Raw genomic sequence first — 288,358 nt, 5'->3', positions numbered from 1 at the left:
ATTAGAGCAATACAACTCAAAATAACTCACCTCATATTTGTTAGATTGGCTGACATGAAAGAAAAAGAACATGGCACATCTAGAAGGGATGTAGAAAAATAGGTACATATAATATATTATTGGTGGAGCTGTGAAGTGGTACAATCATTCTGGCGAACAATCTGGAACTACGCCCAAATGTTAATAAAATTATGCATACTCTTTGACCTAGCATTGTCACCACCAGATATGTATTCTAAAGTAATCAAAGAAAAATGGAAAAAAATTATCTATGTACATAAATATTTTAGTAGCTTTATTTTTAGTGTCAAATAATTAGAAATAATAGTGATATCCATTAGTTGGAAAATGACTGGAAAAGTTATGGTATATTGTTTTGATAAGAATATTGTTGTGTGATAAATGATGCTGAAGGGGATGGTTCCACAAAAATCTTGAAAGAATTATATTTACTGGTGTAAACTAAAGAGAGGAAAACCAGAAAAACATTGGTTATAGCAACAACGATCTTATAATGATGATCCATTGAGAAAGACTGTGTTACCATGATCAATACAAATGACCCAAGACTAATCCAAATAACTAATGATAAGAAATGCTATCCACCTCCAGAAAGAGAACTGATGAACTCAGAATTACGATTGAAGCACATTGTTTCTTGCTTTTTTATGTTTTTTTTTTTTGCTTCTTTTCCCCCCTAACATGGTTAATGTACAAATATATTTTGCTTGACTTCCCATGTGTAATGGGTTTTATACTTCTTGCCTTCTCAATGAATAGACAAGAGACTGCCAGGAGAGAATTTGGAACTCAAAATTTTATTTTATCTTATTTTATTTATTTATTTTTTGCTGAGGCAATTGGGATTAAGTGACTTGCCCAGAGTCACACAGCTTGGAAGTGTGAGGTGTCTGAGGCCAGATTTGAACTCAGGTCCTCTCCTGCCTTTAGGGCTGGTGCTCTATCTACTGCACCAACCAACCAGGTGCCCCCACCCACTTTTTTTGCTGAGGTAATTGAGGTTAAGTGACTTGCCCAGAATCACACAACTAGGAAATGTTAAGTGTATGAGGCTGGATTTGAACTCAGTTCCTCCGGACTTTAGGGCTGGTGCTCTAACCACTGTACCAATTAGCTGCTCTTTTTTTTTTTTTTTTTTTTTTTGCTAAGGCAATTGGGTTTCAATGACTTGCCCAGGGTTACACAGCTAGGAAGTATTAAATTTCTGAGACAAGATTTGAACTCAGGTCCTCCTGACTTCATGGCTGGGAACTCAAAATTTTAAAAAATGGATGTTAAAAAGAAAAGAAAAAGAGTAAAAAAGAAAACTCCTAGGCATAATAACACTCTTTTAGCACAAGTAAGTAACTTCATTGTCACCTACAGTTACCTATAGTTATAAGGGATTAAATGACTTTCCCAGGATCACACAATCTGTGTTTCAGACAGGACTTGACCCTAGATATTCCTCTTTCAAAACCAGCTCGCTACCCATTAAATCATGCTTCTTCTTTGAAATTGATTTCATTTTTTATAAATAGCCTAGGAATTCAGGCTTCTGACTTTGAATCTGTAAGTTACTGAATCATTTGAAATTTTCAATAAAATATTAATAATAATAGCTATCATTTATATAGCACTTACTATGAGCCAGGCAATGTGCTGAGTTTTGACAGTTATTATTTCATTTGCTCTTACATCAACCCTGTACTGTAGGTGCTATTATTATTTCTATTTTACATATGAGGAAATGGAAGCAGACTGAGGTTAAATGACACAGACAGTAAATATCTCCGACTGGATTTGAACTCAGATTTTCCTGACTCCAGATCCAGTGCTGTTTTCATTATGCCAGTCAAGTGCTTCATTATATTGCTTGTTCTTGCTCTTGTTATTACTATTAAAATAATAATTCTATTATTTTTATTAAATTATTAAAATAAAATAATGACAATAATAATAATAATAAATTTAGCACTTTTGTGTTTGCAAAGCTCTTCACTTAGTTTCTCTTTTTTGATTCCTACAATAAATCTAGGAGTTGGGTACTATTCTCATCAGCATTTTAAGGATAAGGAAACTGAGGCTGAGAGATTTAGTGTCTTGACCAGGGTCATACAGCTACTGAATATCTAGGGTTAGATTTCAACTGAGATTTTCTTGATTTCCAAATCCAGTGTTCTATGCTTTGGGCTACTCCATCCTTTCACCCAACAAATGAAGACTCTCTTTGTTTAGAAACTACCTTATAGGAAATATGGGCACTTTTAAATGTAGAATTTGTTTGCATGTCACTATGTTCTTAAACTTGGGACTAGACAGCCTTGGACTTTTGTGACATTTATTTTTCCAATCAAATTCATTGCAGTCGTTTTTAGTGTTGAAGACAAAAATATGCTCTATGGAAATAAATTGCAGTTAAAAATTTCATTCAGCAATTAGCTTTTTCCAGTATTATTTTCTGATGATAGGAGCTGTGTAGTCAGCCAGTCTGACTTGCAGCAGCAATTTTCAAATATAATGAAGTCAATTATAATGTTGGTACAAAGTATTTTGGAAGTAAAGGTCTGTAGATCCTGTATGGAAGTTGAGAAATGTTTATTGCACTTTGTCATTTCTTTGTGTTCAGTTACCTTTTCCCTCATCACTTCTCGGCCTCCAGGTCTAGTTCAGTTACTTTTTTTAAAAATTAAAGCTTTGTATTTTCAAAATATCTACATGGATAATTTTTGACATTCACCCCTACAAAATCCTGTGTTCTACTTTTTCCTCCTTTCCCCACCCCCTTCTTCCATCGCCAAGTGATCCAATATAGGTTAAACATGTGCAATTCCTCTATAGATATTTTCCACAAATATCATGCTGCGCAAGAAAGTTTGGATCCAAAAGAAAGAAAATGAGAAAGAAAACACAATGCAAGCAGACAACAACAAAAAGAGTGAATAGTTCAGTTACTTTTAAGTCTAGGCCAAAAACAGCCACTAGTGTTTGCTAAGTGTTATTTATCAGTGAGTTACAAGAATCTCTGTAACTAAGAAAGGGTTTTAAAAGGACAAATCCCCTACTTTTTGTGGCCCAGAGAGAGAGCAAGTTCCCTTCCATTTACAATGATAGAGCCAACAGTGTACATTCTATCCCATGTAAATATATATATATGTATATATATATATATATATATATGTATATATATATATATGTGTATATATATATATATATGTATATATATATATATATATATATATATATATATACACACATGTATCTATAAGCTCACAGAAATTGACAGGGTGGCACAATGGATTGGCTTCGGAGTAAGCAAAACTTGAGTTGAAGCTTTGTTTCTGATCCATGCTAGCTGTGTGTCCAAGGGTGAATCATTTAACCTCGAAGATCTTAGGCTCTTCCTTGAGAGCAAAGCAACATATATATGAAGATTAGCAGAAAGTAATACATTGATCCATGATTACTCTGAAGGACTTATAATGAAAAATACTTATCAATACCCAGAGAAGGGTATTGTGTCTGAATACAGATTGAAGCATACTCTTTTTTAACTTTATTTTTCTTGAAGGTTTATTTTTTTGGAGGGGGAAATCTATGTTTTCTTTCATAATGTGACTTTTATAAAAATGTTTTATATAACTTCATATGTGCCTTCTCAATGGGAAAGGTGGGAAGAGGGAAGCAGGGAGAGAATCTGCAACTCAAAGTTTGAAAAATAAATGTAAAAAATGGTTTGACATGCAACTGAAAAGAATTATATTTCTTCATTGACTTCAGTATTTTAACCATGTTTTCATTGATCAGTTTTCTCTAACAAGATGCTCAAGATCATATGAGAGGTCTAAGATTAATGTAAATGTCTGAAATCTACCTTCTGCTGGTCACATAGTAAACCCTCAGGAAATACAAGATGATTTTTTTTATGAAGGAAACCAAAAAGTTCCTAGGAAAGTTTTTTTCTGGGGAAAAATTGGGGATGGGTATGATGTTGCTTTTAATAATTCGAAGAGGTGTCCTGAGGAAAAGTCAAATCAAGCCAGAGGGATGACAAGCCTTTTTCTTCTTGACTTTAAGGATAGACAGTACTAGAAACAATGCGATGAGATTGATAGAGTTGTTAAGAGGTGGGTTTTTGATATACATAAAGGAAAATACCCTAAAAATTCTGATTTTCCAAGATTGAAATGGAAGAAGAATACTGAAAGATGGTGGAATTCAAGGTAACATAGAGGTAATTTTTCCTTCATTTTGTCATTTAGTTGTTTTTAGTCATGTCTCTTTGTAATCTCTTTGTAAGTTTTCTTGGCAAAGTGGCTTGCCCTTTCTTTCTCATTTTACTGGTGAGGAAACCGAGGCATGGAAAGTTCTATAAGAGTGCTTGCTGTTTCATTTACTGTTACATGAATGAATATAGTAACAATAGTGAAACTCAGTTATCCCAGTATTCCCAAGAATTGTCTCTCTGCTTAATGCAGAGCAACTCATGACATTTTCCCTTGCTTAATGATAATTCAGTCCTTAAAAAGATGAAGGGACAAATAAGGGAGTATTATTTTGTGCTAGATCTGATTTTTCCCAACATGGGAAAAACTAGTTTCTTGGATGGAAATAATAGAAAGTTTGATGGGGGAGTACTCAGTTTCTTTTAGAGTATTTAATAGAGAAAAGGAAAGCTAGACATAGCCTGACATAAACCATAGATTTTAGGAGAGCAGATTTCAAATATAAAATGATAAGTTCATAAAAAGAAAAAAGTAAATTCCATCAACAAAGATTCTACAAGTGGAAATCAACTTTCAAGACACAAAGAAGAAAAATTCAGATAGAGAAAAATATGTTATCCCAAGAGACTATTATATATTATGAATGTACAGAAAAATCATAAACTTAAAATTTTAAAATATGCACAGAATATGGAAGCATTCAGGATAGTGAAGCACCTTGAATATATAATGTATGAGGGTCCATTGAAATAATGTTTAACTGGAAGAAGAGAAAACTTTTTTTTGCCCCCAGAATACAAAACTCAGAAAAGTAGGCGCAAGTTGAAAAGAAAGTAAATTTAGACTTGATATCAGGAGAAAATTTCCTATCAATTAGCGCTGTCTAAAAATTCAGCGTATGACTTTGGGAATGGTACCCTCCTTCTTAGAGTTTTCCATGCCAAGGCTAGAAGACTATTTGTTGGACATGTTGAGGTAGGAACCCTATTTCTAGGTAAATTGGACCAAATGGCTTCTGCAATTCCTTTCAAGTCTGAAATGATGATGATGATGATGATGATGATAACTAACATTTATATAGTGCTTGCTGTGTACCACACACTATGCTAAGCACTTTACAAATGATGTCTCATCTGTTTATGTGAGTCACAAGTGGGTTGTAATATGCATTGGTAGAAGGGGTTTCCTCACACTGACAAAACCATCAATCCTTTGCATAATTGTATAATTAACTCTTATATTAATTGTGAAGGATTATAATGTAATTATTGCCTATATTGTCATTTTCTATAATAATGTTTAAGGAATCATCAGTTTGGGGGAAAGAAATCAGCTATGTAAAATGAAAAATATTTTTCAAATCCTAAAATAATGCTAACAAGGGAGAGAGAATTTGGAATTATATTCAGTTTTGAAATTTCTATCCTTGACTCATGTGTCAAATTTATTCTCCATGTCTTTGCACCATCCATCCAACTGTCAGTGTGCTCTGGTAATATTATTTGATGATGTTTTGGGGTAAAATATCATCAAGGAAGAAACTCATCTAAATCAACTGTGTGAGTGCTTTATTGCATGTGTATATATGTGAGACAGACAGTAAGATAGAGATTGTATGTAGATTATTTCCAAAATGATTTTGCCTCTGTGCCTAAGCTTCTCTAATGGAGTATTCTGTAGGCATCTCAAAATCAGTGTCTAAAACAAAACCCATTGTCTTTCCACTTAAATCTTAACTGGCTCTTTCTAAGAAAGATACTACCATACTTGTAGGCACCAGGTTTGCAGTCTCAATATCATTATCAACTCTTTATCTTTCGCCAGCCCCCTGTGCTCCACATCCAGTTTCCAAATCTCTATAGTGTCTCTTGCATATTCAGTTCCCTCCACTCACAAGGAATCGTTGTATTTCAGGCTCTTGTCACCTCTCACCTGGACTGTTTTCGTCTTCTCATGGGACTCTCAGTTGCCAAGCTCTTTCTCTCAATAATGTCTCCTCCACAGAAATTCTAAAATCAACCTCTTCCAAAAGCAAAACCTGTCCCTTCTCTCCTCAAGAAGCTTCAGTAGCTTCCTCTTGCTTTTCAGATAAGAAATCCCTTTGTTTAGCATTTGAAAGACCTTCACAGTATGACTCCAGACTACCTTTCCAGGCATGTTGTGTATCATTTGCTTCCATGAACTCTACAGATACATGAAACTCGCAGCCTATAACTAGTACCTTCAAAAGTCTTAAATTTGGTTCGGACCAGATTAAAATATAATTAGGAAATATTTAACAAAATCAATAAAAACATAATAATAATATAGATAATAGAAAACATAGATAAAATAAATAAGACATAAATAATGTTAATTTGCAGTTTTCTGAGTCAATAAACATCAACTCTCTTTGAGTTTGATACCACTGCATCATGGCAAAACTGATCTAGACAGTGAGGTGGAAAGGTGGATAAACTATTAGGCCTGGAGTCAGAAAAACTTGAGCTCAAACAGCCTCAGATACTGATTGCCAATTGTGTGATCCTCAGCAAATAACTTAACTCCTGACTGTCTTTTATTTCCTTGAATGTAAAATTGAGATATCAAGAATAGGTTTGTTGTGAGAATCAAATGAAAAAATATTTATAAAGCACTTAGCACAGTGCCTGGCATATAGTAGGTACTTAATAAATGCTTACCCAACTTCTTTTATCCAACTTTGACATTTTATCTTATAAGATTATGGGTTTAGTCTCGTAGAGGAATATGGAGATCATTCAGTCCAACCTTCTTATTTTATAGATGAAGCAAATGAGATCTATAGTGGTTAAAGGATTTGGCCAAGATCATAGATCATTTGATTTGAACCTCCTATCTCCTGCTTCAAATCCATAGCTCCTTTCCATTGTACTACACTGTGCCTTTGAAAAGGAAAATAGCTACACAACAATTAAAAGTATAATCTCAGAGAAGAAAACGGTTTGGCCACAGGTATTATGTAAACACCTGAGAGAAATGAACTGAGAAACTAACAAGAGTAATTGGAAATGAAATGAGAATAGTGGGAAAAAGAAGGAACATTAATGTCTTAGCAGAAAAGGTGTTCAATCTTCTTTAAACTTCATCCTGAAAATTAGATTGAAAACAGAAATCAATGACTTTCAGAGATTACAAGAAATATTTAAAGTGAAAACACTGATAAAATAAAAGAAAATGTCAAATGTCTATGACCAAAAACAACTGATGCACAAAAAAGGTCTGGGAGAGGTAATCTAGGAATCATCCAAGTGCTTGAAAACTATGACCAAAGAGAAAGATTAAATACTGTATTTTTATCTATCTATCCATCCATCCATCCATCCATCTATCTATCTGTCTGTCAGTCTGTCTATTTATTTGTTTGTTTTTATTATTATTATAGCTTTTTATTTATAAAATATATGCATGGGTAATTTTTCACCATTGACCTTTGCAAAATCTTCTGCTCCAACTTTTCCCCTCCTTCCCTCCACCCCCTCCCCTAGCTGGCAGGTAGTCCCATACATATTAAATATGTTAGCATATATGTTAAATAGAACATATTTCACATATAATCTTCTTTTATATCTCATGTATATGGAAGCACTCATATTTGTTGATGGTTGTAAATATGAGAGTTGAAAAAATACAATTAAAAATTTAGAAGATAGATGGGAATATTATCTGAGATTATTTTAATCAGTTGTCATGGGGAAATCCCAAATCATTTTACCTTTACCAGATGCATTTTTGAAAATCTAAAGGAAAAAATAAAATCCTTTCTCCATGTTTTTTAGGGGGGTAAATTCAAAGTTTTAATGATTTCTTCATGTTCTTCAATCAGTGATAAAGTTCTGAAACAGGGGCCAAAAGTGTGAACCACACAATACAAATTAAGCATCATATTTCTAAATAGACTGTTACTTCCATATTTTATTTTGTTCCTAACTGGCAACCAAGGTAAAAGATTTACCATTGACTTTGGGAATATGAATGCCAGCGACAGAGTTTAGAAATTCAGAGTAGAGTAGGAGAGTCAATTTCTCTGATTTTTCTAGATTTCTCTTCTTTTGCTTCTGTTCCCCTTTTTTTCTCCCTCCAAATATCAAATTATCATGTACTTCAGTGGGAAGAAGTAGGATAGTTCATAAACTAGTTCATAAATAACTTTTATGTAAAGCATATTGTGGAAGAAATTTTTAAAACTATGTCACAACTAGATAACTTATAATTTTTTAAACCTTAGATATAGGGCTCTAATTATCACTGTCAAAATCATCAATTATTTTCTCACTCTACCTATATCTTGGCAAACACTCTTCTTGGTGTAAAGAAGACATTACCCATTTGTAGCATTTTCACCATCAGAAATATTAATCTCCTAAGGTGCTATGAGAATAGAAATGAGAACAACTTCTGGGAAAACTGAAAAACAGTATGACAGAAATTAGCCATAGACTAGCATCTTATACCATATGCCAAAATAAGTTCAAAATGGGTATATGATTAAAACATAAAGGGTGATACCATAAAAAAATTAGGAGAACAGGGAATAATTTACCTGTTAGATCTATGGAGAAGAGAAGAATTTATCATCAAACAGCAGGTAGAAAGTATTACTAGATGTAAAATGTACAATTCTGATTAATATTAAATTAAAGAGGGTTTGCACAAACAAAACCAAAGCACCCAAGATTAGAAAAAAAAGCAGAAAGCTATGAAATAATTTTTCAGCACCTATCTCTGTCAAAGGCCTTCTTTCTCAAATATATAAAGATTTAAGTCTAATTTATAAGAAACAAGCCACTCCTTATTTGATCAATGACCAAAAGATATGCACAATTTTCAGTTAAAGATATAGAAGCTATTTACAATCATATAAAAATGCTTTAAGTCACTGTGAGTAGAGAAAACTGTGCATAACCTTTGATCCAGCAATAGCATTACTAGACCTATATCCTAAAGTGATTAAAAAGAGGGGGAGCAGCAAGTTCCTATTTGCTGCCAAAAACATTTATGGCAGCAAAAATTATAAATTGAGAGTATGCCCATCATTTGGGGAATGGCTAGAAAAAAGTTGTGGTAAATGAATAATCAAATAAGAGTGGGATATTACTATACAGTGAGAAATGATGAACAGGCAGATTTCTGAAAAATCTGGAAACCCTTATATGAACTGATGCTGAGAGAAGTGAAGAGAACCATGAGATCTGTGATGTTCACCTGTGAATGACTGTTTTTTTTTTCCTGCAGTACAATGATAAGACAGTTCCAAAGTATTTATGTATAAAAATCCTGTCTCCAGAGAGAGAAATGATAGAGTCTGAATACAGATCACATTGTTTTTTCACTTTTGTGTGTGTGTGTGTGTGTGTGTGTGTGTGTGTGTGTGTGTGTATGTTTCCCCTTTGGGTTTTGTGACTTCTTTCAAAACATGACTAATACAATAATATCTTTTGCCTGATTGAACTTGTATAACCTATATCAGATTGCTTATTGTCTCAGGGAGAGGGGAGATGAGAAAGGGAGAGAGAAAATTTGGAACTCAATTTCAAAAAAAGAATGTTAGAATTGTCTTTTCATGTAGTTGGGAGAAAATAAAATATTTTTAAAATTCCAATAAGAATTGTTTAAGGACTGGCATATATGGGGGTACTAACTAGAAATCCTATCTTTTCCCTCCATCAAACTTGATGAAGACTGAAAGATGTAAGAGGATAAATGAGAACCAAAGAATTATAGACTCAGTAACAACTTTCCAGAGAAAGGTTTTCAGAATTACCAGTTCTAAAGTAGGCAAAGTTACATATGCATATAATCTCCCAAACATCTTCCAAGTCAGGATACACACCATTCTTTTGAAAAACAATGAACTAGGCTTGTGTGTTTTTAACTAAACAGTTAACACAGTGCATTTTTCCATTTAAGCAGCTCTAGAGATGAATAAAATTCTTGATTTTGTTTTCTAATGAGGCATACAACTGGTTATTGCTTTTCTTTTTCAGAAGTAAGTTGTGAAATGTACAATGAAACTGCTTCTTTTTTTTTTTTTTAAAAATCCAGACCTGTGCAAGACAGTGGTTAGAAAGTTATTTTCAAAATCTGCCTGGGAGAGAATTGAATAGACAATTTTATAAAATTCGTAGCAAAACAATTACATTCCAGTTAATCATGAGATTCAGGGAAGTTTTAAAAATGGATGTGTATCTATTTACTTTGTGTAATTTAAATTCTAGGAATATTATTCAAAAGGAGGATAATTATTGATCAAATAACAAATGGTTATTGACAGTACTAGGATTGTTGTATGTTGGGGATAGAAATCATAGTATTATTACTTTGGGGCCACATGAGACCTCCCAGGTTAGCTGTTCCAGTTTCTTCTTCTTATAGTTGAGAAGACTGAGGTCCAGAGAGGTTATGGGATTTTCCCAAGTACATACAGGTAAATAAATGGCAGAGCCAAAAAAAAGAAAAATGTGAAAAAATTTGCAAATAAACTCTGTTCTCAGTAAAACATGAGGTTACCTTTTCACAATTCATTTTAAATTACAGACAAATTAAAAATATGTAACTATAATCAATTTGGAATGAAGTATAATTTCACTTTCAAATTTCTATCTGGGGCTTAATAGGCAGTTAATCCTTTCTCCCTCTTTTCTTTCATAGAAAAATGGAGTAGATTTTACCCCATTAGGACAACACTTGAGGCACCCTGACTTTATGTGACTTGCCCAGAGTTTCACAACTAAATGCCAGAATGGGAATTCCAATTGAGTCTTAAAGTCAGTAACTTTCCACTGCTCAGCCCTGTTTCCTTCAAAATCCTTTCTTACCCTCCACAATATAATAAGAAACCCCTCCCAATTAATAATTTACTAATAGCATTTTGATGCTTTCCATTAGGCAAAGTAGGATGAGTAGAAGATGTATTTGGTGAGCCTGCTTAAGCAGTCTTTTCCTTATAAGGAAGACTCATTATAAATCATAATATTTATGTGGGGCTATCAATTGCATGCCATTTGGTTAGTTTTTTTTTTTTTTTTGTTGTTGTTGTTGAACTGACTTACATGCCATAATCAATTAAATAATACCAATCAGCTATTAAAATGCCAGATTTAGTTTTTTTAACTCTCTCTCTCTCTCTCTCTCTCTCTCTCTCTCTCTCTCTCTCTCTCTGTGTGTGTGTGTGTGTGTGTGTGTGTGTGTGTTTTCAAGTTTAGAAATCTCTTTCAGGAAGCATTCTATGAAACCCAGGTACTCCCAAAGTTAATGTACTAAGTATTTCATTGAAATAGTCTATTTTACTAAGGATATCCTTTTTAGCATGTCAAAATACAATATTACTCTTTTTGAACTGCAAAACCAAAAGCATTTCAAACATAGATTTGCTAGGGCAGTTTCTCTCCATATTGGCTTAAATAATATTTTGCTCCTCATCTAACTTCTGTCATATTTTTGTGCTGTTTTTCTAGAGACAAAGCCTTTGAGCAAGTGGGAAGGAGAAAAATCAGGAGGAGGGATCACAAAGATATAGAAAGTCAGATATGATGAGATACTTGAACTTAGTCTTACAAGGGACATTAGGTGGTGTTTTAGGATTTGGTTTATCCTGTAAATTGGATGTGATTTGAAAAGACAAATCGGATTTGTGTAAATGATACTGTGATTTTAGGATCCCTCTTGGAAGGTACCTCAAATAATTCAGGGAATTCCCCAACATTGGTGATTCTTGGAATTCAGTTCCTGTGAAACGATCGCTGTGAAACGATTCCATGTCGCCGTGCAGGATGCTTCTGGATCTGCCAACAGGAAGCACACATGTGGTCTTGCAGATCTGTGGAGCCCCGGGCAAACCTCTTCAGGCATTAGCATGCCTACTCTACTTATTGGTAAAACGGGATCAGTGATAGAGATTTAGGGGAGAATGGCTCCTCAGAAGCTATTAGTCCAACCTGCTCATTTTAGGGATGAGAACCCGAGTGCCGCAGCTGAAGTGTCTCGCCCAAGACTGTGCACATTGTAAGTGGAGAAGTTCAAATTCGAACCCAGGGCCTCTGATAACTAATTCAGCAATCGTCCACTTGCTCACATGAAATAATTCATGCAACCGCATTTTTGCATATTTTTGATTATTAAAGTCTTTGAAGTAAACATTTCTGTGTGAAAGTTAAGCAGAACTATGTCCTATTTTGCCTCCTGTAAGAAGGGCTGTTCAAAAAAAAAAAAAAAAAAAAAAAGGCTGTCCTTATTTTCCCTCACCCATGGAGGGCGAGTCATTCTATTCTTTTAGAGGGGGATTTTCAATCTAGTTGGGTACGTCTGCCAGGCGCCCTCCCCTTATGGTCTTTGCAGTATATCGGGAGCATTTGCAGAGACCCTTTGCCTTAATGTTCTTTGTGCTTTTCAAGGGTTACAATGCAAAAGTCAGTCCTTGCATTTGAGGGGTCACAGACAAATGGCACATTCCAAAAGAGCTGGGGAGCAGGGTGCAAACATTTGCAAGTAGCTAAAGCCCTTGGAGCGTGTGGTTGGTGAGAATCTTCCCCTAACTGCGTCTGAGGGCGGGGAAAAGCCGCAAAGACCCTCTGGGTTGTGCCATGTGGAGGCCCTTTCTAGCAGCCTGCTGGTGCAGAAACACTTGACCAGGAGCTCTTGATCCTGCAGAAGAGTGTGTGCACAGGACGACTTGGGGGTCCTCAAAGTGATCCTGGGAACTCAAAAACTTTCTGTCCTGGGCTTCCGGGAAAGCAATCCTGCCTTCTTATCCCACCGGTAAGACCTTAATCCTGCGGGACGGCCACCATCCTTTGGAGGTAGCGATTTTGCCGAGAAGGCCAGAATTCCGCCATTATGCTGGGGTGGGGGGGAGGCTGTTATCTTGCCGTTCTGCTGGGGGAAGGCCGTAATCCTGCCATTGTGCTGGGAAGGCAGTAATCCCTCCGGGAAAGTCACAGTCCTGAAGAAGTGGTGATCTTGCCGGGAAGGCAGTAATCCTGCCATTTTGCCGGGGAAAGGCCGCAAACCTGCCACCCCACAGGGAAAGCCATAACCCTGCCATCCTGGGTAGGGAGGTCGTAATCCTGCCATCCTGCCATCCTGCCAGGGGAAGGCCATAATCCTGCCATTTTGCCGGGGAAGGCCATAATCCCTCTGGGAAAGTTGCAGTCCCAAGGAAGTGGCGATCTTGCTGGGAAGGCAGTAATTCTGCCGGGAAGGCAGTAATTCTGCCGGAAAGGTGGTAATCCTGCCATTTTGCTGGGGGAAGGCCGTAATCCCGCCACCCCGGGGGGGGGGGGGGAAGACCGTAATCCTGCCATCCTGCCAGGGGAAGGCCGTAATTCTGCCATTGTGCCGGGAAATGCCATAATCCCTCTGCGAAAGTTGCAGTCCCAAGGAAGTGGCGATCTTGCCGGGAAGGCAGTAATTCTGCCGGGAAGGCAGTAATTCTACCCGAAAAGTGATAATTTTGCCATCTTGTTGGGGGAAGGCCGTAATCCCGCCAATCCCGGGGGAAAGCCATAATACTGCCACCTTGCCAGGGGAAGGCCGTAATCCTGCCATTGTGCCGGGAAGGCCATAGTCCCTCTGGGAAAATTGCAGTCCCAAGGAAGTGGCGATCTTGCCGGGAAGGCAGTAATTCTGCCGGAAAGGTGGTATAATCTTGCCGGGGAAGGCCTTAATCATACTATCCAAGGAGGAAGGCCATAATCCTGCCATAGGTGGGGTCGTAATCCTGCCATTGTGCCGGGAAGGCCATAATCCCTCTGGGAAAGTTGTAATCCTAAGGAAGTGGCGATCTTTGGGGGAAGGCGGTAATCCTGCCATCCTATAGGGAAAGCCCTAATCCTGCTGGGGAAAGTCACCGTCCTAAGAAAGTGGTGATTTTGCCCAGAATACTATAATTCTAAGGAGGTGGTGATCAGGCAGGCGGCCCTTGGAGATCAAGGTGCCGAGTCCTTAGCCATCCCTCAAGCATCCCAAAACCCAGCTCTCCCTTCCCTTTGGCAAAATGAGTTACCAACCCACTGGGAAAATATTCTATGTACTTGAGGCTAAACTCGGTACTCTCCCCAGAAGCCCCAAAGACGCTTCAGCCAGATCTGGCTCACGGGCCGCTGCCGCGTGATCGCGCTAAGTAGTTCAAAGGGCGAGACTGATCTCAGAAGCGTGTAAAGTAGACGGCTTCAGCCTGCCTTCCTGTAACCTGACTAGCTGTGACTTGGTTCCCTGTAAGCCGGGCTTCAACCTGACCAGCTGTAGAGTGGTGGGTGCTTTTGATGTGGGCACTTTGGATATAACCACTCCCCCGTATAGGCGCTTATGAAGTGGCCACGTGCGATATAAGTACTTGAGCTATGAGCCCTTGTGATGGTTGCGAAAATGGGCGCGAAAATGGGCGCCTGTGGCCATAGGGGCACTTGTAATATGGAGCCTCGTGATGCAGGTAGCTGCAATGTTGAAGGCTGCAGTCTGGTCCCCTGCAAGCAGACGAGCTGTAATACTGCTCACTGTGATGTACCCAATTGTGCTTTGACTGGGTTTGGAAAAAAGGCCTTCTCATAATCTCCTGTGGCTTTGGTGCAGAATATGGAAACTAACGCTGGGAGCAGCAGTGCTGGTGGCAGAAGAAGCATGAAAAGGATTGAGCAGATAAAAGTGACCATGCTGGAGCCTGGGCAGATGGAGAGGCTTGTGCTGCAACCTGGACAGCTGGAGAGGCTTGTGCTGCAACCTGGACAGGTGGGAGAGCTTGTGCTGCAATCTGGACAGATGCAGGCTGGACAGAGTGAGAGGCTTGTGATATATCCTGGACAGGTCGGGGGGCTTGTGCTGCAACCTGGACAGAATGAAGGCCTTGTGCTGCAACCTGGAGAGAATGAAGGCCTTGTGTTACAGCCCGGACAGGTCAGGAGGCTTGTGCTACAACCTGGCCAGAATGAAGGGATTGTGCTTCCACCTGAGCAGATGGAAGGTTTGATGATGCAACCTGGACAGGTCAGGGAGCTTGTGTTGCAATCTGGACAGAATGAAGGACTTGTATTACAACCTGGGCAGGATGAAGGGTGTGAGCTGCAACCTGGACAGGATGGAGGGCTTGTGCTGCAATGTGGGCAGAATGAAGCGCTTGTGCTGCAACATGGGCAGAGTGAAGCGCTTGTGTTGCAGTGTGGGCAGAACGAAGGCCTTGTGCTGCAACATGGGCAGAATGAAGCGCTTGTGCTGCAGTGTGGGCAGAACGAAGGCCTTGTGCTACAACGTGAGCAGAATGAAGGCCTTGTGCTGCAGCATGGGCAGAATGAAGCGCTTGTGCTGCAGTGTGGGCAGAATGAAGCGCTTGTGTTGCAACATGGACAAAATGAAGCGCTTGTGCTGCAACATGGACAGAATGAAGCGCTTGTGCTGCAGTGTGGGCAGAATGAAGGCCTTGTGTTGCAATGTGGGCAGAATGAAGGCCTTGTGCTACAGCCTGGACAGGTTGGAGGGCTGGTGCTGCAACATGGGCAGAATGAAGCGCTTGTGCTGCACCATGGACAAAACGAAGGCCTCGTGCTACAACATGGGCAGAATGAAGCACTTGTGCTGCAACATGGGCAGAATGAAGCGCTTGTGCTGCAACATGGGCAGAATGAAGCGCTTGTGCTGCACCATGGACAAAATGAAGGCCTTGTGCTTCAACATGGGCAGAATGAAGCGCTTGTGCTGCACCATGGACAAAGCGAAGGCCTTGTGCTGCAACGTGGACAGAATCAAGCGCTTGTACTGCAACATGGGCAGAATCAAGCACTTATGCTGCAACGTGGGCAGAATGAAGCATTTCTGCTGCAATGTGGGCAGAATGAAGCGCTCGTGCTGCAACCTGGGCAGAATGAAAGGCTCGTCCTGCAATCGAGACAGACCGGTGGGCTTGTGTTGCCACCTGGACAGAACGAGAGAATTGTGCTGCAGCATCGGCAGAACGACAGGATCGTGCTACAGTCTTGGCAGAATGACAGGATCGTGTTGCAGCCTCGACAGAATGATAGGATCGTGCTGCAACCTCGGCAGAGTGACAGGATCGCGCGGCAGCCTCGGCAGAGTGACAGGATCATGCCGCAGCCTCGGCAGAGTGACAGGATAGTGCTGCCGCCTGGACAGCTGGAGGGGCGTCTAATGCAGCCTGGACAGGTAGGAACCTATTTGGTGCAACCTGCACAGATGGAGGGGCCTGTCCTGGAGCCTGAACACCTGAAGGAGCTTGTGCTGCAACCCGGACAGGTGGGAGGGCTTGTGCTTCAGTCTGGGCAGAATGAAAGGCTTATGATTCAATCTGGACAGAATGATGGTATTATGATGCAACCTGGACAGAATGAGGGTATTGTAATGCAGCCTGGACAGAATGAAGGTATTATTATGCAGCCTGGGCAGATGGAGGGGTTTATGATACAGTCTGGACAGAATGAAGGGCTTATGATGCGGTCTGTGAAGATGAAACAGATTATGATGCAGCCTGGGCAAGTGGAAGGGCATATGATGCAGTCTATGAAGATGGAGCAGTTTATGATGCAGCCCGTGCCGATGGAGGGGCGTAGGCTGAAGCCTGGACGGAATGCGGGGCCTATAATTCAGCCCATGAAGATGGAGCAGTTTATGATTGATCCTGGGCAGATAGAGGAGCTTATGATGCAGCCTGGACAGTTGGAGCAATTTATGCTGCAACCTGGACAGAATGAGGGACCTATGATAGAGCCTATGCAGGTAGAAGAGCTTATGGTGCAACCTGTGCAGGGGGAAGGGCTTGCGCTGGAGCTTGGGCAGATGGAGAAGCCTGTGGTGGAGCCTAGACAAGTGGAGAGGCCTATACCAAAGCAATTAAATTTACCACACAAGCAAAAGTCCAAGAGAAAGTTTGCCAGGAGGAATGACAGAGGTGGATCTCTGGTGTACCTGACTCAGAAGTTTGTGGATATCCTCAAATCAGTTCCTCGAGGTGTCATGGACCTCAATGATGTGGCAATGAAGTTGAATGTCCACAAGCGGCGTTTGTATGATATCACCAATGTGCTGGATGGCATTGGCCTCCTGGAGAAGAAGGCCAAGAATCTTGTCCGGTGGGTAGGGTCTGAAGCAAATATCTTGCCGGCCCTTGAACAGGTGACCCAGTTGGCAGAGCTGGAGATGATCAGTGAGAATCATCTGGATGAAATGACAGAAACAACAGAAAACCTAGCCAGCTTCTCAGATGGCTCTGAAAATCAGCAGCCAGTCTTCATGAATGTTGAAGAGCTCCAGGCTGTGTCATCCTTGAATGAGCAGTTTTTCTTTGTGATCAAGGCCCCAGAAGAAACTGAGCTAGAAGAACCATCCCCAGATACCGCCTGTGCATCCCCCTATGTAAAGAACGATCAAGAAGAACCCTTTTGAGGCCTACTGCTGTAAAGTAGATGAATAGAGCACAGGTAACAAAGTTTGGAAGACTTCAAGAAGCTCTTATTTGAAAGTGAAGTCCCCACCTATCCCTAGTCCTTCCCTATCGATCTGCAATCTTTAGAGTTTCATCTAAATGAAAATTTCCTTGATTTGTTTTGAACAGTTTACACATTTCAGAATTGTTTGGAGTTGTATTTGTTATGTTGACTTGAACTTTATGCTCAGATTTATGGTTTCACTTTTGAGAGTAAGGACAAAACAAGACTTCCCATGAACAGTTTGCCTTCATCATCCAACTGTAGAAGAGCTTATATGGACTTACTCCTGTGGGGACCAGTTTGGTTTTTAGAACATTCATGAAAATGGTGTGTTACTGACTTTGTATATTGACTTAAGTGAAGATCTCCTGTTAAAATAACTTCTTATTCTAGAAAATAAGTTTTCTTTTGCTGCTAAAAAGAGTGAATTTGGTGGTTGATTTCTCCTTTTGGAAAAAAATTACATCTTGAATCAACCTAGTAGAGTTTCTTTTTGAAGCATTTTTAGTATAATTATTTTATTTAGCAAATCATTCTTTAGCTCTTCGCTGTTTAGATAATGGATCTGAAATATGAAAAGGTCTTTAGATTTTCATCTTGTACAGCAAAAAAATGTATGTATGAAAAAATTAAAGACGGGGCTTTGTTATAGATAAAAATGTATAGTATATGTATAGGTGTAGTATATGTAAATTTATAGTATAGAGTAAATGCATAAAAATATAGATCTATTTCTGTTTCCTTCTCCAATACTCATGTAAAAACTCTATAAAATGGTCAAGACAGATTCTTTACTCTCAAAGAAACACAGACCATATCTATGTTTAATTCAGTCTTATAAATAGTGATTTTTTTTGGGGGGGAAACATTTTACATTTCTAGATGGTATCCCAAAAGTTTTCATTTAGTCTAAGGCTTAAGGCTTAGGACATCCTGTACGCTGTTTTACTACCTCTCTATTTTTTTTTTTTCTTGCAACCGAATACTAGTAGAATAATTCCCATTTTCCAGATTAAGAGCCTTACATGCAAAATAGTTAAGTATCCATGATTCACATTCAGGAAGTAGTGAAGTGGAGATCAGAATTTGGTGTTCTGATTCGAAGTCTTCTTCAGTCTATCTCACTGTCCCCCTGTGATATTAGGACCCACTTTGTATATGAATTAGAGGATCCTTTGAGAACCAATAAAATTAATTAATAATTAGATTAAAGTAATAAAAATTTAATAGAAGTGGCACATACTAGGCACTTAATAAATGTTTATGGATGATAAGTTGAATGAGCAGTACACAAAACAAAATATTACATGTGACTTTGTTTCATTAAAATTTTTATCTTTCAAACAGTTGTGTTTGTATTGTATTATCACAAAGGATACTACATTAGGCTGTTCGTTAAAAATTTGAGGAAAGTAGGTGAAGGTTGTGTGCCTGGATTGTGGGGCTCTGGCATATAAAAGATAGGTGACTAGATGGTTTGTTGTCTTCCTTGGTACTGATGAAGGGAGGGGTGTCAGAATGTGTCAATGAATGTGGTCCATTTAACTCTATAGATACTCAATGGAAGCCAGGCTGAAATGTCTAAACCAAGACTCCTTAATTAAAAAAAAAAAGAACAACAACAAATAAACACATAACCATAACTTTGAACTGAAAAGTTAAGAGAACAATCCCTGGTATATCTAGAAACTCATAATAATAGTTAATTCAAAGATTTGCCACAATAAAAATGATAATAAAGTTAACACCTTCAAAGCCCTTTTGTTTTCAAGTTCTGTCTCACTTGTGGATGAAAGTTTTCTCTGGACTTTATTTTCTATTAATCAGCATTTCTATGTCCACTTGGTAATATTGTACAACCATTTTAATTAGCATGAATTCAAAATTGCTGCAGTTAAGGGACTACCTCATTTAAACTTAAAAAAACTTAAATCTTAATATTATAACTGCATTTCTCTGTAACTCAATTTATTATCCTGTAACCTGGTTATGTTTTATGTACCTTTCATTATTACTTGAAAGTTATTAGCACAAAATTTATCACCAATTTAAAAATTCCATTTTGTTATTAAATTTTATCAAATGCAAAATGCAGAAACTAGGAAAAAATAGCCAAGATTAAGAAAGAGCTATTTCCTAATGGCAGATCTTGGCTTCTTAGAAGAATAAGTAAGTAATGCAGTCCTCAGATCTGTGACAAGTCAACAGTGCCATTTCAGAAAGAAAAGAAATTCCATAAGAGAATTTGTCTTTCAGAAGGTGGGGTTTTTTTGGCCTTCCCTTGTGAAATTTCATATCCCCAACCCACACCCACCTTTTTTCTGTTTCTTCATTTCAGTTCAGTTCATTGTTCATTTGCTAAGTGCTAACTGTATGTTCAGGACTGTCTGGTCTAGTTTCATTAAAGCCAAGAGAAAAAGAGGGTCACCATTCCCTACATAAAGATGCCCTCGTCTGCTTATTTGACTTAGTTTTAAAGTATGCTGTCATCTTTGTTTTATTATATTTTTATTTATTTTGTTAAATTACATTTCCCAAATACATTTCAGTCTGGTTGGGGCCCTCTTGCTAGTGTTGGGACTAGATGCTGCCTGCAGGCAGTGTGTTTAACACTTCTGATAGGGGGCTCATACACTATTTTGCAACTTTCCATTGGAGTTTCCAATCTGTGTTACAGAAAGACAAAATTTGTGGGGTTTTGAGACATAAAAATGTTTCTGCAAGAAACTTCTGTAAGAAAAAATTCTGCAAGAACTAGAGAACTACAATGAAGTAGGAGCAATGAGTCTCAAAGGAGTGAGTCCTTTGTGAAGTCCTTCTCTCTTCTGACCTTGACACTTCATTTGTAGCCAACTGTTTCTTACCATAATTTGGAAGGGCAGTATTTTGTGGCATCTTGGCCAAGGGTCAGAGACTTGGGCTCCTCTCCCTTACAATGTGGAAGGGGCTTCAGAATGCTTTACTGAAAATCCTCTTAGCACCATCCAGATTATTCTAAAACACATACCCATCCCAGTTTTAAGACTCTTCTTTCCCCTTAAATAGTAAAGACAAAGAAAAAAAATTCAGTCTGAAAATTCATTCTTATTGCTTTTACAGGTTTCCTTATCAGCTTTTGCTCATTCTGATCTTTAACACTCCAGACAGAGTACATATCTTTGAAAAATCTCAGGTACTCAGGATATAAAAGTAAGGTTCTTCCTATCTTCTGTTAGAGCATGTTCTGAAATAAGTAAATATAAGAAATTGACAAAATCAATACTACTAGTAATAATAATAATTAAAAGTCACATTTCCAAAACAGTTCAAGGACTGCCAAGTACTTTAGTCCTCAAACCTAATTCTCTACCTAAACCTCAAACCTAAATCCTCAAATCCACCTCCTGAAGCAGGTATTGTTTTTATCCCTAATTTACAGACAAGGAAACTGAGTTTCAGTGTGGTTCAATGACTTGACTGAGGTAAACATACTAAGTGTGTGGAACTGGGGGAGAGTGGAATTCCAAATCTACTTCTTCTTGACTACAAATTCAATTATTTATATACTCACTTTCTATAACACACAATAATTCTGTTTTTTTTTTTTTTGGTGGGGTGGGGGGACACTAAAAACTGAGGGGATGAGAAAAGTCCTGTTGAAGGAGATAGAGGGAGAGGGACAATTGATAACCAAATCTGGCATTATTATAACACTGTAGGTTATACAACACTTTCAGCGATGGAGGGTGGGAAGAGAGAGAGAGAGAGGAAAACAGAGAGGACAGAGACAATAGTGGGAAAGAAAAAAAATTTCTGCTTATATTAGAAAGAAAAAAGAGGAAAAAATAGACTAATAAACAAAAATAGTAAGAAAGAGAAACCTGACATTTATTATGTGGCTAAAATGCATGAGAAATAGGATTTGCTGGTATCAGGTTCACTCAACCATCCATCTCTTGGCTCTGTGTCTATTTTATTGCACATTAGTGTTACTATGCCTTTGGCTTAGTATTAGTAGTATTATAATAGTGATAACAACGCACTAGTTGTATGAAATCCTAAAACACTGAAGAGCTTCTTCAAAGGTATGTATGATCATTTGAGAAAAATAATATGATCTAAAATTTATGCAGGAAAGTAGAGTGGATGAAAGATGTCTGTCATTCAAATCATTGTGCACAAGTAAAGGTAAAGCCTATGTAGCTCAGTGTATACAAACATCAATGTGTGTGTGTGTGTGTGTGTGTGTGTGTGTGTGTGTATATGCACATATTTATTCATTTATATCATTCATATTTATACACTATATATTATGTATGTGTGTATATGTGTCTATGTCTCAATCATGGCAAACCATTGAACAACTTATGTAGCTTGCCCATATCATTCATATAAATCAATACATGTGTGTATATATATATATATATATATATATTATATATATATATATATATATATATATAGGTATATGCATATATATGCGTTAAATATATCATGCATAAATGCATGCATAAACAAACAAACACATACATACATAATGACAACAATGAGACAGCACCACCAGAATCTGGGGGATGTATCCAAGGTGGTCCTTAGGGAAGAATTTATATCTCTAGCTTCTTTTATCCACAAAGGAGAGAAGGAAAAGATCAGTGAATTGGGATTGAAACTCAAAAAAAAAAAATCCTTGAAAAACAACAAATTTTTAAAATCCAGTTAAATAGCTGAGTATACATTTTGAGTATGTGTGTGTGTATATAATACATATATATATGTTTATGTATATATATATATATTATATATATATATATATTATTATATATATATATTTATATATGATGGGCAAGCTCTCCACAAATATATCTATATAGTATGTGTGTGCTTGTGTAAATTTAAAAATTTAAGAGATATTTGTGTAAATTTAAAAATTTAAGAGGAATTTGTATAAATTTAAAATTTTAAGAGGAAGAAAAATCCAAGCTATCTTTAGCCGTATGGGGGAAAAATTGCCTTTGGAAGCTTGCAGAATTCCTTTCTGATTTCAGACCACTTAGAATCTTTTTTGTAGCAGTATTGTACTGTGATGTTATATAACTGCTAATCAAGAAACAATATAGTTTCAAAAAATTGAGAATGACTACCACATAAAGGACAGTGGAGAAGTGCATGATATAATTAGATTGTAGCAAATAATAAACTAGGAACCCTGTCAGTGAATTAGAAGTAAAAGATTGACAACAGGGAAATGTGTGATTGAAAAAAATGACAGGTGAGTTTCATGGTCAGATAGTGAGGAATAACAGCAGGTGGTCTGAGTGTTCCAATAATATCCTTAGGATAGAAGTAAGGCAGTCCATCAGCTTGCTGAGTAGACCCCTGGACAGAACTTATGATAGGACACATATAGATATTCTTCTATACCCTTTTCTATAATTCTCTCTTATATTGATGGCCTGGGTTCCCATAATTGTGTATTGTAGTTTCTCATTATTTCCTTCATTTCATATTCATTTGTTCTGAAAATAATTTTAAAATAATTGAAAACTTAGTTCTAAAGAAATAGTTAAGTCAGTGTAATAGAATCAATAGTTAATTTCATTAAGGATAATGGCAATAATGAGAAAACATACCAGGATTTTGGAGATGCAAACAAAGTACTCCTCAGGGGAGAATTTATATCTCTAGACCCTTAAACAAAAGAGAGAAAAATGCTGATCAATGAAGTGGACATTCAACTAAAAAGCCCAATAAAATAGAAATTCTGAAAATGAAGAAGTTAACAAATTTAATGCAGAAATAAAACTAAGTGCTGCTCAAAAGAAACACAATAAGTTATTAGCTTATCTAATTAAAAATAGAAAACAAAATTATCAGCAATGATAAAGAAAAACTTGCTATTATTTTTGAGCATTTATTAATTGGGAAACATCTTTTATTCTTATAAATTTGAATGAATTCCTTCTGTATTTTATACATGCCACCTTTATCAGAGAAAATTATTGTGAAGATTATTTTTTCCTATTTAACTTTTTTCTTCTTAGATGTATTTGGATTTGTTTATGCACAAACTTTAAAATTTTTATATAATCAGAAGTGTTCATGTTATCTTTGCTGATACTCTGGATCCCTTGTTTGGTCATGAACTCTTCCCCTATCCAGAAATCTACAAGGTAATTTCTTCCTTATTTTTCTAACCTGCTCATGATGTGACCTTTTATAAATCATGTATGCATTTGAAGTTTAACATGGTATTTCATATAAGATATTGGTCTGCCTAATTTTCTCAGCAGTTTTTTTTTTTTTTTTGCAAAATCATGAAACTTTACCCATAATAGCTGGGGTCTTTTAGTTTATCAAACACTAGACTACTAGGTTTATTTACTTCCATATGCTTGCTGTCTACTTAATCTGTTCCACTGTTTGATCTATTAAGCAGTACAATTATGTCCTTATGATTGCTACTTTCTGCTATAATTTGAGAGAGACCTGGTGCTCTTGGACCCCTTCCCACTTTTTTCATTATTTCCCTTAAGATTCATGATCTTTTGTTCCTAATGATAGGCTTTGTTTTAAAAAAATCACATTTGATTGGTATGGTTCTGTGCATGGAAATTAAATTAGGTAGTGTTTTCATTTTTATTATATTGATTCAACCTTGCTTTTCAGTCATTCAATTGTGTCCTACTCTTAGTGATCCAAATGGACCGCAGAGTCCATGAGGTTTTCTTGACAAATATATTGGAGTAGATTGTTATTGCCTTCTCCTATGGATTAAGGCAAACAGAGCTTAAGTGACTTGGCCAGCTTCACACAGTAAATATCTGAGGTCAGTTTTCAATTTGGGTGTTCTTGATTCCAGGACCAATATTTTATCCTCTGAACCATCTAGTGCCTCATATCAAGCTATTGATGAGTAATTAATATTTTCCCAACTATTTAGGTCTGTAGTTCTTTAAACAATGTTTTGAAATTTTTATTCCAATAGTTTCTGTGTGAATATCAGAATACAGAACACAATCCCAATGATTGATACATTATGTTGTTATTTTAAATTCCTTTTCTCAAGCTTTCTTTGAAAACTGGAATTTATTGGTAACATTGAAGAAGCTGATGATTTATGTCAATTTATATTATATTACCTAACTTTGCTGAACTTATTAGCGCTTCCAATTTCCTTTTGTATTAGGCCTTTGGGGGTTTACTCAAAGTACACCATCCTATTATCTTCAAAAAGTAGTGTTTGTGCTGCTGCTTTGCCTGTGCTTATTTCTTCCATTAATTTTGCCTGTCTTGTTGTTATAACTAGCATTTCTAAGGCTGTGTTTAAAAGTGGTAGTTACAGTGTACATCTTAATCTTTGATCTTGTTGGAAAGAACTTTCTTTTATCTTCATTACTTATAATACTAGACCTTGCTGTTTTTGTTATTAAAGACAATTAATTATGTTTAAAGTTTTCCTCATATTAAACTAGCACTACATTACTGTTCTAAATATTGCTGTAGCTTCTTTGTTGACAGTTTCTTTTGGGATATTGGTCTGTAGTTTTCTTTCTCTGTTTTGACTTTGTTTCAGGTATCAAGAACATTTTGTTTCGTAGAAGGAACTGAGGTAGAATCACTTCCTTTTAAAATTTTTGCAAACATATTGTGTAATATTGAAATTAACCACCTATTGAATACTTGATACTTTTTTGTGAATCCATTTGATTCCAAGAATTTTTTCTTTGGAAATTAATTTTTGGCTTATTTCGTTTCTTTTTTTGAGACTGATTTGTTTAAAATCTCTATTTCCTTTTATGTTAATCTGGTTATCTTATATATAAGTATCCTTCCATTCCATTTAAGCTGCTCGATTTATTGGCATCGAATTTGGCAAAATTGTTTCTAATAATGTGTTTTATTTCTTCTTTATCTGTTGAATATTCTTATTCCTCTTTAATACTTAAAATTTGGTTTTCCTCTTTTTAATTAAGTTAGCTAATGGTTTCTCTTTTAATTTTTAAAAAGTTTCTAGTTTAATTTGAAATTCAATGTTATTTATGCTTTCAATAACTTGAGTTTCTTTAGGTGTCACCATTTCTGTTTTGATGTTTCGTTTTATTTTTAGTTTTGCTAATTTGATTTGTTTTTTAATTGCATGCTCGATTCTTTAATCCTTTCTTTCTGTCTTTGGTTGATAAAAGAGTTTAGAGATATAAACTCCTTCAGCAACATCCTCAACATTTTGTTTTATTGTCCCTAATCCACTCCATTTTCGAATGGACTGCTGATTGCATATTCCATTTATACAAAGTAAGTTCTACCTACTTTGCCTCTCCCCCTCGTTTATTCTTTCCCCATCTTTTTCCTCTCTTTTTTTTAACTTCATCAAAACATAAGATAAACGTGCCCAGGCTTACTATTCTCTATGACCTCCTATTACATTCAGATTGTAAAGAGACCCATGCAATATCTCTCCATCCTTATACATTATTTCTTTCAAGTTGTTCACTTGTATTTACTTTTTTATGTTTCTGGTGATTTGTGTTTGTATTTGCATTTCTAAGTTTCTACTCAGCTCCTTTTTCTCTGTATAGAATTATACTAACTTTTGCTGGAAATGCTATTTGGTTTTATGCTTCTCTCTCTTGCCTTTTGAAATATCGAGTTCGATGTTTTTGTTCCTTTATTGCAGCAGCTACTGAACCATGGGTGATCTTGACTGTGACTCCTTGGTATCTGACTTTTTTATGATGTTGGTGGTGATTTTTTTCTCTGATCTGAGCATTTTCTGTTTTTGCTGCTAGATTCCTAGGAGTTTATCCAGCAAGCCTCCCCCAAAAGGTCTTAGTGTAGTTTTAAGCTTTAATAAGCAGTAAAATTTAAATCCTAATTTTGATATCTATTGAAAACTTAAAACCAAACTAAAGCTTTTAGAATATACTGTATTTTCTTAGGAAGAAATGAGAGGTAGCTATGGGGTACAGTGGATGGAGCACTGGCCATGGAGTCCGGAGGATCTGAGTTCAAATCCTACCTCAGATGCTTGATTATTACTAGCTGGGTGAGCCTGGGCAAGTCACTTATCCTTGATTGTGTCAAAAGAAAAAAACAAAACAAAACAAAAAGGAAGAAGAGGAGAAGGAGGAGAAAGAGCAAGAGAGGTAATGAGTATATACTTTCATCATCCTCTGGTTCTCTGGTTCTAATAGGTTTGAAAAGTTTCATGATTTCTTATAATATTTCTAACATTTTTTGTCATGATTTTCATGCAGCCTAGTATTACTAGTAAATTACTACTAAAAAAAAGTAATTATTAAATTATTTTTCCTTGATATGGGTCGATTCATTTTTATATCAAATACCTTATATTTTCTTTTATTTTTAATTCTTTTGATTTTATATTCGTATTTCTTCTAACTTTTTGGAGTCATCAACTATTCGTTCAGATTGCTTAACCATTTCTCTACTGATGAAAGGATTTTGGAATTATATATTTCGGTCAAATGCCTATATATCTTGGATTTCAAATCTTTCCCAGATATATTTAACAGAGATATATTTTCCCATTTGACTACTTTCTTTCTTATCTTAATTTTTGTGTAATACATTAATTTTGTGTAAAAAGTGTTTCTTGTATATTTGAAATGATCTATTTTACTTTGCTAATTGCCTCTATCCTTTGTTTTGTTAAGAATTTTTCCCCTCTCCATATGTGTGACAGGTTTAACATCTCTATATAATTTTTAATAGTGTTATCTTTAATATTCAGGTCATTTTCCATTTCAAAGTTATCATAAGATGGAGTATAAAACACTGGTCTAATTGACCAGTGTTTCTTCTAGATGACTTTCTAGTTTTCCCAGAAGTTATTATCAAGTAATTCATATTGTTCCTAGATAATTTATATTTTTATGTTTATCAAACATTATTCTGATTCTCCTTTAGCTAGTTTGTTCTATTGATCTACTTTTTCTATTTTATAACCTGACCATACAATTTTGATGAGAGCTGCTGTATGATATACTTTAAAGTATATAAGTACTGTTCATCTTTATTTCCCTTCATATTTTGGGTCTTTTGTTCCTCTGTAGGAATTTGCTGATTTTATCTAGCTATGTAAAATATTCTTTTCCTAGTAGGATTGGCATAGCATCAACTCTGTAAATGAGCTTTTCTGAGGTAATCATATATTGGCATCTATCTAAATTTTTTATTTCCTCTCTCTCTCTCTCTCTCTCTCTTTCTCTCCATCCTATCTATTCCTACTCACCCAGAGATACCTCCTACAGTGTCTTCTGGTTGTCACTACTTCTTTGGGGGAGTCAGCTTAAGCAGAATTAATTTTATTCTAGTTTCTCCTCTAATTCCTTAAGTAGCAATAGTGGATAGAGCACTAGGGTTGGAAACAGGAAATTCTGAACTGCAATCTGGCTTTAGACATTTACTGGCTGTTTGACCCTGCCAAGCCACTTCACCTCTTTTTACCAAAGTTTCTTCACTTGGAAAAATGAGGATAATATTAGCTACTAGCTCATGAGGTTGTTGTGAGGATCAAATAGATTATATTTGTAAAGTGCTTAGCATGGTTCTTGGCACATGGCAGGGCTATGTAAACATGAGTTATATAATTCTTCTTATTATTGTATTTCTCATATTCAGAAAATTATGGTGATATTTGATAATCTAGTCTGAAATAGTTTTTCATTTTTGTAGATAAGTTTATTCTCCTGGTGAGACCACATCTGGAATATCATGTTCTCATTGCTCTGTTGTAGGTTGTATATTGAAATGGGAAATACTGGGCAGAGGAGGACAATGAGGATGATAAAGAGTCTTGTGTTGTGAGGTAGGAATATTGATATAGGACCTCAATATTTAAAAGGGTGTATCTCTTGGAACACGGATGAATCTCGTTCATGATGCCAGACGCCTGGATTATTAGCAATGACAAAAATTACATTAGTTTCTTTTAAGTTACGTCAGGAGAAATTGACTAACAATTAGAACTACCCCAAAGTAGAATGAACTCCTTTTGGAGTTAATCAGCCATCTGCTATCAAAAGCTCTGCAATTAAAGAATGGATGACCACTTGGTTATGAAAAAGAAGGAAAAGTATGAATTCCTTTTTAGATATGATTTGGACTACAGAACCACAGTGTTTTCTTCTGACTCTGAAGATGTTAGTTTTGTTTAAAATGTGATGGAACACTTCTTCAACATATTTATCAAAAGCAAAAATGACCAGGAGATAACTTGAAAGGAGTCAGTGTTATACAACATAAAAGGGATTGGACTTAGATTATTTTGTAAATCATAACGTCTGAGTTTCAGTCGCAGTTCTGCTATTTACCTCCGTGACCTTGGTCATGTTATATAAATTGTCTGAGCCTTGGTTCTATTGTAAAATTAAGAGGATAAAGTAGATGCTCTTTAAGATCCTTAGGCCACTTTTATGCTTCCATGCTTACAGAATGTTATCTTGCTGAATCTAATGTGATATTAATGAACTAATGAAAGGGAAAAAAAAAAAAACTTCTTTTAGCCCTTATTATGTGCTAGCCATCATGATAAGCCCTGGACTCCAAAAAGCAGTACTACCCTCTTCCCTCAAGAATTATGCACTCTAATTGGGGAAGTAACACATGGCAGAGGGTGATGGTCAAGGATGAGAATTTTGGGTCAGGAATATCCAAAGAATAGTGAACGGAGCCATAGAGGAATAGATCAACACAACCTCTTCTGAAAAAAAACTATCATGATACTAAATTAGCAACTGGAATAACTAATTTGTTACCTTCTCAACTCTTTAATTTGATGTCACTTTGAAAGGTGGCTTTCTATTCCTGTGTCCTAGTATAAACCTTTGAGGGTGGAGTTCAAGGGAGGGGAAATCTCGAAGTAAAATTTGAGAGGAAGGAATTGTCTTTTATTCCTTCAGAAAGAGGATGGATACCGGGAAGGTACCTTTAATGGTATCCAAGGTACACAAGGTCTTTGATGATGAAGAGGAAAGATAAAGGGAAAGAAACAGAAAGAATGAAAGGAATAGATGAGTAAAGATCTTTAAGAATTGTTGCTGTGTAGAAGAGGGCAGTTTGTAGATGCTAGATGGCCTTAATATGCAATTTAAGCAAAGCGGGAATGATCAGGCCAGAGCCTGGGGACTTGAGAATGGCAAACATTCCAAGTAGCCATTGCGGGGAAGATGAGAGAGAGAGAGAGATGAGGGGAAACCTTGCCAGGTAGCATTGAGGACCCAGGGGAAACCAGAAAATCTGATTTCAATAACGCTTTGCAGGATTCATCTCCCAGTCAGTTTCATTTACTATGTTCCCTCTATTCAAGGAATGCACATACTTTTTAAAGGCAATTGGAGTTAAGTGACGTGGGCAGGGACACACAGTTAGGAAGAGGCTGAGTTCGCATCTGAACTCAGGTCCTGTGGATGCCTGCACTCTTTCCATGGCAGCTGCCTCTGAATTCATACACTCTTAAATGTTTAAAATATTTTCTTTTGAAGGTGATTGCCAAATCATATTGTTAGCCCTGCTTTTCTTTCCTTCTCTAGTCCCTTCTGGACCGTTCTGCCAGCTATTTCCACATGGAAGTCTCAGCCCAAGTTCACCATATCTAAAAGCAATTTTAGATTGATTATTTCCAACTTTTCACAGACTAACCCATTCTCTTGATAGGCCACGTTTTCTTCTAGACCATTTTTATTGGAAACTTTGAAATTGTCTTTGACTTTTCCCTTTCTTTTGGCCTTTTCCTGTCCTTTTATGTGGCCACTCAAGCCTACAGATTATTCTTTCATGTCTCTTGTCTCTGTCCTTTCCTTCTTTTCCTTGTGATACTTCTTCATGTCTAACCTCTCAAGAAAATGTTACTTGCCTCCTTTTTATATTTATTCATTTTATTCCTTTTCTTGTCTCCCTCTAGACATCTGTGCCATATTTACCTTCTTAAAACACCATTTGTTTCCTATCAGTTCCCTATTCACAACTTTCCATCACTTCCTGTTGCTTACTTAGAATAGAATTCAGTTCTCTCTCTATCTCCTTTAGTCTACTTTTCTGACTTTACCTCCAACTATTCCTTGGCATGAACTCTAATTTCCAAGTAGCCTGGTCAAGTCATTTGCCCCAAAATTACAACCTTTGCCCCTTTACATATTAGAACTTCCCAGGGTTCTCCTTTGGCATTTTGGTGAAGCCCACGGCCTCTAACCTTTCTCAGAATCATGTTTGAACATCTACATTTCATTTGGGGGAGGGTAAAGAAAAAGAAAACTATCATTCCCCCCCCAGGTTCACAGACCACCTGAACTCTATCAAATTAAGAATTTCATCCTAGTCTCTATTTATCCAAATATCACCCATGTTGCAACTGTCTCAAGGCCTTCTTATTCCTTGAAGCTTCTAACAACCATTCTAACCTATTTCAATTTCTCTCCATCCTTTCATTTCCTTTATCACTTCCTTTCTGTTCTTTTCACATCCTGCCTTGTGTTATCTAACTTTTCATGTATGTGTAGCTTATTTTACTGACTAGATAGCAAACTTCCCATAAGCCACAGTCATGGTAGAGTCAGAGGGTTAGAGTTGGAGACATCCCTATGTCTTCACATGGTTCCTAGTATAATGTTAAACACATAGTGAGTACTTTATAAGGGTTTGAATGGTTGAGTTCGGAAACACTACTATAGAAAGAGAAATAATATAAAGACTAGGTGGTATATAAAACAGTGACACCATCTCCTGTTTATTTGCTTACTGGCCAATTCCTGGGTAATTAAAATATATAAGTGGAGCAGTAGTAGTAATGGTATTAGGACCGGTGTGATTACTTTATTATCTTTTAGTCTAAAGCTCAAAACAGACTTACACAAAAGCTATTACCTAGAATCCTCTAGAAGATGGTCTAAGTGGTTTGACTTTGGAGGTAGAATTGGATTGAGTGAAAAGTCAAAGCAGTCTCTGAATTTCTTTCTCCCAAAGCCTGTACTAATGTAAACCTTAAGGGTGTTAAGATAACGTTTTTCAGTTGTTTTAGACAGACCTTTGGCCAAGCAATCCTAGAAGCATTTAATTAGTGCTCTATAATTTTCCAAGAGCACCTAGTAGTTTCCATTTCAATGAATATACTTTTTTTTAAAAAAAATTGGAATGATAATGAAGTAATGGAATAGAATATTCTGACTTTCTCCCTGTGGCTTTCCTTTCACAACTGGGTATTATAACTAGGCAGTTGAAATTAAGGACATATTCTATTAATGCTCTTTTTATAAAACTCTCTCCATATATTCCAGGGCCATCTATTTACTACCAGATTGACATTATCTTTATCATCTGGGACAAGCCACTTATACTTCCTTCGCCCAAAGTTTCTCAGCTATAAAACAAGGGGGTTCAACTTGGTGACCTTTGAGGTCCATTCTGGCTCTTGATCTAAAGTCCTACCTCATAGTTAGGACTCTCTGATGTTATGGTCCTCTCCAGGGAACAAAAGACAACAGCTTCTGTGAGTAGTAGGAGCTGTCCTATGGGGGATTCAACTGGAATTGACCAGTTAAAAAACATAGCTTCTCCTGTCTTCTCCTCTCTGAGTAAATATAAATAGCAGTCTTTTCTGTTTTTTTTTCCAGAAACCCCGAGGGTCTTCCTTCCCCAGGTTTATATACATACACGTGTGTGTGTGTGTGTGTGTGTGTGTGTGTGTGTGTGTGTGTGTGTGTTTTGGAGGAATGATGTTCCTTTTGTTTTCTCTCTGAATTTCCATTTTATCTATCAGGTTTGTTCTTTAGAGGTTGAGCATTACTCTTCCCTTCATGATTTTAGTGTATTCCATAGGATTGGGGACTCTCATCCTTCTCACATACTCCTATCTGGGCTACTCCACAATATCGATTAATCAACTGATATTTCTCATTATAAGTCAAACATCACTTAGCTCTGATAAAGGCATATTTGCTGAGAAGGTATAGCAGGAACAGAAGTACAAAAATATCTCCCAAACTGGGACACACTTTCTCCTTGGCTCATACTAGGTCTCTGCAGAGTAGACTCAAGCTTTAAGCGGTAGATGTAAAGCATCCCCATACTAATGTGGGGTACACATCCTTTCTCCTTTATAAAATGTCCCTGGGGAAAGTAGGCTTGAAGCAAAAGGTACTAAAATACAAATCTTACATGTGACTGAGAATTGTCCCCTGGCCCTGGAAGCTTCTTCTCTCCCTTCTTGGAGTGTCATCACTCCAGTTCAGGGTTTGACATAGTCACTCATCACTGGATGAGTTCTTTCCTTTGCTTGTAGGCAGCAGTGTTGGCTGGAAACTGGGCAGGGGCTATTATACCTCCTCCAATCATTAGGCCCTCGTTTTTCCAGCCCTTTATTGAAAAATTCTTGTTCTAAGTCAGGGATTTTTTTCTCTTTTAATAGATGGAAAAATCAAGTCTTCACTTCATAACTGTTCCCTTCTTCTATTAATAGTACTGTTGGACTACAGTAGTAGGGGTTTTACTTTTTTTTCCATTTGGTTTTCTGAGTTAGCTTTTTTTTTTCTTTCAGAGCATCCTTCCTAAAATGTGTTCATTTCTCCACAGTGCTTTTCCTCTGTCTCTCTCCTCTTGGACTGACCTGACTATCATTCCCTTGAGGACCCAGGGCCAAAACAGTTGGAGCTTCATGTGGTATTTCTTTTCAGTCATGTGCACTGCTGAATCCTAGTCCCTAGCTAAATGTATAGTTGATATTATTTCATTGGCTTTGTTAATGCATTTATGTAGTCATTCATAAACCACAGTGCTATATACATGTGAATAATTATTGTTCTGCCTTAGAATTTTTTTTAATTATAGCTTTTTATTTACAAGTTATATGCATGGGTAATTTTACAGCATTGACAATCGCCAAACCTTTTATTCCAGTTTTTCCCCTCCTTCCCTCCATCCCCTCCCCCAGATGGGAGGTTGACCAATACATGTTAACTATGTTAAAGTATAAATTAAATACAATATAAGTATACATGTCCAAACAGTTATTTTGCTATACAAAAAGAATCAGACTTTGAAATAGTGTACTATTAGCCTGTGAAGGAAATCAAAAATGCAGATGGACAAAAATAGAAGGATTGGGAATTCTATGTAATGGTTCTTAGTCATCTCCCAGAGTTCTTTCACTAGGTGTAGCTGGTTCAATTCAGTTCTGCTCTATTGGAACTGATTTGGTTCATCTCTTTGTTGAAGAGGGCCCCGTCCATTAGAATTGATCATCATATAGTATTGTTGTTGAAGTATACAATGATCTGGTCCTGCTCATTTCACTCAGCATCAGTTCATGTAAGTCTCTCCAGGCCTCTCTGAAATCATCCTGCTGGTCATTTCTTACAGAACAATAATATTACATAATCTTCATATGCCACAATTTGTTCAGCCATTCTTCAACTGATGGGCATCCACTCAGTTTCTTGTTTCTGGCCACTACAAAGAGGGCTGCCACAAACATTCTTGCACATACAGGTCCCTTTCTTTCCTTTATGGTTTCTTTGGGATATAAGCCCAGTAAAAACACTGCTGGATCAAAGGTTATGCACAGTTTGATAACTTTTTGAGCATAGTTCTAAATCTGCCTTAGAATTTGATAGTGCTTTTTAATGGTCTCTCTTTTCCCTGGAGTTCCTACAAAATTCTCGGGGAAAGAGAAAAAAGCCACAACTATTGGGTCTGAAATACACAAAATGATCAGTAATGATTAGACTGACAAAATCCCACATGAACCCAAACCAATTCATTTTGCATTAGACATAGTCTAGAACTGATGATATGCAAAAAGGAATCTTTTGCTCATCTTATTACCGGTCTTCAATTCACCACCAGGACCTCCAAGGCAGTACTGTCTAAGCACTCAAGAAAATGATAGCTTATTACAGCTTCAAAGGGAGGATTGACTGTACTTTTCAAACATTAACTGGACCTTTTTCTATATGCCGGATGACCTGAGATTAAGGCCCACAGATATCAGATTTTTTTTTTGATGGGTGGCAGTCTTAAAGGTAAAAAACAAAAACAAAAAACCCCCACAAAATTGTCCTACTATATATTATTCCACAGTCACAATCATATGCTCATGAATTTATATCAGTATAATTTATTTACCTTTCAATACACTGCCTCTTCACAAATAGCAGTCTGATTCCAGGATAATGAGGTATAATCTGTTAACATACAGCGTAAAAGCCATCACATGGTGGTGATTTGCTAGCGAGATCAAAGAAGTCATCTTACCTTTGAAAAGGCAGTGGAAAATGTGAGCTGCTAAAATGCCAACTGTATTAAATGTAATCAACATTCAGTTAATGAAGGCCTAATTAACTCTTCTGAGATGGATCCCAAAGCTATGGACACAGGGCATTGGAGATGGCAAATCTCTAATTTAGTACTGACTTTTTGGGAAACGTGCTTAGAATATCTTCGACATTTTGCCCATCAGCTGTGGAGTCCTTTATCTTCAAAATAGGACTTCATTCACTTTTGGTTGTTCACTTTAGCTATTTATACCACATATTTTGGGGGCAAATAAAACATTGGGTGTGCTGCCAACTTTAGAAATTATATGGCTTAGTGGCTTCTTATGGATGCACCGTAAGTTATCAATAACCTTGTGTTTGAAATATTTGCTTCGATTCCACGTCACCATTGAACATTTGAATCAATAGTCTTTCCAGCCCAAAAGAGAAAAGTTAATGATCAGGCGTTATTTTTATGGGGTTGGGTGTGTTATATTGAAATATATATCAGAGTAGGCAAAATTGATCTCAGATTTGATTTATGGAAAAAAATTGATTTATGATTGGGAGTTCTATTAGATACTACATTTATGTATCAAACATATAGGAATTTATACTGGATAGCTTCCTCTTGTCCAGTGAAAATGAGATGAGGAATAGGAATAAAATTTTGGTTCAATAAAGCCTTTTCTCGTGGCCCATCTTCAATTTACTTGTGATACTTCTCTTTTAGAAACATTCCTTAAAAGTGACCTTGCTTCTGGGAGAGAATTAGACAAGATCCTGTACAATAAAATGTCTTATATTTATATGGCAGTTTTCAATTTGCAAGTTTCAAGGCAATGCTTCACCAAACTTTATTTCAAATCTGTACCAAGGAACTTAATATTATGATCTCTGCTTTTACGGAGAGGGGAGATGTGATGGAGAGATAGAAGAAAAAGCCTATTCTCTTTAGTTTCTGGCTGGTCAACTTTCTCTCCAATCATAATTCTTTGTTAAGACATCACCTAAGAAACCTTTTCCCCTCCCTAACTGCTTTAGCTTCCATGCCTTTTTTGGCTGTACCTGGAAGCATGAAAAGTAAATTGCCTCTTTGCTGTATTATAGTTAAACAGACAACTCAGGGAGCTAGAGTAAAGAAGGAATGATGTTGGGAATAATGCTGCTCAAGAGTTGTGCTCTTCCTAAGGTGAACATGCTATTCACGAATTCGGATTCCAGCTCAGCCACATTTTTTTTTCATCTGCTTCATAAGCTCTTGTGCATAGTTTCTCCTAAGTCCTTCATCATGGATATGTTCACCAATGCTAAAGACCTTCCTCAGGGACTTTGAATGTTTGGTGTGTTACGTGATTCATAAACATAATCATAGTGTTGAAAAGTAGTTGTTTTTTGGCTAGAGAACATCTCAGGATAATTAAAAGTGCTGCACAATTTCCACAAAACAATTCAATTTTCTTTCTGGCTCCTGTTTCATTTTGGACCCAACTGTTTATCCAACAGCTGTTTAATGATAGATTATCTCATTGGAGTTCCCACCCATTCATATCTTAGTATTAGACCAATGTACTATAGATTGTTAGATTGCTGCTTATAGACCCGTTGTCAATTATATTAAGCAGGTCTGGAAACTTTCTAGGGCTTGATGCCATCAGCTCAATGTTGTCTACAAACAGAAAGCCTCCTGAGGCTGTCACCAACTAAAGAGTTCTGTTCAGCTCATCTTGCCTGCATATGCTGAACAACACACTGTTGGTAAGTATGCATTTCCTTGCTCTGTGTTTTGTTTGACTTGACATTTAGAACCTGTAACATTCTCTCTAAAATGTAATATTCTCTGTTGAGGTTTCTTGGGGTCTCTGGGAGCCACCTTCGTTTCAGTGCAGTAATCGCCATGTGAGTAGCCAGAGATTAAAGTCCCAATCCTTTATTGTCTCCTTCAAAGTCTTATCTCCTTCATTTGGGACCCGGCTAGTTTTTCTGGAGGCCTTCCGGATCTCAGTTTCAGTGGAGAAATGAAGGAGGAAATCCTGCCACCACTTCTCTGTTTTCCCTAGTTCTGATTCTGGGTGAGTTTGTCTGAGCTTATATGCTCTCTTATCAAAAGTGTGAATCTTGTGGCACTATATTAAGTACTAAGTACATATACTGAACTAGAGAACTGTTAAATACCATGCTAAATAACTATTGTCTCTATCAATTCCACTGAGTTAGCACCTTGTAAGAATCCTTGTTTCAGATTCAGAGTCCTGTCCTGTAACAAGAACCAATGGATCACTAATAATAATAGTAATTATAGCTAGCACTTTGAGATTTATAAAGCACTTTCCAAATATTATTTCATTTGATCCTCACAGAAACCCCTGGAGATAGGTGATATTATCATTCCCATTTTACACTTGAAGAAACTGAGGCAAACAGGTTAAGTCAGTTTCCCAGAATCATGAGCTAATATGTGTCTAAGGCTGGTTTTGAACTCAGATCTTCCTGACTTTAAGCTTAGCACTCCATCTCTTTTACAATTTAGCCAGACAGTGATATTTATGTTTGTATCTATGAAGGATACACTAATGAGCCCATTGAAATGCAATCTATTTTTAAGACCCAGATCATATACCAACGCCTGCAGGAAACTCCCTCATGGCTTCCAGATGAAAGTAAGTATTCCTTCAACTTGGGCACTACTTTGTGATACTTGGTGACTTCAGTAGATTTTGAGCAAGTAGGCTGTGAGGGTGATAATTTGAGTTCAACTCATTTGGGGCATTGCTTTTTAAAGTATATTCATAGTATTTCTGTTGAATGATGTAGGTATTGCCTTTTAAATCTCTAACAATCAGAATATTGATTGCAAGTTGCTTCATCAAGCATTTATCAAACACCTATTATATGCCAGGCATTGTGCTGAAGAGTGAGGATACAAAGAGGAAGGTCATTTGGGATGGAATTGGTGTAAGTCTTTTTGTGGCCTTGTTAATGCTGGATAGTGCCAATTATATATATAAAGTGAATTTGGAGACCCTAAAAGCTAACTTATTTTCAGCTTCTCCTTACTTAGGGCTAGTTATAGATTTCATAACAAAGGAGGGATGGAGAGAATTTGAAGAAAATTTTATGATGTTACTAACAACTTATCCATACTAAGCTCATCATTTAGAAATATAATAGCTTTTTATTTTTCCAAATACATGCAGAGATAGTTTTTAACATTCACTCTTGTAAAACCTTGTGTTCCAAAGTTTTCTCCCTTCCCCTCCCCCTAGACAACAAGTAATACATATGGGTTAAACATGTGTAACTCTTCTAAACATATTTCTTTATCTGTCATGTTGTGCAAGAAGAATCAGATCAAAAGGTAAAAAAAAGAAAGAGAAAAAAATCTGAGCAAGCAATCAACAACAACACTAAAAAAGTGAAAATACTGTTAATCCATGTTTAGTCTCCCCAGTCCTCTCTCTGGATGCAGACTGCTCTCTCCATCACAAGTCTATTGGAATTGGGCTGAATCACCTCATTGTTGAAAAGAGACACATCTGTCAGAATTGATCATCATATAGGCTTGTTGTTGCTGTATACAAAGTTCTCTTGGGTCTACTCATCTCATTGAACATCATTTCATGTAAGTCTCTCCAGGCCCTTCTGAATTCATCCTGCTGATTGTTTCTTATAAAACAACAATATTCCATAACATTCATGTACCATAGCTTATTCGGCCATTCTCCAACTGATGGGCATCCACTCAATTTCCAGTTCCTCGCCACTACAAAAAGGGCTGCCACAAACATTTTTGCACATGTGGGTCCCTTTCCCTCTTATAAGATCTCTTTGGGATAGTGTCCCAGTAGAAACACTGCTGCATCAAAGGGTATGCACAATTTGATAACCCTTTGGGCATAGTTCCAACTTAGTCCAATAATAATAATGAAATAAAATATACCAAATAAAGGAAAAAAGAGTTCAAGAGGAAAAAAATATCATTGTTTATGTCTAAATTATGGATCCGTTTTGACCTTATCTTGGTACACAGTGTTAGGTATTGGTCACTGCCTAGTTTCTGCTATAATGTTTTCCAGTTTTCCCAGCAATTTTTGTCATATAGTGAGTTCTTATCCCAGTCTTGGAAGTTTTCAAACACTAGATTATTATAGTCATTGACCATTGTGTCTTGTGAATCTAACCTGTTCCACTGATGGACATACTCTATGAAATATCCTCAGAACTGCTTGCCATAATCTAGATAATAGATATATTTGTATCCCTCAGTCTTTCTTTGAGATCTAGCTTACCTTTTTATATACCACATATTATTATTATTATACCATATTTTATTATTTATACCATATATTATTATTTTTATGTTGTAATGACTGAGTCACAGGAGACTATAATCTCTGAAGAAATGAAAGTGAATATCACCTCCATGACAATTGAGAGGACACAGTCAGAGGAGGAGATCTGAAGACAGAAGGGACCTCAGAGATCTTGTAGACCTTCTAGTTCTTCTCATTTTACAGAGGAGGAAACTGAAACTCAGGGAGGGGAAGATACTTGCCCAAAGGCACAGAGGTAGTGGATATTTGAACCTATGTCTCCTGACTCTACAATGTTCTTTCCACTACACCATAGTGTCTCCCTTCAACTGGTGAACTTAAAACCAAAAGTGACCTAGCTGTACCAGATTTCAAACTATATTATAAAGCAGCAATCATCAAAACCATTAGGTACTAGCTAAGAAATAGAGTAGTGAATCAGTGGATTAATTCCCATCATTGCCTAGCCATTCCAACACTGACCTAAACTTTGAGATCAAAGAACCTAATTTTGATCACCAACTGAATGGATTTTGTGACAAATGCATTTAGGAAGTTGCAGAAGCTTTCCTTATGGAGGCAGCCTAGAACAAGATCTCTCCATGCAGGCAAGACAGCCATTAAATCACTGTTGCCTTGTGTTCCAAGAGGCTAGGAGGGAGCAACTGCACCATGGCTTGCAAAGATTCTTCCTTATGCTGCAGACCTTTTGTTTGCCCTCAAGTCAGACTATCTTATCTCTCCCCCTCCAGGTAGTTCAAAAAGCCCTGGGAATCTTAGTGGCTGAAATGTCCTTCAGATTCAAATGTTAGCCTTACTTTAACTTGTGAAGACTGAGCCTTCACGGAATGGCCTGTGCTAGCATCCAGACCTAGTTTTCCTAGAGGCCTTTTGGCTTTGCTTTCCCCAGAGACCATCTGCATTATATCAGCTCCCCTGATTCCAATGGCCCCAAGACATGTTTGTTTTTCCCTTTGAAATCCTTGCCCAGCACTGGCCCACACAGGAAGAAAGTTGTGTTGTTTGCTTTTGATTTGTTTTTCCTATCTGAGAGCTGCATCCAGCTCTTAACTAGATAGTTTCTCTGATGAATCTGTGCCAGAATAGTTTTTCAGGATCCTTTTCCTACAGCTGTACTGTAACATTATTTTCCTTGAGCAGTACTAATATGTGACAATTGCTATCAAAAGTAAAAGAAAAGAGAATTCTCTCCAAAAGAGAGTGAAATTTTCCAAATGTCAGAGGGAGCAAAAGTCTTGTGGGCAAAGAAGATTCCAGAAACTAGGATTATTCAGATTAAAGAGGGGAAGGCCAACCGATGATTTCATGACCATTTCCAAATTTCTACAGGGCTCTTCAAAAGCCACGGATGGCTGTCTGGCCTTTGAGATTTCCAGAAAATTAAAATAAACTTTTTTTATGGGATATTGGATTTGACATTTAAAAGAATTGTCTGCTACAGGAATTACATTTTGTCCCTTGTCCAGGTGTACTTTTAAAAAGAAGATGACAGGGGAAAAATTGACAGCCAATGTTTATGATAAAGGGCTCATTTCTGAAATATATCGAGAATTGTGTCAAATTTATAAGAATACAAGTCATTTCTCCATTGATAAATGGTCAAAGGATATGAACAGATGATTTTCATATGATGAAATTAAGGCTATCTATAGTCACATGAAAAAAATCTAAATCACTATGGATTAGAGAAATGCAAATTAAAACAACTCTGAGGTGCCACATCACACATCTCAGATTGCCTAAAATGACAGGAAAAGATGATGAAATTTGAGGCGATGTGAGAAAACTGGGACAGTGATACATCATTGGTGGAATTGTGAACTAGTCCAGCCATTCTGGAGAGCAGTTTGGAACTATGTTCAAAAAGTTATCAAACTGTGCATACCCTTTTACCCAGCAGTGTTTCTACTGGGCTTATATCCCAAAGAGCCCTTTGTGGCAGCCCTTTCTGTAGTAGCCAGAAACTGGAAACGGAGTGGATGCCCATCAGTTGGAGAATGGCTGAATAAACTGTGGCATATGAATGTGATGGGTTATTATTGTGCTATAAAAATGACCAGCAGGATGATCTCAGAGAAGCCTGGAGAGACTTACACAAACTGATGCTGAGTGAAATGAGCAGGACCAGGAGGTCATTGTACATGGAAATAGCAAGATTATATGATGATCAATTCTGAGGGACATGGTTCTCTTCAACATTGAGAGGATTCAAATCAGTTCCAGTTGTATAGTGATGAAGAGAATCAGCTACGCCCAGAGAGTAAACTATGGGAAGGGAGTGTGGATCACCACATAGCATTCTCACTCTTTCTGTTGTTGTTTGTATTTTTTTCTTTTTGATCTGATTTTTCTTGTGCAGCAAGATAATTATATAAATATGTATACATATATTGTATTTAACATATGCACTGGGACATAAAGTCCTCTAAAACAAAGCTTCTTAAACTGTGGGTTGTGATCCCACATAAGGTCAATATAACTGAATGTGGGGTGGGGGTCACAAAAATTTGGCAGTAGTAAAAGGTATCAATTATTCCACCAAGATTTAACCCTTGCTATGTCATGTCAGGGTATTATTTTTACTAACTGGAATGGATGCAATCGGTGCATCTCATGATAGCATTTTCTATAGCTTAGTGCTGCTACAGCTGGTTGGGACATATAGAGAAATATGGTAGGTGCCAAGTGCCAGATATAACCTTCAACAAAATGTATTTTTCCTTATCCCCTTAGTTAATTTTTTTTTTGTTAGGATGTTTGAATTCACACTCAACAAAATGAAAATCTTTGTGCATAATACTGAGCTTTCCGAACTGGAAAAATGGTGTTTGTTTCCTTTTGTTAAGAAGAAAGTGTTTCACAAATACAATCCTTGAGGAGTGAGAGAGTCCTGAACGTGAATAATTCAGAAGTAAGAGGACTGAGTTTTTTGGTTTGTTTGCTTACTTATTATCTCGTGAGACAGTCAGGGTTAAGTGACTTGCTCAGGGTCAAAAAGCAAGTAAGAGTTGAGTGACTTGAGGCCAAATTTGAACTCAGGTTCTCCTGACTCCAGGGCTGGTGCTCTCTCCACTGCAGGGCTACTTATCTGCCCCAGGACTCAGTTCATAGCTATGTGTTAAACCTAAAGAGGAACTCTGATAGTTTCTTAGACGTAGCTGCTAGGAGAACCAAAAAGAAATTTCTAGTTAAGTATCTGATGCTATAAACCTGTGCGACCCAGCAAATCCATGTGGTTTTTAAGCAACACTAAAGATACATGAAAATATTGCATATTTCTTGAGAAACCTTTTAGGACATTTTTTCCAACAATTTCTTTGGAATTTAAAGTACATTTGTTTTCATATAGTGGAAAGACAAATAAATTTGGAGTTCAAAGACCTGGGTTCTAATTCCAATCCTGGCTGTGTGACCTTGAGGAAGTCATTATTTTTCTTTTGGGCTTCAGTTTCTTCACCTTTAAAATGAGATGGTTGAACAAAATGGCCTCTCACACCCTTTCCACTGGTGAAATGGTCAATGCCAAGCTCACCCCCATCAAAAGGTTTTCTTATTCATTGAATGCCGATAGGTGTGCCCAGCCTTGCATATGGAAGAAGTAACATTGGTACTTTTAGAGTCCAAAAGTAGGAATGGGTGTGTTCAGAGCTGGCCCAATTAATGTAGGATCAATGAGTGAGCAGTTGGCACCTTTCTAGCCAAGAAAAAAAAATCAGTGGTGATGAATTTTCTTGGAGAACACATATGGATAGGAAGTGAGATACTGAAGACAAGGAAATGTCACATGCAGATATCTGCCCACAAGAAAACAGAATCTCATGCCCAGGAAACTTGGAAAGTTGTCATATCTGACAGTTCTTAACATGGCAAATTAACCTCCTATGAATATTTGCCTGTCATTTGAACTCAGAGAACAACAGCAATGGTGCTTTGATACAGTCCTAAAAGGTGAAGCATCACTTAAAAACAGATGCTCAAAAAATTGTACTCTTCCTAGTGGGGTTCTTTTGGGAGGTTGGGGTACTCTTGCTGGATAATGTCTTTGTGACATATGTTTACAAAATCCGAGAGCTTGTCAGAACGGAAATGTTGAAGCTTACTCACTTTCTTTATGCCCTTCAAGAACGCTTGGCATTTGCATTGAGCTCCAGAAGCTCAGCGTGATTGGGAAGCCATTTACTGGTATTCGCAATCCCGGGCTCCAGACAAATGTGGCAGAATCGTGAAACAGTTTAGAAGACGGTACAAAAAACTTCTGCTTTTGATGAAACCAACATGCACTTATTAAGCATCTATCACATATCAGTCACTGTGTTAGGTATCAGGATATAAAGGATATAAAGATAAAAGTGAAAAAGTCCCTGACCTCAAGGAATTGAAATTAAAAAGTTCATGAGTGGGAGAAATACAAAATCAGCTTTCAATGAAAGACCAAATCAAGGAATGAATTTAGATTTTACTCCATAGGTATGGGGATATGATTTAGCCTTTATGATACAGTATTTTATCATCGAATTGAACCTGTATGTTGCACAGATTAGGGAGAATAAAAACTGGAGAGAGGGAAACAGATTAGCAGGCTTTTGTAGTAATTCACAGAAGAGGTGATGAATACCTGAATTATAATGGTGACTATGTGTACAAAAAGAAGGGGATGGACAGGACCAGCAGTAGGGGGAGAACTGAGAACTAATAAGACTCAGCATTTGGTATGAGAAGTGAGTACAGAGGAAAAATGGAGGATGATTGCAAACTCTGATGCCCAGAAGAATAGTAGTACCTTCAAGAGAAATGATGAGGTTAGGAAGAGGGGTTGGAATTCATCTTCAGACATGTTGAGTCTAATGTTTAGACTTATGGAACATCCAAAGATTTCCATCCAACTGTTAGAGATGTGTGACTACAGGTCAAAAAAGAGATGCAAGCTGTGGGTGTCTATATTTGGGAGCCAGTTGCATATAGGAGATGGTTGAACCTGAGGGAGTTGATGAGATTTCTGTGAAAGAGGAGAAGAAAAGTCGGAAGGAGCCCTGGCTACACCCACATATAGAAACAGGACGTGAAAGACGACCCCATAGTGGGGTGTAGAAGGATTGATAGCAAAAGAAACATTACAGAGAGCTATCCAGAAAACTTAGGGAGAAGAGGATTTCTAGAAGGAGGGCTGCTCAGTGCTTTCAAATGGTGCAGAAGTAACTTCTGATAAAGATGAAGACTGAAAATACTCCCATGTATTTAATAATCAAGAGCTCAGTGATGACTTTGGAGGGAGTAGTTGCAGTCATAGAAGTAGACATCGAAGGCAGATCACAAGAGGGTAAGGGATGAATGGTGAGAAAGTAAAGGCGATGAGTCCAGACAGCTTTTCTGAAGAAATGGGCTGTGAAGAGAGAAGAAATACGGATAAGACAAGGTGGTAGGATCAGGGGAATTTTTTTAGAGGGGTGAGACAACAATCTGAGCATGCTTATAAATAGTGGAAGGAAGGAACTAGTGGCTAAGAATTTGAAAATTAAGGAAATGGGACAATGAGAAAACAAATTCCTGAAAGAGAAGAGAGGGGAGGGGATTTAGAGAACAAACTTCCTTCTTTCCTTCCTTCCTTCCTTCCTTCCTTCCTTCCTTCCTTCCTTCCTTCCTTCCTTCCTTCCTTCCTTCCTTCCTTCTTTCCTTTTTAACTTCTTTCCTTTCTTTCCTTCCTTCCTTCCTTCCTTCCTTCCTTCCTTCCTTCCTATTTGAGCTGAAAAAAGCATATTATAAATCTCAAATTACTATATATGTGTGTGTGTGTGTGTGTGTGTGTGTATGGGGATGTATGTATATATACACATAGATAGAAAGATGCAAGCTCTTATTAAAATGAATAGTATTTAGTACCTTAAGCTCAGCATTGGAGTAGAAAGAGTTCTGGCCTGAAAGCCAAGAGCTCTGAATTCTTCCCTCTTACTCTGTGGTAAGGAAGGCTTGAAGTGACTTGGGTAAGTGACTTTGCTTTTTTGTACCTCAGTTTCCCAAACTCTACAGTGAGAAGCTAAGGGTGATGATCTATACAGATGATCTCTAAGGGGCTTTCTAGCCCTCACAGTCTTACTCTAAAACCCCCTCATTAACAAGTGTTAGGTATAGTCCTTGCTTTTAAGGAGGCTAAACAGCCTCCTCTTATTTGTGTTTCCATGATTACTTTGCAGAGGATATCCTTTCCTTAGAGTTCAGAGACTAAGTTCAGCTCAGCCAGTCTTTGAATGATTACAACTTTGGAATGAATGGGATCTGAATAAATGAGATTTTTATTGCAGTAAGTTATATATTTAGGTTTTTGAATGCTGCTGCATCCTTTGGGCTATTCTAACAGGACTGACCACTGGAATTAGAAATCAGCCTGAAAGGAAGAAATCATGTCAGGAAGAGCCATTCAGGAAGTATTGTTCTTCTGGCGCTTGATATTGATTTTTCAGACACATCATCCCACTGACACCTCTAGCAGGGAGAAGGGAGGATGAAAATGCATGAGCGGGTAAAGCTATATAAAGCTATCCCTAAGGTTGAATTAGTGCCTGAATCACCTTTATGACATATCTAGTACCAATTAACCAGCCCACTGCCCTGAGGAAATCAGGCGCCATTCTGATTTTCTGTTCTTCATTCTCAATAGGATTGCAGAGGGGAGAAAAAGGTGCCTTTAATCTTTCTCATCTGCTTATGTGCTTTTCTTTCCCAATGAAGTGGGAGGTGTGAACATAAAATGAGCAGAGAATTTGGTCTTTTAGAAGAACACTGTTTATAACTTAGAGAAAATGTCAACTAATATGTCCTCTAAAAATATCCAATTATCACTATAGTCACATTTACCACCCTTCTCCCTCACTTCAGTAGGGTTCAACTAGTGGTGCTGCTTTTGGAGAAAGTGGAAAGAGTTACCAGCTTTGGTGGACTGCTAGCCTTACTGCCGTAGCCTTTCTGGCTTGGGGCCTGTCCAGCCCCTTAATGCCTGAAAGCTATGACCAATAATACTGCCCAATCCACTCCCTCTTCCTGACCTCTGAGGCTCCATTCTAAGTAGATTTGTGGTCCAGACAAAGAACCCCCTTAGGTTGCCAGAAGTTGGTTGTGAAAAAGATAAGGTATACGCAGTAGGAGGAAGAATGTTAGGAAAAATGAGGGTCAGTAAGCACAAGTATGCTTTGTTCCCTCAAATCTCTGTGTTTTGCCTTAGCTTCTGTTTGTGTGACAAAATATGGTAGATGACTTGGGAAGAGACCAAGCAAAGAGAGGCTGGATTTTTTCTGAAACATATCATATTCTTTCATGATACTGCCTTTGAATGTGAAACCAAGAAGCTTCCAATGAGTCTGATTCTCACTGAGTTAATGAAAGGAAGGTGCTTCCTGGATATTAAAGCACTTGAGGATTGTTCTTGTTGTTTGAGTCATTTCAATCCTATGTGATTTTTCATGCCCCCTTTTGGAGTTTTCTTCACAAAGATATTGGAGCAGTTTGTAATTTCTTGCTCCAGCTCATGTTACAGATGAGGAAACTGAGGCGAACAGGATTAAGTAACTTCTCCAGGGTCACACAGCTAGTAAGTAGCCAGATTTGAACTCAGTCTTCAAGATTCCAGATCTGGGAGTCTATCCACTGTTAACCTGCAAGGGAAGGTCTGGTAGAGAAAAGAAAATTCTCTTTAAGTTTATCTCAATTTTCCCTTCCCTTAAACAGGACTCAAACTATCCCTTTAGGTATTAGGTATGTCTTTGCTTGGCATCTTCCCATGAGTGCCGAGAAATCCTGTAAGTTCTCTCAGCTCATGAGTATTCTTGGGCCACTAGTTTTGACATGGCCTTGTCTTGGCCCTGAGGACATTCTTCCTTTCACGAAAGCTCCGGGAACCATACCCCTCTTCCTTTTTGTTTCCTTAAACACTGCTGTTCAAAAAAGTTCCCATGTTGTTGGATAATGCAGGAAGCTCTATTCTATATGTTGTGTTCTTTACATATTCTGTGTTCTAGCTAGACTGCTATTAGTTGTTGTGTGCATTTGTCCAAGCTGTCCCCAATGTCAGGAATACCTTTTTCTATTCTATATGTTTAAGAATACTTATTTTCTTTTCAAGTTCAGTTCGGGTGCTATTTCTATATAACCTTTTTTGGTCCTTCTACCTCTTGTCCCAATCTCTGCCTAGGGAATAATGGATATGTAATATGAAATGAGATAATTCCTCCTTAAATGTTGCTAGAGCATTCATTTAGGGTTTCTTCTATACCTCAAATCAATTTCCATTTTGTATTCTCATCTTTCTGAATATGCATCTCTTGCCATCCCACCCTATTAACTCCAAAATGTAAGTTCCCCGAGGTTAAGGACCCAGTGCCTAACTTAGCACCTTGCACATACCAGGCACTTATAAATGCTTGTTAAATTGAAATTGTAGACATATGACCAAGCAGACTATGACTTTAAACTGAAGAAAAGTAAGCACAAGCTGTGAAAAAAAGGACATAACACCTAGAAATAAGAGAAAAACAAATAATGTGTAGGTCTCTTTTTACTGAATGGTGTGAAGAATTGGTCCAAAGATACTTGAGGCAGAACTCATTCTGAAGGTTGAAAAAAGTTTTCCTGTGGTCTTTGTGGTGCTGGTAAATGCAGGGAAACCTCTTTCTGTTGGCGTGGAAGAGCAGGATGAGCACCTGTCTTAGTGGTGAACCATTTTGATGGCAGCTACTAGATGTGAAATAGACAGATCTGATTATTGGAGGGTTGTGATTTCACATCTATCACAGTAAACTCGGAGAGAGCATATTCCTAATATAGATACACACACTTGAGCAATCTAAGAATAGGGACTAGAGATAGTCAATCACTAGAGAGAGTCCTTAACTGAAGGAAGAATATCCATTTACTTCTAGTCACATAAACTCTACTTAAGATTTTCTTCCTGCTACTTAACAAAGAGAAGGTTAGTTTTCACTCCTCTATGGCTTCAACTCGATTTCTTGATGTTGGGTTATTTTTGGATTTGTCAGACTTGGTATAGGGGATAGGATGTTTTCTCTGGAGTTAGGAAGGCCTAGATTCCCACCTTATCTTTGACAGTGATCTTTGTGGCTAGTAGAATCATTTCTTTCTCTACAAAATGATATGCTTGGACCAATGACCTTTCCAAGGTCCTGCCGGCTACAGAACCATGAACTGATAAGTAGCCATTCCATGTCTCTCTGCCTCTCACTCGTGAATGGGTCTCACTAGTTGGCCTTTGAGACTTTCCAGTTTTAAAGCAAGGTTCCTCATTTTGGGCACAGTTTTTTTTTCCTTCTGGAAAGAAGCAGCTGGTGGCATAATGAATAAAATACTGGGCTTGGAGTGAGAAAGACCTGAGTTCAAATTCAGCATTAGCTCTTTTCTAGCTTTGGGACCCCAAGCCAGTCTTAAACTCTGTTTGCCTTAGTTTCTTCAACTGTAAAATGGAGATAATAAAAGCACCTATATCTCAGTTATTTTGAGGATGAAATTATATAATATTTGTAAAGAGCACTTAGCACAGTGGCTTGCATATAGTAGGCACTATATAAATGCTTGTTCTCTTTCCCTTTCCTTTCCTCCCCAGAAAGTACATCTCCATGGCTGTGTTGGTATCACTGTTCAGTACAAGGAGTGCAAAAGTTCCATTGTTTGTGCAGAAACATTAGAAATGCCATCGGCTTTCTTTGTTTGAATGCCATATTTTTTCTACTCTGAAAGTCAGACTTGTTCTCATTGATTTGCTTTCATCAGAACTAACTAATGGAATATTTCCTAACAGAAAGGAATATTTCAAAACTGGACATATTTTGAAATGGGAGTGGAATACATTTGACTTAAGGGTCCGCAAATGTAGCCATCAATCACCTTCTTCCCAATCCCAATTTAAAGCTGTCTGCATAACAAGAAACATTACTGCTCTTGGTGATATATAAAGAAAAAAGTTAGTAAATGCCCCAGAAAGCTGTAGGTCCCCCCCCTTCTTCATCTTATTGCTCAGTCATTAAGGATTGCTTAGGAGGAGGAGATGGGAAAATTTTAAAGTGGAAGCTCCCATTAATCCCATATATCACAAGTTGAGAGACATGAAACTCAGAAAGCAGTCTAAATTACCCTCATAACCTACAAAAACATAACTCTTATAGTCATTGGTTGAATGCAGACTAGTAGAATTCATGGGGATTTTTTAATATTACATCAAAGTAAAATTACTATGATTTTTTTCTAATAATCATGGTGAAAGAAATGGATCACAGTTGGTCTGCTTCTCTCTTGCTTATGAATGAATGTGTCATGTAGCTAATAACATTTTATCTCAGCATGGAAGGCGGATGGTGTCAGGATGGATTTCTGTCCATTTTGCTTTCCTGCAGTCACATTTCTTTTTTAAGAGTTATGTCTTTTTTAAGGGTCACCATCACAGAAGTCTGGCAATTATGCCTTAATGGAATGCCATCTCATTTAGGAAGCATCACATTCCCGTTTCATTGCACAGAAGCATAAGAAAACAAAATGCAGCGTGATTATTTAGCACCCCAGTATGGCCTCTCCTCTCTGAGAACCTTGCCTGGCCAGGAATTGAGGCTAACCCAAATCTACCTTCTGGGATGGCTTTCAATAAACTTCTTGGTCCTAGAATTTGCTCTGTGCTCTTCAGCCCACTTCTCTGAATCTCTTGTCCTAGACCAAGAGCTGCTTCTAGGTTCTCCTCCTCCTTCACCTCTTCTCTTGGCCCTCAATGCCTGGCAGGTTTCAAAACTTGCAGGGAGTATGAAGTTGAGCAGTGAAATGAAGTGATGGGATATTACCTCTTTCTATTCCTGTTCCTAGTCCTTCCTATCATATCAGCCTGTTTAACGTTTTGCAGGGAAAGAGAATGTAGGATTTTCATTTACTTGTTTCCTAGGCAAGAACAACGTTACAAGCCGCCATTCCATTCAGCACGGGATGGTTCAGAGTTAAGAACATAGCAGTAGTTGACTTTGCCAGTGCCACCAATCATCTATCAGCCAGGTGACCTTGCTAAATCCCTTAACAAAATCATGTATTTTGTACTTGAAGGTTTACAAAGTACTTTTTTCCTTAAAAAATGTGTGAGACAAACCTGAAAGTATTCTCTCTCTCTCTCTCTCTCTCTCTCTCTCTCTCTCTCTCTCTCTCTCTCTCTCTCTCTCTCTTTTTGATACGAAAAACAAGGCACCCACACCGGAGTGTAGCAATTTGGCTCGAGCCACCTAGCCAGGAGAATGTCATAGGGCTGACATGTGAAACCAGCTTTCCTCACTGCAATTGCAGAATTGATGTTGCTGCTACTCTTGCTGTTCTCTCCTCCCCCTAATCCCCTACTACTCCATGCTTCTCCCTTAACCTCTTTGGGATTCAGTTTTCTCCTCATTAAGCAAGAGGGTTGGATTATGGAATCTTTTAATATATCCTCTGGCATTCTAGAGCTCAGCTTCATAAACTGGTTCAGGATTTCACATGGAGTCTTGTAACTGAATGTGGGGGGTTGAAATTATGATTTATTATCAGTAAATATTGGATTTTTATACTGATCTTACAGACCTATATACCCAGGGTCACATAAAAATTTCTTGAGCAAAAAGGGGTCAAGAGTGGAAAAAAATTAAGAAGCCCTGATCTGGAGTTCCTGTGATCTGTTCTGTATTCCCAGCCATCTAGGGAAGGATATAACAATGTGTCCTTCCTCGTTTCATTCTAAAACTGTGACTATAATTCTATCCCATATTACATGAAACCAAGGGATCATCATCAGCACTATCCAAGTGGGCTTCTCAACCAGGCATCCTCTAAAAATATTTACTAACTTTTTTCTTTATATATCACCAAGCGCAGTAGTGTTTCTTGTTATGCAGATGGTTTCAAATTGGGATTGGGATTGGGAAGGAAATATTTTTCATTTCTTTGTTCAGTTTAATTGGTTTCCCACTGACCAGATTTTTTTCATAATATATTGTTTTTTTTTGATCCATTGTAATTTTCGTTATCCACTTACTTTCTAAATGTCTCTAGTTTAAATCATGCAAATGTATGTCTTTGGAAAAGAAAATAATATTCCTCATTTTAAGGGCTTGGTTGTCTTATAGTATCATGGATTAAGTTTCCCTTCCTTTTAAATATATGAAAAAGACCCTTTAAATATGTGCTGCTATATTAGTGATTTGGGTATCCCATCCTTAGTTCATGGTCATGTACCTGCTAAGATTCCTGGAGAGAGTTCCCAGGCACTGTGTGGTGCCTTCCATATCACATAGGCTTTGGAGAGGGTGGGGCCAGTGAATGGAATGGGCTTGATTGCCTTAGGACATGGGAAAGGGATTGAATGATTTGTATGTATGGATTCCTCTTCTGTCAGAGTTGGACTACTCAGGTCCTTCCCAGCTTGGAGCTTCTGGGATTATTTTAACTCTTAAGTTCATTTTTCTTCTCCTCTGTGTAAATCTTCAGAATAATTTTCTCCAAAGATTGAAATAAATCACCTTATTCTGAAAATTAGCCTCATCATAACCTTATAAATAGAAGACTGAAAGTTTTTTAGTTTAATTTAATATTAGATGTTTCCTCCAGTACTTAACTGAATGTGAGGGTTAAGAAGCATAGACCTTCTGTTCCTTCCATCTTTTCCACTCTTATATTTTTCATTTCCTTGTTCAGTTTAATTGGTTTCCCACTGACTAGATTTTTTAATTATATATTGTTTTTGATCCATTGTAATTTTCATTATTCACTTACTTTCTAAATGTCTCTAATTTAAATCATACAAATGTATGTCTTTGGAAAAGAAAATAATATTCCTTATTTTAAGGGCTTGGTTGTCTTATAGTATCATGGGTTAGGTTTCCCTTCCTTTTAAGTATATGAAAAAGACACTTGAAATATGTACTGATATATCCACTATGCTCCCAGAGTACCTCAAGGGGATTCGGCCATAAATTCAGTCTATTTTTTTCTCCTTTTGAAAACCTCTCTTCTAACAGTCAGAAGTAATAGGAATCCTAATTCCATATACACCACTGTTTGATTCAGCTCTACATTGTTTTTTTCTGTCCATGTCTCCAAGAAGACAAAACTCCAGGACTGGGAGGCAGAGCTAGATAGTTCAGAGGAGCCAAAGATGCTCTTTTCTTGGCTCTATGTTTCCATGGAAGCCATTCTGATTTGTCATTGCTTGGTAGAGGTTTAAATTAGATCTTTTGGCACAGTTGAAGGGTCACTGTTCTGAGCAAGGAGATGCTCTTGTGGGATTCCTGCTGAAAGATAAGACTGTTTGTGGTTGCATAGCATGGCCACTTTTGCCAACAGGGAGTACACCCTCAGGAAGTGAGTCTTTGGGCATAAACCCAGTTATTCTAGGCAACAGAAGTGAGCTGGGGGAGTTTTTTCTGTCCTCCCTTCCTAGAAGGGCATGTGGGTGGTGCCCTCTGGGCTGACCTGAAAGCCACTAAATCCAGACAGTCTCATTTCAATGTTATTAGGCTAATGCCAGTGATTATCAGAACATTCCCACTAAAGGGATGGATGAGTTGGGCTGAAAAGCAAAGCCATATGCCCATATGAAATATTTCACTACATATAGTGAAGACAGAGAAAGAAGAACAGGAAAATGCATCTTGGGACACATAATTTTAAGTATATATTCAAAATTTTCATAGAGACCCAACTTCAGGAGGAATGGTTTTAGAAGCAACATCGAACTCTGATTTAGTCCAAGTCATCAAATGGAATAAGGAGACTCTCTGAGCTGGACATACACAGTCCCCAACCCCAAAAGCAAAGCAAAGCAATATTCTTGGTGCAAAAACAGGCAAGGCAAGTAAATGGGATATTGTTGATTTTAGAAAGACCCTTGTCCTTCAAAAGTTCGAATATTCTCTCAGGGCTATTTGCCTTGTAACCTTCTCTAGATGTGATTGCAAACATTCAGTGTAATATGTAAAAACTTTCAAAGCCCAAGTTTTGGTTTTCTAAGGGAATACAACATAGCTACACCATTGATTCCTGTCTAATTACATTGATGTCCCCCCCCCAATCAAATGCAAAGCTTAACAGAAATTAAGACTATTCAGTCTTTTCAAATTTTATATATTATTTCTGTCTGCATGGATTTTATCAAAGCTTTTTATCTCCTAAAAGTTATCCAGCCTATCGCCAAGTACTAATTTACACTTATTATAAAGCTGATGGTAAAATCCTGGACGTGGAGCAATCAATATTTGATTCGGTTAACATTTCATAAAGATGAAAAATCACCTTCAGGAGGGAGATCTTGGGGAGTTAGAAATTTAGCTTCAGCAAATGATTTTTTTTGGTTGTTTTCATCATTTGTAGCTTGCTTTATAGTTCTCTTCATTGACAGCTTGAAACCTTTTCCTCTTCTAGCTGTATATTTTAAAGTAGAGCTTATAGTCCATTGTTCAGTTGAAGAAAAAAAAAAACAGGTTCTAGAGTCAGAAAGTGTGGGCTCACATATTTCCTCTAATGTTTACTATCTCTTTGACCTTGGGCAAATCATATTACCTTCTCAATCCTCAGTTTCCAAAACTGTAAAATGAGGGGCTTGGACTGTTTGACCTCTTGGGTTTGTTCCAGCTCAATCTTTGTGAAAATGAAGACTTTTAACAAAAGATTGAATGAGGGTTAATAACGATTTTCAGGAGCCAAAAAGTAAAATGTGTATTGGTCGTTTGTCAGCCAGCTTGGTTTTGCTTTTGGTCCACCTTTCGTTTCCTGAGTCTTATCTGTCCATTCTTTCAGGTTGAGCACTTTGGAGGTTTTAAGAAAGGAAGTCTCAAGTAATTTTTGAAGTAACTCATGAGACTATGACTCATGTATTAGAACAGTCTGGGCTCAGTCTACTTGAATATGTGAATTCTGGGATTTTCATTGTCTATTGTTGCCATCTCAAAATAACTGGAAGAAAAGAATCTCCAAAGAGAAACCCATAAATCTGAAGACTGCTTCAGTGCTTCCTAAACCCCAAACTTTTTAGCCTAATGAACAAAACAGTGATAGCCTGTGTATTCTATTTGTTGGTCTTCTCTAATCAAGGATAGAAAAAACAAGGCCTAGAATGTGTTCCTGGGTTGAGCTGCAAAAGCTGAGAAGCTTCTTATGATGGAATTAAGGCAGAAACAAAGGATGCTAGTACCCACATGCAGACCTTTGCTTCCTCTCAAAATCCTTTCGTTCTTTCCTAGAATACCCAGCACCTCACTTATTCTCTGGCTCTTTCTTCCCTGCCTCTCCCCTTTTAAAAAGAATAAATAACCATTACATAGTGCTTGCTATGTGACATACATTATGCTAAATAGTTTTGTTTGCAATTTTTTAAATTGAAGCTTTTTATTTCCAAAACATATGGAAGGATAATTTTTCAACCTTGACCCTTGTAAAACCTTGTGTTCCAGTTTTCCTCCTCTTCCTCCCATGCCCTCTCCTAGAGGGTAAGTAATCCAGTATATGTTAAGCATGGGAAAATGTATGTAAATAGAATATAGACATACATATTTATGCAATTATCTTGTTGCACAAGAAAAATCTGATCAAAAAGGAAGAAAAATGAGAAAGAAAACAAAATGCAAGTAACAACACAAAAAGTGAAAATACTATGTTGTGATAAAGACTCAGTTTCCACAGTCCTTTCTTTGGGTGCAGATGGCTCTCTTCATCACAAGACTATTGGAACTGGCCTGGATCATCTCATTGTTGAGAAGATCCCCGTCCATCAGAATTGATCATCATATGATCTTCTTTTTGCTATGTGCAATATTCTCTTGGTTCTGCTCACTTCACTCAGCATCAGTTCATGTAAGTCTCTCCAAGCCTCTCTGTATTCATCCTACTGGTCATTTCTTACAGAACAATAATGTTCCATAACATTCATATATCATAATTTATCCACTCAGTTTCCAGCTTCTAGCCACTACAAAGAGGGCTGCCACAAACATTTTTGCACATGTGGTTCCCTTTCCTTTCTCTAAGATCTCTTTGGGATATAAGCCCTGTAGTAACACTGCTGGGTCAAAGAGTATGCACGGTTTGATAGCCCTTTGGGCATAGTTCCAAATTGCTCTCCAGAATGGTTGGATTCGTTCACAACTCCACCAACAATGCAATAATGTCCCAGTTTTCCCACATCCCCTCCAACATTTGTCATTATCTTTTCCTGCACTCTTAGACAGTCTGAGAGGTGTGTAGTGGTATCTCAGAGCTGTCTTAATTTGCATTTCTCTGATCAATAGTGATTTGGAGCACCTTTTCAGATAACTAGAAATAGTTTCAATTTCTTCATCTGAAAATTGGTCATATCTTTTGACCATTGACCAATTGGAGAATGTAAGATTTTTTTTTTACAATTATTGTCTTATTTGGTCCTCACAACGATCCTAGGAAGTAGGTGCTATAATTATCTCCATTTAACAAATGAAGAAACTGAGGCAAACAGAAGTTAAGTGGCTTGCCTAGAATTACATAGCTAGTAAGTATCTGAGCCATTTTCTTCTCCAACTCATTTTACAAATGAGGAAACTGGGGCAAATAGGGTGACATGACTTGTACAGTCACAGTACTAGGAAGTGTCTGAGGCTGGATTTGAACTCAAGAAAATGAGTCTCTGATTTTAGATCCAGCACTCTTTTCACAAAAACTATATTTAAAGATATATTCAATCGTGCTAAGAATTCTCTTTTCTGTGCTGCCTCATACTTTTTCACCCTGATCTAAACCAATTCATTCAGTGCCCTATGGACTTTCTTCATTGTTCAGGATAACTTAGCTCTTTACCGTTCCCCTTCACAGACTAGACAATACAACCACAGCGGCCTACTTAATGTTTGTTGCCCATGGCACTCCAGCTCCCATTCCCATGCCTTTCTGTTGACTATCCTTCCTCCTGCCTTTCCATGCTGTTTCATCAACCCTACCTCCTAGAAAATCCAGCTTCTTTTAATACTCAACTCATGTTAGCTTTTCTTTTGTAGGAGGCCTTATCCTGTCCTCCCACTAGAGAGAACCTTGCTCTCTCTCTCTCTCTCTGCCTCTAAGAATATGTACTTTGTGTGTGTATATACATATATTGTATAATGTATACTGTCTTACCTATTAGAATATAAGCTCTTCAAGGATCATCCAGCATGTCCTCAAAGTCTTGGTGTAATTTTAAGCAGTTAAAACTGCCATGACTTAAAGCTGCCCTAGGACTTGGGGCCTGCCTGCATGCTTGCCTTTTATATTCCCTGTGCATGCATGGCATAGGGCCTGGCACGTAGAAGTAGCTTAATAAATCCATATTGATTGGTTGTGATAATGGTTGTGAAATCTCTTTTGGAAATTCTAAAGCACTGGTAAAAAAATTGAAACGGATTATAAAACCACAGATTTTGAACTGGAAGAGTCCTTAAAAGTCTTCTAGTCTAATCTCCCCAATTTGTATCTGATGGGACTTGCCCTGAATCCCAAAGTTATCAAGCAGAACCAAAGTTGGAAACTATGATCTCTGACTCCCAGTTCTGTTCAAGCCACTTGAAATTGTTATTTAGGGTTTTGTCATTTCACTGGTGTAGGTATTTTCCATAAGGACACTTCCTCTCCCTATGCAGCTGGTTACTTCCATTGTAATTATTAGCTTAGAAAGTTGCCTGTGGCACTGAGGTATTAAATGACTTGCCTAGGACTACTCAGTCAGTGAGTGTCAAATATGGAACTTTAACCCTGTGGTCTAACCGCTGTTCATAAAGTATTATGTTAACTAACATCCTCTTAGAAACCCAATGAAAGACTCCATTTGTCAGCATCACATATAGGCGCTGCAGAGACAGTTAAATGTTATTTGATAGTTACAGCTGAGGGAATATGGTAATTATTCTGAAATGAAGTTCTGTTATATGGGCAGATCATTTAAATTACATAAATTATTTTGACCTGACCTGCCTTCCCTCCTCCTTGCCAACAGAACAACACTAACCAAGAGGTAAGTGAAGGAAAATCCATTAAAGTAATTGCTTCCAATTGTTCTTCATACACAAAGTCCCCAATCTATAGTTTACTCCTAAATTGATATCATGGTAATTCTGCTGTCATCACTTGTACTGAAACAAGAGTAGGCCTTGGACTTGGTGAACATATTATTGGGTTCCTCAGACTAATTCGGACATTCGACGTGTCTGACTGCCAGGAACCAGATTCAGTTTTCCAGTTAAGATATCAACCCACATCAGCAGGAGGAGCAGCAGCAGTCAAAACTCCCAAGGCCCAAGGCCAAATAATAACACCCACAAAGATCTTGTTTGATTCCTGTTAACTCACCGGTCTTTCAAGGCAAAGCTAGCCCTCCTCTTCTCCACAGGACTTTGCTACTGAGTGAATCGATGAACAAACGAATGAAAAAGCCTTTCTTAACTGCTTTCCATGGGCCCTGCCTAATTTGTTGTCTTTGAATGTCCTTTGTTCTCAGGTCATGTGGATATGCAAACATAGTAGAAATAAGCAAAAATAGCCCCTGTCTTCAAGAAGCTTAGTAGATGACAGAGTGCCTCACTTGTAGTCAGGAAGACTTGAATTCTAATTCAGACTCAGAGATTTGCTAGTTTTATGAACCAATTCTTTCACTTCATTTCTCTAAATATCAGTTTTATCATCTGTCAAATGGGCTTACTAAGAACCACTACCTCTCAGGGTTGTTGTGAGAGTAGTAGAATGACATATGTAAAGTAGTTTGAAAATGTGAAAGAGCTGTATAAATGCCTGCTGTCATTATTATGACAATAATAAGGAAAGACTACCCATATGAGGGAGTGGTGCCCTGGGAAGAGTATTGTAGTATTCTTGATTTGATTAGATTACTGTTTTCAGAGAGTGATGAGAACTTACTCAAATCTACTAAAGAATGAGAAAATACCAGAATCATAAGCTCTCAGCTGGAAGAGACTTTGGGAAGCCATCAGATCTGATGTGTATCTGAACAAGAATCCTTGTATCTCCATCCTCAACAAGTGGCTCTCCAGCCTTTGTTCGAAGATTACTAGTGAGAAGCAACCCAGTGCCCTTCAGGGTAGTCCATTGCACTGTTCAAATCAAACGAATGCATAGGAAATTTTGCCTCATTTCAAATTTAATTTGCCTCTTTGCATTGTCTACCTCTTATGCGTAGATCTGTTATGTGGAGCCAAACAGAAAGAAAGGAAAGTCTACTTCCTCATGCTCTTCCTTGATGCTGTCATCCATAGCACCTTATATCTACATTTAAATAACCCTCAGTTTTTCATGCTTGCTAATTGTTGATATTTCATCCTTTATCCTAAATTTTGATCTAGAAGCTCCAGGTTCTTCTTTAGAAGAAATGACTTTGTGAAGTAGGATTATTTTCCTTAAGTAACTGAGGAATCAGAGAATTCATCATACCGTCTATTGTCTAAAGTGGATCTCCTGTGTGTCCACAGAGGGCTGGCTAATATAAACTCTGTACTCAAACACTTGAAGCTGAGCTTGGGGTCCTAAAGGGGAATGTCAGAAGAACTTTGGAGAACTATTAAGGACAGATAGCCTTCTCTAGTGCCAGGGAAAGGAAAGCCAGGTGTGCTCTACTCTTTCAAAGAATTCAGAAAAAAAGACAATGCTGTGGAGTGAAGTTGTAGAGTTGGAGTCAAACCAGGAGAAATGGGAGCCACTCAAAACTAAAATCTCATTCTAACGAAGAAGAAAACAGAAAGTTGTCCAAAGTGGCCACAGTTGATGTATGGACAACTCACTGAGCACCTTTGCTTTTAAAATACAGGGACAGAAGAAAGACGTAAGACAAAGCAATGTTTTGTCTGCCTAGGAGAATCGACTTTCCCTAGAAAGGACAGAACAGAATGGCTAATGGGAAGTTAATGTTCATTAACCACCTTCTATATTCTATACTTTCTAGTTACCGTGCCCAATTAAACAATATTCTTGAGTCCTAGAAGAATTGATAGATAGATGATTCCCAAGTCACTAATGATGATTTTTAAAAATATATATCATTGAGAATAGGAGAAGAACTGTAGTACTGGAGAAAAACAAGTAGTTCAGTTTGCATGAAAGGGAAGAGAAAAATGTCTACAAATTATAGATTAGTAAACTTGACTTTGGTTTTTAGTAAATTTGTAGAACATAGTATGAAAAGCATGATTAGTAAATATCTAGAAAAGGAGAATGCAGTCCTAGACACCTAGCTTGGTTTCATCAAATGCATGGTAGAGCAGAGTAACCTTGTTTTCCATTTTTTTGACTAGCCTAGATTTTAGCAATATATTCCACAAGCATGCTCATGATATACATGTGAAAATGATGGAAGGATATGGAATATATTAGCATACTTAGTTAGATACCTAATTTCTGAAATGAAGATGATAATGGAAACAAGCATTTATTAAGCACCCGCTACGTACTAGGCACTGTGTTAAGTGTTTTACAGATGTTCTCATCTGATCTCATCTTATTCTCACAACAACCCTGGAAGGGAAGTGTTGTTATTATCTTCGTATTATAGTTCAAAGGCATACAGAGATGAAGTGACTTACCTATGGTCACCCAGCTTTGAAGTATCTGTCCAACACTCTGTCCGCAGCACCATGTAGCTGCCTGCCAAAATGAAGTAGATTCATTGGTGATTTAATAGCAACTGGGAAAGAGGTCTTCGGTGAAATGCTTCTGAAATCTGTGTTTAAAATTGAGCCGTCCAACATTTTTACTTAGGACTTGGATGGACATAGATTGAACATTTATCAGATTTACAGGTGATACAAAGTTGGTGGGCTTAAATAATACATGGCATGTCAAAATAATGGGTCTTGACCAGTTATGACATAAAACTGAAACTAATGAGACAGAGCATTTCTTAAGCACTTACTGTGTTCCAGTCACGTGCTAAGGGATACGAACAATCAAAGCAAGACCTTCTTTGCACTTGAGAAGCTTCCATTTATATGGAAGAAAAAAGCGTATGAAGAGGAGCTAGAAAGGAGAAGGGAAACTAAGTATGTGCTAACGAGGTATAGAGACAGCTGGGAAATAAAGTAGAAGCCTGGATCTGGGCAAGACTGAGCGAAAGATCTTTTATGGGTACTAGATGCGCGAGTATGAGGTTCTGAGGTAGGAGAAGGTGGGGATGATGGCTGAAATAGTAGGTTTGTGATTCAGAGAGGTGGAGACCACATCATGGCAAGATATGACAGAAACTCATTTATCAAAACCTAGAGTTAAATTTCATCTTTAAAAGATTACATTTGGCAAGGCTAAATGTAAAGACTTACTCTTGGTTTCAGAAACAAGAAAAGCAAACTCGCAAGGAGATGACTAAGAGTCATAGCTAGATGATACTTCCTCTGAAACAGATCTTTAGTTTAGTGAGTTGTAAGGCACTTAGATGGCTCAGTGGATAAAGAGCTGAGCTTGGAGTCAGGAGTAGCTGAGTTTAGATCAGGCCTCGGACATTTATCCGGGCGAGTCACTTCACCTGTGTGCCTCAGTTTCCTCTTCTGTAAAATGAGCCAAAGAATGAAATTGTGAACCACTCCAGTACCTTTGCCGAGAAAATCCCAAATGGGGCCATGAAGAGTCACATACAAGTGAAATGACTCAATGGTAGCAAAAGCCCAATATGAGTCGGTGTGATTCACACAATAGTGTGATAGAACAACCACAAATGCATTCTTAGGGTACATAGAGGGGTTCAGTGTCCAGACCACTTATGGATATTTATCTCTGGACATTCCATGTACATGGAGATTTAAATGATAGAAGTGGTGAGGAGCCTGAAGCTCTGGAGATGTTTAGCCTGGAGAAGACCAAAGAATGGCTTTCACGTATCTTAACATAATTGTTGTCATGTGGGAGAGTTATTAGGCACAAAGTGATATAATACAATGATTTGACGGGCCTACTTTCAAATCTTTCTTCTGAAGCTTATTACTTGGGACAACTTTGTTACCCTAAATTTCGTCATCCGCCACAACTCTAGATCTGTAATATTATTAATTGATTAAATGTAAAATTTTATTCCAGATAGCCTGATGGGGCAGAGGCAGAAGCAATGAGTGGAAGTTACAAGAAGACAAATTTAGGCTCAATGTCAGGAAAATATTCTAACAACAACATGAATCAAACAGTGAAATAGACTGCTTCAGGGTGTGTTAGTTCTCCTTCATGAAGTCTTTAGGCAGAGCCTGGAGATAACTTTGTTGGTAAGTGGGAAAGTGCATTCTTGGGCAACAAGTACAACTTGGTCTTGGTGACATTGGATGGCTTCTGAGGTTGCTTCAGATGGTCTGGGAATCCTATCATTTATTCCCTTAAAACTGAAGTTGCCTGGGCCCTTGGAAAAATGTACATGGGCTCCTTATATTTAAAAAGTGAATGCAGAGGGATTTTTTCCTAGAGGCCCCATCAGTCTCTCTTGATGGAATATGGCAATTTATATCCTTTATCTCCAGTTTCTCTTCTTTTTGGGGTTAAAGAATACCTATTTCCAAAATTAGGAATGAAATGAGTGGTGGAATGAGGGGCACTGACTGTTCTTTCCCAATTGTTCTTTCTATTGATCCAAATTTCTGCTTTTCTTATGAAGATGATTGAGCTAGTTTTCCACAGTGAATTATTTTTCTGGGAAATTGGTCTTTTCACTCTGTTCTTATGAAAACCTATAAGCATTCTCCCCTACTCAACTGCTCCCTTTCCTCCCCCATTCAATCTAGTTTTCCATTACAATGCCAAATAAATAAGGTAGATGGTACAATATTGGGTTGAATTTCCAGAAAAAAGGCATTTCTTATTGAGTCATTCGTGAGTGTCCAGTACTTTCTAGTTATATGGCTGTCAATAGAACCTTGACTGGGGCATCTTAGATCTGTTGATAATTCAAAAACAACCAATTCTAAACTCATTCTTAAGATGAATTTTTTCAAAGGTCAGTAGAACATGTCACTTGTATGTTTTTTGAATTCTAATTATTTTTTCCTTTTAAAAGTAAGAATTAATTTCTTCCTTTTTAAAAGTTTGTTTATATAACTTGTTGCAGAAGTCCTATTTGATTTCTCAGAGCTATTGGCTAGTCTAACTTAATTTTTAAAATTCCTTGTCAAATGTTATTTAACATTGGAATGAAAAGACCATGAGAACCGTTTCACTATATAAAAGAGAATTTTTCCTAAACAAATGATTCTCTCTATCCACTTTCCTTGGACAGATGGTTTCCCTGTCATTCAGATCATAAGTAGGGATCTTAGTTTCTAAGCTGACTGGGGCATTAGATCTCATCCAGTCTGATTACTCATTTTACACATGAGGAAACTGAGGCTCACCGAGCCTCATACTGGTCATATTGGTCCTGGTTGAGGTAGAATTTGTTTTATATAAATATATCGTTCAGCTCATTTGTTGAGTCATTTCAGGGATATCCAAGTGAATATGGCTTCAAGAAAGAGCACATATTCTTTCTTTCATTTTTTCCTTTCCTTTATCACTAGTACAGCACCATCCTTACATACTGGTGATATGTTAATGTAATATAATCATTCATGAATACAATCTGAGGGAGTTTAAGATGGATTGTTTCTGAATTACCAACAGTCTTAAGATGTCCCAGTCAAGGTATTTGCATTCTTACAATTTTTACATTCATTCAAAATGAGGCTACTGTAATAACTTTTTAGCTAGCCTTTCTGCCTCCAGTCTCTCCCATCTGCACCCTCTTTCATCGCCAGAGTGTTCTTCTAAAAGTATAACTTTGATCTCTTTCCTGATCTTCAGCCTTCAATGGCTCCTCATTGTCTGTAAACTAAAGCCCGGGTCCCTTACCCTTGCTCCATCATAGATTCCTATTCCATTTGATTCCCATTTGCTTTCTTAGCCTTCTTTCTCACTATCTCCATTTAGGTGCTCTATTCTTTAGATCACCCAGATGAGTTACCATTCTCAGAGTATTTCCCATGTTTTTGTTAACATCTGCTTCAACCAGTCAGTAAACATTTATGAAGTTCCAACTGTGTGACAGGTACTGTGTCAAGCTCTGGAGATACATAGAAAAGCAAAAGACAGTTCTTGCCCTTAAGGAGCTCACAGTCTACAAACAATCATGTACCACCAAGCTTGAGACACAAGGGTATTAGAGGTGATCAGTAGAGGGAAGACACTAGAATTAAGGGAATTGGGAAAGGCTTCCTATAGAAAATGAGATTTGAGCTGGAACTTGAAGGAAGTCAGGGAAGCCAGGAAGCAGAGATGAGGAAGAAAAAAGTTTCAGGCTTGGGGCACAGTCGCTTGAAATACTCAGAGCTGGGAGATGGTATGTCTTGTTCCTCATACATACCTATTGATGTCTTACCCATCCTGCAGCAAGTCCCAGCAAAGATGCTGCCTTCTCCAAAGACCTTTTCTTGGGTATCTTAACATTGTAGTTTTCTGAATACTCTGGTGCATCTACCACGTTCTATTTGGCTTTGCTTCTTTGTGTACAAACTAGTTGATATAGTCTCCTTTTATTCATTTTTCTACCTTTCTCAGGACCTAACATAGTGCTTGTAATTGTAGTTGGTGCTCCAAGGATATTGAATAGATGAATGAATCAATCAGTGGATAATTCCAATTTATCTACTATAAAATAAGTCAGAATTAAAATATAGTTAAAGTTGCATTATTCATCATTTTACCAGTCACTTCAATAATAAAGAGAAATTGCATTTATGGAATACTAAGGTTTAAAATGTTTTTTGACATTTCTGTTATTCCAATTCAAATGTATAATCCTGCATTTTTATTGGGAAGAATGAGATTTTAAAATTGCTTATACAAAGGCCTGAAAAGAGAGATGGAGGGAAGAAATATAAAGGAATGTGTAGTGAAGCAAGAAAAATTAACTCCCTTAAAATGTTTTTTATATATACCTTCTGTCTATTCATCACAATCAGTTCTTAAAATATCTACTCCTCTTCCCCCCAAAACTGAGCTCTTCCTTGTAACAAAGGAAGACAATTAAACATAAATATCTGATAGAGTGACTGTATTTGACAACGTACACAGCTCTCAGTCCTCACAGTTCGTTTCTCTGCCATGAGAATGGAAGAATATCTGCTCTCTGGGATATTCACTGGCTTTCAATTTCCCCTTTGTTTCCAGTCCTTTGCTACCTCAAGGAATTCCATTATGAACATTTTGGCAGAGTTCAGATTTTTGTTTTTATCTTGGAGTATATGCTCAGGAACGACTCATGTGATTGGGACAGCTTAGTCACTTGCATAATCTCAGATGGCAGCTCCACCAGTAGTGTATTGGGGTAACCCACTATCCATTGTGGCAGTCCGTTACCCTTTGGGGAAGCTCTCATGGTAAGGGAGTTGTTTCTGACCTAGAGCATAAACTTACTTCTGTGCAACAACCACTCCTTGCCTCTGGTTCTGCCTAGTGACTCCAAATAGAACACGTCTAATCCTTTCTTCACGTTACAGGTCTTCAGATACTTGAACACAGCTCACAGGTCTTCTTTTGCCCAGGCCTTTAACTGTCCTTTAGCTGATATTCATAGGCTATGCCTTCAAGGCCCTTTAACATCACTTCCTTTCTCAAGATACTCACCACTTGAGTATCCTTCTTAACCTGAGTTACCCAGAACTGCCCCAAATACTCCTGATGAGATCGCATGAGAGCAGAGTGGAACGGGCCTATTGCTTTGTTTATTGTTGGAGGACATGCCCCTCTTAATGCAGGCTAATAGCTTACTGGCATTTTTGGCTGCCCCATCATGCTGCTGACTCTTATGGAGCTTGTAGTCCGCTAGAAACCTTTGGATATTTTCTCTAACAACTCACCATACCTCCTCCCTCTCTTAGCAAAATACCCTCATTTTATAGATGTATAAAGTGGAGATATAGAGAAGTGACCTCTCTAAGATCACATCACTAGTTAGTGAGAGAGTTGAAACAGGAATTCACATCTTCAGACTTTTAACTCCAGTGCTTTTCCCACTATATCACATTTGCATTTCATGACCACAAATTTACATGGAATACATCATAGAGGAAAATTCATGTTCAAGGAAAAAAAAAAAACAGATGTCCACGAAGTGCAAAATGAGCTTAAAGAGAAAGTTATCTGGAGCCTCTTTTTGTTGAGTCAGGTTTCAGGCACCGAGTCCTCCTTGGATGGTTTTGTGTGATGTAGACATAATCCTGGATCCTCAAAGGCTGGGGCTAGTGGTTTGTTAGGTCTTGAAGCTTCAGTTGAGTGAGGAAGGTCTAATGACATGGTGACTGCTTGAGATATCACCCAGCTGAGTATAAAGGAACCGGTCCCCAGTGTAATGTCCCCTACGTGACGAACAATGAGAAATAAAAATACCAACATGTTCTTAGTTCCACAAAGTCCCATTGCCCATCTATGAGGACCAGGCTGGAGGGATAGAAAAATAGAGAAAGTTCTAGAATTTTTGCATTGTAGATTTCAAGCTAGAAGGGATTTCAGAGTCAATTAATATAAACCTTTCCTTTTTCAGAGAAGAAAACCAAGGCCCTAAGTGGGAAAGTTACTTACCTAGCCTTAGTGATACTAAGTGTTGGAAGAAGGATTCAAACTCATATCCTGAATCCAAATTTGCCATTCCATTCATTATACTATACCATTCCTAGAATTGCAGAGGTTTCCACTGTCTGTGCATCTTAATTTAACTTTTGGGCTTCTGAATGTGAGATCCTGCTAGGGTGACCAACTGAGTAAATACATGAATGTCAACTTGAAAAATAAACCACATTAATGCTTATCGTCTTGTTCTATGGGGAACGAAAAGCTGGACAAAGAGTATGTAAATAGAAGGATGGCTCCTTGGAAAGGAAGTTTTTAAAAGTCCAGCAGAATTGGTTTTAACTTGTATCCAAAAGCAGGGCCAGATACTCTTGAGGACTCATTGTCATCTCACACCAGTAGTCATGATGAGTTTAAGTAAAAAGACATAAATGATGGTTTTTACAAAATAAGCATTGTGGTTTGTTGCAAAGAAAAAGTAGGAAGAGAAAAACCTGTAAGGGTCTCAGCAAGATTCTCCCCAAGTCAATATAAACATTACTACTCAGTGATTTCAAAGTATCAATCGACTCAGGTGAGGATGCCATAAGGCACATGGGAAAACAGTTTCAGGATGAAAAATGCAAAAGGCCATTAGAGTCTCACTGTGTCTCCTCTTGAGTGAAAGCTCTGTCTAAATTTGAATCCATGTTGCTTAAATTTTGTAACAGAAAACAAATCATTAAAATGAGTAGTTGTGATGGAGAGGTAGTATGGTGCCATGGAGAGAACATTGGACCAGAAATCAAGACTTATCTGAATTGTGTCTGCGTTGCTGCCATCGGTAGAACTGATGCCTTTTCGTCCACTCTATGAAGTATGTGATCTTGGGGAAGTCACTTCACTTTTTCCTCATCTGTCAAATGCCAGGGTGAAGTGGATGGCCTTGGATGCCTCTTTCATCTCTAGAGATATAATTTATGATTTGGTGATTACTGAAGTTTCTTCTAGTTTTTAATTACATATCATTAACCATGACACCCCAATCCTATGTATACTATTTCTGATGTAAAATTCTCAGGGTTTCTTTTTTGGCACTGTTAAACAAGAGCATCCTTATCACATAGAACAAATTTAAATATCTTCTTCTGGGGGAAATGGAGAAATTGGGAAGTAAATGTTGAGGTTTTACTAGCCCTGTGAATTTGTATAGGGCCTTTGTCCCCTGCTCTCCAAATGGGCAGAAACTCCACTTTTCCCCATGTTTAGATCTTTTGGAGTCAAGATTTTCTGTTGAACAGGCCAATACTGTTAAACATCGATGCCTGATAAGAGAACTTTGGAAATAAAGATTTAAAAGACTTATTGGGCTCTTTAGTCCATTCTGCCATTAATGTATCTTCTTTCCCACAAATCACATATTTCAGCTTTGTAGAAGGAATAGAAGAAGGGGATTTTCTTCCTGTAGAAATGTTCTCTCTGTATCTCATTCATTTTAACCCATCAGACTTTTGCATTGAAGTGATAAGTTGAAAAGAAGGATAAAATCCCAGGTAACTTTTCTATTTTTCTGTATAATTTCTTAATAAATGTCTATCATCTTAAATAATTCATTAAGAAATTGTAAAGCATCTTCTCTTCTTCTTACATGAAGAGATTATCAAGAAGAGGCTTGAAAATTCCCTGGTATACCATGCCTTCTTATTAAACATGTTGGCATCAAACCCAGCTAGTCATGGAGGAAATAAACAAATGGGAAGCAGTGCTTGGCCATGAATCCTAGGGACCAAAACGACACAAAGGTCATGCAAAACAGGCAAAGGCATTCAGTTATCTCAAGGTTATCTTATCCCCATTCGGCATATGTAGTATGCAGCCTTCTCTGAAACCATTTCAGTTCAGCTTAGTGCCAAGTACTGGACTGCAATTAAAGGATTTTTAAATGTCAATCTTGGTTGGTTAAGAAACAGACCCCAAAGAGAACTGCAAAATACTATAATAATTTTAGGCAGTATTTTGAGGGACTTAATAGAGCAAGTCATGCTCTGCCCTTGTCATATCATGTTCATTTATGAGTGCTATGGTGTAGGAGAAACATTAATTAGTTGAAGAGTGACCATCCCTGGGCAACCAGGTTGATGAAGGGCTTTGATTTCATGTTCTATGGAAATTACTTGAAGAAAGTAGGAATGGTCACTTTTAAGAAGAGAAGACTAGAGGGAATAGGGCAGGTAAAAGATTTCTTTTGCTTCATTCCAAAGGATACAACAAGGAGGAAAGGGAGGAAAAGAGACGGTGCTGATTTAGGCTGATTGTAAGGAAATGTTTCTACAATTAAAGTGTAACTCAGAATCATTGTTGATGTCAGAGAAAGACTTCAGTGGAAGACAAACTAGAGCATGGATATATGGTTAAGGAATATCATATTCTTAAAAATACAAAGAATGTTGAGAAAAGTCATTATTTGCTTTGAATCTTGCCTTGCTATGTAACACCAATTATTTTTATGTGGATTATGGACTTTGTCTCTTTTTAATGAGGACCGTGTTTCCAAATTGATCGTGAAAGTCTCTTTTCAGCTTTTGCCATTCTTCCAGTCCCCAAGATGATGAGTGTACATGCTGCCTGAACTCCTGCTTTGCTGTTATGTACCCCTTGGTTCCAATTATCATCTTCTCCTGGATTCTTTCCCCAGTGGTTTGCTGGATTTAATTGTATACTTGGTTTTTACATGATGTGAGGCAAAGAACTCTGGATTTAGAAATAAAGGGAGCTTTTTTAAAAAACTTATTACTTTATTAAGAAGATAGTTATTCAACATGTAGAAATGGATGCAATATTTCCCGAGACCTAATGTGGTTGCATCTATGACAGTCCATACTATACCAAACTAATTTCCTTTTTTGACAGGTTTATCAAAATGCTGTAATTATAGTTTGTCTATATTATAGGTAAGCGTTTGAGAAAGACTTAAGTCATTCTTTAGAAAAATATGGACATTTGTTGGCTACAGGATAATATAATGAGCTAGATTCAGAATTAATTGAATCACTAGATCCCAAGAATTGTCATTAAAGCTCTTTGGGCTCTTTTTACATTCTCTTGCCTTTAGCACAGTGTCTGGCACATAGTAAACACTTAATAAATCTTTATTGAAAGAATGAACGGTGTCTACGTGGAAGGAGGTCTTTCATACATTTCCCCATCTATCTGTAGTTAGTCCTGTGCTTTTTAAAATCAAGAATTAAGAGAAGAGTTATGGATGTTACAGAGGTAGGAGAGAGAGATAATACTCTCCAGGACAATGGGAGGATTCAGAATGATCTCAACAGGCTGAAATGACCAAGATCAAATTTCATAGGGTTTGTAAATACAAAGTTTAACATGGACTATATTGACTTTTTAAATACAAGATGGAGGAGCCATGGCTAAATCGCAGTCTGTGTGATTCACGTCCACCAAAGTTCATTCACTCTTTGGTTGCAGTAAGAGAAGCTGAGCTTCCAGGAATGGGGAGGAAAAAGTCAATTATGTGGGATAATGGGGATACTTAATCTGGAGAAGAGAAGACTTGTGGAAATAGTAGCAGAACTCAGGCATTTGAAAATATGCCATATGGCCAGGAGAGAAGAATTGTTCTCTTTTGTCTATGAGGGCAAAGCCAGGAGCCGTGGGTGAAAGTTGGAAAGCAGCTCATGTAGGCTTGACGTCTGCATGAAGCACCTGCCGATTAGACCCATCTCAATGTGGAATGGTTACAATAAAGCCTTCTCTCACAGTGGAGTTTGAGGCCTAAAATTGTTTCCACATGTGTAAGCTAGACCCAAAGTTTCTTAAACTGTGAGTTATGACTCCACATGAGATTACATCCCTGAATGTGGAAGTCACAAAATTATGATTTCTTATCCGAAAATGTTTGGTTTGTATACCTGTTTTATATACCTATATAACTGGGGTCAAGTAAAAATTTCTCAGGTAAAAAGGTGTCACGAGTAGTTTAAGGAGCCCTGAGCCAGATAGTATCTCTATTGTTCACCAGTGTAATTGCATATAACTTGTTTGTGTGTCTTTGTATATCCCATATCCACAAATACTGAATACAATGAGGTCAGATATTATCAAAGATGTCCTGGCCTCATCTCTGTGACTCCAAAGAAATTGTACTGGGTGGAAGTGAAATCACAGCAAAATGGGCCCTGGGTAGAAGCATTTCATAGATTTATAAAATTGGCCCCAGTGTCTTTGCTGACTTTGCCGAGGGGAAGGAAGAAGAAAACATGCATTTATTAAGTACTTTCTACGTGGCAGGTGCTGTACAAAGCACTTGCCAAATATTTTAAATACATAGTGATCATTCATTCCTGCATTCAGTGCCCACTGCACTAGGTAGTAGGTATAAAATTTTGCTAAGACAGTCGCCACCCTCATAAAGCTCATCCTCTGCTAGAGAGCTATGGCAAGCAAACAATTATAATAAATAATTATCAACAAATAATTATAAATAGTAAGTCTACTGGGACTACAAAACAAAAGGATCTATGAGTACTTGAGATGGAAGATGTCCCAGAAAAGACAGCATTTCAGTTGTTCTTTAGAGTTGGGAATAGGGGGAAAGAATATTTCTTAGAGAATCAACAGTGGGAGCTACATATAGGAATGGGAGAAACCCTGTTTTGAGAAAGGAGCAGAAGGAGGGGAGTGGTTTTGGTAAAATAAAAGAGAAAAGGTAGAATGACAATAACATATGTGGGACCTTTAATTTCTGGCTAAAGAGTGTAGTAATGGATTTAACATTTTTCAATCTCCTTATCCCAAATGCATGGAATGAAAAGCTGTTAGAGCTGTAAGTTACTAAGCCTCAATTTCCTTAGGGATGGGGATAGCCTACTTCACAGGGCTTTCTGAAGCTCAAATGGGATGGTGTATATAAGGAATTTGGCAAACCTTAAAGTAGTATGCAACTGTAAGCTATTATTATTATCGATAGGACTTGTGATTTCACTGGGATAAGGAACTCCAGGTGAGAATATATATATATATATATATATATATATATATATATATATATACACACAGACAAGTAGAATAGCTTAGAAAATAATGTTTTGAATTCCTGATATATTTTTTTAAAAACACTCTATATAATACTCATTTGTGTTTTCACAAATAATTTACTTTGTCCTATTTTGTATATGGAAATGTTCTCTGTCTTATTTTTGCTATTTATTTGGAATCAAACAAATTTAAAAGGAAAAAAATACTCCAACCAATGTAAAACAGCCTTGCTCTGCAATTTGGGATCTAGAAGAGTTCTATGGGGCCACTTAGATGTTATGTGGTTTGCCCAGTGTTAAAAATGAGACTTGAAGGGAAAAGTTATACCTGATAAAGACTTTACCTCGAAAAGGCCAAGTCTTCCCACTGCATCCAGGGCCATTTCCAGTCATCCTAGATATGACCCCTGCACCCAGATGACTCTGGAGGAGAATGTGCTGCTGTTAATATTAAACAGCCCTCCTTCGCTTAAATCGAATTAATTTGTATGTCATGGCATCATCTCCTTGATGTCTTGGAGGAGCTAACAACCTTTGCCTTAAAAGCAGTAAGCTTATTATTGCACCATATATCCTTCATGATTGTAGTCGACATCCATTTCTATTTTTGGTTGCAGTGATACAAATGATTTAGATTATAAGGCTTTTTTGCCTTTTACCAACTTCGTATAGAAGCCAGAGACAGTTTAAGGGTATCAAGTTTTAAATTTCTTATTTTTAGTAGATTTCCATATAAACTCGCTCTCCCTGCTAACTTAAATAGCTGATTCCTTATCTGTTTATTTAGAGCAAGTTGCTCTTGTTACTATTCATTTTGTGAATTAAGAATGTAGTTTTTTCTTTTTCATTGACCTAGGCTTTCATATAGACCATATCAACAGATAGTTTGTTTTTTCTCATTTTACAAAGGTACTGCAAATGAATAAGTTGATATCATGAAAAAGGATGTATAGCCCATTAAAATCATTTCATAGCATGTTCAAAGCCTAACTATTATTATTTTTGTTAGTAAGCAGGGTGTTTTTTAAACCTTTTTGATCTGCTTGGTGTAGATCAGTTGTGTCAAATTCAACTAGAAATGAGAGCGGGCAATAATCTGTGCATAAGAGTCCTTTTGGGCCACATATTGATTTAGTTTTAAAATGGAATATTATTTCTGTTTTACTATATTTTGATTTATTTAGTTAAAAATTCCCCAGTGATATTTGAATCTGATTCCTGTTCACGTTTTGGTCCTGGTTCTAGTGCATGTTTGACACCTCAGGTATAGGGAGCTGCCAGTGATGAACTCTTTCTTTTCATTTAAATTCATACCTATCCTGCACCTTAAAGTCTTTGAAAGTTGCCTAGGGCACTGGAAACCATATAATGTTTAATATTGCCACTCATAGGGAAACCAAAGTGTCTTTTAGATTTTAACAATTTCAGTCTTCAAATATGAAGTCAAATAGACCATTTAGAGGTAACATCACCTTTTGATTTTTTCCCCCTCATCTAAAAATCCTCCTCTGGTGCTTCAATATGGTCTTCTCTAAGACATTTCTCCAGAGAACAAGAACTGGCAACTACCACCAAATAAAAAGGCAAAATAGGATGGGTCTGACAATGGGCTGCTAGAGGGCACCACAGTACACAGAGCACTAGGCTTGAAATCAGGAAGGCTCATCTTCCTGAGTTCAAATCTGGCTTTAGATATTTACTAGCTGTGTGATCCTAGGCAATTCACTTCACTCTATTTGCCTCAGTTTCCTCATCTATAAAATGATCTGGAGAAGAAAATGGCAAACCACTCTTGTATCTTTTCCAAGAAAACCCCAAATGGGGTCATAGAGAGTGGGAAATAACCAAAATGACTGAATAAGAACCACCAGTGGATTCCTATCCAAGATGCTTATCACTGAAATGCTGTCCAAAAGCTGATGTTCACTCATAAAATTATCTACATCAGGGTATAGAAGCATTGCAGTTTGCATTGATGGAGGCAGTACCATCATGAGAGAAGGCAGATCTTTTTCAGACATTGAAATATTCAAGGTCTTCATGGTCATCAGAAAAAAGAAAATGTTTTGTGCACCTGTCTTCCATTCTTCCATTGTCTTAAAATAGGCATAATAATTAATTCTAAGGTGAAAAGTTAGATTTCTGAGCATTAATTACTTTTTTCACCCACAAATCTAGCCCATACATTCTAAAAATTTTTGTCACAGTAAATAAGATGTTAGTGAGCAAGTAAATGAAATTTGGCACCAGAGTCTTAGTCGTGAACAGATCAGTACCTGTCAAAGTAAAGTATTTGGAGACTTACTTTTGGAAAATCTTCTGCTCAGCTCCTTGGGGGTATGCCTCAGGACGGTGTAGAAGTACTTTTCACTCTTAGAGTGGAAGCTCTGTCATGCTCCCTGAAAATGGAAAGGCTTTGAATACGGCAAAGAAAATTTACAGACTCAGTGCTGAAATCTGACCACCAAAGGATGATTTTTTTCAGCCTCCTTCCCCTTTCATGTCTGTTTCTAACCACTCCGTATATAATTTGTTATGCACCTAGTTATTTACATGTTGCCTCCCCAGTTAGAATATGATCTTCTTGAAGACAGGAACTGGTTTCGTATATTTGTTTGCATGCACATGTATATGTTTAATTTTGTTTTGTTTTTTGCCTTGTCTTGTATCTTGAGCACTTAGCACAGTGCCTAGCACCTAGTTAGCATTTACCAAATATGTGCTGACTGATCATATTATATGAAAAGCTCCTGAGTGAAGTCTAAGAGAGCTCTACAAAAGTGAATTTTTCAATTTACTCTTTTGACTTTTATTGCTAGAAGGTGATGGTTTTCTGGTCATAACGTCCTAGGAAATGAACTTGTGGTGGTCTTCAATAGTGTAAGGTTTATTTCTGTGGTGACAGTAGGGAAAGGGCTACAAAAGGGGGCAGAAGCTGCTGATAAGTCACACTGTTCTTAAGTCATCTACAAACTCTAATCAATCCTTGTACTCTCAAGGTACAATATTTGCCCAATGGCTATTGGAGCAACTAAGCCATATCATGGTTGCCAGCCATGCTCTAAATGTCTTTGTGAGACTTACCAAAAGATGACTGCTAAACAGAAGATTAGTTCTTATGTTCTTCTTGGAGAAACAATAAAGCAGTTGCAGGATTTAATGTCAAAATGTTCCCTAAAGTAACAGAAAACATCAGTTTCTTAGCTCCTTGATATTGTAGTAGTCATGTAGAATGAAAGCAAACACAGCAGATAGTTGGAGCTTACTCCCCAACATCTGGTGCAATGAATGAAGAGCCTGGGAAGGTTTACAACGCAATTGACAAGTTTTCCAAACTAACTCGATGAATAATCTGATGTTCAGTGACTTCAGAGTGAAAGCAGGCACAGAAAATAACTATAAAAAGTACTTGAAAAATATGGTAATGGACATAGAATTGAAAGAGGTCACAGGCTGGTAGACTACTTAGAAGACTCATGCCTGTACATTCCATATGTTTCTAGAAGGGAGTCAGAAGGTTCTTGATCAGGAGAGCACTTAACAAGCAGGAAGCAGCTGGTGACAGCTAGTAGTCATTTCACAATCAGCTGTCAGATTATCAGCTAAGAGCAAAAGTCCAAATAAACATCAAATTAGAAGAAATGATAGAGGTGACAAAAATCAGAAAGCAATTGCAAGAGTTAGAACTAAAGAGATGAACAAGACTTGTTAAAAAAAATAACTTCTAATTCCATGTCAGTAATCACATGGAAGGCCCTCACTAAAGGATGGTTCTCCAGATGTCCTGTTCTGTAATATTTGTATTGCATCAAGCACTAGAAAGCCTTCTGAGTAGAATCCATAACAATGTGAAAGAGATTGGTTTAACAGCTACACTGTGAAAAATGAAGTAGGTTAAAACCACATACTGCCCCAAACTTTGATATGCAGGAGGGTGGAATGGAATTGTTCCATAAAAATATCTTTCTTGAAGAAGGGATGCAGATGATTGAGCTAAATCTAAAACTGGGTACAAGAAGATTTTAATACATTTGAGAAATTGCTGTTTTCAGTGATCACAAATGCAAAAGCCTGTGTCTTTAGGAGCAATACTTGACTAACTGAATCCAATCAAGTGTATTACAAGTAACTCTTCTGTACAAGGTACTATACTAGGCCCCCTGAAGAAATTAGACAGTCCCTCTTAGCCGCGTCTCCAACTTGTTCCCAGATTGGGGTCCCCTCCCTTGCTCTAATACCATCTCCCACTAAACTTTGACTTTTTCTGATGCTCTCCTCATGGTGAGCAGCACTTCCTTCCTTTGTCAGAGTTCTTATTTTTAATCTTCTATGGTCTGGAGCAGTAGATAATCTAGCTTGTTAAAATAATAATAAATAAAGGGAGAATAAGTAGTTTCTCAGTGAGAGCCTAGGGAGCTCTCTTTGAGTAAAGTATATGAGCTTTAGTTCATCAATTTTATACTATGTTAACTACTCAGAGTCCTTTTTATTTCTTCTGGTTCTTGGATATGTTCTAAATGGCTGAGAATACTGATTTCTGTACAAGCAAGCTATTGTTATTATTACTGATATGTTGGACAAGATTTGACTGAAGAGAACTGGTTGCTCAGTGATAGGTGTACCACCATTTGTAATGAAGGGCCATTGGACTACCCTGAAAACAGTTTGTGATAGTGTACTAGGACTTTCTTTGTAATCAAAGCTGAAATGGCAGACCGTTTACCTTGAAGGAAAGTTGATGCCTCTCATTTGTATTCCTGAACCTGTGAGCAGTTCCTGTATGTCAGTATAATAAGCAACCTTGGCAGGAACAAGACTATTGATCTGATGGATTCTTATTTGCCCAGAAAAGGCTTTTTTTTAAGCCTTGACCTCTCCCTGCTTTTTAAATATGTTTATGAATATATTCAGATTGACACCAAGCACTGTAATTTATTATCTTATATCTGTATGTTTATGTATGTCATATTTACATAAATGGAAGTAGCTGTGTATATATACATCTCTCTCTCTCTCTATAGGGCATATAACTTTTATGCAGCTAAAAGCTTTATTCAGATACACTTGCTTTTATTCAGGGACCTGTACTTGATCCTGTGTCCTTTAATATTTTTAATACTGCCTTAGAGCATGTCCTCATAAAATATGCTGATAAGATAGAAGCTAGGAGGGATAGCTTAAATGTTGGATTCTAGAGTCAGATTCCATAGTGATCTTGACAGATGAGAATATGGGGTAAAATTTTAAGATGATGAAGTTGAATAAATAAATGCAAAATTTTAGGCATTGGTTCAAAAATCAGCTCTGAAAGTACAAGATGAGTTAGCATAGAAGATAGTTCATCTGAAAAAAAACCAAACTGGGCTGTTATTATGGCTCTAAGTAATGCAATGCCATGGTCTATAAAGAATTAAATTTTGGTGATAATGGAAGAGTTGCATAGTGAATGTGAATAGGCTATACTATTATTGCCAGTAACGAAATATGCAAAAACCAGCAGAAATTAGGTGAGAGACATGCATGATCTAGAATCGAGATAATCGTGTAGCCAGAACAGATTATATACACCGAAGGGTCTTTATGTTCTCTTGTATCCATGCAGTGTCAAGAGATAAGGAAAAATACTCCTGGCACATTGCTTCTAACTCCAATGGAAAGTTTTAGATAGAGGTTTATGAAAATACATTGTATAAAAGAAATAGGTACTGGCTTTGAAATCAGAAGACTTGTTTAGTCTTCTAAATTCTGCTTTTGCCTCCCTGGATTTTAATTTCTTCATGTCTAATATGAGAGAGTTTTACTAGATTCCCTGTAACACACTTTCCAGCGCTAAGTCTGAGATCTTGTGACCAGAATTGTATAAGATGAAAAAGTACAAATCATTTGCCATCTATTCTATTTGAAAGTATTGATAAAATGGCACAGTCATAGAATATTAATGCTAAATGTGAGTCAGTAGTGTTACATGGAAGCCAAAAAAAACTTATGTGATCTGAGTCTGAACTAAGAGAAATATAGTGTTCTTGACTAGGCAAGTGATAGTCCTCCATGTAGATAACCCCCAGTTTTTGTCATTAGCCCTAATCTCTCTCCTGGCTTCTGTTCCTGGATTACTAACTTCCTGTTCAACATTTCCATCTTAGTATTTCATCAGCATCTTAAATTCAACCTATGGAAAATGGAACTCAACAGCTTCCCCTCTAAACCCATGTATGCCTCACCCAGAATTCTCCTGGCTTTTTCCAGTCAGTAAAATTTGCCACCTTAGAATCATCTTTGATTCTTCCATCATCCTTACTTCTCATGGACAGTCGTCCATTAAATCTTATGGATTCTGCTTCCACATTTTGTATATTGCATGTAACTTCAATTTGATAGCTACTGTCTTAGTTTAGGCCTTCTAATCTTGGGCTTTGCAATAGTCCTTTCATTGGACTGGAACCAGGAAGTTCTAGTCTTACCTCTAATTTATCATTCATGGAGCTCAGTTCTGTGCCTTTGTGACGATTACCCCTCATACTTTTCCCTCCCCATATACCTAGAATGCACTTTTGCCTAATTTCTGCCTCCAAGAATCCCTTATTTCCTTCAAGACACAACTCAGCCTCCACCTTTTACATGAAACCTATCTTGATTCTTCCTCCAACTGTTAGTGCCCTTCCTCCTTAAACACTTTGTATTTCTTTTGTTTTATTCTGTATATTTATGTATATACATGTTGTCTCCATCGTTGAAAATAATCTCCTCGAGAGGAGAAATGTCTCTCATGTTTTTGTCTCTATATCTCTGGTATCTGACAAAAATCTGTGGTACAGAGTGGGTGCTTAATAAGTTTGATTGATTTTTCATATTAATTTTCTTAAAACACAAGTCTGATAATGCTACCACGTTGAACAGAAAATCTTCAATGACTACCTATTGCATCTGGGATAAAATACAAACATTTCCTGACATTTAACACACACAATTTATCTCCCACCTACCTTTCAAGGTTTATTTCTTATCATTCCTCTTCATGCCCTTTGCATTCCAGCCATACTGGGTTGCTAGAATCCTCCAAATGTTACAATACTTCTTCCTTCTTCGTACCCACCCTGTGCTTAGAATACACTCCCCTGTAATCCTCCCTCTTAGAATGCTTAGCAGATATTTAAGCAATATTTCTTCAGTAGCAATTATCCATCTAACAAATAGTTTTTGACATTTACTGACATCTTCCTTTAATTATCAGCTTAGGTGTCACCACCTATGTCAAATTTCCTGACTCATCCACCCCTGTTCCCCCAGTGTAATGCAGTACAACAGGAATTTATTAAGATTTCTCCCTCATTAAGTTATTTTGTATTTACTTATTTTGATGGCAGCTATTTGATGGCAGTTTCATTTTTGGCTGTTTATTCCCATACTTAGCACAATTCTTGCATGTAGGTTTTAACCTAATAAATGGTGGTCAAGTTGAGTAGTTCTATGGTACTTTGGTGAGACAACTTCTAGGATATTGTGTTCTGTTCAGATCACCAAATTTCTTGCAGGACATTGATGAACCGAAGAGCATCTAATAAAAGGCAACTGGAAGGTTGTGGAAGGTTCCACAGGCTCATGTCATTTGAGGATCATTTGAAGGAAGCAGTGATGTATAAAAACCTGGAAAAAGTTAAGGCTTAGTGGTGACATGATAGTTGTCCTCAGTTGTTTGAAGACCTGTCACATAGGAAAGAGACTAGATCATTTCTGCTTGGCTTCAGGGAATGGAACCAGGAGTCATCAATAGGCATTTCACAAAGATGGCTATAGACTTCATATCAAGAAACTTTTCATAACAAGCACAGTTCTCCAAAAGTTGAAGATACTTCCTCAGAAGCTTTTTAAGCAAAGGCTGCATGACTTCTTATTCTGATTTTGTGGAGGGGATTCTTGTTCTGTTGTAGTTGAGAAAGAGATGACCTCTAAGGTCCCTTTCAACTCACAGTGTCTGTAATGCTTTCTGGAAACTTTTAATTTTTGAATGAGTCTCCAAAAGCCTGTGCTTCTTCACTGTGACCATGTAATTCTCTGTGTAAAGACCATTTATCTGTTTTGGATCATTTGGTGTCTTTTACTATTTATGTACATTACTATTGTTATATCTTTAAATCTGTCAAGAAGAGATAAAGAGATTTAAGGAGAAAAAATCCTTTTTGTCTTTTTAAATTTCTCATCTCATAAAAAATTATTTTTATGAATTTCTCCTAAAAAGTTTAATGTCTTTTGTAGACATTACCACGGACAGTGACATCAGTAGCTTTCTGTAGTCCTCAGTGTCCTGATAACACTCAATACATGTACTCATAAAGTAGGCTACTGCTGATCACACAGGCTCTCATGTTGTTTTATAAGAGAAATGTCCAAGATTTTTATTCATTAGTTTCAGGTAAAAGTTGTCGTTGTCATCTAACTTACTTATTGCTTGTCTAACATCTTTCATGTATCAGTGAAGCCATGTCCGTGTGTGAAAGAAAACAGGTAACAGTGACCAAGAGGGATAAAAGAAATATCATTGATACTATCCTTCCATGTATCAATAGGAAGAAAGTGATTATGATCAAGCTGGTTCTTGGTTAAGCGGAATTCTTCAGATCTTCCTGGAGATCCACATCTTTATCCTTATCAGCTTTTCTGGCTGTTTTGTCCTTCTCTAGTGGTTTTTGGGTTTGTCTTTTCCAATATTACTTTTAAACTTTTTTCTTTTGCATTAAGGAATCTCTTTTTCAGGCATTAGTTTAAACTTTATTCCAGTCCCCCAAGTGCTATACTTTAGAAAAAGTTCTCAATTAGAATATATTTCTTTCACCTCCCTAAAAGGGAAACTAGGAAGCAGATCTTTAAAACTTCTTTAATGGAGTGTTTTGAGAAAGTTTAAGAAATTATTTAGATTATCCAGTATATACAAAGCTATTGTAACTCATAGAGAAATGCCATCAGATATTATGAGTTGCATATCTTGAATTGTAGGATATTGGACAGATTGGAAAGAAAACGATTCCCCTCACAGTTTTTCTATATTTATTTCTGAACACAGAACATTATTTTGTACACTGAATTGGGATGAATCTCAAGACAAAACATATTGGGTTAAACATTACATTATATAGAAGGGTTTGAGACATTTTAAAAACATGTAAATCCATCAGAAAAAAGTATTGGCATCTACTATGAGTAAGATACTGTTCTAGGAAGCAGGGAATAAAAGAAAGTTAGGTGGCATGGTCCTTACTTTTGTGGAGGTTGCAATAGAGTCACAATAATGTGATATGAAACATTTAGCTAGTTCTGTAAGGTTATGCATCAATACCAACAAATACTGAGTGCTTGCTCAATGCTTTTTTTTTTACATAAAGGACACAGAACTAGATACCAGACAAGTAGACTGGAAAATAAATGCTGTTAAGTTTTTAGAATGCATTGAGCTCATTACAAGTTTGAGCAGGTATCCTGTAAGATGTGAGAATGACCTTAAAGCATGGTTTGAATAAGTTGAGAGTAGAAAGGAACCACTTCCGGAGAGCTTTGTGAGAGGAGGAAATACCTAAGTCATGTTCTGGCAACAGTAACAAGACCTCTTCTAGAGTGGTTAAACATAAGGAATACTGGAAGATAAACCCAAACTGAATGCTAGGCTAAGAAGGTTAAAATTTATCTTGTTGGTAACACGTAGTCTTTGAAAACATTTTGAACAAGAAAGAGATAAAAGGGACATTTTATGAAGTTAGACTTGGTTAAGTTGAGATTGGATTGTAGGGCTTATTGCTAAATACCACGAGATCCTTTTGGAGGATTCTGAACTAACCGGAAGAGAAATAACAAGGTCTTGAACTTGAATGTTGGCAGTAGTAATGAAAAAGACCCCGAGAGAAGAATGATTGTAAAGAAATAATTGACACTAGTTGGTGATTGATTAGTATTGGGGACCAAAGAAATTGAATCAAAGATGATTCTGAGGATTTGAGGAAGAGTGGTGGTGGGATGGTAGTGTTACTGACAGTAATAGTACAATGGAGACGGGGAGTTGGCTTTGGGATCACAATGATGATTTGGGCTTTGAACTTTTCTATCTGAAGTGCAGACAACTTATAATTGATGATGTTATGTCACCAGCTGGGAGTTCACTATTGGAGTTTAGGTGATGGGCCAAAGCTAGAGAAAGATATTTGAGAGAGAAAGAGCATCAGAGGGGAAATGATTGAAGTTGTGAACTATATGGGAAGGTGGGAAAAGTAAGTGAGGCAACTGACTTGCCCTCTCATGTCCTATTCATAATCACGCATGTCAAGATAAACCCAGAATGGTAGAGAGATCAACAATTCACTAGGCTGAGGTTTGAAATAGGGGGCAGAAGATATCTACACAAAACAAACCTAAACATTTCACCTCATAAATGCTTACTGCATCAGAATTACATTATTTCTGTTATGAGGGCTTGCTGAGCCTTTTTGGGGCTGCTCATTCAACTTTGATGTCTCTCTGATTCACCCAGTTCTTACCTGTGGCTACAAAAAGTCATAGCACATACAGCATCCTAGGAAGAAGGGCTAAATCAGATTGAGGGTAACTGACAGGCCTCACACCTATTGGTGAGTTAGGAAGATGTCTTCCCCAAGCATGTGAAGGCTTTCCCAGCGGAATGGGCAGATGAGAACATGTCCCAGTCGCCATGAAGCCAGTTGAAGCAGGTGCTGTGGAGTGCTTAGAGCTTGGTCAGACAAATAAAATGCAAAGGTCATCCGCTGCATCCCGGACCATTGTCAGGCTGACTTTTGCTTGCCGCTGGACTTCAATAACTCAGGAAGAGAGATTGAAACTGATGACTTTGTAAAATTCTGTCTCATTTAAAACCAGTTCATGTGTAAGTCAGTCCATCACCTGTGATGTCTTTAGTTTTCTTCAAAAATGAAGGGCGAAAAGAACATCTATCTCCAACTTATCATTATATATTGATAAAAATGATAACTGAGACTCTTATATCTAGCAATTTGGAGACTTGAAATTTCTGGAGCAAACCTTCATTAATTATATAAACAATCCATTCCTCTAAGAAATTCTGAAGACAGGGTACAAGCCCTATGCCCATTCAAAATCAAATCTTTACCTTGGCTTTCTACTCTTTTCCCCAGAAACATAGATTTGTGTGACCACTTAATGGACCTTTCCAAAAGGAATACACCATAAAGGAAAGACTCAGTAATGAAGGGAAACATGGTGGAGTGGGTCAATTCCTAAATTTGTACCAAGGATATTTGGGTTGGAGTCCTAACTTCATTAGTTAATATTCATGAGATCATGGTTATGGCACTAAATTCTTTTGGCTTCAAGTTCCTCACCCATAAAACAGTGGGGTTGAACCAGTTATCTCATCAAGTTTTCAATCCTTTGAGACTATCACATTGATCTTGGAACATCCCATAATTTTCCAGAGATCAACCTGATCCTGCTCAGATAGCCTAAATTGCCCACAGAGTTGAAGTATTGGAGTTGAGATTATCTTCCTACTTCATTTGAAGCAACTATGTTCACTTGAAGTAGTAGGAGCTGAGCTAAGTTCCTTATCACTTCAAGAATTGAAAAGCATCATTAAATTACTTCAAAGTGTGTTAAGTTATTGAAGACATCCACTAACAATGCCTGTAGTATGTTAGAGATCTAAAATGAAATGATAATATAGGCATGAGATATTAAGTTTCTCAATACTATGAATCTAAATTCAACGTTAACTATTTACAGAGATCTTTTATCATTAATAGGAAGCAAAATAGATCATGGAAACTATGCCCCAAACAAAGATCTGAACCACTAAATGAGGATTAATACCTAGAGCAAAATATCTAGGAACACAAATTAGCCCCAGGTCTAAAGCCAAAGCTAATCTCATGGGGCATATCATTTAAATTGCATTGAATCCCAAAAGCATCTAATGAAAACAAAGCCACTTCTCTCTCTTTGAAAAGACATTATTAAATGTGTCTAAAACATTGTTTATGGAAATTTTTTTTCAAATCCATGCAGTTCACTGTATTTCTAGTTAAATAAGGTCGCTAAAAAGCTTAAATAAGGCTCTTTGCTGTAACAAGGGCAAAATGGGATACTTAACACTTTACTTGAAACAGTGCTGATCTGTAAATGGGTAATTATTAGGTTTTTACCTGAGGACCACAGTATCTACACTGATCGGCTATATTATTGTACTAATAAAAAGGAATGGTGAAAGCTTTTTTGTATATAACCATCTGAGGGCTTGAAATGGTTGGGGAAACCCTTCAAAGTTTCCACAACTTTGTTTTTTAAATTTATTTTTTAACTGAGACTTTTTCCCCTCCATTTTCAAATTCTCTTCTTTCCTTCTCCCCCTTCTTCTTCAAGAAGAGAAGAAAACAATTTTTTTTTAATTTGTTTTTGTTTTCTTATGCAAAACAAATTTCAACATTATACATATTCAAAGGAAGGAAGGAAAGGAAGAGGAAGGGAGGGAGGAAGGGAGGAAGGAAAGAAGGAAGGAAGGAAGGAAGGAAGGAAGGAAGGAAGGAAGGAAGGAAGGAAGGAAGGAAGGAAGGAAGGAAGAACAAGAAAGAGGAAAAAAGCAAGAAAAACAATTAGGCCACATTATGTGAGTTTGTCAATTCTCCATTTGGAGATGGATAGATGGATATTTTTTCATGAGTCCTTTGCAATTGTGGTGGATGTGACTGGTTTAGTCTTTCACAGGTGGTTTCCCTTACAATACTACTGATGTTGTGTACTTTGTTCTCCTGGTTCTGCTCACCTCATTTCAAAGATCTCTTCTAAAATTTGAGTTGATTGTGATACATTAATCATATTGAAGACCAAAAGCCCTCAGAGTTAGGTCAGTGAAAACTTTATTCATGGCTCCTTGTCTGCTGAGTGGAACCTCAGTTACAGTTTTTCCCTCTGTTGCTTAAAGTCATTTTCTAGCAGAATATGTAATATGTCACAGATATTTCTTTTCTTTGTAAGTCATCTTTAATTTTCAAAGAAAGAGTATTGAAGTGTTTTCATTTTTTTTTTTTTGGTGTGAGTTTGCTTTTGGTGAAGAATAACATGACATATGGTCTTAGAAAAAGCTAGTTTTGAGAACTAACACATGTGGTATTTTTTACCTTCCCTATTTCTACATAAGTACAGCAGAATTGGCAAGGAAGCCAGTGTACCTGAGATGAACAAGTCTGACCTTTGTTGCCTTCATGGCCTGCTTGCTCATGGAGGCCCCTTCACTTGGTACTTCAGAGAAGTTGATCTCTGCCTTCTTGGATATAAACCCATCTTCCTTGAAATTCTCCAGTTTTCCAGGCACTTGAAAGAGCTCTTGTGCTGAAAGGAATGGGCTTGAGGAAAACATAGCAAAAATGTATTCTCTTTTCCCTTTTTTCTTCAATCCGATTTCTCTTCCATTCAATTCAACAAGCCTTTGCTTGGACCCTACCTGCCAAGGTTCTGAGCTAAGTCTTGAGAACGACAGAAAGATGAATTAGGCCCAGTCTCCATCCTTAAAGACTTTGAAGTCTAGTAGGAAATATTAAACAAGTATAAAAGCAATTATAATACAAAAGAGAAGTCAGTTGAATAAAAGAAATATAAACCAGTAATCTAAAAATTTGAGGGGGGGATCATTTTAGACTTAGGTCCTTAAGAAAGACTTCATGGAATAGATGAAGTAAAAGACTTCATGGAAGGCCTTGAAGGAGGAGGGTCACCATTACTTCTATTTATAGTTTTCCAACCTGTTTTTTATGTGCATTTTTATATCCTGCTAATGAATGGTCGATAAAAAATTGTGGCTTCTGAGATAAAGTTAAAACAACAAATTCCCTTCTCTTTGATTAACTATAAAATAAACAGATCCTTAATTCCTAATACTCTCACTGTCACATAGGAACTACCCAGAAGTATTTAAGCCTTTGGTGAGGAGGAAAGAAGGCACGGGGAAGACAATTTCTCTCCTCTTCCCTCCTTCTCATTCCAGTTTGCTTTCTTTTCCTTTTTTATTACCTCATGAAGAACAGAGACATGAAGAATTCACTTGTAATCAACCAAGACAAGATATCTCTTGTGTTTTGAGAAAGTTTACATTGTACAGGTACCAAATGTAATGTTAGCAATGGGGGACTACTTAGAAGGTCTGGTTTTAGCTCTACTAGTAACCAATCATGGAATGGTGGAAAAGTCCTGTTACTGGGTTTTGAATCCTCTGGGAGAATCAAGTTGAGATCTTTGTGCAACTCTGCCTTGCTTAAGGCCAGTTCAATAGGAATCAAGACATCACGCCGCAGTGTCATTAGTCCTCTTCAAAAATGAAGGGCAAATATCTTTCTGAACACCACAGCCCAGTGGGTATTGATATTGAATGTGATGGTGTATTTCTCTTCCTGTGACCTCAGATTGAAGTTGTAACTAGAATAGAGTTATTAGGGATTTGTTCTGGGGGAAATCTGTTTGAGAATGTTGACAATACTTGTAGTCATTCATTGGTACAAAACCAATAGCACTTAATCATTAGTTGAAAAAGGTAACAAGTGGTGAATGAGATTCAATTTCTTTTTCCTTTTCTTTCTTTTCTTTCCCACTCCATTCCCTCCACTTGAAGTATTTGCCCTGGGGGCAAAATTTTCCAGTGAGGACTGTGCTCTAGATGATCATTTTCCTTGTTATCTCTCTACTTCCCTGCCTCAGCTATCAACAGTGGAGTCCTGCCAAGTCCTAAGAAGAGGGGAAGAGGAGTGTTCCTGGGAATGTCCACGCCCTCCCCCTTCTGTAGTTATCCCAAGGAAAATGGATCAAGTATTAGCCTTTTTGATGGCTCCTATTGACTGAGATATTTCTGAGAGCCACCTGAAGCTCAATACACGAGAAGGAATCACCCAGACACACCAAAAATGAAATGATGGTAGTGGTAAATTTGGTTTTTTGAAACTAATTTTTGTAACTTAACCGTCGTTCTGTTTCACTGCTCTTACTTTTCTGGTCAATTTAGATGATTACATCCTGTATGCTCTGAAAATGGAGCATATTTACAACGTTCAGATTCTTGCAAAAGATGTTGAATTTTCATCTTAGCTTTAGCAATTTTGTTGAGCAGCAATTGGAAAATGTGGTCACCCTTAACCTTCTACCAGCTGCTGAGTTCTTGGCCTAATCATAAGCTCCAATAGTACCTTATTCCTTTTGTTCAACGAACGAAAGAATAGGCTCTGAAATTATTTTTAGGCATATCTGAGCTGTCAGGGGAAATGCTTGGTACCAGATTATTGCAGAGTTGCACGCAGAAGCAGTCACTGACAAGTCTGGTGAGAGGTCCCTCTCCTCCAAAGCAAACACCTGCTGCTCCCTCCAACTGTCACCTCCTTCTCTAGAGCCACAGCCACCTGTCAAGCATCCCAGATGACACCTCCCCCTCCGTGGCCACCCGTGGCTCTTGCCAACTGCCTCCTTCTCTCCCTCCTCAGGAGAAGCTACCTGCTGCTTTCTCCCACTAGGCAGAAACATGTGAGGGAGCTTGGCGTTTCCTTGGCAAGTGAATTTACTGCCTGCCGAAGCAAGCCACATCTCTTTGGAGAAACGGTGTCAGAATGTTGTGTACCTTGAGATGATGTTCTCCTTGGAGAGTGGCATCTATTGGTTTAGGTTGTATTTAAACTTGCTAACTGATAACTTTTCCAGAGTCCCAATCCAGTTTTGTTTTTTATTGGATCAGGGGCCAAATGACCCATTGAACAGAATTACAGGAAGACTTAGGTGTAGGTGAATAAAACAAAACAACCTCTCCACAAATGCACATGCCTTATTAGATATCAGGATCAGGATTGTGCCCAAATTGAAAAGTTAGTTCAGCTAAGATTTTATTTTAATTTAGAGATATAAATATTCATTTAATTAGGCTGAAGAAAGGAAGGGCTGATTCACCAAATAGTTTTAGCTAATTAAATTCTGGGGAAAACGCATTTTGAAGCTTCATCTTTTTTTTTTTTTGTAAGATTTATAACTTCCAGATATGTGGTAATTTCACTCATATTTTCATTAATTCATTACTTTAGTAAGGTTGATTAGTGAATACTAGATGAAATAAATACGAAGAAGAAAATACACATCAGCGGAGGTATTTTTAACTCCTTGGTACTTCCTTGAAAATGGAAAACAAACAAAGATGTTAGACATAAATCTTTGAATATTTAATAAGATATAATCATATTTGTTTTGAAAGAAAATACAAAGCAGCTTAATACAAAGTAATGGAACAGAGAAGCTAGTTGATAGTTTGCTTCTTAAGGCATCTGATTATCCATGAAAATTGTGAATATTTTTGTAGTATTATTAAGGAAAAGAAATGAGGCCATTTTAGAAATCAGGTACTGTGATGTTTATTTCCCTTCATTTGAATTCTAAGGATGCAGTCACCCTTAACTATGTCACCTGTAGCCTGGTTTAGAGTAATTTTGGCTCAGGTTAGGTAGGCTTTCTCATTGTCATGGTGTACGCTATAGGCAAAACTAAACTGAGTTCTTGACAGTATAAATCCAGAGTAGGACAGGTCTACAGAATTTATGTGAAGTCTAGAACTCTTTCTGAAAGCTCATCATGACATGTCCTGTATAACTCTTCGATGAGATATTGTTTTGGTGATGGTTTCAACAAGCAGATTGGGTTTATGGACAAAGAATCCATTTTTTTAACCTCTAGTGTTGGAACACAGAATTATGGCCTACAAAGATAAAGGCAAGATTTGACTTCTGAGGGAGGGTTTTTATTTTTTAATCTTCACTAGATGTTTGGGAAAAAAATAAGACAGACATCTGCAAGTAATGATTTGTGAATAGCTTAGTCTAAAGATAAGAGGATGATCCAGGAATTGGTTGATAGCCTTTATACAAGGTATCCACACGTCATGTCCTAATGGATAATCTTAACTTAAAAACAACATCAAAAAATAAACTCACTAAAAAACTTTGAATTGTTATTATCAGTTCCATGCCAGGAAATTGAATTGCTTCCATATGAACTGTCCTAGGAAGATTCTAAAAGATCACCTAGCAAGAGAAGGTACCAGACACTGTGATCCTTTCTTGAAATAAACTATCAGGTATACTCTACTGTAGTGAACATAACTCCATTGGGTTGGCCACATTATTTGAATGCTACATATGAGCTTGCTAAAAAGATAATTTTATGGAAAACTCACACAGGGCAAACTCTTACAAGGTAGTCAGAAAAAAAAAGTGATACAAGAACACTCTCAAGATCTCTCTTAAGAACTTTAGAATCAATTGTATGATGAGGGAGACGCTGACACTGGATCACCTAGCATGGTGTGTCCTCATCAGAGAAGGTGCTGTGCTGTATAAGCAAAGCAGAATTGAATGAATTCAGAAAAAAAACTGAGATTAGCAAAGTTCAAGAAGCACCCCAAATATTCATAGGGACTACTTGTGTCTAACCTGTGGCAGAGCATTCTGAACTCATATTGATCTGATCACCCACAGTCGAACACACTCCAAATCTACTCTAACACAGTGTTGTTATTTTGGTCCTCTTTGAGAACAAAGGACAACAATGTCTTTTTATTTTTATTTTTTAAATAATAGGTTTTTTATTTTCAAAGTTGCATGCAAAAATAGTTTTCAACATTCACCCTTGAAAAATCTTGTGTTCCATTTTTTCCCTTCCCTTCCCCCTATCCCCGTTCCTTAGAAGGCAAGTAATCCAAATACAGGTTAAACATGTGCAGTTCTTCTAATATATTTCCACATTTATCATGCTGCACAAGAAAAATCAGATCAAAAAAGGGAAAATTGAGAAAGAAAAAAGCAAGCAAACAACTACAAAAAAGTGACAATATGGTATTGTGATCCACATTCAGTCCCCGTAGTCCTCTTTCTGGATCTTTTCTCTTTTCTCTCCATCACAAAACAACCAAGTCTTAACATAATTGAACATGATAGATAAACTTTAACTGGCAGCCATTATAAAGCATAAGAAAAGTTTATGGATTTGACTGAAAAAATACTAACTTCTTTGTTTTAAGTTAACTAATGCTTCGACTGTAGCTCTACTAGGGCACATCCTGTCAAATGCAGCAAAGCCATGGTCTGGACAATAATTTTCCTCACTAAAATTTCTTTTGTGGCTTTGTTGGATGGCTGCGGGAATGGATTTTTCTTTTTGTAACTATCATTTGCTTCAGTTCCTGCCACACTTCAGTGAGATTGCAGCTCCAGTGCCTCTGGCTGGCAGAGCCTAGGACAATGTGGCTTTAAAGGAATAGCCAGACATGGAAGCTGGGGAAAATCATTGTCTAAAGGCCTGAGAGTCAAAACGTCAGTGCTCTCACAGTCTTTACAAGCCTTGACAACAAGGAGTCTTTGAGTCTTTTTCTTTCGAGATATATCCTTGTATGAGAACACTCAGCAGAAGCAACACAATTTATTTAACATTTCCCTTCTCATGAAAATAAGCTTCTACTGCTGTCTTGTCTGAGCTTGTTTCATCATATTGTTGTAATATAGTGTGGTTTAGTTAGGGTTTTGAGTATGAGCTGTGAGAAATCAGTTCAAATATAAAAGTTTATTTGTGGATAAGTAAATGCACATTTTCCTTGAGTTGGCGGGGGGGGGGGGGGGGGGGGGGGGGGGGGGGGTGATGGCATATCTGTACTTGCTTCTTAGTTTGTAAGATAAAAGCACACTGTTCTCAAAATCCCCATGAAAATGGCCCATATTCCTGCGGGCATTTTTAATTTAATTCTATTCTGCCAGTAATTGAGTACTTACTGTGTCATAGGAGTGGTATAGAATATGAAACATTTAGAAGATGTGAACTGTCTCCACAAGGAGCTCCTCAGATTCTGGAACTTTGAAAAGTTACTGGGGTGACAATGTTTGAAGATAATGGCTGATTGAGAGTAAATGAAAAAGTCGATCATGGCCTATGTTATTATGACAGCGAGCATCTGTTGGACAGCTGAACGATGAAATTGAGTATCCAGAGGTTTTGAAACGTCAGGATGTTTGAAGTTATAGAAGAAAAAAAGAACCCAAGTAGTTGACAAGAATCTTTTTCTACAAAATTTTACATATCACAAACCATGACAACGTCTAAATTGCCAAAGTACCCCTTCTACCACAAGTCCTAGTTCCTCTTCTTCTGTACCTTCTGTACATGGACTTCTGTAATTCATATGACCTCTGTTAACTCCTATCACCTGGACTCCTAATTAACTATTTCATGCATAGATGTATCCTAGAATCTCAGAGCCAAAATGGATTATAGATGTCATACCTGAACAAGTATCCTTTCTAACATATTTGTTACGTGGTCATCCAGCCTTTCCCTGAAGTCCTCCTGTGACATAACAGTTACTACCTACTTAGGCAACCCTTTGTATTTTGTGATATTTCCAACTATTAGGAAGTTTTCCTAACATCAGGTCTAAATTGGTCTCTTTGAAACTATATCTCTTGTTCCTAATAGTGCCTTCTAGGCCAAGAACAGTTGTAATTCCTTTCTTACGTGAAAATCCTTCACATACTGCAAATAGCTAGTCTTTTTCTCTTCCAGGAAAAAAAAGTTTCCACCCCCCTAAACTGATTAACATGTATAAATATCTGAGCCATCTGCTATCTAAACCCACTATCCTGAATACTTCCAAAAATGCGGAAGCCAGAACGCCACACAGTAGTCCACATGTGGTCTGACACAGTAGACAACAGTACTACCACTTCTTCAGTCCTGGGCACCACCTCTCTGAGTGTACCCTAAGGTTACATTAATTTTCTTTTGCCACCATATCACAGTATTGATTCATATTAAGTTTACATCCCACTAAAAAAAAAAACACCTAGATCTTTTGCAGACTCTCGTCTAGTCATCACTCGGTTATCAACTTATGAAGTGGATTTTTGCACCAAAGTACTGCACTTGAAATTTAACAGAATTAAATTGTCTCATTGTATTCGACTTGGCCTCTAGACTTTTTGGGTTTGGCTTATGAAGGTCATTTAAGTGCTTCTTACCTTTTTTTCTTAAATCATCTTCTTACTATATTAGAAATTTATTTCTTTCATCTCTAGTCCCAAAACCATATTTTTTGCTAGAGAAAACAGAAGAAAAATGTTGTGTATTTCTAACTTTTCTCTGTTGTCATTCATCCTCATCAATCATACTGTTCATTCCAAGCAGTCTTTTTATCCTTGATTTGATCTTCCTTTTTTCCATCAGTATAGCTTAAAAACAATCTTTTTTGTTTTTCTTAACTTTTCTCACCAACTTCAACTCATTTGGGATTTTAGCAGTCTTGATACTATTCTTAAAAGATCACGCTTTTGTATTTATTTTGTTATTTGATCTTGCTTCTCTCTTTTTTATGTCTTTTTTTTAAAGTTTTGCTTCTTTTTTTAAAAAAATCACTGTTACTTCCCAATACAGCACTCTGATCAACTTTTCTCTTGTAACATGGAAGTGAGGTTCAACAAAAGAAATTTAGCTCTTGGCAATAACAGTCTATATCTTTTTCTTCACCTTTAGTTCTCCAATTCTTTTCTAAGAGGAATGAAGTATGTTTCATCATGAATCCTTTGAAATACTGGTTGCTTATCTTTCTTGTCTGAATTGTTTTGTGATTTTAAAAAAATTATTTCCATTTTCATTATTGTTGATGGCTGTTTATAGTATTTTCCTGATTCCTTATTTCTCTTGGTTCATCTATGTCTTTCCAAAGTTTCAATGAATTCCTCATATATGTCATTTCCAAGTACACAGTGATGTTTTATTATGTACATACATTCATCAGTCAGTGAGAACCCACATTTTTGCTACCTCAAGAAGGGCTACCATAGAGATTTTGACAAATGTGGATCTTTCCCTTTTGTCTCTAATTAATGGCAGTATTTCTAAGTTAAAGGGAATGAATAGTCAATTCTCTATTTCAATGTTGTTTCAAATAGTTTTTCAGAACAGTTAGACCAATTTATAGCTCTTCCAGCAGCGGATTAGTGTGTTTGTCTTTCCAGAGCACCTACACTATTAACTATTTCTGTCTTTTGTCTTTTTTGCCAATTTCCTGGCTATGAGATTAAACCTCATCAATGTTTTAATATACATTTCTTTAATTATTAGTCATTTGGAACATTTTTTCATATGGTTGTAATAGTTCCCATTTTTATTTTTAGAACTGTTTATTCATATGTTTTGACTACTTATTTATTGGGCTGTTCTTGCTCTTACATTTTTATATAAATCTATCATATTTTTCTGATTCTGTATCTCTATCCATGACTATTTTATGAGGTTTCTCAATTGATAGTTCTTCTTTTTACTTTAGTTATATTAGTTTATTTATGCAAAATCTTCCTAGGTTTTTATAGGAATGTTTTTCATTTTTGTCTGTTGCGATCTCTATTCTTTGGTTTTGGATTTTCTTCAAAACTTTAGATCTGAAAAGGCACCTTCTTCCATTGTGCTATCATTTTAAAAGTCATGGGACATTTTGTCATCTTATGATTACTTGTCCATCTTGAGGTTATAGTGGTAGATGGTATGAGTTGATAGTTTATATTCAGTTTTTGCCCTGTTGTTTTTTAGTTTTCCCGAACTTCTTATCAATTAGAGAGCTGTTCATGTTCGTACCTTTTTGCTTTTGGCCCTTGCTTCTCTAGTTGGTTCTGCTGATTTTTTCCTATGTTTTAGTCTGTTCATTACCAAATAGCTTTGATGATGTACTTTCAACGTATTTTGAAATCTGATATTGTTATCCCCCACTTTGTTTTACCTTTTATTATCTTCTTTCAGATTTTTTGTTCTCTTGCTCCTACAGATAAATCTTGTTTATTTTATCTAGCTCTATAAAGTAACACCTACTCCCAGTAATTGGCCACAGTGCTAAATATGTAAATACATTTAAGTTATTATAATAATGTTTATTATATTGGTACAGTGCAAACATGAATGGGTTTCTTGAATGTTTTGTAGTTGTATTTATGAAAATTCTCAATGTAGGTAAACATTCTTTTTTTTTTTTGCACTTTGTAATTATTTTAGATGGTGCGTCTCTTTCTGTTTGCAAGATGTTGATAGTAAGTTGTCTCCTGATACTTTACCACAAAGTATTTGTTATTTTAATGCTTTTTGATGTTGATTTCCAGAATTTCTAAGTAAATATATATCATCTACAAATGGAGATGATTTTGCCTCTTCTATACCTATATTTATTCCTTTAATTTCTTTTTCTTCTAACTATAGCTGAAATTTCTAACACTATATAAAATACTATTGGAGCCATTGGCTATCCTTACTTTATCCCTTATCTGGAAAGTTTTTGTTGATCGTGGGTTGCCTCCCACATTCTTGGTCCACCCTCACTTCTCTTCCCATATATGAATTCTTTGGTGCTAGTTCCCCTTTCTTGTAAGCACTTTAGGGACAGTGATTTTCAAATCTAAATACAACAACTGTAATTGCTGTAGCTGAAATAGAATAGTTGTCACAAATCTCTTGGCCATTTTTCCTCTGTTTGTTGTTCCACTACTTTTAAATGCTCTTAAAATGAACTAGGCACCAAAATAAATAGGAAAGAGCAAATTTGTTTGCCTTTGAGAAACTATAGGTTACTTTTAATGACCCCAAATTTCTCCTTTAAATTAAATACCATATTTTAATATTGGTACTTTTCTAGTTAATGTTCTATGGCTTTAATTCATGGAATACCATAATTTCCTAAAATTAAAAGTTGTGGAATTCCTAGCAGGGCAAAGAAGATGTATCTGCTAGCTATGAGTAGTCCCCAGCATATTATCAGTTAGAGATTATGTAGAAGGACTGGTTTAGAAGATTTCATGAGAGACAGGTCTCCTTGGAAAAGAGAGTCGATTGGTCATAAGGACAGAGCCAGAAATACTCCAGTGGCCAGTCTCTGTGTTCCATTAGCACCTATATAGTGTCAAGAGATGGGGAGAAAGGCTTTTGGTATTTTGTGTGGCCCCCAGAAGGGAATTTATGGGAGACCCCAAGAAGGCCTGCATTGAAAAAGGGAAGGCCTTTGTCAGTGAGATTATAGATCCATCAAAATAACAAACCTTCATGTGGCTCTCTTCAACAATGAGATGATTTAACCCAGTTCCACTTGTTCAGTGATGAAGCAAGCCATCTACACCCAGAGAGAGGACCATAGGAACTAACTGTGGACCACAACATAGCATTTTTACTCTTTCTGTTGTTATTTGCTTGCTTTTTGTTTTCCTTCTCAGGTTTTTTTTTCTTTCTAGATCTGATTTTTCTTGTGTAGCAAGATAACTGTATAAATATGTATACATATATTGGATTTAACATATCTTTTAAATATTTAACAAGTATTGGACTACCTGCCATCTAAGGGTAGGAGTGGGGGGAAGGAGGGGATAATTTGGAACAGAAGGCTTTGCAAAGGTCAATGTTGAAAAATTACCCATGCCTGGGTTTTGTAAATAAAAAGCTTTAATAATAATAAAAAAAAGAAATAACAAACCACATTAAAGGTTATGGTCATTACCAGTAAGAAACAGAAGATGTGGCTTTGCACTTGGGGCTGTTGATGTTGCTCTCTTTTCCAAGGAGTCTGTGGGATTAAATTGCTCCTTGTAGGAAACACATTTCAGGTGTATATAAGCATAAAGGAAAAATGCTTTAGATTGAAACTTTGTCATTTGACTAAACCATGGGATCTTTTGTTAAATATTTTCAGATTGTTCTGTAAATAATTTCACAAGGGAGCTGCTTTGTATCAGTCTCTCAGCTAGTCTCCGTGGCCTTAATAATGACTTCTTTATTATTGCCTTAATGCAGGTCCAGAACATATAATTGTCCATAACAGTGCAAAACATAAAACAAAATTTCCGTTCAGGTGAGAAATAAAATAACACACAACACCAACTTATCCTCATCTCTTTTGTGAAAGAAAAAAGAAAAGCATGGCTGAGTAGATTCTAAATTCAAATAAAACTGATTCTGAGTTGGTTTACTTAAGGAAAAATAAAATTGCTTTTGTAAGCAGGAAGAACAGAATTCATATGGACCCTAATGAGATGTACGCCTTCTTGCTGTTGATGTTCTTTGTCTGTATCACAGTCATTTCTCACCCAGTACTCTAAATTGAACCCTTTTTTGACCAAAATAAAGTTAGACAAGTCTGATTCATTGCTCCTATCTGACACTGTGTACAATATTATGACCCAACAATCCTCCACTTTTGCTCTTGAGCAAGGGTGGGTATTTCTGGAACCTTTGTTGTTGTTGTTTCTATTTCTTCAGAGTTCTTTACTTTAATGACTTTTCAGTTATGTGTTATTCATTGGATGTATTGTTCTCTTGATTCTGCCCATTGTGCTATACCTCACTTCCTTATCTTTGCCACTTTGCATGGTGTGATGCGAGTTCCTGTTTCTCTTACTGTTATTCATGTGATGCTTAAATTCTTATAGTCATGTATAGTTTATAATTCATTTGAAACTCTTCACAATTCTGGTTACTTATCTGCTGTATGATGATGACTCATTCCATCTTTATGGTTGCTATTTTATTTCATGATATCTATCGAGGTCCTTCAGAGACATGGAGAAATGTAAATGTTGCTCAAGCGGGAGAAAGAATCAAACTTTGATAGGGCAATTTGGGGGGGAAAGAATTGGTGGAAGCGATATTTGTTGTGGATCCCATTTCTTCCATTAAAACTTATGAACTCAGCCCTGTGTACAATGTATTTCCTATACCACTTGCGAATATTTATATTGTTTTCCAGCTATTTTAAAGGTACCAATAAAGTCACCTTTCTGCTCAACTAGATTGTAAGCTGCTACAGGTTAGGTGCCTGCTGGTCCCAAAAGCAGTATTAGCAGTCTGGTGAGCTTGTGTTAAAATAGATGTCAAAAAACCTTAAAAAGATAAATATAACCACCACCACCCCACCACCCCCATACACAAACACAGACACGCATATCCCTCTTTTAGTAGATAAGAATAAGAGGACTAGATAAGTGCAGACACTTCATAAGGATATGTACTAGACTGTGGAATGTTTTTCTCTAAGTCCCCTAGTTTCTTATGATGATATACCCAGTTCAGGAGCAGCAGCAACAGCAGCCTTCATGGAACTAAGGTCCTAAGAGCCATACTTCTTTCTCTGACGTGACTTATATATGGTTCCTCTCCTCATCATGGTTGAGCTTAGCACATTTAGCCAATCAGTGAATCAGCTTACAGTCTAATTGGTACCTATGAAACAATTAGAAACGAAGTGAAATGGAAGATTCATTGTTCACAGAGCTTAGTACACAAATTTTAATGGAGGAAATGGGATTCACATCAAATGTCCCTTTCACCAGTACTTGCTAAAAATGATTCAAATTGGATTCTTGTTCCCACCTTAGCAATACTTAGACAACAGGCTTCTAGTGTGTACTTTAGGACTTTAGAAGGTTATGTGTGTTTGATGAACAATACCCTCTTTTGGTGCCATCAGCATCATTGTTCTAGATTTCTATGTTATATAAGTATAAGAAGGGTTACATATCTAAATGGGCCATGCAGCTTAGTAAGCCCCATCAGGCCCAGGATCAGAGATAAAAATGTTGTGTCCACTACATAAAATGTCTCAAGTCATGGGAATTATCTTTTACTTCTCTTCTATAAGGTTTAGAGTACATGGCAGGTGTTTCATGAACTGTTGACTGATTTTTTAAGCCGAAGTGCTTTGTATGATTGTGGGAAACGTAGATAAGGGAAGGTAGATAAAGTATCGTTTAGGTTTTCTATTTAGAGCACGATTTATCTGTAAACTTTTTTCTCTGAGGCAATTGGGACTAAGTGACTTGCCCAGGGTCATACAGCTAGGAAGTGTTAAGTATCTGAGACCAGATTTGAACTCAGATCCTCCTGAGTTCAAGGTTGGTGCTCTATTCACTGCAGCTTCTAGCTGCCCATGTAATCTTTTAAAAAAAAGTTTTGATAACTGAATTTTAAAATAACTAGTTTTCTTTGTAATATTATGTATTTTATTTTATTTCTTTAAAAAGAAAATTTTGGAAAGTTATCCATCCATAGGCTTCCTAGAGGGATGCATGGCAGGAAAAAAAAACAAAGAACTGTGAATTTAGAGATTAAAAATAAAAAATGGATCCTTTCATTCAAATGTATGCGTATTTTGGGCTTGTTTAGGTTGGGACCATATGTGCTAGACTCTGAGAAAGGATATTGTCTTGTTCTTCCCTGGGAGAGCACAGTTCTCTGTGATCAAGCTGCTCTTTTACTCATAATCATTTAATGACTGCCTGCTGCCCAAGGTTCAAATTCAAGATTTTTATTAGTAGGCCATTTGCCTTTGTACTCTTATTCTCACTGTTCCCCTACATATACATTATGGACTATTTCCATAACCATGTCCCATACTTTTCTACTCCCATGCTTTTACTAATGTGATTCCTCTAATTTGAATATCATTTTCAACTTTGAATAATCCTTTCTGCTCCTATCTCCACCCATTTTCCAAAGCCAGTCACAAGTGCAGATGCTTTCTGTGATTCTACCAACCAGAAATGATGTGTTTCTGTCTCTTTCCACCTCACCCATTCTCTGTCTGTTTGTCTCTATTTCTGCCTCTCTTTCATAAGAGGGCTAGGTTTCATTATCATTCAATCATGTCAACCAATTTTTCTACAAATTAAAACATACTAGAAGAGTGAAATAGGGTATGTGGCCAAAAGCTGACGGCATGTCACACTCTGAGGGTAGCCATGATTGACCAATGTTGGCCTTTGGCAGAGTTTCTCTCTCTCTGTCTCTTTGTCTCTCTCTCTCTCTCTCTCTCTCTCTCTCTCTCTCTCTCTCTCTCTCTCTCTGTCTCTCTCTGTCTCTCTCTCTTTCTCTCTCTCCCCCTCTCTCTTTTTCTCTCTCCCTCTCTCTCCCTCTTTCCCTCTGTCTTTAGCTCCCTCTGTCTGTCTGTCCCTCTCTCTATCTGACTCTTTCCCTGTCTCTTTCTGTCTCTCTCCGTCTCTCTTTCTCTGTGTGTCTCTCTCTGTGGCTGTCCCTCTCTGTCTCTCTCTGTCTGAGATCCTAAATTACCCTTAGAACTCATTGAGTCCACCTCACTTATTGTACAGATGAGGATAATGCAGCCACAGAGGAGAAATGACACCTACTTTCTCTCTTACTCTGTTCTCTCTTTTGTATTTTATGATGCTTGTGGTCTTGTCATCTGTCCACTTTGTTATTTCATTTACTAGGATGATGTTAGTGAATGAGTATCAAGAATTTAATTTAATTCAATTAAGAAAGCATATATTACATGACTCCTGTGGGTCATGCTCTATGCTTTGGACCCTCTGGGTCCATACATTAAGGTGGAATTGCTTTCTGGGAATGGTGTGCTGTGGGCAGGGACTGACTCAGTGAAATGTGTGGCGTCCCCATTGCACAGAACAATGCCTGGTGCCTGGCTGACATGCCACAACAGTGGGGGAAATGCATTCTGGGTCCTACCTCCGGCCCTATTCCAAATGGAGGTTTGGGGGACAAAGAGTAACCCGAGTCCAATTTTGCAATCTATGTCCTGCTTCCAAATCTAACATAAGCCATGCTATTCTCAGAAAAATTACTGAAATCAATGAAGTGATATAGATGAAGTATGTTGAGCATCCCATGTGAATGGTGGTAGATACATTCAAGGACATTTTTTTTGAATCCCAGGCAATATTAAGGCTTACCGTGATTTGTTCATGTGTAACCAAAAACCTTGTGGAAAATTAGTTAATGCTATTTTGAGAAGCCTTTGCTAAGGACATTAGTTTCATGATCTGGTGACACATGATATAGGTTACGAGCCAATATTTAAACAGTCTGGCCCATTTACTGAACACGGGGGTGTCATTGATCTAAAGACTCCACTTAGGAAGTGCAGTATCTCCAGATAATGGCTGGGACCCAGCCATTATTTTCAAGCATTCATAAAATTTCATGTGGCCAACATTCAAGTAAAAGAGAATGAGCTTCGATATGCTAGGTCAGAGAGGCCTAACAAGTACTTTCTGATTTTGCTTTCCCATCCTTGCCTTTTAATCGTATCTCCCTTTTAAATTTAATCAATTGATTTAGCAAATTAAAACCAACCATGAAGGGGTAAATTAAAACCAACCATGAAGGGGTAACTGCCATTATGAGCCAACCAAAAATGTTCAGAGGAGCATAGAAGGTACCATATTCTGTTGTCACTCTTGAATTGCCCAATTCAACCAATTGTTGAAAACCTCTTGGTGCAGAAAGGAAGTTAATATTTCTGTGAAATACCTACAGAGAAGCATCATCATTATGTAGTAAAAGAAGTTCTGGCTTCGAATTGGAAGGTCAGCTTTGCTTCCTGACTCTGCTGCTTTTTGCCTGCATGGCCTTGGCTAGATTAGTTGACATCTCTGGGATTCATCCACAAAATGAGGAGATTGGACCATTTGCTCTCTAAGGAACTTCCCAGCTCGAAAGTCTATGATCCTGTGGCCTGTTTTATACTTTTACCGTTCTCTCAGTCTCATTTACAAGTAAAAGGACATAACTATTTTTTCCTTGCCTTTTCATGTACCCCAAACTTTTCATATCCAAGTGTGTATAGGTTAGTACAAAATAATTTCTTGTCTTATGAGCTTGGTGCCTTGAAAGAGATCTACTGAAATACAGAGAGTACTTAGGATCAAGCTTGTGCATATTGTTGTTATTATTAAACCCAGGATGCTTTATAAAACGTCTTAAGTAATAAGTGGTTTAGGTTGAATCATCATTCAGAGATGGACACTAATTTTTTGTACAAATAAGAATATATTGGAAGAGTGAGTCCAAATATTGATGGCACATCAGACTCTTAGGGTGGTCACGATAGACTTATGCTATCCCTTGGCATTCTTTTTGTACTGAGCAGTTTGAACAAATTCACACGGGATTCTTGAATTGTTGTCAAAACTGCTTTTTTTTTTTACTTAAAATTACTTTATTTCCGTAGCAAAATTTGAGAGTTTTTGGAAAGAACTTTATCCACATAGAAAAATGACCTTGATACTAAAAAGGACTTTTAACTTGCACATTTGCCAAGAGCACTGCAGAAACTCATCAGACAAAATGAAAGCCTTATCCTTGGCCCTTAAAACAGTCCAGCTTTTCATATGGTCATAAGATTATAAGATCTAAAACAGAAAGGGACCCCAGAGCCTGTCCAGTCTAATCTCCAGAACCAATGCTAGAAGTTTCCTCTACTCAAGTGAATTTGTTTACTTTCTATAAAGGCCCATATTCAAATAAGTACAAGTTTAAAAAGAGGTACACAATGAATTTCCTATTTGATTTCTGAGAAAGATGATCACGTTTTTGTAGCCCTTTAAATGTTAGCTTGTGATCTACCATGGAGAAGTGGTCTTCCTTAAAGAATCCTTTTTCTATTCTTTTTTTCTTAAGTATTAAGATGTCATTTTTAAACCTCCCTGATAGCCATTCAGTGGATAAGCTGGCTACCAGGTAGAATAGACATCAGATTGGGGAACCATACGGCTTCAGCTGTAGTCTTAGTTCTGTGGCTGAGTGGCCCAGAAGGTGTTTGTACACAGTTTCCCAAGCCTCTGCTTTCACATCTAGAAAAGGAAGCTCCTCCAGGGTGATCCTCTGCCTGTGAAAGATTTTGTTTTATTCAAACCTCTCTTTGCAGATGGGAGTTGTGATTGGTGAACGGAGAAAGGGGACGATAGCCAAATCCCTGACTTTAAGAGGCTTACGCAAACTACCGCCCTGTTTCCTGTCAAGCAGACATAAGCTAGGCAATGTGCTCTGATGGAGAGACTTTGGTTGATTGGTATGCGTGGGCTGATTGCGCTGATTGAGCCTGTCACCTTGGTCTCATTAGGACCATATTTTAACCAGTTGAAGGAACCGGTGATATTGACAAGACTACGGTGGGCTTGATGTAATACAAAACAACCCATCAATCAAGGGGCCAAAATCAGAGGGAATGTTTGTTTGGCTTGTTGATGACACAACAACTACCTGATTACTGAATTCTTTGCTTTTTAAACTTTTGCATATTTGTCATGTGTGACTATAACCACAGGCGATGTAATAATAAATATTTAAAGATTAAGGAATGGTGGTCTCCCGTGAGACATATGTTTCAGATGGGGAGCTTGGTGGCTCTGGAGAAGAAGGGAAGGGGAAGCCATTATGGATGTGCTGATGACCTTGGTCACTTTCAAAGTTTTCTGCTTCCAACAATCCTGGAAAGTCAGATATGGAAGTATCACTATGTCCATTGTAAAGACCGGGGAAACCGAAGCTTGGAGAGGTTCTGTTGTTCATGGTCACAGTCAATAAGGGGCAGAAGTGAGACTCAAAACTCAAGCCTTGTGCTGCCCTACCAAGCATTGCTTGTAGACCCCACATCTGCCCAAAGCTCTAACCGCAAAGAGAAAGTGAATAGAAGCAAAGTCAAGAATGAGTCCTAGCATTTTAATGAAGTGGTAAGGGAACATTTTGGGGTTACAAGCACCATGCTTCTATTATGCTTGAACTCCCATTTTCTTTTCTTCCCAGGTTGATTGGGGAAGGAAAGGGAAAAAGCAATTATATACTACCTATGTGGCAGGCACTGTACTAAGCATTTTCTGAATATTATTTCATTTAATTTACACAACCACTCTGGAAGGCAGGTGCTATTATTATGTTACAAATGAGGAAACTGAGGCAAACAAAGATTAAGTCACTTGCTCAGAGTTACAGACTAGTAAGTTTCTGAGGCTGAGTTTGAATGGTCTTCCTGACTTCAGGCCTGGCTCATTATCCACTGTTCTCCCTGGCTGCCTCCACTTAGGAGAAGAAACAGACTTAGCCAGCCTTCACAGAGTTAGCCACTGTGGACAGAAACTAACAACAGTGGTACTAATTGTGTTTCTGGAGGCAAAATAATGTAGTATGATAAGGATCACCCTTGGAGTCAGGAAGACCTATATTCACACACTGCCACGTATAAAGTAATTGAGAGACTATTGACAAATCACTTCATTTCTTGTTGCTGTTCTTTATATGAATTGAAAATATTGGGCCAGCTAGGTGGCACAGTGGATAGAGCACAAGCCCTGAAGTCAGGAGGACCAGAGTTCAAATCTGGCCTCAGACACTTAACAGTTCCTGGCTGTGTGATTCTGGGCAAGTCACTAAACCCCAATCTGCTCAGCAGAAAAAAAAAAAAGAAAAAAACATTAATGCTGGGGGTTCCCTATGAGAGTAAAATCAGAGATGGGTTTCTACCTCCTCTTCTTTCTCCACATTTGTATTGTGTACCTGTGTGTGATGTTGGTGCTTTATTATCATATTACATATTACAATATTTTATATAATAACATAGGAGGGCTTTGAGCTTCCACTACTGTTCCAGTGTAGACACTGGGAAAAAGAGTAGGGTATTTTATAAAAGGCCTATGCCATGCTCATAAAGAGAATCTCTGAAAAGAGGGAGTTTAGCTGACATCCAGCTGACCAGGAGTCTGGAGTTAAGGATGACTCAAGGTTTAGTGAGTTTGGACACCAACCAGGTCATTCATCTGCTCTTCTGATACACAGATCTAGACATGAAAGAGCCTTGCCTTTGGAATCCCATAGAGTCTAGATGATTTCTCAGAGCCCTTCCAGATCTTAATCTCCCTTCCGTTCTCCATATCCTAGATGAGGAAATTGAGGCACAGAGATTAGCCTAAATCATACAGATGTAATAAGAAGCCAGGCAGAATCTGAATCTTGGTCTTTTCACTCTTTCCTTCTATAGCATGCATGCTGCGCCCTCGCCCCCACCTCCCCACGACTGCTGTCTCTGGGTGTGTTATATACATTTCCTCTCTATGTTCCCACATATTTTCAGTATCCCAGTGGCTATGCACCTAGTAGATGTGGGCATTCCCTGCCCTGCCCCAGCACCCAATTCATCTACCTCTCTTCATCTTGGAAACACCTTGACCCTAGAATACAGAGTAAGGTTTGGAGGTTGGGTGGGAAAGGAAAGTTCAGTGAGAAGCTGAGGCTGTCTGCTTTCAGGGTGATAGTTTCCTCAGAATTTAGTAATCCAGCAAAGATTTCTGGCAAGCATCCTATAAATATTGGGTGAGCCATCAAATATAGAAAAGCCTGACATAGGTCTAATTTATCTTTGTATCTCCCTCAGAGCCTAGAACTGTATATTACATAGAGTAGGTGCAATGAATACATGAAACATTTGAAATTAGTCGTTACTTCAACACTAGAAGAGATAGAGGTATAGCTAAATTACCTTGAACAGCCTCTCTATAACTTTTCCCCCCTCCACCACCCCCTGCTTCCCATTATATAATTCTGGGTTTTTCCAGATGTCTAATTAGGGGGTAGAAGTTATGGTAGGTCAGTGGAGAGCTCAAGGAGCCAGCTGCAGGATTAGATGGAAGCATGTTCCCAGGCTCTGTTCCCTAAGACCTCACTGTTCCAAAAAGCATTTGGGGGTATTCCAGAGAATGTGTGGCCATGAAAGAGATATTTAATTGATGTCAGTTCCATTGTCCATGGCTCCTATTGCATTACATACAAAAAAAATAACCCCAGAGAGTTCTATAAATTTGAGGAAATTGAGAGGCAAAAGTATTCAATATACTCAGGACCTAACCCTTTGGCAAAATTTAACCAAAGGGGATGTTTAAAAACAGATCTATTGGTTCTGGAATGGTTTACCTAAGGTCTGGTGAATGGCGTAGATGTGCTCGCTAAAACTTTGTGTTAACTTTATCTTGCTCTGAAATAGTACAAAGTAGGATCATTAGTGGCCACAAATCCAGACTTGGTGATTTTCGAAGTGAATGTAGGCGTTTTGATTAGTTTAAAATTTTCACTCATAACCATGTAGAGCACTTTTGTTCTGGTGTCAGAATGTGAAGCTGGAAAATTGTGAAATTGCAGAAATTTGCCTTGATTCCTCCTCCATCCTCCTTCTGGGGCTTTGTATTCCTTTGGAAATGCCGTCATGCACTCCCTGGTTGCTAGTGTTTTTATGTTGCACGTTTTTTTAACAGAGCCCTGGCACCCTGAGACCCCACAGGGCTGGACTTCCTGGGTAGCTCATGGGTTCTTTCTGTCCTCTCCCATCCTAGTGAGACCCATAGCTCTTACTTCTGTGAGGAAAATGGCTATTTATATATATATATATATATATATATATATATATATATATATATATATATGTATGTATGTATGTATGTATTATATATGTATACAAACATATATATATATATCAATATATGTATATCCAGATTTGTGTGTCTATATGAAATCTACACATACGGATCTATATACATAGGCTAGCCCCATCATCCTAATCACGCAGGTCTAAAGTTCAATGTCATCTTTACCTCCTCTGTGTCAGCAGTTAGTCATCCTACAGTTCCCTCATATCTCTGCTGTTGCTAATTGCAACCTTTATAGCATTTTCCATATGTTTTTCTTTTGTCTCTGCTCACACAATTAGGCTTTCTTCACTTTATGTCTGGACTTTTCTAAATTTTCTTATTTTTCTGCCATTCTCAAACTTCTCCCCACTTTAATCCACCCTTAGCAAAACTCCCAAAGTGGTTTTCCCAAAGAGCTAGTCTGATCATATTGGTACTCCAACCAGTCAATAAACTGCAATAGCTCCTGGTCATCTCCTCTATCAGCTGACTGAATAAAATCAACACAATCTTTATTAATAATAAACATGGTGCTAAGTCCTGGGGGTGGAAATAAAGGCAAATGATGGTCCCCAGAGTCCCCTTTTTGGCCTTAAAAACCCGTCATATTCTGTCCTCTTCCTAGCTTTGCAGTTTTCTCATACTTTAATTTCCCTTTCCCCATCCTATGATCCATCTACACTGGCTTAGTTACAGTTTCTGGAACTCCATCTCCAAATCCCATGTCTTTATAATGGTGAACCCTCATGTCTGAAATACTGTCTTACTTCCATCTCCTAGCTTCCCTGGCTTTCATCAGGACTCAGTTGATGTCCCACCTTCTTCATTTTCTCATTCCATCCAGAGCAAAATTGAGAAGCTCTCCTGGAAATATAAGTGATTACTCATGTCAAATGTGTTTTTATTTCTTGGGAGCAGATCTTTCTCTTTCTGTTACTAAAACAGGGACCCAAGTAAGATTTCCAGGGTGAAGTCAAGAGGGAAATGCTTGATGTTCATGGTGGAAAATTTTATTGAATTAAAAAAGTTTTCTTTTCTCTGGGAAAAAGGTAAAAACAAGTAAGTGCTCTTTGGCCTTTTGCATATGGCCCGAAAATCCCATTTTGACCTAGATATTGCTTTAATAAACTTCTTTGTAACTTATCGTGCTGTTTTTGACATCAAATACCCTGATGAATAAATAGTAAGGCTGAAATGATTCTAACAACCAAGCTGTTGAAAAGCCGAATATTTAAAAATTGTAAATCCTAATTTGAAGCTAGAGAGTGAATGAATCCTCAAGGAAACATTTTCTTTGCACATTATTGCTGTAAAAAATAAGATCTGAATGTTGGATAAGATGTTCCATTGGCAGTGGTTTGCATCAGTTGACAGAGCTTTGGTTTGTTTTGTTTTTTAACAAGAGAACAAAATTAGGGATTCAGCCAAATTAATTTTACTTTATAGCTGGGTCATCCCTGACAGCAAATGTTCAAAGGAAGAGGATACTGGATAGAAAACATGTCAATTAGAGGGCAGGAAAAGGAAATCTAGAACAGCTTTTTCCCCTAAAGGGAAGGAAGGGAGTTTTTAATGTATGTACTCTCGTTAAAGTTATTTTGTTGTTTTGATAAAAATAATACAGCTTTTGGAGAAATGCCTGAGAGACCTATCTCCTAGTCTTATCACTACCAGTCATCATATTGCACTTGGAACAGACCTAGATTTGCAAAACAAATAATTTGCAAAAACAAAAGGAAAAGGCAATTTTTTATCTTCAGCTATTGGAAAAGGTTAATTTTTACTCCTCCCTTCTTACAGACAGTTTTCCTCTGACATTGTAGGATAGTGGCTAGGATGCTTCTTAGGAAGATCTAAATTTGAATCCTGCACGTGACCTGACCAAGTCATTGTACCTTTCCAAGGTCACATTTTTTCCCACTATAAAATAAAGACCCTATAGGATTTCCCTCACAAGGCTTTTGGGAGCTTCAAAGGACCTGGCATAAACAGGTTGCAAACTGTGGAATGCTATACAAATGGCACTAAGTATTACCTTCTCCATTTTTCATGTGTGAAAGCTGAAGAAATGGCTGTTTGGCTTCATGGTAAATCATTTGCCCAGAGAAAGCAGTAGTGACAGATGTGGTTCCTTTTTCATGGCTGCAAATGGAAAACTGGAAACAGACAAAAAGAATGCTTCCAGTGGACCCCAGCTGCATTTCCTGGAATCATTAGTTTTGGTAGGACCTCTTATGCCATCTCATTTAGCCTCCTCAGCCCCAAATGCAGGAATAGAGAAGAAAAAGGGAGGAGACAGTGACTTAGGAGAATCGGGCAATATCTAAGACAAGTTACAGAGCACCATTATTTGCAGTGATAGAGGGCATCCCTCCTGACCTTACCCCAGCGAGGTGCGATTCCAATTCTAACTATATGTGTGGACATCAACATATACTTAAAGATGTTGGTTGATTGAGGTAGCTACAATCAAAGAAAAGAGGATAAAGAATAATAGTTACTACTACCACCACCCTACCACCATTACTACTACTACTACTACTACTCTTCATTCAGCAAACATTACTATGAGCCAGATACTATGCAAGGTGCTGGATATATACAGATAAGAAATAAACAATATTTGAACACAAATCCCATCTCTAATGTAGGATGCCACTCCATTTTTCTGCTTAAAGACTTCTTCTCATCCTTCCTAAGCTAGCCCATTACACTTGTTGCTTAGTGACTTTTGTTAGTAGAAAGATGGTTTCCCCCACTAAATTTAATTCTTTGCAGTTCATTCATTGCTCCTGATTCTGCCTTCTGGGATCAAGCAAAACAACCATGAGACAGCTATCGTGTCAGTCACCAGGCATGTATTAGACACCTTCTATGTGCCAGTCGCTGACCTCATTTCTTGAGACACAAAATTGAATAGTGTCTCTGCCTCTCTGTTGAGAGAAACAACATGGAGACAGATCATTCAGAGGCTGAGAAGAATCAGGAATGACCTCATGTTGAATGTTTGGCCCGAGCTGAACTTTGAAGAAATATTTGGGGTAGAAGTGAAAAGGGGGTCTCTGTTCCAGGCATCAAAGATAGATAGCCCTGAACAATTCTTCTCTAGAACAGAATCCCCATTTTGTTCAAAGAGTCCTCCTATAAACTTCAGGGCCTTGATCATCTAGGTCCTTCTCCAATGGATGTTCTTTATTCAGCATCTCACAGATATAGGCCAATGTTTTCACCTGACCATATATTCTAAAATTCAGATTCTGTTCTCCATTGTATTACCTAACCCTCCCAGCTTGTGTCTTCCACAAATTTTATGGGTATACATTGCATGTCTTTGCCAGATTCATTGATAACAACATGAATAAACTCCAAGAGATTGAGCAGACATTCTGGTGCATTCTACTGGAGACTTACTTTTAAATTAAAGCCTTTGGGTCCATCCATTTTTTCATTTCAAATCTAAATAAGTAGTGAGTCCCTTTTTTCTCACAAGAATAGCAAGAAAAACTGTTAAAAAGCTTTATTAAAATCTTAGTGTACTCTATTCCATTCTCATAATTAGTGACAATATCAACAAAGGAAATAAGATTTATTGGGCATGACCTTTTTAGGAACAAACTAATACATCTCTGTATGAACACTTTCTTTTACAGATGTTCCCTAGTTATCCCTTTCATAATATATTTAAAAATTTGGCTGAAACAGAAGTGAAGCCTAGTGTTTGCAATTCCCTTCCCTCCTCTTGTTTTTTGCAAAATGTAGATATTATCCTTTATCTCTAATCCTGCTATACTCCTTCTGTTCCCCACAATCCTTAGAGATTCCTGATAGCAGCTCAGCAATCCCATCTACCAATTCTTTTGGGCCCCTCTGATGTACTCGGTCTAGGCCCTGCAGCTTGAACTTGTGAAAGACTGTTCCGTGATCTTTCACTGTTTCCCTGCTTACACGAGATATCACTTCTCTAATAGACATTTTGGCTGTGGCCCTCTCCTTAACAGAGAAAACATCCAAAAATAGCATCTTTAGCAGCTCTACCTTCTTTTCATCTTGATCATTTATTATACACCTCTACCCCCTTAACAAGCATTCTACCTATTCTTCAGTTCTTCTTTGACTTCTATTCTTAGCCTGTCTGGTTCCAACATCCCAGTTTGGAAAAGGAAAGACCTTTGGTTTTCTTTTGCTTTGCTTTTTTGGGGGGATTGGTTTTTGTTCCCGAAATGCACTGAGAATTTTCTGAGGCCACCATTCATAAGTAGAGTGAAACTGTGAGTGCTTTGCCTGGGATATCACCCTCAGGGAGCTGTTTCCTCTCTCTGATGGTCCCTAAACTATTCTCCTGATCTCTGTGCCTGCTCTAGTCTGTAGCCAAATGCTGGAGCAAGTGGTAGGAGAAAGGTTGAAGGAGGTTGGAGGAGAAAAAAGCAAAGAAATCGTTTCCTTTGCCTACAGGCTACCCTCTTTCCAGCTGCTGCCACTGCACAGTAAGCTATCCCCCAACTCTTTTTGCTCCCATGGAAAAAAATTCCTAGTTAAGTGTTTGATAAGGAATATGGCAGAGCGGTCTAATGACCAGTGGCCCTGGAAAGAGTTTCATCGTGCAGATCAGGAAGTGGAGGTGGCAAAAGGGAGCTATGAAAGAATCGAATCTTAATGTAGTGCAAAAATAAAAATGAATTTATGAGCCTGAACAAGGGGATTTACTGTTTGAAGCAAAATGAGTGGAAGATTACTTTGGTGAGGGATTCTTTTAACTGCTTCTCAGCCATCCTATAAGACAAGTTAGATGGATGAAATAGGGTATACTATCACATTCAGACTGTAAGGGGAAATGATGCTCATAGAGAGAAGTAGCTCACGTGGAATATAACCTGGACAGTAGAGTTATTAGCTCTGCTATTATATGAAAGACTGCCTGGAATTTAATGCCTCCACATAGTAGGGGCTAGATGAGCTTTGCAGCTCATCTCAAAGACAATCAGCACCTCATTGTGGGACTGACTCTGCCAAAATCGGCCCCTTAGGCTTCAGGCTCCCCCTTAGTCTTCAATCAGAGCCCCACCCTTCTATACTGAGCCATTTGAAATTCAGCAAAAGACATCTTGATGGTATCTCACGAATTCTAATTAAAGTATTAGGAGGAGAGGATGCTGGGCAGGAGGAAGATTTATTTTTAGTTGTCTTGGGAATCATTTCAGAATCAGAATATTGGTTCTAAAAGCCATGGGACCAGGAACAGCTGGGTTTGGGACCATGGAGAATTCCCTGACATCACAACACCTCTACAACATAGGTTATAGGGAGAGTCAGAGGTGAAGTGGGTTACAGTTGGAGGCAGAGTTGGAGGTGAAGGGTTAGGGTTAGAGCCTGAGACAAGAAGAGGAGAGGAGGAATTCTGAGTCATTTACCTGTGCCGAAAGGTCAGTTGCCCCACATAGATCAAATGTTAAGCCCAGATCAAAAAGAGGTAAAAGAAAAAAATAAAAATACAGACTTCTCTTTGATGAAGCATAGTCCTGGTCTTTGTGTGTGTGTACATATATACATATGTATATATAAAAAGCAGGCAGCAAGGTGGTGCAGTGGATAGAGCAGTGATCCTGGAGTTCAGAGGATCTGAGTTCAAATTTGGCCTCAGACATTTACTGGCTATACAATGTTGGGCAAATCATATAACCCTAATTGTCTTGCCCACTCCCCCAAATCAAATAAACAACATTAGAAGTATGGAAAAATGAAGATGAAAGGAAAAAAAATCTATGGGATGAGCAAAGAGGTCCACAAAGCTGTTGACCAAGGGTATAAGAAAAAGCTGATTGATAACGTTGTATTGATTTATAAGGGATAGAATTGTTTTTTCAATTGAAAATTTGATTTCCCCATATCACATGAAACATGCGCCTTGTCTCTGCATTTGGAAGAACATGGTGGGCCTCTTGGGAGTAAAATGTGGTTTGTACTGGCAACTCAGGACTCTGTGGGACAGAGAGAATTTGATTTTAGAATTGTGAAAATTCTTGACTGTGGGCTACTGGCACTTGTTGACAGGAGTTTCTTCCACTTTTATAATCTGGATGCAGTGGGCCGGGCATGGTGATGGGTATCTGAATATAATATTGAATGATGATACCATCTGTGGTCAGATCCCTGGATGCCCTGCACATGTTGTGGCTCCACTCTAGGAATTGTGTGCAGATACTGACGTTTTTCACCCTAAGTATCGCACGTGCTCACATTAGTCTAATGTCCAGTTTTCCATTGCTGTGAATCTACAAATGCAGGTTACAGCTTCTCCTGTCATCTTGGGAATACCATGGAGGACTCTCTCTACCAGGCAGCTCTCGTTTTTGCCATGTAATGTATGTATTTTCTTCTTGTTATATACTTTCTTGATGATATCTTTTACTTCAGGATTTCTCTGTTGGTTATTTCAGCTAGTTCATACACACCATGTATACCTCTTCAATACCTTATACGATACCTATTTTTGATTCTTTTTTTTATTTTAACTTTTTATTAACAGAACATATGCATGGGTAAATTTTTTACAACATTATCCCTTGCATTCACTTTTTCCCTTCCCTCCCTCCACCCCCTCCCCTAGATGGCAGCCAGTCTTATACATGTTAAATAAGTTATAGTATATCCTAAATACAATATATGTGTGCAGACCCCAACAGTTTTCTTGTTGCACAAGAAGAATTAGATTCAGAAAGTAAAAATAACCTAGGAAGAAAAACAAAAATGCAAGTAGTCCACATTCATTTCCCAGTGTTCCTTCTCTGGATGCAGCTGATTCTGTCCATCATTGATCAATTGGAACTGAGTTAGATCTTTACTTTGTCAAAGAAATATACTTTCAACAGAATACATCTTCATACAGTATTGTTGTTGAAGTGTATAATGATCTCCTGGTTCTGCTCATTTCACTCAGCAACAGTTCATATAAGTCTCTCCAAGCCTCTCTGCTGGTCATTTCTTACAGAACAATAATATTCCATAACATTCATATATCACAATTTACCCAACCATTCTCCAATTGATGGGCATCCATTCATTTTCCGGTTTCTAGCCACTACAAAGAGGGCTGCCACAAATATTTTGACACATGCGGGTCCCTTTCCCTTCTTTAGTATCTCCTTGGGGTATAAGCCCAGTAGTAGCACTGCTGGATCAAAGGGTATGCACAGTTTGATAACTTTTTGGGCATAATTCCAGATTGCTCTCCAGAATAATTAGATTCGTTCACAACTCCACCAAAAATGCATCAGTGTCCCAGTTTTCTCTCATCCCCTCCATCATTCATCATTATTTTTTCTTGTCATCTTAGCCAATCTGACAGGTATGTAGTGGTATCTCAGAATTGTCTTAATTTGCATTTCTCTGATCAGTGATGACTTGGAACATCTTTTCATATGTCTAGAAATAGTTTCAATTTCATCATCTGAAAATTATCTGTTCATATCCTTTGACCATTTATCAAATGGAGACTGGCTTGATTTCTTATAAATTAGAGTCAATTCTCTATATATTTTGGAAATGAGGCCTTTCTCAGAACCTTTAACTGTAAAAATGTTTTCCCAGTTTATTACTTCCTTTCTAATCTTGTTTGCATTAGTTTTGTTTGTACAAAGGCTTTTTAATTTGATATAATCAAAATTTTCTATATGGTGATAAATGATGATCTCTAGTTCTTCTTTGGTCACAAATTCCTTCTTCTCCACAAGTCTGAGAGATAAACTATCCCATGTTCCTCTAATTTATTGATAATCTTGCTCTTTATGCCTAAATCATGGACCCATTTTAATCTTATCTTGGTATACGGTGTTAAGTGTGGGTCCATGCCTAGTTCCTGCCATACTAATTTCCAGTTTTCCCAGCAGTTTTTGTCAAATAGTGAATTCTTATCCCAAAAGTTAGGATCGTTGGGTTTGTCAAACAGTAGATAGTTATTGACTGGTTTGTCCTGTGAACCTAACCTAGTTCACTGATCAAATAATCTATTTCTTAGCCGATATTAAATGGTTTTGGTGACCCCTGCTTTATAATATAATTTTAGATCAGGTACAGCTAGGCCACCTTCATTTGATTTTTTTTTTTCATTAAATCCCTTGAAATTCTTGACCTTTTGTTCTTCCTGAATTTTGTGGTTAATTTTTCTAGGTCATTAAAATAGTTTCTTGGGAGTCTGATTGGTATAGTACTAAATAAATAATAGATTAATTTAGGGAGTATTGTCATCTTTATTATATTCCCTTGTCCTGTCCAAGAGCATTTAATACTTTTCCAATTATTTAAATCTGATTTTATTTGTCTGGAAAGTGTTTTGTAATTTTGCTCATATAACTCCTGACTTTACTTTGGTCGATAGATTCCCAAGTATTTCATGCTATCAACAGTTATTTTGAATGGAATTTCTCTTTTATCTTTTGCTGTTGGATTTTGTTGGTGATGTATAAAAATGCTGAGGATTTATGTGGATTTATTTTGTATCCTGCAAATTTGCTAAAGTTGTAAATTATTTCTAATAGCTTTTTAGTAGAATCTCTGGGGTTCTCTAAGTATACCATCATATCATCTGCAAAGAGTGATAATTTGGTTTCCTCATTACCTACTCTAATTCCTTTAATCTCTTTCTCAACTCTTATTGCCGAGGCTAGCGTTTCTAATACAATATTGAATAATAACGGTGATAGTGGGCAACCTTGTTTCACTCCTGATCTTACTGGTAATGATTCCAGTTTTTCCCCATTACATATGATGCTTACTGACAGTTTTAAATATATGCTCCTGACTATTTTAAGGAAAAGTCCATTTATTCCTATACTCTCAAGTGTTTTTATTAGGAATGGATGTCAGATTTTATCAAATGCCTTTTCTGCATCTATTGAGATGATCATATGGTTTTTGTTAAATTGGTTATTGATATAGTCAATTATGCTAATAGTTTTCCTAATATTGAACCAGCTCTGCATTCCTGGTATAAGTCCTACTTGGTCATAGTGTATTATCCTGGGGATGATTTTCTGTAATCTTTTTGCTAATATTTTATTTAAGATTTTAGCATCAATATTCATTAGGGAGATTGGTCTATAATTTTCTTTCTCTATTTTCAACCTACCTGGTTTAGGTATCAGTACCATGTCTGTGTCATAAAAGGAATTTGGTAGGACTCCTCCAATCCCTATTTTTTCAAATAGTTTTTATAGCATTGGAGTTAATTGTTCTTTAAGTGTTTGGTAGAATTCACATGTAAATCCATCTGGTCCTGGGGAATTTTCCTTAGGGAGTTGATTAATAGCTTGTTCTGTTTCTTTTTCTAAAATGGGACTATTTAAATAAATTATTTCCTCTTCTGTTATCCTGGAAAATCTATATTTTTGTAGATATTCCTCCATTTCACTTAGATTATCAGATTTATTGACATATATAGTTGGGCAAAATAACTCCTAATTATTGCTCTAATTTCCTCTTCATTGGTGGAAAGTTCTCCCTTTTCATTTTTGAGATTAACATTTTGATTTTCTTCTTTACTTTTTCTAAACAAATTTTCTAAAGGTTTATCCATTTTGTTGTTTTTTTTTCATAGAACCAGCTCTTAGTTTTATTAATTAATTCAATAGTTTTTTTTTTTACTTTCAACTTTATTAATCTCTCCTTTTATTTTTAGAATTTCAAGTTTAGTTTGAGTGGGGTTTTTTAATTTGTTCCTTTTCTAGCATTTTTAGTTGCAAGCCCAATTCATTGACCTTCTCTTTTTCTATTTTATCCAAGTGGACCTCTAGAGATATGAAATTTCCCCTTATTACTGCTTTGTCTGCATCTAACACATTTTGGTATGACATCTCATTATTGTCATTTTCTTGGGTGAAATTATTAATTATGTCTATGATTTGCTGTTTCACCCAATCATTCTTTAGTATGAGATTATTTAGTTTCCAATTATTTTTTGGATTATTTTCCCTTGGCTTTTTATTGAATGTAATTTTCATTGCATCATGATCTGAAAAGAATGCATTTACTATTTCTGCCTTTCTGTATTTGAATTTGAGGTTTTTATGTCCTAATATATGGTCAGTTTTTGTATAGGTTCCATGAACTGCTGAGAAGAAAGTGTACTTCTTTCTGTCTTCATTTAGTTTTCTCCAAAAAATGTATCATATCTAACTTTTCTAATATTCTATTTACCTCTTTGACTTCTTTCTTATTTATTTTGTGGTTTGATTTATCTAATTCTGAGAGTTCAAGGTTGAGATCTCCCACAATTATAGTTTTGCTGTCTATTTCTTCTTGCAACTCTCTTAGTTTCTCTTTTAAGAATTTAGATGCTACACTACTTGGTACATACATGTTTAATATCGATATTGTTTCATTATCCATGCTACCCTTTAGCAAGATATAGTGCCCTTCCTTGTCTTTTTTGATTAGATCAATTTTTTCTTTTGCTTGATCTGAGATGAGGATGGCTACCCCTGCTGTTTTGATTCCACCTGAAGCATAGTAGATTCTGCTCCAACCTTTTACCTTTACTCTGTATGTATTTCCCTATTTCAGGTGTGTTTCCTGTAAACAGCATATTATAGGATTCTGGTTTTTAATCTAGTCTGCTCTCTGCTTCCTCTTTATGGGGGAGATTACCCCATTCACATCTATGGTTAAAATGACTAATTCTGTATTACTTGCCATCTTGTTAACCCCTGCTTATGCTTTTCTCCTTTCTTTCCCCCTTACTCTTCTCCCCAGTATTAAACTTGTGAGCACCACTGCTTCTCACAGAATCTCCCTTTTTAGGATCTCTCCCTCCACCTTAGAGTTCCTCCCCCTTTCTTACCCCTTTTCCTCACAATTTCTGTATTCCCTTCCACTTCGCTTACTCCTTCCCTTTTCACTTTTCCCCTCCTACTTTTCAGTGAGGTGGGAGAAGTTTCTCTGTAAATCGAACATGTCTAATATTTTCCTCTTTAAGCCAGTTCTGATGAGAGTAAGATACACACTATGTTCATCCTCCTCCCTTCTTTCCTTTCTTTCTCCCTGCTGTGCTCTCACTGCCTGCCTTCAGTCTGCACCTGATCCAATCGTCCCCACCCATGAGCAAGAACAGACCTTTTCTGGAGAATTTCAAGGATATCTTCTGTTGGTAATTATTTGTGGGTTTTTTTTCAGTCAAGCCCTAATTCTGAGTCCTTGTCATGAAATAAAGTATTCTGAGAGCAAGAAGGAGCTTAGATAGATGTACGGGTCCTTTCTGCCATCTTGGCCAGAAGTCCCCATTTTGGATTCTTGCCTTCTTAATAGGCAATTGTATCCATATTTTTATGCCATACTACTATATTTCTTTTGAAAATATGTGTCTTTATTTCATGGAAGGCTTGGAAACAGTAAAAGGAGCTTTGCAATTTCCTGAAATCAATCTAGTCCAGTCTCCATCCCTTCTTCATCTCTGGGCCCAGTTCATTGTACATCTGTATTTTTTGTCCCACATGTACATACTGTTGGCCATACTCTATAAGGTATTCATCCAAATGCATGTTGAAATCTGGCAGTAGATCTTCTTCATCTAACCCTTCCTTCCTGTGCAGATAAACAGGCCCCACTCCTTTGAGTGGTTACAGATTTCTTCCAGGAGGTTCTGCAATGCCTTGGAGCTTGCTGTACTCCCTGCAATGTCATTTGCAGAGTAGAGCATCTGCGGGACTCCCTAACCAAAAGATACAGGTCCTTTTCCTCATGTCTTCTCTGGGGACAAAATTGGTCATTACAATTACTCAGAGTCTGGCTAGATATGAAACACATGATTCTTTGTTTTATATGATCCTATACATTTCAAATATTCTTTTCCTTCTTCTGTTGATTTATATCAATTACCTGTGTGCTTGTCCCAAGTTCATATAAGCATTCCCATGTTGTTTCATATTTCTCATATTCTCTTTTTTTTTCATGGCAATGGGCATCTACTTTGTTTCCAGGTTTTCACTACCACAGAAAGTGCTGTACTAATATTTTGGTGTCTGCAGAGGTTCTGCTTCTGTTCCACAGTATTGAGATCTCTAGGTCAGAGAGCTATACAACTTAGTGACTTTTCCAGATTGTCTTCCATAGCAATTAGACTAATTCATAGCTCCACTAACAGAATGTGACTTGGCCTAGTTTTAATAAAGTTCATTCAAGCTTGACTGTTCCCATCTTTTTTTTTTCCATTTTTGTCAATTTCCTGAGTGTGAAGTAAAACCAGAGATATTTAAAAATTTGCATTTCTTTTATAAGTGATTTAGAGCAATCTTTCATATGATTTTTGATGCTATTAATTTTTTGAAAATTTTCTTCCTGTCCTTTGACCACCATTTTCCTTTGGGAAATGCACTAGCAGAAGCAGTATAAAAAGAGGTAGGAATTAGGATTGTGGCCTGAATCTGGTAAGATGAAATTCAGCAAGATTAAATATCAAATCCTATAATGAGGTTCAAATTAATGACCTCTTCAAGCACAGAGTAGGGAAGACGTGCTATAAAACACTGATGCTGAATGGTTTTAAAACCACTCCATAGACAGACCAGTTAAAGGACATAGTATTGTTTTTGATTGAAGAATTAAAAACTTGGAGAGTAAAGACTTGCTGCATTTGAATATTATTTATGGCACACTTTTGCTTTTAATCTGTTAACTAGCTAAAAACTGACAGTTAAAAGTACAACAAAGAAAAAGTTGAAAAAGTGTGAATCTTACAACACTGAACCACTTGTAATGGTTGTTACTATTTAACATATTCAAAGAATTAATGAATCCTTACATTCATTCAGACTTTTGTGCCTTACCTAGATTACATAATTACAAAAGATTGTAGATCCTGTTAAAAGCTTGGAGACAGAAGGTACTTGATGAAGTTACAAATCACATGTTTGTTTTGTGAGAGAGTATAAGAGCCCATATGCTGATGAGAACCAATACAAAAAGATTGAGTTTTGTGATAAAGTGTTCAAAGATGTCATGTTGAGGAGGGGAAAAAAAAGCTTTAATAATGTCTCCTTAGTTATAAGAAGCATTTCCTGATTCTACTAATGATGTATTATTGTTCTAGAAAGGCATCTCCAGATAGTTATGGTTTGTTTCTATTTCTCTCCCTACATATGACTACCTCCTCTTCTTGAAACTTTATATGTGCAAAGTTATCAAAGATTGAGGTGGTATGTTTGAAATTAGCAACTATTTTAAGCACTTGCTTAGCTTTTCCTAAGGGCACCTCTTGAGTGGCCCTTGAATAGGTAACTAGTTTGTTGTCATTATTTTCCAAAAGAATATACCACGACTGATTACTGGGGCCATCTTGAACAAAGGTCCATTTCATATCAGACTTGACCTTCCACTCATCCTGAGACCAGCCTCTAGCATATACAATGTAATTCATAACATACATCATCTCAACCACTCGACTAAAGTGTCCACCACCATTCACCCTGAAAAGTCAATAAAGTGGACTTTAACCATTCCAAGAACAGTAAGGTACATCTAAATGCTTATTTTCATAGGATAAGGTGGCAGGCACTGAGGTCATTTCTCAAGATGAACTGCCAGGCTCTACTGTAGAAAGTATATCTTTGATGAGCTGGCCACATTGTTTGAATGTCAAATATATATTTGCCTAAAAGACTATTTTATGAAATAAATCACATAAGACAAGCACTCACAGAAGCAGCAATACAAGGGCACTCTTAAGGTCTGTCTGAAGAACTTTGGAATCAGTTGTGAGCCATGGGAGACACTAGCATAGGACTGCCCAGCAGGGCATGCCTGTGCTCTATGAGCAAAGCAGAACTGCAGTAGCTCAGATGTGCAATGGTCAAACTATTTGCCTTTGACCTGTGGTAGAGACTTCCAAATTTGTATTGGTCTGATCAGCTGTAGCCAGACATACTATACGTTGACTCCGATGTCCTGATGTCATTTTCATCCTCTTTGAGCATGAAGGACAAACAACAACCAATACATTCAGTACTATGCCAAATAGATCATGTTTATCATCTTCAGAATGGCTTTTGATTATAAACACACATCTTTTCTTCAGGTTCCAGTCTAAGATTGTTGGAGATCATAGTTATTTATAGCCTTTAGTTCTGCCAGCGCTAGATGTTCTTCTACTCTGGTTTGTGAAGGACTGACAAGAACAGCCTTTTAACTGAAGTTTTCACCGCCTGCTCTGGTGTTCAGATTGAAACCTACTCCTCTCTGACAGTTCTGCAACTCCTGCAGTTGCTTCTGCTCTACTCAGTGAGTCTGAGCCTAGGGCTGAGGTCTTCGTTGCAGCTGTGGTTGTGGTAACTGAGGCTGCTGTTGGTGTCGCTGGCTTTGTACTGGCGGTAGTGGTCAAATTAATGGCCGATGCTTCTAGATGATAGTCTGAAGAGGCAGAAGAACCTGCTGGTTGGATGAAGCTTTTACCACTGACCCTTTGTCATTCCAAGTTCCAGGAGTCATGTTAGGTTTTATAGGAAGTGGTGTTATATCAGCTCCCCCAATTCCCAATTCCTTGGGTTTAAGTTTTGACTGAGGTCTGGTAGACTTTCTGACAGTGGTAGAACAAGAGGTTGGTGTTGCTGCTGAATTACCAGGAAGAGGGGCACTATTGGCTGCAAAGCTTATCACACCTGTACTGCTCATAGTGGAACCCACAGTTTTTGTCATGCCGGCTCTCACATCACCATCAATTTTCAGTTCAGTCATGCCTTGTTCAGTACTACTAATGCCGGACATCTTGCTCAAAGTTTCAGTGTCAGATGTAGCCAGTTCACCAGTTATGTCTCCCCAAGAGAGCTGGGTGGTAACTATACAAACAGAACTTTGGGTTGATTGCCTCTGAGATCCGCTTGTCTGCCATGTGGAGAAATCTGCATTCCCAGGACAAAGGTTAAGTCCATGCTGACCAAGGAATAGGGGAGAATTTCTTAAAACTCCAGGTTGACTAAACACACCAGGAGGTATATTAAGATGTTCCCCATTGCTTATTTATCCATAGGTTGTCAAATGTGGCATAGGTGACTCTTCAGCTGTGGACCCCGGATGGAGCAAGGTAACTAGACAAGTGTGGATCCGCCCTGGTTGGATTGTCCAGCTGTTACTTTGATTGGGCTGGCAACTTAAACGTGGCTCAGAATCATCCTCATTCACAGCATCTTTCTGGTGAATCAAACCATTTTGTACCGGAACCCTTTTCCCTTGCCCTTTAGTTCTGTGGTCCTACAGCTAGCCATTCTCTCCACTTTAGCACCAAACACAAGCTCGTTGGCTCTACATGCAGCTTGGACCCAATTTCTCTGCTTCTGCTGATTCTGCCCGGAGCTGTGGCGCTACTGGAGTATGCTTGCTCCTGATGGGTAGACCAACATCACCTTTATGGGGCTAACAGCAATGAGGAAGAGATATTGATCTCCAGGCAAGGATGGAAGTCCATCAGGTCTCATCCTGGCTGAGATGTTACCTTCCTTGCCTTCCTGATCCAAGCTAGTGACTGATATCCTTCACCGTGACCCAAGAGCTGCAGTTGCTTTTGCCACGGCTACCTGCTAGGCCTCTTCCCTTACCTGCATTTAACTACTGGAAGAATTGTCATATGAAATGGAGTACCAGACTATCTTAACTTGTCTCCTGAGGAACCTGTATGTGGGTCATGAAGCAAGACTTAGAAGTGAATGTAAAACAACTGATTGCTTTCAGATTGGGAAAAGATAGCTGTACACCGGCACCTTATTTATTTAACTGATATGCAGAGTATGTCACATGAAATACCAGGCTGTATGAATTAAAAGCCGGAATTAAGGTCGCCAGCACAAATATCAACAATGTCAGATATGCAGATGGTACCATTCTGATTGCAGAAAGTAAAGAAGAATTAAGAAGTCTCTTGATGACAATGAATAAGGAAAGTTGGCCTGAAGCTCAACATCATAAAACTAAGATCTTGGCAATTCATCCCATCACTGCCTGGAAGATAGAGGGAGAAGCAGTGGAAGCAGTGTCAGATTTTATATTCTTGGGCTCAAAGATCACAGCAGATAGCAACTGCAACCATGATGTTTAAAGACATTTGTTCCTTGAAAGAAGAAATATGGAAATTCTGGCAGAAATATGGCCAAAAAGCAGAACCTTCACCTTGATGACAAAGATCTGAATAATCAAAGCTATGTTTTTTTCGTTAGCAATGATGAGCTGTGAGAGTTGGACTATAAAGGAAGCCTAGTCCTACAGAGTCCACACTTTTGAACTGCGGTGCTGAAGAAGACTTTTGAGAGTCCTTTGGACATCAGGGAGATCAAATCCATCAAAAGTTAAAGAAATCAATTCAAGCTGTTCACAGGAAAGTCAGATACTGTAACTGAAGCTGAAATACTTTGGCCATATAATGAGAAGACAGAACTCACCGGAGACTTCCTGATGTTGGGAAAGATTGAACGCCAAAGGAGAAGGGTATGGCAGAGGATGAGATAGGCAGATAGTATCATGGAAACATGGACCATGAATCTGGACAGACTTTGGGAGATAAGGGAGGATAAAAAAAAGCCTAACATGCCGTGGTCCGTGTGGGCATTAAGAATCAGTCACAACTGAACAACTGAATAACAACATCATGTGAAAAAGAGAATAGACCTAGAGTGGGCTCCAAAGGACAAGAACTGTGAGCAGGAGTCAGAAATTGCACAGAGGCAGATTTTGACTCAATATAAAGGAAAATCTTGCTAACAATTATAGGTGGCTGAAGATGAACTAAGCACCTGGGGGCAAAGAGTTTCCCATTAGTGGAAGTATTCACTTGGTGTCTGGATGACCTGGTCGAGGATATTGTAGAAGTTCCTGCTTGGGAAGAGGATGAACAGGGGACAGGTTTTAGGAAATTTTGTCTCCTTTTTACATCAGTTGAAATCCTTCATGTATTCTTCACTTTATAAACAGTGGAGACTTCAAGCGGGTTATAAATTGTACGCAACTGCATTTGGATGCTTCTCTGAAATCAACCTAGGTTATAAAGTTCTACCTCAAAACTTAAAAATCTTTTCTGTTCTGGAATGTTTGAGGAAAACACAAGAGAATTTATTCTTATTTCTATCCTCAATAACATTGTTTTATCTGTTTCCTTCAATTTTGTTTTTCATTAGTTGGTGCTATTTTCTTCTATAACTTATATCCACATTGGGGATGCATAATTTTGTTGTCTTTTCCCTTCCTTCACTATTAAAACGGTTCCCAATTATATCATTGTCATTATCATATTCACTGGTGTATTCGACTTCAAAATATATGAAATAAAAATGATATCATTATTTCCTTTTGAAAATAAGAATACAGTTTTCTACCTGTCAGCTTTTAAACCATCTGTTTTGATTTCAGGTAGTGAGCTCGTTTGCCTTCCTACTTTCCCCCACCTGCTGGTGATTGCGCATTTTGTTCCCCAACCATTGGAAACATAAGTTCTTTATGTGAGACTCCCCTTTTTTCTTATTATTTTAGTTAAAGGTTTCGTGTAAGGTCTGACCTACTGATTCAGTGCTAAAGCTACACCCCTTTATACATCCAAAAGAATATAGGCTTCTTCCATGTTTATTTCAGTTTTTGTGAATTAAATGTGAATATTAAAAGAAAATATTTAATTCCATCAAGGATTTATTATTAAAACTTTTCTCTTGACTGAAGGTAGTTCCCTCCCTATATTGAAAATCATCAAATACTTTTTGTATGTTGTTGTTTTAAGAGACTTTAGCTGTTTAATAAACCAGGCTGCAAGCAGAGGCTATAAACTCTTAGGCATTAGCTCTGAAAGAAATTGCTAAAGCTTCCTTATCATTGTAATGTGTTCTGAGTTTTCTCCCTAACTTGTACTCAGATTCAGTTAATTACAGGGCTGCCATGGTTGGTGGCTTCCTCGGTCTCTCAGTTGGCAGTAAATAAATGTTGACACATACGTGTGTATGTGTGTGTGCACGCACGTGTGCCCGAATGTGTGTGTGGTTATTTGAGATGGGAAGCAATGGGAAGGGAAGTAGTAATTAGATATTTCAGGGGGACTTTTTATTATTTATTTAGCAAATGCATTGCTGAACTAAAACTTGCCTTGTGTAAATATGCGGTAATCAGACGAAGCCTCCTTTTCCAGACAGCAGATGTAAATAGTCGTTTGATCCACAAGGCAGGCACTATTTTGGTTAGATAGCCTTTAGTCAAATATGGACATCAATTAAAATTTAGTCCAACACCTAGAATTCTGAGCCTAGCCCCCCACAATTAGCTACCACATTAAGTGGTTTATACCTGAGACTTAATGAGAAACTCCCCACTAAATATAAATCCTATTCATTTCCCTCTATGACTAGTCTATTGCTGGGTAAGGGGCATGTATGCCTGTGTGCGTGTGTAGCTTACTCTTTGGCCTCCCAAGACCTTAATGACCAGCTGGATTTATAATTTGCTATATGCAAATTCCTTTCCACATGAGGAAAATCATACTAGAGTTCTCAGCATGTGTTATGAGGGTCAGCAAAACTAAGCCCTGATGCTGTGAATTTCTTTTATATTTTGTTCCCTAATACATAACATTGTGCTCTCCATGAAGCGCAAAGCAGTAAGGTAGAGTTTTCAATTCCCTCTGGGTAGTGAAACTGAAGCAACTTTCTGAATTACTGGGTAGTTCTTCATATATTTGAGCTTTGGGACATGCATTTAAATGCAGTGACTTTTTCCTTCCCCAGAGCTACCTGGGTAGAAGGCTGGGGGCGGTTAACAAGGAACTCTTAATATGTTAGGATTGACAGAGGGAATGCCTAGCTTCTTGGATATCTGCATTTCCAGATAGATCCCTAAGAACTTGACTGTTTAACCTCCCCTGATAACAGTCATAACCCAGTAATAAGAGCTGATTTTGATATAGCTCTTGAATTTTTGCAACATGCAAAATATTCATTATGGCCCTGGACTCTTATTACAACCCCTCAAAAAAGATTCTCTAGATGTTACTGTCTCTATTTCAGAGATACAGAGACTAAGTAGACTCTTTGTCTCTAGTTTCCCAAGTTGTGATATCAGAATTGAGATTTGGACCCAGGTTTCTTGTAACCTCAAGTCTTGTATTTTTCACTGGTAGTTTATAATGAATTATCTTATTTGTTATTTATGGAATTATTTTTCTTTTGAAGTTGGCATTCGAGTGAAAGGCCATTCTTTCCTTTACCTGGAATGATAAGCCCATTAGTTCCCTTTTGTTTTCTTGACAGAATTGCAAGCCAGGCCTTTCTGATCTTTGTTGCTGCCTAAAAAGGAGCTGCAATTACTTATCACCTCTTCCCTTACTCCTCCTAGGTTTTTAAGGCACTATATGAATATAATGGAGTCCATTTGGGAATTCATCCTCTTTTCCATAGATCCTAGATCTTTTATCCTAGGCAGAAGCCTACTAGGGGAATGGAAGAACTGGAATGTGTAAACCTCCCTAAATCTTTTGGTTCTATGACTTTTTACTCCTCTATCAATCACCCATATCTCCTTTCACTTGTTCCTCCACCTATGGCCTTGGGTGTTCTTTCACTGTAAGGCCTTTCTTGTGAATTTTATGTAAAAAGACAATCTTTCATTCTACACGGTCATTTGAAAAGTTGTTTTCTACTTGGATAAGAGAAAACTACTGTAATACAAAATGAGATACTGTTTTTACATAGTTCTCTTGATCTTGAAAGAGAAGGGAAAGAGTGATTTTGTCATCAAGTCGCTTTAATTTGTAACTCATAGTCATAATAACCTGAAACTTTTGCAGCATCTGCACATAAGAAAGTTCAGTAAACAGTGTTGCTTAGTGATTCTGCTAGTTGATTCTTGCTGTTTGGGTCCCCATTATAATCAGATTTTAAAATCAAGATCCCCCTTCATCTGCATTGAGTTTCTTTAGATTGTCAAGTGCTTTTCTAAATAGGTTGGTGGAGTCGAATGCTTTCCTAGATGAAGCCATGACCTAGTTTTCCAGGAACATAGATTGACCTTGTCCCTACTGAGTGCAGGAAGCTCCCCACTGGGCCTCTCTCATCTGGGAACACAAAGGTTAGGATCTCCCAAATTCACTCATCACCTGAAAAACCATATTCCCCTCTTCCCTCTGGTTTTTCCAGCATTTTGCAGATATGTGATAGTAAAATCACACTGTAGACAAGTCTAGGAGAATTGTAGGGGCCCCAGAAATTTAAATGGGTAAGGAAAGTGATTTCAACATCATGACTACACAGTAATTAATATATCATGCTGAATGTTACTCCTTCATAGAGTACATATAAATAACTATAAAAGCAAGTGTCTGCTTATAAAGGGACCAAACATCACTTTGAAAACAATGTATAAGTCCCAGTAATTTCCAATAGCATATGACTTCCTATTTAATGAGATTCATATGCCTTTAGTAATTTGGTAGGAATCAAAATCTCAAAAAGTTTAATTTGCTCATTGAAGGTTCTGGAAGTTAGCGTCAGTACTTGTCTCTTATTGATTAGTTTGACTCTAGGTTTGAGAATAGATGACCATCATTTTAAAATTCCAGTCTTAGAGGCAAGGTGAATAATGGATCAACCTTCATTATCACTGCCAATATTGATTTTTTCTCCCTAATGTATGTAATGTGGAGGACTTGATTGAACTAGCCTAAGTTGTGTTCAGGATAGTCTCAAGAAACCTGAGGTCCCAAGTTTTATGTCTGATATCAAGAGAAGGGTAGAAAAGCAGAAGTTGGCGTGCTAAATGTAGTTAAAATGAAAAGCTAGGAGTATTTGGAAAGAACTATGAAGAGTAGGGCTTCCTGAGAAATAGAATACTCAAGAAGCTTGCCTAGAGTATTTAGAATGTTCAGAAATCATTGTCAAGAGAAGATTTTAAAAGGTCCTAGTTCCCTTTTCCAGAGAAACCTGAGAGAAACCAGAAAATCAGATGGCCAGAGGGACAATTTCAAAAGTCGCAAGCATTTCACAGTGGCATTGCCCTTTTGGTTTCAAAGACAATAACAGAGTGTTTGAGGGAAACTTATTTTACTACTCCATCTCCTCCACAGCCTCTCCCTCTTCCACATACATGTTGCTGCATGCTACAACCTTGGTTTAAAGATTCTCCCGTAGTAAAACCTGATAAAATTGTAAGAAGTCATGTTTGCTGCCCCTTCTCTGTTGGTTCAGTTATAAGGGCTCCTCTCTTTACCTGTGTCCATGTATTCCTATACTAGGCTATTTGTGCATCCATAAAAATGACAAGCTGTCAAGCAAACCAGTTACAATGACTGGGTCGTTACTACCACATGTGAAGCCTCAGAGCAGAGCTCTTGTCCTCCTCATTTCCTGGAATTGGCACCAACAAACCAGAACTAGCTAAGTTCTCACCCGAGAAAATGTCCAAAAGGCTTCATCGTTCTTTTGTAACACTTTCTTCCATTGGAACAAAACGGTGAGAGATTGTTCCTATGAGGAGGACTTTTGCTTTTGTTGCTTCTAAATCTATTAAATATGAGTGTGCAGATTTGTAAATGGTCCATGTTGCCTGAAAAAGTGACTATGATTTTATCTGGTGCGTGATGTTTCCCGATGTTGACAGTCCATAGTGGAAAAATACCTTGAACCATGAAATAATCGAGGAAATAGCTGACATGTCAGGTTTACAAAGGATTTTACCTACATTATTTTATTTAATGCCTGTAGCAACCCTGTGGTACAAGTACTAATATAATTATACACACACACACACACACACACACACACACACACGCATGTGTATATTTCATGACTAGAGAAATTAAATGACCTCTCTAGGTAATTCTCATAGAGACACAGTAGGGGGATTCTAGCCTCGGTCTTTTCTGAGTCTAAGTCCAGTACCCTTTTCACTAGATTGGATTGTAGCCATGTTTAATGTGCCATGAAGAAAAAGATTTTTGTGATTTTCAGAAATTGACTCCATCTCATATAGGAAATAACTAAGATTAAGTTAATTATATCAGGCAAATAAAAAAAGGTATAGATTTAATCTAGGCAACTATTTTTATCTAAAAGAATGTAATCTGAGGAAGAATATAATAGTGTAAGAAGATCTAGTTTCTATGGAAGGTAAACCTCAGCAGGGTATCTTGCTCTTTTTAAGATTCAGAAGGAGCAGATGAGGGAGGGAGGGAAGAAGGGAGGGAGGGAAAGAGAGAGAGAGAGAGAGAGAGAAAGAGAGAGAGAGAGAGAGAGAGAGAGAGAGAGAGAGAGAGAGAGAGAGAGAGAGAGAGAGCAGAGCCCCAAATCGAATCAGGATTGGGACAATAGGAGCTCCTAAGCTTGAGGCCATAGTAGTTAGTTATTAAGTAAACATTTATTAATCACCTACTGTGCATCAGGCATGGTACTAAATCCTGGAGATACAAAAAAGAAGGGAAAGACAAGTTGGGTGCTCAAGCCATTCATAATCTAATGGGAAGACAACAAGCAAACAAATATGTACAAAGATGCTATATATAGGAAAGGAAATAATTAAAGAGAGAAGGCGCTAGAATTGAGAGGGGTTAGGAAAGGTTTCCTGTAGAAGATGGGATTTTAGGTGGAATCTGAAGGAAATCAGTGAAACCAAGAGATAATCATGTGTTGGGAGAACATTCCACACATGGGAGCCCAAAAAATGTTTCTAGTTGAGAGCCAGAATGTCTTTTTAATGGATCAGCTAGGAGACCGATGTCACTGGATTTATTGAAGAATACATGACAGGGAGGAAGGTGTGCCAGGAGTGGCTGCAAAGTATTTTGTGTTTGATCCTAGAGGTGATAGGGAGCCACAACAGTTTATTGAGTAGGAAAGTGATAGCTTGGACTTGTGCTTTTGGACAGAGGTATCAAATAAGCAGAATAAACCATGTATTGCTCACTGTATTCCTGAGAGAAGGAAATTAGATTAAAATGTTATTCAGATACGTTTAATAAAATAAAAATACAATAAAACATAAATAATAGCCCATTTTAAAATTAAATTGATGTTGTCCATAGGAATTCTTATATGTGGATTAATGAATTCTGTTCTCTTTTTTATAATAATACCTTTTTATTTTTCAAAATACATGCAGATAGTTTTCAACATTCATCCTTGAAAAACTGTGTTCCAAAATTTTCTCCCTCCCTCCTGCCTTCCCATACACAGCAAGTAATCCAATATAGGTTAAACATGTGCAGTTCTTCTAAGCTTATTTCCACATTTATCATGCTGCACAAGAAGAATCAGATCAAAAAGGAAAGAAAAATGAGAAGGAAAAAAATAACCAAGAAAACAACAACAGAAAAAAGGTAAAAATACTATCCTGTGATCCTCATTCAGTCCCCATAGCCCTATGTCTGGGTACAGATGGCTCTCTTCACCACAAGATCATTGGACCTGGCCTGAATCATCTCATTGTTGAAAAGAGCCACAACCATCAGAATTGATCATTGTATAATCTTGCTGTTGCCATGTATAATGATCTCCTGGTGCTGGTCATTTCTTATAAAACAATACTATTCTATAACATTCATGTACCATAACTTATTCAGCCATTCTCCAGCTGATGGGCAGCCACTCAATTTCCAGTTTCTGGCCACTACAACAAGGCTCCCACAAACATTTTTGCACATGTGGGTCCCTTTCCCTCCTGTAAGATCTCTTTGGGATATAGGCCCAGTAGGAACACTGCCGTATCAAAGGGGATGCACAGTTTGATAACCCTTTGGGCATTGTTAATGTCCTCTACTTTTATTTGAGTTTGATATCACTGCTTTAGGAAAATCACAATTCCTTTTTTTTTTCTGAAGCAACTGGGCTTGAGTGACTTGCCTAGGATCACACAGCTAGGAAGTGTTCAGTGTCTGAGATCAGATTTGAACTCAGGTCCTCCTGACTTCGGGGCAGGTGCTCTGTCTACTGCACCACGTAGCTGCCCCAGAAAAATTACTTTAATGGCTGAATGGAAGATGTACTGGCGTGGGAAGAGACTTGAGGCAGGCACACCTACCAGTAGTTATTGCAGTACTTCAGGTGCGAGGTAGTGAAGGTCTGCACCAGGGTGTTCACAATATCAGAAGTGAGAGAAGAGGCATATATGAGAAATGTTGCAAAAGTCAAATTGGTAGGCCTTGATCATATGCTTGATTTGGGGATAAGAAACAATGAGGAGTCAGAGGTAACATAGGTTGTGAACCTGAAGTAGTGGAGGATGTTGTGGCCACCTGCACTAATTGAAATAATAGAAGGAAGTCAGAATTTATGGGAAGGAAGTTAAGTTCACTTTCGGACAAGGTGAGTTTGAGATGTCTTCTAAGCATCCAGTTTGAGATGTCTGAAAGGCGGTAATATAAATGAGAATGGGAATCAGTAGATCGAAAAGACAAAATAGGGAGATTTGAGAATGTCAGCATGGAGATGATAGTGGCCTTTTTCATATAAATTCTACGTAAATGATATACTTGCTATTGTAGAAGTTTGGCACTATTCTTACATATAGTAATTTGGGAAATTCCAGGTGTGCTTGTGTAGAAAGCTTTTTTCTAAAAGAAAATCATTTTATATTATTGGATAAAGGGCCCAGGTATAGTTGGCGGATTGTTCTTATGGAATCAGTATAATTATTCCACAAGGCATCTCAAAATTCTTACAATATTTTTCACATATTTAATAGATTTCATTCAGAAGATGTCAGAATTAGAACATCCACCAAAGCTGAGCAAAAGCCAAAAGGAAAAAGTGACTATAGTTCTAGATCACTTGAATTATCCAACTGTATGTGACTCTTGTTTCTACCTAGGATAATACTTTGTGAACCACATTTAGTAGGGGGTATCGGCAAATAGCAGTGTTGTGATTAAACCTCCCCTCCAGGGAGGGATTTTATTTTTTTCTATATAGAGGACAATTTAGATAATGACTAACAAAGCAGTCTTATCACTTATAAAAGTATACTTACTAATATTAATAAAGATTCTGAGCTTATGGTACTTGATATTCTGTTACAAATAGTTGGTACTCTGAAGAAATTCAACCAACGTGTGACTTGAGTTTATGATGTATAGCTTAGCCTCCATTTTCCTTCCTTTCTTTTCCCTGTTTTCTGTCTTCCTCACCTTTCTCTCTTCTCAACTCAATTTTCTCCTGCCTTTTACTACTTTGTTCTCCTTTCCTTATTTTCCTTTTTTCTTACTTCTCTCTCCCCACATTTTGCTTTTTCTTCTGTCTTCTCACTTCCCTTTTTTCATATTGCCCATCTCTCCTTTTTTGATCATTTTAAATGTGAATTTTTAACTTATTTTTCCATTTATTTTTTACTTTATTTTTCACAATTATATATAAAATAAATTTTAACATTTGTTTTTAAAACTTTTAATTCCAGTTTCTCTCTGGAATCTGCCAGAAGGCAGATGTGAAGTTATGTGAAACATTGCCATAAAAGTCATCTTGCAAAAGAAAATAGGTAGCCCCCCAAAAAACACCAAAGAAAGAAAGTTGGAAAAAAAAAGTAAGCCTCAGTCTATATTCAGATACAATCAGTTCTTTCTCTGGCTATGGATAGCATTTTTCATCATAAGTCCTTCAGAGTAATGATCTGCTTGGCTTGAATTTGTACCGTCAACAACTGATATTGTGTTACCACTTAATAAATGCTCTAACTTTACTTGTAATACATATTATATTACATCCGAATCTGTATTCTGCATTTTTCTGATGGATGTTGAAAAGTTGGAATATGTCTAGAGGAAGGCAACCAGGATGTTGAGGAGACCAAGCCCCTTAAGAACTAAAGGACCTCTGATATTTATTTAGGCCAGAGCTGCCTTCAAGTATTTGAAGGGCTGTTATATGAAAGAGGTATTAGACTTAATCTTTTTGGTCTCATAGGGTAGAACTAGAAATATTTCAAATTTGAAAGGAACAGAATTCAACTTAAAACAAAGATAAATTTCCTAACAATTAGTGCTATCCAAAAATGATCACTTACTGATAATGTCATGTGTTAGACTTTTGTTTGGTGAGGGCTGAAGGGATCTTTGTTTCCTTCCCTTATTTAGGTTGGTTATTCACTCTTCCTCACATGGGATGATTACTTCAAAAGTTATCTGAATATTATTCTTTTTTTAAAGCACAGCTCATGTAACACCTGTTCTGGGAAATATTGCCTGTTACTGAACTCTAGCCCTTCTACAAGATATATTTCATCACTGTTATCTTTATATGCTTATATTTAGTTTATCTGTTTTCCTTTACATCCTCTAATGTTAGTAATTTTGCCATGTTATTATTTGGTAATCTGAGGGATATAAAATTAAATGTCATAGTTACTTTAATTTGTTTTTTTTCTAATTTTTTTTGTGATCTGAAGTATTTTTTTCCATGTAGCTATTGATAGCTCGATCAGTAAATGATCTTTAGTGTTTCTCCTTTTCTGCATTGTGTTGATGGTTTATGTCCCCAGTGCAAAATTCCAATATATGATCAGTGTATTTAAAGGTGCCATGCATGGCTTAGCAGTCTGCAAACTCATTCCTGTTCCCATTCAGTAATTGTCAGAGTTGTACTATCACTATTTTTTCTAAAGTTCTGTTTAGATATTTAATTTCTTTTTCATTTCCCTTTTGGTTAGCTATTTCTATGTGTGAAAGTGAAAGAGGTACATTACTGTCCTCCCTTTTATAATTTTACTATTTCTCCCTGCTTTTGATTAATTTATATTTTAAGTAGTTAGATACCATGTTATTTAGTGCATATATATTGATTGTATTTATATTGACTTAACATCAAAAGTGCTTTTATACATAATATAGTTTCCTTATTTATCCCTTTTCAAGATATCTGTTTTACTATAGCCTTATCTGAAATCAGTAGCTGGTCATACTTTTTGGAGTTTACTTGAACTCCAACCCCTAATTGTAAATTTTTATGAATCTTTATATTTCGAATATATTTCTTGTAATCAAAGTAGCGTCAGATTCTGTTTTCTAATCCATTTTCCTATCTTATTTCATCTTATGGATGAATCCAACAATTTGTGTTCATAGTTATTATTATTACTTATTTATTTCCCTCCATCCTGTCTTCTTGTATGTTTTTCTGTCTCTCTTTACAAATAAAAAAGTGATAAAAATGAATCTTCCTTATAGTTATCAATAAACGAAGCAATCTGTTTCTGCCATGATTTAGCTCTTCCCTTTGCCTCATCTCCTAGCATAGGTTTTTTCCCCCAATTGTTCTTCATTTCATTAATAACCTCTTTTTGCTCCCCAGTCCAACACTGGAGTTTGTTTCACTCATGACTATTTCTTCACCTATCTTGTGTTAAAGATCTCTCTCCCCATCTCTTTGCATGATGTACGTCTACATCATGTTCTATGTGTGTTTGTATGCAAGTATACATCAGAGAGACATAGCCAGACATAGACACTGAAAGACAGACAGACAGATATGAACGCACAAAGACAAAGAGACAAGAGACAAAGACAGAAATACAGAAAGACCAAAAGAAACAGGGAGTGTGTATTTTTCTTGGAGACTGTGCTTGGATTTTGTGTGGATATTCTCTGATTCTGGGCTTACTTCTTCGGCTTCTTCTTGTATAAGGGATTTTCTCATTGTGTTTTTTCTTCTATTTATTCATATCCCTAGCTTCCTTGTGCTTGGCTCAGGTTTCATGTTCATACTGCTAGATGATATAGGCATGCCTACCTTGGTACTGAGTTTAGTGACTAAGATGAAGTTCCACCTTCTATAATAACACTCTGGCCTTGGTCCCTGCTGATTGTGGCCCAGATTTCTTGGACTCGGTTGATCAAAGGCTACCTGGATGATTCACCAGACTTTTTTGTGCTGTGGTTAGTCATCTAGGGTCAACCTTAAGTGGACACTGTCCCCTTACCTCTGGCTTTTTGTTTGCCTAGCTGTCTTCAGAACTCAATGCTCACCTTCTACAAGAGGCCTTTCTCAATCAGGCCAGTGTCTACTGCTTTCTTCTGTTAGATTTTTTTCCCTCAATATATCTTGTATATATGTCTTAATTTACATTTCGTCACCTCCATTAGGAAATGTGCTCCTAGAATCTAGGCACTGGAGTTAGATTTTTTAGGCACAATGGATCTCTGGTTATCTCCTGCAGTCCTGTTATTTTTTTTTGTAGATAGGAAACTGAAGTGTAGATACAAGTTTGCACTGGTTATATTAGAAGCTCAATTCAAACTGAGGAACTCTGATGATGGATCTAATATTTTTATTTATTACAAGGCTGTGAAGATTAACCTCATTAAGTTGCTTTAATAACATATCTATATTATTGTCCATAATGAGTCACTGGACAAGGATCTTATGTTTTAAGTATTAACATCCAAATTATTACTTATAGACTATCTAGAAACTATGAGATTCTAAGCACTCTTGACCCTCTTTATCATCATCATGGAAGAATACACGGGATTAAGGGTCATATCTTACTTTTTTTTTAATTTCATGGCTTACTGTAGCCAAAAACAAATGGATAGCTGATAGGTGATGTGCCCCTCTGTACTTAGCTGAGCAAGGCCTTGCAAAGTGGACACTCTATTGCTGGGAGTACATTTGAATCCTTTCCAACATTGGAGAGCCTGCCAGGGACTCCACTCTGCTGGCACAGTCTTTGAGAACCCAGGGTCATCTTGATGTCACAGTGAAGCTAGGGAATATATAATAACATAATTAGGTCCTTATAGAACTTATAGGCTTTTTTTGTGGAGATAAAATTTGATTTAATTCCTAAAGAGAGTAACAGAGAGGAAAGATGAGGTCATTGTAGATGGAAATAGTGTTCTATACAAATGCTAAAGCTTTCGAAGACTTACAATTTTTCACAATAAAAGTTGTTCTAATAGACTTAAGTTTTTTGAGAATGAAGTAAAATTCAGAAAGGAAAAAATAAAAGTATCAAATCATTTCTAAATCGAGAAAAATAGATGTTTCAAAAATATACAATTTAGTATATATAACTTTACAGGAATTCTCCATGCTGCTGAGATTATTGAGAATTCAGTTTTTTTAAGCAACCATTAACTGAGATATCACTGTATCAATATGGTGTAAAGATGGAGGTTTTTAATAACTCCATAGGTTAGAAAGAAAGCTTCAGTAGTCATTTTTCTCTTATTGTTCAGGCAGAAGTGTTATCACATTAATATAGTTAATTTGAATTCCAGATTAATTATGACAACTTTAGAATTATGAAAGGACCCTGGCTGGCTGTGTGGGTATTAAGATTACTGTGTGGGTTGGGACTCATTAGCCGATTGTTACAAAAATACTGCAAAGAGCATTTCGAGAAGTAAGAACACTTCCAAAAAAAAAAAATGGAGCTTCGCTTCAGAGGAAGTGTGGCCTAGTGGAACAGGCATAAAAATAGAAAAAAGAAATCCTGAGTTTTCCTCTTATTACCACTGGCTCTCTACAACTGTAGGCAAGTTATGTAACCTCTTCATCTCTCATAGCCTTCCTCACTAGAGCCTGGCAACTTGAATATGTTTCAGAGATTATAGAGAATTATTCATGAATACGACAAGGAAATCTTAAATTTTTGCAGTGTTCTAGTCCAGACCTGTTATTTCATCAGTGTAAGGAACTCCCCAGGGAAGGAACTCCCTCTGTGCAATGCAGATCAGTGCCTGCCTCTTCAGTCTTAGAAAATGATGTAGGCACTGAGAGGATATGTGACTTGATTCAGTGCCATAGAACCAATATGAATTAGCTAGAACACAGACCCTCATCCTGACAAGGCTGTTAAACCTCTCTTCAACCTGCAATCTTTGTTGATTGCTTGACAAAAAAAACCTGTGCCCTCCCTCCTAGTAATACTTCCTAAAATTAAAACAAAAAAAAGACTTTGTACATCTACATCAATTATCTGTGGAGGCCCCACCTTTTTATTCATGCTTAAGTTTGGAGGGAGAAAGCAGATCCAGAAAATCCAGGTGAATTATGGTGGAATTGTCCTGCATCTACTCTACTACACGTTTGGTGCTATCCTTCACTCTACTAGCACTAATTCTTAACACAGAGGTACCTAATTATATGTCTGACTTAAATTCCAAATTATAGAACGGATGGGTTTGAAAACAATGAAATGCAAAGATTTACATTACAAAGATATATCAGGAGAACATATTACTAAATAATAATCTCTTTTATCAAACTTTTTTGATTTCTTTGGCCATTTTATAAAGCCAGAGAGTATCCCAGTGTAAATATAAGTTGGGGAGTTGTAGATTTGCTTGAAGGAGAATATTCTTGTGTTATACTATTCCTATTACAACTATGACTATGACCATGACCATGATAATGAGTACTACTACTACTATCACTACCATTGCTGCTGCTGCTGCTGCTGCTACTACTACTACTACTACTACTACTTTGACTAATTCACATTTATATGGCAGGTTAAGGTTTACAAAGAACTTTTTTCTATGTCAGTTCATATGGTCTTTATATTATAGTATATTGTCCATAATGAATCAGCAAAACTAGTGCCATACTAGGCCACAATGAGAATGGTACACTATAGATCAAAGGAGGTGGCAGTCCTGTTAGATCCTGCACAGCTCAGATGTTTGTTCTTGGATATCTCATTTCACCTACTCAGATACACAATCTCTTTTTTTAGGGCCCTTAGAGCACAACTATTGAGTCCAACCTGTGGCTAATCAGTATCCCCAACCGTATATCCAACATATCACCATCCCCAATACTTAGCACAAAGCCTGGCGCATGGTAGACGCTTAATAAATATTTATTGGCCAAATGAATCCATTACCTCATGAGGCACAATGATGAGGATGTTAATAAGCTGAAGCACATAAAGAAGAGGGAGGTGAGGAAAGCAAGGACTTCACTGGACTTTATGACTTATAAGCATCATTCACAAGGGAGCGAGGATCTTGATCACAGTATCAAAGCAGAGAGGAACATTGATACTTCTGGAGTTGAGGGGCCCTTCCTTTATAAAGACTAGAGCACAGACAAGGAAACAAGGTGACCATATCTGTCCCAGGATCACACCACCTTGGAAGCAACAAAAACTTATAAACCCCCAGCACATTTCCGTAGTATTTACTGTGTGCCAGGCACTGTGATAAGCACTTTGCAAATATTATCTCATTTGATCCTCATTTTGGAGTTTCTTTGAGGAGGTCAGCAGTTGATTTTTTCCTATTTCTACTTCACCCTCTGATTCTAGGAGATCTGAGGACCTTCCTTCTTTTCTTCTTTTAAAATAACTTTTTATTCATGTTTTCTGTTTCTTATATTACCATAGTATGCTATGTGTCCCTCCTCTTTCCTCTCCCAGGGAACCATGGGAACTCTCTAGCATGTCATTCAGGACTTGGTCCACATTATCCTCCGCCTCATAATTCTGTTTTCTGACCAAAGTAGCCTGCCTGATGTTACTTATTCACAACATTCCACCTCTCATTTCTATGTGTTTATATAACACTTCTTCATGCTTGGAGTATTTTCCTCCTTATCTTAACCTCTTAGAATTCCTGGCACTTTTTAAGGTTCAAATTAAATGTCACTTCATATCTGAGGATTTTTAATTGGTTTTCCAAGTTGCTATCCCTATTCCCATGAATCAGTTTGTATTTATTGTGCATAGATCTCTAACTTCAGTAGGATCTTCCTAATAGAACACAATCTCTCTAAATATCTCTACTGTATCTTCTGCATCTAGCTCAATGTTTGTAAACATTTAATAAATTCTTATAGTTGATTAAGTCCTTCTAAATAAACAGATTTTTTTTTTGGTCCAGAGAGAAAAATTTATTGAGGCTTACCAAATGACTGAAATGATGGGGGAGGAGGGCGTGATGCTTAACTTATCAAAATGACTGTACTAAAGGTTGATAATATAATTTTAACAGTAACCCTCACACAGTGAAACATTTTTGACAAGAGAATGGAAATCAGTTATTAGTCATTGTGTTCTAAGGCCACTGGCAAAAAGAGCAAAGTCCTGATTTTGTCCCCTTCATAAATCAGAAACATATAATTTGAGAGATTGTCTCATTTTTAGTTCATAAAATGGTACTCCAACAGTAATCAGCTCTTCTAAGAGAATTGTGAAAAATCAAGAAAGAAGGAGATTTAGGAGACGTGTAGATACCTATCCTTTTGGCTGCTTGTAGTATCATCATGCAGGGACCCCAGAGGAAACGAGATTGATTTTTCTCAACTTAAATCACACAATTATGTAGGGCAAACTGACACATCTTAATCTGCATTTCTATGTGGAATAGAAATGATTAAGAAGGAAAACAATCATAATTCTTAGAGAACCCACTTTCATTGTATGCTAAATAAAGGTAGGTTTAGAAGAGAGGCAGATGATATGTTCCATGTATCCTTTTTATGAAAATGGATCCATTAACTATTGAAGAGACTTTCTGATTTTTAATGTACCTTATATACTATGGCACCAGTAGTAGTAGACATTTCAGAATCATAGAATTTTGGAATCTCAGAAATCAGATACCGCCGAGGTCATGTAATCCAACCCACAACAAATATGGTATTATATCAACACCAGCTCTGGCAAATGGTCATCCAACCTCTTTGTGAAAGCCTCCATTAAAGAGGAACACACTACTTGAGGAAGTCTGTTCCACTTTCAGACAGTTATGAAATTTCTTATTATACTTTACCCCAATCAATCACTCTTAATCCTCTAGCCAGTATTCTTTGCTTTAGGTCATCTAACGTAGAACTTATTTCTATTCTAGAATGGCATTCTTTCCAATTCTTGAAAGCAGCTTTTCATTTCCACCCCCACACCTTCTTGTCTCGAGTTTAAGTTCCTAAATTCTGCCCATGCATGCCTTGACTTTTATTTCCTTTACCATCCTTATCATGACCATCTGGGCATATTCTGAGCTATTAGTCTCCTTCTCAAATATGGTAGGCAGGAGTCAGTGTTATTTCAAAGGGAGATGGCATTGTGGCTCCATGAAAGAGCTGCCACTCTACAAATCTAACTAATCTACAGATCATTTGACTTCTTTGGGCCTCAGTTAAGAGAGATCACATGTTCTCTAAGGTCTCTTCCAGCTCTAAATCTATGATCCTATATTATGTCCGTCTAGAACAGGCAACTACCATCTCCTCTTCCTTAATAGTAGTCCTCTTTTAATGTAGACTACAGTCACTATAGCTGTTTTGACTGCCATATCAAACCATTGAGCTTGTATTACACTAAAATGCCAAGAGTTTTTTCTTTATTGTCCTGTCATACCTTCCCTGTGTTGTACTTATGGCCTTTATTTATTTTGGATTCCATTTTTTAATATAAGTAGAAGATTGTGTTTATCCCTATGAAAAAGTATCTTGCTTAATTCAGCCTACTGTTCTGATCTTTATAGAACTTCAAGATTCTTGACTCTGCCATCCTGTGTTAGCTATTTCTTTAAAAAAAGAAAACACCAACATAATTAAAATATATTTTCTTAATAGGTTCTCCCAGATGTTTGCTTAAAGTTATAGGCCTTTTTTTTTTACAGATGAGAAAACCAAGGCCTGAAGAAGTGATGTAATGTCCCCCAAATGACACAGCAAACATTTTCCAGATGAATTCTTCAGAATCAGTTTCATTACCAAAACAACAAGAAACCCAGAATGAAATACAAACATTTACAAGTCTAATATTAAATTCAAGCCCAACAGCTGTTTGGCAGACACCTGCTTATTTAACAAAGGTCTAAAGTACTCCCACCTACCTTCATGAGATCCTTAGCACAGTCCCAAAGGGCTGTCTGGTCAGGTCTGTCAAATGTTGGACAGGGATCTCTGTGCTGAGGATCTTATGGGAAAAGTGCTTTAGACAAGTGTTATCCAGCTCATATAGAAATGGATCCCTCCTGATCACATATTGACATAGAAAACCACAAGTTAATATTATATATTTTATATCTATGTATTTTCCAGTTAAATTTTAATCTGATTCAGGATGCACTTTTGCAGTTGGGTTTAGACCTTTGTTATACATATGGGGTTTCATCAAATGACTTATATTACAACAATGTGAAAGCATATAAAGCAGGGCAAGATTAAATATAATTTTCTGATATCAGCAATTTTCTGATAAGCAGAGTTGTCCAAAAATGGAATAGGTTCCCTTATAAAGTGATGTTTCCCATTTTTGGAAGATTTTCTATATTTCTACTTTGTGGAAGACATTATAGAACTATTTATTATTATTACCATCATTATTGTTGTGGTAGTTATTATGAACACTAATAGCATTATGATTTACAACAATATAAAATGATATTAACAGCAATAATAATAGTTAGCATTTATGTAGTGCCTTCTATGTTCCAGGTACTGTGCTAAAATGCTTTACAAATACTGTCTCCTTTGATTTATGCAGAAAGTAGACTTTGAACCTGATAACCTCTAAGATTCATTCAGACTTGAAAATGCTGGAAAAATCTATGATTTATGTACTTTCTTTTTGTTCCTTTAGTATGTTTTGAGCGTTATCTCTTTTGTTCTATGATACTGATGAATGAGGTGCATTTGACTTACAGTAAGTATACAGCATAATTTCAGAAGACTTATTGGACACTTTCTGAAGCTTCACCAAAACTTCTCTGATAATACTGGTTCACTTTTAGATATTTTTTTCTAACTTGTGGATATTATACATTAGATCTCACCTCATTGTTTTAATAGATATATATTCCTCTTTGGAATAACAGCTTCGATTACAATAAAATGCATTATAGCTTCTCTTTACATGATTATCGGTTGACTTGATATCCTTGAGATGTTTTTATTTTTCTTCAATCAGAGATAGCATTAATTTCTCCAATGTACCCCCCCCCAAATGGTATTTAATTAGATTTAGGCAAAGGTTTGATATTATACCAGATATCATCTGCATCCTTAGATGAGTTTGTCTTACTCTCGAATGGAGAAGAATTTTGAGAAATGGATTCTAATCTCCCTACTAGTCCAAGAACTATTTCATCCTTTTAGATGGTGTCAAACCCATGAGCTAAAATGATAAATTAAGTATGCCATTTTTCTCGGCATACTTCTTTGGAAGTTCACATTATTAGCAACTCTTTTGGCATCTATATACATTTGGAAGTAATTTTATGTTTAACTCAAATTGGAATTTATGATTCTTTTGTGGTACTCAACTTCCTTAGAAAAAATGATATCATTTTGGTCATTATCTCTATGGGAGCTCAGTTCAAGCTGTGTGAAGAAATGATCACCTTTTGTAAAACCAGTGTTATCAAAAAAACACTAAAAACTGGGAACTCTAAATTAGTCTTAGATTTTCTGTATTATTCTGTTACTTTGAAAAGGCCTTTTCGCAAGCTACAGCTGCCTGTCATTTTAGCTACAATTGCATGCCCACACATACTCATGAACAAATAATGCATTTGGATTTAAGGATCTTTCACCTTAAATCTTATTTTCTGGATATAATGTGTCCCCTAGAACATTCAGTGACCACATAACCTAAAAAAGAATCATTGAGTGATTTTATGCCAGCTCACTCTTAGACCTATTGATTGAAAAAATAGGATACAGAGAAACTATACGATTTGTACAGAAATAAGAAACTTTAACAGAACTGTCTTCTGATTGCCTAGACCTTTATGGGCAGGCTCGTTTTCCCAAAAGGGAAAAAGGGAGAGGCTTCAAGTGAATCAATTAGCTTGACTGTTGAAGCCAAGTTGTAAAGAACTTTCAAAACAAAATGGAGAAGTTTCTGTTTTATCCTAGTGGTAACAAAGAGTCACTATTGTAGAATGAGGAGTGATATGCTTAGATCCGTGCTTAAGGAAAATCACTTTGGCAACTACATAAAAAGTGAGTCAAAGTGTCAAAAGCCTGGAGGCAAGATTGCCAACACAGAAGCCATTGAATTAGTAGTATAGGAGAGAGGCCTGAGCACTAATGATGAGTGTGTATACGTGTATGCATGTGCACATGCGTGCGATGAAGGCAGAGTGAGGGAGAAAAGCAGAGCAGAGGATTGAAGAAAGAGTTGAATTGAGAGATGGCAAGACATGGCAAGTGATGGGATATGTGGCATGGAGGAAATTGAAGAGCTGAAGATAAAGCTGAACCTGGGAGCCTGAAAGAAGGGTGGTCCTCTTTATAGAAATAGGGAAATTTAGAATGGGATCATTTGGAAGAAAATCAATGAATTCTCTTTTGGTCATGTTGAGTCTAATGTGTTTTGGGGACATCTGACAAATGTACAAAAGGCATCGGGTGATATAGGACTAAAGCTCAAAAGAGAGAATGAGTCTTGAAATATAGATGTTGGGGGCATTTCCATAGAGATGATCATTAAACTCATGAAATCTGATGTATAGAAAATGAAGAGTTCTCAAAATATCATCTCAACCTATATTCAGAAGTAGCAGACTGAATGTCTACGGAACCAGAAAAGGAGACTGAGGAGTATTCGGACACTTTGAAGGAGAATCGGGAGAAAACAGTATTGTGAAAACCAAGATTGGAGAGAGTAAGTAATAGTGTAAAATCCAACAGAAAGGTCAAGAAAGATGAAGACTGAGACAGGCCTTGAGATTTGGCAATTAAGAAATCACTGGAAACTTCAGAGAAAGCTCTCCTAGTTGAATGATGAGATCAGAAGGAAGCCTCATGCAAAAAGGTTGAGAAGTGAATAAGACATGAGGATAATTAGGAAATGAATGTAGATTTACCCTTTCTTAGTTTGAGAATGAGAGGAGACAGTAACTTGAGGGAAGGCAGTGGTCAAATGAATAATTTTTAGGATGGAGGAGACTTTCACATATTTGAAAGCAGAAAGTAAAAAACTAGTAGATGGGACAGGATTGAACACTGGGGGCAGAAGGTGGTTGAAGGAGTAGTACAGTGGAGAATATGGGAGTGGACAGACTTTAGGACATTTCTTAAGAGGTTAGTCTTGGTACAGAGAAGGGCTACTTAATTATAGAAAGTGGAAGAAGGGAAAATATAGGGAAGGGAGGAAGTTGATAGAATTTTGAGAGGAGAAAAGTTAGAGATTTTGCTTCACAATGTCAGATTTAAAAGATTACTTAGCAAAATATGTAGCTCCATTTTCAAGGCCAGCAATTGAGTTGTGATCCATAATCAGTCTATCCCAGAATTCATCAGGTCCTGAAGCTGAATTTCTCTGAGGAATCTGAGATACATGAGTTCACCTGCTAATGCCCAGGTGACAAATAAGATTCAGTTGAATATTTATGATAACTTTCAACTTGGTTCAAGACACAAATGGAAAAGTTCATAAAATGAGATCAGATTTACGAAGGATATTTGTATGCATATCCCACAAAACAAGGTTTAATCAGATCCCATGATGTTAAGGTTAGAACTTAACTTGCATTGCAGCGACCTAACTAGAGGATATGAACAAATTAATCAAGGAAGTCCTGATTGAATAGACGGGTCTTGCATTTAAATATGAAGGCCAAAATATCTGGATGTTATTCAATACTGAGAAACAATCAAAAAAGGATGTTCCATAGAAAATATGCCATATAATTGAAGATAGATGAAGACTCAACAGCCTTGGAGTTGAAATATCATCCCAAAAGGAATCCCCAGTACAATATGTCAGACAGGCAGTCTTCTAGCATCTGCCTGGGGACAGAAGAAAATATCATTGGTAAACATAGCCCTTTTTACTCTAGGACAGTGTTTTAGTCTAAAATCTGTTTCCATATATTTGTCTCTTTGCAATTCCTATCCATTGCTCTCAATTTTGCCTTCTGGAACCAAATAGAACAACTCTAATACTTCTGCCGTCTGATAGTCTTGTTAAGCTCTTTAAGATAACAATCACGAGCTTTCTCTTTTTCAGAACAAATATCTTTATTTGCTTCAATCTCTCATCCTGTAACACAATTCCCAGTCTCTTCAGTACCGTGCTTGCTCTCTTCTGGACATTCTTCAGCTTATTCGAGTCCTTTCGAAACTATAGTGTACACAGCTGAGCAGAGATTTGCTGGGATGGCCTCATGTGGGCAAAATACAGTGGAATGATCAGTTCCTTATTCTTGGAGCCCATGACTTTAATAATATAGCCCACAACCCAATTAGCTCTCTTGGGTGCCAATCCCATTGCTGACTCACATTGAACTTGCAGTCAACTAAAACTCCCAAATCTTTTTCAGGGACACTTCTAAGTATATATAACTCTTTCATCTTTAACTCTGGCTGAATTTTTGAACACAAGTGCAAATCAGAATATCCATCCTTAATTCATTTTGTCTTATTAGATTCAGTCTAGTGATATAGCCCATTATGGTCTTTTTGGATTTCAAATGCCTATCATCCAGTGTACTCTCTATCCCTCCTAATTTTGTGGCATTTTCACATTTCATATATTCTGGATATTCATCCATCCTACTTATTGTTAAAACTATGACTACCTGTCTCCTGTCTTCTTTTTAATTCAACATCAGTAATGTAAAATAACTGCTAGGATATATTGTAAAATAAGCGATAAACCACATTTTCTTTTTCCATAGGACCTGGCTTTATGACTCTCAGAACTGGAGGAAAGAAAGTCCTTTACAAAACTTGCATCTGTCATGATAATCAAATAAGGGAGGGAAGAAGAATATGTTCATTAGAGGCTGCTTCCAGTCTCTTTGTTATTGTTGTTCAGTTGCTTTTTTAGTCATGTCCAACTCTTTGTGATCCCACTTGGGGTTTTCTTGGCAAGAATACTGGCAAGGATACAAGCTATTTCCTTCTCCTGCTTATTTTACAGATGAGGAAACTGAGGCAAAGCAAACAGGGTGAAGTGACTTGCCCACCAACAATGTCCGGCAGCAAAAGATACAGAGAGAAATTCCATTCAAAATATTTGTAGATCCCATAAAATATTTGGGAGTCTACTTGTCAGGAAATATAAGAAGGCAATTACAAAAGACTTTCCACACAAAGTCAGATTTAATCAGTTGGAAAAATATCAAGTGCTCATGTGTAGGCTGAGCTAATATAATAAAAATGACAATTCTATCTAAATTGATCTATCCATCTATCTAAATCTACTTATTCAGTGCCATGCCAATCAAGCTCCCAAGAAATTATTTTACAGAGCTAGAGAAAATAATAACAAAATTCATCTGGAAGAACAAAAGGCCAAGAATTTTTAAGGAATTGATGAAAAAAAAGTGCAAAGGAAAATGGCCTAGCTATATCAGACCTAAAACTATATTAAAAATCAGCATTTGGTACTGGCTAAAAAAGTAGTTGATTGGAGGGATGGGTTAGGTTTCCAAGACACAATAGTCATTGACTATAGTAATATAGTGTTTGATAAAGCCAAAGATTGCAGCTTCTGGGATAAGAGCTCACTATACAAAAATTCCTGGGAAAATTGGAAATTAGTATGACAGAAACTAGGCACCAATGCACACCTAACACACTAATACCAAGATAAGATTGAAATGGCTTCATGATTTAGACATAAAGAGAGATATTATAAGCAAATTAGAACAACAAAGGATGGTTTACCTCTCAGATCTATGGAGAAGGAAGGAATTTGTGGCCAAAGAAGAACTGGAATACATTACTGAATGCAAAATGGATAATTTTGATTATGTTGTTAAAATTTTTTGTAGAAACATAACCAGTGAAGACAAGATGAGAAGGGAAGCAATAAACTGGGGAAAACTTTTACATTCAGATAGTTCTGAAAAAGGCCTCATTTCTAAAATATGTAGAGAACTGACTCAAATTTTTAAGAATTTGAGCCTTTCTCCAGTTGATAATTGGTCAAAGAATATGAATAGACAATTTTCAGATAAAGAAATCGAAACTATTTCTAGTTAGATGAAAAGGTGCTCTAAATCACTATTGATCAAAGAAATGTAAATTAAAATAGCTCTGAGATACCATTGAATACCTCTCAGATTGGCTAAGATGACAGGAAAAGATAATGACCAATGCTGGAGGGGATGCGGGAAAACTGGGACACTACTATATTGTTGGTGGAGTTGTGAACAGATCCAACCATTCTGGAGAGCAATTTGGAACTGTATCCAGAAGGCTATCAAACTGTGTATATCCTTTCATCCAGCAGTGTCTCTATTGGGCTTGTATCCTAAAGAGATTAGAGAAAGGGTCCCACGTGCAAAAATATTTGTGGCAGTAGATGCCCATCAGTTGGAAAATGACTGAATAAGTTATGGGATGTGAATGTTATGGAATATTATTGTTCTATAAGAAAAGATCAGCAGGATGATTTTAGAGAGGGCTGAAGAGATCTACATGAACTGATGATGCTGAGTGAAGTGAGTAGAACAGGAGATCATTATACATGGCAACAACAAGATTATATGATGATCAGTTCTGATGAACATAGCTCTTTTCAGTAACGAGTGGATTCAAGCCAGCTCCAATGGTCTTGTGATGGAGAGAGCCGTCTGCACCCAGAGAGAGGACTCTAGGTACTGAGTATGAATCACAACATAGCATTTTCACTTCTTTTGTTGTTGATTGCTTGAATTTTGTTTTCTTTCTCATTTTTTCCTTTTGATCTGATTTTTCTTGTACATCATGATAATTGTGGAAATACATATGGAAGATTTGCGTGCTTAACATATATTGGATTACTTGCTGTCTAGAGGAGGGGGGGAGGTGAAAGGAGGAAAAAAATTTGGGACATAAGGTTTTGCAAGGATGAATGTTGAAAACTATCTATTCCTATGTTTTGAAAATAAAAAAGCTTTAAAAATAAATAAGTAAACAAACAAATAAAAAGGAAAAATGGAAAAGAAAAGAAAGACTTATCAGGCAGATTTCAAAAAAGCCTTCAAAGACTTACATGAACTGATGCTAAGTGATATTAGCAGAACCAGGAGAACATTGTACATAGTAACACTACCATTGTGTGATTATCAGCTATATTGACTTAGTTCTCTCAGGAATACAATTAAGACAATTCCCAATGAATTGCTCATATTCAAAAATGCTCTTTTTTCAGGGAAAGAACTAAAGAATCTGAATTCAGATTGAAGCTTGCTATTTTCACATTTTTGTGCCTTTTTTAATGGCTTTTCCCTTTTGTTCTGTTTCTTCTTTGACAACATGACTAATGTGGAAATATTTCCATGGTTGCACTTGTAGACCCTATATCAGATTGCAAAGACCTCCTTAGATGGAGGATGGGAGAGGGGGGCGGGGAAGAGGAAGAGAGACAGGGAGAGGGAGAGGGAGAGGGAGAGAAAAAATGGAACTAAATTTTTAAAAAATGAATGTTAAAGACTATTTTTACTTTTGATAGGAAAAAATAAAATACTGTTTAATAACAGCAAAAAACATACAAAGAACAGCAAGAAGGCCAATTGTACATTTGGAAAAGAGTGAAGTGTAGGAAGTTTTGGAAAAGTCAGAAGGCCCAAGTTGTAAAGGACTATAGAAACCAAATAGAAATATTTTCCTTCCTAGAGAAAAATATTGGAAATGATAAATTTCATGTTCAGTTGTATCTTTTTTGAAATTATGGAGTTAATACTTCCTTTATAACATGATATTTCTCAGTTACATGGAATCTCAAGGTCAATCTATTCTTTGGTATTCTTACCCCTCTTTCTGTAAGAGTATTCTAATCTTATATTCAGTTTCTGCTTCCCTTACCTACAGTTGATTCCATATTATGAGATAATTTCTAAAAATTTGATTTAGTTACTGATTTCTTGTGGTCAGGTCAGATTTATTTTACCCTACTTGTCATTTGACTTCTCATTGAAATCATTTCTGTTTGGGTTATTTGCAAGTAGTTGTTTATCACTGTTGGTAAAGCTACAAGTATAGAATATTAGATAGCTGAATCTTCTATCTCTTTTCTGATTTTTTGGGGAAATCTATTGTTCCACATTGATTTTATCTGGCTTGTCTTTCATTCTTTCTTATTAAGTCCATGATGGAAGTCACCTAGGGAAGCCCTCAAAGATCCAGTCATTTCTCCTTTGACAATGAATTCTTTCTTATTGGTCAAAATCATGTTTGAAATGACATTTATCTTTTTCTTTTCCTCTGTTTTTTCATGATGAAATTATTGAGTCAAATTATGTCATCTCAACTTCTCTGCCTAAAACAGAGTTCTAGTAGATAGCTAGATAATTGAAGCCCCTGTCACTACAATATTATAACTTTTATTTATTCATATCTGGCTTCCTACTTTTTCTTATAACAGGGCAACCCTCTTTGCTCAGATACCTATAATTACCATATTCACATCATACCTAGCACAATTGAGAAACCATGCCAAAAAACAGAAACCCAGTTATCTAATTAGATATATTTACTTTGTTCCTCCTCAGGACTGAAACCCAAATATCTCCTTTTACTTTTTTGGTCCTGTGTTTCTATGAACAGAATTATTAATTCAACCCGCTCCACATTTTGATGGGTCCAAGGTTGTTCTTCATCATTTACAACATTCAGTTTCTGTTGCTTAATGATTATTATTGTAGTGTTGTGTATATTATTTCTAGGTTCTTCTTAATTCATTTCAAAACAGTTGTCCAATTTTTTCTTTATCACATGTGTTGTTTCTTACAACATAGTAATTATCATCCTTTGTCTTCATATACTGCACTTTGTTTAGCTATTCTCTAAGCAAAAATATTTTCAATTAAAATCAAAACTGTCAGTTTTATCTTTTGTAGTTGCCCCTCTCTTTGGCTCGATAAAAATTCATTTTGTTCCCAAAGTTATGAAAGATACATGATCTGATTCCCTTCTAATTTTTACGTTACAATCTTTAATATACTAGTCATATATTAATCTTGAACTTATTTTGGAAAATGGCTTAAAACTTTGATATAAACCTAATTTTTCTAGACCACTCATTCAACTCCAATAATTGATTGGAAATTTTCCCTCATATCAAGCCAACATCTAGCCCTGTCGTTTGTACTCATTGCTCTTAGTTGTCCCCTCTTGAGTCTTTTCTCTTTTCTACTTAACAGATATCAAAAAAATTTAAAGCAATTTTACCATGACTTAGCCTCAGATACTTCAACCGATTCTTATGTATGACATTTTTGAGTCTCCTTTCTATCCCCTCACCTCATTCTCCTTAGGCAGTAATTTTGTTTTTTGGTCTTTGTTTGTGTTTCTTACAGAGTAGTTCCCCCAACTGAATAGAATACTGGAGAATCTGTCCTGCCAGCACAGAGTTCCCCTCTTAGTAACAGTTCCCTGACCCATTCCAGATACCACACTTCTGTCAATAAATGTTATAATTGCATTACCTCTTTTGACTTCCATGTCAGTGCTCACTCATGTTGTGCAGTCTACTAAACCCTATGACCCCTTTCTTTTGTATGATATACTAAGGCTGTGTATTCTCTTCTTGTACAGTCATTAAAAAAAAAAGTTCCTCTGTTGGACTTTACTGGTTTCTCAATTAAGATTCATCATGACAGATATCGAGGTATATAATTCAGTCCACAAGTATTTATTGAGTTCTTACTCTGTGCCAGGTAGATGCTAAGAATTCAAGTGGTTTTTTTAAACTATCTGTTTAAACATTTGTAGGGGGTGAAAACTCACTACCTAATTTGGCAGGCCTTTCCATTTTGGGACCAAAAAAATGTCCAGCACAGTAGTTCTTGTTGCTTCCTCTATCTTCTAAAACAAATTTTTGACAAAGCAAGGCAAGAAATTATCTAATTGTCTTCTTTTAACAGAATGAGACATCAAACATCACAAAATAGGAATATTTCAAAATACACATATATGTACATATTCACACATGTATATATGTATACATGTGTATATATGTATACATGCATATGTGTATGTATATGTATACCTACATGTGCATGTGTGTGTGTGTGTGTGGAGAGAGAGAGAGAGAGAGAGAGAGAGAGAAACCGACCTAGATCTAGATATATAGATTATATGTGAGTATATTGAAAATGACAGAGTATGCCCTATGCCCATAATTAATCTATTTTCTGCAAGTCCAGGGCTAAGGATGCCGAATGAATGGTCATTCATCTTGAACTATACTCCAGAGAAGTCTACACGGCTCCTTGAAAGGCTCATCAGTTAGGTCCTAGTGACATTACCCTTTGATTTTCTTGACTCCTGGTCTAGTGCCCCATTTGCTACACTCCGTATGATATTTGGTAGGGAGTTTAAGAAGCCATTATAATGAAGTTAGAGAGCTCAGGACTGACACAGAATTCGAAATTCTCTCTGTCTTAAATATGGTCGCAAAGAAAAAGAAAAGCTCCTGTCTTTAGAATGCTTATGAAACCTATATCAAATTGCTTACTTACTATCTCAGGGAGGGGGATGGTGAGGGAGGAAAAACGAAAAAAAAATTGGAATTCAAAAAATTTAGAATTAATGTAAAAAATTGGTCTTGACATGCAATTGTGGGGGGGGGGGATGAAATACTCTTATTAAGCATGCGTATTAGAAGCTAACCCAGTTCCCTGTCAGATCCTCCAGGGAGGTAGATAAAAGTTTCTAGGTGCTGTTCGATTCTGGAAGCCTTCAGTCCTTAACCCAAGTCTTTGAGGTTTGTAGTTGAATTTTGCTTTGGGCAGGAGGTGATCCAGAGGAGACACTTGAGTGAATTATACCAATCGGTCTATTGAATTGGTGCTCTAGTCAATTCATCCTGTATGTAGATGAAAGCGTCCCCAGTAACTCTATGCAAAGTGAAATTGACCTGTATAGACTTTCACTCTAACCACTCTGACCTATATATACAGAGATGATCTCCTTATCTGCGGGTAAAATGTAGCCTACTTTCACAAGGACTTGGTGACATGTGGACTAAATGGAATGTCCTAGATATAAGAAAGAGATGCAAAAAGAAATGGCAAGAATTCTTGTGGGGTGTAGGCTTTGATTGTGTATAGGGGATGTCATAAGCACTGACTTGTTTTCTGGCGATACATTTTGACAAAATATGTTCTGTATGATCACAAATTGCCCTGATGTAAAAAGATGTGAACTCAGATGATGTAACTTGTAGCCAAAACTCTAAAAAGCTCTATTTTACTTGAATGATATTTCACTAATTTCTTTCTGCAGTTCTAAATGTGGGTCTTTACTCTTCCATATCTCCATTCTGCTTAATAATTAAGATTATTATCACTGTCATTGCCCAGAGGTGGTTACTGCTATTGCAGCTAGCTTGCAAAGCTGAGTAAGGTGAGTGGTTTAGCATACTGCACTAGATTTAATGGTCAGGTTTATGTTCGTAATCAAAATTACCTTTATCAGAAAGATCTATATTAGAATCTAGTGGTGGACCTATAGGAGAGGTTGATAACTCTGTTATACTTCAGTTGGGTAGTTCCGAGGCTTCCACATCGTATCTTGCTGATCTTGGGTATCTTTTTTATTTTTTATTTCATTAAAGCTTTTTATTTTTCAAAACATACGTGTGGACAATTCTTCAACATTAGCCCTCGCAAAACCTTGTGTTCCAATTCCCCTCTTTCCCCCACTCTCTCCCCCAGATGGCAAGTAGCCCAATATATGTTAAACATGGTAAAATATACGTTAAATGCAATATATGCATATATATTTATACAATGATTGTGCTACACAAGAAAAATCAAATCAAACCAGTTTAAAAAAAACAGGAGAAGCAAAACAAAATGCAAGCAAACAACAACAGAAAGAGTGAAAATGCTATGTTGTGAACCACACTCAGTTTGGGGTATCTATCTTAAAGCTGAAAGTTATAATTGACAGTTGCTTCTTTGCATAGCTGCCTTTGAAAATATTTAGCCCTAGCTAGGTCCCTAAAGTGGAAAAAATTCTGAACTTGCAACAGAGAGACTTGGCTTTGGGTCCTGATTCCATGGCTAACTAGCTGAAGATCCTGGCTAAATTGTTTTCCCTTTTTAAGTCTCAGTTTCCTCCTTTGTGAAATGAAAGTAATGATGACCTATCTTTCTCAGATGCTTCTTGGGAGGAAAAGATTTTATGAACAGTGAAAATAGTTTAAGATGTTATCATCATCATCATCATCATCATCATCATCACCATCATCATCATCTTCATGACTTTGGTACTCTGACAAAGCTCTGTTTTGATGTGACATTGCACACTCAGCATAATGGTCGATCGAGGTCATTGAAGGCTACAGCAGTGTAGTCCAAGCTCTCCTGAGCCCCAGCCTAGCCAGTTAGCCTCAGCCAGATGGAACATCCCAGCACACACATCATAGCAATCCAAGTTGGTGCCTATGTCAACCAGGAGCATTGGTCACTCCAATCTACAGAGCCCACAAGGCTTAGCGGGGCTGTAGTCTTTCTTTACATGTGCACATGTACCCTAATCTTTTGAGGTATTGTTCAAGGTCAGAGTTCAGGGAAGGGTTACAGCATCTGTGGGTGCTAGAGGACCCTCACAGATGAAATTATGGATCCGTCAATGTCAGTATATTGAAAAAAGGGATTTTTAAAAGAAATTGCAATAGAAGTCCATGCTTGCATTTTTCCTTTTGTTGTTTTCTCCAGATTTTATTATTTTCACTGAGCAAATACACGTGTAGCCAAAATTGGATGTGCAGAGCTCTTTCTCCTGACTATTGCAGTTTTGAGGTGGGGATCAGCTACCATTTCACAAAGAAAAAGAAAGTAGTTGCTTTCTACCTGAGTCTGTAAGCTGCCCAAATGGTGCCCTGTAGAGCCATATGAAGCCAACTTCCTCTGTGAAATGGGTGGGTACCTTTCTTTGAAAGACTTACTTCCTCTCCTTAATGAAAAATGATGGCATCTTGTGCTATATGAGTGCCGATTTGCTCTGTAAACCCTATCCTTTCTGAAGCAAGGAATAAGGCAATCAAAATAATTTTTTTTAGCTAGAATTATGCTTAGTCAGAAAAGTCTAATTTTAACTCTGCTAGATAAGGGAGCAAAGAGTTGAATATCAATGAGGGCAAAAATACAATGTTCTTGAAGGAGATGACTTAAGAAAACAGGCTCCGTTTCACATTAAGTGGCATTAATTAATACTGCAACTGTCTGCTAACATGCAAGCGCTCAAAATCCTGTCACATTGTATATTCAGAGTCTTGGCCATTGTAAATATATAGATGCAGACATATGCTACACTGAAGAGAATAAAAGATTTCCCTACTTTGTAAGCATATTCTTCCCAAGGTAGATTTCTCATTCTAAGACAAAGCATTAGGTAATGGCAATTATTGGAACTGTAATGGCTAAGAGTATGGGACTAGGTGCAAAGGTTCCATCCAATCTACAATCTCATGTGATACGTGACAAAGATGAAAATGAAGAAAAAGATGCAGATAGTACCAGTGGAACATGATAGAAGCACTATCCTTAAAGACAAGCACCTGTTCTTGACAGCAGTGAATCCTCCACTTCTCTCACCTCTCCGCATCTTAGGAGTTAGCTACTTTATTCATTGTTTCACTGAAGAAGTTCTTTCTGGCAATCTACCTGCAAGCTTGTGAAGATTCATAGCACAAAGGACTGAGACTCCTTTTTTCTCATTCCCTGCCCCTCTTCCTGTTCTTTTTTTCCTCCCTATCATTTTTCCTTTCCCTCTCCCTCTCTTTTCCTTGGTTTTCCTTCTTTCTTTCTCACTTCCCCTCTCTTTTTCTTTTTTTTCTTTCCATGAAGCAAATTCTGCCACTTGCTCAGGTAAAATTGGAGAGATTTTTTTTAATGAAAGCTTTTTATTTTTCAAAAGATATGCATGGATAATTCTTCAACATTAATCCTTGCAAAACATCATGTTCCAATTTCCTCTCCCATTCATCCCCTCTTCCCTACATGGCAAGTAATCCAATATATGGTAAAAGTGGTAGAAGTATGTGTTAAATCCAATATATGCATACACATTTATATAATTATCTTGCTTCACGAGAAAAATCAAATCAAACTGGAAAAAAAATGAGAAAGAAAATAAGATGCAAGCAAAGAACAACAAAAAGAGTGATAATGCTGTGATCCATACTCAGTTCCCATAATTCTTTCCCTGGGTGTAGATGGCTTTTTCATCACAAGATCATTGAAACTGGTCTGAATGATCTCATTGTTGAAGAGAGCCAAGTTCATCAGAATTGATCATTGTATAATCTTCTTGTTTCTGTGTATACTGATCTCCTGGTTCTGTTCATTTCACTCCGCATCAGTTCATGTAAGTCTCTCCAGGCCTTTCTGAAATCACCCTGCTAATCATTTCTTATAGAACAATAATATTAATTGGAGAGTTTCTAATAGATTTCCTCCATCCTTCAATGCCATCTCCCCAGTGTAAGCTGAAGACAAAAGCAAGTCCCATTTTCATTACCAACACTCTACTCTTCTTCCTTTTCTAACTTCTTCCTTTCTAAAGATTCCACCCAAGCCTGAATGACTAGTGCAAGGTGTGGACGTTGTGAATACATTGCTTCAGGTTAAATAGGTCTTTTTGAACAGGGATATGGAAGAAAAATAATGATTTCTAGACTAATGTACTTTTCTTTTAAATTAAGTGGCCATTTGTATTATCCCCACCCTATTAGACTTCCCTGAAGTACTTGATAGATTTAATAAGTTTTTAATCCCATGGTTTCCATGGAAATGTATGTATGCATTTTCTTCTGCTTCTGACTGTACCATCGCATTCTTCATTGTTGATTCCTCATCTTCTTCCTGCCCCTTGAAACATGGATGTCCCGCAGTATTCTGCTCAGCCCTCATATTCTCTTTCCATTAACTTTCATTTGTGCTGACATCTATCCTCATGGCTGTATTTATAATTTTTATGAAACTTACTCCCCAAACCTTATCTCTGCCCTCACTTTTCATCTTGTACCTTCAGTTGCCTACTGAGTATCTGTACCTTGATGTCTCCTTGGCACTTCAAAGTCATCGTGTCAAAAAATGAACTTACCTTTCCCTGCCAAACCTCCATTAATTTTATTGCCTTTCATGATAACACCATCTTTATAGTTATCTACAATTCATTAACTTCGGAGTCATCCTTGCTCTTTCCCTCTCCCTTATCACTCCCTTCCCTGTATTACCATATTCACTCAGTTTCTAGGTACTATTGTTTGCACCTTTTTCATATATATTTGCATCCATTCTTTCGTAGCCATGTCAACCTCATTTTACCTTTATTTTTTTCTTGTTTAGGCTACTTAATAGCCTACAGATTAGTCTACTGCTTCTATAATCCACTCTTCATGTTAGTGTCTGAGTGTAGTTCATAATTTACCACTCTGATTATATCAGTCTTCTACTCAGAAGTCTTCAGTGATTCTTCATTGGCTACCAAAGAAATTATAAAAATCCTTATCTTGACAATCACATCTCTGCAAAAGCTATTTTAAATCTACCTTTCCAAAATCATCCTATTATTAATCCTTCTTGCAAATTTTGCATTCCTTATAAACATGCCTATTTTCTGTACCCAGTTCTCATCTTAGACTCACCCATGGCTGTGATTTCGTTCGTCTTATTATCCATTCCTTCCTTATGCATGTATCGAAGCCCCTTCCTTCCTTTCAAATTAAACTCAAGCTCAGTCGGTAACTACTTCTTGAATTGTCCCGGATTTCTTTCAGCCAGAAATATTCTGTCACTTTTTTCCACGTAGTACTTTGCCTTGATGTTTCTTTTGCACTTATCACCCTCATCTCCTATCATTGTCATTTGTGTATGTGTCCCCCAGCCACCCCTACTATCCATCTTCCTGGAGAAGAAGTTGAAGTCTAGGGAATAGTTGCCATCTTTGAGCATATGAAGTGCTTTTTTGGTGAAAGAAAGATTAGACTTATTGTTCTTGTCCTAAAGAACAAACCTTTCAGAGTGAAATGGGCAGCCTCCAAAGGCAGTTGGCCTCCCTCTCAGGAAATCTTCATGCGAAGGAAAGATGACCCTTTTCCAGCATGTTTGTTGGAAAAGGGGAGTCTTGTACAATTATATATTAGAGTATCTGGCCTTGGAGATTTTGTGATTCTCTAACACAATCAGGAATTGGAAGATGGATATTTAAAATCCCTGAATCCCCAAAGAAGCCAGGTGCTGCTGGGGTGGATGTGACCTGCCTCCATCCATAAAGCAAAGGTCATAAACAACAAAGATGACATTTTACTTCCAAAGAGTCTATTAAAAAATCCTACTTATTTTTCAGTGTCATACTTTCACCATGATACATGGAGCCAGACTGGTGTTTATAGCATCTGCTCCTAAATGGAAAGAAATTTCATGGGGATGAAATAATGAAAGCCTTCTAAAATTAATTCTGGAAACCTGGTGGGACTTAATTGTAGGAATTGTATCTACAGCTCTGTTAACAAGAAAGGAGAATAGAGACAAGACCGGACTCTGAGACAATCTGATGGCAGCCTCAGGAAGTAGGGACTAAGAAGCAAATAACCCCAATGCACAAGAGGCTGTGAGTCCCAAACAGGCTCAGTTCTTTTCTTCTTCTTTTTCTTCTTTCCCTTCCCCTCCCTCTCATTTGAATTCAAATATCTTTCATTGTTTTTCTTTAGAGCATCGTTCTTATTAAATCAGTTGCTTTCTTGATTCTGATTACTTTATTCCATGTCGACTTCTACAAATTTCCCCAAGTTTCTTTCTGTTTCACCCCCACCATTTGTTACAGCTTAGTAGCTGTCCATTATAATTCACAGGAGCCAAACTCCCTGTCTGGAAGCCACAAGCTTCTTCTCAGGGCAAGAATCAGTTTTTGTTGTTCACAGGTTCAGTGGTGTCCGACTCTCTGTGATCCTATGGATCGTACTATGCCCAGTCCTTCTAATGTCTGTTATTTCCCAAAGTTCCATATTTCCATGATGCCCTATATCCATCTCATCCTCTGCCATCCCTTTTTCCTTTTGCCTTCGATTTTTCCCAGCATCAGAGTCTTTTCCAGTGAGTTCTGTCTTCATATTAGATGGCTACAGGATTTAAGCTTCACTTTCAGTATTTGACCTTCCAAGAAATAGTATTGACTGATTTGATCTCCTTGTTGTCTAATAGACTCCCCCAAAATGTTGTTGGGAATGTTTAAGAAAATAAATTAAAAACATAATATGACATAGATAATGTTCGTTTGTAGTTTTCTAAGTCAGTATGTGGCCCTTTGATTTGAATCTGGCACTCCTGCATCACATTACATTTGCTCTATAGTTGATAAAGTACTGGCATTGAAGTCAGAATGAAGTGGGTTCTTACCCTAACCTTGCTCCATGCTGGCCGCATGTCCCTGGGTCAGTCTCTGAACTGCTATTAGAGTAGAAGTGCAGAGAATATCGATTTGCAGTGCTCCAGGGAATTTCCTCATCAGGAAATTCCTTAGATCAGAGAAATCACAAATGCGGTTCTTTTCCTGACATTCTCGTTGCATTTTCTTCTTTCCAATCAATGAGTAAACTACTATGTTACTAAATTTTTCTTGCCACAAACAGGACTTGATGCTCTCTGCATTTTGGTATGTATAACATCTCATCCTCTTCCTTTGACTTCTTGGGGGTAAGTAAATTCCCCATCGCAAACTTTGCCAGCGTCATTACAGATTATTTTCCAGATGGTCGGTCAGATTCACAGCTCGCCAACAATGTATGAGCATGACTATCTTCCCAGAGCTTTCCTAACACTGACTATTTCTACCGTTTATCATCCTTCCTCCGTTTGATGGGTGTGAAATTAAGCTTCAGAATTGTTTTAATTAGCACTTGTCTTATTGTTAGGAATTTGGAATGCCTCTCCTATGGTTGTTTATCGTTTGCATTCCATCTTCTAAAAATGTCATACTTTTTGGCCATTTTTGTCTGGGAGAATAGCTCATGTTGTCGTACGTGATTGTACCAATTACCTGTGTATCTGATATCAAAGCTTTATTAAAGACATTTGATAAATTGATTCCCCCCCCAAGTCATTAGTTTCTCTTCTTATTCTAGTTACCTTGATTGTATTCATGCAAGAGTTTTGTGTTTCACAGAATAAAAATCGTCTACTTTGTCTTTTGTGCTCTCTTCTCTCCTCTGTTTAGCTTTGAATCTTCCCATAAAACCACAAATCTGAAAGGGCTCTCATTCCATTCTCTAGTTTTTGTTGTCTTATGTATTTTCTTTATGTATCGAAGGCATCGGTAAGATCCAGTGTGGATTTATACCTAATATTCTCGTGAGGTCTGGGACCAAGAGTTCATCCTCTCTATAAACAGCGGGAGCCGGTGTCCTTTACTTACCCTGGCCAGAGGATATATAGCCACAGAGCTCACTCCTTTTCCCTTGCCAACTATAGAGGAGAAGGCTAGCCTCAGAATTGTTTCATTTTTTATACCTTGCCCAGCCATAGCATGTGGTATCCCCCTTGATGCTTACTCCTTGGTGTCAAATAGTGGCACAAAAGGAAAATCAGACTGTGATTGGTCAGAATTTCATGTCAGAAATTGGAATGCCCCTGGCCCTTAAGGATGTCATGGGCTGTCCTTGTCTGTTAGGGGAACTGTTTTTGCTGAGGTAGCGTAGCAAAGAAAGAAGTGTGTGTAAGAAAACAGCGTGCAAAATGGGACCACCATGTTCACAATGGAAGCAATCCCGTTCCTTCTCTACCTCATCTCCTGATGCCGTCCCTCCCTTTCACCCATCCCAACACCCCCCCACATCTTTTTAGAGCTAGAAAGGCTATCATTCAAGTCAAGCACCTTGGGCTTTTGATGGTCCAGGAATATCATGATACATTGAATAACATTTCACACTGTGCAGTGCAATAAGATAAAGCCTAGATTTGGAGTCTAAGGACCTGTACTGGAAACCAAGATTTGTCATCTCTTCTCTGAGTCACCTTAAGTAAGCGGTTTTGCTTTCTGAGCCTCAGTTTCCTCATCTGTCAAACAGAATGGTTAGACTAGAGGAGCTCCAAGTTCTCAAAAACTATGATCTTGTGATCTTCGGATATTAGCTTTCAAGAGAACAGGTTCCTTAAGGAGTTTAAGCTTTGTGGTATGGAACCTTGAAGCCCAGATCTCCTCAAGCAGAGTGTTGGCTCCTCCGCATTGAGGATTGCATCTTCAGAGTTCTCTTTTCCCTCCCTCAACCCTTAGTCCAGTGTCAGTCTATGGAACACGTGGTCAGAAGTCATTCTAACCATCTGGACTGATGGGGCTTTTGTTGGGGCCTCTCCCATCACGTACAGCTCATATCCACTCCGAATCAACCAAAAAAGTATTTATCAAGTGCCTCTTATTTGTCAGTCACTCCGGGGCAACTCCAATTTTTCATGGCTCGAACAGAATGGTACATTTTGTATCTTAGACTTTTAGTAAGTTTGATGGAAGCTGAGCTTGAAATCTTATACTAGATTTTGTAGTGATGTAGAAACTTTCCATCTCTATGCCTTCCCCTGAGAGGTGAAAAAAGCTTAACTTGGCTCCCAAATGCTATAGCATGGTCCTCAGTAGAGAAGACTGCCAGATCTCCCAGGGCAGTCATAAGGCCAACAGCAGCCTGTCCTGTTGCGTGCTGTACCATGAAGGCCATCGATAATCTGCAGACAAGCTGTACTGTGTCTCTGGGAGGAAAGCGGTCATAAATTGGCCGATTAGGAGGCTAAAGCATAGATGGGGAATAACTTGTTCCTGGCCTGAAGTCAGTCCTGAGCAGCATTGACAGAGAGACAGATGCATCCCTTTAAATCAAGCCATTTCAACAATACTTGTTTTAAGATCAGCTTGCTCTTCTCACATCTCCATTGCCTTCCATTCCATGTACATCCTGTGCTGGATGCGATCAGTTATATCATCTAAAGAGAAACAGTGAATTTCCCAATAGAGGTGACTGGGAACTGGGCAATGTTAAGGTCTGAATTGACTTCTCTCTTTTATTTTATTCATTTCATATTGTTGACTAGTATAGTGAAGCTCATTTCTGAGACTACTATGAGCTGAAGAGTGGGAAAATGCTTTAAAAAATGACCCTTTGGTCATTTTTTAGTTAAGCCATGACTGTTAGATTGCAAATTAACATTTTGTAAAGGAACCAACCAGTGCCTGTGGGGATGAGCAGCAGTGTTTTAGTATGTAAAACAGATCCATATTACAGGAGAGAATTCATGACAATGAAATTCCTGGAAATTGCACAGCTCTTCCGAAGGCCCCCAAGGTTCTTCCTGCCCCCAGACCCTTTGTGTAGCACTAATATTCTCCCAGCTATGCTGTCTAGCTGCGTACCATAAAATAACTCCCACCTCAGGAGAATCTCCAATTCAGAGAGTCCCAAAATTGGAAGACATCTTCAGGACCATCTAGTTGAAGGTGACCAGGAGTCCCTTCTACACTTTTGTTATTAAGTAATTATGCGATCTTGAGGGAAAAATATTCACTGAGGGGAACTGTGATTTGCAGGTATGACCCATCCCATGTTGGGACACTTGGTAATTAGGATGATTTTGCTGACATTGATCTGAAACGGGCATCTCCACCACCTCTGTCTTGCGCTTCCTTCTTGGGCCACCCAGAACAAGTCTCTCCTTTTGTTCACGTGAAAGTTTTTCAGGTTGTGGGAGGCACCCATGTGATTCTATGAAACATTCTCTTCTTCTGAGAAATGTTCCTAGTTCCTTCCAGTCATTATTTATCCTTTGTTTTCAAAGAGGACCAACCACATCATGGAGTGAAGTCTTGACTAGAGCATGAATTGGATTTAAGTGAGACCGAGTTGTACAAGGTCACAAGCCTCACTGTCTTCCAGTCACAGAAGAGCAGTAGCAAGATAAAAGTTAAGATGACTGGCGATGGCTCGGGATGATGGCTTTGGTGGTTTTGATGTCTGACAGAGCTCTATACTCTGCACACCTCCTGCTTTAGCTGCTTTCCTGGCTGTTGGAACAAAGGATTCTCCATAGCCATTCTGCCAGGACAAGTGTTGACCGGCTTGAGGTAGATACTTCCCTGACCGGCAGGTTTCTTAGTTACTCTCACCTGGCTTGGACCATCTCCAGAGAGTTTTCCTGGGGTGTGGATGCTGCACAGTGTGCAGCTTCTTAGAGTCTCGGGAGAGAGCTGGGTGCCAGGTAGATACCAGAGGTGAATGAACTGCCGTCACAGCACAGGTGCCGGTCCTCCCTGAACACCCGTATTTCCCACTTCTACTTACCACCTACCTTTACCTTACCACTTCCGCTTACCTTTGTATAGATTGTGGTTCAGACTTCTTCCCGTCAGAGTCTCCCTCTCCTGTGGTAAGTCACAGCTTATCAGTGTCTGTCCTAAAATGTCACTCCTACAATAAGACTGTCATCTGCAGTCAAGGAGTGAATCAGTTCAGGATTTGGTTTTGTTCAACTTACAATCTACTGAAAGCACAGTTAGCTATTAATTCTTATGAAGCCTTTCTGAGGTCTTCCTTTTTCTCCAGTTATTAGCACCTTAAAAGGCTTTATATTAGAAGTTCTTAAGTAGTACATAAAGGCACCAGACTTGGAGTAAGGAAGACCTGAGTTAGAACCTTACTAATTAACACTTACAACATGTGATCCTGAGTAAATCACTTCATTTCTGTAGGCCTCGATTTTCCAATCTGTAAATTGGGGTTAATAATATTAACTAACTCAAAGTACTATGTAAATGTTAGCTTCTAATACTATTACTTATGTATGTACATGGTATCTACTCCACACCCCCCACTAGGTTATAAGTTTCTTGAGGACAAAGATTATTTTATATATCAGACATGTAAGAAACAGGGAACTGACTTGAATTCTTGACACTTTCTAAAGCCTAGCCACTGCCTAGGGTTATTAGGAAATAATAAGGTCTTCTCTGGCGTTAGTCTGAATATTACATTTGCGTTTGTCTCCGATTTTTAAATTTCCCAAGTATTTTCATATCCATTGTTTATTGAAGTTTGACCCCGGCTGCTCCTGATCCATCTCGCACCAGTTTTGAACAGCTGGAAAGCCAGTGGGATACACCGTCTTGTAGTTTCTGTTAGCTCTTTTCTCTGTATAGTTGAGAATAAATATATGTGCTGGGAAGATCAGGGAGAGAAGCGGAACACCTTCTAGGAACTGAGATGGGAATTGGGTTCCCATGCATGTAGTCCTGGGAAAGCTCCCTGTCAAGCAACTCCAGGTGTGACATTATTAAAAAACCAAAAAAAAAAAAAACCCCAAAAAACAAAAACCAAAAACAAAACAACGATTGTGCTTTATTTGGAATCCTAGGAAAGAAACCTGTTTCACATCTAGTTTACATCTTGAAGAATCCTATTTGTCTATTGTTTAGAACTTGCTATCTCTATTTTTGTAATCGCTATAGCCACATTTATTAGCATGTTTCAATGTCTCAAGCTGACTTGCCAGAACAACTCCTACCTATGTTAAAAATTATCAGCGGGTGGAAAAAGGGGGAAAGATTTGACCCAGCACAGCAGAGGTCAGATTGACTTTCTTATGGGGTCCTGGCTTCCCAGGGCCTTCCCTCTAAAGTTCTGCTCCGCTACCCACTTTCCCTATGTATTACACCCCCAAAGCAGTACTGGCTGCTTCTGGGAGCTGAGCTGATCTTTCTCATCTCAGAGTTATTCCTCCTTGGCTCGAGATCCTCACTCAGAGAAAGGAAGTCCATGTGAATTTTGGACAATGGCCCTAGTTGAGCATTGGACTGGGTATTGGTTTCCACAACTACTTGCTTAAGCCATGGAAGATGTGGCCACTTCTATTTCCGTGACTTCATTTCTAAATTGCTTCAGTGTCATTTGACATTAAATTGTATTATAAATTCAAAGCAACTTTTAAAATCCTGGCACCAAATGAAAGTTCTTGCTTTGTCAGTTAATGTTGAATAAAAGAAAGTAATTAACTTTAAATTAAGTGGTACATTTTATTATGTGACAGTATTAGTTTTATTAGTTATAATGCAACTTTCAAAAGACACTCAAGTGTAAGGAATAAATCAATTAATTAGACACAAAGAGTCAAACATACCTACTTTTTTTTAAAGCAATACATTCTGCTTTTAAGCTTTGTTCCCATATAGATCTCATCTGGCCCTAGATCACATGGATTTAATTTTATAATGCTCTTGTTGATGACACAATTTTTACTAAGTTTTCCAAATAAACACATCTGATTTTGGTGTTTCTCTGTACCTCTCTGATTCAGTTAGGACAAAAAACAGAACTTGCTTTAAAAAAAAAAAAAGACCTGCGAAAATGTGTGGGTTTTATGGGATTTCCAGGACCACCTAGTAAACGTTACCCTGACAATCTCCTGAGAAGATTTCTCAGAGTTAAAATGTCCTGACCAATTTCCAATACAAGAGAACTGAATCATACCCAGTTAAGCACTTGAACATCTGTGTACCATAGTGATTTGAGCCAGTGGGTCATTTTTTTCAACCCAGATAGATGTTAACAGTCTGAGAGGGAAAGAGTCCAGAATTCGGAGTCCCCAGAATGAGGTTGGAGCCTGGCTTTGTGGTATTTGGGGCAAGTCACATCTCACTGAGCCTCTCATTCCTGTTCTTCACTGTGAGAAACTAGCTATTCTCTAAGATCTCTTCTGGTTCTAGGTATATGATGCTAATGTTTAATTGTAGTAAGTACAATTCTCTTTCTTGAGACCTCAGTGGAACTTTTCTAAACCTACAATAGGAAACTTTCACAGGATGATAGTCTAGCTCTTCTTCCTCAGTTGCTCTCAAATTCCACTACACCTATGAAATGTGCCATAGATCCTATAACCTATTCTAGAGCTGTAATAATGGTATTTTCATATAGGCTGCTCCTTTGGTGTTGTTCTCTAGAGCTGTGACTAGGGCAGAGCACTGGGACCTTAGACCGAGAGCACCAGATTTGGAAGGTGTTGAAAACACGTCCAGTTCTTCAGCAGAGGAGACCCGAGCTTATTACTGAGTTAACAAGTAGAATTAGTTGAAAGAGGAAGCTACCAGCTGTCCTGCTACTCCCTATGGCAGCCAAATCTATCTTGTATTAAGCTATTAGGCTCCTCCCTAGTCTTATTTTTGAACTTCCTCCTAATTGGATTCTTCAGCAGCAGCCTATGGTGTCTTGGGCTCTCTGGTTCTGAGATCCTAGTGTTCCGACTTGAAAAGTTGATTTGAAGTCATTTTGGACCAACTGACCTGGTCCCAGTCTGTGTTGCCCCAGGTACAAACAGTGCTAATTTTAACTTTGCTGTTCTTCGACATTCACAAAACAAAACTAGCCAGACTCTAAGCGTGTGGTACTGACTCTGGTAGAGTAAATCTAGTCTCAAACTATATAGCTAATTGAGCAAGGGAAATGTTGCCACTTTTCTCATTACCACTATGTAGCATAGTGGAAACTGTGCTGTAGTTGGACCCAGTAGAAAACTGGATCCAAATCCTGGACCTTCCTAGCTATGTGACTATGGATAGTTTTTCTAAAGTATCAGAAGGAATTGGTATTACCACTATTACTCAGCTGCTGCCCTTGAGGGTATCCTGGGGAGCTACCCTGCAGCTCTTCTAAGTCTCCTGGGAATTTAGAAGCCATTCTGCATCTGCCTATAGAACCCTTCATGTTGCTATGAACTTTCTTCATTTGGGATTATGGTTGGACACTTCCTGGGAGTCTGTAGAAGATATAAATGGGGGATTTTGTCAACCATGACTGATGTGTGTTCTGTCTTCACTGAGGAGTTCATCAGCCTAGTGATTTGAAAATATGATTTTCACTTGTTATCTTACTCATACATTAGCCAGAGCTCAAGTTTCTTATATCAATGAAATTATGATGTTCAATGAGCCCATTTTTATTCTCTGAGGCTCAGCCTATTGCTTCCTTTGCTTCTTTTGCCCTAGGATCTCTCGTGTTGCTTCCCGATTTCACCTTTCAGTCCTTCAATTCAATCCAGTTAAACAAATATATATTCACTGTCCATCCTGAGTAAAGTATTATAGGAGTTGCTGGGGATACAAAGACATAGTGAAAATCAATTGCCATCCTCAAGAAGCTCACATTTTACTAAAATGAAATAATGTGCATGCTGATAAGTAAATGTATGTGTGCATACATATATATCTGTATGTATTTAGTGTTTATATATATATATATGTATATGTATATAAACATAGTAAATATAAAGTAATTTGAGAAATATATGGATTTTAATTGGGAAGATCAGGAAAGGACTGCTGTAAGAGGGAGAAGAGCCTTGAAAGACGTTAGTAATTCTAAGAGAAGTGAGGAGTGAGAGCATTCCAGGCTGGGAACAAGAGATGGATTGTGAAGTCCCAGGAATTAGTGAATTTATTAATTAATTGATCATAGCTCTACATTCTCTATAAAATGAAATAATAAAATATGCAGATAGTAAGTTATGACCATTTACAATATCTGTTATAGTCCATATTCGGTAGCTGACTAGCCCATTTGCAGATGGATTATAGATAGAAGGAGCCATTGGATTCCTTCTGTTTATTGGCTCAGATCAGTTGCATAGGAAACACCTGCTCATGTGACATTTTGCTCTGCCTTTGGAACTGAAAAAAGCCAGAATGGTGAAGTCCCAGAAGTATCACTGAATGGGCATCATTATTTGGTTCCTTTGTCAGGTCCTTTTTGCTAAGAAGTTTAGGCATCTTCTTATTCTATTCTTCCATGTGTCTCTTTCCAAGAGTGTTGACATTTCCATTCTTTCACCTTTCAGGGAGAAGGGAACAAACACAGCCAGTCTTGGAAAGGGCTGTGAAGACAAATGAAAAGGACCTGTCCTCCTTACCTTTACTTAGAAGAGTGACTTAGATGCTATTTTTTCTTCACTTGATAAAAGTGGTCCCGAGATTAGATGAGTCCCTTTGGAAAGAAAACTGAAAGTTTTCTCATTCCTTGGGGTCACATGCAAAATCCTGCTGCTGCCTACTGAGGAAAGTGAAGGTTAAAACCATTTTATTTTGTTTTGTTCTTAAGAAAAGCGTAGCAAACACATGGATCTGATGTGTTACACAATGATGACATGTATTTAAATTTTCCCTCTCGTTTCCCCGTTACTCCACAGTGATCACTCAAGCATGAAAAACTCAGTACGGCATCACATATCAACAAGTGTCAATTGGACCTGGAAGTCTTTCAGGATGAAAAGTTCTCTAAATTACTATTATGACTCATGTGATGAGAAATGATTGTTCCCTAAAAGCATTCATCTGTTCTTGAGGTACTTTGGAGTGCCAAGTAAAAGTGATCTAGCCTGTTATACAAAAAGTTAACGTTTTATAGTAATATCTGCATGTTATTTCTTGAGCACTAGTTCAGCAGCTAGAAATTACAAAGCCAGACCTCAATGCCAACAATTCCTCGAATAGGAGCATTTAATGAACGAAGGGGAAAAAGCTTGCTGTACAACAGTCTAGCAACTGTGTTCAAGAGAAGATTGTTGGAAAGGTTAAATGTATCCAAACTCCCCCTCTTCTTTGCTTGGCTACTTCCAGAGCTTTGGCTTTTGATTTCCATCATTACATGTGATGACGTTCAGATCACATGAGAAGGCATCCATTCTGTCTGTCCAGTACCTGAGCCATGGCTGCCATTTGGAAACATTAGGTAAGGTTTTAGGATGAAACTTTGTGTCTGCAAACATACAAATGTCTGTCCATCACACAATCTCAAAGTTGGTGGGAGACTTTTAGGTCTTCTGGTCCAGCAAAAAATCTTCTCTACACCTTTTTGATAACTGATCATCTAGATTTGGCTTGAAGAAATCTAAGGAGGGGAAAGACTACATCTTCAGAGGCAACGCATTCCATGTGGATACTCCTAATGGGTAGGTGTCAGCTCTCCCAATACTTCATTCATAGAGGCTAAAACTGAGTCCTGGAGAAGGGACGTCCTTAAGGTCCCACATGTTTTCTAAGTCAGAGGTGGGATTATTCCTACAGTGTGAATTTTCAATGACTAGGAACACCATTGCTGCTTATGTTGTAGGAGTACCAGATGTTAAAAGAATTTTGTGTTTTGCCCCACCCTCAGTTGACCTCTGCTAAAATTATGACTCCCGTTCTGTCTGTTTGCCTACATACAGTTTGGGGCCAGGACTTGGTATCATTTCCTTTTTGTCTCAATCATTTATTAAGCTCTCGCTCCTGACCTTGCCCTCTTCTCTGAGTTTCCAGAGCTGGACTAGAAAAGGTACACGCATAGATGCAGAACATAAGGCTCTGAAGTGCTCAAGGGACGGTGGCATTCTTAATGGAGTTTTAAGTGTTTGGCATGAGCTTTAGTATGGTGTTAATGTATAGACATTTTATCTGTGAAGCACAGAATAGGGTACTTGAGAGGCCAATTTCCTCCAATGCAGGTGATTGTCTTACAACTTTTATGGGCCTCCTTGGCAAGCTTTGAGAAGTATGTTCTATTAATTAGTGGTAGCAAGGTTTGGGGAGAAGGCCAGTAGTTGCTCACGTCCAAGGTCGCATTTTTAAATCAGCCAATCATCAAGGATTTTTAAGCCCCTGATACCTGCTGGGCGTTGCACTAGACCCAGAGAATGAATACAGGAATAAAGGGTGCAATGATCCCTACTGGCATTGGGCTTACGTTCTTATGGGTAACATTAACTGCATAGGAAAATAAAGATGGCAAAAACCAAAAATACTCAAAGTAATGAAATATAATGTAGTTGGAGGAGGAGAGATGTAGTATTTGTGGGAGATCAAGAAAGGCTTCATGTAGAATATGGTACTTGACTATAATTGTATAAATATGTATACATATATAAGATTTAACATATTGGATTATTTGCCATCTAGGGGAGGAAGTGGAAGGAAGGGGAGGGAAATTTGGAATGCAAAGTTTTATAAGGGTCAATGTTGAAAATGTATCCATGCATATGTTTTCTAAATTAAAAAAAACAAAAAAGAAAGAACATGGTGCTTGAGCCGCGTCTTAAAGGAATACAGGAATTCTGTGAAGTAAAGCAAATCAGATTGGATAGATGGCAAAGTGTGAGAAAATGGAACATTGTCCACTAAGGCTAGAAAGACAGTTTGGGGCCAGCTTGTAAAGGGCTTCAAAAGCTAAATAGGAGGCTTTATTATTTGATCCTAGAGACAATAGGAATTCATAAGAGTTGACTGGGTTAGGGAACATATGAACTTAGGGAAACCTCATTTGGTAAATGTGTGGTGGAATGGAGTAGAGAAACCATTTAGGACATCACTGCAATAAACTGAGAGGTGATGAGGTTTTGAATTAAGGTGACACCTGTGTGAATGGAGGGAAGGGCTGCAAGGCCTATAGTGAGAGTGCAAGATTTGGCAACTGATTGGAAACATAGGGATGAGGGAGGGTGATTCTGTGGAGACTGGAAAGATGGTGGTGTCTTCCATAGAAAAAACAGAACTTGATAAGAGGGGATAGGTAATGAGTTTTATTTTGAACATGTTGAATTTAAGATGTCTCCAGATATCCAGATTCAAATGTATCATGGGTCATTTTTGATATGAGACTGAAGTCTGGAATAATTAGTGAGGCTGTATACATGGATCTAGGAGTCATCTGCATAAAAGGAACAGTTAGATAAATGAGAGCTGATCAGATCTCTAAAAGCTTTTAGAGTACCAGATAGACACACTCATGCCTAAGAAGTGTAATGGAGCATCGAGCCAGCAAAGGACACTGAGAAGGAGGGGTAAGACAGGGAAGGAGGCAAACCATGAGAAAGCAGGGATATGAAAACTCAGGGATGAAAGAGTAACCAGGAGGAGAGAGGCATTCAGCAGTATCAAATATGGCATAACGTTTGAGAAGGAGTAGGACTGAAAAGAGACCATCACTTTTGGCAACTGAGAACTCATCAGTAATTTTGAAACAAACAATTTAAATTGAATGGTCTGCTCAGAAACCAGAAGAACAAGCTTGAGGAATTAGAGGAAAGCATGAGTATAGGTCACGTTTTCAAATTTAGCTGGAAAAGGGAGGGAAAATACGAGGTAATAACTTGAAGGGATAGGTAAAAAGAAGGAAGGAATATCTGAGGATTCTGCAAAGCAGTAGGAAAGGAATCTGTTGATAGGGAGAGCTTGAATATGTGAGAGATATAGGGGGAATACTTGAAGATGGATGCCATGATGTGCCGAGGAAGACAAAAAGAGATGGGATCAAATGACCTTGGCCACCTCTGTCAGAGATGGGGGGAAAAGTGGAGAAAGTGGCAAGTGATGTCACAGGATCTGAGATGACAGTGGATGAAAAGGGAGTTCACTTTCAGAGGCCTCGGTTTTTCTTAATCAAGTAATTGCAAAGGCCCTCTATTGAGAGAAAGGAGGGAGTAGTATATTTGAGCAGGGAAGAGAAGATTTAGGATCGCTTCTGTGGAATAGAGAGAATCAATAAGAAAAATATAAAAGGACTTCCTTGTTGCTATGAGGACCCATTTGGGAGTGGAGAAAATCAATGTGTATTGTACCAAATGACCAAATCTATATACATCATCTATTAGTCAATAAATAGATTTGAGCTCATTTCTTTGGCCTTTTAGTTAGTATATTAGTCCTGTGGTGGGTTGAAGGAATTGAGGATGCTTAGCAGGGGTTGTTTAGCAGGGGGTAAATGAAAGCTGCCTTCATGTATTTGAAGAAGAGGTAAGCCTTGTTCTGTTTGGCTTCTGAGGGTGAAACCAAAAGCAAAGAATGGAAGTTGTAGGGGATAGATTTGGGCTTAATGTCAGGAAAAAAACTCCCTAACATTGAGTATTGTCCCCTCCTAAAATAGTGAGAGACAGAAGAAATAACACAAATTTATAGAAACTTCGGCATGAGACTCAGTTCCTCTGGATCACCCTTGGAGGATTTACAGTAGAAATTGGAACGAGGACAACAATAAATGTGTGGAATATCAGAAGTTCAGGGAGTTATATGTTCATAGATTGAGAACTGTGAAGAATCTTAAAGGACATTGAGTCCAGTTTTCTTAATTTACTAATGAGGGAAGTGAGGGCCAGAGAAGCTAAATGACTTGCCTAGAGTCATACGCTTAGTAAGCAAAGAGACCAGATTTCTACTGAGGTCTTCCTGACTCCATGTCCAGCATGGAAGAAGGAAGGATGTACCACATCAGTGCCCCGACGGGTTCCACATCGGTAAATTCCACATCGGCCCTTTTACATTACAGATCCGGAATATGCCACGTGAAGAAGTAGAAGTATCGCCAAAGAACAAAAAGATGGAAAGCAAAAAGCTGGGGCAGACTCAGTATGCCCAGAGAAGGTCTCTGCCAGAGACAGTGCTTTGGGGAGGATGTTGAAAGATAGGAGAGAGATTGTTACTGTTAAAAAAAGATGGCATCTCTGACCACTAACCCATATCTTCTCATCTTCACAAACCAAGAATGATCTGTGCTCACGTTAGGAAATTTTTGATGAGAAGGTGAGGAGAAAGCAGGTGCATTTTGTCAACCATGTCTTTCTTTGGTCTTTGTCTGTTTTGTCTGTTTTTGCTGGGGCAATTAGGGTTAAGTGACTTGCCCAGGGTCACCAGCTAGGAAGTGTTAAGTGTCTGAGATCAGATTTGAACTCAGGTCCTCCTGACTTTAGGGCTGGTGCTCTATCTACTGCGTCACCTAGCTGACCCTTCATTTTTCTTTGATCTTTGTCTTTTTTTTTTAACCATGTCTTTCTACAGCAAACCGTGTCTTTATAGATAGATGGTTGAAAGAGTAGAGAATACAAATGCTGGGCAGAAGCTCTACTTCACTGAACTGATTTTGTGTCCTGGAGCCCTTTGGCACTTGAGTCAAACCTATGAACCTTTTTGCAAAATTTTTAAAATCAATTCGACAGTATAAAATAACACCATAAAGCGCCACATCCAACAAGGTATCGCCCCTGGTTAGTTGTCAGTGAGCTACAAGGTTGCAAAGGCCCTCTACTAAGAGAAAGGGAGGAGGGCATTGGCTCTGAAACCAGAGGAGCTAATTCCACATCATCCCTTTGACCCTACTTATGTGACCTTAGCAAGTGTCCCAGTAGTTTAGTTTCCTCATTTCTAAAAAGGACTAGATGGGCTCAGAGCTTCTCTCTGTCTCTAGATCTAATATTTCTAGCTGTTAAAATCATACAAGATGCCTCAAAAGATATAACAAAAGAGATCTCCTGGATAGTCCTTTGATATTCCTTTAAAATCATGCTTGAAAAGAGGAGAGGTAGGTTCTAAAAAAATCTGTCAGTGGCACAGAGGAGGTCTTGCCCAAAATCAGTTTGGAAGGAGGGTTTCTTAGAAAACAGGGGTTCTTATCCTGGGATCTTTGAATGGAAATGGAAAACTACACATTTTCATTAAACTTTCACTGAAATTTGACATTTCCTTCTGTCTCCAGAAGTTAGTTCTGAGAACAGGTCCATGGGCTTTATCATACTATAAGAGGGGTCCATGACACAAAAATGGTTACCGGTACTGCTTTGCACGTTCAGGCTCTCCAGTTGTTTCTTTTGGTGGATGTGTTTGTGTTGATTACAGCAATTCCCCACGATATCTCTGAGCCTCCCATAGGAGATGCAAAATCACTCCAAAAGGTTTCACCTAACTATTCATTCAACAGTAATCAAGAAGCTTACCTAATAAAGAGGTCACGCTTGATTGTGACATTTATGAGCCTCCACATTCTACTCCCTACTTAACTTTCCCCAGCTTATCCTAGACTACTGCATTTTCTGCCTTCTCCATTTCAGTCATATTGATTATTCACCCCACATTTTTATTTCCTCTCTCATTATGAGAGGGAGTATGATGTCAACAGGGCTCTGAGTTTGGCCCTAAGATGGCCTCAATTCAAATCCCACTTTACTAGCTGCAGGCGTGTTCTCCAAGTTTTTGTTTCTTCATCTGTAAAAAGAGGGAGCTGGATATAAATATTGCCTAAGATCTGGAAGTTTTCATCTGATGATGCTGACCTGTATCTGGACTTCGAATCACATCATTTCTAATACTTCAAATGGATTCTTCCTACTCACATCTGTTGAAGTTCCCTCTAGGATCTAATTCATGTCTCTTCCCCCAAATGTCTTAGAGCGTTTGCCTTGGCCATTGTCATACTCTACCTCATCCCATAATTCTTTCTGAACATTCATTTTTTCTCAGTCCTATCACAATGGAACTTTACTAAATGTCAGACATCTCCTCAGAGCCTCAATACTCAGCATGAAATAGATACTTGAGAAGTGTCCATGGAATCGTTTCTTGATTTGACTCGTCCCAATTTCAGAAATCAGAGACGTATAGATTGGGAGCCTTGAGAATTATAAAGTGTCTTAATTCACTGTGATGCACAAAGGTTCATTGTACTTTAGCTCTATTAGTCTATATCTGAAATCTTCAAGAAAAAGTCAAATGCTTGTATGTAATCAGAGCCATCTACTTGGACACAGATATATAGATATGTGTGTGTGTGCATGTATGTCTGTACCAATCACATCCATCCCAGTACAGAAATGCTGGGGGCATGGGGTACATCTCTTGAAACCCTTTATAATAGCACCTGACAGGGTTCCATTTGCGTAAATGTGTTTAATGAAGATTATTTGATGATAAAATGAGTCCTTTAAGATTTTCAAAGGGAAGTTCTTTTAATTGCCTGTTGCCCCCATCAAAGTTGCTCCTGGGATATAGCATTATTCATTTTTCCTGGTATGATTTGCCTCCCCCTCATTCCAATTTCACTAGGGAAGTCAAGGTTAAGGTATGACCAAGGGTCACCAAGGATTAAAGGCCAATGGAGGATGTGAGTTGGCCCAGACTCACAATCTATGCTCATATGTCAAAACAGATCTGCTTAATTTTCCAATCCTCAGCTCCCTGGAATGAATGAAGGGTGATTACTGTCTCCTTCCTAGTTGGAAGAATTAAAGCCCTGTCACTCCTGTGGGGCCAAAAGACTTGCCTAGAGTTAGCTGCCCTAGGCAAATTTCCATGTGCAATGTTTAAGTTAATAAAGTTGCAATTTAACAGTCTTTTCCACTCAGAAATCTCTGGAGTCATTCGTGCTTCAGGGGCCTTGGCATTAGCATAGTTCCAGTTTTCCAAAGGGTTATGCATGTCCCAATCTTGAGGGTTATCTAGAAGGAAAGGAAATACAATTAGGAGGTGGGCTGGGTGGGTGTGAATTCCCACCTTGCTATTCTTTCGGGCCAAATTAGAGAGCTCCTTTGCCTGACCTTGGGTTCCATGACTTGATGATGTGAATGTGAACTTCAAGGAAATGTCTATTTTTGACTGCTTTCCTTAAGAAAGCATCTCGCCCCTCCAAACTGCTGCATGACAACTAGATTTCAGTCCAGGTGCTTCCATCTGTCCTCATTCATCTGGATTTCTCTCTATTTTTGTTCATTTGTGTCTAAATGAGAGGTATTAGTTTCATAGTGAAGGTACAGTGTGAACTAGTAAAGTTGTGGCACTTTAATGAAAAAAGTCACCCTGTTTCTTTTTCATTTGAAGAGAATATCCCAAAACATGAAGAAGATGAGGAACCATAGCTAGCGAAATGACAGGGTCTTTTCCCAAGATACCCAAACTGATGAGAATCTGACAGCAAGTTATACTTCTTCAAGGGCAGAGACACAACAGTTGAGCATCTAATGAGCGAGAATAAAGATTTCAAATTACAGATGGTGAGTTTCTGTTCCCTGGAAGCTAGATTCTGGCTAGGTTTTCCTCCTTCCCTGTCTTGACTCCCTCCGTAGTGACCGTGCCGTGTTGGAGATTCTCTGCTGCTTTAATCCCAACTGAGAAATGGCCAGGAATATTGATGATTTCAGGATCTTATATCCTGGAGTCTCGATTCACTCAGAAAAAAATAATTTTGTTTTTAAAAAAGTAGATTTTCTGAATTTATATGCCAAGGAGGTTAATGAAAGTCAGAAAATATTATTGTATGAACAATATTCACAACATCATTTAAAAAAATAACCTAAAAGCTGAGGGAAAGGCATGCCCAATAATTGTGTAATTGCTAAAAGAACTGTGACATAAGAGTATAATACAGTATCACTGTGCCATAAGAATGATAAAATATGAAGAATTCAGAGAAGCATAGCAAGACATATATAAGGATGCCAGAGAAAAGAAAGCAAAACAAGAACATACAGCAACCATGAGATAAATCAAGGCAGCCCTCTAAAGCGGCATAACTACGCAAAATTAAAGTCTACCTCCTCCTATTAACTACAAAAGGGCAGAACAACATGCTCTTAGTTGTAACCAGGCTATTCTGCTTAATTCACAGAAGAAAAATTATAAGGGATTTGAGTGTTGCTTGTCAAGTGTCACATTAAAGCAAAATGTATCTAAAAATACATATATTTAAATATATAATGGGCAAAACATCAGATAATAAATGTTCACTAACTCTTGACAAAAGTTGATTTGAAAGGGTTCTTCACATTGCTTCTTCCATGAATCATTTTTGTGAATGATATTCTGGTCTTGAAAATCACTAGTAATAGCTCTGGTAGGGAGAACTCAGGCTTATAAAAGTGCAAGCTGCCCAATTAATAAATGTGATGATTGGGATTCTTTGGTCAACAAAAGGATATGGGCAGATCAATTGTCCTGGCTCCAAACTCCCTTGGATAAATTGGCCAATCGGGGTAGTCTGTGAGATAGACCATGGAGATTATAATTTAAGAAAAACCAGATGTTAGAGAGAAAATGGTGGCTGTACCAGGTGCGGTTGTGGATTCATGTATGCAGACTTAGCTTTCAGGCCTCCTCTCATGCTTCCATACAGTCATTCAGGCTGTACCTTTTGCTCCCCTTCAAAGCTGTCCTCCATATTTATTTCACCTAATTGAAATGTAGAATCTTTTAGAGCTACAACATGTCATTATACTGAAATGAATTATTCAAAAACAACAGGGTCTCCTTTTTCCTCATATATTTTGGGGAAATTAGATCTTTTACTACTAGATAAGGGCAAGGGGGCAGAGAGGAAAGCATTTATGTAGCACCTACTAGGTGTCATCCACTAGCTAAGCGCTTGTGCAAATATTATTTCATGTAATGCTCACAACAACCCTGGGAGATAGATGTTGTTATCACCATTTTATCATCGGAGAAACTGAAACAAAGAGAAGTTAGAGTTGCCCAGAGTGACGTCGTCAGCAAGTGTGTAACCCAGGTCTTCAAGACTCTGCGTACTGCACTGCCAGCTGCTTCCCAGATAATGTTTGAACATTGGTGAGGCCAGGCTTCTGCTTTGGTTAGAAAGATCATTTCCTCCTCTTTGCTGTCTTACTGAGGCTTTTGTTAGCCAGAGGCCTTTGCAGGATTGACCCTCTAACCCTTGAACCTCCTCTGAACTTGAGAAGAACACTTGAAGAGGTAGAATCTGAAGTAGGCCTTCGTTCAACAAATGTCGATTCATCCCCGTGTGAGATTGAGAATGAAACAAGAACATGTGACACCCTGGAGGAAGGAATTCTTTGGGACCAATATATCTATGACTTGATAAAGAACTAAAAGAATTCCTGGGGCACCCAGAGTATGAATGGCTTGACTAAGGTCCCTGAGCAGCATTTAAACCCCGATTCCTAACCTAGCATGCTAGTCTTTGTACCATACTCTGTGTGTGTGTTTATGTGTGTATCTGTCTCTCCCTGCTATGCATACGTAGGCATACATAGACACACAGACACACATACTTATACACACACACACACACACACACACACACACACACAGAACAAACACAGATCTAGAGTTTAACAAAAGCAATTCACATAATAATTGTGTCTCTGGAGAGGTGAAGATTCACCAATAGGGCCCAGGAGAAGCACATGATCAGACCACACAAGATAGCAGATGCTGTGTTCCACAGGACAACTTCTGTTAAGAATGAGTTCAAAAAAACGTACAAATAAAAGTGATCTGATCATGGGGAAGGTCAATCGATGAACGGTCTCATTTATTATGTAATTTTAGAAAACTGCAAGGAAAGCCCCCACCCAACATCCTTCATAGACATCCATGAAGAATAGAGACAACACGGACCCAAGTCCCATAAGATGCCATGTATGGACAGGTAATAATTAGAGCTTTTCGGGAGAGCAACCAGCTCAAGATCACGCATGTACTGTGATTCCAACCTTAATACTCCTCTTATGAAACCTTCAAGAGTTTATTTAATATCAGTATCACTGACAGAAACATTATAAAACAATTAATGTAAAATTATAAATCTTTATTATAAGTAATCTTTGAAAAGTTGCTATGAAATCAGAGCAGTTTGGAGGAGGTATGATACATGAGGAACAATTATACATTTTCTTTCTTAATATACTGTATGGTTGTCTTTCTAGTTAATGTAATTACTACTAAAGTTACTGGAAATTGACTTCATAGATTTTTGACATAAGTTTTAGAAGGCCCATTGCCTGGATGACATTAGCCATTCTGCACTTAAGGTCCATTGGACTTCTTGGCCTGAACAGCAGACATTTTTCCTTCAGTGGAAGAAAGGACCATGGGTAGTAGTATTGGTGGTGGTAGTGGTTGTTATTGTTATTTTATTTTGTTTTATTTTAAATCATCTGGGAAGTGCCTTTGTAGCCTGCACAACAAAGATGAACAGCAAACAAGTTCTAACCACAACAGAACCCTAAACACAGTCCATTATCTTTGTGCCAGGTTATAGAAGAGAGCCTAAAACTGATCCTTGGAAATGAGCACATGAAATGAGTGGCTTATTAGACACCAGATTATTCTCTACCTCCTTTATCAGCAGGCTTAACCCAGAAAATATATGCAAATTATTCCCTTTCAGCCTTTACATCAGAATGTGAGAAACATCTTGAAGTATCATAGGAGACTAACAAATTACAGTGGTGCTCACTTAAATGAATACCTGTTAAAGCCTGAAGACAGTTCGAAGGCTTACTTTTTTCTGTGAGCCTAGCAAAAACATACATGAAAAATACAAGTAGGTACTTTCAAATAAATACTTGAAAAAAGCAGTGGCTTAAAAAAATTCCTGACGACAAAAAAGCTAACAACCCCGCCCCAAAGGGTAAGAAAGGCACAATTTCTCAGTCACCCTGTGAAAGAGAGAAAGTTAATAAAAATCATTTTTTGGTAAAAAAAAAAATTATAGTAACTGTACGGCATTGGAAAAGTCACATAGCTTCTTCTGGGCTTATTTCAGCCTCTTTATTTTTTAAGATGAGGGAATGGCAGCTAGAAGGGATTAAATGACTTGCCGAGGGTCACACAGCTGATATGGGATAGAGCTGGATCTTTTCTCTTCAAATTCAGTACTCATTTCACTACATAAGACACATCCAGATGGTGGATCAATAGCTTGATTCATGTCTGCATATGGAGGGAAAGAAAAAAAGAAAAAAAAAAGGCAGTTGTTGATTTAGTCAAGGTCAAATCGAAAATCAGTGGCAGAGCAAGATTCCAAATTCTTTAATCATTAACCAAGCCATTACTCCTTCCCCATGATCTGCAGCTCGAGGCCCTCCACAAAGGACATTTTGTTAGAGTTTTTAATAAAAAAGGAGGTTTTTTTAAGAAATAAAGTAAACAGATGTGACTGCATGGTTATTGTTGCTACAACATTTAGGGGGGGATAAAGGGAAGTCCATTCATTGACCCAAACAAACCAGAACTCTGTGTGTCTTAGATACAGATTTCAAAATAAATTCAGTGTCTGTGCCAATGAAACAAGGAATCGAAGAAATGAAAGGATCAGCTCAGCAATGATACAGAGATGAAGCTTTCCTTCTGACCAGTCCCTACTTTTTCACTGGTAATGAAATTTTAGAGAAAAATGCAAATTTTCCACCCTGTTGCTATGACTATTTACATGAATGAAGACAAATGGGTCATTTCAGTCCTGGGTCAACTTTAGTCTCAAAGTTAGAGTTAGCAGAGTTTTTCAGAGTAGAACCTGGAAGTGCAAATGAGGTTTTGAGATATTCCAAGTGGGTCACAGAGATTAGAGAGGCAGTTTTTTGGTACGACTAGGGAACTGACTTCTCCAACCTCTTGACCAACCCTTCCCTTACATTGCTTAGTTCTTTGTGTCAAAAGACCCCTTGGCCTATGGATACATACATATTCAACCAATTCAACTAGTTAATGATTTTCAAGAGATCTGGTGGTAAGAAAAATATTCTGTAGCCAATCTTGTGGTGATGAGCTGCTCCAAGCTGAGGTAGAACTGCTGCCTACTCTCAAGGAGTGATCACCTACTGACAAAATGAATGGAACTGGGTACTTTCAAGAGACTATTTGTTCCGAGTAACAATTGCAAAGTGAAAAAGATGCTTTCCTCAGTAAGGATGTGGTCTACCAAATGGCATGGAATGAAGAGATCTATCCAGCAGCCTGATGACAGCATCAGAAACAGTTACATGCCCGTATCTCTCCATTATTTTTATTGTTTCAAAAGTACAGTTCTACTAGGAATACAAAAGACTCTTCATCATTAATTTCAGGAGCCTCATGTTGGCATGGAAGGGATGCATCCACCAAGGTAATCAAGTTCATTTCCAGTAGGCCAATCGGGTTTGTCAGCAGCATGTCCTAGAAGCCTCCAGCTGTTTCTGATCTGGAGCAGCATAGTGGAGTGGAAAAATCCCTAGGATCTCGTCAGGACCTGGGAGTCACATCTTAGCTCTCTATTTATACCTGTGTGACAGTAGACAGGTCACCTCACCCCTCTGAAATGAAGGGATTGGACTCAATGGCTTCTTCTGGCCCAAGATCTATTAGACTGCGATTTTGTCCATTTTCTAAAAGCTTCATTAATTTTTCCAATTTATAATTTCATTTGTATGAGAACTACTTCCTTCGGTGTACATTAATAGCTAGAATTCATATAGCCAGACTCGCAGAAGACTTTATATATGCTAGGGAGGAACTATTATAACCATTTTTACATATTAGGAAAAAGAGGCAAAGAAAAGTTAAGTGACTTGCCCAGAATCACATAACTAGTAAATATCTAAGGCCAGATTTGAATAAATAACTTCCTGACTCAAGTCCAATACTTTATCCATAGAATCTCTGCTCTATAGGTAGAAGGCAATTGTTTTTTGTTTTTTTCGTGATATGTTTTTGTTTATTAATTTTTATAAAGATTTTTATTTTCAAAACACATGCATAAATAGTTTTCAACATTCACCTTTGTAAAACCTTGTGCCCAAGATTTTTTTCTATCTCCCTTTACCCTACCCCCCTCTTAGATGACAAATAATCCAATCTATATAAACCATGTGCAATTCTTCTATATATATATATTTCCAAAATTATCATGTTGCCTAAGAAAAATCGGATCCAAGAGAAAAAAATGAGAAAGAAAAAAAAGTAAGCAAACAGCAATAAAAAGAGTGAAAATACTCTATTGTGATCCACTCTCAGTTCCCACAGTCCTCTCTCTGGGTGTAGATGGCTCTCTTCATCACTGAACAACTGGAACTGGTTTCTCATTGTTGAAGAGAGCCACGGCCATCAGAATTGATCATTGTATAGTCTTCTTGTTTCCCTGTACAATGATTTCCTGGTTCTGCTCATTTCACTTACCATCAGTTCACGTAAGTCTCTCCAGGCTTCTCTGAAATCATCCTGCTGATCATTTCTAATAAAACAACACCATTCCATAACATTCATATTCCATAACTTATTCAGCCATTCCCCAACCGATGGGCAGCCACTCACTTTCCAGTTCCTTACCATTACACAAAGGGCTGCCATAAACATTTTTGTACATGTGGATCCTTTCCCTTCTTTAAGATCTCTTTGGTATACAGGCCCAGTAGAAATACTGTGGGATCAAAGGGTATGCACAGTTTCATAGCCCTTTGAGCATAGTTCCAAATTGGTCTCCAGAATGATTGGATGAGTTCACAACTCCACCAACAATGTAGTAGTGTCCCAGGTTTCCCATGTCTCCTCCAATGTTCATCATCTTTTCCTGTCATCTTAGCCAATCTGAAAGGTATGTAGTGGTACCTCAGAGTTGTCTTAATTTGCATTTCTCTAATCAATAGTGATTTAAAGCATTTTTCTTATAACTAGAAATGGTTTTAATTACTTTATCTGAAAAATATCTATTCATATTCTTTGAATATTTATCAGTTGGAGAATAGCTTGCATTCTTATAAATTTCAGTCAGTTCTCTATATTTTAGAAATAAGGCCTTTTTCAAAACCCTTAAGGTTTTCAAAAACCCTTTGATGTAAAAATTTTTCCCAGTTTCTTGCTTCCCTTCTAATCTTGGGGCATTGGTTTTGTTTGTCCATGATATAATCACAATGATCCATGTTGCATTCCATAATGTACTCTAGTTCTTCTATGGTCACAAATTCCTTCCTTTTGCATAGATCTGAGAGATAGATTATTTTTTGTTCTTCTAATTTGTTTACACTGTCACCCTTCATTCTAAATCATGAACCCATTTCAACCTTATCTTGGTAGAGGGAATTAGGTATGGATGAATGCCTAGTTTCTGCCATACTGATTTCCAATTTTCCCAGCACTTTTTGTCAAATGATAAGTTCTTATCTCAGAAGCTGGGGTCTTTGGGTTTAGCAAACATTAGATTACTATAGTCATTGATGATTGTATCTTATGAGCCTAACTTATTCCACTGATTGATTACTCTATTTATTAGCCAGTCCCAGATGATTTGGATGACAGCTGCTTTATGATATAGTTTTAGCTAGACCACCTTCATTTGCTTTTTTTTCATTAATTCCCTTGAAATCCTTGACCTTTTGTTCTTCCAGATGAAGTTTGTCATTATTTTTGTACCTTTATAAAATAATTTCTTGGGATTTTTCTTGGACTGAATAAATAGATTAATTTAATTAGAATTGTCATTTGTATTAAATTAGCTTGGCCTACCCATGAGCACTTGATATTCTTCCAATTGATTACCTCTGACTTTATTTGTGTGGAAACTGTTTTGTAATTGTATTCTTATAATTCCTGACTTTGTCTTGGCAGGTAGATTCCCAAATATTTTATGTCATCTACAGTTATTTTAAGTGGACTTTCTCTTTGTATCTTTTGATACTGGACTTTGTTGGGAACATATAAAAATGTTGATGATTTATGTGGATTTATTTGCTAAAGTTGTGAATTGTTTTTAGTAGTTTTTTAGTTGATTCTCTAGGATTCTCTAAGTATATCATCATATCATCTGCAAAGAGTGCTAATTTGGTTTCCTCATTACCTACTCTAATTCTTTTAATCTCTTTATTCTCTTATTACTGAAGCTAACATTTCTAATACCATATTAAATAGTTATGGTGATGGGGGCAACTTTATAACTTGATCTCATTGGGAATGGTTTTATTTTGTCCCCATTACAAACGATGAACCAAAGGCTATATTATTTAACTTCTTCATTTGAAAAATGAGAAGACAGAGTTTAAAAAGTGAATTCATTTACTCAAGATCAAAGTAACTGAATAGCAGAGTTGGTCAGGATCTGAACCCAGACCTTCTAACTTCATATCTCTATCTTTGTATTGTATCATTAACTGCTTTGGCTAAAACCTAGCGCTTATCCAACATCTACAGCTGCTGTTATTTATACCTGATGACTTCCAAAGTAATACAGTGTACTTAAATAATTATTAGATAAAATATAATTTTGTAACAATGCAACGCCTCTGGATGATGCAATTAAATACAGGCTAACGTCCATTGAAATAGGATGAAATCCAATGAGGGCAGTCATTTATTTGAAAGCATCATAAATGCTTTTGGCCTTAACAAGTGATAGTGACTTAATCTATTGCCTTCAAGTACATTCTCTATACAGAGTATGTCTATTATTATTTTATTCTATTTTCTCTATTTTTTGTTCCTTTGAGAGTTTCCATAGACACTGTATTCAAGGAGACATAAGCAGTGTTCTGTATTAAAGGATATGAAACACTGTCAAAGCCAGACATTTTCTACTGGATTTTCAATAAAGCATAATATTAAGAGGTTGCAGTATTCATCTGTAGCCAATAGCAACCCCCTGAATGCCTGGCTAAGTACTGCCTTCTCTGCCATTCCTGTGACCCAGCATTTCTGTTTTCACTATTAAAAAATTCATTCACCTCCCTTTGGGATAGGGGAAGGAGACAAGTATATAAGAAGATAGAATATAATTCCAAATGTCTAAAGCAATACTAGATCAAGAGCTTTATGAACATTTATTTAGCATAAATATTCTCTGCTCACCATGATGGATGCTGCTGGGTCATTTTGCATACATATTCTGTTAATTTTCAAGAAAATCCTTTCCTAATATCATTATTATCCAGGAACATTGATGAATTTTGCTAACAGTTTCAGGTAGTTTGTTGTAGCAGGGTTTACCAAAGGAAATTCTCAGGCATTAAAAACTATATTTGGGATCTCTTTTGCCAATTAACTGCTAGTCCAAAGAGCCGTTACAGATAGATTATAATTTGGTTCACAGAAACTTGTTTTTGTGGGCAGGCTAAATAACAGACTTCATTTGTATTCAGTGCTCCCTTAAAAAATAAAAAGTAATAATCAGCCTAATATTCCAACATTATTAGGTTTTATGAAGACCATTTAAGATATCATTGCAGTGAATATAATAGCTGTATATTACTTCTTGAAATGTAACAACAGTGTGTCTTAGTCGTTTTTTATTTTTATTTTTATTTTACTTTCAGTAGAGACAGTATCTCCTAATGGTCATTAATCAGTCAGTAATCTCTATTTAAATTCTGTGCCCATAGCCTTCAAAAGAGCTATTATCATGCTTCTCTCTCTGAATGTATGCTTCATTTAGTAATGTTTAAGGTATACATGCACATGTAGGTATATGTTGGTGTACATATACATTCACATATACCTCGTTTTAATTGTGAAATTGCTGGATATCATTGTCGTCCCTATTTTCTTATGGCAGAGATGCATTCAAAATCTTCTTTGTTCTGTCATTTTATGCTAGCTTGGCCTGATAAATATTTGTTTTAATTAAATATATATACACATCCACATGCATACATGCATACACTCACACACACACGTGTGTGTGTGTGTGTGTGTATACACATAGCCATTTGGCTACTTATACCAATGATTGTTATAGAGAAGCAAATATCTTCTTCAAGGGCTGGAAGGCAAAGAAGGGACACTCTATTGGGATACTTTTTGAACTATGTTCTTCCACATTTTGGAAGAATAATGCTTACATTTAGTGAGGATTTTATCTGAAATTGTCATTTTTTCTAAATATAGATCATTTTTTTTCCTTTGTTAAAATTTTGTTTTAATCCTTGCTAGAGTGTGATACTTAAATTGCCAGTTCATATTTCTATGCTAACCCAATCCTGTGATCGGTTTCCCTCAAAAGAAGAAAACAGCGGGATCTCATAGGAATCCTACTACCACTTTCTACAAGCTACTTTTTCAATCATTTCTGCTGCTCTCAGGGATCTACCTGTGATCAAGGCAACCATTATATGAACCAGTTGGCACCCGTATTGTAGAGTCTGCCTGTCTTTCGTGAATGCTCCGATAAATAACATTCTGACAATCCATGAAAATATTTTCAACAGCAAAATAAAGTTTAAGTTAATATACCTCTATTTGCCAAAAAGCAGCTACCTCCTCCCTTGCTTTATACTTTGCTTTTTAAAATAGAAATTAATATTATTGGAAATTCATTCATTAAAAGTTGAACTGCAAATGACTAATCATTAATTAGTTCCATCTCATGGGGGAAAACCATCCCCTATCTCTGACTGAAATGACATTCCATAAGTGAAAAGAACTTTAAGAGAGGGAAAAAAAAGATGAATGCCATCCGAATATAGTGGAAATTGTTACGTAAACAAACTATCTAATGGGCTGACTGTGGATACATTATTTATTTCTACTGGTTATTGATGACCTTTCATAAGTCACATAGATCTGCTACTTGTGAGTTATTAGGTTATCAATAACTCATGAAAATAATTAATGTATCCCAAATCAGTCCATGGGTATCAGAGATGAGTTATTTTTCATTCAAAAGTCTGCTTACAAATTAAAAAAGTTGGCACATAGTCCATTCATTTCAGAAGCTTTCCCTACCTATGAATGATGACTAGGTAGATAATACCCTGAACTTGAGAAGACTGCATGGAAATACTGGCTTCATTTCACAAAACAGAAAGACAAACCTGGAAAATATTTACAGCTGAACTCAGCTAGGAATTCAAGCTTCACAATTATACCACCCAGTATAACTTCAACTTTTAAAATAATGGTGTCTCTGAGTTCTAGAAGCAGTTTTCTATTTAAAATGATATGGTCCATTGCTAAGGGACTTGACTACTTGACCCTAATGTGGCTGCTCGCGGTTTCTTGCTACTGTCCTTAACCATCGTGGCTTACTTTGGAGTAGTCAGTTGGAAAAAGACATTTTCTATGATTCTCACTTCATTGGAGCCTTTGCAAAAGATCTTGCCCTGTTAAGAATAATCAAATCCACCCGATAAATCCTAGTGCTTTTCCTGTCATGTTTCATGTCATTGTAGCAGTACTCAAGATCTCATTCCTTTGTCATTTACCAACCTCATGGGCCAAGACTCCTAGGAGCCGGTTTCTTGCAGCTTCCTTTATTTATTTCTATTAGATTTTTTATTTTTTTTCAGTGAGGTGCTAAGGGCTTTGATGCTTTGCTTCTCTCCAGGACTTATTATTAGAAGATTTTCTTGTGCTTGTAGCTTACCTTATGTAGATTCATTCCTTATTTTCAAATGTTACCTTCCTCTATGCGATCTTGTCATTCTGTCAATGTTCTTTACACATTTTGGAAAGATTAATTCTTAACACATGATCTATATGAAGTGCTCCACCACTATGTCTTATTTGTCTAATTCAAAAAGACTGTTAAATCTTTGTTAGAGCTAAGGTGCAGAGAAATTCTGAGCAAGTAGCCCTAGCCTTTTGTCTCTTACTCGCACGATCTGGCAAAGCCCCTTTTCCTTCTCTGGCTCTCAGTTTACTCATCTGTAAAATGAAAGATGAACCTGCATAATCTCCAAGGTCCTTTCCAGCACCAACAGTACATGCTTCTCTGATTCAAATTATAGTTAAAATTTGCTGCCCTTAGGGGAAGGGGGAGCTGGTTTCATTTCTGTGAATCATTGGCCTTAGAAATCTGGCGAGGAAAAAACTGTTCTTTGCTAAATGCATATTGATAACTTTTGAGCAATTTAGAGTCTTAAAAGGTTGTCTGGAGATTTTGAGAAGTTGGGTGACTTGGCCAGAGTCACATAACCAGTATGTATGAGAGGAAAGACTTGAATCCAGTTCTTCTGACTCTGAAGCACTTGACACTTTCTCAGAATCCTATAGCCTTTATACAGCAACATCATCCTTTTCCTCATATATACTCTGTGTACCAGGGATACAACTGATCCCTGGATGATTGTGAACAGTGATATATTTTAGACAGGTCTCCGTGTCCAAAGGAAAATTTGGAACGAAGGCTGTCTTTTGTTTGTTTTCTGTTTCCCCTTAACAAGGGGTCTGGTTCAAATGTACACCCAAATCTTATATGGTTTCTGGAAATAATCAAACATTAGCACAAAAGACTGGAAATACTTTCCAGAGCAATTTGCTTCCATTGTATTTTGGTGACTAATCACAGGCGCAAATGTTGTTTTAAAAGGAAAAATAGCTTTTTTGAATCAAAGTAAGGTGAAATTCAGCTTATGTTGAATTTTTGTATGTCTTCTGCACTAGTTTGCTTTATTCTAGTGGCTGCAAAGTGGACGCAAAAGAATACAAAGGGGGGAAAGAAGAAAATATTGTAATTTCAATTTTGATTTTTTTATCTCACTAATAAGAAATATATTAAGTTTTTGTTGATAGGCATGCATGATCAAAAATACAGAGACTTTTGCTTTATATGTGCCAGCATCTCAGGAATTTGATGGTCTTAGACCCCATGGGACTTGTCTGTGAAAATGAGGCCCTGATAGGTAATTTTTTTATTATAGCTTTTTATTTACAAAACATCTGCATGGGTAATTTTTAAACATTGACCCTTGTAAAAACTGCTGTTTCAACTTTTCTCCTCCTTCCCTCCACCCCCTCCCCCAGATGGCAGGTAGTCCCATACATGTTAAATATATTAAAGTATACATTAATCACAATATATGTATATATATTTCTACAGTTATCTTGCTGTACAAGAAAAATCAGATTTAGAAAGAAGGTTAAAAATAACCTGAGAAAGAAAACAAAAATGCAAGCAGACAATAACAGAAAGAGTAGAGATGCTATATTGTGGTCCATACTCATTTCCCATAGTTGTTTCGCTGGGTGTAGCTGGTTCTCTTCATTACTGAACAATTGGAACTGATTTGGATCCTCGCTTTGTTAAAGAGAGCCCCGTACACCTGAAATGTAATTTTAAAAATGTTTTAGAACTGAAATTTGTAAGGTTTTTGAATGGTTTGGGTAGAAATAAGAAATGTACCTGTGGTCTCAAAACATGGTAGGAATATGTTCACTGATGGCATGAATCAGTCTATTATTAGGCATTTATTAAGTGCCCACTTTGTGCTGGGGGAAAAGAGGGATAGGAGAGAGAGACATAGACAGGAACACACAGAGACAGAGAGAGCAAAACCCTGCCCTCGGGGATCTTATGCAAAAAACAACACAAATAGGGCATTGGTGGCTAGAAGAGGGAATTTGGGGAATGCTGGTGATGGGGTCATTAGACAATCACTTCTCATGTTCTTTCCAGGAGCAATAACAATGTTGATGTAATTACAGTTCCTGGGGCAAAAGGTGGAAGGGAGTGCAGTGTGACAGGAAAATGTCTGAAGGATATGTGAGTGTGCCTAAAAAGGGTGAACTCATGTCCTTGTGGCCAGGGGAAGAACTAGAGGCCCAAGTGAGTTGTGGCGGTAGCGTAACAGGAGTATATGGGGCCAGCCTAGTTTTTAACACATAATTTGTAATGTAAAATGTAATCATGTTATCTCTTTGGGTATAGGTTGTTACCAAGCTTGGATTTTGTCAGCCTTCACTGTTTTCATTGATATCTGTTTTTTTTTTCCTTTTTTCTTGTTATATATTCAGTAGCTTATACCACTTTTAGGACTTTTTGTACATTTGATTTGTACACAAAGTGTAAAAAGAGATAATCTGACTATGGGAAATGCAAAATTAATTAAATATCTAAAACTCTTTTGGTAAAACAAAGTTGGTTCAATACATTGAATACTGTTGCAAAGTAGATTTGTAAATTTGGGGGATTTGTGTTCACAGATTTCTTCATTGTATCTTACAAAAAATCTCCTTACTGATAGTGTGTTAGGATACTTCTATTTGTGGGAGAAAGAACAGAATGTTACCTAAAGATGGCTGGCTGGTAACAGTCACAGGCTCTGAAAATTACACCGAAAAGATCTTTTAAAACTATTGCCAAGGCTATGTCACGATCAGATAAAGCCACATGCCTATTCAAAAAAGGCAACATCTGATCATAGACTGGGGAATGATGAAACAAATTGTGCTACTTGAATGGATTGAGATATTACTACATTCTAAGAAATATTTAATATGAATGATGAATTCGAAAAAGCATGGGAGAGAAGTAATTCATTTTGTACTCCTACTCTCTTCCATTCAGTATTAATCAATTTGATAGAATCATATCAAAGGTCTCTATATAAGGCCCCAGGGCAGTGAGCTGCACTTGCTTAACTATAGAAGGTTAACTACAGGCCCTCCACCCTTGTTTTGCTTTGTGATGATGACTACGCTCAGCTTGGCAAAGGTGAGCATCACATGAAGAGTCACCCAAGATATTTTTGTACCTCACTTGTCCAATAGGAGCAGAAGACCGTTTTAGGATCACTCAGGTCACCGACTGTGATAGCTTGTACCATTTCCCCCTGCCCCAATTAAGGAAAAGCCTGTCCATCTTATATCAAGATATTCCTTGCTTCACTCAATTTGTGATCCTGTTGACATATTATTTTGCTTATTCACTGGAATCATTCTGTATGTGGCAGAGCTATTCCATAATGATTGGACATCTAGTCCTATAAAAATAGGGCCCTAAAAGGAAGGGGCATCTCAGATCATGAGGAAGATCTGAGGTCCACTTTATTAAAGGGAACCATGGACCCTTTAATAAGGTACCATTACCCAAGAGTTCTGCCTTAGTCTCTTTTATTGGAAGTGGGATAATTTTAGTCTCCATTGGAGACGTATTAATGGATACAAATTGTAGCCGAACTAGGAAGATGGTAGTTATGACAATGTAAATAAAAAAAGCAATCGCAAAACAATTGAAATGGAATATTGTGAAATTTTAATGTTCAGGTATAGATGCAAAAGTTAGAAAAGGCAGCCTTATCCTTTTTTTTACAGTATTATGGGGATGGACCACCACATCTAGCATCAGATTTTTTTCAATCCATTGACTTTTCTTTCTTTTTTAATTTTTTTATAACTGTTTATTGACAGAACATATGCCCGGGTAATTTTTTACAACATTATCCCTTGCACTCAATTCTGTTCCAATTTTTCCCCTCCCTCTCAAGCAGTTCTATACATGTTAAATATGTCATAGTATATCCTAGATACAATATATGTTTGCAGAACCGAGCAGTTTTCTTGTTGCACAGGGAGAATTGGATTTAGAAGGTAAAAATAACCCGGAAAGAAAAACAAAAATGCGAACAGTTTACATTCATTTCTCAGTGTTCCTTCTCTGGGTGTAGCTGCTTCTGTCCATCATTGATCAATTGAAACTGAGTTAGATCTTCTCTTTGTCGAAGAAATCCACTTCCATCAGGATACATCCTCATATAGTATCGTTGTTGAAGTATATAATGATCTCTTGGTTCTGCTCATTTCATTCAGCATCAGTTCATGTAAGTCTCTCCAAGTCTCTCTGTATTCATCCTGTTGGTCATTTCTTACAGAACAATAATATTCCATAACATTCATATGCCACAATTTACCCAACCATTTTCCAATTGATGGGCATCCATTCATTTTCCAGTTTCTGGCCATTACAAAAAGGGCTGCCACAAACATTCTGGCACACACAGGTCCCTTTCCTTTCTTTAATATTTCTTTGGGATATAAGCCCAGTAGTAGCACTAATGCAATGCATTGACTTTTGGTTTTTTCTTTTATATGCTTTGATTTTAGATGTGGCTCCAAGTTTAGAAAAGGGAAGTCTAGGTAAACAAAAAGCAAAATCTATTTTAAAAAGCGATCAAATATATTTTAATAGGTATCATCACTGGGAAAATATATTTAGACCTTCATCTACTTTAGTTTGTGAAATTATAGGTCCATGGTATTTGAAATCTGTCATATCTCCATACTTCTCATCCTCATTAAACGTGTCTCAGACTTTGGGGGTCAAGAAATCCAAGGAAAGACGAAATAGCCCCAATAACAATTCACTATATAGCACTTTTACATATTAGGATCACAGCGGGTTCTGGGAGGCACTAATCCAAGCAGAAAAAACTTTGCATCTAGGTCCAGTGAAAAGGTATATTTCTGTCATCCATGCCCCAGCCTGGCTGTCTGGAGAGACTCATCCCCAAGGGGTAGGCTGCTAGCAATTCATTAAACCAGATACTGAAACATGGATCTGTAGCTGTATATGGAGCAGAGGTGTCAAATACATGGCCCACAATGCTCCCAAGTGGCACCCAACTAGATTGAAATGTAATTGGAGAATACTTAATAAAATAAATACAGATACCATGCGACAGATAATTTTATCTTTCAAACCTGTCAGTATGCAGCCCGTAAGGATCCTCATGTTAAGATTAGTAGTCCCCATTTCTAATTGAGTTAGATACCACTGCTATATAGTACACACCCTATTGGAATTTCAAATCCTTAAAATAATTGGTTATCCAAATCGTTCTTGGACTGGATAGGAGATAATCTTTTGTAATAATAATGATGATGATTATGACAGTGATCAAATGAAGAAGCAGCATAACATGGAGTAGTGGATACAAGGCTGACATGAGAGGAAAGGAGACCAAAATTCAAGCTGTCTCTTGGTCATTGGCTGGATAACACAAGGTGTATTAAGTAACTTTTTGGTTTTAAGAAACAGAGACCAAGTTGCAAATTCATTCTGGTAGAGGGAATTTCCTCACAAGGAGTTCTGTAAATCAAGGAAGTCACTTGCTCTGACATGGACAATAAGCTTGGATTATTCATTTAGTGGTTCTTTGGCTGAGTGGCATATGGATATTGTCATCTCATGATAGGATGATGGATTTTGAAGAGGTCTTAGAGTTCATATTCTTCAATCCTTTCTTGTTTTTAGGTGAGGAAACTAAGCACAAAGAAGGAAAAGCCACTCAGGAAAATAAGCGTTTGGGCTAGAATTGAAGCCAATAACTTCTAACTCCAGATCCATTTTATCTCCTGTGGACAGCTTATAAAATTTCCCTGAGCACAGACTTGGGGTGCTTCCATTGTAATGAAGTCTCCCCTCTCCCAACTTATTCTACCCAGATGGTGCTTTACCATAAGTACAGGAAGAACAGAAAACTCAGCAAAAGCCATATATTGGTGTGAAGCTCTCTGCCCGAGTCCCTGCTAGGTCCCTTGAGTCTCGACTAGGACACTAACGGGCAAACAGCTGAACTTCAGAAGACGGCTGTAATCTGTGGTTTGGAAAGCCGTTCTGAGCTGCAGGTGTGGGGCTGCGAGGATTGGCCGTTGAAACATTGGAACACTATGAACATTTCATCCAAGAAGGATAAACACCCGAGGAGGCTTTCGGCTTTCTGCCTTTTGGTTCATAAATGCAGTCTAGGAATTCATTGTAGGAAATGTTGCCAACAACCCCCAATTTACTAGATGGCATTCACAATCAGGAAAGTTTACAGTATCTACTGAACCGATTTCCATCGGGATGAAACAGTCATTAAATAGGACCTTTTGTGAAAACAAAATAGTTTTAAAAGCATAAATATTATTCATAAGCAAACTTTTTTTTAATGGTTTAGCTTCAAGTAGCTTTAGAAAATTCTCTGCTGCTGACCTCCACTTCTTCATCTGGTGTGGGTAGAATTTAGAAGGCTGGCCAATGAGTGGGGCATCATGTAAGTGAAGTCACATCCTACCATGCAAGAATGGTTCCCTTGGGGCCTGTTGAGGCTATTCCAACATCAGTCACACTAAGGTCAGAGAGATTCACCACCAAGTTGGTCCCACACTAATGAATTTCTCAGTTCCATTCCGTTCCACGAAGACTTATTGAGTATCAAGTGTATCCAAAGCTTGGTGCTCTGGATACAACAGTGCACAAGAAGAAATGGCCCCTGGCCTCGTGGAGCTTAAATTCTGCTGGGATAAAGAAATAGCTCAGGGAATAGAGTACTAGATTTGAGAATTGAGTTGTCTGGGTTCAAGTCTTCTCTCTAACACTTATTACTAGTGTGATCTCTCCAAGCTTCATCTGCAAAAAGGGGCTGATAATAGCTGCAGTACCTTTCTCTGGTCAGAATGAAGGCCCAGGCCCTCTGCTCCTTTGACATCTTTATGATAGCAAGAGAGCTAGAGAAAGGCATTTTGGGTACATCCCCCTGTGGCAAGGAGCAGGAAAGTGGCTGGGAGAGTTTCACAGAATAATCAGACATGGATTCAAGGGAATATACCTCTGGCTGTTGAAAGGTTAAGATAAGATTATCTCTTTAAGTGCTTTGTGGACTTGAAAGTGTTTCTCTGTGGTAATCATTACTTACTAAAAACAAGACTGATCTCTAGAAATGCTTTATAGGAAGTAATAGAAAGAAAACTGGGTTTGAAGTGAGAGAGGACTTGGGCTTGAATCTGTTCCTTGTTGCCTGTGTGACCTTGAGCCTGTCATTGATTCTGTGTGGGCCTCAATTTCTTCAAGTGTACTGAGAGGGGAATGTGCTTCAAGATCGTACAGGTCCTTGCTAACTGTGATTCTATGACCTGTTTAGAATGTGATATAATGATAAAGCCTGTCGGAAGAGGACCCTAAGGCCAAGAGCCTCGGGAATAGCCATGCCCGTGGCCCTTGGATGCCATTTCTAGGGAGATGCAGCCTAATGATTGTTCCTGCTCTTCCTAAAGACCCAGAAAAAAAAAAAAGTTCTCATCTCTAGAATCCTGGGTGCTGGCAAATGGTTCATCATCAGAAAAGGACATGATTCTGTTAGTGGAAATGACATTGAGTTGGAGTAACACTGCTTTGTACCCCAAGGATCCTGGGAACTTTCCATCAGACTTAGAGAGAAAATCTTCCATGTGTTTTTTCCCCTGTTCAAGTGGAGAACAACTGTCTGACTTTTCTCTTTGTATCCTCGTCCCTTAGCACAGTGCTTTGCATGTAGTAAGGGTTAAATAAGTGCTTCATTCATTCATACATTTATTCATTCATGACTTTGTACAAAATTGCCACTGCTGCATTGTTCACCCAGTTCTTTTGTGGATATCTTATCAAAACTCTGAGTTGGAGAAGAGTTTCTTTGTTGCGTCTTTGGAAACCACCGAGCGTTCCAGTTGTCACAATTGTATCGTCTCCATCTCTTGGCCTTGAAATATTATAGTAGTTACTGTGTCTACTTATTACAAAGAGAGTCATTAAACATTTATTTCCTAACTCACATCCAGGGAAGAGCCAACCAAGCCATTTTACAACATGTTGTCCAATTTTATATTTCTATAAAATTCCCTATCCACAAAGCTCAGCCTCATGCGCCTGTATCTGTATGTGAGTGGGAAAACCAGCACATCCTGCCCAAGCTCAGTCGGAACTGAATTTTTGATTACCCTTTTCCATTTTCATTTGCATCCAGTGTCATTTAGACAGCCCTGAAAACAAATCTAGGATGTGAGGATATGGAATAAGGGTTGTTGTCATTTTCCCCCAGGATAACATGACGACTCTTGAATGTCGAGCAATGCCTGGGACTCGGATAAACTCTGCCTGGAATGTTACAGGCCTCAGATACTAGCATCTCCTGGCTCTCTCTCATTCCAATCACAACTGTAGCATTTTAAGAAAGAGAAGATTTACTACTGAGATAGGGATATTTAGGGAGGACTAGCAGCTCTGCTGCAGAGGGGCGCATCCAACCATGCTGTCCACCTTTGTTGTCTCACCCGGGGCTCCAAGAAGCTGTAGTATGCATGGAGGCTATATTCCGGTAAAACTCTTTGTGCAGATGGGCTAAAGCAGCTTGAGGAGAACTAATAGGCCTCAAACCCATTAGTGATGTAGGGGGAGATCTGTCCCAAGTATGTGAAGACATATCACCATTGGATTGGGTGCACGAGAATGATCTGTCCCAATGATCACGAAGGTGACTAAAGCACTGCTTAGAACTTGGTTGGGCAACAAAGCTGCCAAGGTCATCCCCAGGTCTCCATGGCCTACTCGATTTTCATGACTCTGAAAGAGAGAATGAAACCGATGACTTTGTGCAACTCTGCCCCACTGAAATCCAATTTACAACCCAGTCAAGACATTGCTCCGGGATGTCATTGGTCCTCTCTGAAAACAAAGAATGAACTGTACAAGTTGAAATTTTGATGCCGAACGGCCACGTGTAACCAGGAATGAGGCTTTTTACGGGCATCTTTTCTTTGACTAAAAAGAGCTTGCTTCCCACTAAGGCTTCACAGATCTGGAAACAGGAATTTTGGGGTCTGGAGCTGGTGGTACCAAATACATCATCATCTGCGGAAGGAAGTAGAAACCCACGGAAGGAGTTCGGTTCAGCCTTCTATTGCCGGCACTTCCTATTTTAACTAAATCTTCTATCTCAGTCTCTGTTAAGCTCTGCAGTTGCTATTCTGGTGAAGGTCTGTACATGCTGAGTGCGCCATTGAAATTCAGCATCCTAGAGGAAAAACCCTAGTCACTAGAGATTAGATGTAGCCCTCCATACGGTATTTTTTTTGGTCTATTTGTTATTAATGAAGTCACAGCTTACAAATGTATTTTAGCAGACGTGTTTTGGGTTGTTGTCGGCCACCTTGGGGAACGATGTTTTTATGATCGTTCATGCACTAGTAGACTCTGAATCTGGATCCTAGGCACTGTGGCATAACAAAAAGTGTTCTAGATCTTGAGGCAAAGGCCATGGGATCAAATCTTGACTCTACGACTTACTACCTCTGAGACCTTACACAATTTCTTTTCCATCTGAGGACTTTAGTTTCCTGTATTGTCAAGTGAGGGAGTTTGTGCAGATGATTTCTGAATTTCCTCCAGATCTAAATATGAGCATCAGAGTCCTCAATCCTGTCTGTAATATCTGTGACAAGCAGTGTTCTTGAGATGGGGGTTTTACTTTCTCCAAAGTGAAGTTATCCTATTTTTGGGATGGTCTTAATTCATATAGAATTTTTCTTGATATGTGTAAAATTCTCCCTTTCAATAATTTCCTCCTATTGATATTAGTTCTGCCTTCAGAGACCATGGAGAAAAATCAAAAAACCCTATTTATTCCAAACGGAAAGTCTTCAGATTCTTGAGACAGTGTGGCATAGTGGATAGAATGTTAGACTTGAACAGTCTAATTCAAATTATGCCTCTGATATTTATTGGCTCAATGACCCTAGGCAAGTCATTTAACCTTTCTGGGTTAGACTGTCCTTACCTGTAAAGTGGGGTAATAACACAGTGAATTGTTGTGTCTCATGAACTGATGTACACAGAGTATCCCCAAAGTTTTACTGTAAGATTTTGGGGCCACTCCATAAAAGGTGAATTTTAAACGTTAAAGCCTTGTATGAACAGCAGTGACTGTTTTTATTCCAAACTGAAGACAACTATCATTGTGTCCCATCTCCTTCCTCCTTCTCTTTTTGGGATAAATATCACCAGTAACTTCAGTTGATTCTGGGAAAAGGCGGTTTCAGGTGCCCTGACCATCCTGGACACCGTCCTCTTTTGGAACTCGTCAGTGTCCTTTCTATATCGGAACTTCCACACCTGAACAGAGTACTTAAGGATGAGTCTCTCAGAGGAGAAAATATATGGCAAGATCATCACTTCCCCTGATGTGGATGGATTGTGCCTCAGTTTTAAGGCAGCCTCGGGTAGCACTGGCTGGTGGGAGCTGAGAACTTGACTTCCCTTGACTCTGCCGTCTGTATTGATGCTTACCCAAGAGTTTGTGTAATTGAAAAGTGCATCGTATAAACTTGGAAAGAAATTGTGCCAGAGGAGCAAAATCCATTTCCACATGGACACGTGGCAAATGCAGCATTTCAAAAACAAAACGAACAATAAATACGATAACTAGTGAAGCTGGAGTTAATGACTTTAGACGATTGACTTGTCTCTTACAGTTTGCCTTCACAGAAATGCATTCCCTGATTTTTGAGCCCTGGCCCTGCTTGTCCATCACCGTTCAGATATCATATGTTCATCTCCAGCAGCACATTCAGAAGGTGGGATTGCTTCGCCCCACTTCCCAAGTTGGCATAAAGAGGAGGCAGCCATCATCGTCTCTTCTAGTCATTATTATATCTCTTACTAAAGATAGAGTCTTCTCCATAATGGGTGAAATTCCATTTACTTTTCAATAGTTTAGGGGAAGGACAAGATGGTTTTGCTGTCTAAGAAGTACAGACTCTCTCCTCAGACTTCAAAGAGTTCTTCTTGCCGGTTGTATGCAAAGGTAAAGTGCAAATGGGGTGGAGGAGAGGGACATTTTTAATCAGCATATATTTGTCAAATTCAGGACTGTAGCTGGGAGCAATCTGCTTGTTGTTGCTGCCTGAATATAAAAGTAAAATTTCTACCTAAGTTAAATGTCTGAGTACTTTCAAAGTTCACACTGGCAGATTGGCAGTTTGGAATCATTCTTCCCCAAGGGGACTTCATGGGGACGCTACAGAAATTCTTTCAAATTTTCCTATTTGCCAACCCACAGTTTGAGAGACAATCAGCTGAGCTTGGCTTTTCCGTTATAGACTTATCTACTATCTTCTCAAATGTGAAAAGGACCCTCTTGGAAGTAATAAGATATTCATACAGATTTAGGAAAAGTATTTACTCTGTGTGTGAATGAGTGTGTGTCTGCGTGTGTGCACACATGTAAAATGACATTTCCACATGATTTGAATAAAAAATAGACAACTGAATTCACCTTTGAGAAATCATCCTATTTCATTTTTTACACAACCCATGATTTAAAGTAAATTTTCTTACTGTGGGCTAAAACTATGACTCTCTTCTGCGTACGCCCCTATAAAATTATACTTAAATGCAGCTGCACTTTACAAAAGATTCAAGTAAGCACATCGATTGAGGTAATTTTAAGTATGAGACAGGTTATTCCTTCATTCTAGAAACATTTAAAAAGTGCCTGCCGTGTACCAGATATCATGTTAGATACTAGGTATGTCAAAACTAAATCTCTACTCTCTTATATTCCATTGGCAGGAATCCAGTATGTACAAAAATAAGTCGCTATAAAATATGGACAGGGTAAAAAGTAAAGTGGGAGGGTTTTTTGGGGCGGGAGAGGACACGGAAATTAACATTATCAACAAAGGTCTTATGTTAGAAGTGGCACTTGTGCTGAGCCCTCAAGGGAGCGGGCTTTCAAGGAGGCAAAAGTAAGGAAGGGGCAGTTGTGCAAAGGCAGGGAGGTGAAAGACCAAATATCATATGAGAGGAATAGCAAATAGGCCATTTTGGCTGGAAATCCATGAGAAAGGTAAATTGGAGCCAGATGAGGGACTTGAAATGGCAGTAAGAAAAATTTTGCATTTTGTCCTGAGAAAGAATTTGCTAAGAAATTCTTAACCTGTGGTATATGAACTTGTTCTGTTTTATTAAAAAAATAGCTTGATGGTATATTTTATATAATTGGCTCATTTTGTAATCCCATGCATCTTGTTTTATGCATTTAAAAGCACATTATGGGAAGTAATTCTTAGGCTTCACCAGACTAATGACTACAAAGGTCTATGACACATACAAAAAATGAAGAATTCTTAATCTAGAGATAATATGGAGCCACTGAAGCTACTTGAGTAGAATAGTGACATTATCTCAAGGCATTAGTGACCAGTTGAAACTTAAGTACCAGCTTTAACCTGGACCGAGGGTCCAAGAATTACGACAATGTGAAAATACCTTTGTTTGCTCTCCAAGGAGTCGAAAATATTGACCAGTGACCCACCTGTTATTGAAAGTTGTGAAAGAATTAAAATTTTCATTTTTGTAGCTTCAGAGAGGCATTTTATTCCCACTGATTTCACCAAAGTATGATAGCACCTTCTCAGGATCACACACACACACACACACACACACACACACACACACACACATATTATATATATATACATACACATATTGTGCAATTTTGATCTAGAATTTAAACCCTCCTTCTTCCCTACCCCCATCGTCCAAGAACCTTGTATTCTAGCCTTGAAACTACCCTGGACTCTGACAGCTGAGCTTTTACCTTATTTTGCCAGAACCGGGCCTCTAGAGCCCCTTTGCTGCAGAATAACTTCTCTTCCTTTCTCAATACTACTTTTTAGTTCTCCTTTGCAGATTGTCTTCCTCCATTAGAATTTTAGTCCCTTGAGTTCAAAGATTGTCTTGCTTCCTGCACTTTGTATCTCCAACCCTTAGCACAGTGCCTGGAAATTAATAGACAATAAATACTTTACCATTTATACTTATGAATTTTGGACCAAGTAAGGCCCCCTGCTCACCATTCCTGAAATCCCACAATCTTCTGTTAGAATGGTTAGCTGAAAAAGTGGGTTTAGGGGAAATAAATATAAGAAGGACCATGGAGGTGTAAAGTGCCAGGAAATTCCTTAAGAAAATCAGCATTTGTAATAACAACAACAACAACAACAACAACAACAACAACAACCAACTCTGTTATTTTCCGGTTTGGTCATGTATACTTATTGTGTATCTAATTTATATTTTAATATATTTAACATCTACTGGTCATCCAGCCATCTGGGGGACGGGGTGGGGGGAAGGAGGGGAAAAATTGGAACAAGAGGCTTGGCAGTTGTCAGTGCTGTAAAGTTACCCATACATATAACCTGTAAATAAAAGGATATTAAAATTTAAAAAAACAACAACTCTGTTGTTTTCTAGTATGTGCATATGTATGCATAACTGCATCTTGAACACCTTAACCTGGTGCAAGAGAAATTGTGAGAAGATCTAGTCCCATCACTGACAACTTTGTGACTTTGGGCACATTTGAATAATATTCACGGTACTAAAAATGGCTAGCATTTATATAGCACTTTATAAATATCTTCTTTGATAATATGTCTGCCCATATCATTATTGTACCAGGGAGATAAAATATGTAAAAGTCTTATATGCTATTAAGTATGGTATAGATAGATATTGTTGGGATGATTATTACTTGGATATCTTTTATGTGAAAGGAATATTAGAATGTTCAGAGTAACTTTCCTTCCATAATACCCCTAAATAACAGCATAGTCTTCCATTTCATCACATGAGTTCTCACTCTCACTGCTGAACTTCACAGATTCTTAGAGCCGAAAGGAGCTTCAGGGAGCATCTGGTCCACCCGGCGCCCGAACAAGAGTCCGTTGCTATCCAACCACAAAGGGTTAACCCATCCTTCCTTAAAGATCCTGGTTGAGTGGAAGGCCACTGCATCTCGAGATAGCCTGTCTAGCCCATTCTGGAGAGCTTTGTGACAGCTTAAGGTAGAGTACAAATTCTGGTCATAAATAAATGGCTCTTGATCCAGCAAAGTCACAAGAGTTGCATGTTTCCATGCAAAACTAGGGCATAATAAGGGAAAAATGAATCCAGTGCACTATCAGAACAGTTGCACAGTTGTGATAGGAAGAAATTGAATTGGCAGAATCAAGAGCTGAATAAAGTTTTGGATATACAGCAAAGGTTACAACTCACACATGAATTTTTTTTTAAGGAGAAGGCATTATCTCCTTTTTAGGTAGATTAATAAAATGAGGGAAACTAATGTATTATGATAAACAAGTCAGTTTTCATTTGAGCCAGTGACAGGCACCCAAATACACACTACACACATACATAAATCATAGTTTTGCATCTTGAAGTGATTCCCATATAATGAGAAGGCCCAAAGCTTTTGGCTCATCCCGCTTTCCAGTTGAGTTTAGCTACAACACACCTATCGGATCAGCTCCTCATATGTGGTGCACATGAGTTTTTGTTTCCTAATAGAGGAATTCATTTTGTCTATTTTTAACAAAAATGTCGAGTCTAGAATCCTCTACAATATCACATCCCTTGAGGCTTCCATTATGTGTAGGAATATTATCAATTCCATTTACTGCCATCCAGACAGCAAAATGTTACCACTGTTCAGTGTTCAAACCACTATTTATAGCCAGTTTACTATTTCTGTCATTAAAGTCTAAATGTGTGATTTAACTATAGGTCCCCAAACAAATGCAATGCTGGCCTCAAAGATTCCGGTGTCCTTGACCTCCTCTGAAATCCTGAAGTTTTGCCGAAGCCTACGTAGCAGAATAACATCATGTTATGTTTTGTGGTCATATTGTCTTAGACATGATTACCGTCTCTCTTAATGTTTCATAAAGGAAAAAAGATTTGAAGCGCCAAGGGGAAAAAGACAGAATTTGAACGGGTTTTTGAGAAAGGATCTCATATCAGGTGGACTACTTAAACCTGGACAAATTGATGCATGAGGAATTCCAGGCGGTCATAACACACGTGTCTATGGGAAGCAACAGAAAATCATATAGAAATAAATAAATTTAGTTTATACCATCTTTTAGAAATAAAATATTACGAGCTCTGTTTAGAACTGATGACTGCTCAAGAGTGCCTTAGGTTGTAATTTTACATGTCTATAGAAATGAATTGATTTCATTTCAACAAACATTTGCCTCATCCTCTGAATCCTTATCTCAATTCAGGTATCACTTTTGAGAAGTTTCCCCTACTTCCAACAGTGGTTGGTGCTCTTTCTTGCCTCAGTTTCTCTTGTACTATTCTTATTTGTCTCCATATCGTTTCTTCCCGGAATGTCAGCTCATCTACGACAGTAACCATATTTCTTTGCTCCTTCAGTCCCAAGGACCCAGCACAACCCCTTGCACATAGTAGGCAATTAATAAAGGTTGAATTTCAGTGAAATGAACTGAAAGATGCTGGCGATGTGAAGAAAAATCAATAGTCTCTTACTTCAAGCCCTTCTGTTCCATTGAGAAATACAATATTTCTGAGATGTACAACAGCTCCTACCGATGAGAACATCAGGGAAGGCTTCTCTGAAGAACCATAAAGCAAGCGTAGAATTTGAAGATGATGAATTAAAATGTTAGTTCATTACAGACCTGAGAGGAACCTGACTGCCAGCAGTAGAAGTGAAAGAAGCTATGTCAATCTGAGGGACCCACAATATGATGTGTAAGGGAGGCGACTGAGAGGGTCATCAGGAAGACAAAAGGTTGCCCCAGTCGCAAACCCAAACGCATTTCTTTTTGTCTGGGAGGACTTGCTGAGCTTTTTGCTCAGGTTTTGCTTCTCTCTCCACTAGTCAACCCCTGTAATTCCTTAGTAGCACATACATTTTCTCTGGGCTGAATTAGATGCTCCTCCTTAACATTATCCTTGTTATACAGGGAGTGCCTGAGCAGAATCGCAAAGCCCATTATCTATATTTGGGGGAACCTAGACATGAACTATGTCTTACATTTATTTCAAAGATTTTCCTGGATTAAATCCAGGTGAGAACAACAAACCAGAGAGAAAATGACCTTCATAGGCCCTGTCTTCCAGGATTGTGGCCAGTCTTTATGAGTCCAGAGTCTTGTGGAGAGTGGAAAAGGAAGGACTTCACCATATACGCATATCCAGTTTGGTTGGATGACATAAGGCCAATGGATAAGAAGACATTTTAGGGAAGACCTTGAGTGTCAGACTGATAAATTTATATTTTGTCCTCAGGCAGAAAATATTCCTCTTGGGTTTAAGGACTCTAAGCTCCCTATGAGTCAAGTGTGGAAACAGAATAGCAACAGAAAGAACTATGTGATCTTAGGCTGTGTTAGGGGAAGCTAAGTTGCAGAATGAGGGGGGTTGTACATAATCCCTATGTGGTTCACTTTGGCCAAAGCTCACATAGATTGGTCTCTAAAGCAATATCTAAATATATGGAGAATCTTTGTGATGATGATGATGCATGTTATCATCTGTATGGCATATTAAAGGTATGTATATCATACTATATAATGATTATATTATTATAATTAGTGTTATAATAATTACAATTAGTATAATTTATTATCGACAGTACTCTTATTTCGTTCTTATTATGTCCCAATCACTACGCTCAGCCCTGAGGATATAAACACATACAAGTTAGCGTTCTTCTTGGACAGAAACAACATATATGGGGAACTGGAGATAGAATGGAGAGATAGAGCATAATGGGAAGATGTCCTGGAAGTGGCGCGGAGCCCTGATTCCAGGCAAGGTGAGGCAGAAGCCACTTCTCAGAATCAAGGGACCCAGGGGCAGAATCCCCCAGTGGGATATTCTTTGAGCATAGGATTCATTGTATAAAACAATCCTCAATTTAGTAAATGTACTGATACGCTGGAGTGGATCTAGAGAAAATTCTGAAAACACAAAGAGGCCGATGGATATGGATACCCACTCGGTGATTTCATCCACTGGCTGAAGTTTGTAAAAGTTCTGTACGGAAGATAGGAACAAGGATGGGCGGTGCAGGGGGAATAGCAAAGTGTAGTACGGTCTTGTGGCTGGAAAGTCTGCAGTTGGTGGGGAAGGTTTAACACATATGATAAAAAGAACTTTTTAATTTTCATTTTAAAGTTATGGTGGACTAAGTAGGAAAAGGAATGAAAAAGTGGTCATTACTTACCGAAAGGAAGCAGAGCTACGCAGTCCATTTTTGTTGCCATTTCTCTCCCTGACAAAGAGAAGGGTCCTTGGAGTTGAAAGGGCAAAATAGAAATGGAATAGGGAATTGGCAGGCAAAGGTAACAGCCAGCATCCCTCTAATGCTCTTAGGATTACAAAACACTTTATAAATATCATCTTATCCTCACAACACTGGGAGGCAGCTGTTGTTATGCCCATATTACAGACGAGGCACAGAGAGGCTAAGTGATTTGCCCACTGTTACACCAGACATCGTCTGAGGCTCCATTTGAACTCAGATCTTCCTGACTTCAGGTCCAGTGTTCTATCCACTTCTATCCTAGCTGCTCTGAACAAACTATAGTGCTTTAAGTCTTGCAAAGTGCTTTATATATTTAAATTCACTTGATCTCTCAACAACCCTGGCATTATTATCCCCACTCTACAGATGTAGAACAAAAGTGATGTGCTTCAGCGGCATCTGAGGCCATAGATGAACTGTAGTCTCCCTGACCCCAAGTTCTCCGCTCTATACATGCAACACTTTGCTGATGGAAAGAGGCATAAGTGGAGCCTGCTGCCTGTAACACACACGTAGCAATAGGTTCAAACGAACTAAATCCCCCACCTGCCGAAAGAATGAGAGCATATAACTGAATTTTGCCAGTGAGCACTGAAAGGTCAAGGGGACTTGGGGAGTTAGCCCAGGATCAGAGAAGAAAGGTAAATGATCCAGTTTTAAAAAGAAAAAAAAAACCAAGAGAATAAAGTCTACATAGGAAAGGCTACTGAGCTCAGTTTTCATTTACGTAGGGGAGAATGAAATAAGGGATGGCTTTTTCAAATGCCAGCCAGTAAGCATCCAGGGAAAGGATTGGTGATCTTTGGCAAGTAGGTGGCAGGGTTATGTCTAGACTAACAGAGCAAGGAGCACTGCAGATCCAATTGACCTGCATTTTAGTAAAGTATTTGATGAAGTCTCTCATACTATTTTCCTGGAAAAGATAGTGAAATGATAGTGCCGTTGGATGCATTGAACCCAAAGAACGGTCATTAATGGTTACCTGTCAACTTGATAGGAGGTTATATTCATGCAGGCCTATGAAGGATGGCTCCAGAGGAATACCTTAGGTCTCTGTGCTTGTCCCCATATAGTTTTAGTAATTTTTCAGTGACTCGGATAAAGGTGTATATTATGTGCTTATCACATCGTCAGATCGCACGAAGCCAAAGGTGGGGAATTGGGGCCGGTGGCAGATACCTTAGATATCAGAGTGAGATTTTATAGATTTGACCATCTGACTAAATCTATCGAGATGAGGAAATATCATATGGATGAATGTAATGCCTTTTACCGGATTAAAAAATCAACAGAAGTACAATATGGAGGTGGTATGACTAGCTAGTCGTTAGTCTGATAAAAGGTCTCTGTGTTATAGTGAACAGCAAACTCAACGTGAGCTACCAGTATGATATAGTGGCCAAACTACCTATTATCTTAGATTGCTTTTAGAGAGGCAGAATGTTCAAAACGTGGGAGGAAATCATCCATGTGTTCTCTGGCCGTATCCAGAACATCACGTTCAGTTCTGGGTGCTACATTTTTGGGAGGCCATTGGGAAGCTAGAAAACATCCAATGGAGTATGACCACGATCATGGAACACTTCAGGATTGGCCCACACGAACATTGGTTGCTAAAAGAACAGGAGACATATAACTCCTAAAGAAGGCTTCAGGATTCTCTTCAACTGCTCAAAAGACCAGCAAGTGGCAGAGAAATTGCATTCCTTCCTTTGGCCCCACAAGGCAGGACCAGGCGCGTTGAGTGAAAGCTGTAAAAGGCAAATTCAGGCTTGAGCTCAGGAAGAAACCCTCTTAACACTTTAAACTCTCTGGAAGAAGAATGGGCTGCTTTAGAAATAAAAGGAACTCACATTTTTAGAGTGCCTGCCTTCATGTTTGCAAAGTGCTTCTGTGTAAGGATATCCCTGGTTTTCCCTCCCTGAAAGACTTAGAGCAAAGCCGGCTCACTGTTGGGTGTATTGCTGGTTCACGGACGGTCAGAACTGATGTCTCACCAGGCCCTTTTTGCTCCGAGATCTTGGATCTTAGCTATATAGATTTCTTGTATCTTTGGAATAACAGCTTCTACATGCAAGAAGTGAGTGGAGTTCAGGATGTTTGCTTAACTGCAGAGCCCAGTGGTATGAAAACAGCCTCTGTTTCTTTCAAAGCTTCCTCTGAATACTCAATAGCTCTTGTACTCTACCTTAACCCTGGATGGAAATGTCTGTTTCTACAAATGAATAGTCAATCTGGCTTGGGGATAGAAGATATAGGAGAAAAGCAGAAGATGGGCAATAATACAAACTGCAGCAGGAAATAAGTGAATGGTAGTTCATTTACTGAAACACCAGGTAGAAAAGCTTGAGAAAGTCATCTAATCAGGATTATTAGGGAATCATATTGAGAAAAAACATTAATTTAGGACTAGAAGGAACCTTAGAAGTCATCTGTTCCAGCATACTTCACCCACGTAGAATGGGTCATGACAAATACCTTGATGGATCAGCAGGTCTATTAAGTGCTTACCATGTGCCAGATATTGTGCTAAGCGGGAAAAATAGAAATACAAGCAGAAAAAAGACAATCTTTGTCCTTGAAGAGCTTACATTTTAGAAGAAAGGCAGCACATAAAAGGAAGGTAAAAGGAGGTACAGGATGGTAGAAAAAGTCCGAAGTATATCCTGAAGACTCACGCTGAGACATCTGGCCAATCAGAAGAAGAGTCCATGGGGACAAGGGTACAGAAGTTTCTGAGGCTAGGTGGAGGAACTCCGGAGTGCAGCCTGGAAAGAAATGACTTATGAATTCTCTATTTGATGTTTGTTTTCCTTTTTTTCACAGAGGGTTCTTCATAATGGAGTTTGCCCGTGTCCGAAAGCCCTGGTGTTTTCTAAATGGGAAAAACATTCCACAATCAAGAGTCTGACACCTCAGAGGACTTACTTGACCGTCATGTCTCAGAGAGGTTAGTGGGAAGTTTTATAATGAAACAGGGTTGTCTTGTCTTAATTGGTGGCTTTTTCGAAATCGGGGTGATTACAAAATTGCTTTATCAGATTCTGTCAAGCTCTTATGTCACACTTCATTCATTTCCTGATGTCCTGTACCCACATTCCTCTCTGTTCTTGTGCATTTGGGGTGATCTAGTTAAAGGCAGAGGGCCACCTAAAGCAAAACATTCCTCTTTGTAATTTGAGATGTTTCTATTCTGTGGACTAATGGACTAATTGTGGTGATGAAAAATGAATACAAGACAAGTAATGATTAGTAATAACTGCCTGTGGTGAGCAGAGTGCTGGGCTAGCTAGACCCTGGGGAGGTGCAAAGTTGAGATAAGTCATAGACTCTGCTCTCAGATCAGCTCTCAGATCAACATGCATTTATTAATGCTAGAAGGAACAAGTGCGCCACTTGACACGATTTAAAAAATAATTTTGCTCTCATTTACTATAATTTCTTCTATCTGTAATTCTACTTTAAACACAAATAAGTAGAAGCAGATATCCCATTTTGACTTTGAAATACAAGTTTTCGTCCCACGAGATTAAATTTCCTCTGAGGCTAAAACCAAATATGCTGTGTTACTCAATCTAGCCTAGCCCTTCCAAGTGTTTTTCAGTTCTGCTTCTGCCACTAAAGTGTGCCCAGATATTGGACCAGACATTGGGAACGTAGAGACAAAGCTCGAATGGCCCTTCTCCTCCTGGGCTTTATAGGTGGTCACAGGAGTTTATGGCCTAGTGTAAGCCAAAAAGCTTTAGGTTGGCCTAAGCTGAATGACTCATGGCTTGCCTTAGTTAAGTTGTTTTTGCTCAGTCCTTCTCCGTGGTCTTGTGGACCATATCATACTAACATTGTTCAAAGGTGTTTCTTGGCAAAGAGACTAGAGTGGATTGCTGTTTCCTTCTCCAATGGATTAAGGCAAATGGACTTAAATGATTTGCCCAGAGTTATACTAGTCAATGTCTGAGACTGAATTTAAACTCAGTTCGTCCCAACTCCCGGCCCAGGACGCTATCCACTGAGTTATCCTAGCTGTCTTCCTTACAGGACCTCCCGATTAGCCTAATCCTTACCCTAGTATATTTGAACCAATATGAGTAGTGATGGTAAATCTCCCCAGGAGAATCCAGGAAGCGTAACTACTTGGAAGGGACATCACTGCCAGCTGGATAAGCTGCCCATTTAAGTGGTATAATGAGATTTTTACGTATCTATTATTTACCATATGTAAGTAGGCTTTAACAGCTTATTTTGTATCAATAATTAATCAGATGACAGAATTCTCCAGTTTTTGACTGAAGGACAACATTGAGGTGGACACTTTAACAAAGGGGTAATGCATTGCTAGTGCAAAGTTCACTGAAGACCCCAACCTGGGCCCTTGCCATCACACACACACACACACATCACAAGGAGTAAAGGTTCTCCTATTGTTTATCTGTTACAATCTTCAATGCTAATGTAGAAGAGCTGAAAATTTGTGTAGTATGCTGTGTTTCAAATCAAATGTATTATTGCTTCATGCATAACATATGCTTTCATCTAAAGTACAAATGGGCCCATATGTTTCAATATCTTTTACATTTAAAGAAATGAAGAGATGATCATAAGAGAGGGAAAGGGCTTTATTAGTTCATCGAGTCCATCTGCTAGGGCGCTCTATTGTCTCCAGACTGATGATTTTTTACTTGAGTTTAGTCAAAAGGCCAACAAGAAATGAGCTACTGGAAAATTAATGCTATGTAAATACCAAATCACAAGGTTTAGTGATAGGGAATAAAGCATATATCGCCAACCTCATATCTTGAACATGGCAGTAATTAACCTTTGGTTAATAAAATATGGCTTTGCAGTCATATGGCCGATCTAGCCACTTACTTAAAACGTCCTATTTTTTAAAGCAATAAAAAATAAACAAATATAATCAGACAGTTGGGGTAATACTCTAGGTTATCCAAGCTTTAAGGAAACTGAGAATCTGATCCATGGCTGTAGGCTTCAGGGCCTGGTGGATAGAGTTAGTGTGCTGGGCTTAGATCTAAGAAGACCAGATTCAAATCCTGCCTGACTTTACTATCTGTGTGAATCAGTTCAGCTCTCTCAACTCCAGGAAGTTCTTTAAAACTTTAAATGATGGATGGACTGCAAGTTCTGACAGAAAAATTTGTGACACAAAATAGAAAGAACTCTTTCAGTGAAAATCCATCACTACACACACACACACATACAGACACACACACATACACACACACATATACAGACACACACACACATACACACACATATGCACATACACACCAGTTGAAACAATAGCAGCAGCAGCAGTGGCAAAGCTTCCTTAAAATTGTTTCATCTTTTCTTGTAAAAACTTTGAATAGATCCACAACATTATTGTCTGAACTCACAAGTGAATGGTAATAATTACCCCTTGTCATAGTTTTGTGATTTTTCAAGCACTTTCACATACTTTATCTCAAATAACACTGACCTTGGAAAATTGGCAGACCCCAGGCTTATTAACACCATTTAACAAGTGAAGAAAGAGGGGTCATGCGAATAAGAGGCTTGCCCCTAAATCGAATGATTATGGAGTGTTGAAATCAGAACTCGTGCCCAGGGCACAGAATTGCAGGATTTCTAAGTTGGAAGCTCAATGGGTGTCAAATGCAATCTGAATCCTTCCTGCAATACCCCTGACACAAGGTAATCCACTCTGTAGTTATAGAACTAAAGCTGGCTGACTGTTTGCTTGGTGTGGTGCTGGGGAGATTTTTGGATGACCTTAAATATGGAGCATAGGATAATGATAGGCTCATCTAAGTAAAAATTTGATTTCTTTACTCTAAGAAGGCCTTTATTCCATTTTCCAGTCTTAGTGCATTTTGCTATGTCCTGTAATACCCAAAAGACTCCATTGCATCCCATGATTGATGGCATATATGGTTCTACCAGATTTAATTGGGGCTTTAAGATTTCTAGCATATCCCCAAAAGATTGCTTAGTACCTTGCCCTGACCTGTGATATCTGCCCCTATGTGGTGAAAGATAAGTAATCAGGGTAGCGCATGAAGCAAATAGAGTAGGTATTCTCTTTTTAGTCTACTGAGGCTGTAGGCTAAAGGAACTGTGAAGACAACACTGAGGCCTTAGGCATCTTCATCCAATTGGTGCTTATTTGAAGATTTCAACAATAGACAACAAATGGAATGATAGCCCAGGATGGAGTTAACAATCCCAGATATGGTCTGTTTTTTTTTTTTAATAACTTTTTATTGACAGAGCCCATGCCTGGGTAATTTTTTTACAACATTATCCCTTGCACTCTCTTCTGTTCCGATTTTTCCCTTCCCTCCCTCCTCCCCCTCCCCCAGATGGCAAGCGGTCCTATACATGTTAAATATGTCACAGTATATCCTAGATACAATATATGTGTGCAGAACCGAACAGTTCTCTTGTTGCACAGGAAGAATTGGATTCAGAAGCTAAAAATAACCCAGGAAGAAAAACAAAAATGCAAATAGTTCACATTCATTTCCCAGTGCTCCTTCTCTGGGTGTAGCTTCTTCTGTCCATTAGTTAAGTTTCTTCTCTTTGTCGAAGAAGTCCACTTCCATCAGAATACATCCTCATACAATATCGTCGAAGTGTATAATGATCTCCTGGTTCTGCTCATTTCACTCAGCATCAGTTCATGTAAGTCTCTCCAAGCCTCTCTGGATTCTTCCTGCTGGTCATTTCATACAGAACAATAATATTTCATAAAATTCATATATATAGTCTGGTTTTTGCTAGCCGTAGTTGTACAAATTCAGTTGAAGTCAGACTTGCTCATCACAATGCCCATTCTTGGCATATACTACTTCAAAAACTCAAAAGCTATCCTGATGCAGGAGTTGGATGATGACTGGAAGGCCTTGTGGATATGTGGATATATATATTTATGATGTGTATATATTAAATTATATATGTATTAATATGTACACATATACATGTGTATGTATACTCTATATAGAGAGAGGAGATGTAACATCCAAAGTCATTTCCTAATAAGTGATCAAAGTATAGGAACAAGCAGTTCTCAAAAGAAGAATTTAATGCTATTAAGGACATAATTGAAGAATATTCCAAATTATTACTAACAGGACAAATGCAAATTTCAACAGGCCAGAAGTTTCACCTCACATCCAGCAAAATGGCAAAGAAGACAAAAGATGAAAATAGGCAATGTTGGGGGGTGGGGTTGTGGAAAAACAGACTAACGTAGTGGTATCAGAATCAAATAGAAACGGATCCCTATGGCCCGCATACTGACTGTAAAAGCCACAAATCACAGGCAGCTAGGTGGCGCAGGGGACAGAGCATCAGCCCTGAAGTCAGGAGGACCTGAGTTCTAATGTGGCCTCAGATACTTAACACTTCCTCGCTGTGTGACCTGGGCAAGTCACTTAAGCTCAATTGCCTCAGCAAAAAGAAAAGAAAAAGAAAAAGAAAAGCCATAAGTCACCATTATCTATGTTCTAATTTGTTTATTGCATTAAATACTTCTTAATTACATTCAGATCCAGTTTGTACAATACTCAGTTTTGTAGGTCAGTTACAACAAGGGCCATGAGTTTGACACTTCTGCGTGTATACATTATTGGTGGAATTGTGAATTTTTATGTTCATCCTAGAAAACACATTTGAATTATATAAGTAAACTGATTAAAATGTCCACGTTCTTTGATACAGAGATTCTGTTGCTAAGTATCATGTCACAAAGAAGTCATCGATAGAAGCAAAAACCCCACGTACACCAAAATATTTATAACAAAGAACTGGAAACAAAGCAGATGGCCCTCTATTGAGGAACGGTTTAATAAAATGTGGCACATGAATGTAACCGAATATGACTGAGCTTTTAGAAATGAGGGATATGATGAATACAGAGAAGATGCAACGATTTCCATGAAGTGATTTATGTAAGATAAACAAAGCAATGACTAGGGCAGGATAAATGAAAATGACAACATCCCCCTAAAGAACCTAGGATAAATGTTGCACATTTATAAAGAACAAGCTTGGCCCCAAGGGAGAGATGCAAGAATTCATCTCCTCCCAACTCCTTTGCAGAGGTGGGGAGGGTACCTCAGTATGGCATAGTCCCTGAAATGTACTTTATTGAAGAGTTTTGCTGACTTGTATTTCACTTCCTTTATTTTTTTAAAAAATTGTGCTGGAGAGGATTGTGGAAAGATGGCCAGAGTAGGTCAGAAAGTTTCAGACTCTCTAGATTCCCTCCCACAAACCAAACAGAGTTGCGCCTCGGGGCAAACGGAGAGCGTGAAAAAGAAATGAGACTGGGCTGGAACAGAGGGCTTCGGGGTCAAGCCACAGAAGAGACTCCAGCACAGCCTTTCACTGGGAGGAAAAGCCAAGAGTCCAGCTGGCTAAATGCCAGGGCTGAGCATCACTTTAGATGGTCACGTTAGGTCAGAGGTCACTTTAGGTCAGAGGAAACTTCAGTCTGACCCGCAGGAACTTTCATCTCTGGGGAAAGGGTTTGGGGAGGGGAAGAGGCGGGGTTTGGGGCTGAACCTGGGCAGACTGAGGCAGCCGCAGTCCATCAGCAACACCGGTGCCCGCAGAGCCAGGACCCTGGGCCGGAAGGAGCCCGCCTGCGGTGAGTGCAGAAGCAGGGGGAGGGGCAGGGGTGCTGCTGGCTGATGGAGGGGGGAGGTCTGGGTTTGGGGTTCCAGGTCAGAAGCACCCCCCTAGCATTAGAGGTGCATGCACTGATAGTTTTCATGAAAGCAAATGAGCAGACTAAGAAGAACACCACCACAGAAACTTCCCCTGGGCATGAGAAAGGGGGGTTCAGAAATGAGAGGGCAATTCTGAAGGGAAAAAAGGCTTCTTGTATCCTCGGAGAGTAGTTAAATGGTCACCTGCCCAAAAAGAATTTGGAAAAGTATGCAGAAAAGACTTTAAAAAGTCAAATGAGAGAGATGGAGGAAAAAACTCCCCCAAATAGAAGAACCATCAGAGAAAAACAAGATTAGGGGGAAAAGAACCCATTAGAAAAGGAGATCTCAAAAGAAGACCATGCTTATTTGAAAGTTCGAATGGGGCAAGGGGAAGGCAGCGAAGCTATAAGAGACCCAGAACAACAAAACAGAATGTAAAGAAGGAAGAAAATAGAACAGAATAGAAACCTAAGAAAAACAGATGTGTTGATTTTTCTTGTGCAGCATGCTAAATGAGGAAATGTGTAGAGAAGAATTGCACGTTTAACATATATATTAGATCACTTGCCGTCTAGGGGAGGGGGGGGGTGGAGGGAAGAGAAGGAAAAAATTAAAACACAAGGTTTTGTAAGGGTGAATGTTGAAAATTAGCCATGTAGATAGTATGAAAAGAAAAAGCTTTAATTAAAAAAAGAAAGAAGAACAAATCTGGAGAACAGATCAAGAAAAAGAAATCTAACAATGATTGGACTACTTGAAATCTGTGAACAATAAAAGAACCTTGACGCCATGATAGAAGAAATAATTTTTAAAAATTATCCTGAAGCGATTGATAGGACAAGAGGGGGAAGTAGAAATACAAAAATCTTATCATTCACTAGATCAAAGAGATAGTACACAGAAAACACAGGGAAATATTATTACCAAATTTCAAAACACCCAAATCAAAGGGAAAATTTTATAAGGAACAAACAATATACAATTCAATCACACCGCAGCTACAATTATAATTGTACAGGATTTATTAAGAGACCACAGGTCCTGGAATATTATATATGGACAATCAAAAGAACTAGGCCTGTGGCTGAAAAGATTATATCCAGCCAAAATAAATATAATATGAAATGAAAAAAATTGGCCATTCCCTGAAATCTCAAATTTCTAATATTTTGCTTCCAACAAACCTGGACTCAAAATTTAACATAGAAGAACCAACATCAAAGGCTAGTTTCCTCTATCTAAGAAAATTTTCCACATTCACGCAATAGAGACCTATCGGGGTTTTTGCATGGGACCAAGAGGATATCTCATGTTGTCCTTGAGGGCAGGTAGCTTAAGTCACGTGGGCTAGGGTGAAATAAGAGTTTTCCTTTGGGGCCCCTGGAGTTTTGCTGTACTTTAAGTTATCTAAGCGTCCAGAGTTAGGCAAGGGTTAGTTGAGATGTTGGGGTGGCACTTCACTAGCACCCTCCAAAATCTATAAAAAAATGGGAGGGGGCAATAGGATAAATTGAGATAGAGAATGATATGTAGATTTAGGGGGATTTATGGGATAAGGTGTGTAGATTAATGGGAAAAGGTTAAAGAGAGAGGCAAAAGGTAGGATAAGATAAAGTGGGATACAGCAGTGGTGTTTAGATTAACAGGAGTGAGATAATGTATATAGATGAATGGAAATGGGTTTAAGATGAAAGAAAAAGGTAAGGGGAGAACATGAGGGAAAGAGCCATTAGTGGGGGAAGGTTAAGTAATGACAAGGCAAGTTAAGGAGTAGAACTAAAGTGGAAGAATTAGCAGGGATAGAAATCCAGACATATATACAAATAATAACAGTGAACAGGAGTAGAATTTATTAGAAAAAAATTCAGGATAGCATCATTGATCTCAAAAAAAATCAAATTTAAAAATTCAACCAAGGGAGAAAACTACATTATATGCCAGCCCTATTAATATTGTTTTAGGTGCATGTCTTTGTATGCATATATATGTATGTGTGTATGTATAGTATGTAGGTATATATATATATATATATATATGTTTATATATAAATATATGTGTATATGTGTGCATGTAGTTTGCTTGGGGAAAGTGGGAGGGATGAAAGGGGGGGAAATAAAGTAAAAAGTACAAGCAGAGAACAAAAGAATAACCTCCAGGGAAGCAAAGAAAAGATGGACAGTCATGAATAAATTCTCCTCTATACAATAGTATGTGCTTTCTTGAAGTGGAAATTGATTGTTACATATTTCGAATCCTTCCTGATGTTCTTCTGGGCACAAGAGTCATTTTTATTTTGTCCTTTTTCTGTCTTTTTAAATTTTTAAAAAATTTTATATTTAAGTTATACATAAATTTTTAAAAGTATATTAAACCTTGCATCTCATATGAGAAAAAAAAAACATTCTTTTTTAAGAAGCAGGACTGCTTAACCTGAGGTCTACAAAATTGGTTTTAAAATACCATATGCATAGATATGCATATATAGTGATGATAATTGCATTTCACTATAATTGCTTTCTTTTTCAATCCATTTGTTTTATTCATTTAAGCTTATTTTTCTGAAGAGTCCATAGGGCTCACCATACTGCCAAAGGGATCCACAACACAAAAAAAAATCTAGAGACCCCTTGTAATTAGGGATGCTTCTTTGAGATTAGGGAGATGGATACAGTGAAAATATTGACCGTGGAAAAACAAAAGCTATCAATGAAAATCTATTTTTACCAAGAAGGAAAATGAACTTATCCTATCAAGTATCAACCATTATTACATGAGATTTTTAGCATAAAGAGTTACTGATAGTTTTTGGGTTTCCATTGCCTTACATTACTGCTGTAGCTCTCTCTTCTCCATCCCCTCAGAATCAGATTTTTTAAAAATAAGATCAGAAAAACTACAATAACAACCACAGTCAAACCAATCAGTATAGCAAAAAATTGGCAATATATGCAATGTTCCACACTTAAAGACCTCCATATTTGCAAAGGATTAGGGGTAGGTATCTTTTTTATATTTTTTCTGTGGGGCCAACTTTGTTCTTTGTAACTTTGCAGTATTCTTTTTCAATTTCAACTACATTGTTGTTATTATTTGGTGTTGCTGAAGTGGATGGGGCAGTAGGCCTGGAGTCAGGGTCATCTTTCTGACTTCAAATCTGACCTGTTCAAATCTAAGCCAATTTGCCTCAGTTTTCTCATCTGTAAAATGAACCGGAGAAGGAAATGGCAAACTACTCTAGTATCTTTGCCAAGAAAACCCAACTGAGGTCCCAGACAGTCAGACGTGACTGAAAACAATTGAACTGAACGGTTTGATGTGCCAGTGACCATTCCTCTATGTCTTTATTCACTAGCACTTTCTTATTAGGAAGCAAGTAGGTGGCTTAGTGGATAGAACACTGAGTCAAGTTCAAATATGGTCTCAGAGACTTATTAACTGTGTGACCCTGAGAAGGAAATGGCCAACAGTTCCTGTATCTTTCTCAAGAAAACCCCTTATATTCATGAAGAGGAGAAACACCTGAACGACATCAACAACTTCCTTATTAAAAATTTTTCCTCTCAGTGTGTTTTTGAATTATTGTATATATCAGAGAAGTCTAAGACTCAGAATATTGAAATAAATGTAGGTTTATTTAACTCCATAATTTATAGCTCAGCGCCTTCTTGATTGTTTTCCTGTGTTGGTGTTCTCCAGCTGGTGATCTTTCAATTAAAACTGCCGGCATACCCTATTTTTCCATTATCTAGATTTAATTAAAATTCCTTGAAACATAATACGTGATTTTTTTTTGTGCGTCTCTTAGAGTTGAACGAAATTAATTTGTATCCACTTTTTTCAATTGGTGTGAATGTGTAATAATTACATGCAAGGCATGTGGTAAGGAATAGCTTTATAGGCTAAGACTCATTATTAAGGGGAATTTATAAATTCTCTGGTATGATTGTTGTCTTAGGTTGGAGGGATTATGTAGCCAATTTTGCTGCTGCTATTGTAAAGAATAAGGATATGTATCAAATCAAATGGCTAAATTGGGCCGTTTCCTACCAAGATTTGAAATGGATGATTATAGATTTTAATTTCCACTTATTTATTTTTTCCTAATAATTGATAATATCACAGGATTATGGCAGCAAAGAAAAACAGCTATTAAGACTGCGGACAGCAGTCCACAAAGCTTAAGAGTGAAGCAATTGTACTGATTTGTTTTGATTCCAAAGAATAAATCATAAAATACGCCTCCCTCCTTTTGGCTAAGAGGTGGGTGAACCAACTAAACAGAGCATTGCCTGCACTGTCACGCATGATCTATCTATCAATTGTTTTCTGGTTTTTCTGTAAGAATGAGTTCGATGCAGTGGTAGGGGGATATAGTTGGAATTTACTAAGATATAAAAAATAAAGGACAACTTTTAAAGAAACAAATGTATTTAATAGGGAACAAAGAAAGCCCAAGTGTGAAAATGATAGGGTGCTATGGACTGAATGTTAGTGAGACTTAAGAGTTAGGAAGACCCCCCCAGTTTGCATCCAGTGTCTAATGCTTGCTGTGTGGCTTTGGCAAATCATTTAACCCTCTCTAAATCCCATCCTTTTAGGGTTAGTAAGGTATGCTTCAACAAAATACTATATTTAAAGCATTTGACAAAGCCATAAATGCTTAAACTCCCAGTATATTCAAATGGATTTGTTATTGCATCAATGAATGTATTCCTCTAATGATGGACATCCATGACTGTCCACCCTTAATGTCTCGTGTTTGTGTCTTCCCAAAAGTTCCCCACAGAAAGACCACCTATGGGCACCTTCCTGGAACTCTCTTGATATCATCAGTTAATTGCACCATGGAGCACGTGACCCACTAGTTTACCCTTTGCTTTTACCTGGGACCACTTCTCTTTTTCAAACAGGTATTTCTTGGTTGACTTCAGTTTCTCTGATTATCCTTCATAATTCATCATTTCTAATGTCTAAAGGCCCACTCGTTCTCACTATGGATTTTTCCCTTGCCCTTTTAGTATTTTGAATTATTATTTTTTGTCAAGGAAATTCTAGGGTTCTGTGACTCAGCATACCATGTCACTTGATGGATTCTAGAGTGTTTTTAAAAGCAGGGTCTTTATTTCTGGGAGAAGTTTAAGTCATCCAAGGATGTCCTTGCATCCTTTGCAATTTCCCAAAGGCATTTGTTCTGCAAAATCCCTTGCTCAAATCCTTATGCATTTTTTACTTTCCCCTCCTCAGATAGGGTACATGTATGAGATAATGAGAGATTGACGCATGAGCCCTCTAGGTTTTCCATCCACGTATCCAGGTGGCATATGGAAAATAGGTACCCTTCATCCATTTGTTTTCCCCTATCTGGATAGCAAGGTCAAATGCTCTTGAGTGATTATGGATCTCTTCTAGGAAGCTTGACAGTGTTCTGGAACTTGATGCGACTAGAACAAAGTCATTCCTAAATAAGAACATGTGGAAAAAGCCTGTTACAAAGCGTTATGGAATGCTTTGTAAACTTGAATTGTGTGTTGGACCTCCTCCATGACACTGGCAAACAGATTTGGTGAGTATATGACTTCCTATTTTATACTTTCCTTGACATTAATCATTAAAGGGTTTATTAACAAGTTTATATCTGTCATTACATCTTTCAAGAACTTTTGCATACTTCATAAATATGTGTGAGATAGATCTTGGAGGAAAGTTTTTAAGCTGATGTTTTTGTCTCCTAAGTCACATACTGTGTTTGATCAAACAATAAGAATGATGATTGTGTTTTCAATACTTTTAGTCACTTACATAATGGTACAGATGTAGAGTACAGCTTTCCATAGCTTACCTACTCCTTTCTTATATTCTCTTCAAAAAAGTCTTCAAAGCACGCACATATGTGTGCGTGGATTAGTTTTATAAAAATGTCAAATATATGGGAAAATAGCCTTTTAGCTCAGTATTGATATCCTCTTAGTCACAACTTTTTTATATTAATGAGGGCCACAATATTTCTATGTCTTTGCCCTGTGTCCTCTTTCAAGTACCTTGAGAATTAAATCTTCACTTTCATACAATTATTTTTGTCTTCATTACAGACCTCTGGGCATCCTTAGTCTAATCTAGCTGCTTTCCCCACTTTTGTTGTCTCTGGTGCCACTTAGATCCCTTCCATAAGGACATCTGGAACTGCCGTGCTAGAGTTCATATATATTGGCTCCCCTAGCCTCGGTGCTAAAAAGACTTTTTTGTTAAGTGTTTTGAGATTAGTTTCATCTTTCCTTTGTCCATCGTTCCCTTTCAGTTTTATTCTTTTTTTTTTTTAATTGAGGGAATTGGGATTAAGTGACTTGCCCCAGGGTCACACAGTTTAGGAAATGTTAAGTGTCAGATCAAATTTGAACTCAGGTCCTCCTGACTTCAGAGCTGGTGCTCTATCCACTGTCCCACCTAGCTGCCCCTAGTTTTGTACTTATTTATACAAAGTCATGATGACGTTGCTTTCCTGGATCGTTCACTAAAGTTTTGTTAAACTGATTTTTCTCTCCAGTGTTTCTTGTTGTTTTATGAGATGATCTACTTTGTTGTGTTCCATTATCTTTCTTGGTGAGTTTTTTTTTTTTTAATAGTTTCTATTCTAAAATAGAGATGTCCTTAGTTGCTATGTCTCTTCAACTTAACAAGTAAATGTTTGCTGTCTAAGCTGGGTTTTAGACTCTTGACCTCCTTAATATGCTAATTGATTTGCATCAATGACATTTCTCTATAGAATAATTAATCTCCTTTCATTTCCCAACTCTTTGCATGTTTTATATTAGTCAGTACTTTCCATGACCAACATTCCCTTCCCTGCCCTACCTCTCCTCATTGTCCCTATCCCTCCCCTCTCCTCCCTGCCCCCTGCCCTCACCTCCCCTCTACTCCCTGGCCCTACCCCTGCTCTCCTTGTTCCCTCCCTTCGCTCACCTCCTTGACCCTGCTCTCCCCTTCCCCTCCCCTTTTTGCCCCTGCCCCTCATTTATGCTACTCTAACTTTGATGTATTCATTTCTTCACTTTTTTTTTAGATGACAGGAACTTTGCTTACACACAACCACTTCTTCAGTCATCTTGTTAGTTGTTTTTTATACCTGTGTTTTTTTTTTCCTGTGTGGATTGGTAGCTCAGTCACTTTCATTAGGGCTACGGATCTCTTTGAGAAAGTGCTCTAGTAATTTGGAGGTTGATCAATACAATATCTTCTGTAAATAGGAGTACTTGCAGAACCTCACTTTAGCCAGTATCCTACATCGCTTTAGATTTTGTGATGGCTGTCCCACTTGATAGAGTTCAGGATCTTTGATGATTCTATCTCCCTATTTAATATGTCACTTGATACTGATCTCCAGAAGACCACTGAATAATAGTATGATCTCTACGGTTGCATTTATCACAAATTCTCGCGAGGTCACAGCGATACATGAAAGACACCATGTTGAAAAACTCCTGTTAAGGTTTCATTTTACGCTATTTTGCCAAAAGCTTCTTTATATTCCACAAACAAAAAAATTAGAGTTGGATTCTTTATTCTTTGCTGCGAGAGCTTCTATTTTCAGATGTATTACTAGGAAAACATAATCAGGGGTGGAGTCATCTGCAAAAACCTGTCTGTTTTTTTCTCATATTTTTCCATGAGAATATCCTTAATACGTGCTTAGAGCATTCTTATCAAGATTTTGGAGAAATGAGAAAGTCTATTATTTGGTAGTTCTCAGTAGTGTTGTGGCCACCTCTTGATGGGGATATGGGACACGGTCATATTACTTTCTGTGATCTTTTCCATCCTTTTTTGACTCTTCCTATGTCTGAGGTAGCTTTCAAATTGATCTGTTTAAAATTGTATCTCCATTACAGCTAGCTTCTATATAAATTTTGATCGCCTGCTGCTTTTCTTCACAATTTTGTTTTATTCCATTTCCTCACTAGAGCACATCGGATTCTGATGTGTTCAAGGCCTGGGATAAGTTATCTTCGTGGTCAAAAAAGGATGAGAATAGATTATTATAGAAACACCAAGAGTTCTATTTTACATCTCTATGGTAGCCTTCTGCTTTCATCTCTGGATCGTCGTTTGATTAAGCTTACTTGAGTCTCATGCTAAGCTTTTGGTATCCAAATACAAGTGAGTTTCAAATGTTTTCTCTTCATTGAACATTTGAGTATAGTAAAATTTCCCAGAGAAAATCTTTATTACTGAAAAAGTGCCTCACCATAATCAATGAGGAAGACAAGCCTTGGTTTTTCTTTTAGGAGAAGATGTCCTATATCAAAAGTAAATCATCTCATGCTGCAAAAAGATATAGAAGAAGGACTCTCTGATTCTGATTTCTCAGAACATTTGATTCATCATTCTCACCACCAGTTATATTTGTAAAGGAAAATCTCTGTTCTAGGGGTTCTTCACCTTTTTGTGTCATAGATTCCTTCGGCAGTCTGGCAAAGCCTTTAAAGCCTTCTTAGAATGTTTTTCAATACATAAAAATATATAGGATTATAATGGGAATCACTGATTAATAAAATTAGATCTGTATTTTTCCTGTTCAAGTTCACAGACTTCCTGAAACCTTTCCACAGATTCCCTTGGATTCTGTTAAAACTTGCCATTTATCCAAATGGTACAAGAGAATGGGATCATTAAGTTTATAGGATTTTAGAGCTTGAATGGAACTGTACTTTGAGTAAAACTGGACATATGCTGAAGGTCCTATGATTGAATAAATGAGCTTGTTAGTTTCTTCCTCCACAATGAAAAAAAATGGGAGGCATAGGGCTAGAAAACAGGCAAATTGAAATTTCTCTTTTCTTAGTTTCTTAGTAATCAGAATTTTACTGCCATGGTGTAAAGCCCTGACATAATGCAGCAGTCCGTTTCCCTCATGTCCATACGATCTGGGTCACTTTGCCTTCATCTGATACAACCTGGAGCAAAAGTTAAATGTAGCCAGGCTAGAGGGCTCTAATCAGAGGATAATATAGGCTAGCTAGCTGCCTATGAACACCTGAGAGAAAACAACCAATTCTGTGCTTTCCACAAAATTGACTTCCAGGAGAAATTACATTCCTGGAATCAGTTCTGCTTTCCTATACATACCATGTGGATGTTAAACCAATTAAAATTTCTTTTATTTGAGTTATTCCCTCAATTTTTATTTTCTTTAAGAAACCATATGCCTAGATTCTAGTGGTATAGCAAGATTGCTGAAGCAGGAAATATGGAATGAGAAGTCCATTGGCTGGGGTACTGGGGACTGGGGTTCCAATCCTACAACTCTAATCCCCACCCTGGACCAGTTCCTCAGTCTATCTTATTGTCAGTTTCCTCACCTGCCAAATGAATATAGCGATGCTTATATTTCCAAATTCAGGGGGGTAATTGTGAGGAATAAGCTGCCCACTTCATAAGCATGATTGAAATCTGCTAAGATAAACAATAGTCACAACTCACTTTAACAAATCTTCTTAAGTTCTTTTCTCTCTCAAAGAAGTAATAATAAGTATTTCTTTTTTATTATTCAGGCTTTTTAATTTTCAAAAGATATGCATGGATAATTTTTCAATGTTAAATCTTGCAAAACCTTGTGTTCTAGTTTTTCCCTACCTTCCCCCTACTCTTTCCCCTAGATAGCAAATAATCCGACATATGTTAAAAATGGCAAAAAAAAGTTAAATTCAATATATGCATACATATTTATACAATTATGATCCCGCACAAGAAAATCAAATCAAAAGAAAAAAATGAGAAAGAAAACAAAATTCAAGCAAACAACAACAAAAAGAGTGAAAATGCTATGTAGTGATCCACTCTCATTTCCCACAGTCCTCGCTCTGGGTGTAGATGGCTCTCTTCATCACAAAATCATTGAAACTGTTCTGAATCATCTTGTTGAGAAGAGCCACATCCATCAGAATTGATTGTCATATAATCTTGCTATTACCACGTTCAGTGATCTTCTGGTTCTGCTCATTTTACTTAGCATCAGTTCATGTAAGTCTCTCCAGGCTTCCCTGAAACCTACTGATGATCATTTCTTACAGAACAATAATATTCTTTTTTTTTCAAAATAATGATAGTGTTTTATTTTTCCAAATACATGCAAAGATAATTTTCAACATTCATCCTTGCAAAACCTTGTGTTTCAAAATTTTCACCCTCTTTCTTCCCCTCCCCCTTCCCTTAGAGAACATGTAATCCAATATAGGTTAAATATGTGCAATTCTTTTAAACATATTTCCACATTTATCATGCTGTACAAGAAAATTAGTTCAAAAATGAAAACAATGAGAGAATAAAAACAAGCAAGCAAACAACAACAAAAAAAGGTGAAAATACTATGTTGTGATTGACATTCAGTTTCCATAGTCCTCTCTCTGGATGCAGTTGGCTCTCTCTATCACAAGTCTATTGGAATTGTCCTGTATCACCTCATTGTTGAAAAGAGCCATGTCCATCACAGGTGATCATCACATGATGTTGTTACTGTGTACAATGTTCTCTTGGTTCTGCTCATTTGACAAATGTTAGTTGAGTTTAGTTGAATTATTTATATGTCCTCATCCCTCCTAGTTCAATGGAAGGTGGAGTCTGATGTGCAGACATGGCTACAGCGGAGTATGTGTTAGAGGCAGGAGGCTTGGGCTGCAATTGTCCTGGCCCTTATTGACAGTATAGTGCTGTGGAAAAGCTCAGGATGTCGGGTTCAAGTCCCATCTGTACTAAGAGCTAACAATGGTTTTTAGGCAACTCTTTATCAGCTTGAGTCTGAGTTTCCAAGTTTTCAAAATCAAAAAAATTGTCCTAGAAGTTCTAGAAAGGCGTCTTCTGACTCTATCAACTGTGGACTTCTATTCCCTGAGTCCCTGAGGTTTTCTTTTAGAGAACTATAAGCTAAGAATTTCCAGCCACTGGTTTGCAGAACTTTTGGTACTCAAGGCTTTCACCTCAATGAGTGAGCACATTTTGGAATTGTGGTTTTTCCCTGAGCTCTGCGCCTAACTAATAATGGTATTTTAAGCAAGTCCAGGCCTCTTTCTTGAGCCTTAGGTCCTTCAATTATTAAAGAGCACAATGAGGGATTGTGCAATAGATAAATGGTTTCAGAAAGACCTATGAGCAGCTTCCACCTCCCTGACCCATCCTGGCACCCGGGATCATAGACCGAAAGAGAAGAGACTCCAGAGATCCTTTTGTCCAACTCATTGTCCAACATTTACATTTTACAGATGAGGAAACAGAATCAGATACATTGAATAATCACCCTAAGTTCATACAGTCATCAAGCCTCAATGGCAGGATCTGAATCCTGATTCTTGAATTCTAGAACCAGTATATATTCTATTGTACCAGATTTCAGAACATGTTAGTTACCTTCTCAGTTTGTTTAAGCTACTCTAAGACTCTTAAGTTGTGTAGCAAATGTTACTCTGTGCGTTGATAGAAGGAATTTCCTCAATGGGAATCCCCTATGCCAATGAAATCACAGGAGTAGTCAATATTTATCCATCTACTTCATTGTGTTATTTTGAGGAAAACACTTTGAGCCTTAACTATTGAAATGAGAGTTTTTATCACTGTAACATGCTGATACAATAATTAACTCATTTTAGGCTTAGGGGCCATATGGTACCTATCATCGTGGTTCCCTCCTCTCTGATTTTAGAAAGTTTATTTTATATGAAAAGTAATGAATTAAGGGTTTTTTTTAAATGTGTGCAGAACCGAAGTTCTCTTGCTGCACAGTAAGAATTGGATTCAGAAGGCAGAAATAACCTGGGAAGAAAAACAAAAACGCAAACAGTTTACATTCATTTCCCAGTGTTCTTTCTTTGGGTGTAGCTGCTTCTGTCCATCCTTGATCAATTGAAACCAAGTTAATTCTCTTTGTTGAAGAGATCCACTTCCATCAGAATACATCCTCATACAGTATCGTTGTTGAAGTGTATAATGATCTCCTGGTTCTGCTCATTTCACTTAGTATCAGTTCATGTAAGTCTCTCCAAGTCTCTCTGTGTTCATCCTGCTGGTCATTCCTTACAGAACAATAATATTCCATAACATTCCTATACCACAACTTATTCAGCCATTCTTCAGTTGATGGGCATCCACTCAATTTCCATTCTCTGCCATCACAAAAAGAGCCGCCACAAACATTTTTGCACATGTGGACATGTTTTTCCCTCTAATATCTCTTTGGGATATAAACCCAATAGAGACACTGCTGGATCAAAGGGTATACCCAGTTTGATAGCCCTTTGGGCATAGTTCCAAATTTCTCTCTAGAATGGTTGGATCTGTTCACAGTTCCACCAACAATGCATCAGTGTTCCAGTTTTCCCACATTCCCTCCAACATTTGTCATTATCTTTTCCTGTCATCTTAGCCAATCTGAGATGTGTGTAGTGGTACCTCAGAGCTGTCTTAATTTGCATTTCTCTTATCAAAAGTGATTTAGAGCTTCTTTTCATATGGCTAGAAATGGTTTTAATTTCTTCATCTGAAAATTATCTGTTCATATCCTTTGACCATTTATCAATTGGAGAATAGCTTGAATTCTTAAAATTTGAGTCAATTTTCTATATATTTTAGAAATGAGGACTTTATCAGAACCTTTGATTGTAAAAATGTCTTCCCAGTTTTTTGCTTCTCTTCTAATCTTGAATGCATTAGTTTTGTTTGTACAAAAACTTTTTAACTTAATATAATCAAAATTATTTTTGTTCAATAATGATTTCCAGTTCTTCTTTGGCCACAATTTCATTCCCTTTTCACAGATCTGAGAGGTAAACTATACTTTATTCTTCTAATTTGCTTATAATATCATTCTTTATGTCTAAATAATGAGCCTATTTTGACCTTATCTTGGTATGCGATGTTAGGTATTGATTACTGCCTAGTTTCTGCCATTCTAGTTTCTAATTTTCCCAGCAGTTTTTGTCATAGAGGGAGTTTTTATCCCCAAAGCTAAGGTTTGTCAAACACTAGATTGTTATATTTATTGACTATTTTGTCCTATGAACCTAACCTATTCTTCTGATCGACTGCTCTAGCCAGTACCAAATGCTTTGGATGACCACTGCTTCATAATATAGTTTTAGATCTGGTACAGCTAGGCCACCTTCATTTGATTTTTTTCATCAATTCCCTTGAAATTCTTGATTTTTTGTTCTTCCAGATGAACTTTGTTATTATTTTTCTAGATCTATAAAATAATTTCTTGGGCATTTGTTTGGCATGACACTGAATAAGTAGATTAATTTAGGTAGTATTGTCATTTTTATTAGCTCATTATTATTTCTGTTAATATATATTATTATTATGTCATTTATTTTAGCTCAGCCTACCCATGAACACTTGATATTTTTTTCAATTGTTTAGACCTGACTTTATTTGTGTGGAAAGTGTTTTGTAATTGTGTTCATATAGTTCCCGACTTTGCCTTGGCAGGTAGACTCCCTAATATTTTACATTACCTACAGTTATTTTAAATGGAATTCTCTTTGTATCTCTTGCTGTTGGACTTTGTTGGTAATATATAAAAATACTGATATTCTCTCTTTGAGCCAGTTCTGATGAAAATAAAATGTACACAATGGTCATACCTCTTTCTTCTTTTCCTCAATTGCAATAGTTCTTTTTTGCCTCCTCATAAGATGTAATTTGCCCCATTTTAACTCCATTTTCCCCTTCTTCCAGTAGAGTCACTGTTCCTCCTCTAAATTCTTTTTGTAAATCATCACAATAAAATCAAATTATATCTGCACCCTCTATGTATACCCATAACAGAGATACAGATCTCAAGAGTTAAACATATCTTCCCATATAGGGATATAAGCTTTTTAACTTTAAAAGAAAGTAATTTTTTTCTTTCCTTTTTATCTTTTTCATGCTTCTCTTGAGTTCTGTATTTGAAGATCAAATTTTCTATTCAGCCCTGGTCTTTTCATCAGAAATAGATGAAATTTAGCAGTTTCATTGAACCTCCATCTTTTCCCCTGAAAGATCATGTTCAGTTTTGCTGGATAGTTGATTCCTGTCAACAATCTAAGTTCCTTTGCTTTTTAGAATATCAGATTCCATGCCCTTTGAGTTTTTAAATTGAACCCTGCTAGGTTCTAGGTAATTCTCATTGTGGATCCTTGATATTTGAATTGTTTCCTTCTGATTGCTTGATTTGATAACTCTGAAATTTAGCTAAAATTTTCCTTGGAGTTTTCATTTTTGGATCTCTTTCAGGGTGTGATCGGTGACTTCTTTCAATTTCTTTTTTACCCTCTGGTTCTAAGACATCTGGACAGTTTTCCTTGATGATTTCCTGAAAGATGATGTCTAGGCTCTTTTTTTATCCTGGTTTTCGGGAAGTCAAATAATTCTTAGATTGCCTCTCCTAGATCTATTTTCCAAGTCAGTTGTTTTTCCAATGAGATATTTTCCATTTTCTTCTATTGTTTTTCATTTGTTTTTGTTTTGTTTGACTGATTCTTGAAGTGTCATTGAGACACTCACTTCCATTTGTTCAAGTCAAATTTTTAGTGAATTATTTTCTTCAGTTAGCTTTTTAAATCTCCTTTTGCATTTGGCCAGTTGAACTTGTATATGAAGTGTTTTGTTTTTTGCATTTTTTTTCCATTTCACAGATTATGTTTTTCAATGAATTGGTTTCTTTTTCTTATCTATTTTGTAAGGAGTTATATGCTTTTTCCATTTCATCAGGTCTATTTTTAAGGAATTTTCTTCAGATAATTTCTGGTTTTCCTTTTCCATACCCTCTTACGAAGATCTCATTTCCTTTCCACAGTTTTGTTCTAATTCTCTTTTAAGATCCTTTTTGAATTATTCCAAGAGAGCTTTGTGAGAGGGGGATCAATTTCTATCATCCTTCGGGGCTTCATCTGAAGCTGGCTTGCTTTTAGGATCCTCAGGATTTGGGATCTTTTCTTCTCTTTCTCCATAAAAGCTATCCATGGTCAGACTTCTTTTTGCTTTTTTGCTCACTGTTTTTTAAAGGTTGTGGTCTGCTTTTAAGGCAAAGACATGACACTGGCTTCAGTTTGCCCTGGGGCAGTTCTGCTGACTGACTTCCCCGGTTAGGTAAGAACAGCCAAGTCTAGTGTTTTTCCAGGCCTCAGAGGCTCACAATTTGCCGTTTGTATTGGTTTTTGGGTATCTCTCAGAAAATCTGTTTGACTACCAGGTTGCAAACAGGATAGAATAGCCTAAGAGACTCACAGAAGATTTCCCCAATGGTGCATGCTGAAGAACCTTGGCTCCATGCCCTGGCTCCCCATCCTGGTTCCCTGCACTGCAATCTGGACTTGGTAGCCTCTCTCCCTGCCTGATCGAAACAGACCTTTTCTTAAATTCTTCCAAAGTATCTTCTTCGGGAAATTTGTTGTACTCTAAATATTTATGGGTTCTGTCACTCCAAAACCTGTTTAGAGGCTTAATCTGCTGTTGATTTGAGGGAAACTCAGAGGAGGTCACAGAAATCCACGTCTGCTCTCCCCCATCTTGGCTCTGCCCCCAATAAAAAGTATTTCTAATTTTGTAAAAATATATTTAATTCATTGGTATCTTGGTCTATTGATTCTATAAATGCATTTGAATGAGGTCAAAAGGTTTCCCTGATGTAATGGTACTGCATAAAACTATTTGAGAAGTTAGGTTACCTCATGGTCATAGGATCATAGATCTAGATGTTGTTCTTTTATTTCTTATAGAGAACTAAATTTAGAAGTTCTCTAGGGTTACAAACTGCTAACTCATTAGAGTTGATAGATTACTGATCTGATCTTACAAGAAGATGTTTTGGGCCAGAACCTGAAACAAGGTACCAAGTAGAACTAATTGATACAATGCTTGTGTTCACACCTTTACTCATTGGAGTTCACAATTTCTAGTCTAAGCTCTTTATTTTATAGAAGAGGAAACTGATGTTGGGAGTTGTTAAGTTTGCATATGCAAGTTTACACAGGTAATAGGTGACAAGACAAGAATTTGAACTCGGGTCCCTGCACTTTTTCCACTGTCTCATGTTGTCATGTGAAAAAGAGAATTTTGTTAGTTCTTGGTTCATTCTGCTTGTCATTCTCTCTAACATGGTCATACTAGCTCCTTTGATGAATTCACCCTAATTTCTTCTCATGGCCCTCAATTAATCTTGTAGAGATTCCCAAACCAAGCAAGTCTTCTTATGTTCTGGAATACCTAAAATCCTTACATTATCTTTTTGTATCCTCTATATAATCTGAATTTCCTTGGTTTGGAGAGATCTCAAAACTTCCAACTTGCTGCTATTGTTTTATTTAGGTATTCTTTTTATACTTTTTGTGTTGGGGGGGTGTTCTCATTAAGCAATTAGCTTTTTCAGAGTTTATTCTTTTGTAGAGTCTTTATCTTTTGTTCCAAAATTACTATCACTTTTTTTTCTTTCTTAAAAACTGTCCTCAATGAAAAAATTACTTTCCAAACTTTATTTCTTCATATTTATCTCTCTTCTGAAGCATTCTAGAGCCTTTTATGCTTGTTGTGTTACCATTTCTGGGCCATTTGGATACTATATTGTAATATTTTCCCTTTCATGATGGATTTTTGCATTGGTGCCATATAATTTATTCATTGTTATTTGATCGGGGGACCATTTCCTCTGGTGTTTGTTCTCTGATACTTTCCTCCTAAGGAGGAGGTCTTTTCCATTGCTCCTTTACTCTTTGTCCCTTACTCTAAGATTTGAAGCATTTTGGCTGCTCTGAGGTGAAGGAGAGGCGCTCTGCTGAGACATGATCTCTCCCTCAGCCAGATTGTTGAAAGTCTTTCTCCTTTGTCTTCTTCCATCTTTTTTTAGTGTCATAGACACATAAGAGTGATGGCCATCCCTTTCTGCCTACTAATCACTACTGCGTCACAGCAATTACAAAATGAATTTACCTAGACAGCTTAGATAGCTTATTGGTGTGGTCAAATAGGGTGCTGTGACTGAAGTCAAAAAGACCTGAGTTCAAGTCTGGCCTCTTTCACCAGCTGTGTGATCCGAGACAAGCCATTTAACCTCTTTTTGGCAGCCCTCTCCTGTAAAATGGAAAATAATACTGACTGCTTAGGGTTGTTGGGGCAATCTAATGAGATAATTTTTTCATAAACCATTGAGCACAGTGCCTGATATAGATTAGGTGATTAATAAATGTTTACTTCTTTCCTATCACTTAGCTCCTTTCTTGTTATTTGGGAATATTGGGCTTCTCTCTACCTTCTCACTTGGACTTATTGCTTCAAGTGCCTTCCTTTCTATTCTAGATAGTGCAGGAGGAAGCCCTTTTTCATTCATAGACAGTTTCTCTCTTCTGCCCATGCCACTGGAGTTAGACACATCCCGGAAACTCAATCTCAATAAGAGGTGCTGGAGGCATCCATTTGTTGCCCTCTTTTCATTTTTATCCTCAGATGTTCTCAGAACAATCTTACTTCATTGACTGTTACCAAAAGTTGTTTTTTTATGAACTTCCTTTTTCCCTTCTACTACTTCTCACTAATTTCTTAAGAATTTCTGTTCATAATTTTCCACCATTTTCAATCCTTCAACAAGTATTTCTTATTTTATAGTAGCTTTTTTATTTTTCAAAATCCAAAGATAGTTTTCAACATTCACCCTTACAAAACTTTGTGTTACCTATTTTTCTTCCTCCCTCCCCATCTCCCCCTTCCCCTAGATAGCAAGTAATCCACTACAGGTTAAATATGTGCATTTCTTCTATACTTATTTCCATAATGATCATGCTGCAAGCAAGAAAAATCAGCTCAAAAAGGACCGAAATGAGAAAGAAAACAAAAAGCAAGCAAACTACAACAAAAAGGTGAAAATATTCTGTTGTGATCCACACTCAGTTCCCATAGAACTCTCTTGCGTGCAGACAGCTCTCTCCATAACAAGTCTATTGGAATTGGCTTGAATCACCTCATGTCAACAAGTTATTTCTTAAGCACCTACTGTATGCCAGGCAGCGTGCTATAATCTTGGGACAGATTATATGAAACAGGCCCTAATTCCAAGGGGTTTATATCTTGACAAGGGAGACACAAATGACTTTACTGGTAGGATCGTTGCCAAGGGGAAGTTGAGAAGCAGGAAAAAAAAACTTGAAGTACATGATAAGTTCTGGCAGCACTATCTGGTGGAGTGCTGAAGTGGTCATTGGTCTTTCTGTTGCTTTTCTGTAGGAATTAGCTTGGAGAAGTTATTTCCTTTTTCCTCTTCATGTTCTTTTTGTTACTTTATTTGTCACGTATATTTATGTCTTGCTCTTCTTTTTTCCCCCTCTTGATAGTACTTTATTTTTTTCAATTACATGTAAGGTAGTTTTCAAGATTTACTTTTGTAAGACAGTGATTTCCATTTTTTTTCTCCCTCCCTCCTTCTCTCCCCTGACCCCTCCCCAAGATGACAAGCTATCTGATAGAAGGTATATGTATTACTCTTCGAAGGTAATAGGAGGCTTATTACTGACTTGTCTCCCCCCTCCCCAATTTTATTTTATCATTTTTCCATGATAATAAAGATTTATTTTCCCTTTCTCCTTTTTCCCCTTTTTATATAAGCAATAACAAAAAGCAAACCCTTGTCCAAATATGCCCAGTCAAATAAAAAATTTCCCACGTTGAGCATGTCCAAAATCATATGTGCCATTCTGCATGGCGAATCTCTCACCGCTCCGGCAGAAGGTAGCTAGCATGCTTCATCTTTGATCTTCAAGGATTTTGCTATGTCATCGCCCTGATCAGCATTCCAAAGTCTTCTAATTTCCTCTGCAACCGTCCATTTTATAATATTTTATGGTACTATATTCCCTTTTAATTAATATGCCTCAGTAGATGGAAATTCCATTAAGTTTGGGCTTTTTGCTACCTTGGAAAGAGCCACTAAAATATTTTTGTACAAATAGTTCCTTTTCTTTTCTTTTCTTTTCTTTCTTTTCTTTTCTTTTCTTTTCTTTCTTTTCTTTTCTTTCTTTTCTTTCTCTTTCTTTTCTTTTCTTTCTTTTTTTTTTTTTTTTGATTTTTTGGGGCATATGATGAGCAATGGTATCACTAGGTCAAAGGTCATATAGTTTAATGACTTTTTGGAAATAGTTCCCAGTTGTTTTCCAGGGTAACTAGGCCAATTCCTAGTTCCACTCTCAGTATATTAGTGTGACTAATTCTGAGTCAACTGGGGGCACAGTGAATAGAGCTGTAGTCCTAGAGTCAGAAAACCTTGAGTTCTAATCCAGCTTTAGATTTGAACTAATTCCATAATTCCCAGCTGTGTGATCCTGAGCAAGGAAGGTCTGTTTTACTTGGTTTCCTCAACTGTAAAATGAGAGGAATAATAGCACCCGCCTCTCAAGGTCGTTGTGAGGATCAAATGAGATAGCATTCGTTTAAAAAAAAAACCACATACTTTTCATAGTGCCTTACACATAGTAGGTGCTATATAAATGGTTATTCCCTTTCCTTTTCCTCGCCTTTTCCTGAAGCCACTTCAACCTTCAATTTAATTCAATAAATATAGGGCTACAAATAAGAAAAAGACAGCTCCTGACTTTAAGGAACTTGCCCTCTAATTGAGAAAGACTATACAAAAAAGGAAACTGATACTCAGTATGCGGACATAATGTTCTGTGGAGTTGAATCCAAGCAGAACTGTTGTGGCAAAGTAGAAAATTACCATTTGTACATGAAACATTGTTAATTAGCATTAACATTGCCCATCTGATAGGTATGGGGTGGGCCCTTAGTCAATCGGATCTCAATCTATGTGCTCTTCCCATATGGGCTTATTTTTTGCAGTTTGTGGCAGGGAGATCACAGGCCTTCAGGGAAAGAAAATCTATAAGATGTCTATTATGTGGAAGTCACTGTGTGAGTTACTGGTGCTACCATGATAAAAATAAGTCAGTGACCTTCAGAATGTTATACAGGGAGGAGAGAGGGGAAAGTACAGATCCATCTATCGATGGATATATATGTAGGAAGATAGAGATGTATCTTGCTACTTCAAAGGATCTAGAGTCTTGTTATATTTATCCCTTCCTGAATTAATGTTTTCAGTTTTCTACCATATAAAGATTTTCTGTAACAATTTAGGTATATATGAGGCCCTTCTTAGGGTAAATGGCTATCAGTGGAATCCCGGAATCACCTCATCTAATCAGGAGGGTACAGATATTTTTGTCACTTTCTTATTTAAATTCTAAATTGCTTTCTAGAATGGCTGGATCACTTCACAGCTCTGGCAGCATGACTTTAAGCCTGCCTTTCCACAGTCCCCCTAAAACTAACTATTCACATTGTTTGCCGATTTGATTGGTATGAAGCCCCTGGATTTTTTTTTCACACGAATTTGCCATCAGTGAAGATCCCTTCCATCCCCTTATTATCATCGATTGTTTCCACCTAAATGTAAAACTTTAATGCAATTTCTGTTAAAGAATTTTTTTTTTGTGCACAGTGGATAGAGCACCAGCATTGAAATCAGGAGGATCTGAATTCAAATCTGGCCTCAGACACTTAACACTTCCTAGCTGTGTGACCCTGGGCAAGTCGCTTAACCCCAATCGCCTCAGCAAAAAATAATAATAATAATAATAATTTTTGTGATAATCTGGCATTCTATCTTATCATGATCATTTTAAATCCTGATCATTTCATTGTAAGCACAGCCATGAAATCTTGCTTAGTTTTTACAAAGTAAAAACAAGACAGAACTTTCTCTGATCTAGCTGTCCAGTTTCTAACTTACAGATCCAAATTATGCTAAATTGTTTCCAAGTGAGACATTGAACACTTCTTTTCCTTGGGGAAAAGGGTTATCTGAAACCCATAGATACAATGAAAAGACTGTTTGCTGCAAAAGACAATCAGTACTACTGTTATTTCCACTACTAATAAGAAGCAGCATTGTGAAGTAGAAAGAAGGCCAGCCTTAAGATCAGGAAGGCCTGACGGTAAGATAGCCTCTGACACGTACTGCCTAGCCCCTAAGACTACATATTGCATAATCCTATCATTGATCAGTGTTGGATAGAGGAATTTTTTCTCATCTGGACTTTTTTACATGGATGAAATCACAGGTTTGGACAAAACGCTATGAATAAGAGGACCTTTATCACTGAATGGATATATAGGTGGTCCTGAAAGAAAGCAGAATTACTTTTCAGCATTTGTTGTATGATATTTAATTGCGAATCTCAAATCTTTCTGTCTTTTTCCCCCTGATCTTCTGTTAAATTCAGTCCCATAGTTGTGTAGTTGATCTTTTCATCCTGAGCTTAGGACTTTACATTTATCTTGATTGTATTTCTTCTCATTAAGTTTGACCCATTTTTTTAGCCTGAAGATATTTAAAAATTCAAATTCTGTCACCCAGTTGATTAATGACACTCACAGGCACTGTGCCATCATCAAATTTGATAAGCATGACATCTACAACTTCATCCATGTCATCGATTAAAAAATGTTGGCTTGGACAGGGCTAGTAGTTGCCACCCTGTGACTCGCTTTTTTGCATTATGGCTCATATCAGTCTAACAACAGTAGATTTGCTTCTCTTTCTGTTTCAAAACTGGTGTACCTAGTTTGGATTTAAGTTCTTACTTTCTAGCTGAGAGACAGCTGCAATTGTTAGCTAGCTATATGAGCTGCAAGAGGCCTTTGATAGCAGGTTGCCAGCATACCTCCTTGTTCAGGTACTCTTCCAAGACTCATGTCACTCTAGATGAATGATCTCTCAGAACCCTCTCCTTACAATTTTACCTTGAAGAAAACACTCAAAAAAATTGTTACAGACTGAAATCACACTTTTTGTTCTAACGGTAATGATAGAACTTGCATGATATCTCCTCTTTTGCAAGCATGGTGCTAAGCACTGTGTGTCTCATTTTATATTCATACCAACGTTAGGATGTAGATGCTGTTGTTGCCGCCGTTTTACAGTTGAATAAACTGAGGCAAAGAAGCTTAAGTGACCTGCTCAAGATCATACAGCTAGTAAGTGTCCGAAGCTGGATTTTAACTCAGGTCCTTCGTACTCCAGGCTCAACAGTCTCTCTGCTGTGCCACCTGATTACTTCTGATAAGATTAAGAAGACTGAAAAGATAATTCTCAGATGGTAGATACCTCAGATGGTAGGTAGGTTTCCTAAGAGACATTATTTTCTCAGTACTAGGCCAGTCTTTTCTATTCCTCCTCACTCTGGGTCTCTCTTCTCTTATCTGGGAGCTCATGAGAGAGTTCCTGGTACAACCACATTTTTTTCTTTAGATCCTTTGCTTTTGCTTCTTTATTAGGCTGTTTGCAGTGCTATGGTGTTATCAGAATTTCATTATTTATGGCTTCCTATCTCTCTTCAGTCGTCTTCCATTTGGAGACTCTTAGGCCTGAAGATCTTACCTAATTTTCCCCTGGTATATGAAGTCTCTCTTTGTAAAGGCTAGGGTATGCATCTGGTTATGCTTTATATGCTCTTCCTTAACTTTTTATAAATCTGAAGATGACATGATCATTGTTTCCTGAGGTTCCTATTATTTCCACCTCACTGACCAGTTTTTCAACATTTGAATTAGGTCCGTTTGAACATTTCTCCTCCCCGTTCCTCATCATTCTGAGAACTGGACTTGTCAGCAAGGTACAAGTACAGGCTATAAGCTGCCCTGCTTTTAGTGGAGGGAGGCTCCCAGCATGCGGCCAGGTAGCTGAAGTGTGCCCTCCCTTCTCCCCCTTCCCCCCCAGCCTTTGTTCCAAGGATACCTCACCATTATGCTGATTCTGTGATTTGCACTTTGAAAATATTAGGCAAGTGGAACTGTTATCAGTATCACTGATAGAGTGTTCCGTGATAAAGAGGGACTGTCATCTCTCCTTTGGTTTCATTAAAATTTTATAAAATTCACTCTTGCATGATACTTCTAATAATGACTCAGGGATGGAAAATGTCCCTTTTTTCTGATCTGGGGGATTGTTAGACTAGTTCCTGGAGCTGGTGGTACACGGTGGGATAAAGGCTCTCTGGTTAACCCCTTCCCAGTGGGAATGGCATACAGATCAAGGGTCATTTCCAAACCAAACTGCCCGTATTATCCAACCTCAGCTTTCAAGGAAAAGTAATTTGGAAAGCAAATAGAGAGAGGGGTATTTGTTTCTGTAAATGTTGCTGTAAAGATGCGTAAATGACAAAACATTACTAATGACATTTAAAGGAAATTGTTTCCAAATTACTTCATTAACTACCTTTTATCTTTCTGGTTTTCTCCCTTTCTCAAATTACACCACAGCCTTTTTTCTCTTCAGGGATATCAGAAATGTTATTTGTAACGAGATCAGAATCTAAGAATTTCTAATGGAGGACATAATGATCTCAGAGGAACCCATTTGCAGATAAAAAGGATTTTTTAAAAAATACAGTGTGAAGTTACATTGTATGCAATTTGAAAGGCTCTATGTGGGAGCTCAGTACAAACTCCTAAGTCTGACCATAGGTCTACACCTATTGCACTACCTTCTCAGAAGACCTATAAATCAATTTGGAACCCAAGAATGTTTTTCTCCATTTTGAACATCGCTGTTAAGTGTGACCTTTTTTGTATTCATGTAAAGCATGAAATATGCAAGAAAGTGTAAGAATAAAGACTTGTGCAGAAATGAGAAGACCTGAGAAAAAAAAGTAGACGAAGCCTATGAAACTGCATTCTTTAAAGTTGCCTAGGATTTCCTAAGAGAACCTTAATTCAAATCTTGTCTCTGATTTCTATTATCTTTATGTCCTTAGAGAAATTACATAAACTTCCTGGATGTTTTTTTCTCCATCTGTAAAATGAGAAAATTGAAATAGATTATCTCTGAGGTCTCTTCCAGCTGTAAATCTTATAATTGTATAAACTTAAATATTACTGTCTTTCTCAGTTCTCGGCCCCCTTGTCTTCTGTATGGCATTAAGCATTGGCAACCACTATTATTTCCTTGATACTCTTTCTTTCCTTGGCTTCTCTGTTCACCTAGTTCTTTGTTATTTAATCATTTCTTTTCCCCCAATTAGCTGTAAGAAATTTTTTTAACATTCATTTTCAAAAGTTTTAGAGGTCCCGGTTCCTTCCTTCCCTCCTTCTCCTGCCTTCCCTCCCCCCCTCATTGACAGGGCAAGCAGTATGGCCCATGCAGTCATACAAATCTTATTTCTAAATCGGTTGTGTTGGGAAAGGAAACAAACAGACAGAAAAGCAAAGGGAAAGAAAGTCAACACAAAGTGTGCTGCAATCTGCATTCGTGCTCCATCAGTTCTTTGTCCTCTCCCGGTTCTTAGTCGACCTGGGTGACCTCTCAATACATGTTTTTCACCGATTCATCTTCCACATCCGGTCCCTTAAGTGTTTTCTTTAGAGACTCCCCTTTAGCCTGACTTATCTTTTACTGCTCTCAGGGACTCGCAGTTCCACCACAGAATTTTAGAACTGGAAGAAATCGCCAAGATTGCCTAGTTCATCCCCTGGCTGAGCAAGCATCTATGGAAATGGTGGCCATCTAGGCTCCACTGGAACACTGCCAGTGGAAAGGCAAGAATCTGTTTTCTCCTGAGGCAGTCCATTCTCTTTTTGGATGACTGTCATTGAGAGATGGAGAGGAGGTTTTTCCTTGAATTAAGGACATATCTGCTTTGCTGGAACATCTAATCATCCCTTGTAGATCTTCCCTTAGGCCAAAAAAGAAATCTAATTGCATTTTCACTAGTTAGCTAATTTGAAGACAGCTATCTAAGTATGTATGCTCTTCTCTGGGATATCTAATCTTATCTTCTTGACTTCCTCAGCCAATCTTTCTGTGGCAACTTTACCTTCCCTTCAAAAATTTGTATTACAGTTATAGACTCTCCCTTCTTCAAAATTGGGACAGAGCCATCTCCAAGCCTATAATGCCTCTCCTATTCTCCATGCTCTTTAAAAAGATCATAACCATCCCGTACAGCAATGTATCCCACTTATGTTAGAATCCTGGAAGGTATTTGGACAAAACTGATGAACTGAACTCATTGAGCTATCTCATTAAGGTTATATAGGAACATAGGTCAGTCAGTCAGTAAACATTTATTAAGTGCCTACTATACACCAAGCAATGTGCTAAGCCCTGGAGACTTTAAAACAGGCAAAAGACAGTTCCTGTTCTCCAAGAGCTCACCATGAGGGGATCAATGTCTACAAACCAGCTATATCCAGAATTAATAGGGAAGAACTAAAAGAGAGAAGGTTACTAAAAGGCTTCCTGTAGAAGATGAGGTTTTGGCTGGGACTTGAAGGAAGCCAGGAGATGAAGGTGAGGATCTAGAGTGTTCCAGTCATAGAAGATAGCTTGTGAGATTTCCTGGGACCCAGAGATGGAATGTCTTATAAGTGGAAGGCAAAACTAGGTTATGAAGGCCTTTGGATGCCAAATAGATGCTTTTGCATTTGATTCTAGAGTTGAGAATCATTAGAGTTTGGTGCGATCATCAAGGAGAACATGGTGACCAACACTGCCAAAGGTTGTAGAGATCAAGCAGAATGTGGATTAAGAAAGGGCCATTGGATTTGGTTTTTTAGATATCACTGGTAACTTTGGAGAGAGCAGTTTTACTTGAATGATGGTGTTAGAAGCCAAATTGTAAGTGGTTAAGAAGATAGTTGAAAGAAAAGCAGAAGTGCTTATTGTAGATGGACTTTGGGATTTAGGGACAATGGGCAGAAGAGACATGGGACAATAGTTCATGGGGATAGAAGGATCGAGTTGGGAATTTTTTGAGGACAGGCAAGACAGGGTTGCATTTACAAGCAGTAGCTGAAAGATCAGTGTGGAAGCAACAGGTCCAAGTGGCCTTGTGTTGATCCAGATGGATGTTGCTCCTTTGGGGGACACCCCATGGCAAAAGAAAGAAGGGGCCTCTTGCTGTTCTTCTTACCTCAGAATGGAGATGAAGTGGGGCCACAGAAGGTTGAAGTCTCATATTCTGAGATATAAATATGAGTAGGAGGAGGTCGCGTTGGGCCATGTGGAAATCATCTAAGCCCCTTCCCGCCCTCCCTCTGACGACTTGCTCGGCAGGTGTTGGCAGGTTCTGGGCTTTTCTCCTATATGTATGTGCCTCTCTGTCTCCCTCTGTTCCCACATATGTATTTCTTTATACACTAACCTCTATGTCCATACACACATGTGCATATGTTCATGTGAATATTATATAAGTGATACATATGTTGCAAAGAATATAGTGACCGGTATTGCTATAAGAAATTTCTTCATCTGGTAATTAACACACAGGTTCCATCCCTGTGCATCTATGTATACATGTATCTCTTCTTACTTCCCTTGCTCTCAACTCTCCCTAACCCTTTGTTCTATCCCTCCTGATCCACCGATAGCATTTGTTGGTGAGAAAACAGAAGACATGTGGTTGCTTTGAACATCATCCCCAGTAACATTCCCCTCCGTTCTTTTCTCTTCTCTCGTTCCCCAGCATATACAGATACCTGTATACATGCATGTATGCACATATATGTGCTTACGCAAACACATATCAATATACACACATATGTACCTATATAATATGTAGATATACATAGACACATGTTTACAAGCATACATACATATTTCTTATTATTTTTAAGATTCTTTAGTTTATCTGATGGACATGACTCCTTCCAACAATGAGATGATTCGGGCCAGTTCCAATGATCTAGTGATGGAGAGAGCCATCTGTGCCCAGAGAGAGGATTGTGGGGAGTGAATGTGGACCACAACAAAGCATTTTCACTTCTTTTGTTGTTGTTCGCTTGTATTTTGTTTTCTTACTCATTTTTTTCCATTTTTGATCTGATTTTTCTTGTGCAAGATAATTGTATAAATGTTTCCATATATTGGATTTAACCTATATTTTAACATGTATGACATATATTGGACTACTTGCCATCTAGGGTAAGGGGTGGAGGAAGGGAGGGAAAATTAGAACACAAGGTTTTGCAAGGGCTAATGTTGAAGAATTGTCCACATATATGTTTTGAAAAATAAAAAGCTTTAAGAAAAATAAAGAAAAAAAAAGATTCTTTAGTCTAGTGCTCTAGACAGGTTTCTTCTAGGAAGATGAATTCTTTTGTACTCATTTGATCTTATTTCCCCTTGCTCGGTTCTCCCTTTGCTTTTACAAAATCTCAGTTGCCTGATGCATTTGCCATGTGACCAATTGGCCATCAGCGTTATTTTCTTTTGGGTCTTTAGCACTGTATCTTTAGAGCCTCTGAGCCCTTTTGGGTGTACAACCCTGGGCCTTGAACATTCCGTCCTCTTCCTCCATGCATATATGTTCACTTCTTATCAGGCTGTTTTAAGTGTTACATGTTTTAGGAATCTAAGAATTTCTCAGGCTGGACTTAGGCCAAAGAAGCTTCTTAGAAGTTTGACTTTGAGCTGCTTCTTATGAGTTGAACTCAACTAGAAAAAGAAGGTAGAGATTGAATTGTTTTCAGAGAAGGCTCATTTTGTACCACATTCCATTGGTTCTCCTGGCTTGCTTCTAATTAGCCAACTGAATCCTGTGGTGGTATATTTTTGCCTAGGCTATCTATATCCTTAAAACTGATTTAAAAAAAAAAAAAACAACTGCCTGATGATTTGAATTTCATAGGTTACAGTACTTAAATACCTAAATGTTTCATTGATGGCTGTGTGATCCAATAATTAAATAAATAAAACAAATACAAAGCATGCCTGAGAGGAGTTATAATTGTGTAAAAAGCACAGGAAAAATTTAAAAATGCAGCAGTTTGTAAAGATCTCCCATCTCTGGGTGAAATAAAAAAAAAAAACTAATGTAAATAAATGATCTCAAGGTATCTGCCAAAGGCAAATAGATTTCAGTCTTAACTTGAAATTTTTTAAAAAGTGAAATAACAATTGACCTGTAGGTCCAGAAAGCATAGACACCCTCTGAGCAGTTTTTATTGACCTTTCTTTTTGTTACAACTCCATGGCCTTCACGGATTCATTGTCTACTGAGCAGGTTTCGATGAGCATCTTTTGACTTTGACCTCCTGATGCTGATTTTAAAAAATTATACGCAGCTAGAACCATAACTAGAGAGGCAGCATGGATAGAGAGATGACCTTAGATACCGAGAACATCTGGGTTCAAGTTGCACACACATACACGCACATGCACATACATATATACAGAAGTGGGCAAAGCATTTTGCCTCTTACTTCCCCAGAAGGGCAACTCTGAATAGCAGAGAGAATGCTCAGGAGCATTATTGGTTTTTCTCACCCAGGAAGTTTCTTAGATCAGTGACATCATCGGACCGATCCCTATCCCTACCTGTGCAATCATTAGTTGAAAACAATGTAAACTGAGACTTCTGTACTGTTTAGAAGTTGATGAAATGCTTTCCATGTATTCTATTGTTTAAACCTTTTAGCATCCCTGAGAAATGGCTATTATTATCCCCATTCTACAGCAGAAAAAAACTGTGAGACACTGGAATTAAGTCACAAGAACAGGGTGACTCAGCTAGGAAGGAACAGACGTGAGATTTGAATCTAAGACTTCCTGACTTCAGATCTCTCCACCTGCCCGCTGTGTCACAATGACCCCACTGGGTAGGATTCTGACAACCAGCATTTTAAGTCTTTCTCGTCCACCGTAGGCTCCCAAACTGGAAACTTGGGGGAACTAGGAGGAATCAAGGATGTCTTCAGGTCGAGTTGTTTCAGTCCTTCATCATTTTTTAAATCCTCATTACTTGGTGTGGGAGTTATAGAAATAAATACAAAACAAACCCTGCTCCCAAGAAATTTACCATGTAAACGTGCAGAGACAAGTTTCACCGTCTGACCTTTGAGCCACTCTGTGATTGTAGCAAAGTAGCCAGTAGGCAGAATACCTAGATGTGGATTTGCGGGAATATTTCCTCTAAAGATGGGACTCTGGCTCACATCACGGTTCTAGCATGGAACAAGCATCCATGCACCACCTTCCACTCTCTCTGAGTGGGTTGACATACACACTGAACAGGTTTAATTATGTGCTTAGTAATCTGCCTTTAAATATACCACGGAGATTTCTAAACCAAATTCCAAATATAATTAAATTGTTTCTGAGGGATGGCAAATGCCCCGGGGGTACAATTCAGCACCTTAAGTGCATGCAAATTAAAAATGAGATTCAGACCACCCAATTTCAACCCATATCCTCTATGGATGATATGTTTACGCATCTGATTAACCTTTGGGGACACCTGAGCTAGCTGCCTGTTCAGCTAACACTGGTTACATCAAACATTATGAGATGACTCCAGCCTAGGAGCAAACTTTTGAGGTCATTAAATTCATCCTTCTGCTTTCAGGAGGGTGTGCATGTATATGTGTATGTGTGAATATATATATATATATATATATATATATATATATATATATATATATATATGTATATACATACACACATGTATATACACACATACACACTCACGTATGTGTGCATTCATCGTAACTTTTCCATAGTTCCTTCTATTTCAAAAGATTTTTGCCTCAGGGAAGATATCACACAGACTTTAAAAAACAATCACGTTCTATCTTTTCACTGAAGACTTCCTCGTTAATTTTGTTTCCTGAGCTCCAGGTCTTAGCCAGTACAGCTACTTGAGTCGCATGAGTTTGTGTGGTCAAAAAGATACATGACCTGCTGGCAGACTTTCCAAACTTAACTAGGCTGGGATTAGGACATCGGGCACTGAGATGCCCGGCCTTGATGCAGTTCTTTGCTAGCTCTTTTGTGACATGGTCTACAGCCATGTTGACTCTTGAGCCCCTAAGTATGACAAAGTGCTGCTGCCACAAGCGAGGGATACTCAAAGGACCCTTGTTTCCCTGGGGATAGATTCAGGAATGGTGACCACCTCTAAAATTGAGATTTAATAGGAGGCTAGGTGACCGGTACCTGGGGATGTTTAGTCACCCTCAGGTCCTGGGTAGACCCGATGGTCTCTGAGATTCTTTCCAACCCTGACATTTTGTCAGTATCGGCAGCAGGCAAGAATAATAGCCAAACTGTTGTTGATTAGGGTTATATTTTAATTTCAATTCATAACATTAATCATTTGTTCTCAAAATAGATGTTCTGCTTTAATTATTTAGTTATGAATGCCTAGGAGTAGATAAAAATATGTTTGAGTATCTGAACATGTGTAATTTCCCAACAGGGATACATATTAAGTGTGCAATTTTCATCAATGAAACAATTCTTTAAGTTGTAAAAAAAAAAAAAAAAAGCTTCACAACCAAAATACTATATACATAGATCCTGATTTGTGAACTTTCTAATTATTCTTTCCTGCTTGTGACATTTTAAAATATTTTGTTGTTGGCTATAGCATATGTATTTCTTTGTCAGTGATGGCCTCCATTTTGCTCTTCCTGCTGTTGCTTCTATTATCTCAAAAAAGCCTCTGTCATGTGTTTATACATCTGCCTTTCATATTTTGGAAAACTGAGTACATCATTACCTGCAAATACAAAAAAAAATGTATTTTTTAAAATTCCTTTTTGCTTGACCTATGTTTCCAAAATATTTTAGTGATGTCATTTTTCGCAAGTAATGTCCCTTATTAAAATATCAGTTCCTTGGAGCCAAGAACTTTCTCACTTTGTATTTACATTTATATCCCTAGAAGTTAACACAGTGCTTGGAACATAGAAATGATTTTTAAGTACCTTTTCATTAATTCATCCATTTGTTCGTGTATCATTCATTCATTTAATCATTCAAGTAGCTTAGTATCTGAAGGTGATTCCTTGGTTTTGGGGTGGCAAAATATATTTACATTTTTAAAGAATAATATGTAAGACAATAATTTTATATTCAGAATTTAACTGCTTTCCTTTTTAATCATAGATTTTTTTGCCTAGAAAAAATTTTTTTTCACATATACCAAAGTTCTTTTTTTGGGGGGGGGGTGAAATGTTTTAACATTTTTCTTTGTAAAAGAAAATTGTCATTCTTTTTCTCTTACTCTTTGCATTATCCTCAGAATTAATTTGCTGATTTTTTCATTTTCCTAAGCACTAAATAATTTGCTGATTTGCTTAGTTTGGGGGGGGTAGTAATGAGGGGAGGGATGAGGAATTGCAGGAGGGCACTCCCATATGCCCCTTCCTCATATACGTGGTTTCCTAATCTTTTTCTCCAGTGGCCGATCCCTTCGTGGCCAACATTCTTTTATAGTTGCACAGTGTCAGAGCAGATGTTTTTGCATTTCTGGAGCTTCCCACTCTCCTCTCGAGCACATTTATTCCCTTGACCTTTCTTTGTTTTATATGTGATGGATCATAGGCTCATTGCAAAATGCAGGTCCCAATGCTTTCCTTTTCCTCTAATTCTTCTCTTTCTATATTACCTTCATTATTTATTCCATGTGTAGACCACAACATAGCATTTCCACTCTTTCTGTTATAATTTGCTTGCTTTTTGTTTTTCTGCCTGGGTTATTTTTACCCTCTTTCTAAAAACGATTTTTCTTGTTCAACAAGGTAACTGTATAAATATGCATACGCATATTGATTTAACATATACTTTAACATATTTAACATATATGGGACTACCTGCCATCTAGGGGAGGGGGTAGGGGAAAGGAGGGGAAAAGTTGGAACAGAGATTTTTGCGAGAGTCAGTGTTGAAAAATTACCCATGCAGATGTTTTGTCAATAAAAAGCTATAATAAAATTATTTACTCCATTAGACTTTATGCTGGCCCTTTTCCTTTTTTTTTGAGTCCTCCAATCTTGGCTTCTATAGAATCATCTTTCAGGGTACTTCTTTTGATCCATTCTTGAGTTCTCGCTCCCTCCTTGCCCTCTTTCAAGAACTTCAAAGTAATTTTTCCTTTCCACTCTAGTTCCCACCCAGCTATCACATCTCCCCAAGCTGTCTTCCCTATTCGGTCTGTACATCCCGATGACAGAAAAGAGATATAACTAGTGGGGCTCTTTGCCAGAGATCCTTGACAAATTCCCCCACACTGTACAATTTCCTCCCTTTCTTCTTTCGCATTCCTTCGCTTGTTATTATCTTCTCCCATATACGCATTTTGTAGCAAAGCCATGAGTTTTGTCTACATTGTAATTTGTGTCATATTTTGTACATCTTTTCAACATTATCAGACAAAATACAGAAGGCTGATGCAGGATAGTTTAAGTCAGAAAGTACGGGATTTGGAGTCAGGAGATTTCCAGTGTTACCTCTGACACTGACTAGCTGTGGGGCTAGCAATGAATGATTCATTTAATGTGAGCTTCACTTCCCTCCTCTATCTCTAGGCACGATAGTCCACACTCTTTATACTACTGCCTTTCTAGGTCTTCATGAGGACCAGATGAGGATGATCTCTGGAAAACTCTATGGAATTCTTACAGTACTATATGAGTACAGTGATCAATGATTATCAAGTAAATCTCTCTGGGGACCAGACCTCACCAAACATTGAAGCTTCTTAAGTCTGCCTGGGCAGCCCACATTTGAGTGATTTTGTGTCCTCTCGGTTTTTGAAAAGTCCCTGTAGCTGATTCAGTGGGAGTTTATTTCCAAGTTGAGACTTAAGCAAAATGAGTTTTCCATCTTTTCCCTTTGACATGCAGGAGGAGTTCTGTTAACATCGCCAGACAGTCTGCTCTTTGCCTCCTGTTATGGCTAGCCTGCGTGCCTCCTGTCTCCTTCTACATACCTTCTGCTAACCCCTGTACCAGAACCCTCCCCGAAACCCAGCTGGCTCCAGTTCCTTATATCTTCTTTTGTCTACTTGGTGGTCTCTCTGTAGTGATTACAGCGTTCCCTTTCCATCCCCATATTTTATGAAAGCCCTTTGCCAGAGTTTCAGGGTGGCAGTCTTTGAGTTCCCTCGGGGTTTGGGTTGGAAGGCCAGCAGCCATCTCAGCGGCAGTCCTTTCTAGAAGCTTGGTCAGGTTTCCCACCAGGTTCCGGTGTTCAGATCATTAATTTCCTTCTTTTTCCAAAAACTTGTCATGAACTCACTGCTCTCCTAATCCCTCTGCTGCTTTCTTGGCTTTTGCAACAATCCTGAGCAGAAACTTCCATAATTTTTTCATTTCCACGTTGACTTCCAATCCTACATTGACTCTTTAAAGAAATAACCTACTAGTATTAGCAGAGAAATATTTTTCAAAGTCTCTCGGAAAATTCCAGCAAATGTCACTCACTGGTCCCCTTCATCTCCATATGACCATTTGTTGCCCCCAAAGGACTTTTCATTCATTTTTCCAAGAATGTATTAAGTCCTTTCTCTGTGCCGGGCCCTGCGTCAGCCTCTGGCAAATAACTAGAAGTCAAATTGTTTCCCAACAGAAAGTAAGTTAAGTTGAAATCACCCCCCTCCATGGTCTATTTTGCTTTGCCCAGTCTGGAAGGCGATATCCCCCAATTACAGGTCTCAGAATTCCCTCAGGAATTAGTGGGAGTCACACTGAGCACTGTGTTTGTACATATGTTTGAGGGGTGTTGTCAAGGAGGCTGGCTCTGGGCAGAATGGCAGATATTTCAGCTACCTTACTCACTCTGACCCTGGACTCCTTCAAAGTCATCGCCATGACCTTGTGCTTATGGTTCTATGTCTAGGTTTAGTAGCAGTTACGCCTCTTAGCGCCCCATGGTAAGCGAACGCTGCTCTTGACCCAAAGGGATAGCTGGTGGATCTCATGGCATATTTTCCATGTGTTGCCTTGCACAGAATAGAGAGGGAAATGGAAAGGGAAAAATACTGATTACATGCCAAGCTCTGTGTGCCCATGCGTACACACATACACACACACACACACACACATATACACACACGTATATACACACTTTCTAAATATTATCTTATTTGCTCTTCACAACTACCCTGGGAAGAAGATGCTGCTATTATTCCCATTTTACTCTTGAAGAAACTGAGGCAAACAGAGGCCGTGTGAGTTGCCCAAAGTCACACTGCTAATAAATAAATAAATAAATAATAAATATGTATTCCAATAATCATTTGAACTCAGGTCTTCTCCATTTCAGGCCCAGTGCCCTAGCCATTGCACTGCTTCATCCTAGTGCCTAGGCATAAGTAGGCACTTAATAAATGTTCACTGAATCTTATAGAATTGTCCATATTAGTATAAGTAATACCTGCAAGTCTTCCACCCCGCCTTGGTGTAATTGCTAGCAGCCTTCTCCCACCTCTTTCCTTCTTTCAATCTCAATGAAGCTTCCTCATTCCTAGCCTGAAAACCTCAGCAGGCCTGCTGGTATTTTTCCCTCCCCTCTCTCCTAGAACTTCCCCAGCTCAAAAGCTGCTATCATCCCCCACCTGATTCTCAGCAGATTAAAGGTACTCTGGCCCAAAGTCTCGATATTCTCTAGGTTACAGACCTGGCCTTCCACACAAAGTGGGCCTCCTCTGGTCACTCTCCCTGCCCTCAGCCTCTCTTTCTAGTGTTTCCTTGCCCTTGTTGGGATGTCCCTTCCTGTGGATACCCACAATCTCTCAGGCTGCTGCACAAAGTTCATTTCTTTTCATTGTATTTTGGTCCATATGGATCTCAGCTATTCATCCTTTTCTGTATAATAAGGGACTCTTCACAAAATCGGTGCTATCATTACGCATGTTTTTGTTCTGATCTTTTGAAATAAATTAACTTATAAAATGAAAGTCTTTTAACAAGGCTGAAATAAAAAGTAAAGAGCTCAAGTTAAAAACAGAGCAGAACTTTTGGAAAATAAGCACTCCAAGAGTTTTAATCTCACATGTAAGAAGTATTAGACTGTGACCTGGTAGCAATAGGTGAAGGTGCATGAGGGAATGGAAAAAACTCTCTTTCTTTGCCTAGAATGCAGCTTCAAGTTGGAGGTGACTACTGATTTTCCTTTGCCATGATATGGAAAAATATATTTCTAAGGGGGAAAATATCAGAGTAATTAGACCAAGGAGGAACAGTCTTTTAGACTCAGTTCCTAAAACTCTGACATTTCCCTTCTTGGCCCGATGTAACATTTTTCTTCTCCAAAGTCTTTTGGTTGTCATGGGAGTCCTGAGATGGATGCCTTCTGGGATCAACTTTATTTTAGTTTAAGGAAAATAAGTTACTGATAAGAGAAATGAGGAGAATAGAGATTCTGCCTTGGACTTGTTATATCAGACAGAACACTGCAAGTAGCTAGGTTTAGATTAACTCTCGAAATAATAGCACAGAATGTAGGGAGGGGCTTCAAAAATTGCCCATTGTCTCCCATCTCTTTCTTTGGCTCATAGTCTAGGCATCCAAAGACCTAGACAGAAAGCTCAGTTCTGATGCCAGGGAAACCTGAACCTTTGTTTCTTCGCAAGCAAAATAGGGGAAATCACCTGTGGCCTACCTACCTCAAAGAGTCACTTGGAGGAAAGTAACATTGGGAACATTTAAGCCTTTGAGAAATATGATGTTGTTATTATTCCTTCATAAAAGCCTCACAAAGCAACTTCAGGGATGTTTCAGGGATTGATGACGTGATGATGAATTTTCCACTCTCAGCAAGCCTTAAGCTCATCTCTTAAGTCAGAAAGGTTTGGTGGAGGGGAGTACTGAAACAAGCGAACTCACAGCCCCAATTGAGTAGCAAAGGATTACCGTTATTTCCGATCTGGATTCTTATAAAGGTCACCATGATTTGGAAAGCTGTTTCTCCAATGAATCAAAGTCAGGGGAAGTTCTAGTCTAAGCAGTTCAGATATTGGTAACTCATCAAATTTCATATTTAGAGCTGGAAGGGACTTTGGGGACCTATATCTACTCTTGCCCCTTTGTTATCTTGAGCAGTATGTAAAGAAATGACCAAAAAAATTTGAGATGACTCCAGGTATACAGGAATAGCAAATCAATATATAAATCAAACATTTATTGACAATATTAATGCCACAACCTCACGTGGAGTTGTAACCCACAGTTTAAGAAGGTACATCCTAGAGGAAGAACAGTCCCAGAGAAATGAAGTTACTTGCCTCAGGTCTTTCAAGAATTAAATGGCAGCAGAACAAGATTTGAACTCAGATCCCCTGATTTCAAAGCTAATTTACTTCCCTTGTATCACATTGCCTACCCATCCCTGCTTTGCTTTTGTTCTTTCCAATGACTGAATCGCAGAACCTTTAAATTGGGAGGGACCTCAGAGGCCCTCTAGTCCTACTTGGACTGAAGAGCACAGCCATCTGCCACAACCAGTGCGTGCTGGCAGACCTCTTGTGGCAGCCAAGGTTGCTGATAAGCTGCCTCTTCCCTAGGTAGACCTCTTGGGATCAGCCATCATGTTTGGGAAGCAGCACTGAACCTAAAACTCACTCTCTGACTTAGTCCCATCCTTCTGATTGTTGGTGATTTCTCTTAGCAAATTATCTTCTAGTTACTTCTACATGCACATGGTGTATCCCTAACTAGAATGTGAGTCTCCTGAGGGGCCAGACCTTTGGAATCTATGCTTTTGGATCCTCAGGACCTAATAATGCGCCCTTGACATTGTTTCTCTTAAGATTCTGTGATTTCTTTAATTTGGGAAACTCTTAGTATGGGATCACCCTCCCTACAGCACAAACCCTATATCCTATCGATTTCTGACTTAGAGATGTCACATTGAGTTGCTTGGGGCATATAAATATTAAATGTCTCACCCGGGATCACATAGCTGTTAAATGTCAAAAGTGGGGTTTGAACCAGGTCTTCCTGACTCAGGCCAGTACTCCATTCTCTCTATCCCGCTACCTTTATGTCTAACATTTATTAAGTGCTTAAATATCCTTTGTGGTAAATCTAGAATAGGCGATTTTCATCTGTACACTCATGGAATCATAGGTTTTCATAGCTCGAAGAGATCTCCGAGATCATTACATTTAGGCTCAATTGGTAGAGGAGAAAATGGAAAGCTACAGCACATCCACAGTGACTCATGCATGGTGCCTAAATGGGCTTTAGAAGGCAAACTTCATTCTCTCTAGCTAATTTTAGTCCCCAGATCCAGGATGTCATCAGACTATTAAATAATAGTAACCAGAATAACTGTACTAATAGCCAGATCCCGATGTGATGCTACTCAGTACAGCTTTCTTGTTCAACAGTGAATCGGTGTTGTCTTTTAGCCATTTCTATCTCATCGTTCTCCTGTTCTTCGTCACTTAGACTCGAATCTAAGGACAGAGCTTCAGTTGACCTGGAGACATCTGCCTTGTTCAATCAAACATGTGCCTGGAGTATAAATATAAATATCCATGAATATTAGGTTATTCCCAATGTGAGCTGGAAGAATAACTGAGAAAATACATTGTCCTCATTTTATCCATTCTATGTCAACCTAATTTTGATCCACATTGAATAAAAATGCAGTTTATATTTAATTGAGGGACATTGTAAAGGTAGCTTTATTACCCAAAGCATGTAAATATTGCGAATGTTCTCTTAATACATATTTGGAGACTTTATGAAATGTCTTTTTGAGCCGATCTACTTTTTGTAGTCATTATAGTTTACTATGAAATGCATTGGGTTTTTAAATACCTATTGTAAAGCTCTGAGGAGCTATACTCTCAGACCAAGGATCATTAGATATGCCATAATACATTGTTCTTATTTCTGTGGAGCTCCACATTTCCACTCAAGGTGATCTGGGCCTACTTCCTCATCATCTATCAGCGAGCTAGTGCTTATGGGGGCAATGACTTCATTATTCATTGTGTGCTCTAGGAGGTAGAAATAAATTCCCACTTTTTCTAAAGTTAATAGCAAAAATACAAAGCCCTAGTATATAAAAAACATTGAAATGCATTTGGGGATTAATAAATTGTGTGCAAGAATAATAGAAGAAATGTGTGTGTGAGTGATTAAAAAATTATAGACCTAGGTCTTGAAGGGACTCCAGCCTGTGTTCTTCAGCTAACACATCATTTCTTTATTTCCTGCTGACACCCCTGATAACTCTTTTGCTGATAATTAACTTGATGTTGAATATCCAGCCTAAATTTTGATGTATAATTGGCTAATTGGGTTATTCCTTGGAAGTAGATTTTTTTTTAAAAAATATCATTAGCATAATAGCAACTATAAATTGACTCTTACACAAGTCTAATAAATGTCATATTAGAGTTAGGTTTATGGTTTTCAAAGAGATATTTGCATTTTTTTTCTTTTGGTATAGAGATACTGATAAATGATAATACAGAAATAAACTCACATCAACTATCTTTCAGGCAGAAATGCACATAAAAATTGACATGTATTTGATTATAAATTTTCCTATTAGGTTTAGACATCCTAGTTTAACCAGTCTTGAAGCAAATGAATTCCTATAACTGCCTTTCAACCATTTCAGAGCCAGGATCATGGGGATGGCTTGAAGGACAGAATGGAAAATTCCCTTGGCCAGATTCTTATGGGGGCAAGAGACTATCCGTTGATACATTTCCATAGACCGAGTGAGATATATTTTGCAAAAGCATGAAATTTAAGAATGAAAAGTACTACAACAAATTAGTATTTTTACTAAATATGTTACAGAGTAGGAGTGGTATTATGTTTAACACCTCGCCTCCAAAGATTGAAAGTTGGAAATTTGGGACATGAGAGGAACATTCAATATGTTTTCCAAAATAATGCTACTCATCTGTTGAGCACTTTTTCTAGAAATAAAAAGGCAAGTGGCAACTTTAGAAATTCACAGTGTTATCATCCAACTAAAGATGAGGTTTCTGCTAAGTATTTTCCCCAGTAATATATGTGAAAATGCCCTGGACTTCAAATAATGAGAATTAGCCATAGAGAAAAGTTTTTTTCTTAATTGTCTTTTCATCTCAGATTTTGCTCGCATTGGTCAGTACCTTAAGATGATGGTCACACATGTTCAAATTTACCTTCTCAAAGTGGAATGGACATAGGTTTCAACTTGGAGGTTTTTACCCCCATCACTTTGGATACTTAGATGGATCTTTATGATTGAGATCACTATTCCCTTGACTGATGCAGATCACAATCCCTGTCACAGTTATCATCCTGTGTGATTTTTGTTTATGTCACTCTGTGAATATCACACGGTGTCTTCCAAATGGGAGGGAAGACTTGTTTTTTTCCTCAGATGTTATCTGCTGAGACTACAGCACTTACTCTTCTCACATGATACACATTATTTCTGCTACATGATGATACCACATTCTATGCCCGTCCAAGGTATACATTATGATGACTTGTATGGCCCTCCTTCTGTGGTTGTCATCATCATTGTTTAAATGTCGTGTCCTACTTCTATTAGGTGTCTTTCTGTTGTCCATTGGATCGCCTGGTTTCTGTGATTTTGCTTCTTTGTACATTATGGTGTTCCATGCTTTATGGCCATAAATAATGAATTAGGAGAATATCAGAGCTGAAAAAAATGAGTTTTTGGATACTATAAGTATCATCTGATTCTTTGGGTATTTTTTTTTTTTGCTGAGGCATTCGGGTTAAGCGACTTGCCCAGGGTCACACAGCTAGGCAGTGTTAAGGGTCTGAGATCAAATTTGAACTCAGGTCCTCCTGACTTCAGGGCTGGTGTTCTATCCATTGCACCACCTAGCCGCCCCTCATCTAATTCTTTGTAACACCTTTTTACCCATTTTGCCCCTGGGGAAGTGGAAGAGAACCAATCACATGACAAAGACCAAAACCCATTTTGTATCGGTATTCGTTTCATGTGTTTTCACATCCAAACCGTTAATTAGGAAGTGGGCAGCCCTCTGATGACTGTGGTTCTCTTGCTCTAGAGTAGCAGCCTATAGTTAAGGTGGGTTCATGGTTCACAAGAGTTAACCAGGTGAGTTCATGGTTCACAAGGGCCTATTTCTGAACCTCTCCTCAGAATCTTTCCCTCCTGATAAAGCATTCTGGCCTTGGGCTGAACTGGCTTCACCTTTATGGTCCCCTGGAGGTGTAGAGCATTGGAACCATACTTTGAAATACGCTTTTAATTCCAAAGGGATTTGAAGAAATAGATTGCAAGCCTGAAAATTTGGAAGGAAATTATTTGGTTTTCTTATACTGAATAGTTCAGATAGAGGATACAAACCAAATTGCGGCTCTCAGCAGAATTCTGCAGTCATTGTGGATGCCAAAAGAATGCAGAATCCTTGGGGGTTCCATCTTAATGGATCCTAGAAAAATGCGAGGAATAAATACGTGCCATTCCCTAGAACAGGGACAATAAACCAGAAAAAAAAATATTCATTTTCATAGGCTCTTGTAGGATATACCTAGGCAAGATTTTGTATAATCACAGCTATTGAAATAATTTATGCTTCCCTCACCCTATCCAAATCCTACCTAGCTTTTATCCTATGTTAAAACCAGCCCCTCTTCTAAAAAGCTTTCCTTACTGCTCTCACTCCCCACTGATATCTCTCATCCAAAATTATGAGTGCACACAGCTTTATTTGGTATGCAGATATGTATATCATTTGCACAACTTCTCTTCCTTAATGGGAGGAACCATGTTTCAGGCTCCTTTTCTTTTGTTAAAGTATTTTCTTTTTTTCCAAGTAGTTCTCAACATTTACCTCTGCCAAATCTTGTGTTCCACATTTTTCTTTTTCTCTCATCCTCCTTCCCTAAGACAGAAATCAATCAATCCGCTATTGGTTAAACATGGGCAGTTCTTCTAAATGTATTTCCATATTCGTGCTGCACACGAAAAATCAGATCAAAAGGGGGAAAAAACTAAGCAGACAGACACACGAGAAGAAAATGAAAACACTTCCTTGGTCCACTTTCAGGCTCCATGATCTCTCTGGAGGTGGATGGCACTTCCCATCACACATCTTTTGGCATTTCTTTGAATCACCGCATTGTTGACAGAAGGCCAAGTTCAGGCTTCTTTTCTATCCCCGCCATGGCAAATGACCCAGGGGGTTAACTGAATATGCGCTTGGTAATGGAGCTTGTAGCACTGCTAACTGAAGCCCTCTCTTCATTTGCCACCTGCTGTTCTGCTTGATTTCACCTCTGTCATCATCTTTATCGTCCCTCTCTTAGGGTACCATCCCACATGGTAGCATGACATGGGAGGAGACCTCTCCTCCCCCTTTTTAAATTTCCTTTCGAGTACTGACTTCCCCCTCAGTTATAAACCCCTTGAAGGCAGGGATTGGGTTTCTGTTTCTTAATTGTGTTCACGGTGCAGTGCCGGGCACACAGCAGGTATGTAATAAATGCTTATTGTATTATATCACAGCAAATGAAATACCATGATAAGAAAGGATCATTAATTGGAGAGTTTGTAGACTTTAGCCAGTTTGCCAGTAACACAAGTTATCATCCAAGAGAGTGAAATTTCTACAAAGAGAAGCTATGCAAATATAAAGGAACTACTGATACTCTACTATTTAGACAGAAAGATTGTGGACGATAATGTCATGTATTATGCCATACAATATTTATCCAACAGTAATAGTAATGATAATAGCATTTATCTCTCTACTACTATGTGCCAGGTCCTGTGCTAAATACTTTTTCCCCTGAGGCAATTGGGATGAAGTGGCTTGCCCCAGGTCCCGCAGCTAGGAACTGTTAAGTGTCTGAGGCTAGATTTGAACTCAGTGTTCAAATTTCAGGGCCGGTGCTCTATCCACTGCGGCATCTAGCTGCTCCCGTGCTAAATACTTAACAAATATTATCACATAGGATCCTTATGACAACCCTGATAGATGCTGTCACTGTTCCCATTTTACAGCTGAATAAAGTGAAAGTTAAATATATGTAAACATATATTTACAGTTAGTAAATATATGAGGTCGCATATGGACTCAGGTCTTGTAGATTCCAGGCCCAGAACTCTCCGGCCACCTTAGCTATATGTTTATATTTAGTTATAAATTATACATTTTATTAATGATTTTAATTCCCCCCAGCCCAGAACCTCCCCTCAGAAGGAAACTGACCAGTTGATTGAAACAATTCACCGTATCAGCTGTGTCTGACAAAGTAGCCTTCATTTTGAACCTATATATTCTACCCTTCTCTTCCCCAGAATGAAAGTGGTTAATGTACTCATTTTATACCTTTTTCCTGGAGAGAAGTTTCACTTTGGGGTCCTCTTGTTGAAAGCAAGTGATGAAACTTCTCCCCCTGCTAACTAGAATAGAATATTTAAAAATCCTTAAGTACATTTCATAGGAACATCTGAGTCCAAATATTTATCCTTACTGATTATATTAATAATTGGAAGGTGCCCATGTGCTAGAAGTTGTTGTTGTGTTTTTTTCCCTGACTATTTGCGATGGGTAAAGATTTTCAGGGTCAAATTTTCCATTGGTCTCTTCTGAGCAAGCAGAAGCCACAGCGCTCATTGTATAATTAGCTAATTATGCCTTCAGTTTTTCTGAATATAAATGTGAGATCCCAAATTATACCTGTGGGGGAAAAAGATGTTTTGTTCTGTCAGCTCCATCCGCGTTGGCTGAAACGTGCTCAAAGTTTACAAAATTCATTTACCACCGACAGGTCTTTACAAAATTCCCCCAGCATCAGCGTTGTGCACAGGTTTGCTTTTTGATGCCCGTGACACTGGGGAACAAGCCACCTGAAACCTTTCTGTTGAATATGTGGCAAACCTTTCTGCTTCTACCTACTTCTGATCATTTTCATCACTTTGAAAGTGCCCACCCCCAATGCCTGGAACCCTTGCCCTTCTGATTTGCTCCTCTGACTTCCATGGTTTCCATCAAGGCTCAGCACTAGACCTGCCTTTTCCCCCTCTTCCCTAAACTTTAGGCCTTCACTCTGAGCTGTACTGCACTTATCCTGTATGTGTTCCATTTATACACAGTCATTTAGATCTCATCTCCCCCATTAGCCTATGAATTCCTTGAGAGCAAGGACTGTTTTGTTTGATTTGGTTTTATTTTGGCCATTCCTTGTAGCCCTAACATGTTAGCATGATACCAAGCACGTAGTAGGTAGTACTAAATATTTGCTGACTTGACTTAATTCTGGTAATGTGGCTATATTCCAAGACCTCAGTTAATGGGGAAAGAGGAAATCCACTGAAGATCAACATGATTCTTCTAAAATTTAGGGCCTTCTCCCAGCTCTTCTAATCAATATTTTTTTCTTGCAGAAACTACTTTTGGAGAAAAACAAGTATAACAATTCACATCTTTTCTTGCCTGGTGTAGTTGATTTGGCAATAGGAGACATCCTGTCTAGAATATAAGACTTAGGTTCAAATCTTGTCTCTAATCCTTTCCAGTTGTGTGACTTTAAGTGAGTAACTTTATATCCCTTAGCCTTACTTTTCTTCTCTTTAAAATGGGAATAAGTGATACGTGGAACAGCCCCCTATCTGGGTCATGAGCTTTCATCGAGACATTGGATGTCTAAAATAATCTATCAAGAATTAGTAAAAAAAAATTGGCAACAGCTTTAAAGATAGCTGCTGGAAGGGCTGTCAACTTTAAGTATCCTGTATCAGGTGTTCAGTAGACAAAGTATTTAGGAAAAAAACATTTCTAAGTTGGAAATTGGGTGGGTAGGGGGTGAAAAGGAACCTAATCTAAGAACAGAAGTAGTAGCAATGAATGAACACTATACAAGAGGGTAGTTTAGGCTCTGATGTCAGGATCAGAAACAAATAGAGCTGTCCCAAAGTGGAATGGTCCCCCCCATAGAGATCTAGTTGGTTATCTGTACTTGTAGCCAAGTAGAGACAGGGCATGAGCACTGGGGATTCCTTGCGTGTGTGAGTTGGACTAGGTGGCAACTAATATCCTTTCTAGTGCTCCCATTTAGTTGTTATGTGATGCTAGCAGAATTCAAAAAGCTCAAAAAGTGTTTTAAGTGGGCCTTGACTAGTGGCTAGAATGTTAAAATGAAAAGGATATTTGGTTTGTATTAGAAGCAGATGCTTCATAATGATCTGTATCCATTATGGAACAGCTGTCTGTTATACAGTTGGCATTTTGCTGATGCCCAAATATTGGTCTTCATGTCCAGTCAGCCCTCATCTCCTGGCATTTCATAGTTAAACTCTGTCATGTCCTTGCTATCGTCCCCCTTCTTTACAAACATAGTTCATTTTGTGCTGATGAGACATGCTAGTTTTCATATTTTTCAAACCTTAAAATCACCTAAGAAATGCCTGAATTGGTTTTAATCCCTCAAACTTGGTTAACAAGAGTAAAGCCATGGGAAAGACATATAGTCAAATAAGGATGATGAATTAATGGGGAGCTATAAAATCTTTCATTGCTGAACACATTTTCCCTTGATTGTGATTTTGAAGTGACTGAAGATTTGATCATCTACTTATTTTAAGAATTTTAAGAATGGATTTTTATTTTTCAAAATATATGCAAAGAGAGTTTTCAACATTTATCCTTGCAAAACTTTGTCTTCTCAATTTTTTCCCCTCCCACCCCTTCTCTCCTCACTCCTAGATAGCAAGTAATCCAATGTATGATCACCTGTTTTTATGGTCTATTTTTCCCACTGGGAAGTTTCATTTTTTAAATGACAGGAGTATATGGCCATTTCATCAAAGAAATAGATTATAATTGAGTAGTATTTTCTTACTGTTCTCCTTCTAAAGATAGTTCTGTACTTTGATACATAACTTAGAAAATTAGAATTTCTTTTGAAAGGAAGGATGCTTAAATATATATATATATATATATATATATACACACATATATATTATCTGTTATATTATTGTATATTATTATATTATTGGATGTTATTGTATTATTATATATTATAGCTATATAATGAACTAAGATGCATAATGACCAGAAATGATGTCAGGGAAAACTTCTAAACAATCAGAACTATCCCCAAACTGCCTTAAGAAACATGGTGGGTTCAGGGTCTTTAAGTGAAGCCTGAGTGAGCCCTTCTTGAGATATCTAGAGAAGAGACTCGTTTAGCAACGAGTTGAGATCCCCAATTATATAAAGAGCTGGTTTGTGTATATATTTTTCAGTCAGGATAAAATAAACTGGGGCAGCTGATAATCCTTAAGGACATTTTTTTCTGAATGTTGGGAGTAAAAATGATATCCCAAAAAAGGGTTGAAGCCCACTCATCGGGGTGGCCCTTAACAGGCTAACCTAGATTTATCTTTTCTGCAGAAATATCATGAGACATTTTATTAAACCTTTTTAAGAATTGTGGCAAACTTCAGCTTGAGTATCTTTGCTAAAAAAGAAGCAAAATGAATCTTGTGTGACCTGTCCTTGATGAAGCAATGCATTTCCTTTTTTTGTGACAATTGTTTCTTTTTTTTACAGTTGTCTGCTAACCATCCCCTTCATAATGCTCTCTAGAATTTTGCCAAGAACTGATTGAAAGAAGGCAATCCTGCTAGAAGCCTTTTGCAGTGGTCCAGGAAGGAGGGGATGAAGATCTCGACTGTGATGGCACCGTCATGATTTTGGGTAAGGGGATGGAGGGAACTGAAATTGTGGAGAAAAAGTCATCACCATTGGTGATTTGATATTGGGAGACTCAGGTGGATGGCAGAGTTGTAGGTACTAGACGTATGTGTCTGCAAAGTTAAATGTAAATAATTTTAGCTTTCTTAGAGTCTGGCCAAATTTTAACATTTCAACTCGGGGATGGCCCAAATATTCAGAGTTCCTCTGTGAGGCAGAGAAATCCTCTTGGATTACTAAAGAATTGAGGGGGAAATTTGTCTCTTAAATGGCATGATAACTGTTTTGCTTAAGTTTTTGTTTTCTTTATACAGTAAACACAGGGTTGAGCAGATATTGATGGTTCATTCTCTGTGTAGGTTTAACTAAAGAAATGATGAAGGATCAAGGGTATAGACTTCTGATCTTGTTCAATACAGGGGGGAAGGAGGGATTGAGGTGGGAGAGAGACAGGGACAAAGATAGAGACAGACAGAGACAGAGAGAAACAGAGAGAGAGACTGGCAGACAGAGAGAGACAGAGAGAAAGAGACAGAAACAGTAACAGAGAGAGGCAGAGGCAGAGAGATTAAATTCTTTTAAAATCTTTGCAAAGAGTAATGAAAGGGAATGCCTTCTTTTAGGTAGTCACTGTGGCTCCTATCTCCTGACGTGGGTGCACCACAAGTATCATGTTTTTTCACTTTTTAAAGGGATGGTTGTCTGAGGAGATTTTCTAATTCAATCGATTTGTTGAAATTCTCCTCAATAGGTTGATTATGAATTTGGCACTGAATAAAAGACATTTCCATTGATAAAATGAAAAAGAAGGTAGTACATGAAATTGCAAGTATCATATGAGTCTGCTTTTGTTTTACATTATTAAAGTTGCAGGGTATTGAACTTATGAACTCTATAAAGCTATTCGTTTTTTGAAATTGTCAGCCTGGCTGTGCTAATTTTAGCTTTTCTCATCTGTTGTTGTTGTTGTTCAGTGGTTTCAGTTATGTCTGTGACTTTGTGGCCCAACTTGGGGTCATCTTGGCAAAAATACCGGATCGGTTTGTCATGTCCTTTGTCATCTCATTAAACAGATGAGAAAACTCAGGCAAGCAGAATTAAGTTACTAGCCCAGGGTCACAGAGCTAGTAAGTGTATGAGGCTGGGTTTGAACTCCTTTCTTTTTGACTCTGGGCCAGACAGAGCACATCTCTTCTTCCTGTGCCCTTTTTGAAGGAGCATTTCTCAAGTCTCCTTGTCCAGCAATCTTTCCCTTAATATCATAAGCCCTTTAAAACAACTCAATTGACTTTATCTTAAATGTTCAGAGAAATCATAGATTCTCACAACTAGAAAGAATAGGATTTAAAGCCAGATGGGATCTTATAGGTATCCTTGGCCAGTTTTTTTCTTTATACATGGGATGAGAGTGAAGACTTCCAAGATAGTTAAATTCTTTACCTGGTGCCCCTCAAACCTCTGTCTTTTGGTACAAAATCCATTGCTCTGAACATTACACCATTTTGTCTCCATTACTGTTTTGATTTGCAAACCAATTATCTAGTGACTTCTTTGAAATCATCTCCAGGGCTTATTTTGATCTCTGTTTTCTGTTGTGATTTTTTTGGTAAGCTCCCTTAGAGCCAGTTCTTTTTTCTTATGGGCCTTCTAAGTCATGACTCTGATTGTATGGCAGAATTTGAGTTATATGTGCTGATTTCCTATGCCAAAGATGTGATTTTAACTAAATTTTTAAAAGCTTCAGAAAACAGTGCCTTAGCAATAATTATGTCACAAGTTGAGCAAACTATTTTCTCCACAGGGGAAAAAATATCATAAATTAGAATTAGTACAGTTTCCCATGAACCCCTTTGGTTCATCTTCCTCCCCCCCCCCCCCAGCTTCCAGAACAGATCTTAATGCCGTTTCCTTCCGACTCCTCTCTTGTACATATACTCTCCAGCCCTTTCTCTTAGGCCTTTTCCTCACACTTTTTCTCTCAGGCCTTTTCTTCATCTATAGTTTACCTCCTTTTCCCACAATGCACCTAACTCTATGGGGAGTCTCTACACCCCCTTCCCCCAACCCATCTTTCTCCAATCCATCTTTCACCAACCTATCTTTCCTTGGATTGGGTACTTTTGAGGAGGCAACTCCCACTATTCACATGATTTATTTGCATTGGATAGTATAAGGAGGTTCCTCCCCTCACAGTTTTCTCTCCCTTTCCCACAATGCACCTAGTCGCTACCGTCCCTCCTCAGTAGCAACAGTGAGCCAATACTGTGGGAGACGTCCGCCGTAGTCGCCGTCGCCGCTGTCCTCGGAGTTGAAGTCGGAGTTGGTGGAGACGGTCTGATCAAGCTTAGAGAAGACCACAGAGACCAATACCCCAGACGCCCTGACGTTCTCTCGTATTCTTACCTGTTTTGCCAAGTGTGGTAAGTTAACCCCCTCCGCCCCCCCCCCCCATGTTTCCTCACTCGCCTCGAACCATGCGGTCAATCCTATATTTTAGGCCAAGTCCTATTTGCCACGCCCCTTCCTTTTCCCCTTTCCCTACCTCAAACCTTATGGGTCCCTGTTCACCTCATCCCCCCCTCCTCATTCCTCCTTCGTCTTATTTCTTTTTTTCCCTTTCTTCTTGTTTTCTATATCTTTTCCCGTTTCTTCTGCCCGCGTTTCCCATTGCTTTACTCCCTTATTCCTACCCCTCGGCCATAGTGGTTCAAGCTCCAAGACTGGAGTTGGGAAGAATTGAGTTCAAATGTGGCCCCAGATCCTCACTTTTTGTGGAATCTTGGCCTATCTCAGTTTGCTCAGCTATACAATGGTCCTCAGTAAGAGCACTGTTGTAGAAATCGAGTTAGAAAAATGTTTGTTGAAGTGCTTAATGCAGTGCTTGGCATGCGGTAGGCATTTATTGCATGTTTATTCCCATTACTCTACTGTGTTTTGCTCCTCTCTATCTTCCCCAGTCCCTCTTCGCCCCCTCCCCTGATTTCTCAAGGATCTGAGGCTGGGATTGAATTGAGGTCCTTGTGATCCAGGGCCTGTGCTCTACACACTGTATCATCTATCTGCCCCTTAAACCTCCATCTTTGGGCACAAAATCCATTGCTTTAAACGTTATACCATTTTGCCTCCTTTACTGTTTTGATTTGCAAACTAATTCTCTAGCGAATTCTTTTAAATCTTCTCTAAGACTTATTTAGGTCTCTGTTTTGTGATGTGATTTTTTGGTAAGCTTCCTTGGAGTCAGTTCTTCTTTCTTAAGGACTTTAGAAGTCATGATTCTGATTGTATGTCAGAGTTTGTATTGTATATGCTGACTTCCTGTGCTGATGAACAATGAGATTTTAACTTAAATTTTTAAAAAGTCTAAAAGCTTCAAACACAGTGGTTTAGCAATAATTATGATGTCACAGACTGAGCAAATCAGTTTCTCCAGAGGGTAAAAAATCATAAATTAAAATGAGCAGATAGTTTCCCATGAACCACTATGGTTCATCTTTTTTTCAACTTCCTCTGCTATCATTTTCCTCCTCTACCTTTCCCTGCTCCCTTCTCCATTTCCTTCACTCCCCATTTCACCCCTTTCTTCTATTCTCCCATTCTCCTTTCCTTCTCCCTCATCCTGCTCTCACTTTACCTCACCTCACTCCTTTGGGCCTATTCCATCCTTCCACCATCTCATCTTTCCCTGCCTCCAAATTGCTAATGCCTCTTCCCGTCTTGATCTGCTGATGTTCCCTCATCCTTCCCTGCAAAGAAAGTGATTATGGCGCCCCCTCTTCACCTGATGCTCCCCTCCCTACTCTTCCTTCCCTGCCTCATGCTCCTCCCCCTCATGACTTTCTACTGTCCCTAATCATATAACTCCATTATCACCTCCCCCCTCTTGCTAGCAGCTTCACAGCCCCTGCTTTATTTCATTGGCCTCATGGAGCCTTATACTTGTAAATGTTTTACATTTAGCTTCATTGAGTTATATATCAGACTCTGCCTTATTAACATTTTCAGAACATACTTTTAAGTTCATTTTGCATTATTAACATTTTCTTAATTACTTTCTGAAGTCAAAATAATCAAGAAAAATTCGACTGTGGTATGGAAGCCAATAAGGGATGGCTCCATCAGAGCCCTAGGCCCTCGTGCTTACTAGCCACATTGCTCGCCCTTCTACTGCTCCTAGGCTATTCTGCTCCTTTTCCACCTAGTGCTGTAGCCATCTTTTCCCTCTAACTCCAAGGTCTTCTTCCTGCACCCAGGGCTACAGAACCATGAAGCTGACAGATGTTGTCATACGGAGCTTTCGAGTAGCCAAGGTGTTCCGCGAGAACACAGACAAAATCAAGAGTTTTGATTTCAGCCCCACTGGCGAGACTGTCATCTCGAGCAGCACTGATGATGTCATCATCGTGTATGACTGTCAGGAGGGCAAGCCAAAGAGAACGCTGTACAGTAAGAAATACGGTGTAGACATAATCAGATACACAAGGGAAGAAGACACCGTAGTATATAGCTGTAGCAAAATAGATGATACCATCAGATATCTGGCTGTGAATGAGAACAAATACATTAGATACTTCCCTGGGCACCACAAGAGTGTCGTGGCCTTATCCATGTCACCAGTAGACAATACTTTTCTTTCTGGGTCTGTGGATAAAACCATCAGACTCTGGGATCTCCGATCTCCTAACTGCCAGGGCTTAATGCATCTCCAGGGAAAGCCAGTTTGTTCTTTTGACCCAGAAGGATTAATTTTTGCAGTCGGGATCAATTCTGAGATGGTTAAACTTTACGATCTCCGCTCTTTTGATAGAGGGCCATTTGCAACCTTCAGAATGCAACAAGAAAATACCTGTGAGTGGACAGGATTAAAGTTCAGCAAGGATGGCAAACTCATCCTCTTATCTACCAATGGCCACATTATTCGCTTGATTGATGCCTTTAATGGAATAGGGATACATACACTTTCAGGTTTTAACAACAGCCAAGGTCTCCCACTGGAGGCTTCCTTCACTCCAGATTCTCAGTTTATTATGATTGGCTCTGAAGATGGTAAAATCCATGTCTGGAATGCAGAAACTGGTCTTAAGGTGGCTCTGTTAGATGGGAAACATACAAATCCCATAACCTGCTTGCAGTTCAATCCTAAATTCATGACCTTTGCCAGTGCATGTTCTAACATGTCATTCTGGCTGCCTACTCTTGATGACTGATCCTTTCGTTGATCAGCGGGGTCTGCACATTGAAGGGCAGGCGGTGTCAGGATGTAGGGACTGAATCTTGGTATGATTTCAATGGCGTAAAACATTTTTCACTCAGTCCTGTTTTGTGGACGTCACTGAACCTCCTTTATCTCTTTTTCCTGCCTCCCTTCAAAACAAATCTTAATGCTGTAGACCTGAAGTCAAAACTCAGTTTTTCTAGTTAAATAGTTCATTATACTTGTCCTTGGATCTGAGCTGTGTCTGGTTTTTGAGCATAAACGTGGACCCTTGCCGTAGTCTCCTTTTTATTGTATTTTTCAATGAGGAGCCAATAAAATATTGAGCCCCCTTCATCCCCAAATACATAGTTGCACCCACACTTAAAAGACCTGGAAGAGACTTAAAAATTGCAGATTCTAACTCTTTCTTTTAAGAGAAAACCTATCTTGTTCCCTCCCCGCCCCCCAGAAACTGCTGAGGGTAAGGACTTTTGAATGCTAAATCCCTCACCTTGGGGTGAGGTTGACCTAGTTTTACAGTCCAGCCCAAGCAGTATACCCCCCCCCATTAAAAAGAGAAGAATAAGAAAGTGACTGATAAAGCTATTTTTAAGGCACAAATATGATATCAAGAGGTGTAAAGCTCATTAAAACCCTAATAACCACTTCCAAAGAGAAGATTCTAAAATTGTATAAAAAACAAATGAATACTAAGTCATCAAAAAGAAATGAAATTATACCTGATTTAAAAAAGAGAAATGAAATAATACCTGATAAAAACTACTGGGGGCCTATAGAATTCAAAGGCAACATGAACAGTAAGAGATTCCTGAATGGTTCAAAAAAGGGAGGAAATCCATAAGAGAAGATTTGAGAGATGGTTTTATAAAATCAAAATTCACTTAACAAAAATGTCATTATTTCATAGAAAGCATCTCCAAAGACATGAGACATGAACATGCTTGGCTTACAATAACACTGAAGGGAAAAAAACTGACAAGGCAAGCATTAAGTGCAAAGAAGTTAAAATAATACAGTCTGTATAAAGGAAAACCATTGACCTTGAATAGAGATAATTTAAAGATCAAAGACTCTCAGAATAACATGAAAAACTACAAAAGCTGATCATCTTAGTGTAGGAAATAATGTAGGAAAGCCACCCAGAAATTTTTAACACTGAAAATCAAGCATCAATCAAAAGCATTCACAGTTCACTTCAACAGAAAAAAAAAATCCAGGTGTACTGTGTTTAAAATGAATAGTCCTAATACTGACTACAAATGCAACATATAAGCAGGAAAAAGAACTTTAAATGTAAAGCAAAGAAAGTAATCATATCCATTACAAACTATGGATATATGGACAATGGAATAGGTTTTGTTTTGTTTTGTTTTTTTCTCTGAAAAAAAATCTCCATCTACAGTCAAAAATATTAGGCCATACAAACCTGATAGTAGCCAGCACCAGAAAGAGAAATAGTCAGCAAAAGAGACATTTGAGATATTCCTGTCCCCCTTCCAAAATCAAACTTAGTCTAGAATATGATTATGAAATGAATTAGCCTACATTTAGAGTTTATTGCATTCAAAAGAGAAAGACTGACCTGTAGGGTAGATAGCTACCACACCAAAAAAGAGTTTCATAAAGGCTGTGAGAAGATAAAGCTGGGAGCAGAGATGGCAAGAAGTGGAAGTGACAGTGGAGGAGCAGAACTGAAGACCAACGGACTGAACCCCTCAGTACAGGTGAATCCTTTTATTTTATGGGACGGAATTGTAGTGGGAGGAGGCCAAGGAGCATAGACACAAATGGGTGGGATGCCTTTATCGAGTCAATGGGAAAATATCCAAAAGATCGTGATCAACACGATGGACTGTAGGAGACTGGGAATGGGATTGAAATGGAGAAATGAAATAAGGGGTCTCAATCCTGCAAGGGCCTTGGGGAAGGAAGTATATGACTATGGTAAGAAATGAAAGATCTCACAATGTGTTGGATTTGGGGACAATTAGTGCATGATGAGAGACCACTATGCCTGCATGAATAATAACCCGAGCCAGGCAATGGGATTTGCAAACTCTTAGCAGCATCTGGTACCCAGAAGGTTGTGAAGGAACACGAATACAGAAGAGAAGGCCCCACCAGTGGAAAGGCTGAGGCTCCTAATCGGATCAGACAGTTTGGAACCTCCCACGGGGCAGTATCAGGCATCTTAACTACAATGTTTTTCTCATGAACTGATAGTTCTAAGATGGAAGGACAATCAAAAAAATGCTGGCTCAGGCTCTATAAAAAGTATTAGCGGAGGAATTGGTTAGAAAAATGAGCTCAATCCAGAGACATAAGAAGCTTTAACTGTATCAGGAATCCAAAGAGATACAGGAATCCAATGTCAATTTCAGACCAGAGAGGAAAGGAAGATAATTATTGAGAGGAGCAATGCAAAGCAAAACTTAGAAAACAGTGCAGAAAAAAAGAAGATACTAGAAGTTGAAAGGGAGGAGAAGAATTTTGAGTTAACTATTTAGAAGATAAATTTTAATTTTGGAAAAACCAAAGAGGAGATTTGACAAATGCAAAGGAAAGAAAGGAGGGAAGGGTCTGGGGAAATAGGATTGCATCATAGTGGTTTAATAGCAATCATAGGGACAAAACATTTACTTAAAAGAGTAATAAGGACAAACAGGGTTTTTTTTTAAATGCTAGACAGAGATATTGAAAAACACAAATCTAACTCAAATTAGAGGTGAATGGACTATAACCCGGCTTGGACTCAAATAGAAACAGGTCACAATGTGGTACATAAGGATCTGTGTGGGCTTCATATTGATTTAGATTTAAAATGTCATATTATCTATGTTTTTTGTATTGCTACTCATTTTGTTCATTATTCTCCAAGTACTTTTCGGTCTGGTTTGGAGCACTTAGTATTATGGGCTTGTGGACCCATCTTTTTTATACCTGTGTAGTAAAGAATTCACAATATTATGCTCCCTCTCTTCAAAAAAATACAAGTCAATACCAAAAAAGGCTACATTTATCCAAGGATGAGCCTGTTCTGCAGCTGAAGGCATGAGTGCAACTTCTTATTGATAGGATTGGACAATTGGCATTCTGGTGACACACACAGCCTTTGAGGGATACAGCATGGGGCAGTGAAACAGGAAGCTGAGCTCAAATTGAAAGACCTAGCTTCTCATTTGAATACCATTTCTGGAGCTTAATGCATCATAAGCTTAAGGAAGCCCCCTGACCTCTCAGGCCTCTTCTGTTAACATGATAGGTTTTGACGGGGTAATCTCTAAGGTCCCTTCTGGCCCTGAATTGCTGATTTGGAAGAAGTTTGAGAAATCACGAATGAAAAGTTTTCTAGGTAACTGCCATTCCTCAGTGAGCTACTAAAAGTTCTCCACACATATTTTTTTCTACCTGTGTGATCTTAGGCAAGTCAATTCATTTCTTTCATCTTTAAATGGAGGGTGTTGGACTGAATGGCTTCCATCTCCCAGCTCTCTGTCCACCTGACCTTTGATTTTTAAATGTAATATTCTATGTCATAAACTTAATTGTGAAAAAAATAGCAAAACCTCTACTTGGTCACACTGTACAAACTGTTCTTTCTACCTACTCAAATGGGCAAAAGTAGAGAACTCACTCTAGCCAAGAAAACTCAGTTGCTCTAACTAAAACTAGCTGTTTTAAGCATAACCCAGTGGAATAGCTTTGTAATCAGTCACAGATGGAAAATTTGGGAAAGGGCTGTTTTGGTCTCCTTTTGACTGGAAAAACTTGATGTTCCCAGTGCTTCTTTGAGAATTCTCTGAAATAGTGTAACTCAACTCAGGTAGATTTGGGGTGGGTTTTTATTTTTAGGGCTTTATTTCCCATTATGCTAGTTTTGCATCATTTATCACCTTAAAATAACATGCTGGGCAATTAAATATTACAATTAGAGAGCTATTAAGTGGAATAGTGGAATGAGATTTCCTATATTTTCATCCATGGTTTTCCATCTATGAATAGCATCTTTAACTAAAGGACTAAAATTCTTGTCACAAGAGTGTTCATGTAGCAGCAAGACTGTGACAAAATGAAAGCAAGTTTCCTGCAATTTTTTTCTAGACTAGCCAGGAAAGACCTCAATTAGAATTTTTGGTTTTATTTTTGTTTTGATTTTTTCCCCCTCTCCATCAAAAGGATATTGAGGGTCTATCATTTGATCTTGAAATGCCCCTGTTCTTTGCTCTCACGTGGGCTGGGCCTTTGCAGTTTTATTAAAAACCGGGTGATTAAAGGTTGGATCTTACTAGACATTTCTTCTATTGGTTCCAGTTGTCATTTTTTGAGCAATAAGTGAAGTTTTGCTCTTCTTATATGATAATGTAAATAAACCCACAAAAACAAGAGTTAACCTTCTTTGGTGAATATCAGAATTGAAGATAATGATAACACTAACTTAGTGCAGGTGTTTTTAGCCTAGGACTGGGGCAGATTTCAGGGGTTCTGTAAACTTGAATGAGGAAATGTTACATCCTTCTTTTCTTTTTTTTTTCATCATCATGTCTTTTTGATTTTTGATTTTTGTTTTTTTAATTAATAATATTTTATCTTATTTTCAATTATATGTAAAATGATTTTCAGCATTCATCTTTGTAAGATCGTGAGGTCCCTCCCAACCCTTCCTGCTCCCAAGAGAGCAAGCAATCTGAGATAAGACATGTTCAGTCATGTTTAAAATGTTTCCACATTAGTCATGTTGTGAAAGAAGTCTCAGAATAAAAGGGAAAAACACAAAAACCACAAAAAGTGAAAACATCATGCTTCGATCTACCTTTAGACTCCATAGTTCTTTCTCTGGATGTGGTCAGCATTTTCTGTCTTATATCCTTTGGAATTGTCATGGATCATTGCATTGCTGAGAAGAGCTGAGTCTATCGTAGTTGATCATTACATAAGTTGCTATTACTATGTACAGTGTTCTGGTTCTGCTCACTTAATTCAGCATCAGTTCATCTAAGTCCTTCCAGCTTTTTCTTTTTATCCTTGTTTTCATTAACAACCAATTGTATTTGTATTTCTTTCAATTATTTGACAAGTTAACTCTGTAAAGAGATCTGTCAGTTCCCACAGCCAGCCAGAAGGACCTATTATATAAAAGAGTTTCATGATTCACAACATCCAATCTAATGCAAACCAAATCTTTTTTTCTTTTCTTTTTGTTTATTAGATGAGAAGTTGCATCCAGGACAGAATAAGTGAGTGCCTTGTCCGGTATTCTTAAAGACCACTGGTGACAGAGCCCAATTTCAGAATGGATGGTTCCTGCCTGCCATTTCCAATGACTCCTACTACCACGAGTTGCCTATCAGGGGTCATAGAAACTACCACCAATGACAAAATGACACCCAGGATTCTATGCATTCGCTGCATGGAAAGACAGCCTATTTGTAAGGACCTTAAGAAAATAAAATATATTCCACGTTAGAATCCAGAAATCGATATTTTAATGTAATCAAAATATCTCCACTTTTATTTGGGTTTCAGATGCAGATCTCCTGGGAAAAGACAAATGAGGAAAAAGTAGGATAATTAAGGGAGTGAAAGCCTCAACAATGGTAAGTAAGGGCATCTAATTTCTAATGTGCACCTGAATGAGAAATTACAGTATTTGTTAGGAATTTCTATCTCAGTGCATTTATCATATTCAAAGTATGATTTAGGGGGAAAAAGCAAAGCAAAACTCCTCAGATAGAAATATGATTAGGCTGTTGTCTACTGCACTTTACCCTAACCTCTCATTATTTATAGAATACTGTAGGGTCTCTCTCTGCAAACATTATTGATCTCTCATTAGGGAGTGCTAGAGTATGATTCATGATGTGAGTCACGGTGTCCCAAAATAGCAGAGAGTATAACCTCCTCTCCTATCACTAATTTATCAGGTGTCAGTGTGGGAAGTCAGCAGCAGAGAAAAGTTGTTACAAGCTCCAAAACTCAGAAATAACTTCTTAATCAGTAAAAGAGTTTTGATTTCATCTGTGTGTATACAGCTAGACATTGGTAATGCCCAGTTAGAGAAAGTGAAAGTCAGCTCAATCTTGACACAATTTTCAAAAAGCTCCCCAAAGTCGACAGTCCTTCGCTATTGATGCACACTTGGCAATATCATAAACATCCCGCAACCCAGGCTAGCATTTCTGAAGTACCTAATGTGTGTGCAAGCCCATTGCTGAGCACTGAGAAAGAAAGGTGCAACGGTGGGAGAGACAGTGCTTCTTCTCCCAGAATTTATAAAATTTATGTTCCAGGAAAAATGAGATCTCATCAGTGAGAGTATTCATCCCCTTCCCCTGTACTCAAAAGGCCCAGAACCCATCCACATGGGCTTATTCCATACATTTCTTTTCCACATCCTTCACAAAGCACAAGACCCTTGTAGGACATATTGTCTGTCTTTTAGTATTTTGTAGGTACCAGCGTATCAGCCTTCCCGCCCATGGTGTGAGCAGCTCACCGTGTTTTCTGATCCCATACGTCTTTAATGATGCCTTTTCCATCACTTCTTGTAGGCAGATCATCGATGGTCCTGTGCTTCACCTGCTTCTCCATGCCATGGCTCTCTTCATCACCTTTTCAGCCACCGGGGACCTGAATCGTCTGTTATTCACGGATTTCTACAATGCACAGACATTCAGCTTCCGAGAGAACGCTGGAGTTGAAAAGGGACCGTTTTATGGTGGAGTATCTTGAGATCATTTCATGTACTTCCCCATTTCCTACATACATTGTCCCCTGTACTCTTTTTCCTCCTATACAACTCCGGGTATAGATCTTTGTGTATATTCAAGGCTTGTCTAAGATATATGTAGGCATCAGCTCACTAGTTTGACTATCGGACTCCTGTGAGCTGAATAATATCCACTCATCTTATTCTGCTGTCTGTATTTCTCATCGATAGGGATATTCCCTCCACTTGATCACCACTCACAGTCCATCCGTGCCTTCAGATCCTATGTGATTTGTTCATATTTTGCCAAACATCTGCTAGAGGAATTTCTCCTTGGGGCCTTTTCCAAATCTCTTTTGTGACACGAAAGTCGGTGGGCTCCCTTAATCTTAATATATTCGGTCTCTTCTGTTGATGTGGGGATGCTTATCTTTTAAAGTTCTTTGATCTCCTATTTTGACAATGTGGTATTCTGAAGCTTGGGTTTATTTCTACTTCTTCACATGGTGCATCAGATACAGAGAAGTGGGAGTTCAGATGTGGTCCTTCCCCTGCCAGTGATGGTACAAATAAGGTCCTAGAGTAATTCAAGTCTGTTTCAATCCATGTCTTTGTCATAATACCTCCCCCATTCTCTTCTGTGTGTTGTTGGGCCGATCCTGCCTCCGTGGTTTTTAATCTAAATTTGTTTCCTGTACTTCCATTATTAATTGGGAAATTGATTTTGCGAAATGATCCTCTTGGTACTTTCCTGTCTTTCTGTGCAACTTCCCAATAAAACACCTGTACGGCCCCATCCGCAACCCATTACCTGAGGGAGACTAAATATTGTGATGCCAAAAACAACAAAGAAACTTTTTCAGTGACAAGAGTGGCAGAGGGATAGATAATCGGAACAGATCCAAAAGTTCACTTGATAGGTTCCAAAGTTCAGAAATCAGAAGTAAAAGGGTAAGCTGTAAATAATAGTTTGTACATTGATACAATTTTTTGCCATTTGTAAGGAAACATATGCTTCGTGTACGATCTGTTAACTTTGTTCTTCAGAAAAATAAAAAATGTTTAAAAACAGTTGAACACAACCGGAATAGCATGCTTGCAACTGATATCCGTGTCACATTATTGATCACGAACAGGAAGAATGGCCTCTCCTTTTAACTTTGACGTTTTCCACCAGGGCACCCTTCCCCCTCGTCTTGCTCCTACACCTCTGGAAAGGGGCCTTGGGCCTCCTGGAACCTTTCACTCGGGCTGCGGGGAGTGGAGTGACTTCCTCCGTTTCTTCCCATGAACTCTAAGCCTCCCAGACTCCATGCACACCTGCCTGGCATGAAAAAGCAAAACCTCCCATGGGATACCCTTACCAGTTATCTTTCCTTCATACTTCCCTCCAGGGAAATCACCTAATAGTACAAATCCTATCATCTTTGGGAGGTCTGGGCTGAGTTGTGTAGGCCATGGTGACGTGGCTAGTCACACTGCTTAGGTGAACTAGAGATTATCAATGGCAAGCCTTCCAGAGATGGAAGAACTCCAGCCTTTCGCGTTAGCATTTACCCTGTCAGTCAGTCAATAAGCATTACTTAAGGACTTTCTATGTACTGGACCTTATGCTGACTACAAGGGATAAACATGGTCCTTCCCTTCAGCTAGCTCACATCATTATGGTAGAGACAATGTCTTAAAAACTACATCTATGGTTTATACACTGTAAATTAAAAAAAAAAAGATCTTAGGGAAGACACTAGCAGTGAGAATGACAGAGAGATCCACAGAAGATGGGATTTGATCTGGCATTTGAAAGAAGTTGCCAAATGATAAGCAGAGGTGAGAGAGCAGAGCATCCCTGGCAAGGGGGCATCTAATACGAAGACAGAGATGGGAGATGGAGCATCAAGTTCAAAGAATTCCAAGTAGACAAGTCTGGCTACATCATAGAGTAGGTGAAGGTGTAAAATTCTTTAAGAAGACTGGAAAAGAAGGAAGATACTAGGTTCTGAAGGTCTTGAAATGCCACTGGAGTTTACTCAATGGAGGGATGACAGAAACTCAGAACTGTACTTGAAAATCTCTGGCAATTGAGTGGAGGGCAGATTGGAGTAGGAGGCCCTTAATGCAGGGAAAGCAACCATAAAACTATTGCTTGAGTTGATTAGGACCCTGCTTCAGAGTAGAGACTGAAGGGATAGGAAAAGAGAATGACTAGAAGGCTGACATAACAAGATTTGATAACAAATTGGCTACGGGGATGGGGAAAAGAGGAGAGAAAAGGGACTCTGACGTTGTGAGCCCGAGGTACAAGGAGATCGGTGGTACCTTTAGCAGCAATGAGAGGGTTAGAAGAGGAGAGGAATTGGAGGAAAAGAATATAATGAATCCTTTCAAATGAGTATGAGTTTGAAATGCTTACACGGTGCCTACTTTGAGAAGTCCAACAGATAAAGAGCAAACAGACTGCAACTTGGGAGAGGATGGGACTAGCTATATCAATATGGAATTTTCCTGAATTTTAACTGAACTCTAAGGAACTGATGAGATCACAAAACAAGATAGAGAGGGAGAAAGGCACAGGGCTTGGGAGAGATCTCTGGGGGCACCTACAGTTACGTGATGTGGAGGAAGATCCGGCCAAAAAGACAAATGAGAAATGATCGGGGAGGAGAATCGGGAGGAAGAGAATGATTAACTGTGGCCAAGGTTGCTGAGAAGCTGAGAAGAATGAGATGTGCAAAAAGACCATTGCGCTTTGCAATTAAGGTAAGTTAGAAGACAGCAGTTACAAGTGAACAAGGGAGTTGAAGCCAAAGTTCAGAGAGTTTCAGCATCAAGTCAGAGAGGATACCGTACAGGTGATGAGTATAATATTTTTCTCAATATTTTCTGACAAGGAGAGGAGAACAATACCTAGCCCAGAGGGTCAAGGAAAGAGGTTTGGTGTTTTGTTTTAAAGATGGGGGAGGCGAAGACATAGTAGAAAGCTGGGAAGTAGCCAGAGAGAGACTGATGATGAGATGTCCGGGATGATACAAGAGGCGATCTGCTGGAAAAAATTAGAATGGGATGAAAGGTACATCACAGAGGGGTTCACCTTGCCAAGGTCTACTTTGCATGACAGGCAAGAATGAAGAGACTAGCAGAGATTGCTATCTGACTGAATGAAGGAAGAGAAGAAAAGGGAGATCTCAGCAAACAGCCTCATTTTTTTAAAAAAGTGTGAATGGTGAAGATCCCGAGTTTCAGTGAAAGGCAGAGATTTGCCTGAGCTCTCCTCAGTCTCCAAGTTTCCTTTCAAATAACATCAGATATAAAACCTTAAAACAATTCGCAGAGCAGCAGAACCCACCAAAAACCATAGTGTGTCAACTTAGAAGGTCGGCAAGAAAGGTCTGTTGCAGCAGAGTGAGAGGGAAGGTAAGTTCATCCAGTGCAGGCTATGCCTCAGAAAACTAGCCATAAGCCTCTGGGGCGACTGAAACCCCAGGAGGGGCTGCTTCCTGACATCTCAGCTCCCAAATGGTAAGGAGGTCGGACCGCTGGTCAGAAGGAGATTACAGGGATTCCTTTGCTGAGACTGTTGCATTATTACTGTGTCAAATGATATATTCATATGATGGTTAATATTTTGTTGTTAATGTTGTTAATGCTAAACTTTTAAACTAGTTCCTTATTTTGGTATTCCTGGTATATATCCAACCTACCTATAATGGGGAGGGTCATGAGGAAGACAAATTTAACATATTATTATAACTTCTGTTATTTTACTTCATTTTTAGAATTGTTTAATTCTTCAATGATACTGGTCTCTGATTGGCTTTCTCTGCCTTATCGCCTTTATTTAGATACCAGGGCTATATTTTTGTCTCATCAGAGTTGACTAAAGTGGCTCTTTTCTTCATTTTTTGTGAACATTTTTAGTAGCCTAAAAATTATTCATGCTTTAAATATTTCCTAGAACTCAGTTGTAAATTCAGAAAAACTAGATTTTCCTCTTCTTTGGGACTTTTGTCTGTGGTTTACACAAGGTATTTACCTCCCCTCCCCCCATTGAATTGCACAACATCTCTTTCTCTGTTTGATCATTCATATTTTTAAGACAATAATTTTTTGGGGGTAATCAAAACCTGTGATGTCATCAGTGTAGACAGGTCTCTCCATTAATTCACATTTGCCATTGGTCTGGAGTTAGTAGTCTAAAAGGAATACTGAGAGACACAAAGGCTTACAACTATTATATATTTCAAGGCTGCCCCTTTCTCTAGTATGCCTCATTGTAATTAAGCCATTCATTTATTTAACATCTTGATCTTGTTGGTTTATAATTGGATATACTAGTTTGGGGTATTTTTCTTAATTTTTTTCTCCATTTGTTATGAATCCTTCACCTCAGTTTTGGCCTTAGTAATCATCCTGTTTCTCGGATCAAATTATCTAATGATTTCTCAATTTTAATGATCTTTAAAAATGGCTCTTTGTTTCGTTTATCAGCTCAGTGGTATTTTTTCCTGTACATTTGTTAAAACTTTTTCAGACTTTTCACTTCTGTTGCTTTGGAGTGATTAATTTGTTTTTCTCATTTGTTAAAGTTTAGTTATATAATTCAGAGCCTTATTTTTTTTCTTTGATTAATATAAGTGTTTGGAAAGATATTTTTCCTTTTGCAGAAAGAAGCAGCGTCCCATAGATTTTGTTATTTTGTTCTAATGTTCTAATTATATTCAAGATAACTTTTCCTTATTTCATTTGTTTGGCACTTTTCAGCAATGAGGTGAACTTCATATATTTTGAAAATAAAAAGCTAAAAAAAAATAAAACCATACATGCAAAGATAGTTTTCAACATTCACCTATGCAAAAACTTGTATTCCAATTTTTTCTCTTTCCCTTCTCCTCATCCCCCTTAGATAGCAAGTAATCCAATATATGTTAAACATGTGCAGTTCTTCTATCTATATTTCCACATTTATAACACTGCACAAAAAATCAGATCAAAAAAATGACTAAGGAAAAAAGCAAATACCAACAAAAAGGTGAAAATACTATGTTGTGATCCACATTCAGTCCCCATAATCCCTTCTCTGGATGCGGATGGCTCTTCCCATCACAAGTCTGTTGGAACTGGCCTGAATCATCTCATTTTTGAAAAGAGCCACATCCATCACAGTTGATCATTGCATAATCTTGTTGCTGTGTACACTGTTCTTTTGGTTCCATTCATTTCACTTAGCATCAGTTCATATGAGTCTGAAGAAGAGTTCTTAAGATGATCCTTAAAGGATGCAAAAGTGTTCAGGGAGGACTAGAGTCTCTGGTGTGAGGGCTTGCTAAGTCCTTTTCACAGCTGCTCATCTGCCTTTGGTGTCTACCTGGCCCTCAACTCTCTCCTGTGGCTCCAAGAAGCTCCAGCATGCAGAGAAAGCACCTAAGTACCACTAAATCATCTCAGCAGAGAGGCTAAACCAGGTTCAAGGTAACCGACAGGGTTCAAACCCTCCAGTGAGTTAGGGGGATGTTTACCCCAAATACACGCAGACTTCCCTGGGCAGAATAGGCAGAGAACAGTTTGTTCCAAAGGCCGTGAGGCCGGCTGAAGAAGGTACCGTGGAGTGCTTAGAGCTGGCTCAGACATCAAAGATGCAGAGATCATCCCTTGCATCTGGGGCCGTTGCCGGTCACCTTGACTTTTGTCCTGCCATCGGATTTCAATGATTCTGGAAGAGAGAATGAGCCCTATGACTCTGATTCATCAAAATCCAATTCCTCCACAAGCCAGGACATCACCCCACGGTGCCATTAATCCTCTAGAAAACAAAGGACAGATAATAAAGAGGAGATGGCCCAAGTGGACAACAGAGAGAGAGTGGAAGGCTCAGGTGTTCCGGCTGGGGGCCACTGGAGCAAGGGCACAGGAGTGAGTATAATCATCAGCCTGATATTAGCTATCACTTCCACTCCACCAAACTCGAGTTGCTAATGAGAAATTAGACTATTTCGAGAGGTTGATCTTATGGAAGTAAATGTTTTTAGAGGAAGAAATTTTATAACCTGAACCTTGATGATTTAGTTCAATTATGCAGACTGCACTTCCCTCGTAATTTGCTGTCATTGCTAAATACATATGAAAGAAGGCATTATTCAACATCTTGAATAATAAATAGTCCAATGCAAACCATGCGGCTCATCCCAAGCTCATTCAAAAGCAACTCCCCATAAAAGAGTGGAATGATTTGGCACAGCTTGCTGAACTTTCTTAGGCCATACTTTGCTGCTACAGTGATTCCATTTCCCTCCAAGTAGGTACTTTGCTGAGACATCAGTAAATCGAGTCCATGAGTAGCCAGTCTCCTGGTGGCAAGCGTCTCCATGTGAAGGCAAGCGTCTCCATGTGAAGGCAAGTGTCTCCATGTGAAGGCAAGCCAGGGCTTGGACTACAGACGCTTTAGCCAAGATATGGTGTGCTTTATGTTATTGGTATAATAGAATCTGGCACATTCATGTGTTATTAAATCTAAAAATAGCAGAATTAGAAGCAATCTAGAAAAGGCAAATACCCTCTGTATTCGTAAGGCATCCTGGAAGAGAGCATAGTATGTTGGTAGTATACCAGTAGTAGGATATATTACATCCCAGCAGCAGCAACAGGAGCAGTAGTAGTAGTCATTGTCATACACATAACTGAGAAATAAGAACATAATTTTCATAAGAATTGCTCCAAAAAGATTTATCATGTCTGTAGAACTTCATCTTAGAAAATAATTCCTTTTTGGTGACTTTGAACTTGGGAGTCAGAAGAACAGAACAAGTAACAAGTTTGGTTATCTTGGGCAAGTCACTTAACTTCTTAGACACTCAATTTCCTCTTCTGTGAAATGATTAGAATAACAACAGTTACTTCCTATCTATTAAGGTTATTTGTAACAAGTTTGATTATTCTGGGCAAGTCACTTAACTAATTAGACACTCAGTTTCTTCTTCTGTAAAAGGATTAGAATAACAACAGTTACTACTTATCACTCAAGGTTATTCTTATTCATGGTAATTATAATGAGAGGTTTCATAGTGTGGTGGATCAAGAACTGACTGTGGCTAGGAGGCCTCTGGGTCACCTGTTCCACATGTACTTCTGATACATAGAAGCTTAACCTTTCAGTGCTCTGGGAAGTTCCTTAAGACTAGAAGTGAAAGGGAAGTTTCATTGGTAGAGGGAACTAATGAAATCCCAGGTACAGCCCCATCCCAATCCAATAACTATGATCTCAGTGTCCAAATGATAGCATTTATATTGAACTTCTAGATCATTTGGAGGGAAGGTAGGTTCTGCAGGCCATTTCCTGTTCAAAACCGCATGATTTTGCACGCACATATTCCATGATCCCCGTGCAAATCGTTCCCATTGCAATTCAGTCACTATTTATTCTCTCCCTTTTATACCAAAAGTGAGCTAGGCACCCAAAGTCCCAAGCTGAAATAATAATAGCTTTCCTTTCAAAGGAAAGATGAGCCTGGCCTCTCCTTGGAGAGCCACATTAAGGAGGTGGCAGAGCCGGTGCATCCAAAGGCAACAAGAAAAATGATTTAATGGGACATTTGGGCATCTCGTATTGCAGGGCTTATGATAAATATTGGGGAAAAGACCATCGGGAAGATAATTGCAAACTTATGCAGCAATATCGACTGAAGGGAATGGAGAGGTTGAGAAATTATATGAAAAACTAGATCAAACTTTCCAAATGACAGAGTGGCTCAAGAGCAGGCCTCAGAGTCCAACAAGCCTGAGTTCTAACCTGGACTGGCTGGGGGACCCTCAGAGAGTTACATCACCTCTGAATGGCTCAGGAAGTGCTGCCTACCGACATCAGTGAAGGGAGGTTCATCCTTGGGAGTTCTACATTTAATGAAAATCTCCCTTCCCCAAATTACCTGACTAGTCAGTGATGTCACTTTAAAAGTGAGGATGAGGAAAGATGGTCAGAAATATTGAAAAATTATTCAGGGGCAGCTAGGTGGTATAGTGAATAGAGCACCAGCCCTGAAAGTCAGGAGGACCCAAGTTCAAAGGTGGTCTTAGACACTTAACACTTTCTGTGTGATCCTGGGTAAGTCACTTAACCCTAATTGCTTCAGGGGGAAAAAAAGTGGTTCAGTATTAAGAAACCTGTGTAAAAGAAAGAAAGAACTTGAGTTTAAAAGACCATAAATGGGTGGAGTAAGGAGGGAGTCATGGTTTCATCAGCTGCTTCTGGACTGTCAGACCACCAACTCCTTAGAGCCGTCATCAAATTCCATGACAAATTAGTGCTACTAATAAAAAGAAAACATGAGGCATTCTCTGCCATCAATATAATGAAGGGTTTGAACGCCTTTTCAAATGACCAATTCCTTTATCTTTGTAACCTCCCTTTTATCGAAGTCCCAACAACTTTGTGACACTTCTCACTGATAATTTGGTTCCGTGAGCACGAGAACAAAGCGGGAGCACGGAGGCAGGGTAGTTGGAGGGCCCCGACCTTGAATCCCAGCTCTGTTTACAGCATACCACCACTGTGGCCTCAGACACGTCGTTCCCCTGGGTTTCCATTTCGTTATCTGGAAAATGGGATGTTCAGAGTAGATGATGTAGGAGGTCCCTTCCTTCTCTAAATTGGCGATTCTGGGATCTGTAGTGCTAAATAATGAAGCCAGAAAACCAGAGACTGAAATGAGTGAGAGGCCAGTGTCAACTGGAAGCTCTAATGAGGATCCATCCTGAGATTTGTTTGGGGCCGAATGCTCTAATGACTTCGTCATCTCTATTTCAGCTTTACCCATAGTGCCATATTCTAAGTGATTGGTCAGCCCTCTTCTTACGATACACTGATTCGCTTGTGTAATTTTATCTTTGGAGTTTGTAATATACTATGGAATGGGGCTAAATTGGTTAGAGTTGTTATTCATTCTTTTAAGTCCCCTGATATCATTGCACAGTACCCTTGAATAAAAGTTATGAAACTCGAATGGTATACACACATATATTGTGTAAAATTTCCTATTCATTCAGAAATGAATTTCCTTCAGGCAAAGAGCAGAAAATGATATTTTGCCACGTTGTCTATTGAAATAAGTACACTGTGTTCAAATGACAAAATTGATTTTGCGAAACCCCAGAGAATTCCACTGACATCGCTTTAATTTGATTAAATGTTGTATGCTTTGATATGTTACCTAGATTTGAGTTGCTTAAACAAGCAGTAAGTGGAGCGAAATTGTCTCAGAAACAGAGCAGAAGCCCATGTTGGTGCTGTCGAAAGCGTATCCGGGATTATGCCGGGTGCATTGAATTCGCATGCCTAGGATTACAGATTGGTGGAAAGCAAAGCAAAGTAGTCAAATGGCTAGGCTATTTATTCCCTGTTTTCTAGCTCTGCTTACAGGAAACCAGTACTTCAGCCATGATTTCAAAGAGCTTAGGCTGACGATAACTGCCCACCTCTTTGGTCGTTATTACCTAATGATATCACTTCCCCCCCCCCCCCATCTGAATTAACCAAGCTTGGCATATAATTGCATCGAATTCATTTCCCACAACTCCCTCTGGTGTTGTCACTTTCTCCAAAAATTGCTTACTTTGTGAGTGGCCCAGCTGGATAACCAGCAGTATTTATTCACAGGGTTTTCCCAGGACTGAAGAAAGATGGCCCCAGATCTGTGACAACAGTGGAAGCACGGGTTCAGGTCCCAAGAAGCAGAGGACTTCTTTGTCTTAGCTCGACTAAAATAATTCAGGAGGAATATTAGATGGTGGAAAAGGAACACGATGCATATTTGGTGAGTGAGGATCGAAATGATTTCTTCAGTTCATTTTACAGGGGAAACTGAGGGCAGCAGAGTGAAGTGGATTTGCTCAGGGTCACACAATCAAGAAATGTCTGAAGCTGTATTTGAACTTAAGAAGGAAGGTCATCCTGATTTGAGACTCAGTGCTCTGTCTACTCTCCACTGCAGCACCACACAGCTGCCCTGGTAGCTAACACAGGAACTTGAATATAGCAGAAGCTTAGTAAATTCTCTGCTGAATTGAACTAAATTGTTTAAATTTTTTTTTCTTGTTGTTTTTTGTTCTCGGCTATGTTCTGCTTGATGGGATTGATAGATAACTAAGTTCTGGAGAACTGAATCCCAAATAGATCACATGTTGGCGCACAAATAGCTAAAAACACTTTTAGTCAAGATTTGATGAACTTGTTTCCAAGCCCAGCAGCCCCTTTTTAGACTGCCAGTGCTCTGTACCATCTCTGAGGGAAGGGATTTTGGTGGACGTTTTCCTCAAATCACTTTATTTATGCAGATGAGATGCTCATGTAGTAAAGTACAGTCAAAGCCAGGTGGAGTACCCAGATAGACTCCAGAGATGTTACTTTTTCTACTTTTTGGTCTGTCTCTGTTATATTATTGATCTAGGGTGAGGAAACTGCTTTGCCCAAAGCAGTGTAGCAATTCCTCTGCAACTTAGAGTCCTAGGGAGCTTATTGGGAGAACCAAGAAGTTGTGATTTTCCCATGGTCACTTAGGCAGCACATGGTAGATAGAGTCTGACCTTGAATCTATGTTGCATTTACTCCAAGGCCAACCTTCTATCCGGCACCTCTTAGCTGCTTATTCTACCATTGTCTCAGCGGTGAAAAGATAAACCGAATTTCCAGAGTAATTGTCATGAATTATACTAGGCCAGATTGGAAGCCGGAAGGGCTCTTAATAGTCAATTAGAACAACAGCCCTGCCTCCCCTGCCATTTTGCAGACAAGGAAATCAAGGTCCAGAGAGGTTACAGAGGTATTGAGCTGAAATTCATATCCAGCTCCTCTCAATCCATATTAGCAGATGAATTTGTGAGATTTTACTGTTTGAAATTAAAATATTTGGGAAATATTGAGTTTACGGAAGCTCCGTTGTATAGTTTAGACACATGTCTCTGTGGTCTTGTCTACGGGATACAAATGTTTCTGAACTTGGGCCCCAAACTCTGTTCCCTCTTTTGGAGAGTTTCTTCAAGGAGCTGGAGGACGTGTCCAAAGCAACCTGACTCATTGATGGCCGATTGGAACAACCAGCAGCTAACGGAATCAACTGCCTTTTTGCGGCCCCAACTGTTCATTTGGCGTGGCATCCACAGAGCCTGCGTTTGCTCACATTTCAACTCGACAAATTGAATTAAGGATGGTATGTTTTTGGTAGAGTCATCGAAATTTGGGAATTTCAAATGATTCAAGACAGATCTCAGAGGTCATCTAAAATATGTTTGCTGTTGAGATGAGAAAGACTTGATGTTTTACAGGAATCCCATTGTCTACCTTGGGCTTGGATCTTGGTAGCTGTTTGCAGACATGCAGAAAAAACCATATGCTGCTGGTGAAGGATTTAATGCAGAATCAGATTAGATGGGAGAGCTTAAGGAGGCAGAATGAGGTGAAATTTGAGTCTGCACCCAGAGTAGCATTCCATGCTTTGGGAATGCTAAGGCTTTTATCAGTACAGGTATTCCACCTACCATTCTGGATCACTACCAATCCATGTCTTCCTTCGCATCTCTTCCCATGGCTTTCCCTAAATCTTCCACAAAACCTCTAGTTAGGGTACGAGAGGCCTTCCTCTGGTCCTTTCATTATTTTGTGAATATTGTCACAGCTCAATCTGTCCTTCTCTGATCTGTAGCTCTTGTTATCTGAATGGCCCATCTCCTTGACTATGTCTTCTGTGATATCTTTTATCTCACCTTAAGTGGAATTCTAATGGAGAAGACTATAAAGCCATCTCTAAGTACATACAGAATAAATAGGAGGTGAATAGATGCAAATAAGTTCAAAGTAATTAGGAAGGGAGGGAACTAATTTCTATATCTTACAGAAGATATATGAAAACCCCAGGAAGAAACTGTGGGTTAAAAGGTATGCAGAAACAGAAAGGAAGGGAAGGGAAGGGAAGAGAAGGGAAGGGAAGGGAAGGGAAGGGAAGGAAGGGAAGGGAAGGGAAGGGAAGGGAAGGGAAGAGAAGAGAAGAGAAGGGAAGGGAAGGGAAGGGAAGGGAAGGAAGGAGGGAAGGAAGGAAGGAAGAAAGGAAGGAAGGGAGGGAGGGAGGGAGGAAGAAAGGGAGGAAGGGAGAAAGAAGGGAGGAAGAAGAGAAGAAGAAAAAGAAAGAAAAGTAAGTGAGGGATGAAGAGAGGAAGGGAAGAAGGAAGGGAGGAAGAAAGAAAGAGAAGAGAGAGAGAGGGAGGGAGGGACAAAGGAACACAGAAAAACAAAGAAACAAAGACAAAGAAAGAGAAAAAGGAAGTAAGAAAGGATGAATAAAGAGGAGAGAGAGTTGCTGTGTATTAGGAGTGACTGTCCTGCCCCTTCAAACTTAGGGCTGAAAGAGTTTTTGAAAAGTTCAAAAAATTACATCCTTAGAGTATGTCCCTTTTCATTTGACTCCAGTGACGTTATGCTGTTTTGGCAAAAGTCTCTTTGGCATCTCTACATTGAATCCACACAATAAACTACTTTTCCTTAATTGAAGTTCAGGGTGGCTTTGAAAGGACCTTTTCTCTAATTGGTCAAGGCCACTTTGAATTATATTCCTGCCTTCTAAGGTATCCTCAATTCCTTTCACTAACTAATTCAATAAACAGTTTACTCCTTCATGTCATTTGTCAGAGAAAGAAAGGAAACTCTCCCTCCTCTGAACCGTGAGACTCACAAAAGCATTCCCAAAGAGGAGATTTATGGCCCACACTAAGAACAGCAGTCTTATCAAATGTCATGTATAAGACATAAAATTGAAATTGAATTTTTATACAGTCGGTTTTTATAATGACTGCTAATAATGATTTTAGCTACTTTCAATTTTCATAGATAATTTCACGTTCAATTCCAGCTACATCAAAATAACATGTGTTGGCTCTGTTTACTTTCTAATTAAGGAGGGAAGACAAGACACTCTAATACGGGTAGGCATTCAGGTCAGTGTAATCATAGTTACAAATAATGAGGAAGAAAGAAATTTTAATACCATTGTACAAGATCTTGCAACTTCTTTGACCTGCTCTTTGATAAGTTGCACTTTCTCTTCTGGGAAAACACTGACAGAAATGCTGGATTAGTGATCTCAACTGTCACAGATTCCACATTCTGTTGGGGTCTGCTCTGTATTTTCTCCCATGTGGTGAAGGGGATAATTACAGACCTTGAAGTCAGTCACATCAGCTGTCCATGGCCCTTGGTGAATTTGTGAAGCATGAGAAACTTATTTGTGAAGCATGGGAAACTTGTCACCTGCATTCCAGTCTCTCCTTTCTGCATTATTCCTTGAGCAGGACCCGACACTCTAAAACCACCCCCTCCTTCCTCTCTATCCCATTCATCAGAACCCACATTCCATACCGTGGCATTAGCATATCACTTGATTGTACTAATTCAGATTAAGGTAGGTTGGAGGTTTAATGTCAAGCTTTCCTGGGAGTATTTACATGGCTCCACATAGAGGAAGGCCTCATACACATCAGAAGAACTCTCAGTGGGGGGTTTTCAGAAGGCCATGGATGAGTTACACAGTCGGGGCCAAAGTAGAAGGGTTCCAATGTGTAGAATAAGAGGAAATAAGCACACTGATGAGATTTTGCAGTAGTAAGGTAAGAAAGGGACTCTGTATCTCAGCATATGAAGTTTTTACATGAGTATCATGGTTTGTAAATATTTTTCAGTCATTTATTGGTGTATTCATATGGGGTGGACGCTTTCCTTACTGATATAAATAATTATGCTGACTCTTTATCCAATACTAAGGCAACCTGGCATTCCTGATATAAATCTAACTTGATCGAAATGCATAATTTTTGGATCTCTCTCTATAGCCTTCTCTCTGGTATCACTATTCAATTGTAAAATTGATCTATAGCCTCTTTCTCTGCCTTATCTTTTCCAGGCGTAGGTATCAGGACTATATTTCATAAAAACCAGTTCAGTTGAGTGACTTCTTTATCAATTATGAAGAATATTTTTATAGCTTAGGTGATAAATATTTGATAAGAGGATTTGATGATCCTCTAAATATTTGATAAGATTCTTTTGAAAATATCTCTGGACTCTCTTTTCCTCTTTAGTAGTTTATGATTTTACTATGTTTCTGAGATTAAATTAAAGTCCCTTTTTTCCTGTTGTGCTAATTTGTGTATATCATAAATTTTTAGGTCTTTATTTACTTTCTTTAAATTCTATTTCCTTGCATGTAGGTAGATTTAGGAGTGTCTGATAGTTTTCCTCATTCTCTGCTCATTGCTCATTCCACGTGATCATTATAATTTTTGACAATTCACTTTTCTTCTGTCTTTTGTTAAAGCAAAGTTGGCAGTAGCTTATTGCTTCCGTCGGTTTTTTAAAAACGACTTTGTTTTACCCGTTTGCTAATCTAGTTTCATTGTTGTTTAGTTCTCCTTTGATTTTCAAATTTTCTTTTCTGCCTGTTTTGGGTTTGTTGATTTATTGGTGTTCTAGTGTTTTTCAAATTGCATGTTAAGTTTTAAAATTTTTCTCCTTTTTCTATTTTGTTTCTGTGTTTTCAGAGATATAAATTTTCCTTTAATGGCTATTTAGCTACATCTCAAATATTTCAGGGTACTGCTACAAGGTTTTAATTTTCTTTAATACAGTTATAATCTCCTCTGATTTGTTTTCCCCTATTCATGCAGTATATAGTTTCTTATTCTCTAGCTAGGTGTGTATCTTTTTTCATTTTTCCTTTATTATTTTATCCTATTTTGATCTTGAAAGCATGTGATTAATATTTATGCCTACCTATTTATGTTTTTTTGTTCTAACACATAATAAACTCTTCATAAAGCTGTTGCATGATTCCAAGCAATATACTCTTGCAGTAGTACAATTCAAAAGTCAATTTGTTCCGATAGTTTTGTTTTATTTATTTCTCCATTAAATTTATCTAGCTCTGATAGAAGAATGCAAAAGTCACCTATTCTTATTGTCTTATTAATGGGACTTTTTGCATTTTGGTTTGCTTTTCTTTGAAACAGATTCTATGCCATTTTATGAATTTATATTTAGTAGTGATATTGTTTCATTATCTATGAAGCCTATAAGCAATGACACCTTATTATTTTTCTCTGTCGATATAAAACAATGTGGCTTTCCCCAAATTTTGATGCTAACATTAGCTTCAAGCACAGAACAAGCTATTCCAGTCCTTTATTTTAATTCTACATACGTCTTTATCATTTAAATGTACTTCTAGTATGTAACGAGTTGTTGGGTTCTGTTTTCTCATCCATTATACCATGTTCTTCTGGTTTATTTTCCATCAACATATTTGTAGTGAATCTAAGCCAGTTAGACTTGGATTCAGGAAGACTTCAGTGCAAATCCTGCTTCAGACCCTTAGCTGGGTATGTCTAGATAAGTCACTTTGTATCTCTCAGTCTCTGTGTCCTCATTGGCAAAACAGGGATGATAATTAGCATCTACCTCATAGAGATGTTGTGAGGATCAAATAAGAGAATATGCATATAATACATGCATATACTCTCCATGAAAGCCCCTTATAAATGTTACCTGTTATTATTTATAATTGGTCAGCTTTTTCTCTCTCCCTAGAATTCTGTTACATTATTATTGTTGTTATGTTAAGGTAATCACTATCAAATCCTTGTGCTGACATCTCTTAGAATTCCCTCTTCCTGGCTTTCCTGAATTCTTCCTTTCTTGTGTGCTTTTGTTTTCTTTCTGTGTTTCCTGTATCTCTCTCCCTTCATCTGTCCCCTCTCAGTTTCCTTTTTCTTTCTTAGCTCTGATAATAGTCAAGTTTACTATAGTTCATTTGTCTTAGATTGGAAACATTCATCTGTGGTCTTCATGCCATCAGACTTCCTAAGAAATATTAGTTCAGTTCATCCTCTTCCATATTCCTTTTTTCTTTAAAATTACTTTAGGACCAAAGGACCCTTTAGATCTTGGTATGTGTGTATACGTATACATTTGTGTGTGTGTGTGTGTGTGTGTGTGTGTGTGTGTATTACACATACTTATATCACACATATGTATTACATGCAACTTTGCTATTGTATATATATATTGTTATCATTTAGTTGTTTTCAGTCATTTCCAACTCTTCATGACCCCTTTTGGAGTGTTCTTGGCAAAGGTACTGGAACGGTTTGCCATTTACTTCTCCAACTCATTTGACAGATGAGGAAACTGAGGCAAACAGGGTGAAGCAATGTACCCATGGTCACACGACTAGTAAGTGTCTGAGGCCAGATTTGGATTCAGGTCTTCCTGACTCCAGGACACTTAGCTATCCATTATATAGATACGCATATGTATCTATACCTGTGTGTACACATCTAAGTATTTATATACATATACATATCTGTGTGTGAACGTAACTCCTTCATGTACTTCCTGACTACTTCCTGAGAAGAACTTGCCAGTTACCTTTAATTTAGCAGTAATATTTTCACAGTTTCTGCTTTCTTATGTAATGACAATGGCCATACGGAGGTAGTTCCTTTCCACCAATAATACACAATCTCATTAGTTTGAAATAAAATTCAGACATTGAGAGTAGGTATAGTTGTATTTGTGTTTTATGGATAGTTAAAGTCCTGGATGATGCTCAGCCTGTTTTCATTCCTTTCCCATGCCCCTACAACTATCTTGGTGAAAGCAGAATGGGACCATATAGAATTGAGGCTCTCATATCTTTTATCAATTTAATGAGAGGAACATGTTATAATGGATAGAAGGCCAGCCTTGGAGGAAGGTAAATGATGATTCGAGTCTGGTCTTGGACACCTACTGTCTTGTGTGACCATTGTAGAGTAATTCAATTTCTCAGGGCCCTAGGCAGTTCTCAGAGATATTAAGTGACAGGAGAGTTGGTTCTTTATCACTGAAGAGAGTTTCTACGTCATAGTTTCCACACACAAATGAATTTAGTTACACACAGAGAGAGACACACACACTCTCAGTCGCTCACCTGTTTAATTGATCACCATGGCAAAAAATATATAAAACATTCATCAGCTAGTAGATCACCTTGGCCTATGGCTTGTGGTTTTTTCATGTTGGTTGTTGGCTGGTAGACACAATTGGTGTCTGGGACCATATCTAAAGCCCTTTCACTTTGGTTAAAGCCATCAGTTGTGGTGGTGATCCCCTGGCATAGTTGGGAGACCCTGGGGGCACCTTCATGCCCCAGTGAAGCATCTGAGGAGGACTTTAGTAGAGGAGGCTCATTAGCCACAAATGAAATAGCATGGTAAAGGGAAAGGATGAATAGGCTACCTGAATGTATTGTTTCCCTGTCACAAGTGGGCAGAATAAAAACTAGCAGTCAGCCGTGCATCTCGATGACTTGCATGACGAGTGATGGGAGCAATAAAAGTAAGAAGACAAGAAACTGAGAATATTACAAAGAAAGGCATGAGGAGAAGTAGTGCCCTCAGATGAGAAGGAAGGAAAATGATCACAAGTTGGAAATTGCAAAAGAAGAGAAATGAAATGGGATGGTCATGTTGATCATGCAGTGAAGAGTGGGATGGCCTACCAGTGAGGAGTGTGGATTCTTAAATGGAGCATAAACTTCAAGGACTTGTACCAAATTGGAAAGGGTTCTGGTAACTGGCTTCATGGCTGTCATCCAAGGTTCAGCCGAGAAGCTCTTTGTCAGAGAAGTAGCCACTAGATTATGATTTTCTTTTGTGTTTTTTTAAAAATCAAAGCGACTCCTCAAAATATGACAATTTGGAATGGGGTGCTATTTGCACTGATAAATGGAGTATTGCCACAGACCAGATAATCTTTGGATCCCCAAAATTTTGAAATACAGCACCCTGAGGAGAGGAATAATGAAAGCAGGGGCATATTTGGGATAAAAGAACTTATCACCAGAATGTTACTGTGAGGGTACCAAGATAGCCTTCCCAATGTACCAAAAAACTTCACGGGGAAACATCAGAAAGCTCCCCTTTTGAGAATAGCATAGCCTTTTTTATCTAGAAAAAGAGCAGTTCTGCTGTTGGTTTCCAATTTTGAGAAACTATAATAGCCTATTAAAAAAGAATCATTCTCCATATTTAGAAGGTTTTGCCTGAATTTTGGAATGAGTTTTCTAATCTTTTCAATTACTGTTGAAATTGTTCAGGAATCCTTTAGAGAATCCATCGAAATACCTGTACTACAGAAACAGTTCATCACAAGTTAACTTGCTATTATAATTCTTCCCAAATCCACACATAGTTCTTTCCAAATAATTACCCAACGCATCCCATTTTCTTTCTCAGAGCTATAGAATCACTTGGAGATACAAAATTGTTTTCTGAACATTTTCAGTTTCCTCGACTCTGTGAATCTTCAAGATGCATCGGTTGGCAGAGATTTGAATATCTTTTCAAAATATTTTGAAATGATCAAAAAAACACAAACACAGCTGCTTACGTGTCATAAAAATGTATACAAACCTGAGCTTGTAAATATCATGATCTAATCCCAAGTTTCCTCCCCCTCTCTCCATCTGTGAGATTTTCTACAGTGGGGCATCAAGAAAGAAGCTTTAACTTTGGATACGAATTGAAAGAATCATTTACTCTTAATGTCTTTGGAGAGAAGAAGGGCATGGGAAGGAAGAGGAGGAGAACACAATAATCACGGAGACCCTAACCACTCCAAATAGCTTAGGGTATTTGGAATCAAGTCATAATCAAATGGTTAACACGCTTACCCCTGGTGTATGCGTGTTAGAGATTTCCTTCTAACTAAGGAATAGAGACAATTGTGAAAAAGCTATGCAGTGAAATAAGCTTCGCTCTCTTTTCCCATTGTATAAGTGGAGATGACTCTCTAACATAATGATAGAATAGGTAGTGTAAAATGATTTTATTTGTTCTAGAACTGTATCCTCTTCCCCTTGTTGGGCCCCCAAACTTACCTTCATCCCTTTTGCACTTGGGGCAAGAATATGTAACCCAACCTTTTCTTCCATGACTTGCAAGATCTCCTGGTCCTTTTGAAGTAGGTCATCTTTGTTGGTGATTCTGTACCTGCTTTCATTGTTTTTCTATCTTGTGATCAAAAAGAAAAGGAATACAGAGGAGTGGGAGAAGTGGGGGGAGAAAATGGAAATGATCAGGGAAGTGATGACTTGAACAAAAAACAGGGAATATGATAAGAGTGCTAGGGATTCGAGAGAGGAGGCTGATGTAGAGTTGAATTGGTCCATCAAAGGGTCAAAATGGGGAGAAGAAAGGAATGTAAGGGAGATGCCTGGAACAGAAGTGAGAGAGATTATAATGCGGATTTAATAGGATTTTGTAAGAGAAGCTAGAGGGAGAAGTGAGGAGCCAATAGGTTATGATCAGATAAGCAGTTTTCACAATTCTTGACCATAGAGTGAGTACATTTGTGGATAATGGCAAGATCAAGGGCATGAAAAATGTTTGTGTGTGATCAAGATGAGGTGGAAGACTAATCCATAGTAGATGAGTAAGGAGGTTGAGGAATTGAGTGGTTAGATTATTTGAAGAAGAAGTCCCCTAGCTATGTGATACTGGCCAAGTCACGTAACTTCTCTTAGTTTGCTCAATTGAAAAATGGGGATAATAATAGACCTACTTCCCAGGGTTGTGAGGATTAAATGAAAAACATTTGTGAAGCATTTAGCACTCTGTTTCTGGCATATAGTAGGTGCTTAATGCATGCATTCATATTTACTTTCTTCCTCCTTTCCTCCCTTCTTCCCTCCTTCCAGTCCTTCCTTCCTTCCTTTTCTTTCTCATAATGAAGGCCCTAAATATTAATGAATAAGCTATGGAGCAAACCATCCCAACTTTAGTTGATGTCTATAGATGGTCCAGCTATAACTACATTGCCTTTAATATGTTTTTGGAAGGAGTTGGACCAAAATCCTAAAATGCAGATTATATATAAATTATTAAAAATATTTGCCACAGAGGACTTCCGGTTAAGATGGCGGAGAGGAGGCTCACAGTTGCATAAGCTCCGCGCTTTCTCTCACTATCCACTTCATTACAAGCCTCTGAATCAATGCTTGACTGAAAAAAACCCACAAATAGTTACCAAGAGAAGCCATCCTTGAGATCCGCCAAGAAAGGTCTGTCTTTACTGGAGGGCTGGGGCGGTTTTAGATCGGGCGCAGGCTGAGGGCAGCGGCAGTGAGAGCACGGGAGCAGACTGGAGAGGGGGTGGGGAGTGATCGCAGCCGTCTCTGCGGGGAGAGCTTCGCTACAGGTTTGGAACCTGCAGCAAGTCAACATCCCAGCAGAGAAGCTAAAAACACCGGGGCTGAAGAACACAACCCCAAACAGCTGGAGTCTCTCAGGACCTGGCCACCCCCCCTTCCCCCCCTCAGTGACTCAGCACGCTCTGGGATCTCAGAGCGCAGGCGCAGCACAGTCCTGCTAGTGCCTCACTGCTGCCCCTGCAGTCTGTAGAGGAAGCTCGATAACACACCCAGCCCCCCCCCCAAAGAAAGACTCCAGTTTTTTCTGTTTTTCTTTGGTAGTTTGTCTCTGATTAATAGACAGAATGAGCAAGAAGCTGAAGAGGACTTTAACCCTTGACAGCTTCTACACAGATAGAGAGCAGACTCTAAATCCTGAGGAGACTAAAAACAGGCAGTCCCCAGGTGATTCCCCAAAGGAGGAGATCGTCTGTTCCTCAGCACAGATGAACCTCATAGAAGTGATTAAAAAGGCTCTCACAAGGGAGCTAGAAGAAAAATGGGGAAAGCAGAGTGAGGCTTGGCAAAAGGAGAAGGAAGCTTGGGAAAAGGAGAGGGAGGCTTGGCAAAAGAGCCTGGAGAAGTCAGTTAAAGAGAGAGTGGATAAAGAAGTAAAATCCTTGAAAAATAGGATTAGTGAACTGGAAAACAAAATTGGCGAAATGGAAAAAAATTCCACAGAACAAAAGAACTCAATTGGACAATTAGAGAAAGATTTTAAAAAAGTGAGTGAAGAGAATACTTCACTGAAAATCAGAATTGAACAAGTGGAATTGAATGACTCGAGGAGACAAGAAGAATCAGTCAAGCAAATCCAAAAAAATCAAACAATGGAGAAAAATGTGAAATACCTTCTGGGAAAGACAACAGACCTGGAAAACAGATCCAGGAGAGACAATCTGAGAATCATTGGACTCCCAGAAAAACATGATGAAAAAAAGAGCCTGGACACTGTCTTCCAGGAAATTATCAAAGAGAACTGCCCAGAAGTCATAGGAACAGAGGAAAAAATAAACATTGAAAGGATTCATCGATCACCCACTGAAAGGGATCCTAAAATCAAAACACCAAGGAATATAGTGGCCAAATGCCAGAACCCTCAGATGAAAGAAAAAATATTGCAAGCGGCTAGAAAAACCCAATTCAAGTATCAAGGAGCCACAATAAGGATCACCCAGGATCTGGCAGCATCCACATTAAAAGATCGAAGGGCCTGGAATATGATATTCCGAAAGGCTAAGGAACTTGGTATGCAACCAAAAATAACTTACCCAGCGAGAATGAGCATCTTTTTCCAGGGAAGAAGATGGACATTCAACGAAGTAAGCGAATTTCATCTATTTCTGATGAAAAAACCAGAACTTAACAAAAAGTTTGATCTACAAATATAGAACTCAAGAGAAATCTAAAAAGGTAAAGATTAATCTTGGGAACTATATTTTGACTATATAGATGCATAAAGAATACATGTATACCTTGTTCTAGAACTTGATGTGGAAAGGACATTGTACCAGAAAAAGGGTAAAGTGGGGGTAGTACATCTCATGAAGAGGCATAGGAAACCTATTATATCTGAGAGAAAGAATGGAGGGGGATGAATATAGTGGGTATCTTACTGCCTTCAGAATTAGCTTTAAGTGAAAAATCTTAAGACATATTCAATCTATGGTGAAACTTCTCCCATCTCATTGAAAAGTGAGAAGGGAAAAGTGGAAAGGGAAGGAATAAGCTAAGCGGAAGGGAATACGGGAACTGGGAGGGAAAGGGGTAAGATAGGGGGAGGAACTCTAAGGCGGGGGGAGGGACACTAAAAAGGGAGGGCTGTGAGAAGCAA

The 288,358-nt window shown here is 38.0% G+C and overlaps 1 protein-coding gene and 1 pseudogene across 1 annotated transcript; one reads left to right on the top strand and one right to left on the bottom strand.

Moving 5' to 3' along the window:
• Window positions 1–117,217: 117,217 nt before the first annotated feature.
• LOC127543155 (YTH domain-containing family protein 3-like) lies at window positions 117,218–258,495 on the bottom strand (annotated as a pseudogene).
• Window positions 258,496–258,601: 106 nt separating this feature from the next.
• LOC127542372 (WD repeat-containing protein 82-like) lies at window positions 258,602–267,347 on the top strand. The gene is made up of 4 exons (XM_051967899.1): window positions 258,602–261,284; window positions 264,767–264,986; window positions 265,084–265,154; window positions 266,109–267,347. Exon 1 carries the CDS (start codon window positions 258,608–258,610, stop codon window positions 259,547–259,549), a length of 942 nt encoding a protein of 313 aa, XP_051823859.1. The 5' UTR covers window positions 258,602–258,607; the 3' UTR covers window positions 259,550–261,284; window positions 264,767–264,986; window positions 265,084–265,154; window positions 266,109–267,347.
• The last annotated feature ends 21,011 nt before the right edge of the window (window positions 267,348–288,358 follow it).

The sequence above is a fragment of the Antechinus flavipes genome, chromosome X (assembly GCF_016432865.1).
Source record: "Antechinus flavipes isolate AdamAnt ecotype Samford, QLD, Australia chromosome X, AdamAnt_v2, whole genome shotgun sequence".
Taxonomy (NCBI): domain Eukaryota; kingdom Metazoa; phylum Chordata; class Mammalia; order Dasyuromorphia; family Dasyuridae; genus Antechinus; species Antechinus flavipes.
The sequence above is the reverse complement of the archived record's forward strand: the minus strand, read 5'-3'. Positions and strand labels throughout refer to the sequence as shown.

Excerpts from the sequence above, each read along its gene's own strand:
- LOC127542372 (XM_051967899.1), top strand. The coding sequence starts at position 258,608 with ATGAAGCTGACAGATGTTGTCATACGGAGCTTTCGAGTAGCCAAGGTG.